We start from the raw sequence: 288358 nt of genomic DNA, 5'->3' as shown, positions 1-288358 counted from the left end.
CATATCGCGAGGACTATTTGCAAAGGCTGAGATTCAGAATTTTCTGTATCCCTGTTCTGACCAAGGGTTATTGAGACACTAACAAACACATGTTGGTCCCAAAAACCTTTTTTCTTTATTTCAACGGCTCTGAATTTTAGTCACTCACAACCCATAATGAGTCTCAGTTTGTAAATAGTCCCATAGAAGTCTGCCAAAGTCTTTAAGGATAAGTCTAATAAGCACACACCTTTATCTTCCTTGAAATGCTGCCAATGACTAAATTTCCAATTAGTTATACAAGGCCAAACGGAGCGCAAATTCAACACAGAGCTTCAGGTTTCAAACCAGTGGTGGTATGCTACCGGTCCTGCTGGTAGCGGCGATGAGCAGCAGAGACTGAACTGGTTCTCTCCACTGCTCTGCTGTTGGGCCCACCTGCTTGCCTGGGCTCCCATACCTACCTTTATCTTCTGCGTTTGATGCGTAGCTGCTTGGTGCGGCACAGAAGAGTGCTGTGCCGCAGCTGCTGAAGTGACGGGGAGAATGCAGGCTTGCAGGAGTTGAGTTGTAACACCTCTGTGCCTGCGCAAAGTGTGTATTTGGCACACATGTGCGCGCAAAGTGTATGCAAGCATACAAAGCATGCCCACCAAGCGATGCCCACCGAACCAGTGGTAAAAGTTTTTGAATCCCACCACTGTTTCAAACTGATCAGTACAAACAAAGTTGCTTCCTGCAAATGTTCATGTTCCTTTGCTCCTCCTTTATGTCTTATGGGTGGGCCAATCATCTCAAAGCCTTACTCCTGAGTCACCCCTTTTGTCTTAACTGTTCTTGCCTTCTGGCAGCTCTGTGCATGTACGCACTGGGAACAGGCTCCCCTTGTTCCTCTGACTCGCTGCTGTCAGATTCTGGAGGCTCCACAGTCAGCACATAACTCCCAGATAGCCCTGGCCCATCTCTGTATCAGATGCAGGACCCTCGCCGAGTACTCCCCAGACTCCCGGGCTGGCCCATGTTCCTCCTCACTGTCTGACTCTGCTGCTCTTTCCGTAGGCTGCCAGCAGACCACAACAATCCCATTGCCTGCAGAATGAAAGCAGAGTCTGGTATTTGGGAATAAGATCACAAAATTCAAAAAGTAGTTTTGAGAATCATTTCCTTCCTGTGTATATGTATATGGAAGTATATACATCCTACCTAGCAACATATATAAAAGGAAAGGCTATGAACATAAGAAAATGATTCTTGTTCTGTCCTCTTCTGAAACCATTTCATGTATTCACAACTATGTATACATTTATACTTATTATCTTGTAAACAATTGGCAAATCAAATAAATAAATAAATAAATAAAAATAAATAGCTAAACTCACAAGATAAAAATTATATTAAAAAGCCTGCCATTGCTTTGAATATCTGTATTGCAGCAGGCAGTCAATTGAAATCAGAATTAGTCATACTTGCCCATTTTCTACTTTTTTGTTTTGTTTTTTTATAGTTTTTAATGTTTTGATAATTAATGATCATAGTAATTTTACATATTCATTCAATATTCTTAGATTGTACATTGCCCAGAGTTGCTTTTGGTGAGATGGGCGGTAATATAAATTAGATAAATGAATAAATAAGAAGAAATGTTACCAATTCTATCATTTCTATTCTCTGTTTTTTGTCTTTTGCTGCAGAAATGAGAAATTTATCATATCTCTTTATTTTAAAGGGCAGCATATGAGTGTACCTATGTGGCAATATACAGAAATAAACATAGACTGATATAGTCAGAGGAGGGTGAAATTATAAATATATTTTCAATGGGAAATTTTTTATCAACAAGCTAAAATTGCTGCTGAAGTTTCATTGGAAACTGTTTTACAAATCTAATTTAGTAGCTAATATCCAGTACTAAGAAGAAAAATGTACATTCTTTAAAAGATTTGCTCCATCTTGTTTGAATGCAGGGCACAATGAATTTGTATCCGCTGAGTATTTCATACTTACATTTCAAAACCTATAGCCCACTAAACGTGAAACTTTTGTTCAAATTTCAAGGATTTTGATCGCCCAAGTGAATAGACACTGCCTATTGATTTTTCTCTTACAATGACTCTTGGATAACCTATTTTCTCATTTATTTTTAACCACAGCTCATGAGATTTTACAGCAATTCTGCCCAACCTCCTAATATCAAAATCCCTCCTTGACCCTGAAAATTGTAATTCTGCTATAGATCACAGCTGCTGAATATTACCTTTTACTAAGCCAGTTAAATAAAATATGTCCAAATCACTAGATCCCACAGGCCATGCCTGAAATTCTAATTATACTGGGTCTACATTTTTATACTGTACTGCACAGAAAAAAGCACCACACTTACTCAAATCCACAACAAAGTGAGAGAATCTAGAATGTACTTCTAGTTTTGAAAAACTAAGGGAAAAATTGCTATGCAGGTCTTCAATGATTTTCCAGAACAACCTTTCCAAAAAGAAAAACCAAATGCTTTTCCACTACTGAATATAAAAAAAATCTAGCAACTGTGGTCTTGGTGCATCAGTGTTTGAGAGAAAGAAGGGTGGATGGGTATATTTGATTTGGATTTGTTTCAAAAAGTTAAACTCAAAAGGAGGCTAGATAAATCAAGCAGAGATTTGTAGTATCCTAGAGAAAACTGAAGTGAAACATTGAGAGGCTTGGCATTGTCAAAATGGTAAGGAGAAAGAAAAGGACGATAACAAGTATTTCATTTGCCCCGTGGTTGGACACATAAGCAACTAAGCATCTGTGTCTTGTTTTTGCCTGATGTTCAAATATATGAACTGTTTCACCAAGAACATCTATATCTCACCAGGGATGGATAGTGTTCTTTCCAGGAGAATCACAAAACACAGCAAGGCATCAGTGTTTTCTATTTTCTTTCATTTCATTTCTCCCAAAATATCTCCAACTTCTTCTAACTCAACACGAAAGGATACATGTCATTATCAAGTTTCTGAGTACCATCTCTTGTGACTTAGTCATCAGAATTATATACATTTCTTTAAAAAAAAACTTTATTTCTACAGAATTTTATTATATATTTTTTCCTGTTGTATATAAAGTGCATTGTAATGAGCTTAATCTATTTTCTAACAGCATTATCAAATAGATGCAAACTGAATCCCCAGCCAACTTATCAATTTATCTGTGCTTCAAGTTTTTGCCCTGATGGGAAAAACAGAAATCTTGCAACAGTAGCAGTAGGAAACTGAGACCTGGAATGGTGGAAATGACTCAGAGATATTATCCTTTAATTGCAGAAGAGTCACTGAGCTAATGTATTAGGAATATTACAATAAGACATAGAAAATACAGATATTTTATCCTGTGATTATTTTCTTTTACTGCTCAGGAATAAAATATTGGCTGAAGAGTCCGGATGAATTAAAAAAAAAATTAAAAGAGGCTCAGTGACTCTAACATCCAGTTAACTAAACCCCTAGTACAGATGTTTTGGACTTTGGCCACATCAGCCCAGTCAGAATTCAGATTCAAGAGAATTGTAGTCCAAATCATTTTGAGATTACTGGAAAGTCTACTCTAAATGTAGAAGGTCAGCTGTTAAATTTAAATATAGGAAACTCAGGTGGAACATTTAATCATCCATGAAGCTTACTGGTTTGCATTGGTCAAGTATCATTTATTTACTTTCAGTGTATTGTGCTGCATGACAAATTCTTGTGATTTATCAAATATGGATCTTGAAGGGAGGGAGGGAGGGAGGTGCAAGCTTCTGTAGCCAGGAGGCTTATTGTTGTTCACACGGTCAGCAAAATGTTTATTTTTATTTATTAAAATTCATCTGTTGCCGATCTTGTCACAAGGTGATCTGGATTTGGCATTTTTATCCACCTATGGAATCCTTCCCAAGGATCTGGGATAGAAGTGCTCAATAAAAACCAACACCATCCATAAGAACCTCCGTTGCCGCCCTGACCTAACCATACAGCAACGTGCTCGCTCCCGTGCACTCCGCATCGAACTCAAAAACCGTCTAGATAATGGAGAGAAGGACCTGTACATTGACTACCATGCTGACTGTATCAAAAGTAAACCACTCAACCCAATACTCAGCTTTTACCCTCAACCACAACCCTACCTCAACCCATCCACCATCACCCAAGACTAGGCACGCACGCCCCAACTACCTCAATTCCAACTACTGCCGGCCTTAAATGCAAACTACTCAATGCAAGAAGCCTCGTGAATAAAATACCTGAATTTCTCTTCCTCCTAAATATGGCTAACTTCGACATTATATTTGTCTGTGAAACATGGCTCAATGCATCTCTCCCTGACTCCATTACCACAGTAAGAGACTATCATGTTTACAGATCAGATCGTGAAAATCGTCGAGGAGGTGGAGTTGCTATATTCTATAAAAATCCTTACATCTAAAAATATCCAAGTTACCCAGGAGTTTGCCCTTCCTGAAACCATCATCTGTGAACTATCCTCAAATATCACAATTCGATTCTTACTATGTTACAGAGCACCTGATTATGACATCGAACATGTAAACAAGCTAAATACATTACTAACATGGGCTGCATCCTGCCCATACCCTTTTATCCTTCTTGGTGATTTCAATCTACCTCATATTAACTGGACCCTAAATGATTGTACAACTGAAATCATACACACAACCTTCTACAATGCTATTACAAATCTGGGACTGGAACAACTAGTAACCAACAACACTAGACTAAACAACTGCCTCGATCTCATCTTCTGCAACAGTTTGAACCTAATCTACGGAATACAATCTAAAGAACCCTTTTCCAGTAGTGACCACAATATGATCGACTTTTGTCTCAACATACATCCACACAAAAATCACCACAATGATGTAATCCCCTATTGTAACTTCAAAAAGGCAACTATGATCTTATAGACAACGATCTCTCATCCCTTGATTGGCAATCTCTATTCACTGGATGCAATACTGTTGAAGACCATTATAACATATTTTTACTTGAAGTCAAAAGAGTCATCAAACTATATGTACCAACAACAACTCCCAAAACAAAACAAAAAGCAGATTACCCATATCAATAAGGAAACTTCAATCCAAAAAGAGATCACTCTGGCGGAAAAACAAATCTGGTCACGTTGCCAATTTCAAAAACCGATACAAAAATCTATGCCACCAGATAAAGACCGAATGCACCAATTATCACATTAAACAAGAGGAAAACCTTCTAAGCACCAATTCCACCGCGCTTTTTACAATTTTGTAAACAACAAACTAAAAGACTCAAGGTCCATCCCTCCTTGATAGGACCTGATGGTAAAGACTGCAACGACGACACCATTAAAGCCAACATCTTTAACACATTCTTGGCTCAGTATTTGTAAACAGCAATGGATCATGCCCAATATTTCCTAGCCGTACCACAGATAACAACAATGATCTAATACATATCGATTTCACAGAAGACAATGTTGAAAAAGCAATACGCAACCTAAAACCATCTCTATCTATTGGACCGGACGGAATATGTGCCTACTTCTTAAGAAAGCTAATCTCTGCCATAGCCAAACCTCTAAGCATAATCTTTGAAAAATCCTTCAGAACCAGCTCCTTGCCTGACCTATGGTCACAAGCCACAGTCATCCCCATCTTCAAAAGGGAGACCCAAGCCTAGTTGAAAACTACAGGCCAATCTCCTTATGCTGCGTCACCTGTAAAGTCATGGAATCAATTATTAACCAATCCATCATCCTTCACTTAGAGACAAATAACCTACTCTCCAATAAACAATTTGGTTTCAGGAAAAACTATCCTGTAATCTGCAACTCTTACACTGCAAAAACATATGGACGACACAACTCGACCAGGGCAAATCAATAGACGCAATCTACATAGACTTCTGTAAAGCCTTTGATTCAGTGGTACCGACAAACTACTCCTAAAAATAAAATCCTATGGTATCTCTGGACAACTGAATAACTGGATAGAAGCATTCCTGTCAAACAGACAACAAATGGTCAAAATCGGGAGCGTCCTATCAAATCCAGTACCTGTCAATAGTGGTGTTCCCCAAGGCAGTGTTCTAGGACCAACTCTCTTCATACTCTACATAAACGACCTCTGTGATCATATTAAGAGCAATTGCGTTCTCTTCGCTGATGATGTAAAGCTGTTCAATACCACAGACAATACTGCTACCCTACAAAAAGATCTTGACTATGTATCCGAATGGTCAAACAAATGGCAACTTCAAATCTCAACAAATAAATGCTCTGTCTTACATATTGGCAAAAAAATCAGAAAATAAAATACAAGCTGAATAGTCAAGATCTTGTTGATGACCCAAGCTCTGTAAAGGACCTTGGAATACTCACCTCTAATGATCTAAGTGCTAGAGCACACTGCAACTACATAGCCAAAAAGGCATTAAGAGTTGTTAACCTAATCCTACGTAGCTTTTTCTCTGGTAATATCACACTACTAACCAGAGCATACAAAACATTTGCTAGACCAATACTCGAATACAGTTCATCAGTCTGGAATCCACACTACGTATCTGATATTAGCACAATTGAGAAAGTCCAGAAATATTTCACAAGAAGAGTTCTCCACTCCTCTACTCGCTGTAGAATACCTTATGCCACCAGACTTGAAATTCTAGAACTAGAAAACCTTGAATTACGCCGTCTTCGGTCTGACTTAAGCATGGTATACAAAATCATACATTGCAATGTCCTACCTGTCAATGAATACTTCAGCTTCAACCATAACAACACAAGAGCACACAATAGATACAAACTCAAAGTAAACCGCACCAAACTTGATTGCAGGAAATACGACTTCAGCAATAGAGTGGTCAATGTCTGGAATACTCTACCCGACTCTGTAGTTTCTTCCCCAAACCCCAAAAACTTTAACCTTAGACTGTCTACTATTTACCTCACCCCTTTCTTAAGAGGTCTGTATGGGGCATGCATAAGCGCACCAACGTGCCTACCGTCCCTGTCCTATTGTTTCTCATATTCTTCTTTTATTTTTCTTATATGTAACCATTTCATGTATTCACAACTATGTATACATTTATACTTATTATCTTGTAAACAATTGGCAAATCAAATAAATAAATAAATAAATAAATAAGTGGATAAAAATGTTATATCCAACCTAAACATCTGGCTGACTGTGAGACAAACTATAATACATTATTATTATCTCTTTTATTCATTAAACATGAAACTCAGTCAACTGAACATTTAAAAATGTATCACAAATACCAGTGGCTGGTGCTAATGGTTGATACGACTTGCTGCCAGCGTCCTAGGTATCAACCAAGTATCTTCTTAAAATATATGATGTTCCAAGTAGCGCAGTTTTTTGCAGTTCCACTAGCGTTATTTCAGGAAGCTACAATTTTTTTATAAGTTTTGTAAAATTCTTGGACATGGTACCAAGTGCCCTGATGACAATGGGTATCATTGTTATATGTTTCATCCATAACCGTGTAGTTTCGATGGCCAGGACACAATATTTCGTGATTTTTTCCAGTTCTTTTTCTTCAACTCTGGTGTCTCCCGGTACAGCAATATCAATAAATTGTATGCTTTGGCCCTCGACAACCATAATATCTGGTGTGTTGTGTTCCAAATGATGATCTGTTTGCATTCGAAAGTTCCACAAGATCTTCACCATTTCATTTTCGACAACTTTTTCCACTTTATGTTTACATGACTTTTCGTATACAGGTAGGGCGTATTTTTTACATAATGACCAATGGATTCATTTAGCAACTCAGTCATGTCTAGCTTTTTAGTCAGTTTATGCAATTTTGCTGCACTCACATATTAAGTGTGAAACAGTTTCAACTTTGTCATTGTAAAGTCGGCAGTTTGGATTGTCAATGGATTTTTGTATCTTTGCTTTCATGGCATTAGTTTGTAGTGGTTGTTCTTGAGCAGCAAGTATTAAACCTTCCGTTTCTTTCTTGATAGTTCCTCTCTTAAGCCAGGCCCATGTCAAGTTGTTGTCACATTTTCCTTCAATGTTTTCAAGTGCTATCAATGGAAAGTTTTGCTTTTTCATCCATTTAATGTCATCCAGCTGTTTTTCCTTATATTCTGCACTTGTTTCTGTTGTTTTTGTAATGTTTTCCATTTTCACAGCCTGCAGCAATTTTTCTGTACTTTGGTTCACATAATCATTATTATGTGAAATTATTATTATTATTATTATTATTATTATTATTATTATTATTATTATTATTATTATTATTATTATTATTATTATTATTGGTTCATCACAGTCAGCCAGGTGTTTAGACCAGGTTTAGCACTTTTATCCACCTATCAATTTTTTTCCAAGAACTTGGGAAAGGGAGAAGTTTGTTGTTTGATGGTATTGAAGATATAATTGCTGGATGTAAGCTGTTTCAAGTAAAGCTGCCTTTGCAATTGACTAGTGGTGATTTTGAAGGTGTTTAAATGGTTCTTCAGATGTTTTGGAAATTTTGGAAACTACTTCTGTTGCAAATCTTTGTATTATGTGATTTTCCAAAACATTTTCTCTTCTATTCTGCAGTCTTCAAGCAGTGCAATGTCTATGGCCTAGACTTTGTCTTTCTTGTTAACAATTGTTAAATCTGTGTTATTGTGTATCAGGTGCTTGTCTGTTTGAATTCTAAAGGTTATCTATTTTGCAATTTCACCAGTTCTTTCCAGCAGGCAAATAGTATTTCTTGCAGATATTCCAATGCACCATTGTTGCTACTTTGTCGGGCTGTTGTTTGTAGTAATCCTGTCTGATCTTGCAGCAACTAGCTAGGTGATCAATTTTTTCTTCTGCTTCTTCACTGAGATAGCATTTGCTGTCTGTTGCTGTTGTCTCAATTCTGGATTTGTATTATTATTATTATTTATTTTATTGCTCTTATATCATTGGATATTCCTGACACAATTTATAGACCCAAATAGATTATCATAGGATAGTGTTTATGGCATTACGATGACAGGAGTTCAATTCATCTGGAAAGTATTGGAAAGGCTGCAAAATAAATGGATTGAAGTGAGAGATACCAATTGCAATGTACAGCTGACACTAGAGATGCAGCTTGATAGGGGTTTTGGGTATGTGTGTAAATAACTGATCTGTTACAATCTGGCTTTTTGTTTGATAATTCAGTTTTCACTTCTACTTGTAAAATAAATACATTCTTCTAGTTTTCCCCTGCATTTCCCTTCTTTGATCATGCAATTCTGGAGATGGAGAAAGAAAAATCTTCCATTAGAACAATGTGTATTCCTGAATATCTGTGGAAGATTTGGGAAATATCACATTTCTTCATTTAACGTCCACATTGTCTTTGGGTCTTTGCTTGGCCTACAATGAATTACAGTATGTTAGCATTTCTGCCAGTAATACTTTTTCTGTTGCTATTGTTCAAGATTTTTAAAAAGAAGGTCAAAAAGACAAACACAAAGAGAGAAAAGATGCATAGAAAAATAAATTTTGACAAAGGGAAAAGAGAAAGATATATCGGGAATATTTAAGTGTGCTTTGTGCTTTTGTGATCTATTGTATCTCATCTTATTCCAGATGATGTTTAATTGTCTTGTAAATGTATTATGTGCTGGCTTGTATTTTGGCAGTAAGCATATTTTAATTTGGATATTTTATAGTAATATACAGGGAGAATTTATTGTGCCACAATCTAACTTACTGCTACAGAGTATTTAATGACCCTTGGGTCTGGTCTGTCTTTTATCTGATTTGCTCATTCTTTGCCAATATCATGCCATAGAAGACAAATGTAAGAAAGCAGGAATGATCTTTGTATATTTTCCTTCCTGGACATAAAATAAAATGATAATAGGTGGTTCTTAATTGTGTGATGGGGGAGTTTTCAGGGCAACACAAAGGAAATTATATGCACAATTACTGTTGTTAACAGAGTCTTGGCATGTAACTCCCAGCACCGCAGGCTGGAAAAACCTCCCTATGCATGTTTAATGGGGTTTGGGTTACTCTGGTCCTAAGGCTGTATCTCTTTTCTAAAGTGTCCTGCATGACACAAAGGTACAACTGAATACAGGAGCAGTTTATTTCCTGTCATTTCTTTGACCAGCATGCTTTTTTCCCCTTTTTAAAAGTCTTTTTGGCCACATTGTAGGAAATCATTTCTGGCAATTGCTGCTGTAGTCAAGCAGTGCATTATTTATTTTGCATACATTTAAGTAAAAAAACACAGTGATGGATACCTTTACATAGGTGAATAACAAAGAGGTTTAAGCCTGAGCAATGCCCATATAGTGTAGCAAAGTAATCCAGAGAAAATCGTGCATACATGTTTCAATAATCATGTTCTTTTTTTTCAGGGTTGCTAAGATAAGTTTGAAGTCTGCTCCAGTAACTAGGTCACTAATATTTCAAATTGTCACATCCTTTTCTATTTCTTAGTCATTGTATATATAGTGATCGTTTTCTTTTTTCTCTTTACTAAAGAAACTTATCTCAAGATGAAAAACCTTTCATTACAGTATCTTAAATAAAACTAAATTCTAATCACAATTAATAGTTTGGCAAATAAGGAGTTTAAATTTATAGCTACATGATGCTATTGATTAAAGTGTATTATACTCAGTTTTTCCATCTCTTTTTTAAAAAAAACATTCTACCCAGGGAAATGTTTTAATCGTTCTATTGTGGAGAGTTTGGTATGAATAAAAAGAAGCATTGTAAACTGAAAATTGAAGTAATAGTGGGGGTTTTTTTAAAATCTATTTTTAAGTGGACAATGAGACTGAGAGCATGTACCAAATACTCATACAAATTTTGAAAAGGTTTATAGAACTGCATTCTCGCTTTTCCAGATATTTTTATCTGTTTGGAGATAATGTGGAATCTTTAAAAGCAATCATTATGCCTAACAGATTTCTATAACATTGTACTTGGTTTCATAGAACATCACTTTTTGTGTTCTCCATAGTAAGCATCTTGAAATTATAAACATGTGTGTCCCAAGATGACCCCTAGATGATGCACCTGGAATAAATGGAAAAAAGTTCAAAACTGAGAGAACCTCCCCAGGATTGAGGAAGCCAAATATCCATAGCCACTCAGTCTTTTCAGAAGTGAACTTAAATCTTTCCCTCTCCATCCAGAGCTACCCACTTTTTAGCCACTGGAACAGGAGACTTACGCCACTACTTGGATGGTCTGGAATGGAGTTGGGTATCATCAGAATATCAGTGATACCAGACCTCAAACTAACAAGATATCCAGTATTTTCATACAGATGTTGTGAACAGGAGTGGGGGAGGGAGGGGAGAGTGTTAAACTGCCAAGTCAAGTGGTCTTCAAGGATATCCCCACATAGGACACATTGCAAGAGTAGAGCTGTGGGAAGACTACAGCATGAGCCACTGTCTGAAATTGCTATCGCTCACATTGTATTTACTGTGTATGTTTTCATTAATACCAAACATTACGCTCAACTTTATTTTTAAATAAAAGCTAGAATGTAGAGTAGCTATTCGCTTCTTAATTTAAATGCATGCCAATTCCAAAATAGTTTTATTTTGTGATATTTGTAAACAACTAAGTGAACACTCTGAATTGCACATAGCAGAAGTAAATATCATACATGTAGAAAGTAAAATAGTTTCAAAGATGTAAATCAGCTTACAAGCAGCTATGATAGGGAGAAAATGTTATGGTTTGATCAACTATTTTTATTAAAGCTACAAATGTCATTTGATAAAGCAAACTTTTTACTTTATCTTTTTAGTATGTTTGTCAAATAGATTTAATGTTTTCATCACATAGAATGTATTTTTATAGAACAAAGATTTCTCTTGCACAGCTATTATCTGAACTGCTGTTATTCTCAGTTCTGTGGATAGTTTTATTTTTAGCTGTTTCATAATTTGTTCAGTATTCACTTCTTGATTGATTTTGAACCAGATTTAGTAAGATCATGTTCAGTTCTCCAACATGTTTACTTAAAAGTCAGCCATTGAGTTCAATAGCATTTGTTTGTGATTTAAACTTGCGGTCCTATGTTATTTTCTTGAAATAAATGCCAAGAACAAAATGAAACTTATTTTCATCAAGCTCGCACACAAGGCCCTTGTGTATACATCCAGCTGCATGTGCATACAAAACCATTTTCTTTGACATGATCCTATGTGCTACAGATGCTTCCCCATGAGGGTCCTCAAAGTTATGAGGCACTGATTTATTTTCTTTCAGCTAGAGAAGAATTAAGCAGTTGTTTCACACTGAAAACCACAGAAAATATTTTCTATAACATTTATTCAAAGTCTTATTTGACAAAGAAATTACCTTTTTATTTGCAGTGACTACTACTCATTGTTATGATTGTGATTATGGACTTAATTATTAATTAAGCTCCCATTATTTGTTTCTTTTTACTCCAGTCTTACACCAATTTGTTCATTTTTAATTGTAGAATTATTATTATTACAATTAGATGACAGAAGCTATAGCTGTAGCTTCCCTATAGAATAGCATCCCCTTGAGTTCTGTATGGTCCTGTTGGCTCTTCTAGCATATCCTGGGGTACGGTGAAGTGATCTTCTTCTAGATATTCCTTGATACTCCTCTATTCCTGTTTTTTTTAAAAAAAATATAATTATTGTATTGACTTGGTTATCTTGTGTGTCTATGCATTATTAACCATTTTGTTTTGTATGATTTCTAACAGTGGAAATGTCATCTTTCCCTAAACCAGATGAAACCACTGCCAACCAATTGTGTCAATACCACCATCTCTTTTATTTCCTTAACATGTAAGCTGCATAATTTCAATAATTAAGGTGGCACACATTATGATAAATATATAAATTAATAAATAAAAAGGGTCTCAGTCAATAAAGTCATCTTATAATAGAAAATAACAACTAAGGAACTGTACAACATCCTTAACAAGCCACCATCCAAATAGCAATTTTAAAGAGAAGATACAAAGAGGAAAGATTTTAAATAAAAGTATGATGTCCTTTAGAAGCCCAAATAATACAATGTATTATTAAAATACAATGTATTTGAACTGTAGTCCAGTTCAAACATAATGCTAAATCAAAAACAAATAAACCACAATGTGCTTAGGGCAGAGGCAAACTAGGTTAATCTACCCACAATTGCATTTTTAATAATATAAGTAAATTAGATTTGGAAAAAGAGATGGTAGTATTGACATAATCTATTGGCAGTGATATCATCTGGTTTGTTCCTAAAACTGTATGAGAAAAGAATGACAATTCCAGAGAGAAGGTAATGTTCTAGTTATCTGTATTTCTTCTTCACAAAGTGTAGACTATCCAGTAAATGGCTACCCAGTAAAATTATAACAAAGGAAAGATAGTGTTATGTATATGTAAATAACGTAGTTGAGTTGACAATATATAAACTACAAATATATATGTTTGTAGCTTTAAGAAAAAATGTATTATGCTGTGTTCTGGTTGGTTAATTATGCTACAAGTTGCCATAAGGGGGAGCTATAGATCATGGTTTAATTCTCTTTCTCTCTTTCACTGATGATCTCTCTTGATACTGATACTGACTGACTACAGACCGATACTGACTAACCCTGTTTAATTTGATTATTTCTGTTGATATCGAAGGTTATTTGTTGTATTATGGTTTGATATTGTCTGCTGTAAAAGACATGGAACCGGTAAGAAGACTTTATAACTAGATGTAAGAAGACTTTATAACTGGATATTTCTGGATTGTTACAAACGTGTATGACATGGACTGTTTATTGGACTGTGCTATTTCTTCAAGTAAACTTTAATACAAATTGTTCAACTCTGTGTGGCTGTATATTTCTTCATAACTGTTCTCATAAACCATTTTCCATGTGCATATCCTTTTTATACAAAGGTTACTCTGCACATATCCTAACAGATAGTATCTTAATTAAAACAGGGAGAAAACCAAGCTGGGAAATTTTTTTACAAGTGGGGCATAATTTATGGACAAGTAATCCTGAACTGGAATGAAACATTTAGAACAGCTTTATAATAACTACAGTAGTTCAATTTACCCTAATTTAGTGAAGATAGGTGTAAATTTTAAATCTTCAGTGCAATGCACACTTGGATGGAGGCAAATCTCACCGACCAAAACAAGACTCAAAACTCAGTGCTTTAACTCATTTAGGCAGAAAATAAAAGATACAATATTCATTTGGAAGAAAGAGTAGGGAAAAGGAAAGAAACCCTCAAAGCAAAACCATAGGCTTTAGTCAGATCCTAAGGCCACTTACAGAAATAAGGATCCTCTTTCACAAAGATCAGAGGTCCAGATCAGGAGATCATTTTGATGTCTGGTTTTGTTAAAGCTGTATGTTCCAATGTCCGGTACTGTATTATATTTCTGTCTTCATATAATTTGTTCAGGGAGGATGAGAAGAAGGAGGCCAGTTCCAGTGTGACCACTGCATGAGTGTGAATATATATTAGTTTAAGGGGATGATTGTAAAACTTTGCATCACCCTTTGATAAGTATTAACATGGTTCTTGTCACTTTAAATTAACTTTAGATAAGAGGGAGTGACAGAAACATGAAGCTGTACGAACTATATTTGACTGATATTCTGTCAAATATTGCATGGGGTTATGATCCACAACTTTTCCCATCTGCTGCTCAAACCTGAACCCTTGAATGCACAGTGGATTAATTATCATATTTTGTTCTGATTTCACTTAGTGTAAAAGACTTTGAATGTTAAACGTACTCTCAGAAGTGAAAGGCAGGCAAGAGCGACTTTTAGGTGTGAATATGGAGATATGGAGTGACTATATTTTTAAACCAATACATTTAATAAAATAAGTAAATAAATAATACCAAACTCAAATTTTCAACTATCCTGATGTAGCCAGAAGAGCATGCAAAAATTTTATATATTAAAATATACTGAAATATAAGTTTCATTGTTTGCGGCCATAGTGAGAGCTTTTCTTATGAATTTCATTTGCTATAAAGCATAGCTGGGCAATCTTTTAGTGTTGGAAACTGTTCTTAAAATTTGACAGGGAGTGAATGTTGGCATCTATAAAGGGTGATGGTGGCATTAGGAATATGCAGGTTTCTTTCCTTTCACATTTTGTTTAGCTTATTTTAAGGCTTACATAATATCATTACGATTCAAATAATGGGTGACTTTTAGGTCCTTGACTGCACAGTGTTTCAGAAGCTGCAAATTAAAGGAAAGATTGAACTTCAGGTTACCTGGGTCCTCTTGGAGAGCATAAGGAAATCTCACTTTTAACATGTATATCAAGGGAATAAGTGAAATTACCTCGATATGGTTGTTTATTCACCAGGAATGTAGAGAGATGTGATATGATGGCTCTTGGAATGATTCTCAAAAAGCTTTCAAAACTGTTTTGATCAACAAAAACCTACATATGTTCTATTCCTAATTCTGTCATTGAGATATGATAAGAGTTGAAAGCTTTAAGGCAAAAAATATCTAAATCTGAGTTCTATATCCAGAAGTGTCCAAGGGAGTTGAATATTGCAGAAAAGATTTGATAGGTAGAGAAGCAGAAAACACTTTAATTTCACTATAAGACCTATTCTGAACATGAATCCAACATTTTTATGGCTTTTGCTTCTAGATTAGGCTAAACCAGATATTTTTCCTAAGTATAGAGTTCCAGAGTCATCACTTAAAAAACAGTCAGAACTGAGGATTCCCCAACCCCAGGGCAGAGGTGGTATTCGTAGGTTCTGACCAGTTCTGGAGAACCGGTAGCAGAAATTTTGAGTAGTTTGGAGTACCGGCAAATACCCCCTCTGACTCGCCCTGCCCCCATCTATCCTCTGCCTCCCTAGTTCCAGCTGATTGGCTGGGTCTTTTTTTGTTGCCCTGCACAGGAGAACGGAGCTGGAAAGCAGGTAAGTGGGGTGGGGAGGGAATGGAGATTTTACAGTATCTTTCCCTTGCCATGTCCACTAAGCCATGCCACACCCACCAAACCACACCACGCCCACCAAGCCACACCCACAGAACTGGTAGTAAAAAAAATTGAATCCCACCACTGCCCCACGGGCTAAATGCAAACCTCACTATATTTCAAATATGAAAATAGACACCCACATTTTGAAAAAAAACAAAACATTTTTTCAGTCCTATGTGAGATACATGGCTGCATATTCTACTCAAAAGAGGGTGTAGACCATTCACTTTGAAATATTGTTATTTAATTGTCTTCAAAATGTTCATTGATTTATTCATTATGTATTTATTTAAGGGAAAAGAGTTGCTATTATCTGAAAGGTCACCAATTTTGAGGGAACCTATAGAAGATTTTAGATCAATATAAATTATGTTTTGGTTCGAAGTGGAAGAAATATAACAGACATTTTATCCCTTTGATTCCCAAACATGACAATTTTATTTAATCTTATTAAGTAATAAAGAAAATCCTTTATATTAAAAACTGAACTGGTATTTAAAGTGAACTGCTAATGGGTTCATTTGTTGAAAAATATGATGATAATGATGAGGAAGTATTTTTCATTTGTATATGCTATCATTTGGAATTGCACATCCAAGTTTTAATATTTTGATGGAAATTGCAATGTGATTATAAAGTGGTTGCTTCCACATATGCTATATGCTAATTGAAAAACCAGAAGGACACAAATTTTACCATTTAATATGTTAATTCAATTCAATTCAAGGCGGCACTATCTGACTCCAAACTGTCTCTTTACATGTCACAGTATAATAAACAATAAAAACACAATACAGAACAAAACAAGATGAGATTCAGTTGCTCAATTCAAAAACAGGAAAACAACAACAACTAGTTACTCCATCCACCCAAACTCAAGGTCTAGGAGAAGAACCAGTTCTTCCAAGCCTCACGGAATGCCAACAGGGTAGATTTAAAGGGGAATCTCATTCCAGATGAGTTTATATACATATTCTTACCTGAAAATAGACTTTTTGGGACTTCTCCAGAATATATTGTAATACAAATCTACATGAATTGTTTTTATCACTTAAATATTCTTCCTATCTGAGTTCACTATTTGGTCCAAATAAGGAAGTTATACTTGTGTTTCAAATAACTAAGAAACTATTGTTTAAATTTATGCAAAATTTCTGGGTCTGATTAAATGAGAACTTATGTTTTGTTAGTTGGTTGGGTTAGTTGGATTGCTTTTCGCTTTCTTGACAACCTTCTAGTTTAAAGGCTCAGGAAAGGTGTTGTGCGTAGTGCTTCCCATTGGAGTCTGGAGCCCCACACTTTTCCTGATGCATTGAACAAGTGAAAACATTTACAGTCAATAGGTATGCTTTTCAGTAAAACTAGGAGCAAGGATTAGCGGTGGGACTTGCTTTTGTTGTGCTGAAAAGGGTTTGCCTCTTACTTTCCTTCCATTATTACATAATATACACTTGGAAAATACACTTTTCAACTCACTGTCTCTAAGTAGCATCCCAAAGTGATTTTCAGCAAAGATGCTATGAAAAAGGGAAAGAATAATGATGAGAAAACCAACTTCTTAATTCATTTATGAATAATTTAGCTGACTGGAGACAGTTTGCATTGTATATCATATTTAATATTAACTAAGAGAAAACTGATTGAAAGCAAGTCCAGTTAGGACAATGGTTTAGAGGGAGATGTTATTGCTCAGATACTAAATAAACCCTGCATTGCCCTACACAGCCTCCAGCAAGCTCCTGGTTTTTCCTGCTCTTTCTTTCTCAGGCTGATCCTCTATTTTCTCTTATAATCTCAGTCCTGATTCTCTTTTTCCTGCTCTTGTGAATGTTGGAGTCATGACCTTTTTGGTTTATAGGCCACCAGAGACTGAACTAAATGTGTTAGCACAGAGTCAAAACAAGTAATAGCTGGCCAATTAAATTAATAATCCATATTGTTACAATGTTTAACCATGGCTATTTCCTCAGTGGTTTGTTTAAATCACAGTCAAGTCCTGACCTATTTAAATGAATAACTAAAATTATGAGAAATTCCATTTAATAAACACAGCAAGGAATGCAACATAGTCAAGTATGAAATATTTATTGCCTCTTTTAACCAGCAGTTATCAGAGACTGGGCTAATGGAGATTTAATTCCTGGTGAAGGCTTGGCAAAAATTTAAATCCTGAATCTCCTACAGAACTGAGCAAGACATAAGGCAGAATCAAGAGTTTCTCAATTCCTATGATAAAGCTCTCCAGGGCGACAGAAGATCAAAGCCAGCAGCTCCTGACAAGCAGCTCTAGAGCGGAGCTATTGCTGATCCAACCATCACACCTTCTGCCAGTTGCCATCATGTTGGAAGGAATGATACTATATTTTGCCAAGGAATATATTTTAAATCATTGGGTGTGTTTTTTAGTAAAACAAAAGCAAATTTTATTTTTTTGTCTTTTAAAAGAGTTAAGTGGAACAGATACTTTGTGTTTTTAAGACATAAAACCCATCCACTGAGGAGGCTATTTTCCAGTCAAGGTTCTTCCAAGAATTATTTTTTTTAAATTCACATAAATGCAAAATTAATCAAAGCATAATACAGCATAATACTACTGTAAGTAGTCCTAAACTTACAACTAGAATTGAACCTAAAATTTATGTTTCTAAGTGAGAAATTTGTTAAATAAGTTTTGCTCCATTTTATGACTTTTCTTGGCCCATTTGCTAAGTGAAACACTACAGTGGTTAAATTAGTAACATGGTTGCTAAGTGAATCTGGTTTCCTCAATGACTTTGTTTGTCAGATGGTCACAAAAGGGGATCACATGACTCTGGGACACTACAACCATCATAAATGTGAGTCAGTTTTCAAGCATCTGAATGTAAATCATGGTCATAAGTCTTTTTTCAGTGTCATTGCAACTTTGAACAGTCACTATATGAACTGTTGTAAGTTGGGAATATATGTATACATAAGTAGAAAAAGAATCCATTGTAAATTACTCAAAGCTCAAACTGCTCTAAAACTCTCTAGAACATGAATATTTTAAGTATGTGCATGCAGATGCATATTTACACCTTGTATCTGAGACCAGTCCAAACAAGCTTTGTTAGCAATTCAACAGGTTACTAAATATAGTGCTTTCAATTTTCCTGTAATGTTGAAAAATAAATCTTAAAGGATATACTCCAGCATATCATCGAGATTGTCAAATGTTTTGTTTCCTTCCTAGATACTAGCTGAGGAATGAACACTTGCTATCCTGTTACTCATTTGTGCACATCAACAGCAGTGTCAGACATGAGTTCACATATCACACTAAACCCAAAATGTGCTTGGTTTGGTTTCAGTTTAGCATGTTTTGTCAATCTTGACATCTGTGGTTTATTTAATTAACCATAAGTTGACAGGCGTGTGAACCTTTTGTAATCCACAGAATCACACAACCCCCCCAAGAAATTAGAATGAACAGATCACGGCTGTAGTCATAACTGTAAAGAAAGCTAAGGGGTCATAAGCAACAGATTAAGCTAGGATCTGGAAAAAAAAGCAAGCAAAAAGATAGCCTGTGCTTTATTGACTTGATCATTAGCAGAAGCAAAGTTTTACTAGAAAATTATTCTAACTGCTCGAATTCTTTACAGTGGTTTTGATTTAACTGGAGGTTTTAGTTCCAGAACTAAACATGTTAATATTTTTTTTCAAGAGAATTTTTGTGAACTCTGGGGCTAGACACGGAGAAAAATGCCTCCAGGGAGATGCTATGAAGTGAGATTAACAAGACATTCACTAGTGAAGGACCTAGAATATTTGATTTCACATGCATAACCTACCAAAGAACTTTATCTCCAGCTTGCTTAATATTCTTCCTCAGCAGCACTGGAGAGTACAGTATGAGGCCTTGTCTTTTAGTGACTGTATCGATTTAACATTCCAGAAACACTCTAGCTCATGCATTTACCTATTGTCTTTTCAATGGGATTTCTTGTTCTGGTTATGTAGATTCCCTTGCAATTGGTTGATCTATTACAGGGGTGTCAACCTTGCAGTGTCCCGTTGTCATCACATGGCATATTGCAACTTTCTCCCCTTATCATCACATGACATATTGCAACTTTTCCCCCTTCACTAAACCAAGGGTGGTCATGGCCAGCACATGATGCATCCAGCCTGAGGGCCGTGAATTTGATACCCCTGATCTAGTAGAATAGATGGAAATTTTATCTACTTTTCATTATCAGTCCACTGCTCTGGAAAGTCATTACATACATTTTTATCCATCACAACTTGTTTGAACAAACCTACAATTTTCTATTTTAAAACAATGTCTATTTTCCTTTTTTCCTTGTGCCAAGATTGAGTTTGGAAGGTTCTTCTTACGGAAAAGCTTCCTACAGAATCTGAAGTTCACAGATCTCTTCCCAAGCAATCTTCCCAAGCAGCTGATCCATAGAAATGAATTTCACTTTGGCAATGCTGTTTTCTAATTAATCTATCAGTCTGATATGGTTCACTCATTTTGCTAACGCAGCATGTATTTCCTTTTGATTTTAGTTTAACACATGTGAGCTCAGCCAATTGTGGTTTATTCAATAAGCAGAGTTAAGCAAGTCCTGGCTTCTTTTATTATTTATTATTTTGAAGGGCTGATTGATTTACTTTTCTGCCTTCATGTTTGAAATCAACATCCCAAATGACTTGCAATTGAAACAACACATACTGCACACCACAAAATGCAAAATATAGAAGCTAATTAAAACATTAATGATAAAACATTAGTAGTTAAGGGCCTGGTAAAAGAGACATATGCCTTTGCTATGTAAAAAAAAAAAAAGATAGATTAAAACAGGGCCAAAGGCAACTCCCAATTTCATTTGCCCATACAGACAAAGTGGGGCTAACTTCATAAGATAAAAGTATGAATCAGGGTGTTCCACTTTCAGATCTGATTTCATTTTTCATATTGACAGAAAGAACTTGGAATAAAATATGTTTTTTCAGTTTATTTAACTGTGAAGGTAAGTCAATATTCTTACTGATTTTTGGGAAATACAAAAATTCATCCTTATCCTTTCATTTGTGTGCAAAGCATTCCCAAGAGTTTCACTTAATATACTTGATCTTAATAAATTAATCTCTTTAAAAACACAATTGCTAGGTCATTCCAGTAAAGATTTGATACAAAGTGTAGGAAACAATAAATGTTGGTAAGAATGGAGGCTTTTTCAAAATTACTGAAATGGTACTGTATCACAGTATTTGATACTGTGGTCTAGTGGCGCAGTGATTAGAATGCAGTATTGCAGGCAAATTCACTTTAAGGAGTTCGATCCTGACTGGCTCAAGTTTGATTCAGCTTTTCATCCTTCTGAGGTCGGTAAAATGAGGAACTAGATTGTAGGTGCAATATCAGGGGTGGGATTCTACCAGTTCGCACCTATTCGCTAGAACCGGTTGTTAACATTCTAAGCAGTTCGGAGAACCGATTGTTAGAAGAAATTACTGGCCTAATCCTGTAAGGAAGGCAGGAAGGAAACATTCTGGTGTTGTTTACAGAAACTGCCTCTCCATTAACCCTTATTACATTCTTGGCAGGACTAGACTTCCTGTTTCAGGAACATCTCTGGAGTTTTTTTCCCCTCCTTTGCTGGTACTTTGCTTGTGTGGAGTGACCATTCAAAGTTACAATGGCACTGAAAAAAGTGACTTATGACCATTTTTCACACTTACAACTGTTGCAGCATCCCCACAGTCATGAGAGGCCAGGCGTGTCTCGATGTGAGTGATATTGAGTTGGCCACGCCCAGCCAATAACATGACCACCAAGCCATGCCCACCAACTAAGTCATGGCCACAGAACAGGTTGTTAAAAAATTTGAATCCCACCGCTGGGCAATATGCTGACTCTGTAAACCACTTAGAGATGGTAAGTAAAGCACTCTGAAACAGTATATAAATGCTATTGCTATTTTGGCTCTGCCCTTTTGTAAAAGTAGGGATATCATGATGCAGATATGCGAAGGAAAGAACCTGTATTACAGCAGTGCACAAATGTGACTTTACAGCCCCGTCCCTAGAGTTGATGGTCTTTTCTGTGCAAAAGATTGGGAGACAAAAATAATAATGATGAAACAATAATCAAACACTTAATTTAAAAAATATATTTAAACCATTTATAGAATGCAGAGGTGCTACATATAAAACATTTTGCTTTCTTGCCAAATTTACAATTTTGCTTTCTTGCCTTATTGTTGGTTTTTGATGACTGCATTCAGAAGGTTATATGAACATGTGAATAGTGGTTCTTTGTAGTTATTTGTGACTAATCCAATGAAAGACAATGAAATTTATTTTGGAGGAAAGACGGACATAATTGCATTATTAATATACTCTCAAACAAGGCAATCTGCTTCTTTAAATACAGCCTGACCGGGGAGAGAAAAAAATTGCAGATCAGGGATCAAAGAGCACAGTGCTCCACCTTAAATCCCTCCTATCCTATTAATTCTTCCTTACCTTTAGATAAAGCTCTGAAACAAATTTCCCACATCAATGATACCTCCATAATCAATTTCAAATAGCCCTTTGCCAAGGGATGCAAATCTTAGCTTTGCCTTAATAAAAGCATTTTGGAAGATGGATGTAGTGATCTGCTATTATTAAATGAAAAGTGGTCTCTTTTTAATCTGGAGATATGGGGCCATTTGTAACAGAGTAAATCAAAGGTTTGGTCTCTTTCTCTTCCCAATTATCAATAGTGTTTTATAATCCTATTAATATTGATACACAGTATACTGGAGATCTGTTAACGTATAATGTATGTGGAGGATAATTAACAAAATCCAAGTCAGATCAATCGCCTATTTGACAGCAAACGGTGTGTGGCTTATAAATTATACATATGCAAGGTATGGTTAGAAATGTTTAAAGTTTCAGTCCAATCCTTCCACCATGAGCACTGTGGGAAAATGCTGAACTTAAAGACACAATCTCTTGCCTGCTAGGTTTATACTGTAGGTCGGAGGAAGGAGCCTTATTTAAAAATCAAAAGAGCACCATTAACTGCCAAGATCTCAAAGCAGCCTGGAAAACATGCCTCCTTGTGAAGTGCAGAAAAACAAAAGACAAACTCTTGTAAGAAAATGGCTGATTAATGAAACTGAGGAGAATCTTTTTTTTTCTGCCCCTTTGATTTAAGAGAAGAGACAGCAGGTGGGAAGTTCCAGATGGCAGATCTCGTCCCATGTCTTTACATTGGCCATTAATGAGGTTAGACTTTGCTAGGGCAGTAAATATAATTAATAATTCCAATTAATATTGCATGCTTTGCTACGTCTGAGAGAGCAAAAGCTTTTTTTTTTTTTCTTTACAGATTACAGTACATTTCCCAAAGCACCTTGTAGAGTGGGAAGAAGGAAAATAGTGAAATACAGCTTCCCTTTGGGTGCATTGGGGATAGCAGTTACTGAGGTAAATGGGGATGAGATGAAAGGAATTGTCAAATTAAACAATAATATTATTACTATTAATAATTACCTAAGGGATATGACCCAATGTGTTAAGAACACTTGAAAAATGTTTCTGATTTCCTCTGATGATGAACATCAAATCTAAATGGTCCAAGGAGTGTATGCCAGATACTGATTCAAGTTAACCGGCTGAATTCTACATAGCAGCTTTTCAAATATTAAGTACTGAAATGTTGAAGAAGGGAAGTGCTTCATGCCTCATATTTGGCTCCAGAATACATTTTAAAGAGGTTTCCAGTATCCCCAATATTAATTAATCTAAGGGAATGTGTTGATCATGGTAATTAAAATCACTGAAAAAGTTTTGGCAACATAGGTAGCTTTTATTTCCATGGCATCTTTATCATCCAGTGGTTTGAAATCTTTTTAGATAGAATATTTATGTAATGTGAACAATGTGACCCATATATCTGCCTCTGCAGGTATAATTTAGATGAATTTGGATTGGCACAGAAGAGTATACGGTATACAATATATTCTTACATTGTCCCAAATTAGAAATTGTATGATAAGTTTCTTTCAAATTAGTTGGTTTTTAAAAGTCTGCAGTACCTCCTTGATTCTCAAAAGCTGTAGCTGCTATCCTATTATTTTCAGGTGGAATTTTACTCCAATAAGTCTGAAGACCATATAACTGAGTAAGAATTATTTTTATAGAAGATAAAAAATGCAACATTTCATAATTCCTGCATAAGTGAATGAGAGAGAAAGAGAGAAAGATTTTTTTTAAAGGAACAATTTGTAGAGTTTGATTCAAGTGAAAATATTGTTATATAGTGTCCATCAAATGTAATTGTAAAACAATACAGGAATAACATTATGACCAGGGGTGAGATTCTACCAGTTCGCATCTATTCGCTAGAACTGGTTGTTAACATTCTAAGCAGTTTGGAGAACTGGTTGTTAGAAGAAATTACTGGCCTAATCCTGTAAGGAAGGCAGGAAGGAAACATTCTGGTGTTGCTTACAGAAACTGCCTCTCCGTTAACCCTTATTACATTCTTGGCAGGACTAGACTTCCTATCTCAGGAACATCTCTGGAGTTTTTTCCGCCTCCTTTGCTGGTACTTTGCTTCTGTGAAGTGACCATTTAAAGTTACAATGGCACTGAAAAAAGTGACTTATAACCATTTTTCACACTTACAACTGTTGCAGCATCTCCACAGTCATGAGAGGCCAGGCGAGGATATGCGTGTCTCGATGTGAGTGATATTGAGTTGGCCACATCCAGCAATAACATGACCACCAAGCCATGTCCACCCAGTCACATGACCACCAAGCCACACCCACCACCTAAGCCATGCCCACAGAACCAGTTGTTAAAAATTTTGAATCCCACCCCTGATTATGACAATTGATTTTTTGGGGGGAAACAAGAACTGAGACTTATTTGTATAATAACAATATAAATATAGACATTGTAGAAGAAAGCAAAAAAGAGCTAGTTTGGAATAGGTGATAAGGCACCAGGCTAGAAAATGGGAAACTAGGAATTCTAGTCCTGCTTTAGGCACAAAGCCAGCTGTATGCTCTTGGGACAGTTATTGTCTCTCAGCCCTAGGAAGGAGACAAACTTTGCCAAGAAAACTGCAGGGACTTTTCCAAGAAGTTGCCATGAGTCAGCACATCCTCAAAGGCAAAAAGAAAAGAGAAAAGAGAAAAAGAAAGAAAAGAGTAAAAGAGTAAAAAAAGGAAAAAGCACATAGTATTGACAAAAAATGTTATCTTGAAAGCAAAATCTTCTTTATATCAACTTGCAATGACAGCTGCTCATAGCATCTGGTCCCTTGCTTCTTCCATGGATACATCCTCTCATGTTATTTACCTTCTGGTTTGTTCAATTTTTTTATCTGGCACTAACATTTTTTTTTTTAGAAAAGTGACACTTATATCCACATCAGTTGTGAGTGAACATCCATTACAGGATAAAAATCTTGGAGTAAAACAATTAGTAAACTTCCCACACACCAATCATTGAAAGCAGGTTAGACCAGGGATCGCCAACTTTTTGGACCTTAGGGACCACCAAGCTCATAATTTTAAATCCCAGGGACCACTAATATGAATTTTGACTGACGGTGGCTTGCTGATGGTGAGAGAGAGAGAGATCTGATCTAACCTCTCTCTCTCCCTTCCTGGCCCCCTCTCTCTTACTCACTCTCACACACACAAACACACAGAGGCAGGGGTGGGATTCAAATTTCTTAACAACCAGTTCTGTGGGCATTCCTGCTTTCTAGCTAACCTAAATCTCCTGGCGCTGCAGAACAGCTGATGGTCAGAAAAAGGAAAAATAGCAACTTAGCAGGCAAGTTTGCCAGGTAAGGAATGAGTGGGTGGGGAGGGTGGGTGCAGCCTTGTGTTCCTGCACAGCCTGGATTAATTGCTTTGGGGAGTGCTCTGGGGATGACATTTCTCTTTGGACCACCAAAATTTTCTCACCGACCACCAGTGGGCTGCGGCCTACCAGTTGGTGACTGCTAGGTTAGACAACCTGCAGATCCACTGATAAATGTAAATGTAACTCCGAGGATTTTATTTTTTGGCCTGTGGAGAACAACTCAGCTAATTTTTGATGGCCCCGAATCAAGAATGTGGTTTTTATCATTTTGAAATGGAAAGTAGATAAACACACTATTGTAAGCCAAAGCCTAGGGAATGGAAGGGAAGGGAAGGGAAGGGAAAGGAAAGGAAAGGAAAGGAAAGGAAAGGAAAGGAAAGGAAAGGAAAGGAAAGGAAAGGAGGACATCCTAATCACACACAAACTTAAGGCATGGCTTTTTGTTTGTCTCACTGCATCTCCCAAACCATTGTGTATAACCTCATACATGTGAACTGCTTGTTCTTCAAAATTCTATAATTGGACAGTGATATTTGAATTAACATATACATACAAACTAATGAAATAAAAGGAGATATACCTTATATGCTAAAAATTAAATGCAATGACAGAGTTTATTCAGAGCTAGACTGGTAACCTCCTTACTAGCTGGGATTGAACTGTGGACAAAGTTCAGATGGCCTGAAGGCTGCTTTTCGCTGCTTTAATGACTCCACCCTTTCAATCAGATTGTCAAAATATGCCATATTCTTCATTGTTATCAAATTTGGCTGGATGCTTAGTACTTAAAAAGAAACCCCATGTCTTTTATTAACTCATCTAAACAAATCCTGTGGTTTTCCAAAATGTATAAGACAAAAACTGGATTTTTTTAAAAAACTCATTTCTCCATTGTATTAATTGGTCTCTTCTTCTTTAATTGTAAACTCTTTGGTTCTTTTTAATCAACCTTCCACATTTTCTCTTATTATATCTTTATTTCCAATCAGCAAAACTTTACCACAGAAGTATTTCTTACAATTAATTTCAAAATCACCATACATTCTTTTATAAAGTTTTAAATACCATACAGGAAATATTCTTTCAACTTTATCTAGCTCTTTAACTGTCCAAAATCAACATTATGGCCCCCATTTTGCTGTTTCCCCAAATTTAATTGTTTTTCTTCTTAACCCTTGAACTTATATAAACCTTTTTTCATCTGGGTTAGAAGAAGATTCTTCTGGCATGCTGAAACCTGCTTTTCAGAAGGGTCTTTATATGCAGAAAATAATTAACATTCAATTTGCTAACACAGTTAAGTCTCCTTTGGAGTTTGGAAGTTCATTTAATGCAACTGATAACATTAAATGCTTTTTTTTTTTTTTTTTTTAATACGAGAGGGTTATAGCTAGTAGCTGCAGGATAGAGAAGGGCCAAATGTACATCTCATAGGACATATCCTTTCATAAATTGTGTCAGAGTCTTTTCAGGTGCCAATAACCAAAATTAGCAAGAGTGTTCTTAATTTCTTATCCAAAGCAGTGACCTTCAATAGTTATGAAATAGTTACTACATAAATCATGTATCAAATAAATGGCACCCAAAAACTCACAGACACTGTCTTGAAAAAACATATGACTAATACCCCTCTCTGTGCAAAATATATCTGCAGAATGTTTTGTGCTATAGGTGAAAAATACTAGCTGCTATAAGCATTGTGGATTAAGCTCTGAAATGTTCTATTTATGTTGTGGTTTCCTTAAACAGTAGCACCAGCATTTTTTATTTTTTTTGTGTGTTTTGCTAAATGAATCGTATCTTTCCCTCTTGTTCTTCCCCATGCCCGAAACTGCCTCCTATGAGAGTTGTCCTAGAGCCCTTTCTTCCTTCAGCCCTCTTCAAAATCTGTTTACATGCTTCAAGCTCTCATCTGCTGCTGCAAATAAACCAATGTACTTTTATTTGAATCTTTATGACTCAGAGACCTCAAGAGAGGTTTAATTCCTTTTACTGGGCAGCAAAACAGAGTTCTTAAATAATTAAACAAATATCATAAATATCAATACATGCTTATCATACCATTCCCTTTTGGGGTAAGCAATGTTACACAATCCGAAAATGCATTGAAGTTTTCAGGAGCAGAAATATTAGTTGTTGTTTTCCATAGAGAACTCCTGTTACTGAGTAGCATAAAAGTAACTTAAGTTAATAAATATCAATACATGCCCATCATGCTACTTGTTTTTGGAGTAAGTAAGGTAACACACACAAACACAAACACACACACACACAAAAGACCAATAAGAAACATTAAGCAAAATAAATTAAGGCAGCAGAGGCGAAAAATGAAAAATGAAGTCTTGACTAAATTTTTTTCCCCAGGAGACCTCTGTCACTACCCTCACAAAAGGTCTTGAATAAATAAATAACCATACATATCCATGCTTTACTGCCTTTTGGGACAAGCAACATTAGGTCAATAAAAGTATTAAAGAATAAGCAAAATATATTAAATGCAGTAAGATCTCAATTTATTAGATCTTGTACAAGAAACGTAACACGTCATAGTCCCAGTTTCCATGGTGATTTATGCCAGTTGCATAATTACATTAATTTACAAATGACACAAATGATGTCATTTGCCTCATCTGTGCATACATTTACATCATTTACATGATACCATTATATAAAGCATTGCAGAAATGACTTAGAATGAGATAAATATGCCATTATAGAAATAATGTTAATCACCACAATTATGTATTTTCCAATTAAAATAATTATTTTCCCTCCTCTCACTCCAAATTCTTTGGTATAACACATCTAGTTTCCACCAAGACGATTCACTATTTCTCTGCAAAAATCATTGAATTGAAATGAAACATAGGGCCTGTCCGGTACTACAGCATATTTGACTGAGGATCATATCTGACTGATGATTATTTTGGAAGACCTCCAATGAAGGAGAATTCACTGTTTCTTGTGGCAGTCTATTCTACTGGCTAACAATTTGATTTGATTTTGATTTATTTGATTTGTCAACTGCTTACAAGATAATAGGTATACATAGTTATGAATACATGAAAAGGGTACATATAAGAAAAATAAAAGAAACAATAGGACAGGGACGGTAGGCATGTTGGTGCGCTTATGCACGCCCCCTACAGACCTCTTAGGAAAGGAGTGAGGTCAATAGTAGACAGTTTAAGGTTAAAGTTTTTGGGGTTTGGGGAAGAAACCACAGAGTCAGGTAGAGTATTCCAGACATTGACCATTCTGTTGCTGAAGTCGTATTTCCTGCAATCAAGTTCATTCATACAAGTTCATACAATTCATACATTCTTCCTGCTGTCTAGTCTGCACTTTCTTCCTTGTCATTTTAACTCAATTATTCTGGTTCTGCTTTCTGGGATAATATAAGAGACGTCCATTTTGTCTCTATAGAGTGGAAGACTGAAGACTCTATAGAGTGGAAGATAAGATCAGCATGCCCAGATCCTTCAACTGCTTTTCACTTGGTTTTCAGCCTCTTTGTGTATTAATATCTTTCCTCTAAACTTGCTTCAATTTGTCACTGTACTATTTCAACTGTGATAACCAGATTTTTTAAGCAAGCTTTTATTTCAAATCCATATTACTTTGTAAGGTTTTTATTTAGTTCTATTTTCAATTTTTTTTAAAAAAAATAATTTCATCAATATCAGAAACATTTTGACTTCTTCTTTGAATCTTAGTAGTTCCTGGTCATATCGAGTACATTCTTTGTATCTATATTTTTCCTTCCATCCACTTACATTTCCATCACCATCATTTTTGGGGAGCAGCCTTTTGTTTATATACATTTTTATCACTTGTAGTCATTTTAAATATATCTCACAACATTTCTGTGGCACTTGTAACATAATTCTTTTCCTTCTGCTCCAAACAACTTTCACTTTCTCTTTTAGGCCTACTTTTCATTTATTCATTGGGCCATTAATGCCCCTTTATTTGAGTTTCTTATATTTATTTCCTTTATTTTTAAATGCATTTTTCCTATCATGCATTCTAATAAATTTGTCTTTGTCATATTTAGAATCTCTTGAATCCTTAATTTATTCTCTCAATCTTTCATCGATTTTACTTTATTTAGTTCAAGATAAACTTACTATTTAAACTATAAGGAATTATGAATCCTCCAAACATCTGGGCATGCAAACTATAAGAACAGATTTAAATTTGACAGATTAAATTTATAGTATAGAACTCTAAAATGCTTATCAGGTTAGATCTACAAAGAGCTGCCAAGAAAATTATGGTTAATGTTAACATTATCATGCCTTAAAATGAATATAAATAATTATACCCTATCATAAAAATACAGTATGATAAAATATCCTTTTATGCTATCCCTAAAAGAATAAAAGTGAGAATATTAAAATATTATATGTTTATAAATAAATAACCTTTAATAAGAGGACTAGAAGATTCAACACAATGGACAGCAACCCAAAAATGGACTTTGTATGGAGTTTGTCACACTTAACTTTTTCTAATGGTCAATTCCTGGCAACTTTACAAGTTGCTACACAAAATTTAGCAATCTTGTATGTCACAGTAGGATTCCAGGAAGGAACTCTTCGTATAATTCTGCATCGAGGGTAACTAAAGAAAAATAATTATGATATACAAAGGTAAAAGCTTTTCTATGCTTGGAACCTCTAACAACCTAACTCAAGTTACAGAAGTCACTATGTATGCTTGGTTATTTTACAGGGACCCACTACAATCCTACCCCTGTTTTAGAAATGACCTGTCCTGCCTATAACTCAGGAAAATGAAGTAGGAAGCTAGCAAGAAGAGAATTCCTACAATCTAGCTTTGCCAGGATCTATGAGGACTGGAACACATCCTCCAGTGTTATATTACCTTTATTGTCAGAGTACAACATGTGTACAATGAGATTGGCTAAGCAACCCTTCGTGCACCCCCTCCAACACAACTCACAGTGAGGACAGAAGTCCCTAACCCAGTCCCAATCTTATTACCCTATGTGACCTTGTTGCACAATGCTCCAGCCCTGCAAGTCTATCATACTATGTTGACATGAAGTTATTTTCTGTTCAGCCCACGGGTAAAAACTGTTCTTCAGCCTGTTGGTGTGGCTGGCCATGCTTCTATATCTCCTACCCGATGGTAGGAGAGTGAAGAAGTGCTGACTAGGATGTGAGTCATTCCTGAGAATTTTCCTCAGTCTTCTAAGGCAGTAAGCCATAGCAATGTCATCTAGTGGTATCAGAGAACAGCCCATTATGTTTTGTGCTGTGTTCACCACCCTCTGTAATGTCTTTCTATCTGTGGCTGTCAAGCCAGGATACCACACCATAATGCAACATGTGAGGAAGCTTTCTATTGTGGACCGGTAAAAGAGGTCATCAGTAGTTGTTCCACTTTATTCTTTTGGAAGGCCCTAAGGAAATGGAGTCTCTGTTGGACCTTTCTGGCTACCTGGATTGTGTTGATTTTCCAGGTAAGATCTTCGCTGAGGTAGACTCCCAGGAATTTAAAGGAGGAAACTCCACACAGCCCCCCTCGATGTGGGGCAGGTTCCTCTCTCTTCTTCCGGAAGTCTAACACCATCTCCTTTGTCTTGCTGATGTTTAGGTGCAGGTTGTTTTCTAGGCACCATGAGAATAATTTTTGAACCTTCCCCTGTATACTATTTCATCTCCATTTGTAATGAGACCCAATATGGTAGTGTCATTTGCAAACTTAATGATCACAGTGGATGGGTCAGATGATACACAATCATGTGTGTACAGTGAGTACAGGTAGGAACTAAGCATACAGCCCTGTGGGGAGCCAGTGCTAAGCTACAGGAAGGTGGATGTGACAGATCCAGCCCTCACTGTTTGTGGTTGGTCCTTCAGAAGTCTTTGATCCAGTCACAGATGGAAGAGGGAAAATCCAAGCCTGTCAGTCTATTGATAAGGATGCTCGGCAGGGTAGTATTGAAGGCTGAGCTGTAGTCAATGAAAAGCATCCTGACATAGTTTCTGGGTTTCTCCAGATGGCTCACTACAGACTGTAAGGTAGTAGCTATGGCGTCGTCTGTCGACCTGTTTCCCCTGTAGGCAAACTGATGTTTGTCAAGGTCTGGTGGGAGGCATGTCCTAAGGTGTTGGAGAACCAGTCTTTTGAACCATTTCATCACTACTGATGTTAATGCGATAGGTGTGTGGTCATTTAGACAGTTAATTGCTGTTTTCTTGGGGACTGGGACAATAGTGGCTGTTTTAAAGGAACTGTTGGAGAAAATATCACTTTAACCAGAAGTTATAGCAACAGCACCTAGATGTATATACCACTTCATAATGCTTTACAGCCCTAAATGGTTTTCAGAGTCAACATATTGCCCCTAACAATCAGGGTCCTCATTTTACTGACTTCAGAAGGATAGAAGGCTGAGTCATGTATAAGCCAGTGAGTACTGAACTCTTGATAGTGAGCTAAATTAGCCTGCAATACTGGGTTCTATACACTATAAAAAGTGGGAACAATCAAATTAGAGAATAAAGAAATATACATCCAAAGGAAGAAAAATAAACATGCCAAACAAAACCAGATCTTTTGAGGGACACACCCTCATCCTACTCCAAGACCTGGGAAAATGACTAAGTTTTCAGTGCCTCCTAGAACATCATCATGATGCTCTGAAAGTGTGCAGGGAGTGTGCACACTTCATTTATTTAACTTTAACCTTTAAACTGACAATTAAACAAATAAAAATAAATATTTAATTAATACACTTTACAAATAAAATCTAAACTTAAAGATGACAGTTGCTGCTTTCAGAAAATAAAAAAAGACTAAATTAATTCAGACCTTTCCTCCCTGATGAAGTCCTGTTTCTTGATCCTTCAACTGCAGTTTCTTAATGAGGCAAAGCAAGATTATTGAGATCATTTTTAATGAGAATTCAGGAACGTTACTGGATTATATGAGGAGTATGAAAGTACTTAACCCCAATTCAGTGGGCTGCCCTTTATTAACATTTTCTTCCTACAGATATTCATTTAATTGCAGTTCCTTAAACTTCATCTTAGCCATTTGGCCCTTATATTTAATCAGAAGATACAATATCAACCCAGAATATCAATCAATCACAACTATCTTTTTTTTTCTTAAAGGAGGATGTGCCCTGATTGAAACAGCCATTTCTGAATAAAAAGATTTTGAAGGAATATCTGGTGGAGTAATAAAGACTTTGGGCTGTCAGAGAATGTTGATATAGCATGTAGCCCTGTGGATATAACATCAAATGGCCGGACAAACTATTCTGAGAACATCAGATCAGGAAAAGCTGCTTCAGAAAGAGATGTGCAAGCATTTGCAGAGGTTCTGGAATTTACCTTGTCTGATTGCCCAAAGTCTTGTGTCCAAAGCTTGTGGAAGGAATTGGGTTTTTTTGAACCTTTTACATTATTTGAACATTAAGTCAGAAAAAATCTGGTTCAGAAGTCTCCTTGCATCTTTGCAATAGTCTTTGCAATAGCACTTAGACTTATATATCACTTCATAGTGCTTTACAGCCCTCTCCAAGCAGTTTACAGAGTCATCATATTGGCCCCAACAATCTGGGTTCCCATTTTCCTGCCTTGGAAGGATGGAAGGCTGAGTCTCTCTTGAGCAGCTGAGAATCGAACTGCTGCTGGCAGTCAGCAGAATTAGCCTGAAATACTGCATTCTAACCACTACACCACCAAGGTTCTTATACTGCTGTATGTGGTTGAAATACATTTCTCAGACATATAGAATATCAATATATTATACAAAGGAGCTTTTCTTAGACTTTGGCCATAATTGGCCTTTGAATGGCATGCCGGTTGCACCAGACTGCAGTGATTAAATGTGATTAATTTAAACATCATTAACATTTAAATTCATTACATCTAATTAATATTATTTTCCATTACAGAATAATTTCCCACTCCTTATAATTTTTGAAAATGTTCTGGGAACCACACCCATGGCTTTGGGTCACACACATGGCTTGAGCTGGACTTTGCATTTCATTTTGATGTAGCCTAACATATTTGAGAGTAAAATGGTAAAATTAATGAGGATCTGCTAAAAATACTATAATCTGGAATATTTTGAATAAATGAATGAACTCTATTACTTGAATAATTATCCATAGAAATAAGATTATATTCATGTTCCTATAGTTTAAGAATAGTGATTAAGCATTTCTTAGCTAATCTTGGTATCAGGAGATTAATTCAAGGAATGCAAGTTATGAAATCCAGAAAAATTATTCTAACTTCAATATTGGATTTTAATTATTTTGATGGCAGAAAGATTGAGAAGCAATCATAGAAAGATGAGAAGCAAAGTGTCGTTATCAATAGAACCTGCTGAGGCACTTCCAGGTGGGTGGGTTTTTTTTTTAGTTCTACCAGACCAAAGATTATGCATCTATTTTCTATTTAACAGATTTCCTGTAGAAACAAAGAAGATGGATGGACAAAACATTGGATGATAAGAGCCATCTGTGCCCTCCCATGAATGAAGCCAAGCAGTTACACAATAAAGTTCTAATTTAAAAGCTTCCAATGCATTTATTAATGAAAGAAATATCTGATAAACATTTAATGAACCTTTACAGTGAGTAACTCTGTTCTTATTTATTTCTCATAAATTGCCTTTGAATCTTATAGAAGGAAAGTTCATGACAACTGAAATGTATGCTCTTCTTTTCCCTAACTATCTCTCCACCATTTAGAATTAGACACCAGTTCTTTAAACAGGGCCTTAGATGAAGCATATGTGGTGGTGTGAAAAGAACAAGAACAAAGAAAGAAGAGTTGGAGGCAAAGCAAGAGCAAAGCAGGATGAAAACAGAAAACCAAGGTGGCAGCCAGAATGGGGTGATAAATCAGTACCAATGTGGAGTTGCTGAGGTGAGCGTTGGCTGCAGCAGAGATTCAAAGTTGTCAGCACCTTCAGCAACTTGAAATCCCAGGAACTGAAAAAAGACCTTGGCCCTGTCATCTTGAAAATCAGGGAGGCAAGGTTGCAGAATCCAGGCCAAGGCAATGCCATTGCAGAAGACTGTTATGGCACTAATCACCATTTGAAGGCCCAGCCAGAGCTTTCTAGCAGTGGTCTATATTGTCTTCCACCTGACATTTGCTCCCTGGATAGGCTGTTCAAGTCACTTTAGTGACATTCTGAGCTGTGAAAGCCTGGAAGGAAAGGGAAAGCTAAATACTACAGAGTTCCTTTAAGAGAAAAATATGGGGAAAAAGCATATAAAAATGACTGGAGAATACAGAATTGCAGCTTGTACAAAATAGAATAAAATGATTGAGTATTCAATTATAAACAATATAGCAGTGGATAAATTGGGAAAGAAATAAAATAAAATAATAGGCAATAGTTAAGTCAAAACAGGAAGCAGGAAATTAGGATAAGACTTCAAGTAATAAGTAAATAGTAAAAACTTCTTAGAATAAAAACATACCAAAACAAAAAAATATTATTTTCTAATAAATCTTTATTTAACCAGCCTTCCTAATAACATTTATATGGCAATTGTTTGTCTCCCTGACTGGTGCCATCCCACAACCAAACATGAGATACAGCTGCTACATGACTGAAAACTACATCCTGTAGTTTTCACAAAGTATTTAAAAAAAAAACAGGCATTTCGATATAATTTTCCTGAAGAAAAAATACCAAATTGCAAGCTTTCCCAATTGCCATTCAACCTGTGCATGATATCTTTTTTGAGGGAAGGAGTTTTGTCATACACTTTTTATGAAGGGAATAAGATATGTTCTCTAAATATCCTAGCAAAATCTGCTCTTATCAATGTAAAACAAAAGTCATCATTCAGTCCCTTAGTAAAATCACATATCAAAATAGTATAATACCCATCTAGAACTGCTGCCCACTTTCATGCAAGGGGTAATTTAATATGCTCCCCCAAGTCCCTGATATTATTCAGGTCCAGCAAGATGTTCATGCCCAGCCTTTCTGGTATCAAAGTGAAGTCTGCCATTCCTTGACTGTGAGCCTGCTGTGAGAGCTTTCTTTTTTCCTTCCAGTTTCTGGCAAAGAGAGATCTGGCTCAACTACATGCCAAAATGATACTCTTTGTGACAGATCCCTTGATAATATTCAAGTCTCTAAGGCTTGGAACAGAAATGCTCATGAGCAGTAGAGATTTCTATCTCTAGGATTTTGCTGATACATGAAAAATACCGTGTTACTTTTCTTCCTCATCAACAAGCTGACAAAATAGAATCACACACCCAAGCTCTTAGGTTTTATATAAGATTCTGGCATGGCTGCAAGACAAACAACAAGATATTATTTTAATTTTTTTCAAATGTACAAACAGCAGGCGAAAGTTTACCTTTGGAGTTAATTGCATCAGTGCAATATTTTCTAATACATATATTTAGATACAATACATATCTCTAGGGGTGTCTTAGTGACAACTGCAGGTGCAGTCCAGTTTTGCATGTGGATATCAAACACCCAAATGGGCAAGTTTTGCAAAGACTATGCTGAAAAGAGTATAAAATATTTCTGAATAATGCAAACTACCTAATAACAGCCCTCCCCACCCCCATTCCCCTGGGTAGCCTTTCTCTTCTTTTCATCTGCCTGTTATTTAGTTTTTGTGGGATGTACACAATTTCTTTGAAACTCATGAAAAGCAAATAGAATGGGACCAGGGCATCTTTTTCATAGGTGGTTGCTATTCTGAAGTTCTTTAGCAGTCTAGATCCATCTATATATTTGACTTTAGTATCTGATAGAAAAACTCAGAATCTAGATCTGAAACACATTTCATTGACTGGGAATATAAAGGTGCTGCTGCCTGTGATTGACAAGGTGCTATGTATAACACAGCAATGGATTTTTTTTTTGTCTGTATTTATTCATACTCCTTGGGAATCCTTGACTCCTTGACTCCGGAATCTTGAAAAGGCCCTGCATTTTAAAACAAATTCATGCAATTGTATGAATGACATTGCTTCTGGACTATGACTTGGATAAAGAAATTGGCTGTCAACTTCTCTCTTCAAAACCTTTTTCTTTCATTCAGTGAAATTTATTTAGCTTTGGTTGAAGGATGATTCCGTAATGTGCTTAACATTTGCACTTACTATAGGTTCTATCTATTTCAAGATACCATATTAGATACTGTGAATGAGCTCCATTGAACTTCTGGGTAGTTGAGTTTAGGGTTGCACTGTCAAACAGAAGTCTATGGATAGCACTTCAGACCTTATGTAATGTATAGGTAATGAATGTTTTAAATGGCCTTTTTAATTTTGTTCTGTGATTCGTTTCAAATCTTTTAGAAGTTGCTTACAAAAAATATATTAATACATGAACAAATAAAACTCACCTTGCACTTGGAGACCTGAAATGTTCCACTGCATTGCACAGGAAATACTTCTGACAACACAATCGCCAACATGACTTTTTGAAGTAAGTGCCACTTTGCAGTTAAGTGAATTTCTTGAATGCTAATTTCAGATGGCTCTGAATATATACGCACCAGCTTTCTAAATTCAGAATGAACCAGTATTGCAAGTTGGCTTCAAGCTAACAATACTAATCAGGCCTGAAAAGTATTTTGAAGTAATCTTTTGTGTTTCTTCATCTTGTGATTCAACCATTTCATTAATTTTGGTCTATTAATTAATAATATTTTGAGACTATCTCAAGGGCAGAAGCCCACCCTAGACTGATCTCAACAATAAAGCCATTCTATTATTAAAAACTTAGAATAATAAAAGTACCCAACAATAATAAATCGCCCAAACCCCTAGAGGTGTTAACATTCCTTACCTTATTTGATCTTCAAATCCAGTATACTCTTATTTGTGTTAGCCTTGCTGAAATAAATATACTTACTTTTAAGCAACCATACATGGTACTGTACTCTAAAGCTACTTTTGTCCTACTGCATTAATCACCACTATTAAACTCAATTGAATAATGCTTCCTTGTGAACGACACCTTTGTGCAAGTTTAAAAAGCCTCACCCTTTAATTTACCATACACATTAGTAATATGTCTAGACAGGGCTCTTTCTCCCATTTAAAGCACATTACTTAAGATGCCCTAATTAACATATTCTAAGCTTCAAAATTAAATGCTTTTCAATAGCAAAGTATTTCTTTTCAAGCATTCATTACAGAGCAATAATGCAAAATGTAATTATTTTCATTTCATTTTTCTTATGAAGTAGTTTTAACAGTCTAAATCAATAAATAATTTTAGCAAGTGTCAATGATTTAAATGTTTCTCATCTAATATTTACTACACTAAAACAGTAGTTTTCTATGTGTGCCACATGTATATTATGAACCACACAATGCATTTTATTTGAAAAGAAAACAATTCTTTTTTTTAAATGCACGGGTGTCATGCAATTATTATTCTGTATCATTGTCTCCTTACCACATTTTTCTGATTAGTGTCTTCTCTAGACTTTATTGACTGAAAAAAATCTGGAAAAAAAATCATAAAAATGATAAAACACTCAGTTTAACATGTGTTTTGCAGCACACAGAAGCTTGTATATTAAGAACCAGAGATGCACAGAAGTAGTATTGGTGGCTGCAAAGAACCAGATAAAAATGTGGATTGTTGAGGTCCTCAGTCTTTCTTCTCCTAGTCTTCTACAACATGATACTTTACTTTATTCTGTAATATGCTTAAATTTGCCAGAAAAGTACTAGTTAAAATAAACAACATAAAAGTTTCTCTTGCTGCCCTAATTCTCATTAAACTGCTTCATCCTAGAAATAAAGCATAGTCATAATTACATTTGTGATATTTAGTTAACCGGAGATAAAGTAATGTGTGGCTGATTCTGATTCACAGAAGAAAGAATGTTTCGTTCCCACTATTATAGGAGTGATATATTCGGAAGACTGTGGTAGCCAATTGTTCTAGATCTAGGACAGTGATGTTATTTATATAAATATGCTATATTTAATGCTATGCCATATATCATATATCATGTCAAACTCGATCACATCATGTGACGTATTGTGATGTATCGTGACATTTTTTGCCTTTGCAGAGCAAGGGTGGGCATGGCCTAAGCATGACACATCTGGCTCATGGGCCGCCACTTTGACACCCCTGCTATATGAGTCCAGGGAGAGTAATGACAACATTATTTCCCCCCAAGACTTAATTTGCCCTTGTTCAGAGGTAACAAGTCAGTTTTTCTTGTTCTGCTGCACTTCCATGTGGCAACCCTGGCATACACTTCTACTGATGCTCCTGCTAATTAACTGCCAATTCCCAGATAAAGAAAATATATGCTTTCTGCTATCAGATCTTCCTTTAGAAATAATTGGGGATATCAATTCTGTTAAATAATAATTACTATAAGGAAAATGTGGATCTAATTTTGGAATTGTTTATATGCCATTTAATTGGGTTTTGATTAATTATGCACCATCATCAGTGTTGATTCTTAGTAGATTTTCTCCAAATTGATTAGTCCTGAATTAGTCTTCAGATTTTCTAAAAGTGCACCGATTGACACTATAAGTAAGTTTATCTATCTTGCTGCTGATCATTCTCTTGGTTTTTTTCTCTACTTTTTCAGCATTAGAGACTTCTCAAGAGAGCTTGGTCTTCTCATAATGGACTCATAGTAGGGTTATTTGAGTATGATCATTTGTGCTTCATGTGAAAACTCTGAATTGATTTGTTTCATGTTCCATTTATATATTTTCTTGAATACCCATGGTATTCTCAGGCATTTCCTTCAAATGTCCAAGTTCAAAAGCATCAATAATCTTTCTATCCTGATTCTTTGAAGTCCAATTTTCACTTTTTCAGATATCAGAGAAAAGAATTGCTTGCATGATCTAGGCATTTATAGCGCATCATGGCATCTGAATATCTTTTCCAAGAATTTCATAGCTGTTCTGTCAAGAGCTGGTCTGTGGCATTTTTCTTGACAGCTGATTTATTTAAATTTGATAGTTAATTTTAAATAGCAGAAACTATTCGTGATTGGAATGCTGGGATTATATATTACTAGGATTCATTGCTCATCTCTCCATCATTCTTTCCTTCAACCCCACCCTTCTCCCAAACCCACAATAAGACAATACAGTAAGTATTGGGGTTGATTATAGTAGGTACTGCTACACTTTACTAGTACTTTTATTTGCAACAGTTAGCACTTGCTAACAGTTAGCAGTTCTGTAATCAAGTTGGTCTTTGATTAATTAAAAGTTAGGCAGACTAATATGTGGTTGGGTAAATTGTGGTTTAGCATGCTTGGAAAAACTAGCTATTGTGTTAGCATAATATGTGAACCATGCATCTTGTTAAGTCAAAATGTATTATGTATTATGTTATAGTTGTATTTTATTGGTCTGGATTTAAGGTTATGTATATTAGTGGATTTAGTAAGAATTAATTTAGTTAAATTAATGTTAGTTTTTTTTTAAATTTCATTTTGTTTTACTTAAAAATATATATGTTTTATATCTACAATCTAATCCATTACAGTAAGAAATATTTAGATTAATAGATGATCTATAAATAAATATACAGGTGAAACTCAAAAAATTAGAATATCGTGCAAAAGTTCATTTATTTCAGTAATGCAACTTAAAATGTGAAACTAATATATGAGATAGACTCATTACATGCAAAGCAAGATAGTTCAAGCTGTGATTTGTTGTAATTGAGATGATTATGGTTTACAGCTCATGAAAACCCCAAATCCACAATCTTAGAAAATTAGAATATTGTTCAATATTCTAGGCTCAAAGTGTCCCACTCTAATCAGCTAATTAAGCCATAATACCTGCAAAGGGTTCCTTGAGCCTTTAAATGGTCTCTCAGTCTGGTTCAGTAGGAATCACAATCATGGGAAAGACTGCTGACCTGACAGTTGTGCAGAAAATCATCATTGACACCCTCCATAAGGAGGGAAAGCCTCAAAAGGTAATTGCAAAAGAAGTTGGATGTTCCCAAAGTGCTGTATCAAAGCACATTAATAGAAAGTTATGTGGAAGGGAAAAGTGTGGAAGAAAAAGGTGCACAAGCAGCAGGGATGACTGCAGCCTGGAGAGGATTGTCAGGAAAAGGCCATTCAAAAGTGTTGGGGACTTTCACAAGGAGTGGACTGAGGCTGGAGTCAGTGCATCAAGAGCCACCACACACAGATGGATCCTGGACATGGGCTTCAAATATCATATTCCTCTTGTCAAGCCGCTCCTGAACAACAAACGTCAGAAGCATCTTACCAGGGCTAAAGAAAAACAGAACTGGTCTGTTGTTCAGTGGTCCAAAGTCCTCTTTTCTGATGAGAGCAACTTTTGCATCTAATTTGGAAACCAAGGACCCAGAGTCTGGAGGAAGAATGGAGAGGCACACACTGCAAGATGCTTGAAGTCCAGTGTGAAGTTTCCACAGTTTGTGTTGATTTGGGGAGCCATGTCATCTGCTGGTGTTGGTCCACTGTGCTTCATTAAGTCCAGGGTCAACGCAGCCATCTACCAGGAGATTTTGGAGCACTTCATGCTTCCTTCTGCAGATGAGCTTTATGGCGATGCTGCATTTTCCAGCAGGACTTGGCACCTGCCCACACTGCTAAAAGTACCCAAGCCTGGTTCAATGACTGTGGGATTACTGTGCTTGATTGGCCAGCAAACTCGCCTGACCTGAACCACATAGAGAAGCCAAGAGAAAGATGAGAGACATGAGACCGAACAATGCAGAAGAGCTGAAGGCTGCTATTGAAGCATCCTGGTCTTCCATAACACCTCAGTAATGCCACAGACTGATAGCTTCCATGCTATGCAGCATTGAGGCCGTAATTGCTGCAAAAGGGGCCCAAACCAAGTACTGAGTACATATGCATGCTTATGCTTTTCAGAGGTCCGTATTGTTCTATGTACAATCCTTGTTTTATTGATTGCATGTAATATTCTAATTTTCTGAGATTGTGGATTTGGGGTTTTCATGAGCTATAAGCCATAATCATCACAATTATGACAAATCATGGCTTGAACTATCTTGCTTTGCATGTAATGAGTCTATGTCATATATTAGGTTCACCTTTTAAGTTGCATTACTGAAATAAATGAATTTTTGCACGACATTCTAATTTTTCGAGTTTCACCTGTAAATAGATGATGTATAAATATCCTAGTAAACAAACAACAAAGTAAAGCAAAATAAAATATTTTTGCTTATATAGTGGATATAATAAGTCCTTAATATCCAAAATTGTGTTATTTCTCTGTGTTATATATGGGTATATACATAATTTTGTATATATTTATTTTGCCATATTAATGTAGTATATATTGGAGGTGGTGCCCTTTTGAGAGTTGTATGCAATAGAAATTCATTTGAATGTAAGCCGAGTAGTGTACATTCAAAGTGACAATAAAGCATTATTATTATTCTACTTCAATTATACTACTTAATATGGCCAAGGCTATTAAGATCATTCCACAGAAATCATCCTAAGAAGCAAACTATTGTTCATGTTTAAACAGTAACAACGAATTGTGAAAAGGGTCATATCTGACAGATTGAAGATTTAGTCTCATAGCAGTAACATATGCATACATGCATGCAGTATAACACAAAAGTACAGTGAAAGTTTTGTGTTCCAATTTGGTCTTTATGTATTGTAGCTTGTAGCAGGCTATTCATTAAAAATTGGGTAGAATCAGTTGCTGAAGGAAGCAGAAGGGTTTTAAATAAAAAATAAACATGACTTCAATTAAGATTAACTGAATAGTGGTTATGAGGACTCATCTCAATAAACATTACAGTTTAGTTATAATTTACATGGAGTAGGTTTCAGAGTGTACTTTCCCATTCTAAATTATTACCAAACCAAGACTCAGGAACTTTATGCATAAAAAGACAAATGGTGTGCCTCAGAAATAATGTTTGAAGAATGAGTTCAAGTAGAAAAATGCATTAATGAATACCAGAATAATCCTGCTTGCATTTAATCTGACAGAATTCATGCTGCCATCTATGTATTCTATGGCTTGTTTGGAAATATAATGTTTATTTAATAATGTGAATTATTTCTGCTCAAGCAATCCTGTCTTTCTTGGCATTACTTCCATGTACATATTTTTAAACTATTACCTGAATGAGGTCAGATACTTTATCTCTGACTTCTTGTGGCGTAAGAAAGCAATAGCAAGATGCTTATTCTGATTAATTCCATTATTATTCATACATAAATATTGTTTGCTATAAAAATCAGCTACTGTAATTGAAGTCTCATTTGTAATAAGAGTAGCTTTATATATATATAATTTCTCAATTTCTGTACCCCTGGGTCTACACTGTTTTTTGAAGGCACCCGACTTTTCGTTCTGATTTCAGCCAAAGTATTCTCTTAAGATATCAATATAAAAAAACATTAATTCTCAGAAGTATTCTTGATATTGATCTCTCTGGGAATATTCCGAGTGTTCATACTGTACACATTACTTGGAAAGCAGATTGACACTTAACTTTATTACAGGGAGACCTGTCCATTCTATCTCTTCTGCTTACTTATGCCCTCAGGCGACACACATACTGAATGTGCCAGAGACAACAGCAGAAGCCAGACAACGTCTCCCTTGCCACTTCTTTTTTGGTATGCAGCAGCCTCATTTCCCTGCTGCAAAGAGAAACCTGTATTTGAACATACTGGTGACAGTCTTACTTTATGAAAGCAAATTATGCTCAGTTGCTTCTGCAGAATTCTCTATCACATATTTTAGCTGACTAGCATTTATGAAAGTTTGATCCACCACTGGCAGAGAATGTACATAGTATCACTTGCCTTTATTTAAAAAAAAGTGGAGGGAATGAGTAGAGAAATAGCACTCTGTGGTCAAAATATTTGTCCTTCAATTTTGGAGTTTTTTCCCCTCTCTTCTTTAGTAGGGACAGATCTAACATTGCCCCCCCCCCCGTCTGTTTATCAACCTCTGCAGATAGTACATAAATTAAAAAAAAGGATTCCTTCTTGCAGATAATACTAGTCATTAGGATTCATTGAAATCAATGGGATTACATTTAATAATTAATTTGTACCATTGGTTTTATTGGATATAAAGTTATTCGATTTAGAGCCTGTCTGAGGAACTCATGATTTTCCTTTTTTCCCCACAATAACAATCCTGTCTGGGGGTTTGGTCTGAGAGATTGGCCCCAGACCCAAACTCATCTGGCTTCCAAGACTCATGGAAGAACAGCATTAATAGTGTCCCAAATTCTAGTCTAGCACCTGAATTGCTACACTAAACTTCTAGGTTTTTTCAGAGCTCCCACACAGAGGATTCTCAGTGTTATCCTTCACTAGTGGCATTGTGCCACTATTCTGCTCTTACTACTATTTTTGTTAAACAGGAAAGCAGAGAAATTCCAAAAACAGTATCTGAATCTTTTACAATGTTGGAAAGTAGACCAAATGATAGCAAGGCCTTCTATTGAAGGGAGCATCATGGTATTCTCATTGGAAAACCATTTGTCTGAAATGGTATAGGGTTTTCTGCCTGACCAGAGGGTTGGATTAAAAAAAAAACCAATGTCCCTTCCAATTCTGTTATTCTGTATTTAACTCAGGAATAACACATTCTTATTATCATAATGCAAATAGATCTTCCTTTGGTGTACTGCCTTGTTTATTTATAATTTTAGGCATGACAGCTGATTCTCACAGTACAGTCTAGTGGAAGTTAATTGTATTTAAAATTACTGACATTTATGGTACACCAGTGCAAGTTACTCTCCAGTAGCAGTTTTATTTTTGAATTGTAACATTTAGCAGAAACTCTTCCAACATTCACCAACATTGCCAGCTAAAGTGCACCTCAACTCATCTGTGATTGTTTACTGTCAGGTGAATATTCCTTGCTTACTGATGAATGTAGCTTTTTTTATATTTTACCTGTAGGGATTTTTTTCCCCCTGGTAGTGATACATGATCTTTTTGTATGTGTTTTTCTATTTGTGTTTTATTTTGTTGTATATACAACTGGATGAAGCATTGTGGGTCTGCCTGTCCCGGGATATCTGCTGGTCCTATCAGGTTATGTATGATAGATGCACTTCAGGTTCCCTCCCTTGCATGTTATCATCTGATGGTACATTGGAGGAGTGCCTTCTCAGTAGCCACCCCAGTTCTTTAAAAAACACAAAAGCCTCCCACTGGAGATCAGAAGGATTCCTACACTTTTAGCCCTCCAGAGGGGTAAAAAGATCTGGTTCTTATCCCAAGCAATGGGCTAGGGATAAGGAGTGGGCGGGTGGGGTTGCATATTTGGTCTGAGGCCTAAAGGAAGGGTATGTTTTTAATGATGCTTTCTGGATTGTTATGAAGCCCCTGGAATCATTGTAACAGATAGGTAACTATATAAGTCTTGTAAATAAAAAAGTAAATAAATTATAATGGCATAGAGGTTAGCATGGTTTTATCCACAGAGAGAAATCAGTGAATGTCTGAAAGCATGCAAACCATGCACCAGGTGGAGTACACATAAATCAAACTACTGTAGTCCAATGATTGTAGATTGGCATTAGGATAAGTATATCTTAAGAAAGTTCTTATTCAGACTTCGCTTCAGGCAATAAAACGTCATAGATGTAGAACTCTAGCGAGTGAAATTTCCAGGGAGCAAATTAAGCTAAAAACATCTTCTGGAGACAGCTAGAAAGGAATCACATACTGCTTGAAAATAAGGCAAGTTATTCAGTAAATGTTTCATTTATTGGGCTTCTTCCATCGCTGTTATGGTTAAAAGATATGCTGTCAATAAAATGATAAATTTATGGATGCTTTGGTTTTTCAGAACCTCTTTTCTCATTACATACATGTATAAGAATTGAAACAATTTCATGATAGCATGACATTAGACACCGGTCTCTGTCTATGAGCTATTAACACTTTTTACCATCTAGGGGGAAAAGACCATCAGAATCTAGAAATGTAACATAATTTAAGTTCAAATAAGTGTTGGTATAATTAATACAGCAGAGAAGTCAGGGATCAGAAATGACCAAGATTTTTTAAATTAATAAATAAATAATTTCATTCTTTTAATAATATTCTGACATAAATAATCTTCATAAAAGTGGCATCTTCAATATCCCAAATAATGGAGATAGCATCTTGAAGGAATATTTCTTAGCTATGGCATCTGATCTCTGAAAACTTCTAAGTAAAAAGAATTTCTATTTAGAATCCTCTGATTTGTTTTTGTTTTTTGCTGCTATTTTCTTTGTAGTTGTTATACTGTATCAAAGTTTCTGGAATTTTTTTGCCACAATCAACTTTTCAGAGGGAAAACAACCAGAGATCAATCAGACAATCTAAAATAGTCTTCTCCACCTATTTTCCAATGTACCTATTGAAGTCACCTTTGCCTTTTTTCCCCATATGCCTTTTCCCACTATGTTATAATGGACCTGTACCAGGAAAGGGTCTCTTCCATCGTTTTTTTCCTCCTCCACTCACCCATCTTGCTGGTGTTGTCACAACCCAAATTCAAATACTGTTAAAACTTTGGAGTTTTAAAATTTACATTGGCTTTATCATTGTGTTTCCATGTCTTTTGTTCTTGATTTCAAGTTTATAAACTGCTCTTGTGGTATCTTCCCTCTTGGGGATATATAAAATAAGTATGCTGTATGTACTAAAGCAATGTTTTAAAATAAAGATGAATAAATAACAAGTTTGCCAATTCTACCAGGAGGTGGGAGAGCTGTGGTTGATGCATTTTATATGTTATTATCATGAAAAGACCAATATCACAGATTCAGAATCACAACAGGACAATATTTTGTTAAAGTACTGAAGTTTGCAGATGCTACAAACAAGCATTGGTTTCATTCAAAACAGTGATGAACAACTGATCCTGTGGTGCAGCTGGAAGAATCTGGAGCTGAACACGTTTAAAACTGTAAAGATGAGAATGGATTTTATGAGGAGCTCTCCTGTTCTACCATGTCTTGCTATATTAGACTACACAGTATCAACAGTAGTGTTCTTCAAGTTTTGGGGTTATATAATCTCCCAGGATTTGAAATGAACATCTAACATTAGATGTCATCATTAAAAAGGCACAATAAAGAATGTTCTTCCTGAGTCCACTTAGAAAGTTTAGGCAGCCTCAGGAGCTGTTGATACAGTTCTACAGAGAGATTATTGAATTTGTCATTGGTTCTTCTATAAATGTCTGGTTTGGTGCAGAAACCAAATAGGACAGGTACAGACTTCAACAGATAGTTAGGACTGCAGAAAAAACAATTGCAACCAGCCTGCCTTCCATTGAGAACCTGTATATTGCACAGGTCAAAAGGAGGGTGAGAAAGTATCTGTAGACCCCACTCATCCTGGACATAAACTGATTCAACTCTTCCCACCGGATGCCGATATAGAGCCTTGCATGCCAAAACAACTAGACACAAAGACAGTTTTTCCATCATGCCATCACTTTGCTGAACACCTAATTCCCACAGTATTGTCTTATGTCACAGTATGTTTACCCATGTGGTATGGCTGCTTTACTATCCTTCTCAACTTTTCTATTACCTACTCTTATTGGTATCATTATTATGATTATTACTCTGTGGTTTTGAATGTACACTGAGAACTTCTGCACCAGAGACAAATTCCTTGTTTGTCTAATCACACTTGGACAAATAAAGTATTCTACTCTGTTCAGTTTCATTCCATTCCATTCTCAAATACAGATGAAGCTGTGGTGCCAAGATGACTTCCAAGCTTGACATCATCTTGAGTGGAACAAGACTGAGGATCCAGCCAGGTCTCTAAGAATAATATAGATGACCATCTTTACTCTATGTCTTGATATTATTATAAATCATGCTACTTTATGGATGTCTAACATCAACCTGATAAAGCAGATAACAGGAAGAGTTTAGCAGTAGCCAAACAGAGTTGGTCATTATCAGGCAAGTACACTACATGAAGCAATGATTTGCTTTAACTTTGGTTTGCTAAGTTACACCTGATATTTCTATGAAGCAATAAACTATTGTTTACAAACCACAAAGTTATATTCACAGAAAATATTACAAATTATACTGTTATCAAACAAACTACTGTGACTTGGAAAATTACAAGTAACTACCTGGATAGACAAGGAGACAAGTAGCTACCTGGATGTAAGAAATATGTAGAAACCCTTCTATGCAGCCACATAGTCTGTTCAAAGTGTCATATAAATTATTAAATAAAAAAAACATATTTTAATGTTTTATATCTTTAAAGGATTAAAAATGCAACATTAAGAATGCACACATAATAAAATGATACAATTAATAAAGAGTCTGTTAGCTGTCTTCATGAGATGTCTTTAAACAACTATTTTTGTTGTCTTCTAATGGAACCTAGTTCTGGAGGCTATTTAAAACACTTTAGATACATAACTAAACAGAATTGTTTCTACTCTGCTATACAGTATATCTTTGTATTTAATGACAGTCAAGGCCAATATTTTCAATAGTTTTATTGAAACAACTGAAGACAATAGAATCATTCTTGAGTAAATGAAACAAATGCTCAAACATTGCTATGTAACAATAATCCCAAAGAAGTCCATTTTGAATCGATTAGTTTAGAATAGATGCTTCAAGGACTGAAAATGTGTTGCCTAAATCCACTGAGAATATGATCATTTTTGTAAAAAATGGTTCATTAACAGAAATGCAACTTTCTTGTAAGATGATATAGGCTCATACAGTTTTATATAGGAATTTATGACAAGTTATAGATCTGCTTGAGGCCCTTCTCTTCTGAGAAAATTAGCTGGTAAATTTTACCACTCACTGTAAAAGTTATCAGGTATCCTGGGGAATCCCAAGCAAATTTACTATAAATAAAGAAGACATAAAACTTTCTGTTATAAAGTAGCAATAAGTGTACATTGCCAAATAATTTTAAAAGAAATTCTGTTTTAACTGGTAGAGTACTTTTCTTGTAACTTAATGTGATTCTCTTCAGTCACTTAAACAAAATATAGCACAATACAGTTTGTAAGTGCAAATGTTTAGCAGCAAGATACATATGTTTTAGAACTGTATCCTTTCCTTATTTTCAAGGAGTTCAAGACACCACACATTGTATCTTCTTTTTAGCTTTAGAGGTCTATAAAGGAGATTATCCAAGGCTACATGCTGATCCCAAGTCTCTCTGTGAGCTACACAATCAAATAGGGATTTAACTCAAGTCCCTTGAACTTTCTCTGTCTACTCTACCAAATGTACAGGTTCATATGTCATGCTAAATAATAATGAACCCAGCCAACTGTAGGGCAGTTGTTGATATTTAAAACCAGGAATAGGAAAAACCAAGTCTATTCTCAGGCATGGAAGCTGTCCTGGTGACTTTGGGCCAGTCCCGTGTTCTAAGGTTATCTTTTCTGACAGAGCAGTAGCTGTAATAATAACAGATCTTCATGAAGTTACCTTGAACTCATGTGATAAAAATAGAATATAAATCTAATAAACATGGTTAAAACAAATTTAACTTAACGCCAAGATAGCACATTCAGCTTAAGAGTAGCACACACATATCTGGATAATGTCATTCATATGGGATACATTCCTCTGGCAACAATGTGTAGGTTTTGAAAGAACACCAATAAAACAATTGTGAGATTCTATATTGCTATGCACCTATATCCTTCAAGTAGTGTGTATGTATCTGAGATTATAGGTTATATCTGCACAACAGATGGAAAACAGCATTTTTAAATGTTGTCCTTTGTAAAAGAACTTTTGAAAAATCGAACATCAGGAAGAAGGCTGAAGTAAAAACCATTCGCTTTTGGTATTTCTAATTGCTTGCATTTAAAAAGTTTAGTTTCATTATGTTGGTTATAGCTCCAGGCAGTGCTTAGTGACAAACATTAAGGTATATACATTTAAAAAACAAACAAATGAATAAATGAACAGTACTTTTCCTCTGTCAGGAAGTCTGATATAAGAGAACAGTTTAAAATGCTGTACCATAATTGCAATCTAAACATTTATAATTTTCTCTACATGTTTTTTCAATTGATTATATAAGGTGGCATTTTAAAATGGTTTTGTAAAAACAAAAATACATTATTATTTGATACTTCACCTAAATGGCCCTCTGAGTTGCTTACAGAATAAGAAAACCAAGACAGTTTCTTCTAACCAGAAGGAGGAACAGAAAAAGAAGAACCTAGAACATTCATTCTTGTATTAAATCATATTTGAAACTGATCATATATCTATCATTATTTCATTTTACAATGTTTGAACACTACCGTTGCAAATTATGCCAATGTTACCATCTCTAGATTGTAGTTACAGATGTACTAGGCATGCTCTGAATTATTTGTCTAAGAGGACTTCCAAGAAGTTGATAGTAGAACTTAATTTTGACTAAAAGATTTTCTGGCCATGAATATCCTATGTCTCCATATATGTCACAAGGCTGAAAAAGGAGGAATCCAACTCAGCAGGTTTCCAGAACAGCCATCAACTGATCTTCCTCCCTATTTCATCTTACTACTGTGGGCTTTTTGTTTTACTTCTGTGTATCATTTTGTTTTTACTTTCTGTATTTGCTGCTTAGCAATTTTAATATTGGCTAACTTTTCAGTTTTACACAGTTTGAGACACACACACACACACAGAGAGATAGAGATAGAGATAGATAGAGATAGAGAGAGATAGAGATAGAAAGAGACACAGAGAGAGAAGGAGGGAGGGAGGGAGGGAGAGAGAAACTATGCCCATGTGCCAGCTCCACTTGCAGTATACTTTTGTTATGTATTCAACTATTTCTAATTGAAACAGTGTAATAACTAAAAATGTTTATATTATGTACAGTATTTTGAACTTACTGGTTCTATCAATTTTTGTTAGAACTGTGAATAATGTGGTCAAGTCTTAGGGTCATTTTCAGTTCCCATTAAAGTTAAAGAAATTTCCTTCTCATCAATATCCAATCAATTGAGATAGTATGTTACTTACTAAAATCTATAACAAGACTTTGATATAGAAGGTGCACCATCATCCTATCTTATCATCAGAGAATTATTATGTATATTATTCCAACATTAAGGAAGCACTGCAGAAAAGCAGACTTTTCTTTAGTGTTAAAAGACAACAATCCAGCCTAAAATTTTTTGGAAGCCCATGCTTCAAGCACTTGCTTTAGACAAAATAGCAGCTGTTAGTTAAAATTTGGCAACAGACCATAAATCACAAGTCACATAAAGGATCAGACTGAATTTTCCCTTGAATATTGTATTACTTTAGTTGTAGCAAACTCTGCATTTGTTTTCATTCAAGATACAACATGAGAACCCTAGTGCAAACAGGTGTTTATGATTTATAGTCAAGTTCCTGATTCTTTAAAAAAAAAAATGCTGTTGAACCTAGTATATTCACTTCTAAATTATTTCCAGTGAACTCAATGAAAGATTGTAAAATTGTCAAAGTTATGTATGTGCATTTCTTTGCAAATGTAAATATTTGATTTTACAAAGTTGACACCAACCAGAAAATTATCACTGAAGGTTTATCTTCTAGGAGTTTGCGTTGGCAGATCCTGACATAGTGGTGTTCATAATTTGGAAAGTTTTTAATTTGATGTAGGTGGTTGGTTAATCTGAACCTGATCATTTCAGTTCTTATACCCATAAAATTATAATTTGTATCTATTTCTCTGAAGTTTCAAGCAGAGGTGGTATTCAGCAGGTTCTGACTAGTTCTGAAGAACTGGTAACGGAAATCTTGATTAGTTCGGAGAACTGACAAACACCACTTCTGACTGGAGATTTTACAGTATCCTTCCCCTGCCATTGCCCACAGAACTGGTAGTAAAAAAAAATTGAATCCCACCACTGGTTTCAAGGTACATACTGCCAAGGAAGAATTGGCAAAGTGCCAGGCTAGAGAAGGGGGCATATCCATGGGTGAATTTACTCATATATATGTCCTACTATAAAAATGATCCTTGAGATTGGACCACCAATGGTTATCCAAATCATCATAGGAGCATGGGAGACCACTTGAAAATCCATATTTCTTGATATCATTTGACTGTTGCATGGTCTGTAATTCTGATTATGTGGTAGCATAATATTTTAGCGGCTTTATTTCAATGCCTCCCTCCCTTAATGACTAAAGAGAAATCATTTACTGTCACACGCCTTGATAATTAGCTCTATCACATTCCTTTAATAGCTGTAATTTTGGACAACCTTTCCACAGGCCGTCCACAAGAACTTTTAACTTTGCCAATTATATTATATTTAGTGTCAGAATAATATATTAGCCAATACTTTGTTAAATGTAAGATTTATCAAACACCCTTCAATGATATGTTGTCTATAGATACTTGTATTTCATTCCTGCATAAAACTGTATTTTGCCTATGAATATTACCTCAGCCAGATAACAAAAATAAAACGAAAATATTCATTTTCATTTTTCAGGATATATAAAATCTGGCTTTGATTTTCAAAATCTCATATCAGAACCAGACATTAAGTTGTATTGACTTATGTGGAATGTCCTATACTAAAAAGAGCACTGATTGGAATTCAAGATTGGGCTGTCCAGCACCAGGGAAATCAGGAATTCTGTGAAGTTTAAATTGGTATAAAGATTTATTGCAAGCTTAAGCTCTATAAAAGAATCTGAACTACTAATGCCCAAGCAAATTGCTGGTAGATAAGAGTCACAGGAATTCAAGGTGTACTGCACTTAGATCTCTTGTGGTCACAAAGGGACTCATGACTGATAACACATTTGACCCGTCCCTTGGGTTCAGCTGGTAATGTCCTACATGGGCTCTTGAATGATATAGGGTTATTCAGAAATTGCTCCAAATGTCCCAGTATTTATCACCCAACATTGGTGGACATATGTACTATATATATCTGCTTAAACATTAAATTCTATTTTATTGAGTTGCTTATGGTGGACATATGTACTATATACATCTGCTTAAACATTAAATTCTATTTTATTGAGTTGCTTATTTTATGAAAACCTGATTATGAACCTTTCTTATAGTTTCCTTCTATCACAAGATCTTACATCATAAAATACTGTGCATGCTTTTATCACATTTCATCTGAATTTAGTTATTGCTTATTTACTGTATTTACTTGTCTATTATTGGATAATAGATCTAAGTAAATACAAACTTACAGAAATTTGCAAACTATTCTGATTTTTTAAAATATATCAATAAATAAACCATGTTTTATTTAATGATGTTATAATGCAATTCATTAATAATCTATAATGGCATAAATAAAAGAAATAGGCAACTTAGGATATCTTAACGAAAGATATCCAATCCATATATTAACTATCTGTATTCTCAATGAAATCAGTGCAACTTAAATAATGAAATGGTCCATCAGATTTCAATGGGATCAAAGTTTGATGAACTTAAGAATGTGTCCTGCTGAATAAGTTTGTCCATTTCTGCCATGAAAATAACCAACCAGATATAAGTTCAAATACAACCTGAATGGCATAAATGGAATAAATAAATGTGTATTTGTTTACTGTGAAATTTCCACATTCAACTTCATTGGATTATTCCTATTAAAATATTTTAAAATAAAACTGATTAATAATAAACAGTAAGTTTAAATTTTAAATTATTTGTGAATGTGGCCACAAGTCATGGATAAACAAATTCTAAGAACCGATCCCATTAAAGAATTTGTAGCCACACCAGTATTCACAATTTTCAATTGTAAGAATTTCCTTTGGATCCAATCTAAATATGTTTATATTTAAAGCCTGCTGAAAGAAGAGTCCTTTGTGACTTATAAATCAATAACAATCAAAGAATTCCTTTTTGTAGCTTTAGTCTAAAAGGCATGACACAAAATGAAGTTTTTAAAAAAAGGTGTAGGAAAGAAAGAATAAGACAAAATATATACCAGTTCTTACACAAAACCTGTATGGAAACAGTTCAGGAAGTGACACAATCTCAACAAACTTGTGAAGTGGGTTTGTCTTCCTCCTTCCCAATCGTGCAGTCTGAAGGAATGGCTGCTACAAGTTCACTAAGAGTGGAAGGTACCTAATAAAGGAAGAGAGAGATCACTGAAGATTTTTGATAGGGCTCTTTATATACTGGAATATAAGATCTGTACAGTAGCACTAAACTTTGATATCGTAACATTGAAATCACTGACACCAGCATATTTTAAAACTCACAAAGCAAACTTTTTAAATTATGGCATAATTCTGTAATAACTCCAGACTTAGCCCAATAAAGATCAACCAGACATTCAATAAATATAAATAAATGCTTTAAGTAGGTATCAAATTCAAAGTGGTCTCAACTTGAAAAGTACAAGACAGTCCCAGGCTACTCAAATATAAAGCAATTTAAAAAGATTGGCTTATGGAAATGTTATGGTATTTTTGGCCATCCTATACAAGATCTTGCAAATATTTTTTTTCCAGGAATCATCCTGACATGTCACTGAAATCGGATAATGGATAATTTCAGGGTGTTTGTGTGATTGGAGATTGTTCTAAATTTTAGTGTTTATTTGATTATCAGTACCCGTTCTTATGAATTTTGAGCTATTTATTTTTCTGGTGGCTGGATCTAAACCTCCAACCTTTAACAAATTGACTTACAAATATTTTAGATAATAAGATTTCACTTTCTTGGCTAGAATTCATAATTCCATAAAACAATTCTCTTTTTTTTTAAACAAGCCTATTAGGAACACTATTGTTGATCAGGGAAAATTGATGTCCTCTATCAGTTATTTTTCATAATGTCTGAAAGGGAAAAAACCCAGAAGAAATTATTACATCCATATGTAGAGAAGTGTTTTTTTCTCCTCCTCCTTTTTTTGGGTGTCTGTGTGTGTGTGTGTGTGTGTGTGTCTTCAGTAATCCTTTTCTGTCTCCACCTTCCCACTTAGACATTGTTCACTGATTTATTTATTTATGAAGTCTGAAGGTTAGTTCCTACCTGCTGAGAGTAATTAGCCCCTTTCTTTGTGTCCTATGCAATCCAGTCTGATTAAACATACACATTTATTTTACCTCTTTTTATGTTCCTCTTGTTTTCCTTAAGTTGCAATTTTTTTTAAAAAATTAATATTATAGCCCGATTTTTTTCCCTTTAAAATGGAACTGATTATGTGATTTTCTACAGTGGCTTAGTGGTAGCATAGCTATGTCAATCTCTGCATTATTTTTTCTTTTTCTTTCCCAGAACAGATAGTTTACTGAGTGTCTTCCCTCTAAACTCTGTAAATATTGCATGACCTATCAGCTTTGTTTTGAAAATCTTGAGAGCTCAGGAGGCTCTTAGGGAGCAGCAAGCTATATGCTTTTTGGGAAATGCTTGTTTGTTTAAACAGCCCCTCCTTTGCTTTTTGACACCATTTCTATTAGGCAATTTACTAATTCCCCTTGAACATACTCAGTGTGTGTCTTTTCCTCTTGCCTCCCTCTCTCCCATTGCTACTTTTGTTCCTTGGTCATGTTAAAGTTTCCATTTGACTCCTCCATTGTTACAATTTGTCACTCTGGAAGATCAATTTGTTTTACTCCACTCATCAACAGAGTAGAATCGGGTGCCAGATGTCATTTTTAGCAGCCACGTCCCTCTTCTGTTGCTTCTCCCCAGTTTAAGCTGATCACTCACTGCAGAAGAGTATGTCGTGTTGCACATTCCTGAGTTACACGACCCAGCCTCCGTCCCCTCCCCTAATAATCTATATTTGGCAATTCATTTACTAGCCAGCTATGGGGACCACACAGTTGGATCTCTCTCTCTCTCACACACACACACGCAGCAGTGTTTCTTCTGAAGAGCCTATTCTGGCTTCGTTTGGAGTTTTTCTGATGGCGGGAAGTCAAAGGAAAACTGTAGTGGCAGAAGAGAAAGAAAACAAGAAGTTTCTTTCTAAAAAGTCCCACTGTTTTCGACTCTCCCGCGGGACGATTAACTGGTCCCATCCATCTCTTCCTACCGTCTACTCTACCAAACTATCCCAAGTAAAGGAAAATTCATAAAGGTCTTTCTCCTTGTTTTGGGGCTTTGATATCCTGCTCTTAGAAAGCCAGATGTGGTGCACTTTGCCTGCGGGTTCTTAAGGCTTGGGCGCTTACTTGGGAGTAAGCCCAGTGAAACTCACACCCGAGGAAACGCGCGGTAGACTCGAATCCCAGAGACCTTCCAGGGAAAACCCACCGCGAAATCGCGGGGCTTCTTTTCGAGCTACGCTACGCAGGTTGGTGCTGGACTGAAGCGCCAGGACCCTCCCCCCCACCCACCCAGCCCTTTCAAATCCGATACAAAAGTATTTGGAAGCCGCGCCACCACCGCAGTTCTCTTCACTTTCTCCTTCTCTTTCAGTTTTCTTCGCTTTCTCCTTCTCTTTCAGCCATAAAACAGGGAGAAAATATTTATATATACATATATACATATACATATATAAAGTTTTTTGGCCACTCCTCTGGCCGCAGATGAAGATCGAAACCATTGCACCGCCGTTAAAAAAAGAGCACCCCACTATCCCAGCAAAATAAAAACGCGAAACGATCTCAGTGACTGGAGCACCAGCCCGTGCATGGTTATTCGGAAAGAAAGTCCCAGAGGACCGAATTCACTTCCTGGTAAAAGTGCATCGGATGCAACTCTTAAAAAAATTTCACTACACCGCGCCGGAAAGTTGAGTGCGCAACCAAGTGCGAGCACGAAGGCACCGAGAGGTGCTTTCATTGCCTTGACGGTTGTGCAAAGCCACGGCTGAAGCGCCTGCCTTGCCCCCTTCCCTATTTTGTTTGATGTACCCCGAGTTTTGTTCGCTTTGGCCCGCTGGGTTAGGACTGACAGGTTCGTCTCCTCGCCCCTCTACATTGTCTCCCTTCGCCTAGTCGCCCCTGCCTGCCTGCCTGCCAGCCAGCCTTCGCCGCAAACCCCCCTTCCTGCTCTCTCCAAAAGGGATCATTGTTAGTTTCTCCGTTACCCCCTCCTCCTGTTTATTTATGCACACGTCACAAGGGATCCCCCGCCCTCCCTGCATCTCATTAAGTGCCCAGTGTTTCTTTCTCCCTGTCAATAATCCTGGATCCCAGACTTCTCCGTTCCTCTGGATTTCGATCCCCCTTTTTCTATCTGTCAATCAGCGCCGCCTTTGAACTGAAAAGCTCTCAGTCTAACTTCAACTCACTCAAATCCGACCGGCACAGGCTTCCTATATCTGCAGCTTCTACCCCCCCTCCCATTTTTACAGCTGATTTGTTTGGTTTGTTTGTTACCATTTTTTTAAGTAATTCCCCTCCCCCGTTTTAACCCTCCCTCGTTATATAATTTTTTTTTCTTATTAATTTTTTGCGTCTCTGCCCGCGTGTCTTTACATGCTGATCTGATCATCGGAAGAAAAGAGAGAGAGAGAAAGAGAGAGAGAGAAAATCCAGAAGAAGGAAAAGAAGAAACCCAAAGTCACTGGTGCAAAAAGAAAGGAGCAGGGACACTGCCCTCCCCTCCTTCTCCTCCTCCTCCTCCTCCTCCCCCTCTGTTCCCCTCCCCAAGAGGAAAGAAAAAGAAAAGAACTTTCACCTGGGACTCTTCTTAAAATTACAAACTTCTCCCTTTTCTTTCTGCCTTGTTTTTTTTTTTTTTTAAAGAAAAATATCCTTCCCCCTTTTTCTTTCCTTATTTTTTTCCCCTTTTGCCTCTCTCTCGCTCCGTCCTTGCAAAATTGCTGCTGGTGGGGGTAAGGCAGGAAGAAGATGCCGCAACTCAATGGCGGTGGAGGGGACGATTTGGGGGCGAACGACGAATTGATCTCTTTTAAAGACGAAGGGGAGCAAGAAGAGAAGATCTCGGAGAACTCTTCGGCAGAGAGGGATTTAGCGGACGTCAAGTCGTCTCTGGTCAATGAATCAGAAACTAATCAAAACAGCTCCTCCGACTCGGAGGTAAGAAACGTTCCCCCCTTTGAAACACACCTGCCTCGCTCAACTTTGGCGGGAGGATCGTCGGACAAGAGATTGGGGGGAGGGGGGGAGTAGGAAAAGGGGGTAAGAGGCAGAACACAACTAACTTCGTTTCCCCCCCGTTCCTAAATTGCCTTGTTGCCGTATGTTTTGCCTCATGTTTTGCACAAACTTTTAACTCGTTCTCGTTTTCTTTCTTCCGTATCTCCCCCACCATCCTATCTCTCCCATGCACTCCTCACTGTCCCCCCTCTTTTTGTTATCTTGACCCCCCCTCCAAAACCCCGTTCTTGTTTTAAGGCGGAGAGGCGGCCTCCACCTAGGTCCGAAAGTTTCAGAGATAAATCCAGAGAAAGTTTAGAGGAAGGTAAGTTGTTTTTCTTTGGCAGCCACCCCTTATTTTCTTCCCCTTTAGTGGGGAAGCGGCGGCTGTGTTTTCTGTAGATTCGAGTACGTTAAAGTTTTCGTTGGATTTTTTTTTGTGAAACGATTTCTAACTGATTTCCCTTCCCTTCTTTTATTTTTCTGGCTCCTCGTTTCCCCGCCATGTTAGCTGCGAAAAGGCAAGATGGAGGGTTGTTTAAGGGCCCACCGTACCCTGGGTATCCCTTTATTATGATTCCCGACCTGAGCGGCCCCTACCTCCCCAATGGATCACTTTCGCCCACGGCGAGAACGGTGAGTGGCTTTTTTTTTTTTAATGGTTTCCTTTCCCGGTTTTTCTGCTACGATTCTGCGTTTCCCTCCTCTTTTTTCCCTCTTCCCAAAGTCCCCAATGGCTCCTGCGTGTACCGCCTGTTCCTTCCCACTTCGGCCATGGCACGGCCAGAAACTTTCCAAAACTTTTGTGCGTTCCGCAGACCAGGGGAGGGGAGGGGAGGCGGGTAAGGGAGGAGAGCGGTTTGTTTATACTTCGCCATGTTTATTCCTTTACTTTCAGTGTGTGGGGGGTGGATGCAGCCGCGGTGACTTAAAGAAAGAAGCTCCCTCCCGGTTCTCAGCGCCAGAGCCCGCGCTCGCTCGAAGTTCCCCAAACTCGGAAATTTCTATAGCGCTCTGTTTTCTCCGGCCCTCTTGAGTGGCGAACTGGGTTTGCTTTCTCTCCCCTCCCCCTTTACTTTGCCTCCCACTTAACCCTTTATTTGCTGTCCTAACCCTCGCCGAGTTACATACTAATTTACTGGGATAGTTGCCATTGAATGATTAATTGGTGTTAAATTGTATCTTTTATCTACACCCTTTTACGGGCACTCTTGTTTTTAAATTTATTGCGGATGACAGTTTAACTGCAAGCATCTTGCTTTTCTGTGTGTTTTTTCCCCCCTTCTATTTTTCTTCTTTTCGTTTTTGGTTTGATTTCTGAGGGTTTCTTGAGAAGAGAGTGTTGTCCTTTCAGAGTGGGAAAATGTTATTTGCATTCCTTTGCAAAGCAACGTTTTCAAAAAGGCACAGTTGGTTTTTCATGAAGGATAGAGATGTCATAATCACTGTATAACTATGACATAATATGTATATTATCATTTCTATGATCCTGTCTTGCCTTAGGAGTACCCACTGATTTTTTTTTTTATTATTTACAAAAAAAAATCTCAAGGAATCTCTCCCTCACTTTCTTATTCTCTGGCTTCAGTAAGAGTCAGCAGGATTATTAAAATATAGACTATCTTTTTCTTCTTAAAAACAATTACATTTTAGCAAAAGAATTAAATAAAAGAACAAGCCTTTACATGAATGGAATATTTTAAATCACAAGCAGCACACATTACTCTTACTGAAGGATATATACTTTTATGGGTGTGGCAGAAAGTCCAGAAGGCGTGGCAGAAAATAAGTTGCTGTAGCCATTACCGTAGATTGTTGCTTTATAGTTATCTTCATAGTTTGATTCATGTTGGCTACTATTTTATATTACTTTATAGATTATAGATTGATTCCAACTCTACTTGCTCTTCTTAGAAATGAAGTAAACTTTTTATAATGTTATTTCTAAACTGACTTACAATATTCCCAGGGATTGCAGAATTCATACACAATCTGTTGTTAGGTTTTCTGTTTAATCTTTAAATTAAGATAAGTTTTCTATCCTACTTAACCTTTCTTTTGGTTTCTTCAGATTACCTTTTTCTCTTATAGTGGCAGTATCAGACATAAATGTTGAGTAATACATTCACTATTAAATGCTTGTGGGATTCCTGATAACACCAGTCTGGAATAGGAGATATTTTTAATGCATTATTAAATATCAGGGTCAGACTTGTTTTTATTCAGATCCCAAATACAGATTACAAGTTGTAGAGGTCAAGGATGACCAAATCATGTTTACATGTGTATTTTTAAGTATTTTGGAGGATGTGATAAACTTAGTGAATATATTTTATAATTTGCTGCATTTTTGGGTCATAATCAAAGCAAGTATATATTTTATAATCACAGTTTTGGTATAATGGAAAGAAAGGATGACTAAATACAGTATTGGCAAGGTAGTGTGACAGGTAAAGGATATGCTGTATGTTGGCAAAATTGTGGCTATTTTAATGTAAACTATGACAGTATACATTTACTCACCAAGGAATTTCTAGAAATAATTTGGAAAAATTAAATTTGTCTATGAAGATTCTCTCTTATATTTGTTTGGCTAGAGATATGAGACACAAATTCCTTTTTCCATATAATAAAGGATATTGTGGTTTAATATATATTGCATTTTTTCTGGTCATACTTTTGTTCTGGATTAGATACATCATCTTTTGAAATGAATGGGGACTATTTATGTGAATGTTTGAATAGACTTTGGATCAGGCCCTAAACAGTTATCTTTAATAGAAAAAAATCACTTAGTAATAAAGCCCTTTCTGAGGAGTCAGTGCTTTGTATAAAATCTGTTATTTTTGTTGTTGGTATAACAGGTGACCTTGTTCTTCGCCATCACATAATTCAAAAAGCATTTTCCATCCTCAATAGACAATTTTATTATTTGCATGACAGCCAGCTGTATATTTCAGTTTCTTTTTTCTTTTTGTCATGCAACTTAAATCATAGCTATAAAGAAAATCCATTCTTTACTTTGTTGCAAAGCTAAAACTATTTAAAAATCGATTTTATATTGTACTGTTCAGAATATATTCAAACAATTAGGATATTGTTTTTGCAATTCAGAATGTAAGTAAATAACTAATAGTTACTTACATAAGTAGCACTACCCTCCCAATTTGAGTGAATGTACTATTGTTTCTAAAAGTTTATCTGGGTAATTATTGTCCTTTTTCCACTGTAGACCTGGGGTTTTATTTTTATTTAGAAAAATCTTTGTCCTTTGATAATTTAAAATTGATTTATAGAAATACTGATCTATGATTTTGTTCTTGTTGTATAAATATAAATACTTTAAAGCAATCATTAATAGTCCAATCCTAGATAATGTTGATTTAGAAGCAAGCTCTTACTTTCAGGTAAGAATGAAGGGATTAAAGTATAAATGTTCTTATAGCAAGTAATAGTTCAGTTACTGAAGATTGTTCAAAATTGATAGCAATAGTTGTATTTTTCAGAGAACAAAGATTCCTCTGCATCATACTAATTCTGCTTTTCACAGAATAATATACCTGGCTGTTAAGAGAACCAATATACATTAAGGAAGGCTCTATTATAGATTTAAACAAAGGATTTAGAACTAACTTGTGTGAAAATGGATGTCATGAGAACTTCATGACATGAAATTTAATTTCAGAAATCAGTGATAAAGCAATTAAGTAGCAAGAATTTTTCTGGTTATTGAAATTTTACAGTTAATATTTCAAAATATTCCTATTAACATTAAAGGTTGTTCAATATATTCCTACCTTTTTTGCTTTTTTGATAGATTTTATTTCTCTGAGTATTTTTTTTATTACTAAGCATAAAGGAAGGGAATTATTTGTGATTTTAAAAAATAAGCATAAAGGAGGGGAATAGTTCTATATTTAAAATTTTAATAATTCCTTTTTTAATGCTCTGACCCACCCTCCTTAATCTTCAATTGAAGAATCTAGATGCAAGGGGGTAAAGAGTTAATAGGATTCCTCCACCTTTTCCTCCTGCTATGAATTGTTTTGACAACAGTTTTCAAAAGTGTGACAATCTGAGCTTCTGCAGTTCAATATAATATTACTGTAATTATGCAGGTCATTACATTTTAAGTAGAGAACAATGAAATGCTTATCATGCTGAAAAAAAGAACAGGTGTTCCTGCCCTTTGGTATTTATGCTAATTTGTTGTTCAGGTCCTTTAGAAATATTTATAGCTTTGCATAGTTCAAAATTCTGTTTCAAGTGTGAAGGTTTGATTCACTGCTAATCTATAGGCTGAAATTTGATTTCTGAAATAAGGATGATGGTGGTAGTTGAATGTTAGCCATTTATATCCAGTTTTCAAATCTGAGTGAGTTTGGGGCTCACTGGCAGGGACAAGCTGTTTACTAAATTGTACCATTCATTTAATTAATGGTTTTAATGAAAAAAAGTGTTTTCTTCTCCTGAACTGTGCAAAAATAACCAGTAAAATTAAGCACATTGTCTGTGGCTCTCAGTTCTTAACATGCTGCTTCTGTATCAGAAATAGCTTTGTAAACTTCATATGAGTAATGTCCTTTCAGCCTCTCTTGTCGGAATTCTTTTTAAAGTCAGACTGGAGGAGAGAACCAATGCATTATCCTGCTTCTCACTTAGAAAAACTCTGGAAGGCTAGATTTTATGTTTAATGAAGGCAAAATGTAACCACATTTTCATTTTCATGTCTCTTATGTTACTTTTTGAGGGGAGATTGATCTAAAATATAGATTATTGGCTTGCCAAACTTGGCGTTTTACTTTAAACAGCTCTAGGGTTCATGCATTAGGAAGATTATTCTTCTTTCTGTTTTTTAAAGACAGTAAAAAAAAAGACAGCTGCAGAATTCTTTTTCTTTGCTTTTGCATAGATGTATACCATGACTAAAATTGCTCAACCCCCATTTACAGCTGTCTGACAGTTATGTGGAAGCTGGGTTATGGCTGTTAAGCACGAGACAACCTGGATTTAACAAATGTTTCCCTAAATAGAGAAGAGGGGATTGCTGGACGGATGGGGGTAGAAGTTGAAAAAAACACCGGCAACAAATCATGCCTTTCTTGAAGCATACTTGCTAGCTTTAAATGAAGAACAGAATAGACATTATTTGAGATGAAGTGCATATAGTTGCCAACAAAAGAAGAAGATAAAAGAAGATTAAAAAAAACTTTTTTTAAATTTGATTTAGAGATATAGGTAGAAGTAGAGTGTTCTGTCTGTGGTGGGATCTTTTTTATCTTTTGCTACTGCAGAACTTTTAGCTGTTGCTTTATTGTTTGCATAATATGCATTCTCCCAAACCAGTTTTTTAAATTTACATCATCGTTTCTGTACTGAGCCATGACAAATATTGTTGGCCAGCAACTGATAATTGGGTGTGTTTGTGAAGGAAATGGTTAACTTTACAACCAAAAGCAAACTTGTACCTCCACAGGTCTGCTGAAAGAAATGTGCCACATTCATTTGCTGGCAGGCACTGAAGGGTCATAAATCTACAGGATTTATTTACAGCACATAACACTTATGAATGCTAAGATATTTGACGCCACGCTGGCCTTATAATATCCAAGGTCCATAGACACTGGCAGTGGGTCAGGTTTCTTTCACTAATTATAAGCAATAAGAGATGGGAGAGGTGGGGGGAGGAATTAAGAAAATCAGCCCATGAAAAGCTTGGATTGTTTTGGGGAGAGTGGGAGGTTAGTGCTTGTTCTCCTTAAATGTGGGGCAGCCTTTTCATAGGATTCAGAGTTAACTCTTACAATGCTGAAGAACAATTTGAAGAATGTTAAGCAGATCTCTAATATGAGCTGCCTTCTTTCTTACAATATTGTGGGAGATCTCCAGGTGGAAATCTCTCAATCACTTTTCATAGAACACCTCCCAAGAAATGTACAATACTCTTCAATGCTTGGTGTTCTATGTTAAGAAAAATAAATTATGTAAGAAAAATAATTTGTATAAAAAAATTCCATGTGTGACACTATTTTTTTTATGGAATGTTTAGCTATGCATTTTCTTTAACAAAAGCTTTGATACAAAATACCCAGAAAACAAATGTTGCTGATTTCAAAAACAAATTATAAAATTAACCCACTTATTCCACTTTTTCAAAAATGAAATCTAATCTTATTTTGTTAAGAAGTAATGAGTTAAACAATATATTTTTCCAAGTGGGTCTCGGAAGTAATAAAAATCTAGTTGACTTATTTGATTATCTAATGAGAAAAATTAATATGCTGAATATGCAGAGATGTTTGGGAAATATATGTATGATTGATAACTATTGCTAAAATGGAATCCGAAGATGAAAGGTTAACCATGTTTTTATACATCAGGAAAGTCTTGGAAAGCAAGAAGAATGTTACTTTAAGAGGGCCCTTCAACACTATATTTCTTTAATTGGTATCTTGATGTTTTTCTCTCTATTTTAACATTTATAAGCAGTCTTAAGAGCACAGCTCTTTTAAAGAAAGTTCTAGAAATGACTATATACATATATCTTTTATGCATTTTATTTAATCTAAGGCATTTTATAAATTAGTTTGAGGAAAGGAATCTGAGAAGAAATAAACATCTTTCCTCCCATATGTATGTTTGTATGTAATTTTTTTAAGTAGCACTTTTTAAATAGTAATTTCTCAATGTATCTAGGACAGTGGTTTATGATGATTCCCATTCAATAGGATTCTGTAATGTATTAGTCTCTTAAGCTAAGTGTACATCTCTTAACAGAATAGTCACTAGTTTACAGTAAGATGATATAGTAGTATATTCTAGCAGGTTATCATTTTGTTGTTGTTGATGAACATTCAGGTTGACACTAGCTCTACTCTTTTTTAAGTATTTCATTTCCTTGATTCACATTCTTTTACTGTATAGTCAGACCAACAGGCATGAATGAGTTAATTTACTAACTTTAGTGCAATTTGGGAGCCTCATTGGCTTTAACAGGGTGTAGCATATTTCCAGGGTTTAATTAGTACATAATTGTTCTTAGCTGCCAGAAGGGATAATATGCCGAAAAAGTGGCATTGTTCTACAGTCTTCAGTTTTAAAATGATAAATCACTTGCATATTTGTGCAATGATTCAAATGAAGCTGAGATCTCTCCAGCTCAACATGTGGTAAATTGTAAAGTCAATGAATTGCAGATGTAGGCTATAGTCCAATTGGGGTTTTGTTTGTGGAGATGTGTGTGTGCGCGTGCGCGCAGAGGGAAAAAAGGGGATCAGTATAAATATTATGAAACACAAAGTATATCCATAGATGTTGGTTTTAGCTATCATTTTGTCTTTCAATACTGTGCATCAACTTGACGGCAATGGTACAGTTAATGTTAATAATGTGAAAAAATGGCTTTTTTGCACATAACAATTAGATCATCACTCTGCTATTAAGTAAGAAAGATATTCCATAAATATTTTTATAGAAACATTTTTAATGAAAGTTATAACCAGATTGTGTATCTCTTCGAGCATTTGCTGCCAGTTCCATAAGAGATGCATTTTTACATTCCCTGCACACCCAGAAGTCTCATCAACTTCACTAAAACTTACTGCTAGAATAACTGAGGCATAAAAACCATGTTTTTGCTCAATGACCCCCATTGTTTGCCTCTTAGTTATCTAGAACTACTTGTTAGGTTGCTGTAGACCCTGTTTTAAATAGCCAAGCATTGAAGCACCATTGTATTTTTTTTCCTGAATGGATTACGTAGATATAGTTATTTATTATTTAAGATTGTTAGAATATAAATTTTCCTAACATGTAATATCATTTCTAGTTTTTACTAGTAGTTTTAACTATATCACAGTGGTAACTTGATTACTTCAGTAATGTAAACTAAGTCAAAGTACAAAGGATGTTTAGTTGTGTGTTTTCAGATGACAAGTAACAATGGATTAATTTAGATGACTTTTTTTTTAAATAAAAGCTTCATCTTATTTTATTATTGGACTTTTTGCACAAAGGATGCTTAGTTGTGTGTTTTCAGATGACAAGTAACAATGGATTAATTTAGATGACTTTTTTTTTAAATAAAAACATCTTATTTTATTATTGGACTTTTTGCATTGTAAATGTTTGTTATAAATTATATCATTATATATTTCTTCTAACTTTTTTCTAAAATATACACTAAACACTTAAACTTGTAATTCTCTATATCTAACATGTTGGCCACGATCAGTACAACCACAGTTAATAAATCCACTGTGGACTGAGTTTTCAAAACCAGGTTTAAAAGTAATCTATACTTTATGCAAATTAGTAGTAATTATGTGTATCTTGGTACATATGGTTACACTAAACCACATAATGGGAAAGATAATATTCATCTTCACTTATAGCATATCACCCCTTGAAAGTCAATTGAAATATCCAAAAATAGCTTGAAAACCAGGAAATATTTGAACCATTGATAGAAGAGATACCATATGCAATAAAACCTCATGATGATATCCCTTGAGATAACCCTGTAAATCCACATTTTAGATCAAGATTTAGATCAAGTTAGGGAAAGAATAAATAATAAAATTAAGAATAAATAAAGGGAAAGAATAAAGAATAAGGAAGAACAGATCTACATTTCTGGAGCATAAACCAAGCATCAGTGACAATATGTGAGTTTGCATTTAATTTAGCTTCTTCTGGCTTTTCTTATATAACTAACTGTCAAATCTTTAGTATTCTGTCAAATTATTAGTTAGAGATTAATTATTAGGTATACAGCAAGATTAAAGTGTTATTCTTTCATGCACTGGCACTATTATTTACTTTTACTTCTAAGTATAGATGGCCACAGTGTCCAAATCAACAAGCTAGTAACTTTTCTTATGCATGATTTGCATAATTAGGTTTGTGAAATTTGACTTAGAGCATTGATTATTATTAATATTAGGATTAGATGGGATTGAGGATACTAATCATGGCTAATATTTAAATGGATGATAAGGATCTTAACATTATGTCAACTAATTAATACAGCTATTTCCAGAATGAACTGATGAACTTTTAATGAAGTACCAACATGTTATCCAGTGATAGACTTATCATTAATAAGAATTTTGTTTTAGTATTTAAACAGAGTCAGCCAGGATTGTCGTTAAGAGCCATGCAGTTGTTTCAAGATAGATAGCTATACAAATCTTTTAAATAAATAAATGAAATGAAATCTTATGAAGATAGCCGTTTTTTCTATCAGTTTATGTTTTGTCAGTTCTTATTAGTGATATAAATAATTTTCATTCAATGAAGTGAGCTGCAGGTCACAAAACCACATTATGCCTTATGATTTTTTGGAAGTCTTCCTGACTCACAACATTTATAATATCAATAATCTCTACATACAACTGAAGTTTAGGTCAAACTTTATAATGTGGGCCATATAGTCAAAAAAATTACATGTTGAAGTGTGGTCCATTGACCTATACTGGTAAAGAAATGTAGCAATTGATCCACTTTCAGAGTCCAGAGCCTACTTACTAACTCCATTTTATGTTCATACAAGTATTGATAACCTGCCTACTCCCCTTCCACATGGGCTGACATTTGATTGGATCTTGCTTACTACCTCAGCCATGCATCTCCTCATGCATTGAGGTTCATCTGGTTAAAGGTTGCTTACTAGGTCAGCCTCATCTCCTGAATGCATGGACAATCACCTGCCTCATAAAAATTTACCCAACTTTACAACCTTTCTTGCCACAGTTGTTAAGTGAATCATTGCAGTTAAGTTAGTAACACGGTTGTTACGTAAATCTGGCTTCCCATTGACTTTGCTTGTCAGGTCGCAAAATGGGATTACATGGCCCTGGTACACCACAATTATTATAAATATCAGACAGTTGCCAAGCATCTGACTTTTGATCATGTGACCACGTGCTGCAAGAGTCATAAATGTGAATCAAATAACCATATGCTGCAACAGCCATTAAGTGTGAAAAATGGTCATGTCACTTTTTTCAGTACCATTGCAACTTTGAACAGTTACTAAATGAACGGTCGTAAGTTGAGGACTACCTGTATTAGGTTTTTATATTTTCATGTGACCACCTTAATGAAATGGGCAATTATTTAAATAAGTAAATAACTATTATGTCCAGGTAGCTTCACATTTATAAACTTTTATTATCTAGTTCTGCTCAGTGCTCAAACTTGGACATTAACACTAGAAATAGCAACAAGGCTTTATTCCTATGTCTGTATACAGAGGGAGAATTTTCAGAATTGTTGCTTTGGTATACCACATTCTGGTTTGGGGTACAAACCAGCTACCACATTCACAAAAATTAACTTGAAAGCATTTTTAGTTTTTTGTTCTAGGTTGGATACTAGATACAAATCTTACAAGTGTAAGTCTTTTGCTTTGAACATGACATTAAATGTAAAAGAAAAAGTGAAAATGTTTTAGTATAAGATTAGGAATGAACCATAATCTGACGTCAGTGTGTGATAAACTAATGTTTTTACTTGATTTGAAATAAGCCTTTTGTAAGATGGGTGGCTATATAAATTTGATTAATAAATAAATATGACATGTTACTAATGCTAATAATATTAATTTAGTTTTAAGTGTTTTGCCCAATTCACTCATTGAAATTATTTCTTAAACTGATTCATTTAGCACATCTATATCACAGTGCAGACCAGAACTCATAACTAATATAATTGTGAATATAGTTAGGCTTGTTTTCTGTTAAGCCAGAATCTTTTCTGAAATTAGAAGTCAGAATATAGTTACACAAATATGTCTATCCCCAAAAGTGTTTTCTCAAAACTCTGTATCACCAATACAATGCCAGCAGTGCATTCTGACAGAACAAACCAGACCATAACATGGTATACTTCTTTTGAGCTTCAAGTGTAAGAAAAGGTGGATCCGTAAATAATCTTGGTTTGCTTAAAGAAAATAAAATATTGTTTAAAGCTACCATTTTTGTTGGCATGCGGATTTCAGCTATTGTTTAGCATGATATTTAAACAGTAATGGTGATCTATGGTTTCTTGGGATATTGCTGGTTTGTTTTTGTGTTGTCCTCAACCCTCTAATCAAGTCTTTGATATGTAGAATAGAAACAGTTTAGAAAATAGAGTTTAAAAACCATGGTCTAGAATAGGATTTGGATCATGTTCAATAAAAAGGCCTAGACAAGCTTTTATTTAGCTTGAATCTGGCAGCTGAAAAAAAAAGGAAAATAAAAGAAGCTCCACTGAAGGGCAGTTTGTTACTGTGGCCTTTTGGGTTCCAAAGAGAAGTATCTTTTTTAGGCAAAAGTGGTTTTCAGAAACTCAGAAACTCAGTCTTGCAGAGAATCCTGTCAAGAACACACAAGTTGTTTGAACCTGAATGTGGAATTGTCACAATAATTAGAGCAATATCTATTAACTGAACGGCAACTTTTTAAAATAAAAGACAGATAAAACTTCAGATTTTGTTCTCCCTGTCTTTATGTCTCGTTCTATGATTCATTCCTGATCAACTGCTGCTTCTATTGATACATACTTGGGAACGAGGGCATGGGGTGAAAAAGGGCAGGCATGTTTTGTGCTACTTATTCATCATTAACTCCTTATTGTTTGATGAACTCTGGGTTGATACTTTGGGTGGGCTTTTTTGGTTTGCTCCTCTATGTGACATGTCACTATAGTTTGTCATTTAGTTATTTTTGTGTGTTAAAAACTGTTGCTGCTTTGAGCAGCTGACTGTTGCTTATGTATTAGATTTAATTTTGGGGTATCTGATGAGTTTATAAAAAAATGGAAATTTCCTGAGTTGGTAAAAAGAGCTCAGATATGGCAAGAATGCCATTCTCATAAGAAAAAGCTTTGGGGATTAAATTCTGTAATTTTCTGGTTTGTTATTCTGAGTCTAGATGACATTGCTAAGTGTCAAAAGAGCTGTGTTCTTGCAAATATATTTATTTTAAATTGGTTTACTGTTGGGTTACAATGTCTTTCCTCTGGACTTCCTACTCCTTGACCAATTACAAGTACAGAGTCAGTGTGCAAAATATTTCTAGCCATCATGATGTTGTAAATTGGGCAGGCAAACTTCATCTCTTTCACTCTGCCTTTCACGAAACAGTTTGCCAGTCACAAAGGAAGTGCTTTTATCACTCACTCCCATTTGTCCCCCTTTTGGAATTACTTCATTTGCTATTTTGTTACTTAGAGTGATTTTTTTTGCTTGAGATAAGTTAACTCAAGACACTTCACTGAAACTTCCCGAATCTAATTTTTCCCTATTCATTTTGTAACAACTCTGCCACAACTCATTCTTGAAGAGATGAGAACTATAGGTGTAGGGGAAAAACAGTAAATGAGGTACTGTACAGGAACTTGCCCCATAGGGACTTCAGTCCAATAATTTTATTCCCCTTCTCCCTATCTCAGCATTCCCCTACACCCCCACTGCATGCTGTTCAAGAGAACAATGAGGACTGAAAAGGAGAGGAAGCTGCTACTCTTGAAAAGACTTCCTGCAATTACTCAAGGTTGTTGAGTGAGAAGCTGTCACTGATACATGTTTTTAGCCAGGCTTTACTGAGTGTTATTATCACAAAATCCAGAGTGGTCATTTCTTAAATTATGTGGAAGGTTTCTGCACCTAAGTAAACCCAACAGGACATTTCAAGGTAAAAGGGGAAACAATTTTATTCCTTAATTTCACTCACAGCATAGTTTCAATATTGCTTTTACTTTTCCTGTCATTTGAAAATTAAAAAAGATTTTCTCCCTTCCAATGATAGATCCTTAATTTCTTTTGCTAATGAAGCAGTTAATTATTAGTATGTCATATATTGTGGGAATATTACACACTTATAAAACATTGTAAAAACAAGTCTCAACAATACAGTTCCACTGTAAGGTCCATTATTGGATGAGTACTTAAAATCTATAAATGAGTACTTAAAATCTATAAAAGGTAGAAGTATTTCCTGATAAAGATGCAGTTCAGTAAAGTTTGAAGTAATTTCCTCAGATTGGGTAGATGGACTATTTTTATTGTGGGAAGTGGGAAGTCTTTCAAGATCAAAGTTAAGGAACATATTTTATTAAATTTGCACACTTTTTGTGATAAATTGATCACTTGTTGAACAGATTAGTCAGATCTGTTAGAATTTGCTTTATGAATCATATTCTTAGTACATTCCAAGACTGAGACACACCTGTAAATGAAGGTGTGTATAATATTTTTAACAAGATATAAAGCTACTTGAAATTACATTTTGAAATAATGCTATGTTCTTAAACACTGTAGTTATAAATTTATAAATCATATGAACAATAACAATAATACTGCTTGATAAACAATACCTCTATAAGCCTAGCTTTCTAAATTGTAAATCTGAATGGTTTCCAAGATAAATCTGTCTTATTTCTTTTCAGTTTAATAATTACCTTTGTATAAGACTAAAGGTTGTTGAAAGGTCAGAAATAATATATCCTACCGCTTGCAAATCAGTAGTAAACAACTTTAGTTTAAACAGCAAAATATTTGGAATTAACTAGATTGATTTTAACAGATTGTTTCCTGTAAATGCTCCTATCAAAAGTAATAATTTAGTAATGGATTTTATTCAAGTTGTCATTGGAAGTGTTGGAACCTTTAATTTTCCATCAGATATTTGATATGAAGTAACATATTATATATCAGCCTATGTATGCCTCTTTTTCAGGCTTATATGACTACTTAATTAGCTGTTCCTGGCTGCCTTTGCAGTTATATGCACACATTCAACCACATTGTTTTATTAGTCCATATTTTGAAAAAAAAAATGTTTTCAAAATTTTGCATTGCCTTAGTAAAAAAATCTCCAATATGCTAGGCAGGTTTTGTAAAATTAGGACTGGCAGACATTTTACGTCTAAAGCCTGGCAATAGTCATTATTATTATTACAAGAAGTCCTTGAGTTATGACCACAATTGAGCCAAAATTTCTATTGCTAAGCGAGACAGTTGCTATTTTATGACCTTTCTTGCCCCACAGTTAAGTGAATTACTGCAATTGTTAAGTTAGTAGCATGGTTGTTAAACGAATCTGGCTTCCCCATTGAGTTTGCTTGCCAGAAGGTGGCAAAAGATGATCAAATGACTCTGGGACACTGCAACCATCATCAATGAGTCAGTTGCCAAGTGTCTAAATTTCAGTCATGACCATGGGGATGGTGTAATGGTCGTAAATGTAAAAAATGGTCATGTCACTTTTTTCAGTGCCCTTGTAACTTCGAATGGTCACTAAATGAATTGTTGAAAGTTGAGAACTACCTGTATTTATTAAATTTCAATGGCACTGGTTCCCAACAACTCTTTATCTAAGCATCTTGATTGAGATCTTTGCAATTACAGTTGCTGTCTATATTTTGGTAGCACACCTTTTCTGACATTTTTCTATACTTTAGTCTACTGGTTAATGAGATGATTCTTGCATGCATCCTTCTGCATTATATTTGGAATATGAAGATGCATAAAATGTAATAGGAAAATTTTTGAATAAGCATATTGGATTAATATTTCATAATTCTGAAATAGATGTATAGTAGTGCTTAAAAGTATGTGAAATCTTTTGAATTTTCAATATTTTTCATAAATGTGACCTAAATGTTAATATGTTCTCCATACGAGTTCTAAAACTGGTAAGAACCCAATTAACCAAATGAGTAAAAACATAGTTGTTCATTGATATGATGAAAATGATTTAAAATTATATATGTTTGTGGAAAAAGTATATGAAACTGTAGGATTATCAGTGCATTGAAGGGGACATAGTCTTTCAACCAATGGGATAATAAATATGTCTGATAAACAAGTCTACTTTACTTAAAGAACAGAATTCATTGTCTTCACTACACAGTTATGTAGACGTGTGTCATGATTTGAACAAAGAAGATTTTTGAGGATCGCCAAATTGTTGGTTCTCACCAGGCTGAAAACAGTAGACAACTTTTTCTAAAGAGTTTGGATTCCACCAGTCCTTTGTAGATCCTGTACAATTGGTGGCAATACAGCACTATTGTTACCTTCCTTAGAAGTGGTTAATCAACCAAGGTCATATCAAGAGCAACCTGTGTAAAATACTCTGGGAAGTCTCAAAATTCAGACACACCTCTAAGGAACTGAGCCTTCTCTTGCATTGGCAAATGTCAGCATTCATGAGACCACTACCAGGAGAACAATGAAAAACAATTATGTATCTATTACCATATTTTAAAGTAGGTTATCAAAGCATACGAATATTCATTTTACAGTAATAGATGCATAGACAAAAATTATCTTAACAGAAACTGTGAGAGGAGGAGCTGATTTGATGGATTGAATTTCCCAAAAAAGAGGGAATATATTCCAAAATGGGGGTGGGGAGATAAAGGCAGAATGTCCTGGAGCTGGATAGAAGACATAGAAACAGAGTAAATATAACCACTTCCTAGAATGTCCCAGGGTATATTTGTTAGAGTGAATGTAGTATAGGTTTGGTCTGTGGAGATTCTGTTGTGTGTAAGCAAATAACTGAACTCTTGCTAAATTGTTCTACTATATTTACTGGACTATAGAGCGCATCGGAATATAAGCATCTGCTAAATTTTAAAAGAAAATATTTTTACATATATTAGCTGCACCAGACTATAAGCCGCAGATATATACGTTGTGAAATGAGATATTTACACAGAAAGAGAAGAATGCTCTTCGCATGCGGCCAGATATCTCCAACGTCTCACCATCAATTCATTAACGCCAAGCTTACATGCGGCAGCTCTATTTCCTTCCTGGATAGACAGATCGATTGCTTTCAACTTAAAAGCTGCATCATATGCTTTTCTTTGTGTACTTTCCATGATGAGGGTGTGAAAAATATTTTGCGTTCGTGCGTGTCGTGTTGCTTGCATCGAGTGCGCCAAAAACTACTGGTAGCGTCGTCTTCTTTGCATTGCCCTTTTGTGTCTGTCACATTTTTGTGCCCCCTGATGGCAGTTAGCAAAGAAAAATCTATAGATAAGCCCCATTGTTGTACAAGCCGCAGGGTTCAAAGCGTGGGAAAAAAGTAGCAGTTTATATTCCGGTAAATACTGTACATCATTCATGGCCTTAACCTGACAGAAGCCATCTAAAAGGAAATAGGTTAAAAATAAAATCCTGTGAATTTTGTTTAAATAGGCAGCAACAGGACCATAGCTTGAGAAGGTCCTTGCTCATGTGATTGTGGAGGCAAGGAAGAAGAGACTTGGAATCTCCCTATATTTTCTTACTGATAAGTATCAGTCATGTGTGGCTGTTCATTTTGTGGCAAAGAAAATTACAGTATGAATCAGCTCACCACAAGCTGAAATGCCTTTGTGCAGTAATCTCAAATGAGTTCACATAAGGTCTGTTTACATCTCATCTATTAACCTACCTAAATCCATAGACATTTTGAAGAGTCATTCAAATATATAGAATGCCAGGACCTATCTCTCCTTTTTACTTTCTCTTTCCTAAATGGCTGGGATAGGTATTTGGAAAGTTTATTGGTTTCCAATCTCTGTTAGTAGCTCTTCAAGCTATGTGTATGCACATGTAAGCATATAGGATGGAAAAGAAAGTCTATGTTGCTTGGTATTTAAATGCTTTAAAATAAAGAAAAGTGTGGTATAAATATTTAAAAATTTAATGAATGTGACAGAAACAGGACCAAATATATGGTTGCTTGTATGGTTTGTGTTTATAACAAGAGTATTTTGGCTTAATGAAAAGTATAGATGGTGACTCTTGAATAGCATATGTTGCAATGTAGTCAGTTACCTATAAACTCCTAACATTATTTGGAGCACTTTCTTTCTCTTGCCTTTTTCTGTGATATTTTATATAATTAGAATGCTTTTCTTCTGGGCAAGAAAACTTGGATTAGCTATCCTGGTTGGGTTAATGTTTTTCTCCTGTTCTCTTATTGCAAGATAATTATGACTTGAATTGTTATGTAGGTTATGTGGGATATATGATATGTGGAGGATATAGCCTTGGGTGTTCACACAGGTTTTTCAGGTCCTTTTCAATTCTAGGGTTGAATAATATATCTTGTATGAGGCATTTCTTACAGAGATGTCATTTGCAGTGATTGCATGAATAGTTTCCATGCTAGTTAAATTACCTGAGCTATTGTGCTTTCACATCATTAGTAACTTTAGATTATTTGCACCATATTCAATTAAATTGCTGTGCACCTTCAGTAGCCTCATGCAACTTTCAGCTATGTGAAAATTATACTACAAGTATTTGATAATTATCAGATACTTCAGATGTGTAGCTTAATTTTGTAGGAATCTACAAACTCTGATCAACAGAACTTTGTCCAAACTCTAGTCAGTGAGTGATGAGTTTGTGTTTCTAACATAATCTTGATATCCAATAAATGTTTAGGGATGATGTTCTATACCCATGTTGGTTCCAAATTTAGGTGATTTAGTTAATCTCATCATGCAAGTTCCAAAATGCTTCTGATATATAAAGAATGTTACCATGGATTTTAGTAATTATTCCTGTTAGGAAGATTTCTGGCTATCAAAAACAAAATTGAGAAAACAGTAACTGGGTATGATATGTACCAAGTTAGTATTTTTTATAACTTCAGTTAAATTACCTCTGCAGGAAGTAATATCAGCAGAATCATAAATCACATATGATAAAAGAACCTTTGGTGACTAGCAGACATATAAATACATATTAGAAGCCATCTTTATCAAACTATTGTGTCCCATTTAAGAAGAAAACCTTTGTTTTGTACATAACAGTAGAATACGGTATAAAGATTAACAGTTTAACTTAGAGAAATTGTGATGGATTTGTAATCTTTAGCATAGAGACTTTTACAGTTGATTTGATTAAGGTACACTAGCTTTCAAAGCAAGTTTACACTTCTGTACTGTGATTTGATCTTCAATTTAGGTGGGTAACTTATGAAATGGCAGGTCTGGATAACTTTAGAGAGAAAAAGCCCACATTGATAAATTAAAAATAATTTAGGTTCACAAAGGAATACTTGGTGTGTTGATCATCTGTTTGTCTTTCAATGAGTCCTGGTGAGCTCAAAAACATATCTTTTGGGGTAGTAGCAGCAAATTTACTGACCTTAGAAGATGTACAATTCTGTTTGTCAGGCCAGATGTTGTGCAGGGCAGTTCTATACTAAATAGACTGATCTCATATTGATGTAAAATTGAAGGATCACAAAATATATGCATAGAGCTCCTGGATGTGAGTGGTAATCCTACTGAACTCAAGGTCACCTTTTGTATGGAACAGCTCCACACTTATGTCTACTAATGGCTGTATTGGGACCCTTCAGATACATTACAGAAAATGTAACCAATAGTAATGGTGATTGTGGCAAGGTACCTTATGTTCATAATAGGTTTATTCACTTCCCTATATTAATAAAAGAAAGGAAGAAAGAAAAGAGTTCTAGAAATGTAGAAACTAAATTTTAGGTCTTTCATCCTCCTGTGTCTGTAGATAGCATTATCTCTATCTTTCATCTACAGAGTCAGTGCAAAATAACATTTTCTGTTTAGTATCAATCTTTGACTTGATTTCTGCGTTAAGAAGCCAAACAAACGAAAACAAAACCAAGAGGTCTTAATCTAGATTGGATCCTTATGTACCTGCCTTTTTGTAAAGAGGATCCTTATGTACCTGCCTTTTTGTAAATTAGTAGCTCAAGTCTTGTAAACTCAGAATGCACATAGAGTTTTTCTCCCAATTCAGTGAGTGGGATGGTTGCCTTATAGTTTCTGGAATTCCAGATCAGAGTAGAGAAGGCATTATGCTTTTTTATGGCTTCATGTTTAAAAATTGCCATTCTAAAACTGCAACATTAACCAGGCCTTTTGAATGCAGATATTTTCATCTCTGAGATAGGATACTTCATAATCGAAATCTATTCTCATTAATGACTTTTTGTGGACATGGAACATTGTTTTCTTGCTTTCTGTTAGACTTTTAATTTACCAGTGGCTTAGTGCTCAGAATTAACACATTCATTTTTTAAAAAAAATCCCCAAATTTTGAATTTAATGGAATTACCAGGTAAGAAATGATTCTGCAATCAAGGATTTATTGGTGCATTTATCAGGAATGCCAAAATACTTATTTTTTTAATTTATTTTTTTAAGGTCAAAATAGTGTTTGTTCTTCCTTTGAGAAAGAAAATTACTCTTCAATTTAGATTACTATATTGCTCTTTATGGCTTCACTTTGTCATTATTTTGTACATTCCCAAGCTAATATTTAACAAGGCTACACCTTGTAGTTTTGTAATAAATGGCCTTAGGAATCTATTGTGTAAAAAGCATTTGTTGCCGTTTTATAAAGGAGTGTCCTTGCTCCTAATTTATGAGTAGTGGAGCTGGAGTCAATCAGTGATGTTGTAGTCTGCTAGAACAAATTTCTGACGTCTCAAGTCACGTATCTGTGAAGCATTTTTCCTAAGAAGAAAAACCTAGGTACATCATTTCTGATGTATATGATGGCACAATTACGGTTTTTCTGCAATTTTATAAAACATTACCATCTTGAAACCAGGGAAGAAAACCTGTTTTGCTTCCTTTTGAAAAAAAATGGACCTTTTTTCCCAATCCTTGAATGATAATCATTGGTAGGTCAATCTAGCAAAGTCTGACAATATGTAAAAGATACTGCAAAAACATAAATGATCAACAAAAAAGAAAACTTGGATGAGGAGATAGAATGTAGAATATAATATAGGAAATAAATAGCACATGGATTACTTTTTTTGAAGCAGGAGAATTTACTATCTTTCATTTTCATATAGTTCTAACTAGCATATTCTTATCTTGGTAATGGGACTAACTTCTTGTAGGCATGTATATTGTTTTATGGACTGATTCAAGATTGACACAAAAGATGGGTGTGTTCTTTAATTGCTTTCTGCAAGAAAGAACCTAATCCTTGGGTGTACAGAGGTTAGGAAATGCTTCAGCCTGAAATTGTAAATGTTACATCATGTACTTTTTTTCTAGCCTTTCTCTTAATTGACCAAGATGTGTTTTAACAGCATTTTCAAATCTAGATAATTTTACTTTGATTAAATTTAGATTAGGCATACATTCCTTAATATTTCTTTCCCCTGAACTGTTGTGATAATTCTTCCTGTAAGGAAAATTTTGCTTCAGAGTTTACAAAGAAGAAAAGAATCATGCATAGCAAGAGAAATGTAAAATGAGCAGAGAGGTTTCAGAAAAGGCAGAGAGACATGAGATCAGATGGCAAACATGAAATGAATAATGGCAGCAGCAAAAACATTTAAGTACAAATTTTACCATTGCCTAATTGACTATAGCAAGGCTTTGATTGCCTAGATTTTGTCAGAATATGATTTATATTAATACTTTAAAATATGCCCAAACATCTGATATTTTTCCTAAAAAGGTTACTGTAAAAATTGAATGGGCAAATTAGGGTGATTTGAAATAGGAAAATGATTGAGACAAGAACGCATACTGCCCATACATCTATTTAACATACATCACTTCTAAGAATGAAAAGATTAAAAGAAGTGGTGGCTGTAATAAAATCTGGAGATTAAAACACTAGTAATTTGTGGCTCATAAGCATTACAACTTGCTCACCAAACTTAAGGAGGAATTTTATAACTCTTTTTAAAGATAAAGATGAAAAATTAAAGTTAATATTACGTAATAAGACAAAGGTAATGTTAGTCAGCTTGCTTTGTGAACTCAGCAGTTGAAAGGAAAAGTGGAGGTGTTAGTTTGGGAAATGGCTCAAATATTACAATAGTGTGGTAAAATAAAGATTAATTCTGGGAAGGGGAAACAATGTCAAATTTAAGGAAAAGCTTGAAGTAAAATTTTATTTTTGTGACAAAAAAAAGATTGGAATAGCTTAAGCAATTAATTTTCCAGCTGTAATAGACATATTTTAAAACTAGAGCTTTTTAAAAAAAGAGTACAATGAATAGCAAGAAAAAGCAATCAGACAAAATAGACTGTTCAACAAGAAAATAAAAGGGAATGATCAGCAAGAGACATTAATATACTTTGGGCATATGAAGAAAGAATTTGACAAGATAAAACTCTGTGTGGCAACATTGTGGGAAAGTAATGAATGGAAAAAAACCTGACTGCTGTAATGTTTTCAGAAAAACCATGGATTATCAGCAGGAACATGCTGAGGTAGACATTGGTCACCAGGATCATTTCTGATTCATTGATACTTAACTAATTTTAGAAATCTTAAACCTTGATAAATGAATTCTCCTGTCATTTGATATTACATTTGAAGCACATGATCCTGACTTTTTAGAAGGTCAGAATTTCATTTTTTAAACTTTAGCAATATAGGTAGTCTTCGACTTATGACCACAATTGAGCTTTCTGCTGCTTTCTGCTGCTAAGTGAAATAATTGTTAAAGTGAATTATGCCACAGTTGTTAAGTGAATCTGGCTTCTCCATTTGCTTGTTAGAAGGTGGCAAAAGGTGATCACATGATTTTGGGACACAGCAACTTTCATAAATATGAGTCAGTTGCCAAGTGTGCAAATTTTGATCATGCGACCATGGGAATGCTGCAGCAGTCACCAGTGTTAAAAAGAGTCCTAAGTCCCTTTTTTTCAGTGCCGTTGTAAGTTTGAACAGCTTCTAAATGAACTTCTGTAAGTCAAGGACTACCTGAACTTATCATATGCTTTTTAGCATTCATACTTTTCCCTATTGATCATACAACCTGCAATAGATATATCCTCATATCAGAGTAGCTTAAACAGCAATTGTAAATTGCAGATACTTATCTAATTATAAGACAGTTTTAATGTCATTACTTTAAACTTGTCATTCATTAATTAGCTTGAAATCATATTTTTATTTTAAGTGATTCAACAGTAAAATCTTTATCTGTCATGGAAAAACAGAATTATGTTTCATAAATTCAGTATTAGTAGTAGTCTCAGAACTAAGTTTAAGTTTTCCAGGTGCACACATTTCCAAGGAGTGAACGATAGTAGAAAAATATGGCTCAAGAAGTATTTGCTGCAAATTTTTCAAATGTAAGGCTCTGTAAACCTATTTTTTTTTGGCTATTTTTCCTTTTTTGTATGTGATATTTTTTTAACATTTTGATTACAATAATAAAAAAAAGTAAGCTAACCATAATGAAAAGGAAATATAACTAAAAAATAAAAAGTGCAAGAGAAGAGAAAAGAGTAGAAAGAAATATATAAAGTGATTTCCAACCTTCATTACAATGTGTATAAACCAATTTAGTAACTCTTCACTCCCTATAATGTTACAAACATGTATCTTTTCCTTCCATATCCATCATTTATCTATAAGCAAATGAATTAGCATGTCAACTTTCCAATCCTGGTGTTAGCTAAAAGGCCATAACAAGTCATCAGAAATTTGCAAAACAGATGTCTTATTCTAACCTTGATTAAATAAACCAAATTTATATTCCTTTGAGTTATAACAGTCTTAATTTTTGTTCATTCAAATTACAGATAGTCCTTGACAATGGTTCAAATTAATAACAGCCTCCAAAAAAAAAAACCCAGTTATGACCTAAATTCAAAGTTATGATTGTTACCCTGCTATCACGGTTATTTTGTCCCAATTTGCATGCTTGGCAGCTAGCTTGCATTTATGACTGATTGCACCATCCCACATTTATGTGATTGGGATCTGCAGCATTTTTGCTGGTTTCTGTCAAAAAACACCATTGACTAAAGTGGATTTACAATTGTAACAGTTTGATTTAGGACTATAATTTTACTTACAAACGTAGTGACTTGACTTATGACTGCAGTAAAATGATCATAAAATCAGGTCCAGTGTTATAATGTTTTACAAATGCAGTGACCTTTGAAGGAAAGTCTGGTCTCAATTGTGCTTGTAACTTGAAGATTACTTCTATTGTTGTAGGCACATCTGCCATTTCTTTATTAATATCTTTGGAATCTATTGTGTTTAATAGATTAAGACATAATTATTGACACTGCTGATATTATTCTAATCATTCTTAAAGGTTCTCCTTTAATATTTCCAATGTTATAACATTTTGTGTCATTTGTAAGTAAAGTACACATGCATTTTCCCCCTTCGACTTAGAATCTTTGGTCCCTTCTAGTATCTGATTTTTAAAAACTTAAGTTTCTACACACACACACACACACACACACACACACACACATGTATGTATGTATGTGTGTGTGTGTGTTTTCTTAAGTTTTCGCGGGTACTTACATGTATGGTATTCAGCTTTGTTCGGGTATTTTCCACGTCATTATAGTTGTGCTTTTAAAGTTGTAGCGTTTTGGCAGAATCTCATCTGCCATCATCAGGCTTCTGTATAACACAATGCAGAAGCCTGATGATGGCAGATGAGATTCTGCCAAAACGTTGCTACAACTTTAAAAGCACAACTATAATGACGTGGGAAAATACCAACAAAGCTGAATACTAGATAGATAGATAGATAGATAGATAGATAGATAGATAGATAGATAGATAGATCGATCTTTGGTTATTCGGGTTTTCTCCCGCGTAAGATTGGAAGTATCTAGGCAACTTCGATGAAGTCTCATTCATCATCTTCAGGCTTGTGTCTTCAGCTCTGTGCTTCTCAGAGTGATGTGAGCTTGCAGCTGCTTCTTCCTTTTAACTGCTAGTGAGGGTGTGACTTGATTGGGTGGGGGCTTGGTTGTGTTCTGATTGGGTGGGGGTGTGTTCTCATTGGTTGGGGGTTTGGCTGTGTTCTTATTGGTTGGGGGGTTGGCCGTGTTCTGATTGGCTGGAGGTGTGTTCTGTTCAGGTGGGGGCTTGGTTGTGCTCAGGTTAGTCTTAGTTGCTGGGGGATTTGAGCTGGTGAGCTATGATCCTGCTGTTTGGCTTTGAGTTTGTGGTCGTGCCACATCTTCATGATGGGTGTCAGTTCGCTTCATGTATGGCTTGGAGGGGTTTGAAGTGGGTAGTGATGCAGCTGCAGTGCGGCTTCTGGTCCGTGGTCGTGTCTCATCTTCTGTGTGGGTGTGAGTCTGCTTTCTACATGGAAGTGTGGTGGTGGCATCTTGTGTGGCCCTCGTGGGTGTGGGTCTGGTGTCATTCTTCATGTTAGGTACTCATCTGTTCATGAGGGCGGGTTTCCAAATGGCTGGTAGGCGGGAGGTGTCATTCATCACCTTGCCTGAAGATGATGAATGAGACTTCATCGAAACGTTGCCTAGATACTTCCAATCTTACGCGGGAGAAAACCCGAATAACCAAAGATCCACATACAAATACCCGTGAGAACCTCAGAAAACATTTTATATATATAACACCAAATTTATTATTCCTAGGTGAATAATAGAAGTAAAACTGAATCTTACTCAAGAAGAGAGAACAACAATGTCAGTAAAACCAAGATTTTCCATGTCTTTTAAAATTTTCTTGTTCATTAGCAGATGTAATTAATACATAATTTGAGTGCTATCTTTTCGTTTATGTAACCATTACATTTTTAACCTATCTTACTTAAAGGAATTTGTATTTCATTACTTTTGTCTGCACAAAAATTCGGTGTGGTAGCTTAGCTTGATAGATAGTGCTTAAAGTCTGATGCACACAAATTGTTTCCTTGTTCAGCAAAATAAGAACTTTAGCCCTTCTGCCCATAATACAGGACAGATTTAATGGATTAGGTTGACTAAGGTAGATATTGTTTTCGTGAAATACTCAAGTTATTTAAAAAAATAGTGACACTGGAAAAAAAGATCTAGCTCTCAAATTAAACGTTGTCTCAGTTCCATATTAGGTAAATGAGGACTGTTAAGTTGGATGATTTGAATGGATAGTTAGAAATTATTTCTTTTTAACTTCAAAGATATTTATAACTGCCAAAATTGGTAAATGACATATAAAATGTGTAAATTTTTATTCTGAAAAATATGTAGTTGTTGAAGTTCTTGCTGAAAAACTGCCATAATGAAACCCATCTTTCTTAGATCCTTTCTACAAAACTTTCACTGATTTGCGGGCCTCCTATTTAAGATCATCTGGAGAATTCACTGTTTCTTTATGATTGATTCTTTTGGTAATGGTTCAAAAGGGCAGAATATGCTTTTACTGCTCTCCTTGTGTGGTTCATTTTTTAAACCTTCTTTTGAAAAAGATGTCATTTTTAAGGCAATACAGTGTGAATGTTTCAAAAATAATCTTCCCCACCAATCTGGTGCCTTCCAATGTGTTGGCATTGCAACTGCCAGAATTACTAATATATCTAGATTTTGGTTGGTTGGAATTCTGGGAGATACAACATATATATAGAGGACAATATGTTTTGGAAAGCAGTTATAAGTATTGTTAGTGATTGAAAGCAAAAAAAAAAAAAAAAAACCCTATAGGAACAATTAATCTTAGGAACACTGGGTGTGAGTAATGCCGACTAGGGCTAGACATTGACATACGGGCCGTCATCAAACTAATTGTTGTTTGAATTACCTGTTATGATCCGATGACAAATCTCCTTCGCTCCTGCCATTGGAGCAGAAAATGTAGCTTGAATTGTCGTGATGTTAGCAAGTGTAAACTGTACTTCAACAAGATGGATAAACCCAATTATAGGGCAGACCTGTAGAGAGAAAATCCATTTAAATCTCGTAATGTTAAGCAGAGCCGTGTTTAATTCATTTGGGCCAATTTGGGAATGATGTATGAGTCTTGGCAAACATTAGTCAAAGGAGGAAACAACATAGGAAAAGAGATGATTTGCAGGCTGAAATAACGTGGAGTCAGAGTGGCAGGAGAGCACTATGCTGTTTCAGTACATAGCACTAATGATTCTGGAAAGCTGAAATGACAAAAAGATGTACTAACGCCACTCAGAGAGCAGCGCTGTGTTGATGAACCAAGTGGAAAAACATGGAGGAAAACTGATGTGTGGATGATGTGGGCAAATGTTAGGTACTATTTTTATTGGACTATTTATCTTTCAAATGAAGAGGGATTTCCCCTCCCCTCCCCTCCAGAGTCAGTAATGACTGTCATCTATTAAGTTTTTTAAAATTTTAGCTATAATTGTTTTAAAAATCAAAACATTTAGAACTAAACAAGTACTATTTAGAGAAGCTAAACAAAATATTTCAATAGAGCCCTTAATACTATCGTTTGTTCTCTTCCCCTTTTTAGAGTAACCTGAACGTTGTATTTTTAATCCAGTATGGTTTGGTTAGGGGCATTGATTAAAAAAAACGATATTCTTAGAAACTTCTGATTACTGCAAGTTAATGCTTAGTAAGGGGGAAAAATGCAAGAAGAATTACATAACCAAATATTTGCCAAACATTTAACATTTATATGGGAATCATATAAAAAAATCATGTTAGTAAGAATATAATATCTGTGATATACATCTTAACCAAGTAATCTGATCTTCTAGGTTGATTGATGGAATGGATATCTTCACAAACTCTTTTTTGTATTTCTTGTTTCAATTGTTTATGGGGCCATTCAGGTCTGATCTACTTCATCTTCCATAGCTGTCTAGCTAGAACAAGTTTAAAAAAAACATATTGTCTTGGAAGATCAGTGAAGTTGTATACAACCTATATTGGATGTCACTAAGATTTGAAAGTAAATATTTTTATGAGCAATTAATAACAATAGTTATATTGTTTCATAAAGTTTGTTTTTTTTCATCACAAGCATTCCCCATCTTTAGTTACTTTCAGTACACAGAAAGAGTTCAGAGAGTTCTGGAGGAGAATTTTTTACCAGTCCAAATCTGAAAATTGGATTTAGAAATATTCTAAGGATTTGTTAACATAATTTCACTGTTCACTTTACTGTAGGTTATTTGCATGTTACACTGAGGTCTAGGTAATACTTTGCAAATTAGCTTTATCAGCTAATTCAAAATTAACTGTACTGAGAATGTAATGCAATGGATATTTAAACATTCTGTTTTCTGAAGAATACTTTGTGAAATAGAAATACTGTTGTAGTTGTCTGAAAATCATTTTAGTGTTTCCATTTTTTTGTAAATTGAAAGAGTTTTTATCCTAGCTGCTATGTAGAAACAATAATCTTCATAAAGTTGTTTGATTTAATATTCTGGGAGACTTTTTATTTATTTTATTTCTTTTTTTCCAATGGAGGAAAAACATGGCTTGAAGTGCCATCCTTTAAAAGAAGTTGCAACTTTTGCTATTAAATTTTTCCCCGATGATGCTTTCCTCTTAAACATTTGGAAATTCTTTACATGCTGTGCTAAATATATCAGGCTTTGTTTCTTTTATTCATTATTTTTTTAATCCATCTTCAAATTTAGCTGCTGAAGGCAGCCTTCATTTTTCCCTATAATAGATATATTGGTCTTAATAATTTCTTCAACATCACCCAGCAAGCTTTACAGCTGATGTAGATTAGATCATGGGTCTTCTTATTCCAACACTTTACCTCTTTACCACACTCTGTTATTATTTAGAAATTCATACTGTACAACATATACACATCTCACATATACAAGACATATACAGACAACCAGTGATGAACTGTAACAAACCCCTATAGTTTCTTAGGGATCCAAAGTGGGATGTGCAGAATTTTCAGCTGTCACAAACTCAGGGATTGATAGTGATATAGCACAAAATTCAGCATGCAGCAGCAGCAGCTTTGAATTCAGTTTATTGGGGTGCTTTTGGTTCTAGGTTTAAAGTAAAACTAGAATTTGCAAGAATTGGAATCTAACATGTAGGTCCTCCAGTGAGATTTGAATTCAAAGTGGCAAACATACCTAATTGTGCTCCCTTCTATTTTCCTCCTAACAACAATAGCCCTGTGAGGTGGGCTGAGAGATAGAGACTAAGCAGAAGATCATCCCGCTGATTTTCATGCCTAAATGGGATTAGAATTTAGAACCTATTCTAGTTTTATTCATTGTTGCATTTATAAAATAAAGTTATATTTGATAATACCGTAGGAACTTCACTTTTTTGGAAATGACTTCCAACAAGGATTTTAACTCCATTAACTCGTAAATCTGTTCATTTTGAACAGTCTGAAAAAGACCTCCTTGCACAAAATGACACTTTAAATCATAACTCATTTTGAAATATTTAATCCTACTATCAATATCTAGTCACAGTATTGTATTAGTTATTTTTCTTCAACAACTGCATAAAATTATTGAGAATTTTAAAAGTGATCAAACGAAAATGTTCCTGTGGTTTAGTGAGTGGTTTTGCTTTTTTTCTTTTCCTTTAGTGGGTCAGTTACATTGCAAGGTATGTAGAAGTGGATTTTTATGTTGAATATTTTATGCCCTTTTAAGCTACTTTCCAGTTCATGGGTTGTGGTTTTACTTGCAACATTCTTGTGAGTCAAACAGGTCTTACGCATATCTTTTAAGATTTGTTGTAAACATAGTAATTCAACTTTTTGTTCCCCCGGTTCTTCTTTTACAGTTACATATGAAGCTCAGAAATTGTCACTTTATAACTGCAAAAGAAGAACTTGTATTTATGCTTCAGATTGGAAAGAGAACATTGCCATTCCAAACCAAAATAGTTGTCATTTGCTAGCATAATTCCTAAATAATTAAAAACCTGTGCTTGCTTCGAAGAGTGATATATAGTTCACTTTCCTGAGATGAATGAACTTCTCAAGCAAAATGGCATAAAAAATATGAATGAAATTATCAAACACCTCCAGCAAACCTATGATCCAATAATGTCTTCTTTTATACCTTATCCAGTCAAAGCAATATCAATACTTCATTTTAAGCAATGACATTTTCCCAAAGCCTGTAACTGTATTAATCTCACTAAAATTGGATAAATGAATTAATGACTTACTAGCCTATTAATCAGTTAATGATAATTAGTATATTTGACTAACATATCCATTCCATTAATTTTTGGAGAGTTCCTCTGTGAGGCAGATGGACAGTGTACAGATGTAATTCAATGAATCTCTGTGTTTAGAAAAAGGTGAGTTAACATAAAGGTGGCCCCAAAATGTGCTGAAAATGGTAGTTAGAAAGCATGCTATTTCCTTTGAAGGGTTGGCCACTTTCAGAACTGGTATGATAAAATAATGAATTTCAGTCTGCATTTTCTTCCTCCATTTTTAATTGCATCCTTGGAAGAATATTAGGCTACTAACATTCAATTGTCTCTTTAATTTCTTCATATTCAAGTAGTATTGTTTTAATTAAACCCGAAACTAAAAAAATGTACATGGATTCTTTGCTGTTTGGCTTCCAAACACTTTGGGAAAAATCAACTTCTTAAATTATCTATATTTAAAATTTTCAATTATTACAAACATTATCATTCATTACGTATTTGTCCTTGCATATTTTTATTTTTAATTGTTAATTCTTTTTCTTGTTTGTGTGAAATCTGGCCTAATTTTAATAATAAAATAATGAATAGCATATGCTTCTGGTATTGGCTGGTGTGATCCATGTGTTTGGTATTCAGTTAACAAGAGCTGGGAGGGAAAGGGGCATAACATATGACCTAATTTATCTCCCTGGTGTGTTGGGACAAAGAGTTCCAGAGGAGAAGGATTTTGGAATTCTCTAGCCCATTGATAGGCATGAAATTAGTGCCAGTAAGAAAAGGAATCTGTTGCCAGTTACTCTATTTTCTCCCATGTCAGCTTCTTTTATCTACAAGGAATTCCTGTCACTGAAGTCTTTATTTCTGTTTTACATTTTTCAATGGCAGGAGCATATTTTTATGGGCTCAGTAAACAACTAACAATTATTGCCTGCTAATAAGTATGTAATATCCACCCTAGTGTTAGTATTATAGGGTGAACTATAACCTACCAATCTGAGTTAGCATGGCTGGCTGAATCTAATGGAATATCGGGAGTTGTGATTTAAAAACAACAGGGAGTTACTTTTTGCCAATTCTCAGACTATTTTCAGACACAAATAATAAAGGAACAGTTAATTTAATGTGTGTTTTTTTTCTGTGAAACTTAGACAACCCTTTTAAGTCCTTCCAATTTTTGAAATATAGATGGATGACTTAGGATGCATTGATTTTATAATAATTAATTTTTAGTGCTGAGGTAACCCATCCACCATCTTTATATATTCATAAATGTAGGCTGTCTTCAATCTCTGAAGAAATCATTTCCCTGTCTTCCTCTTTCTGTCCCTCCACTTTCATTTCAAATGTGTTGACACCACAGGTGGTATTCAGCAGGCTGTGACCAGTTCTGGCGAACCGGTAGTGGAAATTTTGAGTAGTTCAGAGAACTGGCAAATACCACCTCTGACTGGAGATTTTACAGCATCCTTCCCTTGCCATGTCCACCAAGCCATGCCCACAGAACCAGTAGTAAATTTTTTTGAATCCCACCACTGGTTGACACCCTTAAAATATACTGATCTTCAATTACCACCTCCAGTGCATGGCAAATGGAGTTTATACTTTAGTGCATCTAGTTGTTCTGACTATAATAAATTGTTTTTGTAGCTCAAAATATAGAGTGGGAGAGATAAACTGTAACAAGCAACAATGAAAAGGAGTTTATTGTTTTGATTCTAAATATATTTCCTTTTGTTCAGAAAAAAATTCAGCTTGAAGAAAAAGGGATAGAGTGTAAGAATTAAATGATTGTAAAATGGAGAATTATCCTAATTCTTGAGAGTTTCACTCCCCATTGTTATTATTTTAAAAAAATGTAAATAAAATGCCAATGCATTTTTGTCGTGGTAGAATTGCATTATTTCTTTATTTGATGTTCACTTAGGAGAAGCTTGGTGCTTTACCACACAAATGAACAACTGTGGTACCAGGTAAAGTGAGAATTTTTTTTGAAGAATGTACTTTGTAACAGAATACCTGTGAAGTAGGCATTTGAGATCTACTTGAATCTATAATATCTATAATATCTTTCCTTTTATTTTATTCAGTACTTGAGGAAGGGTACATTAAAACAGTCCTTAAGAAGTCCTTTTGTTTGTGTTGAATTTGTGTTACAGAAGCCTAATATTATAAGAACTTGACTGAAATTTGAGGAACTGAAAAGCATTTCTAATCAATGGGCTCTTAACTCTGAAGACTTGGGTAACATGTATTTATTGTTTAGAGGGATAAATAATTGATTAGGTTGGGATGACAACTTTTATTTATTATTTATTACATATTTTTTTAGCCTGCTTCCCACTCACAGAAGGTCTCTGGAGCAATTTGCAGCAAGGTAGAATATATATAAAAATTGTATTTAAGCAGAGCACAAAATAAAACAATAATGGGAACTGATTGACAAAAAAGATCTTGATCAACTTGACTAGGTGGAGGGTATATATTCTCCTGGGAGGGTATTTTAGGAGTAGGTGTCATTGAGAGAAAGTCTTCAATCTTGTTGGCAGTCCAAAACACCAGAGAATAGAAATTCCCATAATGAAGTCTTTCTGTGAGATCTTAAAAGAATGAGGGAAAATACATGGGATGAGATTCTTATTTCAGCTATTGCATATTAATATTTTAAACTGGGTTCAAACATTTTGTATAGTAGTTCTGTCTTTTATTAGTCAGAAATGTTATCCCCAGTGTCTTAAACAAGCTGTAAATTGGAATGTTGGCTATTCCGCCCAAGCAATCCTTTTTGGTCACAACATTGATGCATAGATCATTGCAAAAGTCTAAATATTTCTCAAATTATGATAACTGCTTAATAAAAACCATACACAATATATTACGAGTATAAATAATATAACATAGACTAGCAGTAGCACTTAGATTTATATACTACTCCATAGTATTTTATAGGACTGCGAGCGATTTACAAAGTTAGTATATTGTTTCCAACAATCTGGGTCCTTATTTTACCAATGGAAGTATGGAAGGCTGAGTCAACTTTGAGGCCGTCAGATAACTCCAGGCTGTAGGCAGGGTTAGCCTTCGGTACTACATTCTAACCACTGTGTCACCAGGGCTTCTAGAAACAGACTTAATTCTCTGTTTTAAAATGTTTATACATTTAATTTAGGTGTTTTTATACCACTTTTTGGGATCAAAGGCCTTCCCGAAAGTAATTCAAAATGAAAAATTATTGACATTCTTGATATTAAGATAATTAAAGGTGTGAAACAATAATTATCTAAATATCCACATAGTCTTAAAACCAGATGTTTATACTATGAGATATATTGATTTTAATCTTTCTAAGATTTTAAAGTAATCAACAGAAATTCAAACTGCGCTCAAAACCAAAAGAAATTACAGGTTTTTTTCCACTGCTAAGCAAAAGCAACTTGAAGGCTTCAAAATTCTTTAAATTGGATTTTAGTTCTGCTCCCCTTGTGCTTTGTAAACAGAGCATTTTTTTTTGAAAACTTGCTTTTTTTGAATAGCAAGCCAATGATAGCCATTTATTTTCTAAGAGAAAATACATGCCAGTTTTCCACTGGTGTTTAGTGCTTTTAGTGTATTCAGAAAGACTATATGCAATGGATCATGAAATGATCACAGAAAAAAGAAAGGTTCCGTATAGGAAAAGTAAGATTGGAATGAGGCACAAATCAGCAGACATGCTGTGAGGCAAAGGCTGTGTAATCATACCTTTAAAACTTTGGAACACTATATTTTGACTTCTCTGAGAGCATGACTGAGCAAGACCAACAAAATACAATTGGTACCAAGGCTTCCTATCTACTTTTTTCAAACTGGCTTGTATATTTTACCCAGAATAATTGTGTAGGTAAGGTGGGCAGTATTAAATAATAATAAATGAAACCAAGAAGCAAATCAAAAGCTCTTTATGTAGAGCTTATCAAAAACACCAGTGGGTCATTGAACTTGGTCTTGTCCATTTTTGCTAATGTTTAAAATTTTATTTCCTTTAATTTAAAAAATAACCACCACCCTAAATATGAATAAATTTCTATAAGCAATTCATATTTTTCATTCATATCATTGTCTTTCAAAAAAAGTTTACAGTTAAATTGTTGGTTTATCCAGAACAAGTGCAAGAATATTTTAGTTTGAATTCTTAGCCTTATTTTCATGAATTTAAGAGTAAAGAAATGCTGAAATTCTTCTATAAATCACATACATTGCTTTCTCCAGAGAGGACTTCAAAGTTCCTCAGCTAGCCAACTAGCCAGCCTTTTGAATCTATTTCCTCCCCAGAAGGTCTACAAAGATAAATGAGAAGTCTCTGCAATTATGTTAAACAACACATCCTGATATAAATAAGAGAACTGATATACATATGAAAAATGATGAATTAGAATAGAATACTTTATTGGCCAAGTGTGATTGGACACACAAGGAATTTGTCTTGGTGTAAATACTCTCAGTATACATAAAAGAAAAGATGCATTCGTTAAGAATCAAGAATCATAACAAACAACACTTAATGATAGTCATAAGGTACAATCAGCAATCAAATCATACTAGGAAACAGTCAATATAAATCGTAAGGATACAAGCAACAAAGTTACAGTCCTACAATCACAAGGGGGAGGGGATGGGTGATAAGGAGTGATGAGAAGATTAATAGTAATAGTAGTGCAAACTTTGTAAATAGTTGAACAGTGTTGAGGGAATTGTTTAGCAGAGTGATGGCTTTCGGGGAAAAAACTGTTCTTGTGTCTAGTTGTTCTGGTGTGCAGTACTCTATAGCATCGTTTTGAGGGAAGGGGTTGAAACAGTGTATGTCTGGGATGTGAGGGGTCTGTAAATATTTTCACAGCCCTCTTTCTGACTCAGGCAGTATACAGGTCTTTGATTGAAGGCAGGTGGGTAGTAATTGTTTTTTCTGCAGTCCTAATTACTCTCTGAAGTCTGTGTCTGTCCTGTTGGGTTGCAGAACCAAACCAGGCAGTTATAGAGGTGCAGATGATAGACTCAATAATTCCTCTGTAGAATGTAGTTATTATAATATCTGGTTGGAATAATAGCCAAAATTATCCTGTTAGCCTTGACAACCAAAATATGTGCCAAGTGAACTGGGGAAGAAGAATTCATTTATTTTATGCGGAGGAAGACACATTGAAATAATTACTCTTTATTTATATCCCATCTTTATTATTTTTACAAATACCTCAAGCATTGAACATATCCAACACATGTTCTTGGCCTATTTTTCCCATTCCAACAATTCTGTGAGGTGAGTTGTTCTGAGAGTGACCAGCTCAAAATCACTCAGCTGGCTTTCATGGCTAAAGTGGAACTTGAACTCATGGTCTCCTGCTTTTTAGCCTGGTGCCTTAATCTCTAGACCAAACTGGCTCTCTATGTCTCTATTATTGATTCTGAAGTATTGACAGATTTGTTCCCTTTGATATATAAAGAAAAGTTCATTATAAAGTACAGAGTTACAATATTGATTAACTAAAAATAATGGAAAGAACAGTTTGTGGCAGAAAATGGAATATATTTTCATTTCTAGGCAGCTAATGTTGGCACTTATAGTGAAAAATAAAAGAAAGCACAGATTTACTGCTGTAGATCATCTTTTTGATAACATTAATTGTAAACAATGGATCTCATTTGGAACAGCAGAATCAGGAATTCATTTGAAACCTATCTATATAAAGTAATAGACATAGAAGGTTGAAAGAAATGTAGCATAACTAGTTATGGCTCTGTACTACATTCTACAACACCTTGAATCTCCAAATACCTATGCAAGGGTCCTCTTTGTAGACTTCAGTTCAGCATTCAATACCATCATTCCAGACACTCCTGTAACTAAACTAAATCAGCTAGCGGTACCTGAACACACTTGTAAGTGGATCATAAGCTTCCTAACAGACAGGAAGCAGCAGGTGAAGCTAGGCAGAATCATATCTGATATCAGTACAATTAGCACAGGCCCTCCCCACCCCAAGGCTGTGTGCTTTCTCCACTTTTCTTCTCCCTATATACCAATGACTGAATCTCAAATGATCCATCTGTTAAAATACTGAAGTTTGCAGATGATACAACAGTGATTGGTCTCATTCGAGGAAATGACGAATCTGCATACAGACAGGAGGTTGTTCAACTTGCCTCGTGGTGTAACCAGAACAATCTGGAACTGAACACACTGAAAACCATAGAAATGATGGTAAACTTTAGAAGAAACCCTCCCATACTTCAAATTTCTAGGTTCTACACAACAGAACAACTAGACACAAGGACAGTATTTTTCCGAATGCCATCACTCTGCTAAACAAATAATTCCCTCAACACTGTTCAACTATTTACAAGGTTTGCACTACTATTACTATTAATCTTCTCATCGCTCCTTATCACCCATCCCCTCCCACTTGTGACTGTATGACCGTAACTTTGTCGCTTGTATCCTTACGATTTATATTGACTGTTTCCTAATATGATTTGATTGCTTATTTGTACCCTAAAACTATTATTAAGTGTAGTACTTTATGATTCTTGACTCTTGACAAATGTATCTTTTCTTTTATGTACACCGAGAGCATTTGCACCAAGATAAATTCCTTGTGTGTCCAATCACACTTGGCCAAATAAAGAATTCTATCTTCTATCTATTTATTTCATGGGTGTATTCTAAGATTGCAATTTAATGGATCAGATTCATTGATGCTATTATCTTGTGGTAAATGTCACAGCTGAAAACTTGCAATTTTTCTCTCCATATGAAGTGATTTAAGAAAAATTAATTCCAGTGAAATTAACTTCCTTTTTCATATACATACACTCTCACCATTCATTTGTTCTTTAAGCTTATTTGGCTCTGAGAGTAAGAAAGTGAGATTTACAGGATTTTGATTTTTTTCGTGTTACAAAGTACCAGTTAAAATGCTGAAATCAGAGTTAAAGGTACAAATTATTTCTTCAGTGGCTTGATTTAAGCATTAATTACAAAGCTTTCAAATTTAATACCAAAACAGAAACTGAAAAGCATTCAGTTTTTCAAAGATATTGTCTAAAGGCCTAGGTAAATCTTCGGAAAATACCATAACCAAGATGCCTAATTATATCTGCTAAGAATTCTTGTGGTATAAAATTTACATATATAAATATTTGTATAGTTTGGAGCAGGGTACTTTATATAGTAACTTGAGAGATTGCTATAGGGCAGTGATGGCAAACCTTTTCAGCACCAAGTGCCCAAACTGGAACATATGTGAATGTGTGGATGCCGGACCACCGCACACATGTCTGTTTTTTGGCCATCACGCCATTCTTTGGGCCATTTTTTTGGCCATTTTCAAGCCCTTTTGGGGTCATTTTCAGGTAATTTTCCAGGGTGTTTTGGGGCTGTTTTTCAGGGAGTTTTTCAGATTGTTTTTGGCCCAGAAATGGCCCAGAAAATGGCCTGAAAATGGCCCAAAACTGCCTGAAAAGCGGCCTGAAAAAGGGCCTGAAAATGGCCCCCAAAAGGCCTGAAAATGGCTCCAAAATGGCCTGTTTTGGGGGGCATTTTCTAGCGCTCTGGCACCTGCAAAGACCAGCTAGCTGCATGCCAGAAACCAGAAGAGCAGCTGGCAATGGTGTGCATGCCCACAGAGAGGGCTCTGCGTGCCACCTCTGGCACGCGTGCCATAGGTTTGCCCTCATGGCTATAGGGTATGTAAAAATAAACCCACTTGTTAAAACAGCACTTTTTCTTAAATATGCACTCATAGTCTCTACGTTATGATTTATAAATGAGAAAACATTATTAAGTCGAAGTAAAGTCTTTCAAATCTCTTCTCATTCTTATAGTTTTCATATTCAATCTCTTTAATCACTTCTGAAGGAAGGTTATTTGGGTTGCTATAAGCTTTATTTTATACATACGTACATACGTACATACATAATGTTTGATGAAATCAGCAAAGTTTTTCCTTCCTCATGGAGAAAAAAGAAAAAACAAGAAAGTTGTCTGGTTTTGCTGATTGCTGTTTAACTGATTTGTCTCTCCCCTTTTGTTCTTACCTTATCAATTCTTTAGTCAAATTGATCAACAGAATTTACCAAAACTCCCTGAAAAACAGCCCCAAAACACCCTGGAGAAAAATGTTATATTACTTGATGCAAGTTTATCATTTCCAAGGCATGTTTACAAATGAGAGAGACTGTTGTGATTATTATTTTTTTATCAAGCTGCAATATAATAGGTAACTCAACCCTTACTTTCACTAAAGATATAAGGTTTTGGTCTAAGATACAGTAGGCTTGGATTTTTCATGCTTTATTTTTCTAACAACTAGTTCAATTATCATTTGTTTTGGATCCAGCTAAGGGATTATATGCATTCTCAAGTGAGTCAGTCTAGTTTGATTTTAGAAAGATCAATTAGATCTCATTTGAAAGTAAAGCTGTAATCAGCCTATACTTTTTGATGCCATTCTGCATTATTATGGTTTTTTGTTTTAGTGAAAAAAACCCAGGCTATAGCTAATAAAATATATTTCAGTGATATTTTGCATATATTTCACAGTTTATTAGAGGTTATTTTTTTGAGGACATAAATGTTGTAATTCATCTGGGTTCTGTCTTGAAATATTTGTGGCTTTCTGCTATATTATTTTTATTTAATTTTAGTTTCCCTGATGTTTGTTCATGAAATGAATCTTAATTCTAGATACAAATATGCATCTTACATATGGTTTTTAATTGAAATATAAGGATATTTAGCACCATTGTTTCTTTAATATAAATTATAAAATAAATCTAGCGAATTGAGTATAACTAAAGCATTTTTAAACCAAAGCAAACCTAATTGTACACAAACAGATTTAATGGAATACATTGTTTACAGGATATTCAAAAGAAAAAAATGCATTTATGTAATTTTGGTCCTAGAGCAGGGCTGTCAGACTCATGGCCCATAGGCCACATGCGTCAAGTGTTGATCCCGCCCACACCCAGTTTAGAGAAGGAGAAAGTCATGATATGTCACGTGATGATGTAAGTTTGACACCCCTGTCCTAGAGTAAGGTCATCTCGATTTGGTGAAGTAGTGGAATGGGTTTCAGCATCCAGTGCATTGGCAGAAACAACTTCAGTGAAGTATGCTACTAGAGGAAAGTAAACCTTATATTTTTTCATACAAGTTGAAATGTGGGCAATTTTTTTTTTTAAAAAAAAACTATTGGGTTTGAATAGAAGGTATAGTATAACTTACCTCCTTACTTGTTCCTGACTAAACCAAATGCAATGTCCTGACTGTAAGAGGGGACTGGAAAATGTGACCTTATATTACTTGTAACCCTACAATTCTGTGGTTTTGTGTTACTATATAATGAGAAGCTGTAAACAAAGGATTCCCATTGCAATACAAAGAAATGATTCATTCTGTTATTTGGATGCTACATCATTTCAAGATACATGGTGGAATAAAGTCAGTTCATAAGATTAGAGCATACAAGATCTATCATGCCACAATACAACTAATTAAAATTAATGCAATGTTGTTATTGCGTAGGTACTGCATGGGCTAAACTTAATATACCAAGACGTTTGACGAGCAGCTATAGAACTGGAACTGATTTAAAGTTTGTAACAATTGGATGTCAGAAGCACTAAAATTTTAGTACCTGATGAAATTATTTTCTGTGCCTTGGTAAAAAAGAGAGATAGATGTACAGTATATTTCCTGTTTTTAAAAAGCCACTTGAATAAGAGCATACAGTCAGTGCATCTTAATAGTGTTAATAGTAGTTCTCCCTAACATTTGCCTGAAATGAAGTTTAATTGGCCCCACCTAATGTATTATGTTGGTCTATCACTGTAGTAAAAATTTGAGTGATGGATTTGATTGATTGATTGATTGATTACTGTACCTATCTGTATGTATTTTCTGACTGGAGAAGGAGGCTATGAAAACTAGCTTTCATTAGAATAGATTTAAGCAGATTTTCTAGAGCAAGTAAGAATTATATACAAATCAGGAAACAGTGTGGTCTAGGCTTCCCTAGGTGACTTTGGATACAACCCAACCCACCTCACAGGGGCCCCTTGAGAATTGGCAGCTGTGATTTTACATTGTTGTGAACAAATAATAAAATAATAACAATGTATCTTATTCATAACATGCCTGATGCAATAGTTACTAAAAAGTAAATCTAGTTTGTTATTGTTGCTATTCTGGGTAAAATTAGGATTGAGGAAAAAACATTGGGAAACAGACCAAAGTATCATTTGCAGATCATAGCTGTATGCTTTTGGAAAAATAAATCCGTTGTTATAACTGATTATGATTGGATCCATCAGAGCAATATCTAAAGGAATTCCTCAATATTGAGAAATATTGAATACATCAGACCTCAACACTTAATTTTACCAAATCAATCTCCCCCCCCTCTCTCTCACGCACACACACACCCACACACCTTGGAATTGCATATATTCTTAGATGCTACCTCCATACTTTTTTAGGTCCTTTGGTTAGGACTTGAATTATTAAGTTTCTACAGCTTTAGAGTGTGAATCTAACTGTAGATTACCCACACATAATAACCATTTGAACAGCATTGGCATTGACAAAATCACCATCAGTCAATAGCAAAAGGTGGCTTTGTTTGTAACATCTTACATCCTATGATAATACATGAAACAACATGTGCCTATTACAAGTAAAAAAAAATGCCAAATTCAATCTAAATATTTGATTCAACATTTGTGACTAATCAAAATAATATCTAATGTTATCACTACTTTTGGCATTCAAGATGTCTGTAAGATTCCATAGAGGGTATCTTTAAAGAGTTTAATTTTTTTTAAAGATTAGCAATAGAAGATTGTGCATCTACATCATCCAGGACAGTTTGTCCTCATTTTCCAATGCTCATTTATTATAAGGATTGTTTATAGATTATTATCATTCAGCTAAGAAAAAGAACTGATTGGGCATTTCTATCTGATCATGACTTATCACAGGCTTTCTTGAATGAACTTGGCTAAGGAAAAGTTTCAGTCAAAAATTGCCTTTCATAATTAGAACTTATATTTGAAATTCTGGAAGTTCAATACAGATTTCAGTTCTGGAATCTAAATCAGTACTTGCTGTTTGAACATTACCCCTCCAGACGTGTATGACTTCAACTCTTAGTGTCAATCCAACAAAACTCTTAATGGTAATAGAGATAAGAGTTGTCACCTAACCCATATGACAGATTGTAGTTGAGAGAGACTGTTGTCCATTCTGTATCCTCAGGATCTTTGTATCCACCTTTCTATTCCCTGTTCACCACCTCTTATATCTTGCCTCTATTCCTGAAGTTATTCAGTAATAACAAGTATGCTAAAAAGATCTTCTTGCCTTTGATGCTGTTGTGTATTCAAACTTTTAATAATTAATTTCCTCCTTATTACTTTTACTGGGCTAAAAAAGAGAAACACTAGCCAGGAGTAAATGTTAATAACTGTGCCTACAATTTAATGGAAGTGTTTCATTTACATGCTTATACAAGCATCTTCATCTGAGTACTTGAATCTACCACTACACTTTTATTTATCTTCTTATTGCTGGCTTTGATGACAGTAGGCTATATTATGAATAAGCTGGTTGCCATGGTGAAAATCAGAATCCTTATCTTTTGTATACAACCTTTCCCATCATTTAGGATGCTGTAGAAGAATGTGTGTGTGTATGTGTGTGTGTGTGTGTGTGTAATTTGTGTCTGTTCAGTAATAATGTCAATAAATAGAAATGAAATAACATTGTATCCATTTTTAAATATATCTTAAATTCTATATGTCATCACCTTCAAGTTTGTTTTAAAACATATTAAAATTCAATGACTATAATGATGGGATTTTTATTTTGAGTAATTGGAACCATACAATCCAGATAATTGGCTATGAAGCTATAAGATCTATGTATCCTCAGACTAATTCTTTAGATTGGACTACCTCTATAAGACTATGTTTAACTAACCAGAGAACTAGCCAAAAGCAGCTGATTTCCAGATATTATGCATGTGGACGTTCATTTTAGTTATATAGTGATGTGGATACATAGATAAAAGTTCTTCACTGCCTTTTTGAAGCTATTTTGCTCATTAAGCCATGAAAACTGTTGTCTTCTCTGTTATTCTGTTTGTTTTACTTCCTTATTTGCAAAAGAAGAACTGGACAAACTTCGTAATTTGACATTGGAATAAAAAAGCATTGTCAGCTTCCACAGGCTAATAGAGCTAATATTTAGTGCTTCTTTTAAACTAATGTTTGGATGGATGATGGTCTCAGTAAATGGGCAGTAATATATTGATATTGAGTCAAGAAGGATAGAATTTTAGGATGGAAACCATTTCTCCCTATGGCGTTTAAACTCGATTTTTTTTACAGCATTCCGAAGATGAGCAAATCTCAAGTCCTGCTGTTCTCCTCCATGCTGCATCGAGAGCCCAGGATGGGTTGACTCCTTCCTATGACCTCATTTAGCTGAGTCTGTACTAAGATATAAAAGCCAGCCCCCGGAAGAGACCCCAGCTTTTGACTCAGCTCCTTTCAGTCAGTAGCTGTGTCTCTGAAAGCTTCTGTTAGATAACACTCCCCAGCGATCTTCAGTGCCGTTTTTCCTCGTTTCAAGCAAGGTTGGGAGCAGCGTTGCCAGAGCGCTGTTCAGGCAAGTTGGGCAGCATCTGTAGACCTCCCCCACGCCTGCAGTTTGAGCGGTCGTAAAAAGTGATCGGCAAACCGATAACAGCTTCAGCCAGCTGAGGTTCTGTAGATAGCACTCACCAGCGATCTTCAGTACCTTTTTTCCTCACTTCAGCAGCTCCCAGGATCTGGGCAGCTGCTCTTCCAGGAGAGCAGGGCTCGCTCTCTCCTGCAGCACTGGGAGCAGCGTTGCCAGAGTGCTGTTCAGGCAAATTGGGCAGCGTCTGTAGACCTCCCTCATGCCTGCAGTTTGAGCGGTCGTAAAAAGCGATCGGCACACTGATACCAGCATCAGCCAGCTGATCGTGTGGCCAGAGGCTGCCCTTTCTTTTGCTGACTTTACTCGGGGCTCTTTATAGCCTAAGGAGAAATTCTTCGATCACGGAGCCTGTTTCCCATAGTCAGCGGCCATCTTGGATTGAAGCCTTCCACCACGAGGTGAGCGGCCATTTTGTAAGCCCGGGGACCAATTTATACCCTAAGGGGCTTAATACAAAAATTTTACAAACAGTTTCTTTCCATTGTAAGAGCCTTTATTCTTCAAATGGAGCAAGATAAGGGTCAGGCAGAGTCCCCTGGAACAGTCTCTTAAGCCAATAAGAGAAAAAGTTTTAAGCAACGCACCCAATCAGTCCAGAGGGAGGTGGCTGCTAAAATCAGAGCTAAGGCTCTAGCCCCTAAGAAGGCAACTCAGGCTGAGTTGAGGGCAGAAAAGCACAGACATGCAGCCCTAGAGAGGAAGTTCATCAGAACTATTCAACAGAAGGGAGTGCAACTACAGCATGTTTCAGGTGATACCTGTGGGCCCCAGCCAAGCCCTCCCAGGGGAGGAGAAGTTATCTATGAGCCTGTCTCCTGAGGCTTTTGCAGTACAATGATCCTCAGGATCTAAGCAGATCTGAGCCTTATTTCCAACAGGCTTCTGGGCCCTATGGTCCTCCCCCTCCCTCCAGGCCTCGAACCTCTTCTCAATCTAGGCCTGAAGCCACCTTCACTCCTCAGCAGCGGGCCTTCTGCCTTCTGCCCCTACCTTTGAGCATAGACCAGGGCATAACCAAGATGTTGTCTCTTTGGCCATTAGGCAGGGATTGGCTGAAGGCTTCAAGCAAATCCTTCGACCTCCGGAAAGGGTTCAGGCCCTTCTCCCTTCTCAATCTATAAGTTGCCTCATCACCCTGATTTACACAGGCCCCAGGACCTCAGGGTCCATTCTTCTCTACCAGAATGGGAGGAGGTTGATGAGGAGGGAAGGACTTCACCATCTGAACACAGTTACTCCTCTCGTTCAGAACGTGAAGAGGGCGAGACCTTTGACCAAAATCTTTCAGAGGAAGAGGACTCTCGCCAGAGCAGACATCCTCTGCATTGGTCTTCAATCCTTATCTCTTCAGGCCATTACTCAGCATGGCCTTGGTCACTGCCAAGCTGTCACCAGAGGAAGTGGCTCCTGAGCCACAAGGAATTCCCTCTAGCCAGGGAGACTCATTCTTCTTCAAGCCTGTAGTGCATGCAGGGGTTTTGCCTTCTCCCACTTTGTTCCTGGACATGGTCAAGGAACAGTGCGCTTCCCCTTCGGCAGGTCCTCGCCCATCTTCTCTGGATAAGCGTTTCTACAATGTCAGCGCAGCCCTGGACAATTCCCTGGCAGTGCCTTCTGTTGACATTCCGGTTCTGGCCTCATTCCCATTTTCTGGCACTCTCACGTGGGCATCCATACGGTGGCTGCACCAACTCCAGATTAGATTGCCTACATCTGACCTTCGGTCTCACCAAGGCCTTAATAAGATTATCACAGTGGTGGAATTCACTGCAGATGCCACTCTCAATTCCGCCAAATTTGCATCTAGGGCCATGGCATCTTCAGTAGCAGCAAGAAGACTGTTATGGCTCAGAAATTGGCAGGCGGGGTCACGCCATAAATGGAAGCTAGTTTCAGTTCCATTCGCGGGCGATAAGCGTTTTGGCGATGCTCTGGAACCTTATCTCATCGAAACCAGAGATAAACGTAAAATTCTCTCTTCCTCTGGGAAGAGAGCCAACTATCGCCCAGCTCCTTATACTGGTAAACAGCCCTTTCGGGAGAGTGGGGGTCGTTCCTGCCGTCGCTCTAAGTAATCCCTCGTTCTCCCCACCCATCAGAGGTTGCCTAGCCTTCTTTGCCTCCAAATTGGAGGAGTCAACAGCGGATGCCTGTGTGCTCAGCACTATTAGGTCAGGATTACAATTGGACTTCCTAATGCACCCCCCACCTCCCAGAAAATTGATCTGTCCTGTCTCTCGGGACATTTCAAGGCAAGACCTCATGAATCAGGCCATTCAACTCCTCCTTGAAATCCGAGCTATTCAAACCTGTTCCCCCCTCTCAATGGGGACGTGGGCTTTATTCTTGTCTTTCATCATTCCCAAAGCCTCGGGGGGTGGGTGGGGGTGGCGAACCATCCTGGATCTAAAATTTCTCAACCAATTTGTAAAATACAGGCTATTTAAAATGCAGACTGCATTCTATTTTAGAGAGCGTTCGGGAGGGCGATCTCCTCTCTTCCACTGATCTCATGGAGGCTTATCTCCACATCCCAATTTGGCCTCATCATCGCCAGTTTCTCTGTTTCTGTTATCAGAATACCCATTACCAGTATCGAGCACTTCCCTTCGGCCTCTCATCAGCTCCAAGGGTCTTCACGAAGGTTCTGCAGACGTTGTGGCCAAGCTCTGAAGGTGAGGTTGTGAGATGGATCCTCTCCTGGACTGTGAGGACAGGTCCAGGGGTGGGGAAGGAGGATTTGCGATTTCAGTTGGTTGTGGAGTAGGTGGGACTGTAGTGGACTTCTCAGTCTCCTGCATATTTCTCCTCATATGCTGTTCAATGGCCAGATGACACCTTTGGGCATCCTTTTCGGAGGCTTTAGAAGGACCTTTTGGGTTCCTTGATCTTTCATGAGCCCTGGTTGAGTCTCTTGAGGAAGTGGCTCTGGAACTTTTGCCTCCTGCCATTGCCTCTAAAGATATAATCTTTGTGAGTAGTAAAATAGCAGCGTGGGGCGCTTGACAAGCCCAGGGGCCTGTTCCACGATTGGACAGGGAACCTTGTTGAAATTAAGAATCCCCAGTAATTTGAACAAAAATTATTATTATTATTATTTATTATTTATTATTATTATTATTATTAAAACACATACACATATACATATATCTATATGCATACATACATACATACATACATACATATTATTTTATTTTATTTTTAATTATTATGTATATTTTTATTAATAATATTAGTAGTATTATTTTGATATTATAGGGAGCCAAATTAGACCGAATACGAGGAGAGACATTTTGGGGAACACCTAATCAGGCCAAGGGCTTTGTACCTTAACAATAGGCCTGCTACAGCTGCTGTGCACAGGCGGACTTAGGCCTTGGTGCTTGCTGTGAAAAAGTGCTAGAAATACACTGTGATAATCAGCCAACCGAAACTCTCTGATTGCAATAGCAAGGCTGAAACCTTTTGATCTTATTGAGCTAAGTCCAGTGGGAAAGTAAAATTAAACTTTATCACAGTAAATATACATTTCCTGCCTTGTGCGCTAGGCAAAATGATGGCTGCTGTTTTGGTGTGCAAACTTCCAGCAGCTACCCCCGCTTAAATCAGCATCTCACACAAGAAAAGGCAAGCGGGGAAGGGTATCAGCGCTAGTGCTTCTATCCCCTGCAGTGTTCCGTGGGGAAATGCCTCAGACTATAGAATTGACCAATTGCACTGCTTTAAACTCACTATAGAATTGACCAACCACGAGTCACAGTTGTTCGGTCTGGCACTGCTTTAAATTCGCTATAACCAGCTGAATGGAGTGATTGATACGGAGGTCTGTTTAAGCAAATGTGATGTTAAGGCGAGAGATGTTCGAGGCAAAAGCCTCTCTTCCCCCTTGGAGCACTGAAGGCGCTAATGAGATATCGGAAGCTCCATCGATGGTGATTCTTTTAGATAAGACTGACAGAGTTGGTAAGGAATCTCAAGAGGGTAATTAGAGAAAGAGAATCAAACCTGAGAGTTTTGGAGAGTCTTTTTTGCTATTTCCGGCCAACCAACAGAAAAAGCTGCCTAATCCTGAGAAGGCTGAACAAAAACTGGGGATGCTAGGGATGAGTACCGTGGAGGAGGAGGAGCGTCCTTGTAATTAAGCCCAGCCTATCCAAGAGGAGACTGAAGCACCTCCCACTACTGGATGCTCTGAACAGCTCAGGGGAGAATGGGTGTTGGTAGAAGTTACCCTGAACACCCTTTCTATCTATGCTGCGAGAGAGCCCAGGATGGGTTGACTCCTTCCTATGAAGTCATTTAGCTGAGTCTGTACTAAGATATAAAAGCCAGCCCCCAGAAGAGACCCCAGCTTTGGCGAAGATACTTGACAGACTGAAAGGTGTCTCTGAAAGCACGAATACAGAAATATGACTTACCCTCTCTGGACGAATCAAGGGAGGGGCTGGGCTCTCTCGCAGCATAGATAGAAAGGGCGTTCAGGGTAACTTCTACCAATGCCCATTCTCCTCCATGCTGCATCAAGAGCCCAGGATGGGACATATCAAAGCTTGCATGTCCACGGGTGGGTCCTCGTCTGGCTCATCACCGACTGTTGAACCACTCGTTGAAGCACCCGTCTGCCAAAGGCTGCAGTTGCCGAGGCAAAGACATCCAGACGGTAGTATCTGATGAAAGGAGACGGAGATGTCCACGTGACCGCACGACAGATCTCCTCCAAGGGTGCTTGGGTCGCCCAGGCAGCCGAAGTGGCCGCGTTTCTGGTAGAGTGCGCTGTCAGACCTTGAGGAACCGGAAGGGCCACAGCTTTGTAGGCCTGCTCAATGCTAGATCTGACCCACCTGCTAATAGTAGGAGAAGAGGCCTTGTGCCCCAAATGAGAAGGGAAAAGGAAACAAAATGGCTTCAGACTTCCTGAAGGAGGAAGTGGGCTTAATGTATATTCTAAGAGCCCTACCTACGTCTAGCAAGTGCCACTGCTGCTCTAAGTCATGGTGCGGGAGGGGGCAGAAGCCAGGCAACATAATGTCCTGGGACCTGTGAAACAGGTGTTAACCCTTGGAATAAATGAGGGGTCCAGACTGAGGACAACCCTATCATCGTGAAAGGAACAAAGGTCCTGTCTGATGGAAAGCAACCCTTTTCTCTACAAAAGTAGGAAAATTGTATCTTGGCTGAAGGAGGCAGCAGGTATGAAAAACTGTAACTCTTTGTTGTTGTTCAATGACTGTGGGTGTCATTTTGGGTGCCTAGTGTTTTTCAGTAAACCTGTGCAAGATGTGCTACAATATTTAGTGTACTTTGGAAACTTCTCAGCTTTTCAGGAGATCAAAACAAAGAAATTCAAGGCAATTTAACATTTTTGTTTACTAGTATAAGATGAATCTATGGAAAAAGCACAGGAAATTTGCAATATTCTGGTTGTTCTATTATATTTAGCTTTCTGCAAACTGTTCCCTTTCTTTGATAAATGGTTAAAGAACAATGTTTATTGTTCTTTATTTTATTGCCTACATATCTGACAGGCTGAAGAGCCTCTTTAAAGGCTACCAGATTTGGGCAGCAAAAATATTAATACAGAAAAGTTCAATTATTTGGTGCTACTAATGATTGTCTGATTTTTTGCAGCTCAGTCTTAGTGTAGATATGGTTAATAAATACTCATATTTTATGGCATTTTTAATAGATTTTTTTTACTCTTCCTTTATAAATTACTCAAGGCCATAAAGATATCTAACACTCCTTCCTCCTTATATTTTCTGCAAAACAACAACTCTGTGAGGTGAGTTGGTCTGAGAGAAAATTATTGGCCCAAAGTTACCCAGTTGCTTTCATGCCTAAAATGGGACTAGAATTCCAAATCTCATTGGTTTCTAGCCTGATGCCTTAACTATTAGACCAAAGAGAAATTCTAGAAATCATCAACTATGAATCAGCAAGATATTTCTTGTCAGGTTAGAAAGATGTTTTTTAAAAAAATATCTAGATAATTTTTACTGCAGTTGCTTTCTTTTCTTGAAGTTTTGTCCTAGCTTCACTAGACACCTAGGCAGGATATAGCCTAAAAACAGCACAATTCCAGCTGAGTTTACCATTAAGTAGGCAGCATTTATTGAGGTATCAGACTCAGTGGAGAAGGAAACAATGTTGGGCGAACCATGAATGTTAGTCTGAAAAACCACAGTTAAAAGAAAAGGAGCATGGAGTGCTTGGCATAAAAAAGGGAAGGCAATATAGGAAATTATTGTGTGTAAAGCTATATTTCTTCTTGATTGGCCCTATATATATAAAAAGACATTTTAAAAGAAACATCTTGCTGTCAAATTATAAGGATACTGCATAAAATAATATTCCAACACTGTTACAACATATGTTATCATAACATAGCATGTTTTAAAATATCTGTTGACTTTTGGTTACATCTTTAGGGTCAACTTGTTCACCAGTCTAGAGATTCATTTGGGATTAGGATTTTGTGAAAACCTGATACACCCTTTTGTTTTTCTTTGCTTGTGGTTCTTGGCTCAGACGCTGCACATAGTTAGGTAATAATACCCTCTACTGTTTACCACTTTCTTCTTCCTATGAATTTCTAATGTAAAAATGTAATTTTCATTGAAAAGTTAGAAGTCTTGAAAAGAGAACGTTTTGCCCTTTTGATGTTCATTTTCTGTCATGGGCTATATTTGGCTTTATTAAAAATAGTTTAAGGAAGTTAGAAACCATTCTTTATGGAAACTGCCAGTTAGTGGTAGTGACAAAAAACAATTCGTGACATGTATTGTCTCTAATTTAAGGCCACTTATTTTAAGATTGGAATTTGATTAGAAATACCTGATTAGAAAGTTATATTGCTTAATATTTCAGGCAGTGAATTATACTTGGTTTTACGTATTGTACGGTGACATGTTTGAAATGTAATTCACAGAATGAACCACAATTTGCTGCATTTACATAATATATACAGCATAAACCACAGTTTATGAAGCACAGTGACTGTGTTCACATCATAAAGTAATGGTAAAGGTTCCCCTCACACATATGTGCTAGTCGTTTCCGTCTCTAGGGGGCAGTGCTCATCTCTGTTACAAAGCCGAAGAGCCAGCGCTGCCCTAAGATGTCTCCGTGGTCATGTGGTTGGCATGACTAAATGAGGCACACCTTCCCACCAAAGTGGTCCCTATTTTTCTACTTGCATTTTTACATGTTTTCAAACTGCTAAGTTGGCAGAAGCTAGGACAAGTAATGGGAGCTCACTCCATTATGCGGTGCTAGGGATTCGAACCACTGAACTGCCAACCTTTCTGATTGACAAGCTCAGTGTCTTAGCCACTGAGCCACCGTGTCCCTCATATCATATGCTTTGCCAAATTCAAACAAGCCATATTATATGTTTGAAATTTGTGAAGTATATGTTTAAATCTTTTAGGCTTTCCAAATCTTTCTCAGTGCCAGCAGTCTTTTCTCTAAATGGAAAAATATTTATCTGAATGAAGAGTTTGGCACTCTCACATGCCATCTCATGTACTTATTTTTATAGTTGGATTCTATATAACTTTAAGCTAGAATTCTTTTAAAATTCTTTGAATCTTTCTATTTTATGATGCATTCTTACCTTTTAAAGTACCTTTAAGTCTTCTATCTGAGCTTCATATTGTAATAAAGAAGAAGCATTTGGAAAATATTTTCTCCTATTGGTTTTGGTACATCTTTATTTAATTCACTTCTTTTTCTTTTTATAAAAGAGCGGGGGAAGTAACTTCATTTTTCTTGTTCTTTATTTACTGCCATGTAGATTTTGCTTTGGATTCCCTCAGAAATCCCCCAGTAAAGGTGGAATGATGTGTGTTACAATAGAGGTGGTTGTAAGGGCAGCTAACAGACAAAATGTTACAGTGGCATGCATTGTATCCGAACCAGGGCTGTATATAGACCTCATGATGGGCTGGCTTAGCTATTTACTTAGAAGCATTTCTAGAGGGCAACCTCATTGGGTTAAAAAAGCGTGCCTGAACAAGGAGCCTGTTGTTTGTGCTTGGCTTCTCTCACTCACTGACAGAAAAAATACAAATGCCTGGCAGTTAGAAAGTTATTCAGTAGACAGAGGTGTCTAGGAGGCCTCGGTCACTCATCAGATGCTGTAAAAACCTTCACCCTATTGTAATTCCTGAATAAAAGCAGTGCCGGATCAGCTGTCTTCGTTTTCCACTGGAAATGCTAAGAAAATCTCTAAAGAGAGTTTGTGGCTTAGAGACTAGATGTGAAAATTATTCTCTCTCTCTCTCTCCTTCCCTCCCTCCCTCTCTCTCACACACACCACTCAGGAATAGCAACCAGAGTACATAGTCTGAGCTACGTCTTTGCTTATTTGGGGTGACTGTCAGATATTTCTAATACTATATCATCAGTCTCAATTTGTATCAGCTTGTCCGAAATGATTTCAGACTCTGGATTAACAACCTGTTATTTATTTATTTATCTCTATTTCACTTTTATTATTTTTATAAATAAATCAAGGTGGTGAACACATATCATATTCTTTCTTCCTCTTATTTTTCCTACCACAACAACAACCTATCCAAATTATTTTCAAAAGTGAGAAAGTGAACAATTTGCAAGGAAATTTTACAAATTATAAGTATGTAGAAATGTAGAGTTGGATCCAAAGGTTTCCTTCCATTATAGCACAGATGGGTTGGACTGAGTAATAATTACTGGCTTGTATTAAGTTTTCATTGTACAAATAACACTGGGTAAGGCAAAGCCATCAACCAAAAGACTGAACATATATATATATATACTTTCTCAAATTATACATCCTTCCCTTTTTCCTTCTACAAATAACAAGTGAAGCCTTCCTTTCCATCCATTGAAGATGTAAAGAAGAAGAAATCAAGTTCATGAAGACTCTACAATAAACTTTTCTTCCCCCCTCCCTGCTGTTTTATTCCAGACATGAACCTTGTTCATAAATCATTTGTTTGGTATTTATGGTTTGAAACAGAAAAAAGATAATATGCAGCTTGCCTCCAATGTGGTATCCCAGCAATAGCCCAGCTGTCTGATAATTGCATATTTAGCATAATTGCCTGCAGAAGAGCGGTTACAATTAAGATACCTGGTAATGAGCTATGTTGGTTGACCCATGTGTATGTACGTAATGGTATGTGGGAATAACTTTGGGATATGTGGCAACAAGTTGCTGCCTAGGAAATAATAAGATAAGAGGGAACATAGCCCATGATGGCATAGCGGGCAGACAAAGACACTTAGAGGGAACACCTACATTATTGGGATGTAATGGTGACAGTGGGAAAACTGTACTTTCAGTCTTGCAAGAGTCTTTATCTTTAGAATAAAGTAGAATTAGCTTATCTGGCCATTTGTTCTGTCTGGTCTATCTGCTAAGGCTGACTGTAAGGTATTCTTTGCAATTAGATTCAGTATTGGAAGGTGGTCCATTGAAGTGATGAGACATTAGAATAAGTTCCCTCCAGCCCTCCTTTGCCTTCCCTTCCCTTCCCTTCCCTTCCTTTCTCCTATTCCTAAAAATCAGTTCATACAACAGAAAGTTAAAATCCATTCTGTTGTCTAGAATTGGCTTTTAGTGGTCTGTTTTCCAAAACTGTACTGTGGCTCTAAAACTCCATATTTTTATTAGAAGTTTTAAAGATTAGAAATGATTGTTTTTATTTTAATCTATTTTGTTGCCTATGGGATTTTTAATCAAAATGCTCCATATAAATATTTAAACAAGAGTAGACACATGTTGCAGCAAACAGCTGGATCATTCCTCATTGTGTTGAAAATAAAGTTTTGTTGCTTTGGTGGCAAACTTATTAGCCAACAGCTATTAGCTGGTATAAACTTAGATTTGTTAACACTGTATTCAGAAAAGAAGCATTATAGTGCTAAAGAAATTTTGATCAAGATGTGTGGTAATTCATGCTTTTACCTCTTCTTTATCACAAAGCAGTTTCACATTTTAAATGTTTGCTTAGCACTTGATAAATCATGGTATATATGACCATCAAGGTGTGCTATGATGGCATCACTCTTGTTTTTGCACTAAAGGAAATGTGATGGAGAAAGTATCATGATTTATAAAATAATGAGCATATACACAATTTACTATGTTTAAATTGGCTTATTTACCAAGTTTGACTAATAATAACATTTAGTTAAAATAATTTAATGAAGTACTATTACATATATATGTGTGTGTGTGTGTGTGTGTACTACAGACAAAATCAGTAAGATACTACACAGGCATCACATCAAGACTGCCTTCAAAACAGACAGAAAAATAGCAGCCATTCTAAGAAACCCCAAAGATAAAATTGACCTGGAAAATCAAGGCATATATGAAGTCCCCCGTGCATCATGCCCTGCCACATACATTGGACAGACCAATAGAAGAATAAGTACCCGCCTGGATGACCACAAAAATGCAGTAAAAAAGCTGGAACACACTTCCTCACTAGTCCAACACATGAAAGCCACAGGTCATAGCATCAACTTCAATGGCACCAAAACCCTAGCCACTATAGAAAACCCCAGCTACAGAATTATCAGAGAAGCCACAGAGATTGAAAAAAGACCTGAAAGCATGAATAGAAGAGATGATTCCACCAGACTGTCAATTATTTGGAAGCCTGCACTCACAAACAAAAATATCTCCACACCACAAGCCAGGCAAACACCTGGGCACATCCCCCCTGATACCTCCAGCTCAAACACACCCCAGCCAGGCACCCAGATGAAACCTAGCTTCCTAACAAATGATAGCCATCCATTTACTTGGAGCCAAGCTGCACTAAAAGCCTCCAATACAGGAAACACAATGTTGCCAGCCAATCAAGACAAAAAAAGTCACAAAACAGACAGAAGATATTAGAAATGCCAATCAAGCAGAACACAGCAAACTCCAAGACCAATTAACACAGACCAAGACTCCCAACCAATCAGGATGAAGAAAAAACCATTCTGGCACAGCAGTAGGCTAGCCCCAAATTTAAAACAAACGGCTGTGAAAGTCTGACTCACAGACGAACACAATACAGAAGCCTGATGATGGCAGATGAGATTCTGCCAAAACGTTGCTACAACTTTAAAAGCACAACTATAATGACGTGGGAAAATACCCGAACAAAGCTGAATACCATACATATGTATATGTATGTATGTATGTGTATATATATATATATATACACACACACATACATACACACACACACACACACACACACACATATATATAACAAAAATCTGCATATATAAATATTTAACTAACACTGTTTTATTCTTAATTCAAATTGGATATAAAAGTTCAGGCTACGTAAGTAGATTTAAGCAACATTATTTCCTTTGCAACTTCCAACACAGTCTTCTTCAAATTGAATTCTCCAGATAGCTTTGACTTCAACTTCCATAGTAGCGATAACCATTTTGTTTAGGCATTGTAGATATTGGTATAGTAACTCTGGAAAAACATGGTGCTGTTCAGAGATGGTATTCAGCAGGTTCTGACTAGTTCTGAAGAACCAGTAGTGGAAATTTTGAGTAGTTTGGAGAACCAGCAAATACCACCCCTGGCCCCGCCCCCATCTATTTTCTGCCTCCCGAGTCCCAGCTGATTGGCTGGGTCTTCTTTTGTTGCCCTGCACAAGAGAACAGAGCTGGAAAGCAGGTTAGTGGGGTGAGGAAGGAATAGGATTTTGCAGTAACCTTCCCCCAGGAGTGGGGAGGGAATGGGGATTTTGTAATAACCGTCTCCCAGGAGTGGGGAAGGAATTGAGATTTTACAGTATCCTTCCCCTGCCATGCCCACCAAGCCACACCACACCATACCCACCAAGCCATGCCCACAGAACTGGTATTTAAAAAATTTGAATCCCACCACAGCTGTTCTGTTGCATGTTGGGAATATGAAGCAGTATATTCTATGCAATTCTACTAATACCTTTTGTGTTCTTGAAATATGTCCAGCTGATCAATCCTTACTAAAGTAACTCTCTCTCTCTCTCTCTCTCTCTCTGTGTGTGTGTGTATGTATGTGTGTGTCTTTTGTAGTACATTTGTTATATGCAGGTTTCAATTTCATTCACTTAAACATTCATTTTAGTACCATTGAGCTGATGGTATATGATTTATAAAGTCTGGTCTACTTTTTTTCTCACTTATTCCAGTATAGGAAAATAATGAATATTTAGAATTTTAAAACTGTGGATCTGTTACAATAATATTGCATTTTTTTGGATCTGCACCTGAGAAAAACCTAAAAGGAAGAATTTTATATATTTTGATGTACTGAATTTGTTAGGAAGTTCAGATTGATGTGCATAATCAGGAAAGAGGAAGCTATAAGATTCCTTAAAGGATTGCTCACTTGTATGATGAGAGTATTTACTTTCCCCATTTTGGATTCAAATATTTTTGTATATCCTCAGCAAAATTAGTTGCGGTTCTAAGGTCCCCTATTCTTTCTCATGATGCTTATCCTTGCATTAGTTTCCCTTTTATTACCTCTGTCATTATTATTGAAATTTCACTTATAAGTGCTTGAAAAATATATTCCCACATTCTATTGGAATTCCTTTGACTTTTTTCATTCACTGCCAGGCTACAAACCTTAAGAACCAAATTGCTATGTAAACATGGTCCATTAACCTAGATGGGTCAAGGGCTTGTTATTTCCCACTGTTGCCTACCATATTTCTTTCCTCAGTTGCAGCACCATCTCCAAAGATGAGTAGACATTTTTATAAACTTGAAGGAATTCTTGTGTTTGTACAACCTATTGCCATGTTACCCTGCATTATTCTGAGTTAAGATAGAGCAGATATCTGAACTCATTAAAATAAAGAAACTGGATAGGATACTACTCCCAGTTCATTGCTCAAATAATGAACTTTATTCTTCAATTCGCCTAATATTAGCAATTGCCCCAATAGTACAGATAGAAAAAACATAAGTTTGTTAAACTTCACAGAGAAAGAACTGCTCCATACACCAAATATGTCTCTGTAACAACTCCTTAGAATCAGGATGTTCTGTCAATATTAGTATCCTTTACTAATTGGTATTTCGCCACCATTAGCAAGTCTCCATTTATAGTGCATGAGGTATTTGGCAGATTAATGTGCATCTGTTGCAGCAGGGTAATGATACATTATTGGAGTGTGTTTATTGCTTTCCCCAGTCTTTTTGCTTGAGTTCTGTCAGAGCAAATTAAAGGAGTTGACAGTGTCTTGGATAGCAATAGCTAACCAAGTCCAAGTCTTAAACAACACACTTGGATAATAAAATATAAATATCGAAACTTTTAGTTTCTATCATTGTGGAAAGATTTCCCTTACCTCACCTACATTTGGTCAAACAGCATAACATTGTTATATAAATCGGCTTCTGCCAATTGAATTAGCCATGGTAATAACTCTGAAACATGTGTAAGAGTTATTTAAAACAAATCCATATTGTTTATGCTTGTTTAAAAAAGTTCAGCAGATTTAGTAAAACTATTAAGTAACAGTGAATATAGACATATATTTCTATATTCTAGATTTCCATTGTAAACCACATAGTTTTGAGTTTTTAAGTTTTTTTTTTTAAAAAAAGATGAGAGAGCATTATAAACTTAAATCACATCCAGCGATTTCAGAATATTATTTTGCAGCTTCTATAAATTGCGGATAGTTGGATTATGACACTGAGTAGACCATAAACATAATCCCAGAAAGTGTAATGAATAATGTTTATGATTAAAATTGTAACATGAGCAAAGCATGCAGTATTATTAAAGAAAAGCCAACATAGTCATTTGGAATCTAATGTTACCTTTCTGTTCTATCAGAAGAGAATCTGTGATGTAATGGAAGGAAACATTTGGATCCAACTCTAAATTTCTACATACTTATAATTTGTAAAATAAGGTGGTTCCTTCAGAAATTTAGACTTTTGAAAATAATTTGGATCTCAGTTTAAGTTTCATTTGTTTCATTGGCATCCTGAAATATGACACTGATATAAAGCATCTGATTATTATATAAGATTTTTATATTTTTCTTTACATCAAAGATAACTAAATGCTTAATTTTTATTAAACCGTATCAAAAATCTAGTCCCATAAGAGTCGACCTCTTATTTTGGGAAAGGTTTTGTGAATATATCAGCCATTGATGTATTTTAATATTTTCTGAGTACATGTAGCATGTTGCCAATTTTGAAAAGCTACTTAACAACAAATTACCGCATGAATAGGATTTAACATTTTTTTCCATAGTCAAGGATGCAGAATAAGATTCCCCCTTTCCCCCTATTTCTTCTATTGGTTTATGAAATTCCCTATTGCTGATTTTAGTTAAAGACTTAACTTCTGTAATTACTTTTTCTAACTTTTGAAAAGGCAACCTAAGGTGATAGAATGGTCCTTTGGAATTGCTGGGTTGCAGAAGTTTAGAAAATCTCTACTGAAGCACAGATTGGGTTCATGGGCGTAGATCTGATATTGTTGATTTTTATGTACAAATCTCTCTTTCTTCAGCAGATTGTGTGTGGATTGGTGAAGCTTATAGATCTGTATCAATATATGTCATTCACTTGTTCATTCAGATAATTAAAGTGAAAAGTGTTGGAAAAAGTAGGCTAAATAATATTTTGTACTTTTCAAAAGTTTAATCTATGTATTTTAGATTGTCCAGCCTTTTTTAGTACAGAATGCCCCTCTACTTCATGAGGGTCGATGGTACATGATGATATGCATATTGTCACAGCTACATCTCTAAGTACTATCAATCTGTAGCTTTTACAAAGCAATGCACTTTGAGAATAACATTTTCTTTCTTTCTTCTTCTTTTGATCTAATTACCTGCCAATAACTCTTTCAGGAAAGTAAGCTTTCCCTTTCCTTCTCTCACAGAGCAGCAAGCAGTGTAGGTTGACAAAATGGTTTGGCAAAATGCACAGCCACTCTAGCACTGAAGAAGATCATCAAATCAAATCCCATTTATTTAATTATTGCATGCTTTCTTGCTTGCAGGTGAGCTATTTTGTTTATAGGAAAAACACCAAGTTCATACTGTTTGAATTTTTAAAAAACTTTTTCGTGGGATAGTAGAACTATTTTCAGCCAGTATCATCTGATAATTAACAGTCCTGGACATATCAGTGAGATATTTATATTTTAGGGAGGACAGCTCAATTAAAAAAAAAGACTATTAAATACTAATAATAATTCTCTTTCTCTCTTGTATTTTCATTTTTCTGGACTATTTAGGACTTAGTTCATCTTTTTGTTCAAGTATGCTGTGCAAATGAATAACCAACCAGTCATTAATCAGAATGAAGTATATAGTGCTATCTCTATCTCTCGAAGGCTGAAGGATAGTGGATTCCGCTAGAGGTTTAATTGCAAGTGGTTAATATTACATTTTTCATATTTACATATTGGGAACACTGTAAGATTGTTAATAGAATATTTCAGTGTGTGACTTAAGCAAGGTATGGGAGGATAATCTTCTGCACATATTTAAATAATACAAGCAAGAAAATAAGGTCTAATTCACCTCACTGAATTTGATAGCAGCCTTTTCTTTTCTGTTGGTGTAGTTTCATTTTCTTTTACAATTTTCTGCTCATGGTGAAATTGGTCACAATTAGCATACAGCTTAAGACATTATCCAAAAATAAATAATCACCCTATGTGAAAAGGGTGGCCATATACATTAGATAGATAGGTAGGTAGGTAAATGATATATAAATCTTTCTTTGCTACTCATTTTAAATATCATCTGTGATAACTTGAATGCTGAGCAGTGCTGACTGGTCAGCAACGCCAGCTATCAGAAATCTAGGGAGGTCTGCATATATAACTGCAACTGAAACTTTTATCACAACCACTGCAGGAAAAAGACTTTCATTTGGCTGTGCCAGTCCATCAAAGTATTTTATTTATGTGCTTCCAAGCCTTTAAAAATTCTTTTAGGGTGCATCAGTAGGGAGTTAATAGAAACTTTGAAATAGGAAAAATGCCTGTGGGTTAAGCAAAAAACCCCAGTTGCCTGAGTCAAGCAAAATGCTTGTTCTGTTGTTGATAGGTCATTTGCCGAAGGGGAGTTGAATGGATTGCTCTCTATTCTTCCAATTGTGATCTGCAGTTGCTTTCCTTTTGGAAAAGGTTTATCTCCTCCTTCTCAGGGCTAAGATAAAATATAATTTAGAAGGCTGTAGTAAAGATAATGTAGTTCTTCAGCATGAATGTAACAATATTGTCCAGAGTCATGTTTTAGGAATTGTCAAGGGACTCATGTTAAATACATCTATGTTGCATCATGGAACAATTTCCCTTTAGATTTTGAGAAGCTAAATAATGAAGAAGGGTTCTCTTTCACCATCTGCTGAATCAACAGCGAAAACTTTAATCTTGTCCTGAGCATTCTTGAGGAGACGCAAGTTAAAATGTTACTTCCTTAAAAGACTAAAATATCTTAAGCACAAATGTGCTGCTCCACTTCCTTTCTCTAAATGGGATTATAGGATTTAATTCTGGGAGAAATTTTACATTTTGATGGAGGCAACTTTTCATATCTTTAAAATAAATAGAAAAATCAGATGGAATGTGATATCATTAAATTCACATCAGATTGCATACTTTCCTATATATAATTCAGCTTGTGATTTTGAAGGAAAGAGACCTATTGGAACAGAATTATAAAACCCCACAGAAGATTTGGATCAGTGCAGGACTATGTATTTAATTCATACAGGAAGAAAAAAACCAGATATTACAAGTTCTTATTATTGTTGGAGAAGGACCATAATTGTTAAATAATGAATTGAGCTTGGCAAATGGTGACTACATAGATATGTCTATGTGGAATTTACTTGGAAACAGTGATGAAATGGTTTTCATTGTCTTGTGGGATATCTATCCAACTTCTGAACTTAAACTGTAACACTGGGATATCTTGGTGTCCCGTCCAAGTACTTATCCAGGTCCAGCCCTGGTTAATTTTTGGGAATCAGGTAAGATCAGTTAGGTGCAGACTTTTGCTGTAGACAATTGTTGCATGTGCAATATTAAATATGTGACATATGTATACATAAAAGCAGAGGAAAGGAATCTAAGGACTACCCAACATCTTTCAAACTTGATAAAGTGACCTAGAGATTGTGGTTCAATAATATCTGAAGGAGTCAAGGTTTCCCACTCCTGTGCTACAGGTGTTAGGCTTAGGGTTAGGTTATGATCCTAATTTTTTGCTTACTGTGACAAAATAGGTTGTGGCTAGCTAGAAAATCTGAAGAAAATAGTATTTTAAGTAAAAAAAACTAGAGAGAGAAAACAATACTCTAATTATACATATTGAAAAGATTTTTTGATACCCAGTTAAAAATTCCATTCTTTTTCCTGTCCAGGTGACTCTGGTAATTTATTATGTTGTAAAATACAGATCAGATTTTGTCCTATTTTTATTCTTGGTTGTTTCCTTCTGTTGTTTCTATCTTGATAAAATACATGGCTTTGGTGAGCTATTGATTTAGTCTCTTTTCTTAGCTATAAATTCTCAACAATGTTTATTTTATTGACATTGCAGAAATGAATTAGTTCAAACAAACAAAAAATTTACTGTTTGCATATTATTGAGGGAATAGATTCCAAGATATACCCAAAAACACCCCCCCCACCCCACAAAAAACAAAAAAAAAAAAAACCAACCCCCCCACCCCAAAACCCCCCCCCCCCCCCCCCCCCCCCCCCCCCCCCCCCCCCCCCCAACCCAACCCCCACAAAAAAACCCCCCCCCCCCCCCCCCCCCCCCCCCCCCCCCCCCAACCCCCCCCACAACAACACCCCCAAAAAAAAAAAAAAACAAAAAAAACACCAAAAAAAAAAAAAAAACAAAAAAAAAAAACAAAACCCAAACCAACAAAAAAACAACCCCCACCAAAAAAAAACACCCCCCAAAAAAAAAAAAACAACCCCCAAAAAAAAAAAAAACAATATAATTCAGACCTTCCTCCCTTCTTGTTCCCTACTAGCTTCCCTGGTATACTTGCTGCAATAGAACTGAAGATATAAATCAGATGCACGTCTCTGTTGAGCACAGATTAGGACTCAGGTGAAGTAGGGCTCTTGAACTTGCTTACCTGTGTTATGAGAAGTGTATTTATTTCAAGGGAGGGTTAGGATCAGAAATTTTAAAAAATGTTATGGGTAAATAAGGTCCATTATGTAGGTGGATAATGTCTTCATATTCTGGGTAACAGGACTGAAACCCCAACCAAATATAGCAGCTTTTTTATTTCCCTGCCATGCAATTCATATGCTTCCACCACCAAAGCAGGAGCAACTTTCTCATCTGCCTTGAATGACATCTGCCATATTATTAAATTTATAACAGCAGGCAGTGTTAATATGTGACTGTGACAGGAGTTACAGACTTAAAGATGAAGATGCTGTATGCAGTGATAGGTTGTTGTAATGTACAAGGGATATACAACTGGTAATAATTGTCATTCCACTAACATTCAGAGTTGTATACAAAATAGCAGTAAAATCCATTGTTGAGGAGTTTACAGCAAACGAAAGGAAGGAATTACTAAAAGCACCTTGGCTATAATCTGAATGTGCATATATATATATATGCATGTGAATTAAACAGCATTATACTGAACAGACACAAACATGCAATAGAAGGTACATATTTAAAAAAATATTCTCCTTTCCTTTCCCCCTCTCTTTGTGTTTCCTTTTTTATTTTTTGGGCTAGCATTTTAACATATATCTCAGGCTGGTAGGCTAAGAGCCTGGGACTTTCCTTCACCACATTTGGAGCCTTTGATCAGTTGCTTTGGAGGTAACATCAAAAGGATGACTGAAAAAGACAGCCAGGCTGTGAAGTTCAACATTCAAGTTAATAGCTTGACTGAAGGTTGTACTGCATTGCCAGAGCTGCAGTAAACATGGGCAGTTCCACAGCATTTCTTGGAAATTGACCCAAATGTTGTATACTTAAAAAAATATATCTTAATTTGCATTTGGATGAGTGACACATTTTTTTAAAGTGCTACTTTTAGTCATTTGCAGAATGGAATAAAAAGCTCAAATGATATCTACTGTATTGCAGGCAGGCATTTTGTTATAATAGTAATTAGATGATATGCTTCATTACATTCTATTTATGTAGAAGAGTTGTCAATTTGTATATTTTTCACATTATCAATACAGTCACAGCCAAGAAAATAGTTACACTGAGAAGACAGTAGTCAGAGAAATTTCAGAAATCTAGGCTATATCCTATATAAAATCAATAAATCTAGAATCTATTCTTGCAGTCCAAATTCTGATCATTTTCTTGATGTATTATTCCACATCTACATTTCTGCATTTCTTGTGTGTGTAGAACAATGAGAAAAGAAGTGGAGAAGCAGGTTTGATTGGTTTGGTTAGAACTCAAGAAAATGCTCAGGGTCCAGTTTTCCCATTTTAAAGAAATGAGCAGAATTTTCCTGTTTCTGACTTTGGTTATTGAGTCAGGCATATCAATATGCCTGCAAACACCACCCCTATGGAAAGCTCTAATTCTTTTTCCAACCTAATTTTAAAGGCATTATTCAATAAAATAAATGGTAAGCCAGCATGCAGCAAAGCCCCAACTAAATATTCTTTTTATTTTCAGTGATGCTTCTGAGTTGACTATAACCCCGTGGTTTGTTTAGAAGGCTGTCCATCTTCCAAAGAAAGAGACAGAGAGAAACAGAAGGTAAAATGAGATGAAAAGGAATATATTGAAGGTTAGAGATGATGGAGGAAAGTAACCTTACCAGGCTGCTTCCTGATAAATGATTTTTATGACTGGTTACACCCATCAAAATAGCTGTTTTGTAAGAGCTCCTATTACGCACTCCCAAAATTCCAAATGTGTTAGTAGTAGAAGTCTGTTGTGTTTCCTTTATAGCTTGTTTGTGTTTGTAGATCAAAAATAGCATAGACTCAGTGATAATGGTATTATCTATTTTGAATGAGTAGATATCACGTTCAATATCTGCTATTTCTGCAGGAAAAAAACAGGCTATGGGGAAATATATGACAGCAGGTGATGCAAATGGCTGGTATGCTGCTACAAGTCAGGAGCAGACTACTACACTGATGCTATTAATTACTAGTGTAAATGGACTTGGAGAAAGCAATTTCCATATTTCTAAATAAAAATATATATTACCTATAATTTATTGCAACAATCACTTTACCTCACCTTTTCCCAATCTATTGCTGACTCTGTATCTGCTATTTTTCAATAATCTAATTGTTGGCTATATTGGCCAGAAAGTCTGGCTGATCTTTTTATCTATGGAAATTTTTTCAGCATCCTGTGCACATCAGATGCTGGCAATATTCGAAGTTTCTTTGTCTCTTCTTGATATACAAGTAGCAAGGTAGTTTCTTTAATAATGTTGGTTTTTATATTTGTGCTGACTGGAATAAACCAGATGTTTACAAGATAACTTAAATTATATCTCATGGATAGCACTTAACTCTCTAAGAGTGGTATTCAGAAAAAGTATGCTGCTCATTTCCATTCTCATCCCATTAGCAGGATTTTCAAAAAATTAATGTTGAAAACAGATTATTAAATTTTTGAATATATTGTACTGAAACCTGACAAAATAACATAAGGACACAAGAGATTGTGTTGACAAGAGTTTGTTTCCAACAGTCATTGAAGCTAACTGAATCCCAAGGCATTGCCTAAGTAATAATCTTTGTTACACATATCAGTGGTTCACTAACTTTATATAAGATTAAACAACCCGCTCCCTCCCTCCCTCAACAAATGCCAATAATAAGTCAATATGTACTTCCCTAAATAGATAAACAGAATGATCATGAGCAGGCACCCTTCCCTCCCTTCTTCTTCCTTTCCTCCATTTCCTTTATTTATTTCCTTATACTTTACTAATTTTCAGTCCCTGAAGTATACAATTCTGTCATTACCTTAGAAGAATTCACATTTCCTGCTGGCTTCCCCACTGACTTGGGGAAAGCTGGTAGGAAACATTGGAAATGGCAGTTACATTACTGCAGCTGAGTGCAGCAGCACTGAATTTCAATTTCAATTCAATAGAAAACATGACCCCCTGTATTTTAACATTTTGTAGGTTAGCCCATTTAAGGTATGTTTATTCACAAAGAGCTGTCCTATGAACTATATGGCTTTGCCCAATTGAAGGTTGGGCAGCATAAGAGACAGAGACAAACAGTCATAAGAGTTTTAGTAGTATACAGGTAGTGCACAATGCAATGATTTTGTACAGGTGTGCACCAAATTGAATTCTGCTTTCCATTGCTTTAAAATAACCGGAATAGGATTCTTATCTCCCATTCCCAATTTTGGAATTTGGATTTATTTGTGAAACAAGGGGAAATTATATTCTTTTAAATTCATGTCCAAGTTTTATTTTATACTAGATAGATGGTTATTAATCTTTCCTTATGCATCATCTAAGAAATTGTATCCCCTGCTTGAACATGGAAATGTTCTGTGGATTCTCATAAAATATGAGATTATAACATGTGATAAGATTGGAGACATTGCTTTACTGACTGCTCAGTAAATACATTGGTGTCTCTTCGATGTGCCCTGAGGCAATGAAACCTGAGGCCTGCCCACATCTTGAGTTCTACTTTCCTGCTTGCAAAGTGCCTCTGGCTAATAGAGCAGTCGATTTCCCCCTCCCTTTTCCTTTCCTCTGGCCTCCTAATAAAAATAAAAAGATGTTTTTGTGTGTCTGTTTTCTTGTTGCTGCTTAAATAAAAAAGGGTGTATAGTTGATGTGAAACTCAGCTCTTATAAATCCAGTTGTAAATCACATTAAAAGTTAATATATTTCATTGACAAAATATTTTAAAGTTAATGCACTTGATTTAGTGCATGCATCTATTTTAAGTGAGAAACAAATGTGCAGCAATGGCTCATGTGCAGAGAATACAGATTTGAAATTAGGGCCAATAGGACCTCATACTATTTCTTTGCTTTTGGTTTCTTAAGTAATCAGCTACTCCTTGCTGCTAGAAGTTAGCTGTGAAATACAAATTTTCTGCTTTCCTCCATTATTTAATTTTTTTTGCTGCAGATCTCAAACAAATCCAGAGGCAATAAAAATGGAAAAGTCAGTTTTAGCTGGATAATCCTTTACACTCTTGAACAATAATGAAATGCATGTACAGTTAAAGGAAATAGTGACTGGATATTTGCAGATATGGAAAAGCAAGCAGTTTGTATGGAGAATATAATCAGCATTTTCTAGAACTGCTATGGATTTAATTAGTGATAACTGTATGTTAGATCCTTCAGAACACAAGAATCACTGCTAATCTCATTGTCATTAATTGCAAGACTTCCTTACTCTAGGGATCTACATTTTGTGTAAAGTAATTATATATGTTGCCAAGGAATGCTTTGTTCATTTGTGCTGAGGAAATTGTTGAAAGAGAGATATCTTAAAGAGGGATTGTTTTTGCAAGTGTGGGAAGCTGTATACACATTAGAAAGAGTGAAGTAGCGGAAGGAAGTGAATTAGATTAGAGATTACCTCTGCAAGGTAGGAAATACATGGCAGATCATGGAAATGCTGCAAATAAGAAGCAACAGAATCCAATAATATCTTGGATATGAGGAAAAGGGATTAATAAAAATGTTATAGCATAGCATGTTCTGTTGATCAAATGCATTCAAATGCAAATGCATTCAGTAGTAGCTTGGAAATATAAGACCTATGATCTTTGCGTTAGCAATAGCATTTAGGCTTACATACCATATCACAGTGCTTTACAGCCCTGTCTAAGCGATTTACAGAGTCAACCTATTGCTCCCAACAATCTGGATCCTCATTTTACTGACCTCGGAAGTATGCAAGGCTGAGTCCACCTTAAGCTGGTGAGAATCGAATTGCTGGCAGTTGGCAGAATCAGCTTGCAATACTGCATCTAATTACTGCGCCATACGCTCTTCGGATTATTCAATATTACCTTTTGCCTTAGACCACTGCTTAGCAAACTTGAATAGCTACCCGAAATTGAGTAAAAGTGATTTATCTTTGGATAAGACACACGATCCCTTTATCAAATCACAACAGAGACATTTAACTAAGGACTTTCTCATAAGCGGTTTTTGGGTGTTGTGAAATTTGCAACAACTTAAGCACTACCTTAAGAGGTATTTATAGATTAAATATACTGCATTCCCTTATGTGATGTACAATATTTGCTGTACTCTTTGTGTATTCAAATTCAATATATTTGCATATTGTGGCTATTTGTCCACATCCAACTCCCATGCTTCTATGCTGAGCATGAGAAATAGGGTATATTATAAGTTAGTCAGTCTGTCTATCTAGATTTACATGCAGCTCAGCTCCCAATGACTATGGGTGGCTCATAACAACTAAAAAAAATTACAGTAGAAGAAAAGGAAGGAGAGAGAAAGAAAGAAACAGATCTCATAAACAGCTTTATATGATTTGAATTACAGTCTGAATTACAATGGAACCTGTATTGTAAACAATTTTCTGCTTCCAGTTCAGCATAAAAAGTTGTGAGATGAAGATAATACCGTATAATAGAACAATATGGGAAATTTCTTGATGAGATGCAGCCAATATATATGTAATTGTCCAATAATGTACAAATAAATGTCTTCTATATTCTAGATTCATTAAGCGCAACTGAATCTTTAAAAAACCATTTTGGTGCTTTGTCAAGACCTTTATTTACAATGTTTGAGACAGAAAATTAAAACCATCAGTTGAAAGCACCATACATTTGAAAGTTCTTTAGAGTAGACTTTTTTTTAAAAAAAATTCACAATACTTGCATACGTTTATTCAACACATAGGCATTTGTATAGATTTTCCCCCAATCAAGATCTGTTTTCAGGATGTGGAGATAATTGGTAGAATTCTCAATAGAATATTGTCTGGATATTATTTTTTTAGATCTATTAACATAAAAATTATTTAGTAAAAGTTCATATTATATTTGTGCATGTTGGGAAGGGAAAGCTAAACATCATCACCAAGAAATACAGTCATTTGCTATTTATTATTAAATTAGTTTGCTGCCTGCCTCCCAATAACTTAAAGAAAAACATTTAAAAAATACAATCCAAAAATAAGAAATAAAAGCAGAATAGAAATGGATTGAAACATAAAAAAAGAATTCAAGATGCCTTCAATCACCATCCCTAATAACCTGAGAGAGAAGAACAACTTTGAAAGCCCCTTTGAAACCCCAAGAGGAACTTCCTTTCAGAGTGCAAGCAGTGCTATAGAGCAGAAATCTGGGAGTTGAAGTCCACCAGGCTTAAAGTTGCTAAGGTTGGAGACCCCTGCTATAGATAAGGTATCCTTTGAAGGGGAGGGGCACATGATTTCATTGAGGAAACCTGGAGCACACCAACCCTGCAGAATTGCCAAACAGACAATATGGGAGACAGGCAGTCCCAGGCCTATTACACACAGGGCTTTATAGGTGACAATTGGCACCTTGAATAACACCTGGAAGACACTGGCACCCAGTGTAGCTCACAAAGTAGAAGTCTTACATGGGCATATTGAGACATGTGCATTTATGTGTGAGTGTCTCTTTATATATGTATGTTTGTGTGTGTATATTCATTTATTCAGGAGTGAGTTAAAGTAATATGTTAGGGACAGAACCTATAAAAAGCATGTGGTAGGAGGAGGAGTTACAGTTTTGTACTGCTTTGATAAATATTAAACTTCACAGAGAGCTATCATGGAATGGTTGGTGCCTAAGAGACTTTTCTATGAATTGAAAGTGCTCGCTTTGATTTTGATCCCTGCAGTGAACTCAATAACTGATCATAGACCAGCAACTTCTTATTTCTCAGCCTCCGTGGCCCAGAGATAATAACATCAGCCTCTTTTACTGGTAGGTTTTAAAAATTAGAATGTGCAAATGTCTTAGAAATGGATAGAACAAGACTGCTCTATTGCAAAGTTTCTCTTATTTAACTTAAGATGTGAGCAGATGTGTTCTGGTAGGAATTATTATTATTTGTATCATGCTATCATATTTACAATTTCTGAGTTTTATAATGAACTAATATTTTTTTATTTCCTGGTGCAGCTTATTGAAAGCCCACATCAACCTTCATCTGGTTTCTTTGTAAAGTGAGATTACAGGTCCCATAATTTGCAGTTTATACAACTGAATCCTTCCTTTTGCTTCTGGTTGTGATTAATCCAAGTGTAGTTGATAAGACTGGCTTGATCTGAATGTGGCTAAAAGCAATATGGCAATATGTTGGTTAATGAGAGCCTGTGGCTCAACCAGAAAGGAGCTCATGGGATAAGAAAACAATGACCTGAGGAATACCAGGAGCAGTATTGACAATCAAGCTAAGGAACTTTAAATGTAGTGGTTCAGTAGGCATGTTTGGAATTTGGACAATTTCAACTGACTATCACAATGGGCAGAATGTGCCCATTTGTGAAGTAGTTGTAATAATAGACATGATATGTTATTTACAGAAGGCAAAGTAGTTAGATTAAAAGAGAAAAAAAAATCCACAGAGCAGAAAAGATAGATATCCATGCCAGAGAAAGCAAATCACATGCATTTTTTACATGCAAAAGCCTTCACAAGTTATGTAATACAGAGTAACTCTTATGCAAACTTTTCATTTTCAGTCTTAATTAATTAATTAGATTTTTATCCTGCCTTCATTATTTTATAAGTAACTCAGATATCATAGTCTCTTCTCTTCCTCCCCCCCCTCAACAAAAACACTAGGTGATTGAGCTGAGAGAGTTTAACTGGCCTAATGTCACCCAGTTAGCTTTCATTCATTAGCTTGGGACTACAACTCACAGCCTCCTGGCTTCTAGTCCAGCACCTTAAGGATTACACAAATTGGTCTTCCATTTCTTGGCATTTTTCTTTAACAATTAAGTATTTCTCAACCACTGAGCAAGTCCAGTGCAGCATAAAGATGTTAATGGTGATAATATTGGCACATCATTTTTTTTCAGTTCAAGTTTACCATAGAACCTCCCAAATATTTTTTAAAAAAACCTTTAATTAGAAACAAACTATTAATAATGCTTTATTGTATCTTTTTTTTAAAAGTTACATTATATCTGCAAGCATAGTGGTGCTTATTTTCCAGTATTATGATTTTCCTGCTGATAAAGGCTCCAGTAATTTAATCAGACAATACACAACATGTTTGGACTCACAAAACATTATCTGTTTCATCTTGAAGCTCCGTTTATTTTATTTGATAAACACACTAGTTATGAGTTTATTGCAGTTTGGAGTACTTCTGCACAGCTAAATAGTTTTCATTTTAATTTGAATGTGATTAAGTAGTTATTTTAAGTAAAAGTTATTTTAAAATAAACATATATTACAGTTCCATTTCTATTTTGTATATGTATGGATGTGTTTACACTGCTGCATTTGTATAATGATAAATGTGAGCCATAGCCAGTTGCATTTCCTACTTCTAGAAACCACAGACCCTTAAATAAAAATTGGTATCAAAAGTAACTTTGTGGGTTAGTTATTTTAAAAAACACAAACTATGCTTAGTAACAAATGATCACTTTAAGTTATTTAAAGATTGTAATAGTCCAGTGGTTCCTCGGACTTCCTCTTTGTTGATGCCTGGAGGCTAAGAGTGTTTGGTCCTCAGAAAGAGATTATGGGATAGTAGAATTGGTGGGCATGGCTTGGTGGTTTGGATGCCTGTGGTGCTATTTTGTCTACTGGGAAAATTGTGGTGAGAACTTCTCAAGAGTTAACATGCTAAGAATTCTTCAGTCTGGTTACTAGAGAGAAACTATCCCATTGCTTTCTGTCCCACACCCAGTCACACTCTATGAGTATCTTTCTCATCCAGTACCACAGCTATTTGGCACAGTGAGCAAAATGCCCGCAAGACTTGAAATATTAAGGAGTCCAAATTATGCTGCTTAATGTTTTGCTCTCTATTTGCTTATGACATCTGCAGCATTCTAAGTCTGCAAAATGTCACTGTTGCTTTTTTTAAAAAGATACCATGTCTTGTGTTTTGAATAATACTTCAATAAAGCTGCACTCCTTTTTTTACAGTATTGGAGTTTTGCCAGCTTTTGCATCAAATACTAATAACATTTCTGTTAATCTTGATGTTAAAATACTATAAAGTTGATTTGCGTCCATTACTAACATCAGATCTCTTATTCAGTAAAACAGCAGTACATAGCTGTATATTTTGTATTTTTGACTGAATATATCTTATGAACTGCTTTTTAATTTTAAAAATATCTTCCTTGGCAATAATCAATCCATGTTTGGAAAATCCAATGCCCTATCAAAATTCCTTCTGCTTTTTATAATTTTGATATGTTAGTTAGATTCTTGCACATATATACCCAGTAACTTTTCTGTATCAACTGTTGTTTCCCCCACTTCATCCTTATAGCATATTATATCCTAAATATATATTGATCCAAATCAAATGTTTTTATTTGTATGAATTTGGAGGAATAACAATGGACTTATGCTGACCTGTAAAACCAATAAATTCTGTTTTGCTTTGCTTTTGATGACTTTTTTTTATAAATCTTGTCTTTTCCCCTGCGGGTTACTTTTATTTCTTTGAATTATTTTTCTTTTTAAAAAAGTATTGTAAAATAATATACATGATTGGCTGAGGGAATTTGTAGGCACAGTATTGAGTAATTGGATTAGACATTTGTAGTGTCCTTACAAATCACAAGTGTTTAAAAGTGTTCAGTCTTTGTGTGAGGGGATTTCAGCTTTCATATTTTACTTTTTGTAACAGATATTTGTAACAGCTTATAAATTTAAAGGAAAATGGGTGCAGGAAATTTTGCTGGCCTTTGTTTCATAACCAAATCACTTTACATCTAATGAGGACATTTATGTAGAATCATTGCTGCTACCCACCCCTGCCTTAGGCATGAAAACTGGCTGGGTGACTTTGGGCTCTATCTCAACCCACAATGTCAGGCTCAGGTGACAAGCCGGTCAGTCATTTCCTGTTGCAACTAGTGGAACACCACTCAACTGATCTGCATAAAAAAAAGCAGTGCTTGCATTGTGAGAAAAAAGTTAGGAGGAAAAAAACCCACCCTATTTCTCTCTTTCTTTCTTCATTTTTAAAAGAAATAAAAAATTACAACAAAAATGCAAAAAATTCAGTAAAAGGATTGTTAAGTAAGTTTGCAGCAAAAAGGTTTTGGCTGGGACTTGACTACATTCTACTCTGATCCTTTCCTTTTTAACTGAAATATTTTTAAAAGTTAAAACATGCTGCTTTCCATCCTGTTCCAAGCACCAGGGGAAAATGGATACTTAGACTTAATTTTTATTTAGCACGCAAGATTGAGAGACCCAAGAAGCATAAAATAACAACCCCCTGTTACTGAGAATGTCCAAATAGAGAGAAAGCCACAAAGAATATGAAAGGAAAAATTCTGGGTTTTCTTGGGAGCACCTTTTACAAATTCATTCAATTTTCTCATTTCTTAAAAAACGATAAATAATATATTTATACAATATGAGTTAAATACTGGTTTATCTTTTTTTAACATATAGTCCCCTAATCAGTTTCTCTAGAAATATACCAGCTAAAATGCCAGAAAGTTATCTTAATCTTTCATTTATCCAGTAATATTTCTGTTTGTAACATAGTTATATAAATTTAATAATTATAAAACAGATTCTCCAAAAACTTTAAAATTAAAAATTATTCATGTTAAAATTTGTAACTGAAAGGTGTTCATCAACTCATATACCTCCCCGATTTGGTAATGAAGTACATTGCTGTGATAATGTTGCCATAGGATTTTACTGGAATTCAATAACATCATGGAATTTTTTTTTCTTTTTGATAAATGTTAATCACAACATTTTTTTTTTACCTCTTTTGGATTCCGATGCTAGATATGCAAATGGATGCAGGGAAAAAATGAGTTAAAAGTTCATGCATCTGGAGGATCACATGATATATTTTTTCTCAGCAATTTTCTGCAGCTACTATACTGTTAACAAATGATTATCTTTTATAAATAAGGATTTGAAGAAATATGCTTGCCAAACTTTAGGTTATCTGTTGGTTACCTTTCATTGGCATGTATGGAAAATGAGAATGAGATTAATCCTTCCTATTTCCTTCCTGTCACCTGTGGGTTTAGCAAGATCTGCAAGCCACATAGTTTTCATCAAGTCAGCAACCTGCCCATTTTGTATTCCTGATCTAAGTGAGTTTATATACTTATTCCATTGGTCTGCTAAAGGCTTCTGCATTGTGAGTGAAATCAATACTTTTGCAGCTCTGCCAAGAAGGAAGATAAGGAGTAAAGATCTCTAATGGCTTGTGGGTTTTTTCCTTTAATAATGATGTTAAATAAGAATAGATTTCTAAATTTAGAAATTATCCCAAATATTTTTTGCATGCCTATGTGATTTTCCAGATGCATGAACTTTAACTCATTTTCCCTGCATCCATTTGCATATCTAGCCCTGAGATAGGGATTAGAATATTTAGCAATCATATACAAAAGGAATTATATTTGTGAACTCTACACAATTTGAGGTTGAGCTAATGTGATGTAAAGATAAAATGAAGAGCTAGATTAGATCTGAGCTGTGGAAACTGTGATTTTCACCAACCATTCTTTCTTAATTTTTTTAGTCTACCCCATAGCATTCTTGTGGGGAAAAAGGGGCCCCTTCATTCCTTGAGAAAAGCTTGCAACAAATACAATATGATATTACAAACTGTGTAAAGAGTATTGCTTTCTATCCCAATATTCATTCTTGAATCTTGGATTGATAGAGTCAATCAGGCCAAAGCCAGAGTTTTTAAAAACACAAATTGAATTTCCTATTATTCCTGGGATGCTCATTGAAAATTGGGATACTAATACTAAAATAAAATTTATATTAATTCTGCCTCCAAATTTCCTTTATAGCAACTTAGAAGTTAAAGGATTTCCTGCGCTCATTTGCATTTAGAATTTCTCACTCTACAGTGTTTCTCAATTTTAAGGTGTGTGGACTTGGCTGAGAAGAGTTGAAGTCCACAGATCCTAGCTGCTAAGATTGAGAAATACTGCTGTGTTTCTCATAGGAAACTCTATCACTGTTACTTTTGTCCTGTTGAAAATATTACATGTAAACATATTTTTACTGTAGCTGTAAACCTAAAAAGACAACGGAACATGTACATCCTTCTATAAGCAGTTTTGAATGCAATGTTTCCTCTGCAAACAAGAATTCTAATATTGAAGTTCCAGTTTGAAGGGCTTCGGCGACAGACAGAAATCCGCGATCGTGCGTGGTTTCTGTCTGGGCTCGCCGCTGGAGGGCCCCGAGCCAGCTGGTTTCGGGGCTAAGCCACCCCATAGAGGTGTTGAGGAGGGGGGAGACTGCCAGCAGGGTTGAGGAGAGCCGCATCTCTCCTCCTCAGCTGGCCATTACTTCCTTTCCTGAAGGCGGTTGCAGCGGTGGTCAGAAATGGCCACCACAAAGGAGAACTCGACCGGAAAAGAATGTGCAGGAGGAAGATAAGAAGTGAAAGTTTTGGCTGACCGGGTTAAATTGTAAAAGCAACAACTAAGGTATCCTGGAATTTAAACTTACAAAAAATAACATCGCTCCCAATGAAGAGTTAGAAGCAGCGAAGGAAAGTGAAAAGGGAAAGGTTTGGCTATTTTCTTCTTCTCTCTCCTTCCCTATACTGACAACTAAGAAACTTAAATAAGACATCAATAGGCAATTAAGCTGAAAATAAAACAAAATGTCAAAGGGATAATAAAGATTTCTGGACATTAAATTTTTTCTTTTTTATAAGCAGGAAGGGAGAGAAAAAGAATAAGGGCAGGATCTGGAAGAGGGAGGAGACTGCCTGGAATTAAAAAGAATCTACAGTAAAACTTCAACAAGACTTCTAAAAAATATATTTTAACTGAAACTTTGCAACTAAACATGTCCTGGGTTACCCCAGGAAGAGAAAGTGAAAAAAAAGAGCAAAAAAGAAACAGCTTACGTGTATTTGGATTAGTTGGTGATCTTTGGATACTTAGTTATTATATTTGAATGACTAAAATCAATCGGGTGGTTGTTTAAAAATTTATACAATGGCACCACTCTGGATGAATTGGAAATGGAACTTAAAAAGTACAAAGAAGATGCACAAGAAGGGAAGGGTTCTTTTGGCTTCATTTTTCAATTCTTAGAAACGGAGATTTGGAACTATGAGGAACAACAAGAAATGACTGCAAAACAAGAAGACTGGGACAAATAAGAAGCCATCTTTAATGAACAAGTAATTTTATGTGGGGAAGAAAAAGGAAAGGTTCTCTTAATGGAGAATTTAAGACTAAAAAAAAACAACCAAAGAAAAGAAAAATAATTTGAAAAATAAGTATAATACTGGAAGCAACAGAAAAGGGGAATACAGAAGAGAGAAATATAAGTAGAGAGACAAGGGGGTAAAAAGGGGAGAGAGAAGAAGAGAGGGAAGAAGGAAAGGAAAATAAGTTACAAAGGACCGGAACAAGATATAGAGAAACAGGACCTATTTAGAGATAATGGGTGAAAATCTAACTGAAAAAGGGATTCTGTAAAGGTACATAAGATTGTATTGTTATATTAGTAATAGAAATAACTTTAGAAAATTGGAAACAACGTATGATTAAAATGAGGGATAAAATAGTTAGTGTAATTTAGTGAAATGTTTGTGAATAAAATAAGTGAAATAAAATAAATGAGAAAATTGAATTAGGAAGGAACGGGAACATTTTAATTAATGTTTTATAAAATATAAGTGAAGAGCGGGGGGAATTAACTATGGAAAGCTTATAATTGTTCCCATAGAGGTATGATATTTAATTGAAAAGTAATGTTAAAGATGTTAAGACTTTAATGAATATTAATATTAATGATATAATTGAATTGGAATGGAATGTTGTTTTAATTATATACATTTATAATTTTTTTCTTTTTTAAAGAATACAGTGTGTATTTTAAGAATGTACCAAGCAGAATCCGAATGGAAATTATGTATTATATTGAATGTTACAACTTCAGGGAAAAGATATAAAGGCGTCATACTCCAATCAGTAACTACAGGAGAAATTTTGTTCAATGAGAAAAAATAATAGATAATTGAAACAGGACAGACAAAAAATATAAATACAATGATTTGAATTGAGATGAGATAATTAAAATAAAATTGAGAAAATTAAAAGAGGGGAGAAGCTATGCAGAAAATGTAAAATAGTAATAAGATATGGAATAGAATATAAAAATGAGCATGAACCTGAATTTGTGTCTGTACGAAGAAATGTAACCCGGGATTACGCTACTTTCAAAAAAGATGTTTTATTTTTATTTTTTTTCTCTTTGTGAAAACTCAAATAAAATTTACAAAAAAAAAAAAAAGAATTCTAATGTCAAAATTTATATGGCTGGTAAGAGACCAAGAATTAAACTGAAAGTGATGCAAGACACTAAAGAAAAAGGAAGATTTGGCTTGCCTGAATAGGAGTTATATTATTATGCAGCAACTCTAACATGGATAAAAGAATGGATTATGTTAAGGAATAAAAGATTGTTAAAACTAGAAGGTCATGATATTCAAATAGGCTGGTATGCCTTCTTATGGTACGGAAAAGATACAGCACATAATTATTTCCAGAGACACTATTTAAGATAGGCACTGTTAACAGTTTGGAACAAAATCAAACATCAAAATTACATGAAAATATCTATTTGGCTTTCCACACTAGAAGCATTTATACATCCAAACTTGATAAATATGGAAAAAATAGTAACTTGTAGAGATATACTGAATGAACAAGGAGTACTGAAAACTAGATTAGAACAAGTAGCACAAGGGGTAAATATAGAATAGTGGTCTTATTTACAAATACAATCAAGATACACACAAGATAGAAAAACATGGGGTATTAATAAAGCATTAACAATTCTTTATATTGTTAGAGACAGATGATAAATTAATAAAAATATTGTATAGATATTTATTAGAATACAAACTTGAGGAAGAATATGTTAAAGAAACAATGGTGGCACAGGCAAAAAAATTCAGTTATAATATTGAATTGGCTAAATGACAGAAACTTTGGATCACAAATAAGAAAACAACATTGGCTACAGCTTATAAAGTAAATATAAGATGTTTTACAGGTGGCATATTCTGCCAGCAAGTCTTTCTAAAATGTTTAAAAATGTATCTCCAAATTGTTGGAAGTGTAAAGATGTACCAGGCACATTTTTTCACATGCGGTGGACCTGTAATGCTGCAAAAAATATTGGAGACTGATTCAAACATGGATAGAACAAATGGTGGGAGAGTGTATTCCATTTAAACCAGATTTTTTTCTTCTTGGAATAATATCAGAAAAATTTAAGAAGGAAATAATGTATCTAATACTACATGTATTGATGGCAGCTAGAATATTATATGCACAATTTTGGAAAAATGAAATCATACCTCCCGAAACAGAAATAATAAGAAAAATTATGGCATGTGCAGAATTAGATAGGTTAACTTTAGAAATAAAAGACAAAGGAAAGTCTAAATATTATAAAACATAAAATAAATTTTGTCAATAGTAATATAGTAGAAGACAAGGTCAAAATATTAGTTATTAGATTAATTAGTAATTAATATATTAAATAAGGAGATTATAAATGATGAAATGTATATATGTATGATAAGGATAAGTTGAATGTATTATGTTGTATTCTCATAATTAAAATTAAAAATAAATTAAAAAGATTCAAATCCACATAAATCAGGAATATTATAGCAAAGAGTGTAGAATTACTCAATTATCCTGATGCTGTGGAATAGTCTTCCCTTTGAGATCTATAATAAATTAGAAGAGCTACAAAAAAAAGAATTCTTTCTTCTTGTGTTTTCAGACAACAATACGGCCTCCCCCAATAGGAAGTCCCAGCATGTTTTATAGGCATGAAATGAAATTAAGCCCCTCCCCCCAAATTAAGGCCTATTTTAAAACATGCGAAATGGGGGGGGGAATGGTGGGGGGGCTTGCCATTAGGAAGTACACACCCGGATATGGTGCTGCCTGCATTGACCCCGATACGAAGTGCCCCACCAACGCCAAGGTCAACATCCAAGCCGTCGCTGCTCGCCCGCCCAAAGATGCAAGGGGGGGGATTAAGTCACCCCCGAAAAGACAGCCTAGCCATTTTTTTGGGGCTCAAAAAAAAAATAAGACCCGGCCTTATATGAGAAACACGGTACTTAAAATAATGTCTTGATGATGGGCTTTTTACTTGGCAGTTTATTCCACTATGCAAGTACTTGCAGGATTAGATTGCTGCTTCTTAATTCCAATAGTACATCTTTCTCTTTCCCCATTTTTTTCTCCCATCTGGGTTAAGTTAACTCACTCAATAGCAGGACTGAATCTCATTTCCTTCACCAGTAATGTTATATAGGCAGTGATCTTGGCCTGCCCTAACATAATTGAAAATTATGTGTACTGTAGACTTGCAGTGCTGAAAAGTAGACTCATAAAAATCTAGGGCTCAGGTAGCCTGTGGAGATTGGATTTGGCACACAATGAAGCTTTTATGTAAAATAAGAATTAGAAGCCACCACATTAATATTGTATTATGGTTCAAGTTTGAAGCTATTGAATAAAACAAGTGTTTTATTCTTTGTCAATAGATCTGGTGTTTTTTTTATTTAAACTGGATGAGGTAAAGCTGTAGAAGGGGTGAACTATCTGAGCGGATTCAGAAATATTCAAAATGCATCCTTTATGCTACTCTCCAAATGTTGGACTTTTTTGCACTTTCTAGTCAAAACACACTGCATAGAAACATCTCTTGTACTCATTTCACTCCCTGCATAGAAACATCTCTTGCACCCCTAATGCTTATAAAGCTGCATTTTATATTAGTTAAAATAAACTGGATTAAAAATATTAATAAAAACTACTTTGAAGCCTGTTTCTGAAAGGCAGGGGAAGGTCAAAATTGCTCTTATTTCTAGTAAAAGTGATATTAATGAAGTTGATTTGGGCTATGTGATTATTTTTATGAGTAGCTCAAGATTAGAGCACTAGGAATGTTCATTTGCTGCTATTGATGTCACCATACGTATTCTAAATAAGTTCAATTGAATAATTATATCATTGTAACCAGAATGACAATAAGTTACATGAAGAAAGTGCGGGTGAACTGGGATATTAATTGAAGGATAGTTTGAACCTGCAAAATCATTTTTATACCACAAAGGGTTGCTGTAAAATACTAAATTTAACCATTTTTTAACTACAGGTTTTTAATATTTAATAAACAGGGGAAGGCTTTCTGTCTATTCTAGGACAAAAATAGCTTGTAATTCTGACTAGGGATTGCAAAATGTTTTGTAACTGAATTCTTAAAACTCAAAGCATCCCATTTTGATCAGTTATCAGTTTCTTGTTGGCAAATTGTGAAAATTATATTCTTGATATATTTGTAGAGTACCAGATTGAAAAAAATATGAAGTAAGATATCTAGTTGTAAGCGTTACAACAAGCTATTCTTGTAATGGCCGCATAAAGGATTAAAACTCTCCAGAACTTACTGCCAAATTGTGTTTTGTGCTGTAATAAGAGAAAATTATTAAATATATAGAAAGTGATCTTGTCAATTGAATTTAATTTACTTAAAAGCAATGTATAACTTCCTGAAAAAGATATACATCCCAGAGGTAGGAACAAAAACATTACACATGCAAACTAAGATTTTGTATTGGGGCAGATTTTAATTTAGATTTATCCTGGTTTGCTGATGAAATTTATTCACATTTTGAGCATGTACATCAGCATCACATATTAAAGTTTACTGGCAAAGTTCAGCAAAAGCTTTTGTCTTACTTGCATTGCAAACTCTCAATAAATTCAGCACATACTTTCTCAGCAACTTTGTAAATTCTGAAGCCTCTCGATTAACTTCCAGTAACAAGAACATGTCTTGGTTGTTATTGTTGGAAGGAGTGAGCTGTACCCTATTCCTGCTTGTGCATCATGAATAGGATTGTTTACTGAGTGTCAGTTTCAGGCAAAACCAGCCACTTGGCTGGAAGGTTGCTTGTATGTCATGAGAGTGCATATTCACCAACAACTGATTCTTTTATTGCTCGTGCTGATGAGCAAGAATGAAATTGCTTGTCTAAATAAAATGTTGGAATTAGGTGACAGCATGGTACAGAGATTTATAATTCTCTGTGCTACATTTTTATAAGTGAGGTTGACCTCGTATTGATATAAATATTTTAGTAATCTACTTATAGCATTTCTTTTATTATTTTGTTACATTGCTATGCTACTGCATTTCTAAGATGTTTTGCCCATTTTTTGCTAACCTGAGGGAAAGCCTCAGAAATGAATCAGAGAAAGTTTTTCTAGTACATTTTAGGAAGGTTCAATTTTAAAACAAAGCAAAGGCTGGAGCACGGCAAAGATTATTCAGAAATTGCATGAGATTATTTGCAGCAGATTTACATGCAGCACCCAATGGATACATGCATTGCTGAGCATGTATGCACAAGTGGGAAGATTTCTAGAAGCATGAAAGGAAAAAGAAACACCTCCAAAATGCTTTACTGGGATTAGAAAAGAAATGGTGGTTACACCTGCTTTTTCCTTGCAGTCTTTCTAAAATCCTGAACACAGCATAGTTTGTCAAGACCACTCTTAAAATTGAGTGATGAAAGATGATGCCACCTAAATTTGACAATCCTATTTTCTAATTCATAAGCCAAACCATTTATTCAATGACATAAGGCCTAAAACTAGAAATCAGATTCCTAAGCACACAAGACTGGCAACTACCTGAATTGCTTTCTTCCTTCAACTGTGCTTACAGTCTCCTGGCTTTCTCACTGTCCTTCCCATGGCTTTCTGATTTTCCCTTGTACTGATTTGGGAAATGGTTCCTTGATATCCCCAGTGACATGTGTGCAAGGTAATTCAAGGACCATTAGATTAATAAAAGTGTTTGGATAGCTAGTGTAATGCTGGCTGGGGAATTCTGGGAGTTGAAGTCCATATTTCTTGAAGTTGCCAACACTGGATTTAATGCACAATTAAAGGAATGAGTGAAAACTTTAGCATATGTTTACATTAGCCACACCATTTTTAAAAAATGGCTTTTAAATATGAAATATCCATGGGTGTGTTACAGGTGCAAATTCTAAGAGAAATTTTTAAAGGTCTAACTTTTCAATGATTGTATTTTATGGCAAATAATTATCAATATGGGATTACCGTTCCTTTTAGTAAGACAGCATAAATGGATTTTTCTGTTGTGAGATATACTGTAGGACTATTTCTGTTCTTGCAGTGATGCTAATCATCATTTGTCTTGCATTTTATTCCTTTCCATTCCTGGGCAACATCTTCTTTTTCCATATTTAGTCCTAAGATAATATAAAGTTTGCCTGTTTCTTCATTTCAATAAATATCCATGGGTAAACCCTGTAAACTGCCTAGAATACAGGAGTTTTAGGTAGTAAGAGAAAGTTTATAAATAAACAGTATGGAAATACTTGCGTACACCATCACTGTTAAACACTATCTTTTTTTAAAAAAGTATTCGTTATGTTCATTGTTGTTGCATACCATTTAGTTCTCTTTTACCATGTTACACAACATTTAATTGTCTATTTCCTTTCCTATCTGAAGTCTTTTTTTCTCCATTCAGTATCTCCAGATGAAATGGCCGTTGCTGGATGTCCAAGCAGGAAGCCTACAGAGCAGACAAGCCCTTAAAGATGCCAGGTCCCCATCTCCAGCTCACATTGTGGTGAGTCAATTAAAAAGGACTTCCTTTTGGGCACTTGGGGGAAAGCAATAGGGTTTTGCTGACCACTTCTCCTCTCAAATGCACCGATGATGAAACTGAGAGGATGTCACAATGTGCAATAGTCAACCTGTTAAATTTTTTTTCTTCATGTCTTATGGAAAGTGTAGACTTATTAAAATTAATTATGTAAGCAATTTTGCTGAGGCTGTAGGAAATTGCTGAAGGGTAAGAAACAGCTCATAAGCAACAGAAGTATGTGTTGTAAAAATGCTGGTATAGAATCTAAGAAATAGGAGTGCAAAAGTAATTTTATTTTTTAAAGTGTCTTTTTTGTGACATAGGAAACTGATAAGTACATACATTAGTTTAAGTCTTTAAATCATTGGGGATTATATTTTCTATCTAAGAGTTTTTCTGTTGTGTTGTTTTGCTGTTACACTTTTGTCAACTTAGAGGAGTTTATATGTTTCAGATTTAAACAGTCCATGTGTTCAGGTTTATAACTAAAACACATAGCATATAAAGAAAAGGGATGGAAAGGGAAGTAGAAAAGACATTCATGTTCCCCTTGAAAATTAAAGGTACAAACAATTCAAATACATAATTAAATGGCTGCCAATTTTGTAAGAGGTGGCAGGACTCTATACTAATTGGCACCTATGTAGAAGTTATAAAACAGACCTCCATTTCTGTTCTTTTTATTTTGAAAATATTTTATACATGACTATGCACTGTACATATATGTGCATGTAGAATGTCATTTAAACATTTTAGGGCAACCTTTTTACCATATTTTAATTGTTTATATAGTTTGATCCAAATACCAGATAAATTCCTCAAGTTGCACTAGGTTAATATGAAACTTTTTTTAAAAGCCTAATATAGTTATGAAAAAGCTTCTTTACAGTTGTATCTTACATTTCTTCTTTTTTGAGAAAAAAAATAATATTTACAGGTATAAGCAATATTTCAGGCATAAGGCACATTGTGTGTGTGCGTGTGTGTTTATGTAATATATTGATCATTAATAATGACATGCTTGTTATATCCTATTGATTCTTTGACATTGTTTAGGTGAAATGGTGAAAACAATCAGTTCCTTGTTCAGATTCTGTACAGTCAGTTCTTGTTTCTCACAGAAAACTGTAGTTAAGAATCCAAGCAACTTTTACTCCTACATCCAGATAGATGACATCTGGGTGTGATATAGCATTGTAGGGCAACAATTTTTGAACCAAGGGGATCTCAAGCTGGTTAACTTATGAAATCCATCCAAAATCAGGATCCCATGAATCCTGTGGGATTGAAATTTAGCAAATGTGTGGTCACTTCAGTGCTGCTGCCTGGAGGTTCAATAGACCAGTTCTACCCCAGCCCTCCAGAAGTTGGGTAAACTGGTCCTGCTCTCTGCTGCCAGATTTGCAGTCAAGCCAATCATTCCCATTCACACTACTTGTTTTTGTCCTTGATCATTCTGTTTCTCTGTCAGGTAAGGAAATATTTCTGAAATAATGACAGGTCACAGGTTGTCTAGTAGTGACTAAAATGATGTTTTCTTGGACAGAATGATGGAGTTTTAACTTCCCTCCATCATCTTCCATATTGTTCTGGAGGCTTTCCCATATCCATAGAGGTTGTTTTTTGTTTTAAATGGGGTTATAACTTTACCTTTAAGGGTACACTGCTAACATATATAAACTGCAGCCAACTCTACATTCAACCCTTTAATGAAACAACTTCAATAAAAAGTTGCTCTCTTGTCATTATTAGATACAATATAATGATTGCAAGATTTTTTTTCCTGATATTTTCAATTTATTGAAATTTTTACATTTAAATATTGAAAGGAAGAAACACTTTCAAATTTCTTGTTTAGGACTTGAAAATTTTTTGTCTAATAATTTATGTAGCTTATATAATAGTACAGAGCTTTTGTTTCTCTCCTTCAAGTTCCAAGCTTATTAGAATTTTTTTTCTTACATCAAAATTACAAATCAAGACTATTCATAAATACATGAATCTATATATTTTTACATACATTTTTATTATGCAATAACTTAAATTCAATTATTGCATGCCAAATAATAGTGTTTTGGTATCATAAAAGCAAATTCCTTAGGAATTTCTGAGATTTCTTTTCCCATTTGTCGAGAAATATTTTTGAAATCTTGGGAATACTGTTGAATGGATTTCTACAGTTCAATTACCCTGACACTATAGTATGTAATAAGCATATTCTGAGTAATTAAAAAAACAATGCTGAAGAATTGTGGTGCCAGGAGTATCTGAAACACCCACAGACAGTTAACCAAGGCACTGTAGGGTGAAACCACAGAGGAAACAAACACCTAATGTACTTGCCAAGTACTATATTTATTCTATATATTTATTGTAAGGCCTTTTACAAAGAAATGCAAAACCATAAATGGGAAACAAAAGCATGTGTATATGTGCCATCCCTAAGATACTTTTCCTGGCACACAGAACAAATAGTCTTAGTGGTGTGTGTGTGAGTGTGTAATATATAATATCACTACTTGTTCTGTGTGCTAGAAAAAGTATCATAGGGATGGCATTCTATGACTGACCTGTTTTCATCCCATCCCGTCCTCAAACAAGTCCTGAAAAGTTGGCAGGTATTCTAATACAGAAGTAGATCCATAAGAGCAGAAGTGTTCTTTGAATTTTCAAATCCAAAGGAACCATGTGTTTTTAAGCCACTTTGAATAGGATTGGAAATGAACTGAGACAGGACATCACTAATATAAGCTAAACTCTTATTTACTGTTAAAACTTTTTCTGCCATGTTTCATATTAACTGTACATTAAGACTATCTTGAAAAGCCATCTCATACTTAAGATATTCCAGTAATTCCAACTAATATTTGGTAACTATTTGAATTATTGTAGCAAAATGTATATGCAAGATTTATATTGAATTTGGAATTGTTAGCAGTATCACCAAATTATTTAAACACATGTCATTTTATATTTATTTCTCCCATTGTAGCAGCTCTTGTTTCTTTTCTTATACATGAACTGTCACCAAACTAACACAGATACCACACAAGAGATATTTGGGATTGCATCCTTGTGTCGGTTCATCTTCTTGCTATGTTGTTCAAATGTGCCATATTTGTACACAGATTGCAGGTTGAAATCCACCCAAATTTTATGGTGTTACAGAGGGAAGAATTTGTGCAGCATTCATTCCATTTCTTGCAAGAAGTATATTGTATAATATAAAGTCAAAAGGGCAATGCATTTCAAAATGGCCCGTTTTGGCAGTAACATTTGGAATAGGACTGTAACCTTTTATGAATGTTGGGTGTAATAATAATTATTACTACTGCATGATTCACAAAGGAGCTTTTCTTCAACGTTTGTTGGTTCAAATTAATCCTTGTGAACTTCATATATCATAATTTAAATGGATGTTAATGGCATGCATGTTTTTGCCTGAAAATACAGGAGCCAAATTCTGGTAAAAGTGAAATAAAGTATGTGCATGTATTTAAATATAATTCTTGGCTCTTACTATGCTGATTGCCATTTTATTTCATAACTTTTCTCTTGAGATAAAACTGGTATTTTATGTTATGTTGGCTTTCGGAATTATATCCTGCCTAACCAGAGAAACAGCAATAATTCATAAATGTATGCTTCACTATTCATGATTTTTCTGAAATGTGTAAACCCAGATTTCTGGCAACAAAACCCAAATTGCCTCTCATTTTAGTGTAGTACAGTTTTACATGAAAAGTGCAATTGGAGATTAAACAGATTTTTCAATTGTGTGCATGTTAGACTATTTTACTAGGCTACATGTTGATTCATAGGCAAATTTCAAAATATGAGATGCTTATTTTATTACTTCTTCCATTCTTAGTACAGTGAATCAGTGATTACTTCAAGTTTCATAGATTCACCTGTGATTACAAAAAGCCAAAGTTCTAATGTTTGTGCAAAGGTACTGCATTGATCACAAAAAAAGATAATTCTTTCCCTTTAAATGGGAAAGTTGCCTTAGCTTGGTAAATATAAAAACAGGTATGGATAAAATGCTATAGTATAGCCTTCCTATTACAAAGCTAGTATCTAATAATAATATGGTCACTTTGTATTCTTCATCAATATCCTCCCAAACTTTTTCTCTTACAAGGAGTTGTAAATAACTAATTCATCTCCAGTCAAGCATTATAAATAACTTTAGGAACATGTATGATCACACATAACTGACTAGATAAATAACACGTCTGTAACAGTGGTGGGTTTCAATTTTTTTTAAATCACTGGTTCTGTGGGCGTGGCTTGGTGGGCGCACAAAAGGTTTCTACTGACCTTCTCCTGCAATCCTCCACTCTCCCTGTGTCTTCAACAGCTGACGTGCGGCAATCTGCTGTGCTGCGCGAAGCAGCTGAGCTTCAAAACTAGGAAATCAAAGTCAGTATAAAGCCCGGGTGGGAGGGCCCAGCAACTGATCATCGGATCGAACCAGTTCACTCACAGATGATCCTTGGAGCTACCAGTATGGCCAAACTGGGCCAAACTGGTAGAATACCACCACTGGTCTATAATAAATGCAGACCTTTTTGAACTAAAATATCTTTTTCATTGTTATGAGTGTATATAATAAATAATAAAAGGTAATTGCAATAAGCCAGTTATACCTATGCTGCTGATATATCAAACCAATAGTTACGATTCACATATCTTCATTTTAGTCTTCAGTCATATATTAGTTACATATTTCATTTCATAACTTGTAATATTGAGTCAGTTCAGCAGGTGACTGAAGGTGATAAATATAATCTGCTTGCTTGCTTCCTTCCTTCCCTTTCCTTCCTTCCTTCCCTCCCTCCTTCCTTCCTTCCTTCCTTCCTCCCTCCCTCCCTCCCTCCCATCCATCCATCCATCCATCCATCCATCCATCCAATAATTTGCTGGATAATTAATATAGGATATCAGGCACTGCCATTTAAAGTCTTGGATAAATCAAATACAGCTGGTGAATATATTATTTCTACCATCTGTTGAGTGTTGTACCCTATATCAGATTAAAGTGCTATTGTGTTTAATTGCTTTCCCATAGAAGGCATGACTTTGGGCATTCCAAAACATTGACATTTGATAATCTTCATTTATCCGAAGACATTGGTAGAAAAACTCCAAATGAAGGAGTGTATACATAATTTTTCGGTATCACTTAATAGTTGTGCTAGCATTGTAGTCTCTGAAAAAGAATATTCTAAATGTTTAATTTATAAAACAATTGATTGGTTAACTTACTTTTTGCATATGAATCAATATGACCTTACTTGATTAGCTACTAGTAAGCATGATAAATTTTGTTTTAGAAGAATTTTTTGATATTAGGTATAATTTTTCCCATTAGAAACATTGTAGAGTCATCCAGCCATGATTGTAACAATAATGACAGGCTTTATATTGCTTTAACAGTGGGAAAGAATATATTATAAATGCTGTAAGTAGGAAAGTGGTTTTGGTATCAAAGTTCTAAAGACTTGAGTTACACATCACCATAAACATGCAAGGCTGCATTAAAGTTATAGTATGATGTACTGTATATTTAGTTATGATGTATATTTAGGCCATATAATTTTAGGTATAGGAACCTATCCTCTGTTGGAATATGGGGCAAACTCTGTAAAGTACATATGGAAAGCTGAATTAGAGTATTGATGGAATAGCTGTTCATTAATTTGTTCTGTGAATCCTGATAACAGAACCAAATTTTCTTTATTGCTCGGCTTAAAAAACCTGGTCTACATGGTCTTGTAAGAAATGCTCTAAGTAAAGCCTTCTAATGGGTTACCTTTTCACCTTTGTTACTTACTGTGCTCAAAGGGGGTCTTGCAAAAGGGGACTGAAAGTTATATAAGCCAGGTGTGTTAACTTGAGTTTATCACATTTTAAAACTGTCCTGATTGCTTTTGCTTTTATGTCAGAGGTAAAAGGTTTTAAGATTTGTAGATTGTTTGGAGGAAAATTAAAATGCATCTGCATGAGGTGCAAATTCTTCTCCACTATCCCTTCACACCTGCACTTACTTTGTTAGTGGTTAGAGGGATTATTCACAGCTTTCTTAATAGTTGCTATGTAATCACGAGTGAAATAATATTTTGGCATTATTTACTGTTTACTCCTTGGTAATGTCATGTGACTGATTTTTCCATATCAAATATTGATTAACAATGAGACAGACTTAATGAGGTAGCTGATACAGAACTGCAGAAAATTTGTTACTAGAGTTAAGGTGCAGAGATCTGAAATCACTGAAAAGAATGGAATTAAGTGGTTCCAGAGTAATATTTGAATAATAGGCTAATCTAATACCACATATAATAAAAAGGATAGGTATGGAAGAAGCTGTCAATGTTAATAGAAAAAGTAAACGAATATCTTAAGATATGTAATATATTAATGCAAAAACATTAAAATATTTCGTATTTTAGGAATTTGGTTTCAGTAGTTCAATACAATTTATACTTGAGCATATCAGGAAAGTAACACATTCTATCTTTAAAACGAAGATAGAAACAGCTGTTAGTCTAAACTATTGAAAGTTCATGTTTTCAAATTAAAAGAAAAAAAATCACATAAATTAGCCAAAACAGGAGATAAAATCTTAAACTATGTATGTGGAATAAATGCTTTTGGAAGCAGTAAAAAACTGATAAGTAGCTCTAAAAAACACAAAAGCAGCCTGACCTTCTAAAGGAGGAAGGTCCATAGTTACACATTGATAGTGATTCTCAAACTTCCATGCAGTTGTTGCCTGTAATTACTTCTGTGGGAGGAACATTTTGGTTCTTGCACTTAATTGCCACAGTGGTAATGAATCATGACAGATGATTTGGATTATTTAAGTAGGCCACCCAGAAAAAAGTTCATAGGCTTTTTCTCTTTTTCAGCAGTTAAAATGCAATAGATTTGTATTTGTCTGTTGATTGTAGTTTTAGGAATGTTATTATAGGCTATAGAGCTATTAAATGTAAGGTCCTGGTTCAGTAATATTAAAACCTGTTAAGGGATGTTTTACACGAAAAGGGTATTGATATTTAAAATGACATGTAATCTCAAAATTTCATTCTGGAAATCTAGACTAGAGAGTTGAACTAATTGGAGGTGTTTTTTTTAAAATTTCATTCTGAAGTTTAATTTAATTGAGACTGTAAACGTAGAAGAGACAGCTTGTAAATGAGAATATATTTATACAGAGTCTAAAATCTATAGTGTCTATGGGAGTGGGTGGCAATAACAAATATAATATTACTTTTTTATCGATTATTCAGGGCCCCCTTCACTGTAATAGACAGCGGCCCGAGGGAGACGGGGCACCGCCAACTAGCGGGCCACCCCTAGGCCCTTCACAACCGCCGCCTGGGGCAACCGCAACAGAGAGCCCAGTGAACAGAATGACAGGATTTGATATAAACCAGCAGCACTGTGTTTCTGCCTTTAAGTGCAAAACTTTTTCACAATGCCATATATATTGTGCATTCCATCACAGCAGCACTGAGTGCAATGTAGTTAAAACACATTCTGCAAACAGGAAATGCTAGTGACCGCGATGTGTGCTTCTCATGGAAATAAAGTAATGGGTTAAATACTTGGTGAAGGGAGAGGAAGTTACAGTGAGAATATGAGAACGAATCAGGCATATATTTGCAAAACTATTTACAAAATGGACAAAAGGTTTGAATTCTGAATGTTGATAATTCCATTTGTTTTAACAAGTTGTTGTAGCAAGAGTAGTTCTCCATTGTCCCAGAGTAAAAAGTGGATGAATTTAGTTTTTTCTCAATAGTTTTCTGTCATGTTCATTTGATTTTGTTTTTTTTAAATGGGAACACTGTTATTTTTAATATTTATATGCTATTGAAAAAAATGATAATAAAGCGCAGAATTCCCTCTGCCCCCAATCTTGGCAAGTCCTACTATTCCTGGTATTAAAAAAACATTTTAGTTTTCTTGGCAGCCTTTTGGAAAAAGGAGTTGCAACACCAGGCTACTAGACAAAAGTTCAAAAAGTAAAAGAGATTGAGAAGCTAGGGTAGTGGGAATAGTAAGCTGGCTCTGCTGCTTTAGTAAAATAAATGAAGTGAAGCCTTTTACGTTTGGGTGGACTGTGTGGGGTACAAGTCAAGCTTTACCATCGATTGTGAAAATTGACAGACAAAAATTGGGACATGACCAAAAATGTTAGTCCCTGGGAGTCTTGTTCACTGGACAATGTCTCAGTTGTTTCCTTGATTTTTCATACTCAGAAGTGTATTTTAGAAGGTTAACTGTTTATTATTCATCCATGCTTTAGAGGTGCTTAAATTGTTTGCTGTTTGGAAATGATTAAACATGTCGGGAGATGATAAGAGAAGGGTCACCCTGTTCTCTGCATACAGTATTTATCTAACATTCAAGTTGAATGTTCCATGTGTTTAAAAGATTGCTGCTCCCACTCCTATCCATGTCTTTTTTACTTTTTAAAATTTTAATTACAGAATATTAAAGAGGAAAATATGTTATGAATTCCTATGAGGAATGAGGAAACATGTATATATGTATGTATGTATGTAGATCATGCATATAATTCATTGGAAGGATGATATCAAGCCAGCAAAGGGGTTACTCTTTAATTTATAAGATATTCTAGTGCTGACAAGAGAGTTTTGAAACAAGGTGAAATTTGAGAAGCAACTTGTTGCCTCATAATGTTTTAGGCCTTTAAATTCTTTATGTCAAAATATAAAGAGTTTATGAAGGGTAAAGTAGAGAAGATTTGTAGTCTTCTGCCCATACTTGCATTGGATTTATCCTAGAAACAAACAAAAATCCATAATTTGTCAGCTGTTTCAGAAGGCATTTGAAAAAAACCAAGCTTTGCAAGTCTTCTGTCAGCATCTTTTAAAATGTGTGTTTGGAGGAAAATAAAGTAGGACAACAGTAATTCTTCAGGGCATAAACATATGAAGCATCCTTGCAAGAGTTAAAACTTGTTTTAGTAGGTTCGTTCTTGTCTTTTTCAGGACCAGGAACTAACAGGTACTTCTTGGCTTATAATCATTTGGTCAATGACCATTCAAAGTTACAACAGCACTGAAAAAAATGATTTATGACCATTTTTCACCTTTACGTCTCTTGCAGCATCCCTCACGTGATCAAAATTTGGATGCTTGGCCACTGGCATGTATTTATGACAGTTACAATGTCTCGGGTTCATGTGATCACCTTTTGAGAGTTCTGACAAAGTTAATGGGGAAGTCAGATTAATTCAAAAATCATGTTATGAACTTAATAACTGTACTGATTCACTTAACAATTGTGGCAAGAAAGGTCATAAAATGGGGCAACACTCAATAATTGTCTTGTTTAGCAACATAAATTTGGGCTCAATTGTGATTGTAAAGTTCTACTTGTGGTTTGCTTTTTTGTTGATTTATGATTAAAAGTTTTGAATTACTATGAGGACAAATGGTTCATTAACTGAATAGTTATGCATTCTTTCTTGCATGTTTGTTTTAACGTGTTCATTCTGTGTATTCCTCTTAATTCCTTCTAATTCATCTCCTTTTTTAAACTGTTACTCTATTTTATAGTTCCTCAATATAAATTCTATATTGTTCTTCTTTCTTGTCAGACAGGAAGTTGCTACTTAAGGGAGCATTACAACCTGAAACACAATACAGATTCCCTCTAAGAGATATATTTTATCTTGAAATATCAAGTATGTGTACTGTATATAAATCCTTTTATCAGCTGCAGATTTTTAAGCTTCATATTTTGGATTTTGGCTTACTACAAATGAATTTTCTAAACTGTCATTATCATTTAAAGTTGATTACCTTATCCTTAGTAAAAGTGTTCCTGATATAATGATTTAGATCCATGCTGAATCATCAAAATAGATGATATTATAAAATTTTCTAAGCAATTAATTTGAAATATAGCACAACCACAAATCAGTGTGAATTAACAGAAGAATTATATGAAAAATATTATATCTTTGTCATATGGATTTAGCAGAACTCACTGAAATCAGATGACTCAAAGAAAATCATGGAAAAGCCTGAAAGCTCTTTATGTCAGCTATAATGAAGGAATTATATTTGGTAGTCACTGAACAATTTGGGCATAGTCTCCCAGAATTTCTCAAATCATAACACATACTATACCAGAAATATAAACAAATAGCATATACTCCATATACTTTATGTCAGGGGTCCCCAACCACCGGTCCGTGGACCGGTACCGTCCGTGGAACAACTCCTACCGGTCCGCGGCTTGCTGGCGCCGCCATCTTTTTCATGAAAAAGTGCTTCCGGTGAGCTTTTCCGGTAGAAAGCTCACGGAAGCACGTTTTCATCAAAAAGATGGCGGCGCCAGCTGATGCCGGGTACTGGCAGCGCGCCCAGCTGATGCCGGTACCGGGCCGCAGCGTCAAAAGGTTGGGGATCACTGCTTTATGTGACAAATTAAATGGGATTTCGTCCATCCTCCAGCTGTCTGTTTGGTCACATTTACTTTTCAGGGTTCAGCCCAGCAGAAGCCAAACCAAAGCCTTTAAGTTCAAATATGTCTGACTTCTCTAAAAATATAAATCAAAAGCAATAAAGGTTAGGCAAATGTGTTTAGAATTACTATAAGCTCCCAAGGCTAAATCTCAGGGACCTTAGTATATGTTTTAAACAATATTTGGCACTTAACATATAATGAATCTTCTTTAATGATATTGTAGTTCTGTTGATTGTATCAACTGAATTTGGCTTTGCAGGAAAGTATTACTATAGTTTATAATAATATGGAATTACTTTACATTTATAATTGTATGGTTAATGTAGGAAACTAACTGCAGCTATTGCTAAAGTAATTATTTATACATTTTCCAGATCTATAGTAAGATTTGGACCATACCAGAAAATCACATTAGATTGAATTAGATCTTGTGCCATTTTACAAATGTCATAGATTACCTGATCAAGGCAATCTGTTGTCTGTTCATACAATTCATCTTTGTGCTTTTGCCATACATTAGATCACTTCCATGTTTATATAATATACAGGCTAATATATGAATAGTTAAACTTCCACGAATATTAAAATATATAAATGAGAACATTCTCTGTTAAGTTTTGTCTCTGGTACAGAGTCGTTAATTGTCCAGAGCCAATATGGAAAAATAGCATGTGAAGTCACATGTGCTTGTGCATGGACACACATTCATTCCTTAAAATGACAACTCAATAATAATATTAATCCCATTTAAAAGATTGTTGAAAGAAACCCACCACATGAACACTAAAATATAAAATAATCTTGTTGGTTTTCTTCCTCCCTAGAGCTCCCTGCCTGCATATGTAACTGATTAACAGTGGTTAATTTGGATCATAATAAGGATGAAAGCTATCTGCTTGCTTTTTGCAACACAGAAAGCCAGATTTTGTTTTGATATCTTGTGATTATTTACCAGGAAAACGTGACAGGGTAAAATGATGGATCATCAAATTACATGCTTTAGTGTTCTGGGTCAATAGCTAAAGAGAAATGTATGAATTGTATGAACCTTATAACAGCAGTTCAAATAATATTATAGAGTAAGGCTTGTAAACTTTCCTGACCACTGTTCCCAAACCAAGAAATAGGTTGATATTAAAACCAAGGTGCTAATATAATTTGAATGATCTAAAATGACAGTTAACCAATAAAGTTTATATATTTTCATGTAGCTCATTGAAGAAAAGACTTTTGCTCAATTCTATCATACTTTCCCCCCCCCCCTTCACTATAAAAATACAGCAGTCAGCATAATCTGGGCTTTATAAGCCAAGAAGTCTGTAGTCTGCTTGATATTTCAGAAGTCCATGTATAAGTTAGACTGGCAAATGAGATAAAGAAATGGGGAAAAGGATTTTTAAAAAGTACCATCAAATATATTCAAAATATATCCCATCTGCCATTTGTATGCATAAGTGTCTATAACTTTACCATCAGTTGACCTTAACCCAGAAGATATTTTATTCATTTATTAGAAATAGATAGATGAACTACATAAAATTTGATTTAGGAAATGGGCTTATGAAACTTACTACCATACTTGGACTAGACTGCTATTCACTTGCTTATTTCTTATGATGGACTGTGTATTCATGTGTTTTGCTCTTGGGAAAGCAAGGAGAGATAGGAAGGTGATTCCAGTCTATAACACAATAATCAGTTCACCACAAGGAATAAGCAGTTGAGTAGCCAAATCTAATCTAAGATCATAGACTGCAAATGTTACATCACACTATTTGTTCTTGTATGACTATATGAGCCCCTCACAGTTTCAGCTGGCATTAAAAAAAAACCAGAGTTGGAGTCCATTGTTCCAAGGACTCGTTGTTATTTCACTTGTGTTCAACTTAGTCTATTTCCAATAGTGGCCCTATTGCTCTTTTAAGTTCAGGTTTTAGAACCATGATTCAGACTCCACCAAGGAAGACTGAAGAAGTTCTGGTTCTGGTTTTATTCAGTGGCCTGAATTGGTAGAGATTTGTCCAGCCATTGCTTCAACCTTCATCATCTCCTCCTCCTCCTCCTCCTCCTCCTCCTCCTCCTCCTCCTCCTCCTCCTCCTCCTCCTCCTCCTCCTCCTCCTCCTCCTCCTCCTCCTCCTCCTCCTCCAATTGAGTCAGACATTCCATTGCTAGTGTTGGTAGCAAAGTTCAGCAGTATTCTACAAAAACCAAAGGTTCAATTATCCATCATTTTCTCTTCCATTTGTAGTAGATAAAAGTGAAATGAATTCAGTGCTCCCTTTCTTCTCACTCTTGACAGTTATTGATTCTCTCTGAAACATTGTAATTTGCAATCTGATTTTCTCTTGATACAAGGAATTCCGGTTTGTTGCAATAGCTAAGCTGTCTAGTGACACTGCATTTAAGACAGCATTGCTGTGTTTCAAATAAGTTTTAAATATGCATTTTATTATGTAGACATTGTGAAGAAACTTTAATTGAAAAACTATTGAAAAAAAAACAGCAACTAGTCACGTTGGAACATTCTAGCAAAGTGAGACTTATAGAAGAGATAGAACTAATATTTTACTATAAACTCAGTCCATATTTCAGTCCAGTCTTTCTTAATTTGATCCCCTTGAGATATAAAGAAGATATAAGAAAATGCCAGAATTACTATCATTTCAAGGAAGAGACTCACACCAACAAGAATCTTGTTCTTCTCTGAAGTGAATTCTTATACAAACTTACTATATTAGCCATGAAATTGCTGTAACTAAGTACCCCTGAAGGATCTATTTATCTTTTTTGAAAATAAAAGAGTCACCTAGACTAACAGTGACTTCATAAACCTAAGCATGCAATTGTGATTTGTGGTATGACAGCTTCTCTGCTAAGGCTTAAGTAGCTTTGTAAGCTTATGAAAATATTTCACTCCAACCAAAATCCACAAGGCTGCTTTCTAGGTTATTTATTTATTTAGTTTCCTCGAGGCAGCTTAACAAAATTGAAAAATAAAATCAGAACATAAAAAGTTAGAAATCAAGTTAAAAAACAACAATAAAAGTGAGAACAATTAATCTCTGGAATGTCTTACTTCCAGAGATGGTGAGTGCTGCATCACTTGAGATTTTCAAGAAGAAACTAGACTGCTATTTGTCTGAAATGGTATTGAGTAGGGGTGTTAAACTCAAGGCCTGGGGGGCCAGATATGGCCTGGGGAGTGCTTAGATCTGGCCTGCAGGGCTGTCCTGGAAACAGCAAAGGACTGTCCCATGATGCCTCTACCAGGGAAAGAGAGCTCCAGAGGCTCACAGGCAGCCCTCCCAAACTCTGTTTTTGATGGCAGAGGATTGCAGGAGGCCATCACGGCTGAAAATGGAGCTCGCAAGAGCTGCCCACCACCTTCCCGAGCTCTGTTTTCTCTGGCAGAGGGTTGCAGGAAGCTGCTGCAGCCAAAAACAGAGCTCGGGGGCCTGTTTTCGCTGGCAGAGTGCTTGGACCATCACAGGCTTCCTTGACACAAGTGATGTCAAGCTGGCCATGCCCACCCTGGTAATGCCCACCCTGTTCCCCTGAGATCAAACACCACCCTGATGTGACCCTCAATAAAATCAAGTTTAACACCCCTGGTGCCGAGTCTCCTTGAGCAGGGAGTTGAACTAGAAGCTCTTCAAGATCCCTTCCAATCCTATTGTTCTATATTCGATGTCCTAAATGGATACCAAATGCATACACTGTATTAACAAAGTGCTATTTGTATAAGAAATTATCTTACTTTCTGACAGAACTTGATTAGCTGAAAGCAGCTGCCTTTAGTTTAATATCCCATAGATGTGCAGAATTTCAATTGCCATGGAGAACTGTGTTGAGTTGCGATCACTGACAATAATATAGTATACAATTAGTATAATTCACAGCAATCATAACCAAATAAATAATATGTGCGGAATTATTCTGCATCTGCATAGCAAATTCTACCTTGATCTGACTGATCTTTCTGCCCCAGAAATAGATTTTTAGAAGGTGTGTGGTAGCATAGTTAGAGGTGACATTTTTTTATATGACAGGAAAAAAGTCTGATTGTAAAGGTTAGAGGCAGTTCTACATTTCTTCTACCTTACTAAACATTTTAATATGGCATTAATTGTGCTGGTATAAAAAGCTAACCCAAAGATGTTATATCTGTTCCAGTTGTACAAGAAGTAGCAGAAGTTCTGCTCAGTGCCATTGTTAATGGGGCACAGCCTCATTTCAATGTGACTTCAACTCAGTGCTTATTAGAAGAAGAGCGAATGGATTTTAACTGCAAATGTGGAATGATGATAATCAGCCTTTCCCAGCTGGTTATATGAATTGCAGGAGGTTGGCAGGCCCTTTAAACAGAAAACATCACATCTGCTTTTGTTTATCCTTTTGCTTCAGGCAAGGCTGCAAACTTAATAAATGGCATGAAACCTAAGGAAGCATAAATATATAAGAGCATTAGAAAAAAATGACACCATCTTTGCCTACCTGCAATATTTTAATAAATACACTGGGAATGTATTATTGCTTCACAAAAGCCCCCACATGGCAAAGTTTTTCACTGATTATCCCTTGCAAGAAACATTCCTCTTTGTGGGGTTACCACTTTTCCTGGGTATGCCTAAAGCTAATAATTTAGGGTTTCAGGCCACAGTTCCATAACGATGCAAGGGCTGTTTTTTCAAAAGGGTGTTTTATAGTGGTATTTATAATGTTACAAAACATTATTTCTCTTAAAGGAGATGAAAGACATTTCCTTGAGGTAGAAGCACAATGTACAGTCAGGGTCTCCTACTATTAATAATAACTTTAATACACAAGTATATTTACTTTCATGTTTTCCGTATGTATTGGCAGCCTACCTGGCTGTCAGCAGAGCTGTTGTTAGTGAAGCTTGCTAGGGAGAAACAATGAGCCTAGAAGCCCAGCCGCCACCTTGGAGACAGAAAGTGGTGGTGGGAGAAAAAAAATGTGTTGAGTACATTGCTATGATTTATGATTCATTATGAAAGAACTGGCTTTCATGCATTAGCCCTAATATAAGTGAATTACAATGTACATTTGAAAAACTCCAAAATCTTTATTTCTACAGCTAATGGTTTGTTGAATACATTTCTTGCAATTGTAGGCTGATTATTAATAGTAAGTGTGAATTGGGTCAGAAGAACAGTGTAAATTGAAGGCCTTGAACTGTTTTTTCTCAGTTAAGAGCTGCGGGCTGCATCACTTAATATAAGATTAATTAATTTAGTGATGTCGGAAGCACATAATGTGATAAACCTAGAGTATGCTGAATCACAGGTATTTGTTTCACAGACTATTTTCCTTAAAATATCTGAATGTTTCTTGATTTATCATCCTTTGAGCTTGCAATAGCTAGATTAACTGAAAGGTGTCTTTTCTTTGTAGCACAGTCTATTATTAATATCTTATATACAACTTGTGTGCAGTTCCCTTTATTCCAATAAACCCCCCATCAGAAACCTTATTAGTGGATGATATCTTTGTTACCTTTATATTGGCTACTTTAGTAGTAGACATCTACTTTCTTATATGTTCACCCAAATGCCATTTACCACCAAAATACAATTTTGAAATGTCCAAGGGAAATGCTTCCACAGCAATGGTGGTATTCTACTGGTTCGGGCAAACCAGTAGTAAAAACTGGTACCATTCAGATGAACTGGTAATAAAAAAAACAGCTACTGGTTTGCTGAACCAGTATTTCCTTTTTTCCCCTCCTCCTGATGATCAGTTGTTCCGACGATTAGCTGTGCCAGGATCCCCTTCGCTGTCTTACTGTTTCACCCAGGAGGCTTCCTTCAATTGGCAAAAAAAAAATGGAGCGTGGAAGAGTGCTGCATGGCCCTTCCCCTGCGCTCCTTCTTTTGCCTCCTGGGGCTCACGGAAGCCTCCTGGGAGCAAAAATGGCTTCCCTGAGGCCTGGAAGAAAAAAAGAAGCATGGGCGGGGGGGGGTTCAAAAAAGAAGAAGAAGCCATGCCCACCCAATCATGTGGCCATACCAAACTAGCCACTCCCACCTGGCCATGTTCACAGAACCAGTAGTAAAAATATGTGCATCCCACCCCTATTCCACAGGCATGCAGAAATTAGTTACACAGTGTTCTGGATCCTGGCTGATATCTGTTATGAATATCCAAGTCGATACTATCTCCCTCCAATTACATCTTCCAGTCCCACCATATTTAGTACAGAAGGCATGCTGTGGATTCTGTCATTAGGAAAGCTACATTTGGTGGGATCTAGGTCGTGGGCCTTCTTGGATGTGGTGGTTGCATTGTGGAGTAACATCCCTCTCAAAGTTTAGTCTGACATCATCACTCCTGACTTTCTGGAGACTCCTCAAGACCCCATAGAGCTGGAGAACTGTCAAATGGCTTTGTTAAGTATTAGCCATGGGCCATATCAAAGTGCAGAGTTCCAAATACTAATTATTACTAAAATCCGATAAAAACAATTTAAAATGAAATTGGAATGAAACACAATAATTTAATATATGGATAAATAAAATATGATAAAATATACCCCAATCAGTCTGCCACATGCTGATCTCAACCAAAACATTTTACTCAAAAATGGCTTTATTATTAATGTCCCTTTGCCTGTTATATTGTTTAGCTGCATTTTATAGGGTTTTAAAAATGTTTTAATAATATTAAATATTAGTTGTGAATTATTGTTTTGTAACTTTGTTGTATGTCACCAGAGTAACTTGTTTTTTCAGATAGATGACTATATAAAATTTAAAAATAAATAAATTTGGAATTCGAAATTTTGTGATAGATGTATTCAAGAATTTATAATATGACTTATGCTGACATCCTGGAATGGGTTGCAGCTGCATAAGAAATGTAAACCTTTGAAAAGGGGGCAGAGCTGGGGTCTCAGCAGTACAGCGTGCAATCTTGAAGCTCCAAGATCGCCGCTGATATCTCAGTTGCAGGACGGTCCCACCGGACCTAAACTGTCCCATAGAGACGGTGATTGAGGACAGAACATCCTGTTGATCCCAGGGACATCGCAAAGTCCCTGGTTGATCCAGGAAAAGCCCTTTTTGCCGGTGGCAAAGAGGCAGCCTTCCAAACTGCTGAAGTTGGGACAGCTCTGGAACAGAAGAGATTGGAAAGAAAGTGTGTCAGTTTGGTGAGATGAACTTTTACTTATTATTTCTTGGAGAGAACACCCTGAAAAAAATAAAGTGGTCTAAAAGTGAAGAGAAAAGAATTTAAGTGGCATGATTAATTGTCACAGGTGAAAGTTTTTTTTCTTTTTCCCCTTTTTATTTCAATTTGGCAAAGCTGTTTAACTTTAAGCTGGACCGGTACTTTTTCATCTTTTTATTTCTGTTTGTATTTCTTTCTCCTTTTTTTAACAATCCTTTTGAAAATTCTTTTTTGATTAAGACTCTTCTGCTTGATTTAAGATTTATTTTTCTCCCTTTAAAAAAAAAAGGGAAAAGATTTTACTTTTTTTTCTTTTAGTTCCTGGCTGTAGATTGAGGAGGTGGAAGTGAAAGTAAAGGAAAGTAAGTAGCACTGCTGCCCAGAGGCTTGGATACATTGTTTCTTTTTTCTTTCACTAGTTTGTGTTACAATCAAGGACTCTGAGCTGTGTATTGGAAAAGATAGAGATGGGCAGGGCAGTTTGTTTATTCAGGTGCTCATTTGTGAACAGATAGCTGGAGTCTGGAGTTGAAGTTGAAAGAAAGAAGATTGAAGTGACCTTGAAAAACTCTGAGCTGACTTATCAAAGAGCCTTGGATATTTGGCGGCAGAGGCTTGTTTTATATTAGAATTGCTTTTTACCTTTTGCCTCCCTTTCTATCCCCCCCTCCACTAGTGGGCTCTTTTTTTCTCTTTTATTGGATTTTAACTTTTTAAACCAGGAACTAGAATGTAAACCTTTTATTCTGGTTTTCTTTTTGTTTATTAAGAGGAACATATAGAATATTTTTCTTTTTTCCTTTTTTCTTTTTTCCTTTTTACATCTACCATTGCAACTAATTGGATTAAGGTATACAAGTGCCTGAAGATTTCCTTTTTCCTTTTTTCCTTTGGAGTGGCAATTGTTTGCCTTCGTTCTTTTTCTTTTTTCTTCTTCTTTTCCCTCTTTTTCCTCTCTCTTTCTTTACAGATAAGCATTACAAGATGAGTAGAAAGACAGCAGCCCCAGCTTCTTCGATACCAACCCCCTCACCATCTGGAGGACAACAATCTATACAGACAATATTACAACAGGAAAAAGAGAAAGAGAAGGAAGTGACATTACAGATGATTATATAAGGAATTGAGAAAATTGAGCAAAAAATTGAAAAGAGATGAAAAAGTGGAAAATATTCAACAGATGATGGAATATGAAGACGGATTCAAAAAAATTGAAGAAGAAGATATACAAAGAGATAAGAAAATTGGAGATATTGATATTCGTTTGAGCGATGTCGAGAAGGGCAGATGTGAACCATTAGGATGGAAAATAGACAAATCAGAATTTTATCTATGATTTCAAAATATAGAAGAAGAAAAAAGTGAAAACCTTGCTGAAATAATGGCAGAAATAATGGCAGAAGCACTGGAAATAACCAAAGAAAAGATGATGGATGGGATGGACAAAGTGTTTCGTGTCTACACAAGATATGCAACGAGGAATAGATTACCAAGAGAAGTTCACATTAGATTTACTAAGAAGATTATTAAGACACAGATACTCCAGGTGGTGAGAGAGAAAACACTAAAATATAAAGATAAAGAAATTGTGGTGCTGAAACAGATACCAAGAAGAGTAAGAGAGATGAGAAGAGAATATTTATTCTTGAGTAAAGAGTTACTTAAAAGAGGAGTAAACTACAGATGGCTGGTGCCAGAAGGCCTCTTGTTCACTTGGCAGGAACAAAGACACGGAATTGACATAGTTGGAAAAGCTGAGCTATTCTACTTAGAATACTTTAGAGAAAAGAACTATTGAAGCTTTTTCTTATCCAATAATATATAAAAAGGAACAAACAATTAGATATGGTGAGATATTGAATGAAAAGGTTGAACTTAAATCTATGCAAGCATTGGAAGAACAAGGTGTAAAAATGAATTGGTTTTCATATTTGCAAATACAATCTAGGTTTGATAAAGACTCTAAGGCGGAAGGTATTTATGACAAGTTGACTGATTTAGATAAAATTTTGATGGGTACTGATGAAAAGGTGATTAAAAAACTTTATGGACATCTATTAGAATTTAAATTGGAGGAGGAACAAGTCAAAGAAATGATGATTGCTTGGGGGGAAATTTTTGGATATGCGATTGATTTAGAAAAATGGCAAAAATTGTGGTCTCAAAATTATAAAATGACAATGTCAACTGCATATAAAGAAAATTCGTATAAGATGTTTTACAGGTGGCACTTAGCCCCAACGAAACTTGCGAGAATGTTTAAGAATAAATCGGATAAATGCTAGAAATGTCATCAGATTTCTGGTTCATATTACCATATGTGGTGGACATGTTCGGATGCAAAGAAATATTGGACTAAAATCCACACATGGTTGGAAAAAATGATAAAACAACATATAGACTTTAAACCAGATATCTTTTTATTGGGAATCATACCGGACATATACAATAAAGAACTGAAATATTTGATTGTGAATGTTTTAACAGCGGCTAGAATTGTATTTGCGAAGAACTGGAAAAATGACAAAATACCTATGCAGGAGGAAGTTATCAAAAAAATTATGGACTGTGCTGAAATGAGTAAACTGACATTTGTAATTAGAAAACAAGACAAGCAATTTTATATGATATGGGATTTGTTTCACCATTTATTGAATAAAAAGGCATGGTAATGTAATAGACTAGATAATTTTGTGATAGAAATTTAATAGACTGATATAAAACATAATATAGATATATATAACCACTGGTTGAAAGTATAACACAAATGTTAAGATAAAAATTGGAACATATTGTATAAAATGATGGAATAAATAGTTTTGTCATGGATGATTAATAACTGATAAATATATAAGTGTATGTTTGTTCAACAATGTGAAGACTGATATAAATTGTGAGTAAATGACTACAAAAGGATAGCACAAAAGATATGTAACCAACTGACACACTGTACATATATAAAATGGAAGATGGTTTCATGTTTTTATGTTTTGTATGTGTATGTTTGTTTTTAAAAATATTTTTTTAAAAAAAGAAATGTAAACCTTTGTACATTTATTTGGAATTGTATTTGGTTAAATTTTGACTTATTTACCTCTCTTACGAGATGATGTTTGGCTTTTTCTTTTTCTTTTGTTTTTTTCAGACACCTCTACTTTTTAATTTAATTGTTTCTGGACTGAGAAAAAGCAGGCTTAGGAACAGAGCAGCTGAGAGAACTATGCTCAGTTCCAAAGCAGCATCATGTACCATCCCATTCAGAAACATAGTGAGTCCTCTTTGGAGCATTTCAATGGCTCATTGCTTTGTTCCTCATTTCTGTTTTGGGTGAAGGTAGAACATCCTAAAAAGAAAGATGTGGAAGAAAACAGGGTCTGAGCTGATTTTTGCGTCAAGAAAAATCAGATTTTTTAAGGTCTAAAACCAGTTATGCAAAATGGTCAATATTGATTCCCAATGTTGATGGAACTATCCATTATTGTTACGTTTCATCACACAGTCAGACAGATGTTCAGATGGAATTGGCATTTTTATGTACACAGCAATATGAAATCACACCTACAAGTTCTTTAGCTAGTGTTGGTCTTCATACACATTGAGTTCTCCCCAAGAATCTAGGATGTCATAATGTATCAGAATACCATATGTGTGGATCCATGCAGTGTGACCTTTTGTAATTGACAGATTATTAACTGTGGGTAATTTACTATTAGATTCAGTCTAAGACTGGTGGAAACTTAATAATTCAGGTCCTAACCAAGGACCTGAATTATTAAGGTAGTGTCTATGAATACAGGCACTTCTTTCTATTACCTTTATTATAATTGGTCGCAGCCAGATGTTTAGACTGGATTTGGCATGCTTATCTGGGATAGGCAGATGTTGCTTGATACTTTTAAAGGTTTTGTCACAGGATGTAAGTTGTTCCAAGTAAAGCTAATAGTGATTCAGTCAGTCACAATGATGTTCCTGTGGTGTTCCAGTTGGTTTGGGATCGCCTATTATTATTGGTATTATCTCTGCATTTTTTGCCACATTCATTCTACTTTTATTTGCACATTTTGGTATTTTGTGATTTTCCCAGTTGTTTCTCTTCTCTTCTGCTGTCTGCAGATGCTGCAGTGTCCACTATCCAGAGTTGTATGTCTTTCTTATCTACAGTTGTTAAGTCTGGATTGTTATGTGGTTGTTATGTGATTGTCTGTGAATTTTAATGTCCCAGGTCCTTTAGCTTCTTCATTTTCAATTACTTTGTCTATTTTGTGATCCTGCCAGTTCTTGCTTGCAGGTAAATGGCATTTCTTGCAAATATCCCAATGTACCATTGTTGCTACATTGTCATGCGATTCTTGGTCATCAATCTGTGCAACCATCTTGCAGCAAATTAGTTGGACCACTATGTCTCTTTGGCTTCTTTGCAAAGGCAGTGTTTGCTGTCTGTTTCTGTCTTTTCAATTTTGGCATTGTATGCATTTGTTTGTAAGGCTTGATGATATCCCCTTTTAGAAAAATGAAGGATTATTTCTTTTAGATTTGGCAATCATTTAATACTTAATTTTTACAAGTGTTTGTGAGTGTAAGAGGTAAGCAAGCACCAGCATCTTAATTGAACTTGGTAACAATTATGTACCTAATACAGCTCAATCAAAAATAGCAAAACATTCCTTCATATAGACAAAGAGGCATGTCTGTTAAAGTTAGTCTTTATACTTGGAAAGCACAGCAAATCATAATTGCCAGACATTTAACCTTTAGTTCAACTTCTTAGTTTAATTTGGCAGATGAATTCAAGACATGACTCGGCTAACTGCTACAGACAAGAATGAAACCTTACACACAACATTTGATTGTTCAGTGCAATAAAAAGAATTTAGAAGTGTATCTATATGCTTGTGTATGTATTAAAATGTATGCTTATTGCTTCTGCCCATCCAAATTAATAGATATTTGGTAGGTGCTTGGTGGCCGTCGATGGCTAGATATATCTACATAGGAGCTTGGAATTGCTGGTTCCCATCTCAGGAACCTCAGCTCAGCTCATAGTGACTTACATAGCTGATCTTAATTAGTTTTTTTTTTTTTAGATGTTCAAGAGTAGGCTTTATTTCTTCAGGCTTTTCTAGTGAGGAAGAAAGAAATAAAATAACAAGAATATTTAACCAATACAGTACTTTTTATTCAATGCTGTATATGGGTAAGTTTATTCCACTGTATATGGGTAAGTCAAGTTGCCATTTCTTCTCATTATTAAATTATAAATAATGACTGTATTGTGATAAACTGTCATGACATTCAGAAGTAGCACCCTAATACCAGAGGATAAGCCAGTAGTCGTATAACAATGATCTGCTCAAACAAAGGAAAAGAAGAGAAAAATGTGACTACTTCCATTCTTTCATTGATTTATACAAGCACAATTGTTATTTATTATATTATTATAATTGATTTCCTTAAATTAAAATCTGTTCCAAATTAAATATTCTTCCTCGTGGTTTGGACTTTGGCAAATACGATACATAGTGACTATAGATAGCCATTTTTAATATGCATCTAACAGACACTGAGATCCAGTCTCTGTTAAATGGAGTCTCTAAACTCCATCATTTTTCTTTTTAGCATATCAGATTTGGTTCATAAGGTTGCCTAGCTTTTCTTGTTTTCCTATGAATATTCAGCATGTAAGCGTATTTGATTAAAACTTCCTCTTTATGATCTTAACTTTGGCTTATATCAGTTTGTTGTTGACATAAGAGCCTGATTTCTTAGGAAATAAGTAAAATCCTAACCTTACTCACATCTGGCCATAGGTAGCCAATTTTACAGGTTAGTTTTTCCTATGATGAAATTGGCACTTTTACTCATTACCTCATGTTGTTTTCTATAATGCGGGATAACTGTACATCCAGATGTGACAATTCTTGGGTTCCTACTTATATGGAAATAGGACATTACATTTGCAAGGAAAGGCAGGACAAGATGTAGAAGGAAAGTATAAAAATATAGATATACCGTGTAGAGATAACCATCTTGGTAAAAAGGAAGATGTTATATGTATAGATTAATACTTAAACATATTGTATGCCATTTTGCTAACATAAATTTTAATATGTATAGTTTAGAGTATTCTAAATTATACCCCTGGCTCTTTGCATGCATGTTTGTTGATCATTGGGATTTAATCCTATATTGGTTAAAATTTGGCACATTAGATTCTAATAGATGGACTTCCTCAATATATGATCTCATTAGTAAAGTATGCAAACAGCTCTAACTAATCCAAACTCTAGCTAAAACTTAGCACATATACTGATTGATTTTACAAGCTTCATTTTAGATTTTATCAAGCTGTTTGAGGCTAGAAATTCTTAGCTAAAATGCCTGCTAAGCAACACATTAGCTAATGGAGCTGAATAATATTGCACAAACTTTAAGAAGTGTGGTCTTTTATATGAATTTGAATTAGTTTAAAGTGTATTTGGAAAGATATGAGCTGAGAGATCTATGCAATGAATTTAGTTTATTGCACAGGTCATATGAAGTTAATAGCTGTATTTTTCTTGCAGTTTAAAGCTGTTCAGTCAGATAATATGTATAGTTTGTCTAATGCTTAGTGTCTAGACAGAGCAAGCGGACAAGGACATAGTGATCAACATATATACTCACAAATATGAGGGGAGGGGGCTTTAGTAATCTCTCGGAAGAATTTCTGCCATTATGAAGCCCAGAATTCTAATGGTTAATCATCTGAAAAATGATAAAGATTTTATGTTGATCAGGCTTAAAAACATACCACATAGAAATAGTGGCATTAGGAATTAGGACTTTCCATTAGTACAGCTAGTTAAATAGTGCCAAAATTGATTAAGCAATAGTATTAATTCAAATTTTTAATAAACAAATGTATTATTGTTTTCCTGTTTTTCTGTGAAAACTAACAATATATTTTACTAAGGCTTAACTGACGAAGGCAAAACTTCATTTAAGGGTGGTAAACTTTTAACTAGCACTATCAGGAATATTACATTGGTGACCATTAAACATTAGCAGGCAGACCATTGTGATATAAGAATTAGTATATTTGGAGAGGGGATAATAGTGATAATTGGAAGCCACCTAGTTACATATAAGAGAGACAGCTAGATAAATGTTTTAAATAAATAAAATAAATCAATAATTCTGCATGTATTGGTTATTTATATAGTAAGGGAAAGTGAATTCTCAAAAAATGAAAGTGCTTAGTAAACATGATATTTTATGGTTAGATAACATCAGTAGCTCCAGACCACATCCAGGGCCACATAACTTTTTTGTGACTTTGAAATCAACTCTGATTATGATTACCAAAAATTAATGGCGTATTTTCTTCCTTTATGTAGTTTTGGTAGAAAATACATGAAAGGTGTTTTGTACATTCTAAAGTAATATCCGTTCCTGTATTCTTGAAAAAAGTGAACATCTCAACATATTCCCTATGTTAAGTGGGATTCTGCAATTTTGCAGTTCCATCATTAGGTCAACTAATAAGGTTTTGGAGCATTTCAAAAATGTTTGGGTTTTTTTTTGTAAATTTTATTTGAGTTTTCACAAAGAGAAAAAAAACAACAAATAAAACATCTTTTTTGAAAGTAGCGTAATCCCGGGTTACATTTCTTCGTACAGACACAAATTCAGGTTCATGCTCATTTTTATATTCTATTCCATATCTTATTACTATTTTACATTTTCTGCATAGCTTCTCCCCTCTTTTAATTTTCTCAATTTTATTTTAATTATCTCATCTCAATTCAAATCACTGTATTTATATTTTTTGTCTGTCCTGTTTCAATTATCTATTATCTTTTCTCATTAAACAAAATTTCTCCTGTAGTTACTGATTGGAGAATGACGCCTTTATATCTTTTCCCTAAAGTTGTAACATTCAATATAATACATAACTTCCATTCGGATTCTGCTTGATACATTCTTAAAATACACACTGTATTCTTAAAAAAAGAAAAAAATTATAAATGTATATAATTAAAACAACATTCCATTCCAATTCAATTCTATCATTAATATTAATATTCATTAAAGTCTTAACATCTTTAACATTACTTTTCAATTAAATATCATACTTCTGTGGGAACAATTATAAGCTTTCCATAGTTAATTCCCCCCCCATTCACTTATATTTTATAAAACATTAACTAATTAAAATGTTCCCGTTCCTTCCTAATTCAATTTTCTCATTTATTTTATTTCACTTATTTTATTCACAAACATTTCACTAAATTACACTATTTTATCCCTCATTTTAATCATATGTTGTTTCCAATTTTCTAAAGTTATTTCTATTACTAATATAACAATACAATCTTATGTACCTTTATAGAATCCCTTTTTCAGTTAGATTTTTACCCATTATCTCTAAATAGGTCCTATTTCTGTATATCTTGCTCCGGTCCTTTGTAACTTCTTTTCCTTTCTTTCTTCCCTCTCTTCTTCTCTCTCCCCCTTTTACCTCCTTGTCTCTCTACCTCTATTTCTCTCTTCTGTATTCCCCTTTTCTGTTGCTTTCCAGTATTATACTTATTTTTCGAATTATTTTTCTTTTCTTTGGTTGTTTTTTTAAGTCTTAAATTCTCCATTCTCTTTCCCCACTTTCCTTTTTCTTCCCCACATAAAATTGCTTGTTCATTAAAAATGGCTTCTTCTTTGTCCCAGTCTTCTTGTTTTGCAGTCTTTTCTTGTTGTTTCTCATAGTTCCAAATCTCCATTTCTAAGAATTGAAAAACGAAGCCAAAAGAACCCTTCCCTTCTTGTGCATCTTCTTTGTACTTTTTAAGTTCCATTTTCAATTCATCCAGAAGTGGTGCCATTGTATAAATTTTTAAACAATCACCCGATTGATTTTAGTCATTCAAATATAATAACCAAGAATCCAAAGGTCACCAAATAATCCAAATACACACAAGCTGTTTCTTTTTTGCTCCTTTTTTTCACTTTCTCTTCCTGGGGTTACTATTTAGTTGCAAAGTTTCAGTTAAAATGTATCTTTTAGAAGTCTTGTTGAAGTTTTACTGTAGATTATTTTTTAATTCCAGGCAGTCTCCTCCCTCTTCCAGATCCTTCCCTTATTCTTTTTCTCTCCCTTCCTGCTTATAAAAAAGAAAAATTTTAATGTCCAGAAATCTTTATTATCCCTTTGGCATTTTGTTTTATTTTCAGCTTAATTGCCTATTGATGTCAAAGCGGATTTTTCCGATTTCTTATTTAAGTCTCTTAGTTGTCAGTATAGGGAAGGAGAGAGAAGAAAAAAGCCAAACCTTTCCCTTTTCACTTTCCTTTGCTGCTTCCGACTCTTCTTTGGGAGCGATGTTATTTTTTGTAAGTTTAAATTCCAGGGTACCTCAGTTGTTGCTTTTACAATTTAACCCGGTCAGCCAAAACGTTCACTTCTTATCTTCCTCCTGCACATTCTTTTCCGGTCGAGTTCTCCTTTGTGGTGGCCATTTCTGACCACTGCTGCAATTGCCTTCGGGAAAGGCAGTAATGGCCAGCTGAGGAGGAGAGATGCGGCTCTCCTCAACCCTGCTGGTGGTCTCCCCCCTCTTCACCACCTCTACGGGGTGGTTTAGCCCCTGAAACCAGCCGGCTCGGGGCCCTCCAGCAGCGAGCCCAGACAGAAACCGCGCACGATCGCGGATTTCTGTCTGTCGCCAAAGCCCTTCAAACTGGAAGTCAAGCATTTCAAAAATGTTAAGTGTAGCCTTCAGCCATGTAAAGGTTGCAAACATATATTTTATGGAATGTGCAAGTGAAAGAATCAGAGCCTCATTCTACTTTGTAGAAATCAGAAGGGCAGCTCAAACATTGCTGCACTTTTATTTCTACAAATAGAAAAAAGAAGAAAAATGTAGGTTGAGTTCTATGCTGCTTTTCTGAAAAGGGAGTTGAAGCAGGAGACCGAAAAACTGGTGGTAATGATGATTATCTATTATCTTTTTAAAAACAGAAATACCATGCCACAATAATTTTATTTCTTGCTGGGAATTCATTATGAAGAAGTAGAAACCTCACTCTGACATTTTGTCCTCAATGAGACATGAAACCAAAATTGTTACTTTACATCACTGTGTGTAGCAAGCCATTTCAATATATGAAGGGAGAGGAGCAAAAAGAATGTGGACAAGTATACAGATGGTAGATAACAGATTGAGAGAATTAAATCAGAAAAATGTCCTGTACAGAGTATTTGATCATCTCATAAAACAGCACAAATACCAATTAAACAAAAAAATGAAAGTGATGGATTAGGAGTTGAAATGATGATGATGATGATGATGACGACGATGACAATGGTATGATGGTGGCAGTGATGATGATGTTAACAACTGAGACATTCAGTGAACAAGATTATAGACTAGCAAGTTTATAAATAAATGTTATCATCGCAGTCTCCAAAAAGCCAGCCAAATGGAATTGAAGGCTGCTGATGTCTTAACTCATGTGCTGTGTTATCAATACTGTTGTTATGCAAGGCCATAAATTGTGTTGGCTTGGACATTTCACAACATCATAGTGACCCTAGACCAGATGAGACATTGACCTAGGTTCCCATTTCTTGGTTTTATGGATATGAATTAATATGAAAGACTCTTTACTTACTCATAAACTGGAAGGTTTTTAACATAGATATTTTAACTATGTGTAGTTTAGTATTAGGATTGATGAGGAAGGAGCAGAGGAAAACAGAAGTATTGGCAATTTAAACTTAGGAAAATAGGTATTCAGTCAGTTTACTTTGGATTAATTGCAGAAGAATATGGGAACTTTAAGGATCAGTACTTAAATAACTTTTCTTCACAGGATTAAAGCACTCTTGTAGCTCCTTGCTAGGTAACTCCAGGTGGTATGAGCACTGCAGTACTAAGGATCAAGAACCATAGTAACAAAAAATTGTATAGTATATAATAGTACTTCAAATACTCGGCTAGCCATCCAAACCCTAAACGTTCCACTTAACACTGTTTTAATTAATTTGTGGAAAACTAATAGGAGAATGTGAAGTGGAGAGAAAGACTGCCTCTGGGACCATGCTTCTTGGTGTTCACAAAGGCATGGGTCTTAATTCCCCTACACACAGAGAGAGAGATAGAGACAGACAGACAGACAGACAGACAGGACATATTCCATCAGAAGAAGAGAACCTCCAAAGCACCTGAAGGCAGGACAAGAAGCAATGGGTGGAAACTAATCAAGGAGAGAAGCAACCTTGAACTAAGGAGAAATTGCCTGACAGAACAATTAATCAGTGGAACAACTTGCCTCTGGAAGTTGTAAATGGTCCAACACTGGAAGTTTTTAAGAAGAGATTGGAGAACCATTTGTTTGAAAAAGTATAGGGTTTCCTGTCTAAGCAGGGGGTTGGACTAGAAGACCTCCAAGATCCCTTTCAATTCTGTTATTCTATTCTAATCCTTACAGTATATTGGAATCAAGCCATGTAGGGAGGTCTGGGTCAAAAGCTTATTACCAATCAATGTAGCATCCAAAGAATACATGTAATAACAACCTAACAGATGCCAGCAACTAGTAACATGGATTACCAACTGAAATGATTATCAAATGATTATCATTTTGTATCTTTTGTATCTTGCAGCCCATGGAATGTATGGGACAGTAATCTGGATGGAAAGTGATGTTTTATCATGTTCAAAAATTCATTCCGTATTCTGAACTATATCTTATTTGTAACTTTGCAATCTTATGACTGTGCTTAAGGTTGCTCTTGAATGATGCATTAGTGGCAGATTAACAGATATTATATCAAAATTAAAATTCAATGACAGTGGGATTTGGAACATGATTAACATGAGTGCTGTTATTCACATGGATAAATAGGTAGTCCAGAGATTGACATATATATCAGTTTTACTATGTTTCTTGGTTTTTTGGTCTTAAATTAATTTTAATTAATTGCAAGAGAGAGAAAGTCCCCAAGTGGTTTCCTTTAATGTAGGTCATTTTAGACATGATTTTGATTAGCACAAACATTTAAAAGTACTTTTTCTAACACATAGATATTTATGCAGAAACAGTACTGGTTAACATTTCTGCATTTCATGAGAAAGCTTTTCATATTATAAATAATAATAATACTAATACTACTACTACTACTACTACTAATAATAATAATAATAATAATAATAATAATAATAATAATAACAACAATAATAACAATAATAACAATAATAACAACAATAACAACAATAATAACAATAATAAATACATTTTGTTTTCTTTTTAACTATTTACTTTTTGAAATCTGAATAAAATTTCTTCTGTTTTTTAGTTTTCAATATTATCACATATCAAATGTCAATGTCCTTTTAACATCACAGTCTATAGAGTACATTATATCCAGAGATATTGGTATATTCAATTACCTGCAACAGTGGCATGGAGTCTTTCCTTTCCACATGTCTTCAAGTAGCTTGGAAGACTTTAGAACATACTGTATGTGTGTTTGTGTGTATAGATAGATGAGAGACAGAGGGAGGGAGGGAGGGAGGAGAGAAAACAAAGTATTCTGTTGCATGACTGGAATTAAAATTGTTTACCATTAGATATAAGCCTATATACTACATAATGTGATTAACAAATACATAAAGATCCAGCAAAGTATGATAAAGTGTTTTCATGTGATGTTGACTATATACTAGACTTTTGGACTACTTCCTTAACTCTTAAGAAGTTAAGAGATTAGAAAATGCATCAATATTATTTACAGATAAAGCAAGTTAGGATTATACAATTACATTCTTTGGCTATTATAAATGTTTCCTGATGAATGGTAAACAAATTTAAATGGCCAGTTACATCAACCAGTGATTGTTTAACCCAAAACTTTTAATAGGATAATTGTATTGAATTGTCTTAATCATGATAGTTAGGTTGACTCCTTCATTACTGTTACACAAATAATGACAGTAATATGAAAAGTATAAGATAAAATGAAAATCAAATCAGCTAAAAAATAGGCAGCAAGAAATAATTGTGAAAGAGTAAGAGTGGCATCTTGAATTACCATTTTTATTTGCTAATCTTTTGTTCTCTTCAGTTCTACCAGGGAAATAGATGCAACACATTTGGAAATAAAAATCCATTAAAATTGCACTTTCTCTTTATAAGTCAGACAATGAAATTACTGAACTAGGTTTGATTACAATTAACTTTAAAATCATACGTAAACTTTGTAGTAGGAAGGTCATCTATATTAGCTACTTTGCATTTTACAGTGCTTTTTATCATAACAATATTAATGTAGTAATACATATTTGCAGCCATTTTATTTAAGGACACTATTAGAGAGATAGAAAGATAGTCAAGTGTGACATTTATAAGGTCAGCTTTATTTTAAAACATCACCATTTAAGAATGAAATGCCTATATATTAAAAAATATACTTCTGACTAATGGCACCTTGCCTTAAATATAAATAAAAATCTGATGTAGTTTAGTAGTCCAATGAGCATCTTGTGAATAAAAAAAGTTCAATTCATTGCATAAATATAGTAATATAAAAGCTTGCTTGTCTTTTACTTTGCTGAGAAGATTTTTTTTCCCATGGACTGAGCTGGTCCCTTATGAGCTGCATTCTGCTAGCCTCATCTTTGTGCTAAAATCAACTTTTACTTGATCATTAGTGAAGATCACTCAAAGGCATATGAGGTACAGATTTTCCCACCACCTATTTCACCTTTTCTAGTTAAATTTGTAAGACAAGGGGATTTCTGTGCTGAAAAAGAAAGAATGATCAAAATAATAGACATGCTATTTGTCTTAAAAGTTTTTTATGGCTCTTAATAACATTGTTCTAATTCTTCATGTTTTTTAAATGAAAATAAAGATCACAATTAAAAAAAAACCTCATTCCTGACTATGCCACATTTATATCTTTCTGGATTTTTTACATTGAGGTAAATGAAAGGTGTAAATTAAAAAAATGCAAGTATTTTAGTGAGTTTGACTATGCTTTATTGAAAATTTTGATAGTACTCAAAACCTAAGGAAACTCACCTGCCAGCCATGCAATTAGCTACTTTAGAAGGTGAAAATGAATCGCATAATGTCTGATGTGAAAATTATATGGAAACAGGTAATGGAATATATTCTTTTGTAGCCATTCAGGTAGTCAGCTAAATTGACATTAATGTGACCTACTGTGTTGGAAATACTTAAAGACATGCATTATGCCTTGGTTTCTTACTGGATTATAGCTGAGTGTGTTAAAACTGAAGGATTAAAGGATCGTCTGGTTAAGAAGGGATCAGTAGGCTTTGGCAAATGAAGAAAAATGTACCCACTACTTCCTATAGAATGTGAGAGGAATAAAATATAACTCTTTATGGTGGCCCACTCTTAAGATCAAAAGAGCTATTCTAAAAATACCCTTTTAGCAATTTTTAAGTAATTTTTAAGCTTTCTTGGTTTGTGAGGACAGCTATTGGTTGGCAAATCACAATAAAAACCCAAGAGGATTTCCAGTGTATGCAATATTGATGTATAACCTTGATAGCTACTAACTAGAACTAGTATTGTAATTTTCAGCCTGTGGATTAATATGGTTTAGCCTCTATTCTCTGCTTTGACTCACCCAGTCCTTGACCTTTAAACTGAATTTTTCAGTTTGAATAGATATCTTCTAGAGATATATTATACATATGTATACATTCCCTTTTTATTCCAAGATAAAACCCTAACCACCACTGCATTTATACTGTAAAGGCTTCTAAAGTTCTCTTTTAAGAGGTGCATGACAAGTAGAACGTAATTTTTCCTCAAGTATTCACGTGCATATCAAATCATACCAAGCTTGCCCTTTCATTTACTCCAGATCTCTTGATTGTCTACAAAGAGAGTTCACTTGGAAAAAAGAAGTGTCTGTTTTTATGTGTATCTATCTCTAAATGCATTGGATTAATTTCTATTGTATTTCTAAGCATATAGTTAAGCAAAGTGTTACTTATGTGCAAATCTTTGATTATGTGAATCAATTCAGATTGATTCAGATACATTCTGACCATGATGGTATAAATATTTATGATTTGAATCATCCCAAAATAGATCAGATGAGAAGTTTCCCCAAAAATTATTTGAATGTTGAATAGATTCAGATCTTCTGAATAAGTTCAGATGTTCATATTGAAATGGATCAATATGATGAATTCATATGAATATTCATATCGGATTCACACATCTATGCAAGACATAAACAAATTTTTATATGATACTTTCTCCTAAATAAATATATGAACATGATATACTTATTGAGTCCATGGGGCCCTCTGAGCTTGGTTGTTGCTTGCAGACATTTCATTACCTGACTAAGTAATATCAGTGCTATTGCATGTGGATTTGTTTTCTTTGTATATGCAGTAGCTTGTCCTACTGTGTTTGATGGTGGAGGTTCCTCCTTGGTAGTTCCTTGATTAGACTTTGTTTTCTACTATTTGTCTGGAATTAATTCCTGCTTATCTGAGTTTAGGCTGTTGGACAGGATATGTTCTGGTCTTTTTACTTTCTTCTTAGCTTTTTTTATTATCTTTTTTGAAATGTGTGGTTCTAATAATGGCTGATTTATCTGAATGCCAAGCTGATTTGTCTGTGCCAAGTTTGATAGTTTTTTGATAGACTATCAAAAACTCCTCCACTAACCAAATAGTCCATTATCAAAGTAACAATCTCTCATAAGAGGATCTGAGTAAAAACGCTATTCAGATTAGTACAAATGTACTGCAGCAACTCGGAATACTAGAAAAAGGCAAGAGACTACCTATATATCAAACAAAATGAATACCCACACAATTTTCTCAAAAAGTGCTTCACCATTCAAACCATTACAGCACAATCAATACAACTTACAAAAAAGGTAACATTTCAATGCATCAAAAACATCTCAGAAACAATTACTAGACTGTTAAAACCACATGGTATTACTGTAGCAAACAAACCAACTAAAATCTTCCAAAACATTTTAAGGAAGCCCAAAGTAACTCAAAATGTGTGTGTGTTTAGCAGGAGTCACAGGAGTCATCTATAATATGTGTAAGGACTGTAATAGCCACTCTGTGGAACAGACAGACAAAAGACTACCAGAGCATATCCATGAACATTAACTAGCAGTCAGAAGACAAGATATAAGTTTACTCCAAAAATATAATTTTAAAAAACACCTAGCTATTTTTCTTGAAACTAAGCCTGCCATTTTAAGCATCTATACAATCTTCCATTCAGTGGTGGGATTCAAATATTTTTACCACTGGTTCAGTGGGCGTGGCTTGATGGGCAAGCTTTGCATGCGTGCACACACTTTGCATGCGTGTGCGTGCCAAATGCGCACTTTGCACAGGCACAGAGGCGTTTGCGCAGGCGCAGAGGCATTCTAACTCACCTCCTGCAAGCCTGCACGATCCCGGTCGCTTCAGCAGTTGCCACGCAGCACTCTTCTGTGCCACGCAAAGCAGCTGCACTTCAATTTCAGAGCCTAAAGGTGAGTATGGAAGCTCGGGCAGGCAGGTGGACCCAACAACAGAGTGGTGGAGAGAACCGGTTTGGTCTCTGCTACTCATTGCTGCTACCGGCTCTGCAGAATCGGGCTGAACTGGTAGAATACCACCGCTGCTTCCATTAAAAGAAGGGAAAAGGGAAAATTATTTTTCCATGAAATCTTTAAATAAGTACAATTTTTGCTCCCAGGGCTAAACACTAGCATTTTTAAGCTTCAGCAGCAAAGTTCCAATATATGTGGTCTTCTCTTATTGTTGTTCTTTGTATTACAACAATCCTTTTTAATGCATTTTTAATAAACAGATACCAGAGAAGTATGCTTGTCCTGAAACACTTATCATGTAGGTTTTATTAGATTAAAAAAACTCTCTGTGCTTTAGGCATTGTGTCCTTTATTTTATATATTACACGCATGTAGATAATAACAATGTCTCTCTATAGATTGTGATGCAAATACTAAAACTAAAAGAGAAATTCATTTTTACCCCTTACTTGCCACTAGCTGTTTTTAAATGCCGATTGCCTTTGGGTTCAGGATAACTGTCTGTTTGAAGTGGAACATAGCTCTTAGTTAACAGTGAAAATGATAAGTTTTCTAAAGCCCTGTTTAGACAGACAGAGCTTATTTGGCATCCACATTAAGCTGTTTGACAAAATGTTTTGAATGTAATTAGTTCACATCAAAGGTATACCATCTTCAGTGAAGAATAAAATTGATGAGAACTAAAGGGACTCAGATCAGCATGACCTAAATGGAGGCCTTGGTTTCAATATTTTTGTGTTGGTGCATTTGAAAAAAAAATCTGCTTCTCTTTTTCATTAGAATTTTTGTTTAATTAATGAAGAAATTCTGGTCTTATATTAAAATCTTTGTATTTATTGCTCACTGCAAAATATCAAGGCAGTTGTGCCACTACCTCAAAAAGCATGATTTTTGGCATCATTAGGAATTATTAGCTGGTCTTTTTGTTTGTTTTATAATGACAACTGTTGAAAATATTGCTACTTTTATCTTTTTTGTCCTTAAAAACCCTACTGATTGATAACTTAATGCTGTACCAACTGATGCTGTTATGATTTAAAAAGGGATTTGATTTTGTAATCATTCTTCTGTTCATCTCCTGCTCCCCACTATCTCCTTGGCATTCAAGCTCAAAACTGCAAAGTTAAATTTGGAGAATGAAGGAAAGTAATGCAAAGTGGAATTTTCTTAATTGTAAAAACTATATTGGTCTTTCAACACCAGTAGAATCAATTAATCAAATCTAACTGTCACTGAATGAAAATAAAATGTGAGTTTTAAAATATTTGTTTTAATTTTATCACCCCAAGGGAAAAGGTATTGATATTTGTATGAGACACGGAGACAGAGAGTCGGTGATTCTTGCCTGTATTCTAATTCTATGATGCTAGAAATTGCATTATCCCATAATTAATTGTCTATAACTTTCTGAAGTTTTCACATTTAAATTAAGAGTTTATGGAATAATTTCTTACATTTCCAAAGTAGAAAGGATGGATTTTAGGAAAGGTAGAATAAATGAATTTGTGATGAATTCAACAAACTAATTTGTAATTTTGTTAACAAAATGGGAAAAACAGAAAGATAAGTAGGGCCTTATTGTATCAATAAAATAAGTTTGTATATCACCAAAAAGAAAATCTAAAATACTTTCATAAGTTAATAGAAAACTAGACGCTCCTTTCATAGGAGAAAAAAATCATTAGAAAAACTTCTAGCACTTTCAGTTACATTGTATCAAAATATTGCATACTTTTGAGAAACACCTATGGGAAGTCCCCTAAAGAAAGAAGAGAAGAGAACATTCTGTTGAAGTTTCTTCCATTTGTAAATAAAACTGCCCTATTTCCCCCCAGAAAACAACTTCATAATAGTTTTGGAACATTCTCAGTATTGAATAAACAAGGGATTTGGGGTTTTTTCATATATCTAATTGTCTCTCCTTTTTGTTTTGGGCAAATCTTTTTGATACTGTTCTTATTGTTCTTTTTATGTTGAAAAAAAGTAAACAAATAAAAGATGAATTCCATTTAGAGCTGTCATATCACAGGAATAGTGGGAGTGCCCACACACATATTCAGACCTGGATATTTTTGATGAATCATTCCTATAAGTAGAAAAGTCTCAAATAACTGATAATCTCTGAGTTCTCAATCTGCATTACAGTGATAATATTTACAAAATGAATTCTGTACACCACCTCATTGGGCTTAAGCAGATGAAAAAATGCTTTTTAAATCCACTTGGCAACCATTAATAAATCTGCCTTCGTCATTTAAAAAAAAACTGCAACCTTACCTTACCTCTATTTCTTTCAGTAGCTACATTTAATTATTATTAGTTGAAATAATTCTTAGAATTGTTATTTGTGATAGCTAATGTGATGCCAGCACATATCCAACCACTGTCCAAAATATGGAGTGGTGAGAGAAACATGTGTATTTTGTAATATACTGGCATCCCATTTATACTATCAATATCACAATGGTAATTTCAAAGAATGTATTCCATGAATACAGTGAATTTTTGTGTATTCCTCAACACTTCTGTGATAGTTTTGATTGCATATGCTTTATTCCTATTTCCAGCATTCTATACAAAAATAACATTGTTATTTGGAGAATCCCTGGCAACAGTAGTAAGCAGTTGCATAGTTTTCCCATTCTTTAAGAATAATCTGTCACACTTTTATAATGAAGTAAAACAATGATGCAGAATCTAATATGCAAATTTTCTGCCATGGTAGTCAATTAGTATCTAGTATCTATTGCTAATCTATCTTTTATTAGTATGACATTAGGTAAGACAGGATATGTCATTCTTATAATAAAGTAGAAATTAACATTATTATTGAAATCTAGGACTATATGTCTTAACAAACCATTTTCTAATTCTAGAAACTGGGTTTACAATAAAGACATAAGGATATGATTCTTTGCTTGGAAACAGACATAGGATGAGAAATTTCTGTTAAATAATTCAAAATAATATCAATAATCCCACACCTCCCTAGACTTTTAAAGGACAAGACTTTTCAAATTAGTATCCCTAAAAATCAGAAAATATTTTTTATCTCAGGCACAGCTTTGTTTTTTTTAAGGGAAATAGTTTGATAATTGAAGTGGAATTTCCATGTGACAAAATTATTTGACGCAAAGGCCATCACAGATTAAAGAAAATCAATATCATTTTATATTCAATTAATAAACCCATCCACTACATCTATTCTAAAATACAAAATATTTTTTGTGATTTAAAATGCTAATCATAGCTGGGCTCTGTGTTCATTTCTCTGATAGGGAAACTATAAATTTTCCCTGTAAATCAAGATTTTTATTAGTCTTTGAGGACCAATCTTAGCCAATATTCATAGCCTAAGTATTTTAATAGTAGATCATTGTTATTTTCCATAATTTATTTATATGTCACATTTATTATATTTACAAATACCTCAAGACAGTAACATATTCAGCACACCTTCCTGTTCGTATTTTCCCCACAACAACCACCCTATGAAATGGTTAAGAAAGAGTGACTGACTCAAAGTTACCCAGCTGGCTTTCATGGCTAACGTAGAATTTGAACTGATCTTTCATGATATCTAGCCTGATGCCTTAACCACTAGACAAAACTATAGTTTCTAGTTTCTTGATGAACTTGACTCACTTTTCCATCTTGGAAGACAAAACACTATCAATAAAAACAAAGACGCACCAGTAGCAAGAAAGTTTGGTTTCTAAAGTTGCAACCAATACAAATCGGTTTGGATGTGGCATGTAGTCTTTTTTTTTCACTCACAAACTTCCTCAGAGTTACACTATATAGCAAAGTAGCTCTCACAGTCTTTGTAACATTTGATCTGTCTTTTGGAATTGCCCAATAATCACTTCCTCAACAAAATTTTCAAGTGGAACTCTCTAAGGAAAGATTGCAGAAACTCCTCTTTCATTCGATGAGAGCATAAATGGTTTGCAGGCCCAGATAAACTAGATCCAGACTTTGATTACTATTTCTCCAAGCTAATGTTCTTTGGCATTCTTGAGACACAAGTATGTACTAATCCATGCATATAAATCAGTTGTATTCAAGGAAGAAACCAACTCAACTTGAGGAAACAACCTAACTACACATTTCCATATTTGGAATATGCTTCTCAAATGTGCAATGGCTGTTCAGCCGAGGATAGGAAAGAATGTGCCATTTCCACAATACTTAGGGATGCTTCTTGTAAACATGTCTTTGTATCCATAAAAATATGGAAAAATTTGTACATACTTGTCTAGTAATTATAGATCAGATGAGAAAATCTGAAGGAACAGCACTGGAAGAGACAGATGAAATACTTAGTAAAGCAGAAATGTGGTGAGCTGCAAGAAATAAATGTTACAATTTCAGCATTATATTTCTTTTTAAAATATGTATTCTTAAGTTTGATTGCTTATTTTTTAGCTTTTAAAGGACATATTTGTTTATGTTGTGAGAGCCTGACAAAGCAATCTGTGAAAATATTTCCATAAGCTGCTAACACCTTTAATGTTAAAGCTGCCTAATTTTTGTTCTTACAAAATCGCAGTAATAAATCCACTCTTGAAATGGATATATAATTGGAGTTAAGGAAACACAAATGAAGGATTGCATACTGCAGGCCAAATCAAATAGAGCTCTTGAAACTTGGCAAGCAAATGCAGTTTGCTTGCACATGTAATAAATATTTTAATTTTAATTTAAACTCTATATCCCTACAAAGAACTCAATCAAAAGGGGCAAAAAAAAAGAAAAAAAACATTGTCACGTATTTGGGTTTTTTAAAGCATATAGAAGATGGGTTTTACCTTTACTTAAAGTAGCCCCACTAAAATAAATGAAACGTAATCATGACTTCAGTATAAATAAAACCATACTACTTGATGTTATTCACACAGTATATACGTGCAGTAACTGTTTGGTAACATACTAGTCAGGATGGAATTAGTGGGAGGAATATTGTCTGAAAATTGACAAGATAATTGATGGAGTTTCATCTGACTGCAATAACAAGGATGGAGTTCCTGAAGGTCTTGCCTCCAGAATTAGTTTTCCCATTTTTCTCCCTGTTAAATTTTTTTGGCTCCCTGCTATGTGATGAAAGATTGATGGCGGGGTGGGTGGGTCAACACCAATATGGTGAAATTTTTCAGTATTTACAAAGTTTTAATATCATCAAAGGATATGATGATCTCTCTTGCAGTGGTTGGGAAGAGCTGAAAAATAGCAATTACCCCCAAGTGAGTTCTTAGCACTTGTAAGTTATTACAATAAGTCATTTGTCAGTGGACATGGTTGAATTAGTGAGTTGTTTTATGCAACCTATAGCCTGGAATTTCCCAGTGATCTCTTTTTCCAGGTACTAGCCTAATGGGAACTGGCTTGGATTTTGAGGTCACCTGAATCCTGCCAAGAGAACAAAATTAGAATGTAATATATCCACTAAATTTATGAATTTAGTCTAGTGGTTAAGGTATCAGGCTAGAAACTGGGAAACCATGAGTTCTACTCCTGCCTTTGCACAAAGACAGCTAGGTGACTTAAGCCAGTCATTTTCCATCAGCCATAATAAGGCAATGGCACTTTTGAAAAACTTTGCTGAAAAACCTACACAATTGAATGGAACAAAAAACAAACAAACCATAATGCATTTAAAATCCACAGGTAGCATTTTACAACATCACAAAACACATTGTGGCCTTTTATACATCTGATGTTATGTTTCATCACTAGCTTGCCTTCCCCAACCGCTACAGATGTGGTTATATAAATCAAAGCATTTAGATTTCTTTTAATTATTATTTTATTATTTTAATTATTAAGATGTCAGTTGCAAAGTCTATCTGGGTCTGTATAGATCAGTTGTGTGACACTAGGGATATCTGTCACATTCCCTTGTGTCTGCTTTCTGTGAATAAGCCTTCTGATAGTTCAATTTTCATAGTTCAATTTTTCCATAGTTCAATTTTTCTACACAAAGTTAGAAGATAACAAAGGTAACACCCAATTGAAACTATGGCCATAAATCCAATCCTTTGGATAGCAGAATGACAGTCCCACCCTATGTGTCCACTGCATAGAAGCCTTCAGTGTTCTGTGGCAGTTTTTCTTTATTCCTGGAATAAAAGTGTAGGATTTTTTGTTTTGTTATAGTTGTATATTGTTTTCTTTTTTTTTAAAAAAACCTTCCTTCCTTCCTTCCTTCCTTCCTTCCTTCCTTCCTTCCTTCCTTCCTTCCTTCCTTCCTTCCTTCCTTCCTTCCTTCCTTCCTTCCTTCCTTCCTTCCTTCCTTCCTCACCTCCTAATGTAGTAAATGAGTTTTTCTCACTATCTTGCATTAAAGGGGGAAGGGGAGGAGATCTCCAGAGTAAACATTACTAAGTAAGTAAATATCATAGAAAATGGATCATTCACTTCCTTTTGTTTAGTTATAACAAGCCACCCTAAGCAATGGTGGTAGGTCATTAAACATAGTTTAATAATGATAGTAGCAGGGTGTGTACTCAGGCAAAACGCAGAGCCGGGGCCCTATAATTGCTCTAAGCAAGGTTGTTCCTGATAACTAAGCAGTTCTTTCTGTCTCATTGGGATTAGTGGAGAGATGGTATATTAATAAAAACATTGTTTTTTTCACTTCTTTTGCCAGTTAATGCTTCAGTTACCTATTTGATTTAGTGACTCTTTGGATTAGACATCATCGCCATCAGAATACTAAGATAACTCTGCCACAGAAGAGATTACTTCTATGTGGGTTGTGTTCAGGATTTTGGATCTGTATGTACAACAACATACAGTAACACTATATAATAATAGACCAGTTTTATCTAGTGGTTACAGCATTAGACTATAAAGTGGGTGACTTAAGTTCTAGTCTTGCCTTGACCATGAAAACCAGCTGGATGATCTGAGGCCAACCATCCTCTCCCAGCCCAACCACATTTCTGTTTGTAATAGGGAAAATAGGAGAAGGGGGGCTTGAGGATATGCTCATTGTCTTGAATTATTGGTAAAAAAGAGGAAAGGCAAGATGCAGACAAACATATATCATTAAACATGGGTAACTTGGGAGAAATCAGTTTTAGCACAGTGGGGGGGATTCACTTTTTTTTACTACTGGTTCTGTGGGCATGGGTTGGTGGGCATGGCAGCGAAAGGATACTGTAAAATCTCTAGTCAGACGTGGTATTTACCAGTTCTCTGAACTACTAAAAATTTCCACTACCGGTTCTCCAGAACTGGTCAGAACCTGGTAAATACCACCTCTGTTTTAGCAGGACTTATTAAAGTTGTGCAAAGTTGGAGGGCTGTCAGCACTTGCAAGATTGCTCAGTAAAAGCAGAAAGGAATTATACTGTTATTGCTTCCACAAGTTACCAAGAAATGAAGTCAGGGGACCTGTCTCTCACTCTACTAGCAGCTACTAAGAGATGTTACAAATAGACTGGCTGTCAGGTCTCCACAGCTAAAGTCTGCCCTACATTGCAGGCAAACCAAGTATAGTAATAAGAATAATACAGATTTTAGGAATATATACTTAGAGCTAGGATAGAGTAAAAACAAAATCTTAAAAACAGTTACGAATAAATTTCCAGTCTGAATTATAGGACACTAACAAAGGCATGGTATGTTAGAAATCCTTTCTTCCCACATCTTTTATATATGTTGCTTCTTCTCACATAAACCCAAACTCCTCATCCCATAGACTCTCATACCTAACCAATTTTGAGAAAGTGTGTATCATGCAAAATTAATAAACTCCGTTCTTTTGTACTTGTGACATGTCTATAAGATGAAAAAACTGTGTCATAATATCTGGGTGCACATTTGTCATCTTGGAATAGCCAAGTATGCATTTTGGGCCAAACAGCTGGCAGGAACCAGCAACCTCAGATTATTATGGCAGCAGCTGCTGTGATCCTGAAACTTTTAAAACAGCCTAAGGATCATCTGGGTCTGGTTCAAATCATTTGTTTTGGGGGGCAATGCTATTATATTTTTTTCTAGGTTTTTTTTTTAATCAACTCAATATTGATTCATTGGTTGTGACAAGAATTATGTGACTGGCTTGTTATCCAAGTCTAATATCATGGGGCTGAGAGACAGTGACTGGCCCAAGGTCACCCAGCTACGCCTATGACAATTTGCCACGATCAGTTTGCCATGATCAGTTTGCCACACCAACTCACTGCAGCCAATTTGCCACAACCACTTCACCATGACCAATTCATCACAGCCAACTTGCCATGGCCAATTGGCCACAGACAACTTGCTGTGGGACAAGAGTTACACTAATATCAAAGAAATGGTGGAATGGAAGCATTAAAAAAATGATGCAAAAGGAGGGACAGAATAAAATGTGAATGACAAAAATTAAAATATTTTTAAATTTTAATTTAAATAATTAAATTGAATTCTTAAATTGTCCCTCAGTGGTTGTCCCACAGCAAGTTAATAATGGTGAGTTGTCCTGTGGTGAATTGGCCATGGTGAGTTGGCTGCAGCAAGATCTTGATGAGGTGGGTACAGAGAGTTGTCTGCAGCAAGTTGTCCCATTCCACACCTAGCTGGCTTTCATGCCTAAGACAGAATTCACTGTCTCCTGGTTTCTAACCTGGTGCCTTAATCACTAGATCAAACTAGCGTTCATTGCCATTGCAGATCTTCACCTTTAAATTATGTAAACAAATTCTTAAGAATTAAAAAGCATAATATGGTAAAATGTTTTTAGAAAGTTTTATAATGATGCAGCATTCTAAGAAATAACTGTTCTTCTGTTATTAGGAAAGTAGTTGAATATCATGACTATCTTGTGTCAATAAAAATATTCAAATATGTATTTTTAACTGACAGTTGATAAAGTGGAACTATTCCATAAAAAGTTTTTTCTGTAATACCTCTGTTAGTGTTTTAAGGTGCCACAGAAACTTTTATCATAGATTAATGTAGCAGATGAAATATTAAGAGCCTCTGTTGTTTATCCATATAGATACATATGGAAGTATAGGATTAGTGGGCTTTTGAGGGTCACAATTTAACACCCAAACCCTGAGGGAGATGGCTGGTTAGGAAATATAAATAAATATGAATAAGTATAAGTATACATTGGAGTATATAATTATATTTCCAGCACTAATTAAACTGGAATCTGAACTTACTTGAACAGGTTAAATAAATTGTCCTCCACTTCAGAATTGATAAAACCATTTGCACAGCATTACATTAAAAACACTGTATGATGTTTAAGTCTGGAATAGGGATAACTGTTATCATTTGATGCCTATATTAATGTATGTGATGAATTTAATGATCATGAGAAATTAATGTTTAATTACCTTAGCTAATGCAAGAAGCATTTACAACTATGTTTCTACCTACAGCTAAGCTTTGTGTTATCTTCTACTGTATGTTTAAATTGGTTTCAATATTAATCATAAAGAGATGACTCTGTAATCATACTTGTAATTTCTGCAAAGGAAATCAGAAGCTTCCTCCTCCTTTTCCTCCTCCGCCTTCTCTTCCTCCTCCTCCTCTTCCTCCTCCCCTTCCCCCTCCCTCTCTCTTATATTAGCTTATATCAGATTTTATGTTATATTTATAACTTTTAATAAAATTAATTTTAAAGAAATTGGTCCAATATAACTTTTCTGTGGTGTTAGAAATCATTTTATATCTTAAAGTAATTTACAATAAAAATTATGCTTCCTTCATTCTTGGTAAACTAGAAATTAATTCATATTTTTTTTTATTTTAAAAAATTATTTAGGTCCCTTTTTCACCTTCAAATCTTTCCTTTGGTGTTTTTCTATTGCAACAGAAGCCCTTTGTAATCTTTTTCAGAATGTTTGTTTGAAGTGCAAAAGTTTACTGAAAAAAGAATGAGCTTCAGAGATTAGCACAGAATATCAACAATTGGCTTAAAATTCTACTTCCAACATATTTCCAAGACTTTTTCCAGGCCATAACTCTCCAGCAAGTCATTGCTCTTAGTAAAACATACTGGCAGAGAGATAATGTTAGGTTTAGTATGAGCTGCAGAAATTGGGTCAAAGGTGATCACAAGGGCCTTCAATCAGTAGACATTTATTATAGTGTGTTATCAGCACCAGTAAGTTTTTGCATCAGGTCACGGTTACCACAGTCTGAAATGACAGGCAAGAAACATGCTTTTAAGAGTATATTGAAACGTGGAAGTTAGAAGTTTCCAGATTTTTTTGAACGCTATCTGAAGAATGTGTTGAGTCAGTTTCAGTATTTGCTGTGAAAGAACACAAGACCTGAACATTTTTCCTGTTTCCTCCTTTTTCTATGACTCCAAGTATCTTCAAACAACAAGATATCTGCAAGCTGTTAAGAACTTTCAAAGTATTACCAGTTCAATTTTTCAATGTACAGGCGAAGCATAATAGAAGTCCATATCCAGTGTTTCTAGAGGGCATTGGATTGTGCAAGCCTTCACTCTGTAATGGAATCAAATTTAGTACCAATGCAGATACTGTATACAGAATTCCTCCAATTAAAGCCCTAACATCTTGGGGAAAAAACGTTACCCTCAGTGTACATTGAATCTGGATTCTGCTTTGCCAACACTTGGTTTTCCTCCAAATTTATGTGGCAAAGTTCACAACATCTAGGATCTTAATGAAAAAGACATAGGGAAGTGACTATAGGGCATATATATAAAGTGTGTCAAAGGTTGCATATCACCTACCCACCATCTTTTCATTTCATCCTTGGTATCTTGTTCCTTTTGATACAAACAATATTGCATTATATTGACTATTCTTTTAATTTTGATATAAAACTGCTCATATGAGTCCTACAGGTAAATGCCAGTTCAATGCCCTTTACAAATAAGTCATTTGTTCAGGTATAGTCCTGATAGCACTGTGGTATCAATACCGCCTTCTTTTATTATCACCCAATATCTCTGAAATTATTATTATTTTCTTATAAGAAATTGTGTGGTAGTTTGGTGTATCTGGATTGATAGGAAGATCCTGGCTGTGGAGTTGTATCTGTTGTGGTTCGCCGGCAGCAGGTGCAGATGGCTGAGGTCTCAGACAACAAGAACTCAGATGAGGGGCCTGCATGTGATGCAGGGATGGGGCCAGGAGCATCAGGGAGTGGAATGCTGCCTTCGGAGATTGTGGAGGCTGGCAGCAGTGATGAAGAGGTCCCCCAGGAGCCTATGCCCAGTGCACATGCACGCAGGGCTGCTCAAAGGAAAGAGCAGCTGCAGCAGCACAGGCAACTCGGGAGTAAAGCTGCAAGGTAATGGGCCCTCCCTTAAGAGATAAAAGCCAGCTGAGAAACCAGAGTTCTTTGCAGGAAGCAAAGAAGTTTTTGCACTCAAGCCTTGTGGATGTTCGGAATATCTTGGTTGGTGTTTGGAGACTCTTTGTGTTTGAAATATTTCTTAGTAACTTTAGTATTCTTGGCAGCCTTGCACAACCTTGGCAAGGCTCATTCTTATCAAAAACAATTAGTTTGAAATAGCCTTTTAACAATGAAGGAATGGAATTCGTAAAGAATCATTAAAAGGTTTTGCTGTTACCTCTGTTTCGTGTTTGTTTCCTTGGAACAAGGTTTGGGTCAGAACAGTATCAGAAGACCTCCAAGCTCCCTTCTAACCCAGGATTCCATGATTCTGACATTTAGAGTTGTTTAAATGTACATCATATCATATCATAGGAAGTCTTTGTTTCTGAAAACAGAAAATTAAAACAACCCCATCAAGTTGGTTAGTCCCAAGATAACATTAAATATCCATCAATTCTGCTGATGATGCACCTCTGCTAAGTGGCAGTTTTGAGTTATTTTGACACCCAAACTAATTTAGTACATTTATAAAATTTAATGGTTTTAATTAATGAATTAATGGTTGCACTTTAAGAAAAGTACAGGTAGTCTTCAATTTATGACCATTCATTCAACAACTACTCAAAATTACAATTATACTGAAAAAATGGATTTATCACCCAGGCCCTAACTTGCAGTGCTCTTATCTTCACATGATCAAAATTTGGGCACTTGGCAGCCCACCTGCATTTCTAACCTCAGAGGTGCTGCAACTCCTCCACCCTCCTGACTCTGTCCAATCTATGCCTTTTTTGGTTTGAGGAAGAACGTCTGGTACGGCCAGCAGCTGTCTCTCATGCAGTACATGAGGCCTGGAATGCCCCGTTAGCAGGTGTAAAACAGCTAAAGTCAATTGGGCTCAGCAATGCTTATGAAGCACAGGGTGGGCAGGGAGAAAAGAGGCTTTGTGCAATGGAGGACCGGGGGCGGGGAGGGCTGGCTGGCTGGCTGCGTTGTAGGGCTTGAGAGAGCATTTCTCAATGGCAGAAGTGATATTCGGCCTGAATAGAGGTCTGGGGCAAGTGGCAACTGGTTGAAACTGCAGAAGATCCCTGAGCTTCTATTTCACCTCCATGCTTGCCATGCCACCATTGTGCATGCTGGGCAAAAGGACATAGATTGGTGGGGAGATAGGCAAGTGGGGGAAGTTGCAGGGGCCCTGAAGTCTCAAAGGCTGTTGGATCAGGTGTGGCAGTTGAAGCTTCCTAGGACACAATAGCTTTACACTGTACTGTTGGGCCAGGCTGGGATGGCTGCAGCTTTGCACCAGACTGTAGCACCCCTCCAACATGCAGGCAGTCCATATAGACAATCTGTGACAGGCCTCCCCTACCTGTCTGCAGCAACCCAAAACATGTTGTTTCTTTAAAGACATTCTTAAAAATATTAATGAAGTCATGTTAACATTTAAGAAAGCTATTTAGCATTTTATCCTTATGTACAAAATAAAGCATATGCAAGCCACAGTGATTAGTTATAGAATCTTACAAGAATTAAATTCTCATGTATATGCTTCAGTTGCAATAAACTTTGCTCAAAGACTGCAGTTTTTGACTCCATCTTATCAATTGTGTCTTTGCCTGTAAATTGTTGTTGGTCTGTGGTAGTCTAAAATGAAGATGAGCTTGCTAGCATTTTTATGTAAAGAAGAACTACTCATGACTACAGAGTGGCTAAGATGATATAGGATTTTAAATTGGGTTGAAGAAGTGTGGCTGGTGGAGGAGATAGTGGAAAACAGGTTGGTTAAACAGATACAGGTTACATGTGTAATAAACTAAAGAGACTTCAAATGTTCTTCCTCTTATATAATATGTTCCATAATTTTCTAGCAATGCCATTTGGCTTCTTTGTTAAGACAAGCAGGCCAAACATTGCACAAAAGAATTAATGGGTACAAATTTAAAAAAAAAATAGTATGTCTTTCAGATATTGCAGACATCACATTTTAGAAAAAAGAAACTTTTAACAATATAAGTTAAGCAATTGAATTCACATCAAAATTTCAGGCTGTGTCAGTAGGCCTACACAAATACAATGAGTCATAATATACAATTGTTATTGATAAGGTTCTTGTAGTCTGTTGTTGATATAATTTGAACAACAACAAATGCTTGCCTCCTTTTTCTCTGCTGCCACCCGAACAGTGCTTCATCCTGTTCCCAATTTAAATTTTATATCTGTTTAGCCATGCTTTTAATAATCTATATTAATCAGAATAAGTCCTACTAGATTCTTTCTGCTTTGTGGAATATTTGGTACACTCTGATTTAGTTGTTTGCTTACAGATATTTCATTAGCTGAGTAGGTAACTTCATCAGTGCTAGTAAGTGTGGGGTATGTTCCTTGTTTATATACAGTAGCTTGCCTTGTCAATGTTGGTGGGATTAGAGCTGTTGGCAATACTGACTTAAGATCTTGCTTTTCTTTCCCTTATCCTATACAAATTTCTGAATTCACATTTAATTGATATATGTTACTGAGGTTTTTTTTAGACGTATAGCAGTCACATGGATGGATTTTGTTCATGACAATCTATCCCTAAGCTGGTCTTTAGATCTTCTAATTGTGTACCCATTGGCACTGTAACTGAGTTTATCAAACCACCCATGCTGCTAATCAACTTCTGGTAGAAAGGTAACCACCTTCCCCAACATTTAGAGCCTTTTCCCGAAAGTATTAACGTTCACAAATCCTTTATTTATTTTTAGGGACCAGCCTATGACTTAATTATGGTACATGAGCAGATAAGGCCAGAGGTTGCAAAATATAGCTCAGTTTTTTAATCTGGAGCATTAAACTATCACAAAGTACTTTGGTCTTACAATATCTACACTTGTTTTTAGAGTCAGCAAATTCCAGACTTATTTTAAAGCCCTGGTCCCAATCACTTAAGTTCTGAAAGACTTGGGGAATCATCCAAGAGTCTGCCCATTTCCCTCATGTGTATGCCTGTTGGCTACAATTGAATTTGAGAATTGGTCTAAGTCACTAGCATTTGGGGTCTTTTCAGTGGCACACCAATATTGTAAACTAGCATTGGGGATTTTCCATATTCTTCCTTTCAGTTTCAAACATTTTACAATACTGTTTTCAGTGTATGTATGTATGTATGTATGTATGTATGTATGTATGTATGTATGTATGTATGTATGGTATTCAGCTTTGTTCGGGTATTTTCCCATGTCATTATAGTTGTGCTTTTAAAGTTGTAGCAACGTTTCGGCAGAATCTCATCTGCCATCATCAGGCTTCTGTATTGAGTTCGTCTGTGAGTCAGACTTTTACAGTTGTTTCAGTTTTAAATTTGGGCCTAGCCTACTGCTGTGCCAGAATGGTTTTTTCTTCATCCTGATTGGTTGGGAGTCTTGGTCTGTGTTTATTGGTCTTGGAGTTTGCTGTGTTCTGCTTGATTGGTGTTTCTAATATCTTCTGTCTGTTTTGTGGCTTTTTTTTGTCTTGGTTGAAACCACACATTTGTGATTTGGCCCCATGGAAAAGAAAACCTAAACAATTTCCTAACACACCTAAACAGCACACACCCCAAAATCAAGTTCACCATGGAAACGGAAACAAACAAACAACTACCATTCCTAGATGTACTAATCTACAAAAAAACAGATGGCACACTAGGACACACCATATACCAGAAGAAAACACACACCAACCGCTACCTCAACACCCAATCCCACCACCACCCAGCACAGATAAACTCCATGGCCAAAACACTAATCACCAGAACCAAACAACTGGCAGACAAGACACACATAAAGACTGAACTATGCACCCTGACTAAAGTACTGACAGCCAACGACTTCCACAAAAGCAAAATCACCGGCTTGATCCACAAAAACACACTGAGACATAATGGAGACCTAGAAGATGAACAGACCTATGGAACAGCTGTCCTGCCCTACATAAGAGGTACTACAGACAAAATCAGTAAGATACTACACAGGCATCACATCAAGACTGCCTTCAAAACAGACAGAAAAATAGCAGCCATCCTTAGAAACCCCAAAGATAAAATTGACCTGGAAAACCAAGGCATATATGAAGTCCCCTGTGCATCATGCCCGGCCACATACATTGGACAGATCAACAGAAGAATAAGTACCCGCCTGAATGAACACAAAAATGCAGTAAAAAAGCTGGAACACACTTCCTCACTAGTCCAACACATGAAAGCCACAGGTCATAGCATCAACTTCAATGGCACCAAAACCCTAGCCACTATAGAAAACCCCAGCCACAGAATTATCAGAGAAGCCACAGAGATTGAAAAAAGACCTGAAAGCATGAATAGAAGAGATGATTCCACCAGACTGTCAATTATTTGGAAGCCTGCACTCACAAACAAAAAAATCTCCACACCACAAGCCAGGCAAACACCTGGGCACAAACAGATTCCCCCCTGATACCTCCAGCTCAAACACACCCCAACCAGGCACCCAGATGAAACCTAGCTTCCTAACAAATGATAGCTGTCCATTTACTCGGAGCCAAGCTGCACTAAAAGCCTCCAATACATGAACACAATGTTGCCAGCCAACCAAGACAAAAAAAGCCACAAAACAGACAGAAGATATTAGAAACACCAATCAAGCAGAACACAGCAAACTCCAAGACCAATAAACACAGACCAAGACTCCCAACCAATCAGGATGAAGAAAAAACCATTCTGGCACAGCAGTAGGCTAGCCCCAAATTTAAAACTGAAACAACTGTAAAAGTCTGACTCACAGACGAACACAATACAGAAGCCTGATGATGGCAGATGAGATTCTGCCGAAATGTTTATATATATGTTTTCTCAAGTTTTCGCGGGTACTTACATGTATGGTATTCAGCTTTGTTCGGGTATTTTCCCACGTCATTGTAGTTGTGCTTTTAAAGTTGTAGCAACGTTTCGGCAGAATCTCATCTGCCATCATCAGGCTTCTGTAATGTGTTCGTCTGTGAGTATATATATATATATATATACACACACACACACGTTTCCTACAATATTTTTTTAATGAAATTATGTGTTGTCCCTATTAGTTAATGAATCTCATTATTCATGATCTGCACAAGTATTTAGGGTATTTTATTAGATGAAGGGGATGGAAACATGTAAGATCCTTGCATCTTAGTTTCTTTTTAAAACAACAACAATCACTTCAAAAGCAAATATCATACAACTTTGAAATTGTACAAAATTTACTTGAAGTGGGAGATTCTAGCCGGTCTACGGAGGTTTTTGTTTCTGCTAAATGGAACAATGTATATTGACCACAAGTAGACTGCTTGGCAGCTTGCTTTTTTGCTTGTTTCAATTATGTTTGTTAGTGCCTTCATGCTAATGATAATGGAGGGAAGTGGAATCACTTCAGACTTTCTAAAGTGTCATGCAGCATCTATAGCTACAAGGGCACTGATGCTTAAAAGAATATAACTATTACCTTTCTTCCAAAATTATCATATTAGAGACTGGTAAATTGACAATGTCAAAAGCGCAAGGATTTCTTTATGACTAATCATGTATTTAGCAAAACATTAGACCAGCTGTCCTCCTGAAGAATTCATTTTAGGTCCGTGAAGGCCACGACCAACATTATATTTCTATTTTTCTTTACAAAGATAGGATTCATAAGTAATTAATTGATAGCACTTGGTAGAGTCCTCTCCCAGGGAAGCATGAGAAGTGACATGTGCCAGCCATCCAAATTTCCAACTTACCACTTCAGAATTATGCAGAAGTTTTTTTTTAATCACTGTGTATACTTAAATTGACTCAGTTTAAGAATGTAGGATTCCTATAGTTTCAGGGATTTGCACATATTATATGCCAACAAACTGCTTTTCATGATAGATTGCCACATTTGCCTCATGAGGAGTCTTTCACCTCAGTTGATTAATAAAAATATATAATTCTGTCTTTTAGGGAAAGTTAGTGTTATTTGTCCATAGTTACAAGTGATGCATATCCAGTAATAAATTTATGAACAAGATGCATCTGGGGTTTTCATAATTTAATCTAAAATTTTAATAATTTCCTTGAAAACTTCTTACTGCACTTGCCTTGAATCAGCACTTAATTTTTATATTAAAGAGATGATGGGACTACATCCTTACTATAGAAACCCCTTTCTCCCCCAGATGCAGACAAATATTTATAATTTGCCAGCACTGAAAAAAATGTTATGTATTTAAGAAGTAATTCTTTCCCCCCACTTCCCCCCCCCCAAAGTAGCAATGACACTTTAACAGCTTTCTAAGCCCATCCCCCTCTTCAGCTTAATCACTAGATACATACTGTTCAAAGAGCTAATGTGACCTAGCTGCTCTTGATTTAGTACAAGGGTCTTTCTTCAAACTTGGCAAGTTTAAGACTTGTGGACTTCAACTCCAAGACTTCCTGAGCTAACATGACTGGAAGAGGAATTCTGGGAGTTGAAGTCCACAAGTCTTAAAGCTGTCAAGTTTGAAGACCCCTGGTTTAGTATGTTTTACGAACCAAGCCTTATGGGATACAAATCATGGTTAAGCAAATCATGACTTAATAGAATGTATGACCTAATTAGATATTAGATATAGTTTCAAAACAAATGGTGGGAATGTGATTTAATTATATTAGTAGAAGATCCATGTGGATATTACTTTGCAGAGACTTACTTTTGATACTATTAAATTCTGAAATAATATGTCTTTTATGTTGGAAAAAAATTTGGTGGGAAAAAGATGCTGCTTTTGTTTCTACCTGTCATATTCATCTCTCCCTCCCCCCTCTCTCTTCCTCTTCCTCCCTCCCTTCCATCTTTGGTTAGTATTACTAAATTTCAGTTTCTCCTATTATAAATCTAATCTACTGTCCTGACATCCTGCCCAGTAGGACTGTCAAAATGTTCCTGCAAGGATCTATGCAAGTATTTCAAAAGTAAGCAGCTAAAGTTTTGCTAGCATCCTGTTTCTGTTATGTGCCCTTATGAATAGAAAAAGATGCAGGAATATCTTAGGCAGGTGCCTCCCTCCCTCCTTCCCTTCGCCCCTCCCTCCCACCCTTTCCTGAAACAGGGCTAGGCAAGTGTACACCCTGCAGGTAATGAGGTGTTTGAGAATAGTTGTATAGATAGTTTAAAACATTTAGAAATGTAATTTTGTTGCCTGGCAAAAGACAGGCTGTTGCACTTTTAAGTAAGACTATTAGTGGAAATTGCTTAACATTTCTATTTTAAAAACAGGGCTGTTCATTACCATTAATTTTCTTTTTGTCCAAAACAATATAGTACTTGAAGGACAGCATAATTGGTATATTGCATGGACAAAAGAGCCCAGGATTCTGTTTCCAAGAATAGCTATGAGATGGTAGTAACATATTATTTCCTTGCCTGACTAGCGGTCATCATATTTAATAACCACTAAAGCGAAAACAATTATTTCCTTTAGTACACCACATATATGTTAGATTGATTCTATGTATGTAAGAGTGTTCAACATTTTATATGCTGTGTAAAATATTGTGACAGGCTTATCATGAGCAATGAAGATGTCTATTTTTTTTAGACTTTACATGTTTCCATTTTAATACCTCCTTGTTTTCTGTACTTCATTTAGAAAATCTCCCTTAATGGCTAATAAAACAAGGCAGCTCCATCTTTAGGCTTTGCAATCTAAAAATATTACAATTAAACAACTACAAAAATCATTCTTGATCATCAATAACTGAAGAGTTAGCTATAAATGTGCATGATAAAAGCATTGATTGAATACAAAGAAAGCAATATATCCTATGAATATTGTTTTTTCTTAATAGAATGAATTGTTCCAACTAAATGTTTATGAATGTTTTCTCCTATTCAGAATTTTTTGTGGTATATAGGAAACTAATACTTAAGAATATGTCAGCAAATGGCACTATAACTGGCTCAAGAATCCATTGAGAAGAGTTTCTAATGTTCCATATAGCACTTTTGGCTGAAGTTTTTGAATGATGTATGTTTGTATGTGTGCGGCTACTGGGGAATCAAAGCCAAGACATTTCCCAAAGCTACATTAGTTATTCCAGGAAAGAAGAGTTACTGAAAATATTTTCATCCACAATACCCCACTAGCCTAACCAACCCTTAGACAATGGAGGAGAAAGATTTAGAAACAGGATGTATACAATTTATCATATGTACTTTTCAGGATGGTATAACAGTATTAAATATTTTCTGATTCCAATGGAATCATTTTTCCCAAGTAAATCTGTCTGTCTATTAATCAGCTGTGACTGAATTGCTAGTTAAATATTGGAAGATTAAAAATGATGAGTAAAGGCCAAAGCATAGAAGATGTGATTCATATAACTTTCTATTTTATAACTTACTTTCTATAATTCTATCTACTTTAAGATATTGATGTCTTCTGGGAACTTTAATAACTCTGCCAATTTTATAGTAATGATTCAGTAAATTATACAGTCTACATGTTCTGTAACTGTGTATACATAAGGATTATCTTACATTTTAAGAATACCTTCTGTGACCCCTGCATTGTAAGTGCCTGTACATCAAGTATGATATTCAACATTCCTATTCATAAAGAAGTAAAATTTAGTTATTAGTATAAATGTGCAGAAATGGTATACAATACATTTGGGATTTTAATTTAGAGGTCCAAATATTGTGGTCTTGAAAATAGGTTTCTTTGGAAATAGTCAAAACTAATTAGCATTTGTATTATTTTTTACTTCGTGTTTGTTGTGTGTGTTCATGTGTGCATGTCCTGCTGCCATAATTTCTATGCGATATAGAAGAAACATGACTATTATTTAATCTTTCTGAAGCTCCAGAATGAAAGAGAACAGATTGGATTCAAACATACATTTTCTTTACATGGACAAAAAAAACAATGTTCAGATTTCAAATTCATTTAGCCTTGATATAGTTAACATGTTCTTGTTTCTAACTTGTAGTTCACAGAATACCATAAACACGGAATTTCTTGATTTCATAAATACTTGCAGCAAGATATTGCATTATATTTTCCTAAACACGTTGGTAAAATGTTGGGTTGATTATGTAATTCTCTCGCCCTCCCTCTCTCCCTCCCTCCCTCCCTCCCTCCCTCTCTCTCTGTCTCCCTCCCTCTGTGTGTTTATGCGTGTGCTGTGTGCAGTTGAATAACTATGACTCAAAATGTTTCAGATTGGTGATACAGTGTTGAATCTGGTATTTTCCTACAGAATCACTTTCCCCAGTTTATGTGTCTTCTAAGGCATAAGCTTTTCCTTCTGTAATCTGATGCATAGGTAAACATTGAGAAGCTATAGGAAATTTGTACCAATGCAAAATTATATTAATTGACAGGAGGTGTTGATTAAGAACTAAAACCCCCTTGACAGAAGCTCAATGCCTAGTGATTGAGCTAGGACATATTCTTGTAGATTTTGAAATGTCCATTGCGTTCTTTCAGAATGTTTTTTCTAGACTTATCCTACAGACTTGGAATTTTCTCCTTTCTTCATACAATTACTAATCACATCAATCCCTTATAAAAGGTTGAAATCTGAAGTTGGCTAGGTGCTGAAGTTGGCTAGGTGCTGCCACCTAGCAGTATTCTATGCTCTTGGAATAATGCATTATTCCAAAATATTGCTTAAAACTTAAATAAATGAAAATATAGAATGTTATGGAGACTAATAACCTTTCTACTTAGTACTAATGGCATAGAACCTGCGCAGATGCATGTTAGTTAAACAGGATACAGATTATCTCTTGACTTTTTTTTCCCTTTAAAGTTTACAATTATTTACTGGTCTCATTTTGAAATCCTGTCTACTGGCAAGATAAATTTCCCATAATATAAATATTAATCTATTTTCCTTTCCTTTTTATTTCCTCTTTCCCATTTTTTTTCTCCTTTCTTTTCTTTCTATCTGTTGGTCCCAATGAAGGATTTTCCTTTTTCCTTTTAAACTACAGGGGAAAAGGAACCTCAACTCAATCTGAGAAAAAGGTTTATAGCAATAGCTATAAACATGCCAAAATAGTTGTTGAGAATCAGATACAATTGAATTGAAGAAGAAAAAAGTAAGATAATTAAACCATGCACACACATAATTCTCAATGATGAAATTAATTTGTATTTATCATTTTTCCAATGTTCATACATTTAAATAAAATAGCATATTTCCCATTAAAGTAAATTTGAATTAGAAAAGTAGGAACTCCTTCTCTTTTCTGGTATCTTTTGATTGTATCCAATATGTTAAAATCCCAGGTTTTTTAACAAATCTTTTCTCCAGAACTAAGTTTTAATAAAGGGTAATAAGGATAATAAAATGTGTGGTTGGTTACATATGAAAAGTTTATAGCTTAGAGCGCCTGCTGGTTTTGAACCTTCACTTCTATTTCAGCAGGTAAGTTTTGAGAAAGAAAAATCTCATTTTGCAAGACTTCCATTCTCAAAATCCTGAGATGATTCTTTATTCCATTACTGTCAAGAAACATGCTGACAAAGGAGTCTTTCAGTTTTAACCAAACTATGCTTGCAAATTCAGTTTCAACTTTTTATGTTCCTGAAAATTAAAGTGAAATCATCTAACCTTCTTTGGACTAATAAATTGTATAGCAATTTTCAAGAATATACTTCTTGGGGTGTCTTTTTCTGGTTTTACTTTTGTTAAAAGTACACATTTGAACTCTGCACCTAGTATGCAAAATAAAGAGAGCACAATAGGACACAATCTAAAGCATTAAAGTATTGTTTACTAAAATTCCTTTTTTTTTGTTTGTTTCAAATCTATGTGTAACTTTCACATTCCTTTGAAATATTTTGGGTACATTGCTCTAATATTAATTGTATACTTGTCTGGTTTCTTTTTTCACACATAAACTTCTTCCAGCCTTTTCTTGTATCTTAATAAAATAAAATGCACTGAAGCCTCTGTTAAGTTATTTTTAACTAAAATTTCAACCCATGATTTGAAGCTGGTTTTCAAATTCTGGGTTAAAGTAAACTAAAATTAGTAGTGAGTAAGTAAACCCTACCTAAATATATGTGGTTGTTTGTTGTAGATGTCCTGGTGGCACATAATTTACCAGTCAAATAAGCTATACTTGGAGTAGCCCAAATCCTTAGCTGTGGTTACCCTTACAGTCATTGTGAGACAATTAATTTACCACATTAATTCTGAATTTGTTTATTTGTAAATTATTTATTGGCTAAATGGCATGGACCAAAAGAATGAATTTATCTGTCTGCTTTTAATGGTCACAATATTCATAAGAATGACTCCTCATTGAACAGATAATATAATACTTCACACTTTATTCTTTTCAGCATCTTCTTTTTTAATTCTCATGTTTAAAACTATTATATGAAAAGCTGATTTGTACATGCCAGCTTCTAACAACCTTATTAACAAGAATGCTTCTGGGTCCCATTTAAGACATACAGATTTTCTTGTAAATTGAAAGGAATAGGAACTCCAGTCCAACATGGAAATATGTTAAATTGAATAAAAACAGCATTTTCAGATAAGTCTAAGTTTTGCCTTCTTCTAAATGTGTTTCTGATTGGCCCCATCTACTTGTACCTATATTCTCTTAAAGAGGAAATTATAATTATGGCAACTTTTTGAGACAATGCTCATGATAAACCTTAACAATTTCAGGTGTGACTTCCCGCCCCACCCAGCACCCAAAGCAGAATGTTATTGAAAAGAGCTACTGCTGTCATTATAGATACTCCTTCCTTAATGGCTACATATGGGACAAATGCTATAAATGGCAACTCCACCTCTAAGTGCCATGGTCACCAAGCAGAAAATCATGTGACAATGACAGGCTTATGACTTCACTTCCCATTCATATAAGCAGTCACAATGGTTGTTAGATGGGGCATGACATGATTGCAACTTAGAGTTCAGTGCTGTGTTGTATATTAACTGCTTGTTGCAAATGGATTGGAAAGCACAAAATGACAAACACATGACTGGGATGCTGCTACATTGTTAATGTAAACGTAAATTGTGAAGTGCTTGAATGGTGATCACATAAAACTACTTGATGGTGTGATGATAATAAATGCAAAGATCGGTTGCAAAGAAGGGGTGTTTTTACATTACTATAACTTTAAATTGGCAAGTGAGGAGTACGTGTCTGGCATTTATTTTGCTTCCATGAAGAATTGCAAAAAGATTCCACTGTCTATAGATGATAAAATTGGATAGGAACATTTCAGATCAAACGTTTGCCTGTTTGGCAAAAAAATGAAAGCAATAGAAAATTAGCACATTAATAACTCAATGAGATTAATTCATTAAAATTTTACTTGGAGAATAGATGGCTAGCTAATTGTTTCCAACCTCAAGGGCTACAGCAGCATGTGGTTTGGGCCATTTTTAAAAATCATTAAAGAAGACAGAGGAAGTGGCTAAAGCTTCTTAATGTTAACAATGGTAGTTTTGTTGCTGATTTTCAATAGTGTGAGTCTGAGGGGTGCCAAGTTGCCACAGATTGCCAGTTCTGGGATAACTTTGTTGATATTCAATATAAAATTGCATTATATGTGTCGTTCTGTGTTTCTTTTCTGCAATAACTTATTTTTTCTGACAAGATGTCCTGCAACAGAATAGGTAACAATTGTAATAAAATAGTTGTAATGAAGAAAGGAGAAATCATTCAAAAAACAATTAGAATAAATATTGGTTCATACATTGTAATATATTTAGCAAGCAAATTCAATCCTGGAAGCAAAACAGTGTAACATTGAAGTTCTGTAATAAAATATTAATTTCTTAAAAGGAACTATCAGAAACAAAACAGAAGCATGGAGTGCAAATTAAATAACCATTCCAAAACTTGGAATCTTCTCTGTGCTTCTGAACTAATAATCCTATAGCTGGTACAAGAAGTTGAACAGGGACATCTAGAGCATGAAAAAATTATTCCATAGATGTATTTGAAAGCAGTGAGCACATGCGTGATACACCTCTCTCTTTCATGCTGCATACTTATGCTACAATATTCATTATGAGCAAGAGTTTCAGTGCTTTGTATTTCATATCTTGCACTTTTGAGAGCTGTTTATAACTGTCTCCCAAGCTACATAATGTGCATAAAGAAGAATTAGTAACAACCACAGTGCTTTCATTGTCAATTTAATATAATCACAGATTGTAATTTAATTGCATTTAAAGTGTAAAATAGGTGGGGTAAGCTCTTCTGCTCCCCAACTCCATTATTTTTGTGGTCATAACTGTCAATGGGCATGGTATAATAATGTAACATAATACCCATCTTTAAAAAAAATCTTTATATCAGTTTTTAAAAATATGTAAGGCATGTTTGGGGGTATCAGATATGGACTGCAAAAAACTGGATAACCACTATATAGCAGTAAAAAGTGCTATCCCATTTTAATTGGTTTGGCTCTTGTCTGTGAGGATTGAGAAGGCTGTATCACACTAAGGCATTCAGATCTTCAGTTCTATTCAATTCATCATGTCTTTAGGTGATCAATAATCTTGTGTTTGTACCCATCCTCTCTCAAATTAAAGGGGCATGACACAAATTACTTTAAAAGGGGGGGGGGGTTGTTGATATTATACAGATAGTCCTCAACTTACAACAGTTCATTTAGTGACTGTTCAAAGTTATAATGGCATTGAAAAAAGTGACATAACAGTTTTTCATACAACCATTGCAGCATTACCATGTCACATGATCAAAATCCAGATGTTTGGCAACCAAATCATATTTATAATGATTGCAGTGTCCCAGGGTCATGTGACCACCTTTTGCGACCTTCTGACAAAGTCACTGGGGAAGCCAGATTCACTAAACAATTGTATTACTGACATAATAACTACAGCGATTCATTTAGCAATTGTGGCAAAATAGTTCATAAAATGAGGTAAAATTCACTTAACAAATGTCTCACTTAACTACAGAAATCTTGGCTCAATTGTGGTCATGTTGATGATTGCTTGTCTACTGTATTCCTCAACAAGCAAATAATTTTACTTCCCATTGTGCTAGGCTGTGGGAACCTAGAAGTTTTTTCACCTACTCAAGGCCTATCACAATCCACAGTTAAATTGTTCCATAACCTAAGTATAATAATTTTCCATCTATTTTTGTTACACTTTAAAACAATACTTTAAGAATTTTAAAACAATTTTTATATTGCTATATAATTGTTTCTAAATAAAAATCAAAGGAAAGATAAGCTGCCACAAAGTTTATCAGCCAAAAACTCCTGAAAAGTAATCCCAGCAATGGTGTTGAAAATACAGATTATATTGAGGCTGCTTCTTCTCGTTTTGTTATTCTTAAATAAGAAAATATTTATGACATCGAGTGGACAGAGAACCAGGCAGGCTCTCACACAATTACCACACAGTGGACGAGGAACAAGATCCTTTGATCATTCATTCCTACTCCAGAGGACAGACCTTAAGTATGTAAGTAAATATAATTGGAAAAATAATTTTGTTCCCTCCTTTGCCTTTGAATCAGTGCTGACTTATAGTATCTGCATGGACAAATCCCTGCAATTTTCTTGGCAAGCTTTTGGAAATGGCTTGCCATTGTCATTTTCCATGGGCTGAGTGAGGTTGGTCGGCCCATGATCACCTGATGTTGTGCCTTAAGCAAGACTAGAATTCATAGTCCTTCAGTTTCTAGTTTGGTATAATGGTACCTTAACCACTGCTCTTATGCTAAAATTATCTGTTATAGTAAGGTACCATGGAAACGTATTGGTAATTACCAAATGTATTGGTAATCAATCTATAATTATAGTTATAGGCATGAAACAATATGGCATTCTGGTAATAGTAGCTAAAATGTTTCTAGTGTTAATTGATTTAATCGATATTCATAATGTCTAGATGATATTGGTTATGTTATTTGTGAATTGCTGAATGGTGAACTTCTGTTCATGTAAATGAACTGTTTGCCCATTTCCAAGGCCACTGTTGTATTCTCATCCAGCTGACAATTGGCTCAAAAAGTTCAAGGGATATTTCAAATTGGTTTTGGATTGGAATGGAGTATGACAAAAAAGTTATAGCTCCATATGTATGAGTCAATTTTGAGCCAGGCCTGGGAGCAGACAATGCAAGGACTCTATTATTATTGTTATGATATAATAAAAAAAAAATCTTTAAAAACCTTTCTGTAGGAGTAGAGCAGGCAGAGTTGGGCAGAGTTAATTAAGCATATCATCAGCTTAGATTTGTTATATTGCCACAAATAGTCCAAGTCCAACCTCGATTAAATTCAATTGTTCCTTTGTTGTTGTTAGTCACAAAGTCGTGTCTGGCCCATTGTGACTGCATGGACAATGTTTCTCCAGGCCTTCCTGTCCTATACCATCCCCCAGAATCCATTTAAGCTGACTTCAGTGACTCCATCCAGCCACCTCATTCTCTGCCATCCTCTTCTTTTGCCCTCAAATTGTTCCCAGCATTAGGCTCCAGTGAGACCTTCCTTCTCATTAGGTGGCCAAAGTATTTGAGTTTCATCTTCAGGACTTGTCCTTCTAAAGAGCAGTCAGGGTTGATCTCTAAGACTGACTAGTTTGACTCCTTGCAGTCCGAGGGACTCACAGGAGTCTTCTCCAGCACATAATTCAAAGGCCTCAATTCTTTGGCACTGAGCCTACCTTATGGTCCAACTGCCACACCAGACATTGCAACTGGAAAAACCATAACCTTTGACTATAATGCACTTTTTTTGGCAGGGTGATGTCTCTGCTTTTTAGTATGTTATCTAGATTTGCCATAGCTGTCAAGGCTCAATTCTTTTGGCACTGAGCCTACCTTATGGTCCAACTTTCACAACCAGACGTTGCAACTGGGAAAACCATAACCTTGACTATACGCACTTTTTTTGGCAGGGTGATGTCTCTGCTTTTTAGTATGTTATCTAGATTTGCCATAGCTGTCAATTTATGATTTAATTAGGGCGATCGCCGGAATCCTGACAATAGCTTTCCTCCCCAGGAACAAGTGTCTTTTAATTTCTTGGCTGTAGTTCCTATCTGCAGTGATCTTGGAGCCCAGGAAAATAAAATCTGTCACTACCTCCATTTCTTCCCCATCTATTTGTCAGGAATTGAGAGGGCCGGATGCCATAATCTTAGTTTTCATAATGTTGAGTTTTAAGCCAACTTTTCTTCCTTATCTGGTGCCAATATAGATTGAACTTCAGTTGACTAGATTACTGTGTAAAGCAATCAATCTTTTGAACTGCAACTTAGTGTATGGTCCTGATCCTTTGCACCTGACGCTAATTTTATTAACAATACAAAACCATAATCTTTTTTTTTTTACATAGATATTGCTGCAAGTAAAATGTCTGAAGAATAATAAATATAATACAGTTCACCCATACTTACTATAAAATACAATTTTACTTACTATTTTACTACAAAACTCTTTAGGAGCTATGCAAGCCAAATGCTTTATCAATAGCTTAAAGAAATCTTTTTGAAAAATGACTCCCTAATTATCTGTTTAATAGGCAATACTGAGAATATCAGAAGGAAAAAGTATGGGTTCAATATTGGCTTTTTAGATGTAGATACTGTATATTTGTTCAATGTTAGCTTAGATAAATAGATCTATAATCTTGTAAAGTAATACGTTCAGAAAAAAATATCACTGGTTTAATTTTGTGTTCTTTCTAAATGCAAATAGCTAAATGCAAATAGGCAGTAAGATATTCAGTGCAGAAATATTTATTTATTTTTCCTCACAGATACCAACTTGCACAATCAAGTACATATCTCCTACAAACACAGCTTGTAATCATTTCATTTAGGCAGTGAATCCACAAAAAACTATGATTAACTATAATTCTGAGAATTGGGTGGATTAGAGTTTGCCACGAAAATTCAAGTCAACCACTTGGCCTTTAATGATATGTTTATCTTCGCCTTGCTGCTCTTAACCTCCAAACCTGCACTTTTCTTTAATATATTTGCCTACTGAATCACTGCCTTGCATTCGAAATGGGTACTTAATAGGTCTGGAGTTATCTCTCATGCAATTTACATTCCATATATGGATTAATACTGTATTTGGTACACATTCTTTTGTACCTTTCATGAAATGAGCAATATATAACTGTAGCTGGACTCCAGATTCCCTCAGTCTAGTGTTCTTCACATACTATATATTGGTACCACAATGACCAGATTTCTTGAATAGCATTGTGCTTCGATCATACAATATGTGTAATGCTATTGTATCATATATTATTTTTATAGACATTCTAGAACAGTAAAAATAATTTGCCAAGGCACTTTGTACATAAAACTCAGTGTACTGCTTTAAGGCCTCTGGATAATGTGCACAGTAGTTCACTGTGTATGCAGGATTCCAATCTTTTTAATACTCGTGTGTAATTATCAAGAGAAATTGCCCAGAGGTTTGAAAGTAGGTGATATCAATGGCTGTATGCATCTAGCACTGTATCTTTTTTTCATTTAATTTCAAAGAGGCAATGGATGGTCTAAAATCAGTGGTAGATGGCTTCTGGTAGACACTGAGATTTAATATCTACAAGATAAAAATGTTTAAGCTAGAGCAATAAAGCTAAATCAGATATATAATCTGATATAGATATATAATCTGTTTGGGATCGATCTGCATTCTCTTATCCAGCACTGCTCCTGAATTATCAGGCCCCCAGGACTTCACTACATCCCAGTTCCTATAGAAAGCAAATCAAGTTAATGTGACCAGTATCCTACTCCTAATTGTTAGTTACACAAGATCAGAGTTTTTCATTGTTGGATCTAGCTTCTATCATTCCCTAGCTTTACCATCTTGTAATTCCCCATTTTCAATATGTATAATAATAATAATTTGATTTAATTGTTTCATATAGTAATTGAACATTTTTGTTCTCAGTATATTCTTAATTTTATTAGATTAGATATTATAGGATACTGTTTGTAGGCTTATTCTGTTGTTGGGTATTTTTAGTATTTCCCACAAAAGTTGTATTGATAGAACAGAAACTATGGGATATAAATAAATAAACTGACAGTTTAATGGGATAGCACGGTTTGATGCAAATTGGTTTTGAATACTGAGAATTATAGATAGACATTTCTTGAATATTTTGTTTGCATATATATTTCTCTTTGCATCCACAGCTGTGTGTTAGGAATGATAGTCACCTAACAGTTGGTCAACACTGTGGACATAAATTGGCTTACTTACCCTACCTTGCTTTTTCTGAGAGCATATTATTGTGAATATCGGAAAGCTGTTTTGTGGATGTGATTCCTAATAGGCAATGGCATATAAATAATTATAAATTTTAAATGTTTCACAGTTAAACTGCTTGATTCCTTCATTTACTTAAAAAAACCCTCTCAAATACTTAGTGTGAAGTGTAATTGGCTGCAACCATATGTTAATGTCATTGATAAAACTATAGATAGCTACTGATACAAATGCAATAAAATAGAATAGAAATATTTGCAATAATATCAGGTGGCATTGGTGACATTAAAGTGGTAAAATTACCACATATTTGTAATTATCTAAATATTATGTAAGATTCCAACTTTGTACAGTCATACCTGATCGTTTTCTCAAAAGGGTTTTGCTGAAAAGCTCATTTATTATGTCAGAAATGATCATAGGAATTCATTTAATTGGGAAATATATTTAAAATACTCTTTAATTGGCATCACAGAGTTGAAAGTTCAATTCAGAGGTGAGATCTAAGGATTCTAATTAGATAGAATGGATTTAAATATAATCTTAATGATTATACCAAACTTGAAGAAAATTATAATGAAATAAATGTTTATATTACAAGGGAATCATCAGTTTGTAATTAAATGCATGAATGTGTGCTTTTATTTTAAAACCTTAAAAGAATGTTATTATGCAATATTTGCCATCAGGATAGCTACTATTTGAACTGAATAAAACTGTCATATATTTTCTGCTGACAATGGCATTGTTATTTCAGATAACCTTACTTTATATTAATCATATAGAAATTTCACTTGCAGAACATTGTATTATGAATTTACTTTTCCCTTTCCGGTCTCCTCCCCCTCAAGTTGTTTGATGCGTCAGAAATGGAAGGATGAAGTAGAAGTCGCCACTTAAGCAGTGAAGGGTTATTCTTTGTAAATAATAGATCAAGCGCACTGGAGCTATTTCTAATGGAGCTGTATGCAGACTCTGTTTCAAGGACAGTGTGTGGTTTAAAAAACATAACCACAGTCATCCTATCTATAACCTCTGGTCAATTTATTGACACTGTCAGTAAAATATTACAATCGATTAAACTTTGACCTTTTCATAACATTTTATATCCACGTATTGTCAAGTATATGTTTATATATTTGTGTAAAAGAAATACCTGTGGTCGTATTAAATTTTTCTATTGAGGGGAAAGCATGCTATATTTTTTCTGAGCATTTTCTACAGAAGAAACAAATCAAAGGGATTAAATACTGTTACTGAAGCAGCCAGATTTCCACCTTTTTATGCTTTCATTGTATAATAGGAAATTTAAATGCAAGTATAATTTATATTTGGTTTCATTTTATCAGTGATACTTTGTCATACCCTTGCCCTTGTTTATACTCCATTCAACAGGTTCCTTTCAAAATGCTTACAAGGTTTGTTTCTACAGATGTTTTGGAGCTAATCTGACTCAAGGATATACAGACCTATTTTAAATGTTAGAATATAATTCACTAGGACAGTTTTCCTATGCAGGTTACATGGAAATAATTGGAAACAGCATAAGAGTATGCATTCATGTATAAAAATGTATTGTTGCAGATCTTTTATTCATTTCAGTGCAAAAAGCATTTGAATGAACCTTCTTGTTAGAAATAGGTTTGAACAGAAGATTAGAGAAAGAGAAAAAGTTGTAATCAGTAGACTAAAATATTTTATGCTTATGATAATTTGAACTTCATAATACCTATTTGGTATAAGGTATTTCTTAATTATTGCAAATGATGTTTACGTTTTACAAACAAAAGTAATTTTAAGAACAATTATTTTATGTATCCGTTTATATTATATCACTATGTGTCAAATTTTGGAAGTAATCCACTGTATTTTGAAAATGATTGTATAATAAGAAACATTTTTCTTCATATATTATTTATATGGGGATTGACATAATGTTTCATTATTCAGATTATAAATAATATTGATATAAATAGTAATTAAAATTATAATTGTGCTACTTCTTTAATGTTCCTGGTTTGTACATGTCTATAGGTCTCTTTTCATTCCAAATTTCCTGCACCAACTTCTTCCCAGAAATATTGTGCTTGATAAAGATGAAAAGTGAGGTCATGATTAGGTATATCTGAAAGAAACACTGTGATACATCATCATGCCGGTTCTCAGCATTCTATTTAGGAATTTGTTAGTCGGTGCGGGGAGGCAGATTGACAGCTAATAGATATCCTCACCATTCATTGTTTAAGTATTTTTGTCTTTTGTGGCATTGAGAAAAAGACCAGGAAGGGAGTGGAAGCAACTAAAAGATGGCAAAAGATCAAAAAAATCAATGGGACGAAGGAATGTGATCTGTTTATCAGGGTGTAGACGGTCTTTCTGTTTGCATTAAGTCCGAGCGAGTGTCTTTGGTAGCCACGGAAGCTGCTTTCATTCACTCCCTAGGAGATGTAATACAAGCATGAAAGTTACGATGTCACACAAAGCAGACACATATGAAAAAAAAATTGTTAAACCACCAGCTTGGCATTACATCACCCCCACCTTCCCCTCCTGAATTAGACTACTATCTTTGTCACAGATGTATTGTTGAACTCTGCAAGCATACCATTTTGTGTATAAGTGTTTAGGATGAACATGTTTTTAAGTTCTTTTTCTTGAAAACATCAATAAAATGAGCTGGCATAATAGTTCAGTTAGTAGAAGTTCAAGGAGATGATTGAAGACCTATGCTTTCAGGCTTTGACAGGTAGTGTAAAACCTCTGAGTGGACTCCTCATTTTTCTTTAATGGATATGGGGTTTGTTTTGCTTTATCTTTATTTTGTTCTATCCGAGACAGGGGAAATGTAAACTGAAGTTTTATAATGCCTGTATTGTTTTAAATACATTAGTTAGTTGAAGGTGGTATTGTCCATACTATCTTTATTACTGTAGATATTGTTCTGTGTCTTTCCCTTTCTTCCTCCCACCTCATTTCTTCAGTGCTATGCCAGCCTGTAAGAACTGATCAGTAGACAAGACAGTGCTCCAATCTAGTGGACAGATTTCTCTTTCCTTCTAGCTTCTGATTGTAGGAAGTATCGCAGGGACTGCATATTTTATAAACTTTATATTAAAGTTGTGGCATGTTATCATAAAATGAATTGTGATACTTTGTATTACACTCTGGAATTGAGAGATAGACGTAGGATTAAAAAAACAATTTCTAGGCATTTCTAGATGATAAATTTAATTTTCTTTGCTATTTGGAGGTCTTCTTTGAAAATGCAATTGTAATGAACACATTCAGAACTGGAGAATAGATTTACCCTTGGCTTCAAATAGTTGACGTTATCAGACTCTGTCATTCGTTCCTTCCTATTTTCGGGCTGCTAATTGATGTTTTTGATGTCAGCAAGAAAATTGAAGAAAATGTCATGTGTGAACCAGTGCGGAAGTTAATAAGATTGACTTCGTTGACAGAATTTACAATGAGCGCAGAGACCGCATAATGGGACCACTGCGAATTTGTGAGCTCTCTTTGGAGTCAAAATTGACACCTCACGCTAGGCCAGTGGTCGATAGGGAAGATGGAACATTTGGGAAGGTTCTTAATCTTATTTTTCTCTTTTTTCCCCCTCTTCCTTTTTAACCTTTTGGAGCTTATGGAGTTGCACAAGCAGCTGTTTATCGAGAGAGCTAATGCTTTGGACCAAGCCAAAGTCTTAGTTGAATCTTTGAGCGCCCCTCAACAATGCCAATTTTTATGCTGTTTTGAGCTTGAAAGAAAAGGGGTATTGAAAAAGTTTAAACATGTTTCTTAGGGAACGATACACTAATATCACACAATGTTTTGACTAATAAACCTGAAATGAACTTCTTTTTAAAATAAGGACATTGTTCAGTCTTAAGTAAAACAAATAACTCCATCTACAGGAAAATCTCATTGTAAGAACAGTATTCCACAAACCTGTATGCTTAACCCAAATTTCTTGAATCAAATTCATAACACCAGATGAACTCACTATAGTAAAGTTTTTCTATAATAGTTTAAATTTTTAATAATGTAACCGGGTTTATTGGATTTTGTGTATATAATTATGGAATGGATTAGCCGAGTTTGGTTCAGTGCATCTGATTTTTTTTCTCCTCGCCTTTAGTGAAATGTGCTAACCCCCAATATGCCCACTACCCCCAAGCAGTCTTTTTTTTTTTAATGCACTGCACAAAATGTGCTCAGCCTCCAAGGATCTTCAGTAAGAGACATTATTCTTGGAATATCCAATTAATTCCATGGTAGTGATCAGTTAGCGCTTCTTCTTACTTTCTCGCCATTTGAAATGCTAACACAATGAATATTATCTCATTGGTCTGCGTCCCTCGGCTAAGCTGTTGCCGCGGGCTGAGAATTTCATCGACTGATGAGACCAGAGGCTGCACCGATAAAAGGTTACAGTACGTGTTTTGCATGCTAATTGGGGGTTGCTTACATGAACCTAAAAGTTCTTTAACTTTTATTTGACTTTTTTCTTTGTATTCACATGATTTTGTTGCTTAAAGAAAACTTTTAAATTGACTACATTGCACATTATTACTATTTTTGCCTTGTTTTGGATGTTTTATATTTTGAACAATAGTAATCATAGATTCTGCACTGAAGTTTGGTTAATAAGCATTCGATGTTTGTATACAGTCATCTTAAAGAAAATATTTTTTGTTTCTGAATTAAGGGACATATTATTTTTCTATAATGAAATGTTGCCTTTTCTGTTCAGCCAAACCATAATCATGGCATCAATGTCATCTAGATCACATTACACTATATATGAACTAAGTATAATATGATTCCTTTATTCTAAAAGTCCAAATCACGGGCTAGTACATTTGGTGAAAATAGTCTATTCCAACCTGATATATTACAGATGTTTTGGACTTTCACTATCCTAAGATAGTATGACAATTCTCATAGCTAAGATTCAATAGGGATTGTAGTTGGACACTACACTATTGAACATCTATCCTAGAGATAGATTTTCTGAAATTATTAAAGCAGAGTTGGCTCATTTTTGTGGGGACAACACCTATCAGATATGTTATCCGAAACCCAAAAATTTATTGATTTTATTTTCTACAAGAGAAATCATACCTAAAACCGAATGTCAAGTTTGTCCATAAATGCGAATAGCATAGACATCTAAACATAAAGGGTTTCAAAAATGTGATGTATTATGTACAGAAAGGATCCAAATATAAAATTTTATAACATGCAGCATGTCTGTTGATGGCACAAGAAAGAAGTCTGTTTTTTTAAAGCAGGCATTCTAAGGTATCAATGGATGTGATTATTTAGACTCAGTTATAACAAAAATGGTTTGATCTGAGAAGATTTGTGATAGAAAAGGTAACGTTATGGTTCTATCCATTTTTTAAAAAAGAAAGTAGATGTATGTGATTTACAAAAAAGAAAGAAAAAATGACGACGAGGAGGAGGATGAGAAGAAGAGGAAGAAGAAATGAATTTAGCCTTCCTATAGCTGTAATCTTAGAGGCTGGGTAACACATTTGGAGACATATTCCTCCTGAATCAAAATCAGGAGACCTTTTCCAAAATTGCTAGTAAAAGGGTCTAGTGAAGCTAGGAATGAAAGGCTCCCCCTTCTTTTTCCTAGCTGTCTACGAGCAGCAAAGCAGGTGGCTCCCCGTGGCTGACTTTTCATGACAACATGCCATTAGAAATTGTGGTCCTGTTGATCAATCCACTCGACATGACAGCTTTGCCGCAAGGCCTAGCTCTTTGAGCACCAGCGCTGTGGCTTTTCCCTCCTTTTTTCCTGCACTAATTGGTGAAAGTTTTTACTGTGCTTGTGGCATAGGAAATTCTTTTGAACAGTGTCACAATCAAGTGTTGACTTCTTTAGAATTGCAAGTAGGTTAAGTGAGTATCAACATAGCAATATCTTTTAAGGGTTCTTTATCCCCCCCCCCCCAAATAAAATCTTTAATCAAAATTTTGTTGGAGATGAATTTAAAAAAAATAGTCTGAACGTTCAGCAATAGTATTTTAGTAATGATACTAAATATCCTTATTGTACATTTACATGTATGTTTTTTATTTTTTCTTAATAAATATACTTTTGAGAAATGTCAAAAAATAATTACAAAAAGATTAAAAAAACATCTAAAGTTATTTGTGTAATTCATTATTTTCAAAGAAATTTTCTCAAGTTTTTTCCCCAAAATCCTGACCTAATATTTGTATTATGCTCCTAGTTAAATATTAAGGAATGCTTCTCTTTACAATGCAGAGAAGTAATTGTTGAATCATATGTGAGAAAGGTAATATTCTTGATACAAACATTTGCTGCATGTATAAAAATGCTTAAATATGTATAAGTGAATAGAAAGGTTTTATATAAAGAGGGGAAACTGTAAGAAAAATTGTGTATATGCATTTGATAGATATTTATGCTTTAGGATTCAGCCACCAAAGTTTCTGTGTATTTTACATGCAATATTGTCTTTTTATCTCATAACTGCCACAAGTCCTTTTGTTGTGCATAATACATATATTTCCTAAGGTCTGTATATATTCTATAAAGCTAATATCATTTAATGTAATTATATAGCACGTGTACATAAATTTGTATTATAAGGTTTAGTATTGAAGCAAATAGCAAGCATGAAGGGCGGGGGGGGGAAGGAAATGCAGATATCACAAATAGCTTTCAATACATATCCAGCTATAGAAAGCTGAAATTATTGCATAACTTTTACCACAACACAGCTGAATGCGCAGGAAATAATATATATTTCAACCTGGCAGAGCCAATGCAAATATAAAAACAGTTACAATTATTTTTTAAAAAGTAGAGCATTAACAGGATTTATGGTATAATTTCCCCTCCTGTAAATGCTGCCGTAATTCTTTTTGTTGTCCTCTTTTATACAAGCAAATTGAAAGGAACATACATTCATATCATAATTTTGCCCAGAAAAAGAAATTGCTAAAATTTGCATTATTAACATTATCAAGTCACTGGTTGGTAAGACATCAGACATGACGAGCAAGAAGGGCAGCTTAGGGAGAATTGGGCTTTAAACCCTCAGCAGATCGGAGTTAGGATCAAAGGCGCTTGTTTTATGTGGCTGTGTGAGACTTTGAAGTCTTGACTGCACCTACAGCACTCATTTCATCAGGTTCACTGGTGTCTTAATAGCAGATCAATAAGTTTCAAAGTCGGAGAGTTAATTTGATACTAGTGCTGATGCAGTCGTTCTGGGGACACAGCGAGAAGCAGGAGAAAGCAACCTATTAAGATCTGGGATGCGGAGAAGTGCTTGATGTTGTTGATTCTATCCACAAAATTCCAAACTCTAAATGTTACAGTTCCAAATTTCCAAGCTCTTAATGTATTATTATTATTATTATTATTATTATTATTAAGAGGAAAATTAGATGTTTGTTTTGTTGAGATGATAAATTAGTGGTTTTCTGTTATGACCAAGGTTTGGTTCAGAAATACAGGAAATATTTTAATGTGTTTAATGTAAAATAAAATGCCTGAACCAAGCATAAAATTTTATATCTCTCAAAGATGATATTCCTCCCAAAAGAAGTATGACAAATGAGATGCTTTGTTACATATTTTTCATGGAAATCCCCCCACACACATACACATTTTACGCTTTATACCTAAAAAAAAAAATGCTTTAAGGCAAAGTGAAGTTATCAGGACAAATGATAGCCAGAGGAAATGTACTGTGCTTTTAAGTCTACCTTGCCATCGTTGCATATATATGGTTGTATGTAAAATTAATATTTCACCTTCAAATCCATCTTTTTTTTGTATATTGCAAAAGGGCAGAACCCACTTAAATATTGTTTATGTTGCATTACTTTTCTTTTTAGACTGCAAAGAAATTATTTGGCTATATTATTTATAGAAAAATAAAAAAATTATACTGATATAAAATGCTAAATTATTTATTCTTGTAATTGGTGCGGCATTCATCCTGGCATAGTTGATGGTAACCCAAATAGTTTTTACAAACTGAGACAGACAGACCTGCGTAAATGCATAATCTCTTTCCCTCTTAAAAAGAATTTTTTTTTTTTAGAAATCATAAGAATGTTTCCATCTGTATGTATGGTAGAGGTTTCCTTGCACCAGAGGTCAACTTCACACCCTTTTGGAACAAAACTCTAATTTAGAATGTTCATCTAAGGGTTGATAATGGCATTAGGGGGCCAGGAGGCTGGTCAGTGGGAGCCGTAGATTAGCGCAGTAGCCACAGCAGCTTTAGTTAGACCCCCATGATTCATTGGACAGATTAACTATCACATCTGTCATTTTTATCCCTTTTAATTCTTCCCCTTTTGCCATATTTAAAATAATAAACAATTTTCCCTTGAAAAAAGGCAGAAGGCAGGATTAATAAAAATTGCCAAAAAGCAAGTTCTATGAAAGAAGCCACCAAAGGTATGTTCCAAAACACCTCTGTAAAAAAATTGCATTATTAAGCAACAGATTTCTTGATATTTCTGCAAGGGGGAATGCTTGTGTGCACATGTATACAGAGTATAGATCTTCATAAATTGGTCAGAAAAGGAAAGTTTTGAAACATTTCATTTCTTTAACAGCAGTGATTTTTCAAGTGGTTCGGAATTGAGCATTGTATGAATAATTCTCATCTTTACTCCAATATTTGTTTTCTTCGCAATTTGTTTCTTTTGATTTCATGATTCTATTAATTAAAATTTATCATAAAGGTTGATTTGATGTTCAAAAATTTGGACCTGATTGAATGAAAATTAATGTTTGATCTTTTCCAAGCCCAAGGGGAGACTACTGTCTGGTTGCTGATTGCTTAATAATTACTGTTAAGTTCCACAAGTGCAGTTTCCAATGTTTATTACACAAAGATGTCAATGTTAAAAGGAAATTTAAGAATTTCTATAAATGGAATTGTTGATAAAGTGAGTGTGAGTGTTCTTGGGAACTGGGGAATTGGTGCAGAAAGAATTTCTAGCAGATTAAGGTGTCTTCAAATTTGGGTAGGAATTATTTACTGTGCTGGCTTTTTTGAGCTGCTGAAGTAAAAGTGAAGACATGGAAAATTACTTGAGATGGTATGAATTACTTCTCATTTGTTCTTTTCTTTAAATAACAAAGATTTAAGGAAAAAATCTATTTTTTCTTAAAATACTATGAATTAAAAACTGTCAAGGTAGTTGGTATTTTTAATTTTTAAAAAACTTACAATAAATACAATTAAGTGTCATGGATAGTGTATCCCCACCCAATAATGATCTGTACTTCATTAAAAGAGTATTAATTTGGTTCCTGATCTCTTGGGAAGTACCTTAAAATGATGTTTGGGTGGATGGGGGTTCCCCCCGAATTGTTTTTTTAAAAAAATTCAAGCAGATTTGGTCCCTGTCAGTCAGAAATAATTGTGTTCTTAATCTTGTCCCTGATGGATGACTCGGAGTTCAGCAACGGGCCAGCTCCAATGACAAATACAATATTAATATTCATTAACTGCTTTGACAATGCTAATTTTGATGCAGTAGTAAAGGGCCTTCCAAAGTTAGCGGCCAAAGCATCAGAGCTACGCAAGGTGGCAAGATAATTTGTGCTGGTTTGCTGAGCTGAAGCCTTTTAAAGTCTATGGCAAAAAGCTAGGTACCACAAACAAAAAAGAGAAAGGGAAAAAGTTCTGAAGCATTGGAAAGCAGGGCGGTGGAAGTAATACGATCACACTCCGCTCAAAAATTTGACACCTCTGATGCAGTTTCTTTGAGTGAAATTTCTACAAAGTTGCAACAAAAAAAAGCATAACATGGTAAGTCAGCACATTTGTGATTTTGTTTAATCTTTTTGATCTTTTCAATTATCACTATTTGAAGATCAATAATCATTTTTTCCTATTCTGCTTAGGAGACACACAGCGGTGGTTTAATATGTGTTAGGACCATTCTCTTTAGAGGCAGGCATCTGCAACTTCATGTGATTTTTCAATTTAAGCTTTTCAGAAAATACTATATATGGAATACCATTTTTTTTTGCTGGTCCCATTTTAGACATATATGTTAATTTCTTTAAAGGTCTTTATAAAATAATATACAATTCACTCTTTCCTGTAGATAAGAATTGAAGGATGGAAGAATTTTTTTCAAGGGAGAAGAAAAAGAGCAAAACAATCTTCCATCATTTACTGAAATCGAACCTCCTCTTCCCCCTTCCCCAATTGACCGGCATCAAATAGGCATTAAAGCTTCATTTCCCTGATGAGCAGTGAAGCAGTGTTTTCACCAAGTTAGGTGAACTTTGAAGAACTAAGATTTCCATTATATTTGCCAAGTCGGCAAACAAAATATCAGCTTTTGTTCTTTTGACTGACTATATGGGGGTTTGAGGGGAGGTGGAGAGAGAGAGAGAGAGAGAAATGAGAAAGTTATTCTCCCCCCGTTTTTGTGAGGTTTGGTATTGAATCAGAGGGAGAAGCAGGCATTGTTCATTTTCCTACCAAGCGAAATAATTCTATGAATGGAACTGGACTTGAGCATCTTTTCTGAAGAGCTGGCGTTGCAGAGCTGTTCCCGTGTGTTTATCTGTTCAATGCAGCTCCGTGGTGAATGGCTTAGGTAGGGTGCTGCCCTCCAGTGGATCAACCAACTGCAGTCTTAATACACATCATGTAGGTATGTTAATATAACAAGCAGCAGCATGCTTGAAACCAGGCAGCGTGAAGCATCCTGCTTAAAACTGTTGTAAATGGTAAGCTATACCTTTTCCTCCTTTCACACAGGGACTAGTAGATTGAGACTTTGCATTTCATGTATCAGTGCTGCTAGTTGCATTTTTGTTGCATGTTTTCGTTGCATGTTAATTTTTTGTTACTTCAGAAAATTATAGGAGACTTTTGCCATGAGAAAAATGCTTTGGAGTTTGGGAACTTTTTATTAGATTAGCTTCTGCCATCATTACTGAAGAATCCTTTTTTAAAAATGTTTTGTTTTGTTTTCACTGAAGGTGTTCATTATTCCTTGAATATGGCTTATTCAGCTCTTGACAGTTGGGTTAAGTAAGGCCATTGCCTTCCTTTCATCAGCATAAAGTTGAATTAGGGAAGTAGATGTTTGGGAGTTTTTCTTCCCTAGGTAGAAAAACTCACAGCACCTTTTTTCTCCAAGTTCTATAAATAATAAAGTTTTTTTAAACACCTATATACTGGATCTAAGAGGAATCTGTGATTGAACAGGAGTTCAATTTCCCCTATCCTATCCATAAGTGTAACTTCACTGCAATGTGAGAGGGGATCTAAAACTTCACGGATATACTGAACTGGATATTAGGTAGGTAGATAGGTAGATAGGTAGGTAGGTAGATGATAGATAGACAGACAGATAGACAGACAGACAGACAGATAGATAGATGATATATAATTCAGTTCTTGGACATTGCATTAAATTAATGACTTTCCTGCAATGAGTTCAGAAGAATTCTCGGGAGAGGGAAAAAGATTGGAAGAATGTTGGTAGGTTGACATAGTTTTCTTTTTAAAAAATACAGGACAAAATTTGTTCTCTTTCTTTCTCACTTCCTATTTTTGGGACAACCAAGAAGGAATCTTTCTGTTTTAGGAAATCCATCCTGTTTGCTATACTTTATAAGTTATTGTTGCTAAATGATTGGGAACTGTCCATCACCAGCAGAGAACTTGCAGTTTATTTAAGAAATTGCACGTGGGACAAAAGCAACTGATGGAGTGTGGTGGCCGCTGTGAATAGAGGGAGGGAATGCAATTAGTTGCCGTGCTGTTGGAGCTTTTTACTTGTCAAACTCATTGCTTTTGTTATTACCATGTAAAGGGAAATTGCAGGGTTTTGTTTTGGTATTAAGGGCCTTAACGGTTGCTGGCTGACACTTTATTTGCAAAGGCTGGATAAGTGGGGTGGGTGGGGGAAGGATGGTGGTGAGAAAATCAAACAGAAGAACTCTTTCTTTTTGGGGGAGAAGTTCTTCCAGACCCCGAGGATTTTATACCCACTTCTGAATATAATGCAGCCAACACACCTGTAAAATAAGGGTAATCAATGCATAACAGTTTCAGAGATTTTTGCCGTATGTTTTGCCTAAAAAGTTTTCTTCTTTTTATCAAAAACATATTCTGGGGTTAGTTTACTTCATACGTGTCAAAAAACATGAGTGACAGGTCTTTATAGATTTAACAAGATTTAACAAGATTTCTTTACTGAGAATATTTACTGGGAACTACTTTCTTGGTAAAATATATTATGCTTTTGTGTATGAACTTTATTTGTGCTAATTTTGTATTAATAACTGATAATGCTCTTTTGTGCTAGAAATTGCTTAAACATCACATTGGTCTTTTCTTCTGCACTAGTTATTTTTAGATTTGTAGTGAATTCGACGGTAGAAATTAGAGCGCTGTCTTGACAACTTTTCTCGCTTAAATCAATAACGATCAAAAAAAGTAGCTGACATGAATAACTTGTAAGACATGGATAAAATAAGTTAGCATTGTTCAAATCACTGAGCAAACTGTAGCAATATTTATCTTTACTGTTCACATATGGAAACTTTTAATAAAAGTTGCTGCAGCAGAATATACCTTTTCGATTAAAAAAAAAAAAAAACTCCGGAAAACATACTAAGTGATTTTCTCTTGCTTTTGTACAAAATGATCAGATTTTACCCAAAGAGACAATTTTTTACGCTAGCAAAAGTTAAGATGTGGAACATTGATCTGAAAGCAGAAGACCTGCTAAAGACTTTATTTGCGTCAGAGTGACAAGGAAATCAACTTATTCCTCCTGCAGGTCAATCACTAAAAAATGGTTTGGTGTTTGACAGTTGCTCATATAAAGTGAATTGCTTGCTTCATTTAGGCTCATTTTTTCTTATGATTCTCTCTTGCTGCCTTGCTTCACAGCTAACTGTTACCTATGTTATCTGAACTGTTGTATTGTTGTTATTGATTTCCAAGGTAACTGGTTTTTTTAAAATTATCCTTAACAGACAAAGAGGTGGGGGTGAGAATTTGACTATTGGAACATAGAAATGATTACTCTGAGTTTTGCTACCCACAGCCAAACTCTTAGAAAACAAGACACTTCTCTCAGCCAACATTCAATGTCATAATGGATGCTGAATGTTCAGAGAACTCCAGGCCTCAAAACTGGAAACATCTTAATCTTTTAGGACCATACTTTTAAGTGAAAACATGGGTAAAGGAAAGGGAAGGAAACAGAAACAGAAAAGGAAAAGCAGACAGGGAAAATTATAGAACAATTTCATTTGGTTGTGAAGATACAAAATCTTTTAGGATTAAGAGTGGGGAAAACAAAGCTGTAATGTACCCAAGAGATGCACTTTTAATGGGAATGGAAGATTTGAATGGTAAAGGAGGAACACTCGCCTCTGGCTTTTCTCTGTTCCAGCATTTTGGCTGTTGGCATCTCAATTTGAATTGTTGGGTGAGTAGCATTTGTGTGTATGTGAGTATGAATTTTGGTGCATGTAGTGTGCATGTACAACTTTCTAGTAATGACCACTGAACTAGTTGTGTAACTTGTTTTCATTAGTGCCAGAGGTAACATTAAAAACAGAAGATAGTCTCTCTCTCTCGTTGTTTTTTTAAGTGAGAATCATTTTGGGAGAAGGGAATAGAGAGAATAATTTGCCAGTGACAGCTCTTTATATGCTTAATATTGCATAATAACCGAAAACATATTTTTCCACATGCAAAGATGTGGGACTATTAAAGTTGATTTTTCTTGTTTTGGAAGAGAAGTCCTTTTCTTTTTGTAGTGTTGTCATAGAAAAGAGGATTTCAAAATTTGCAGCTGGTTACATTTATTGAAATAAAGCTGCTGGGTAAAGCTTGCCAATGAAAACAAACGTGTGTGGAGGGGAGGATATATTACATATGCAAAATATTTATAAAAAGGCATAAAGCATACTGCAATATAACCTTTTCATTTATTTAGTAGTGCAACATCTTTTGTTATGCATGTTTCACCTTTCCCTATTTTAGAACACATTATTTAGAACATAGTTATTGAGATTACTGAAATATATTGTACTTGTGGCTTTTCAGAAGTAAATTTCATTGATTTCAGGCATGCTTATTTCAGTTACATGGGACTTTTAATATTTTTTAAAACTAATTTGCCTATCTAAGATTTCACCTTTTGCATATTCATAGTAATAAGCCATATGTATTCCATAAAAATATTTTAATTTTATATATCATAAGTATTCAGATTCTTTATATCACCTTATTTGCCTTCTGTCTTAGTTAAAGGTTTTATCTGTAAATAATATTAATTCTTTGGGGGGAAATGTTTACTTTGTTGCATCAAAAAAGATGATACATTTTTAGAGAAATTCTTGAAATTATTTGGTTAATAATATCTTTAAAATATATCATTTTAAATGAAAATAAATATCAAACTGCATCTAGAGGACTGCAAAATATACTTCTTTGTATGAAATTTATAAGATATCTCTTGCTGAAATTTAGGCCTTCTTATGAATTACCTTCTTTCATTCTATTTTTTTAAAACTTTGTGAAAAATTAGTAGTTATATTATTTAAAGGTAATTTTTTTAAAAAAAAATATTAGTTGACTAAGACTAATACAAAGCATATTTTCTCAGAAATAAACTCCATGGAAGTATATGAGGTTTACTCTATGTTTAGCTCTATAGCTGCTAACACAAGATTTTACTCTCAGAAGGATTCTACAGTACTTAGAAATTAAAGTCATTGAACTCAATGAAAGTTATTATGAAAGTGTGTAGTAAATGATTCTGTTATAACTTCCCCCCCAAAAATTGATAAACAAAACAAATATCATTTATTTGATGGCTCTGGGTATATCTACAACTTTTACTTTTATACCATTATGTGATATGTTTTCCAGCAAAATAGGATAAGTTCTATTGAAGAATTCAATGCACATAAATCCCAAGATATTGGAAAATTTGTAGCCATTTCTTTAATTTGTAATTTTTGATACTCGGTTACAAAAAGTAAACCTTTATAAAATGATAAAACGAATCTTTCATTTTCACTGCCAACACTTTAGGTATTAGTAATTTAAAAGATTTTGCTTCCAAATACACTTTTTACTGGAAACCGTGCTGTTTTCTCTGGTATAAATACTAGAGAACTACTTAGTTACTGTGTTTGGGAATATTAGACAGTCCGGTTCATAATACATATATAAATACATGGTTTGCCGTATTGTGGTGACTTTGAAAAATCAAAAACAATATTTTTTGGAAAAAAGCAATGTATGACTTTTTTTTATTTTGCAAAGCATAGCTATTTGCACCCTTGACTTCTGGAAATATGTTGTGATATTTTTTTGGATCCTTCTTCACTTTCAGACATTATATTCTTTACTTGTATTAAATACAAATGCAACAAAGTATGGGAAAATATAAACATTACAAAGGATGTTTGAATTTCCAAAATATTGATTTTTCCATCAAAACTTCCTATGTCAGACAACTTTTTTGAAAATGAATGGTTAATCTTTTATAATGGCAGCAAAATAAAATGTGGCTGATGACTAATATTAAGTTAAATAATAGCTCAATGCAGTATTTCTGTATTAATAATGAAAACTTAACTTTCAAGCAAGATATTAATTTCTACAATTCTTTTACCTAACCATTTGAAAATTATTTAGAAAGTACATATTTAGCTATCAATCTTTCTGTCTCTCTCTTCATAAATCTTTCACACTGTATTAGAATTTGGAATTTTGCTTGAAAGCCATACAGAGTCGGTTTTTGTGAGATAAGCAGGATATATAAATTTGCTAAATAAATGTGTAATCCACTTAAACTATACATTTAATTTTTTCCCTTTGGGATTGTTCAATTTTCTGGGTTTCTTCCTCCTTTGTCTGCCAGAGTAATTAATGCTCCTGATTTCATCTTTCATTCTTAATAAGTTTCCCTGAGTTTATTCAAACCTCTTTGTTTCTAGTTACAATTAGAAAAAAGACTTATGTCTATAATTTGGTTTTTTTTGTTCTTGCAAATCAATTAAGTCAAATATATTTGAGCCATCAAAAATAGCTCTCTCTAATGTGTTAATCTATCAGACATTTAAAGAACCCGGATAAAAGACTATGGGATCTAAGTGAACATTTCCCAATTTTTATTTATTTCAGGATCATATTCCAAAGTTCTGAAGCAAGAAATTGGCCCCTATTTTATCTTATTAACCCTTCCTATAATAATTTGGAGTTTGATTAGCTTTTGAGGAAGTTGGTAACCCTTATTTAATGGAACAATTCTCCAATCAGGAAACAACCAGAGAAAGAAAAACAAAACAGAAGTGGTAGAATTCAGGTCATCCCCACTTTTAAGGGGTTTGTGGGTATAGGGGTTAGGCTTTTTTTTTTTTTTTTTTTTGGAAGTCTGGCTAGGAAAGTATTGTCCATACACATGGCTGTCAGTGCTCTTGCCATCATTTACGTGATGGAAGAAAATGAGTCTTTTTAACATAAGCTATGTTTATCAATGGAAGCCTTGTCCTTAGCTACAATAGGGAATGAGCTTAGGGCAAGACCTTAGGCAGAAATGAGCTATATTAAAGTTTGAAAGGGTTCAGAACACTGTATCAGTGACAATAGACTAAGGAGAAGTAGATTCCTGGAGAAAATGCTTAGTCAGGTGTGAAAGTATTCTTTATGTCAATAAAATGTATCTTGAGTCAGTAAATATAATGTTTCTTAATTTCCTCAAGAATAACAATGAGAGGGAATTGAGTAGTTTGTATTTGTTACGTGCAAAAAATCTTTAAAGTGACATTTAGAAAAAAAGATTAAATGTAACTATGAGATTAAAATACCTGTTCGTGTATTTTGTATAAAATATTAGAAAATAGATATTGTAAATAACTCAAAATGCTCTTGTTGACCTAGTTCTTCCTAAATTATTTAACTATGCTGGAGATAAATAAGATTGAATATAATATCTATGAGAGTTAACAACTGATACCAGGTTTAAAAGAAAAACATGTTGTATCTTGGAAGGTTTAGTTATTAAAAATTACTGATGCAGATGGTATAAAGCAGAGTTCTGACACAAAATATAGAAAGCTTACAAAGACCTATTGTAATTGCTTTTGATCTTTATCAGATTTATTATATCAATTTGTAGTCCAATTTTTATTTTGCAATATTTTACACTTGAGGGCTAGTGTAAAAGAGAAGGGCCTGGCAGAAAAATCATAATGGAGAGCAGAGATATAGTGTAATTTGTGTTTCTGTTTTACAGTTGAATTGTAACTTTTATTTGTCTTACAATTTTGGCCAACCTCTTAGAGTAAGAATTAAAATGCATCGATCTAAGACATGGTGCCTAGTAACATATCTAAAGATAACAAAAGTAATCTATGGATTCTAAATTCCTGGCTGCTAATTGTGGTAGCACAAATTTATGATTCATGTAGGTATAGAGTTTCATTCCAGGGTGTAACCTAATGGAAAACATATCATGGGACCAACTTATCTATATTTGTCTTTATTCCTTTCTGTTATGTAACCTTCTTGTACTAAGTACATTTATTGCTGTTTCATATATATATATCTTTGATATTATTCCTCCACATACATAATAGTTGAGATCAAATCCCAGCATTATGCAAACAAACTTGCACAAATAGATGTGTTCCTCTCTTATTCCCTTTAGTTACAACCTTACAGAGTAGATTTTGAGAATGAGGACTTTTTGCTGGTAAAACTGAAGAAAGAGGAAGTTATTTCTCCTACCCTCTTTTTGCTAGACAAGAGATGTTCCATCAGCAGAGAGAGTTAATTGTGTACCACCCCTAAGCTTTTTCATCTTTTTCTTGAAGAAATTTATAAAATTTTTCACCTTTCTCTTGGAGTAATTTATAGAAATTTATTCAAGGCAACGCTACATTTTTAATACAGTGGCTGAAATATCTAATTAAAAGATCTGGTATATGTTATTTGGTATACATATACCATTTTTAATTTTGTCTAGTAATTTCATAGCAATGATTCCATGTCTGAAATGCAATCTTCAGGCAATGATTGACGGACAATATGAAGAACGGGAAAAGCCCAACTTTTCCAACTATTTCTATTTTAATTTGCTTTTTCATAAAGTCAGAAGTTTACCAAGTTTACCAAAAGTAGGAGCCTTCTTACATTTTGACCCATCCTCAGTTTGTATTTGTTTGTATTCTATTAAATCCTGTTCTATTATTCATTAATGGCATTTTAAAAGATATGCTTTCAGAAAATACCAAAAGAGTGATTTGGTTTTATAAAATAATGTAAGCAAAACTAAAGTAATGGGGAAATATACACTAGAAAACAATAATCTATGTGCAAAATGGAATGATCTAAGATGATATAATAGTATTTTTTATCTAATTTCTCTGTGTTATCTTTTATACTCATCTGATTGTACCAGAACTGCTTTTTTTGGGTGGGGGAGCGGGGGAAGTCAGGCAATTCCCCTGTTCATTTCAAAGACAGAAATAAATAAAATACTAATTCTCGATACCAACATTGTTAATAGTCTCTCCCTGAGATTCCCCACCCAGAAAGTTTACTTAATGCAATTCCGTAATTCTACTTGCAAAATCATCTTCCTTTATTACAAACCAAAAGTACATCCAAAATTACCTTAGACTTCTTAATTAAATTGCTGATCATCTTTGCCCTAACCTTTTTCAGTAAATGTGCCTAACATATTGGAGCCATTAAAAATTTAATAAAACTAAGTTGTATTGTTCAGTTTTATCTCTGTCTAGATGTAGTATAAAAGTATCTGCCAACATTTTTCCACAATATAAAATATATTTTAGCATATTTGTTGAAAATTTACATTACACAAAAAACATCCATATAGCTCCCACCATCATGATGTTCAATCCCCATTTGGGGTATGTGTGTGTATGTGTAATATCATATGTCTTCTGGAAGCATGTGGTTCTTTTTTCATGGTTTTATACCCTTTATTATTTATTATTATAAGCTACACAGATTTATGTGGACTTTGATAGTCTCTAAATTGTAATGGCTATTATCATATGATCTTTAACATTTTATATAAAGAGATATCTCAGTAAGATCTTTAACTTTATGAAAAAAGAAAGCTAAGTAAGAATTTAGAATGAGAATGGTGTAATAGAAAACCTTCACATTAAGTCTGTATCATATTTTCTATTAAGCATTGAATCAAAATAGCAAAACATCAAAAGAATGTAGGGATCGCCTTCGTAATGTCCATTGCAAATCTGAAGATAATTCATAAATGCACGCCCTCTAAATTTCAGTATCGGAAGGCTCTGCTTGGATACTGAACGAATGTGCAAAAGATGAACAAACTATGTCAACAAATAAACTGAATTTCAGAGATCTAACATAGAACTATGAATAAAATATATATTTAAATTGTCAAATTATTTGGCTGATTATATTGATTATTCATAGAAGCCATCAGTATATATTGTCTCTCTGGCTGGAATAATATTCGGGAAAATCAAAATGTGTTTGATTTCCTAAGAATGAATAGAATGAATTGCCAGAAGGGGGGGGAAACAAATTCTATAAGTATGATATAATTGAAAAAGTAGTTGAACATGAACAGGTTAAAATTTTGTAGGATTTCTAAATATACACTGATACGTCTTTGATCAGAAGGAGATGGCATAAACCAGTCATGGAAGTCTCAGTGGTTATCCCCACATTGGGTAACAATCCAAATTTTTTAAACAAATATAAAAAATCTGCACATTGACAAAATTCCCATGTGTCAATTGCAAAAAACCACTGCTTGAGTTCACATACCAATATCTTACGACATCCTAGTTCTCGATGCGTATGAAAGCTAAAGAACTGGCAGCTAAAGAACTGGCAGCTGTTACTTTACATTCACACAGATAACCTTCTGAATGGGAAGCAAGTGTCTTCACCACCAGCCCACCACACAGTTCAGATTACAACTGTTACTATTTTCACTATTTTTCAAACTAGCGAATCAAGTTAATTTAACTTTATTACAATAACCTCTATTTCCATTTATCTTTCTTATTGTAGAGTGTGATTATTTCATGATTACATGCAGTGTAGCCCTCAACATGTTTACTAAGTCCCTAAGCATTCAGTGATGCTGTCTAGTTACACTTTTAATCATTGTAGCATTATGAAGGAGTCCTGCAATATATTCAAAAATAAGTTTTATAACAGTTTTAAAAACTACTTCCTTTTTTTAAAAAAACAAGGTGTATAGTTTTAAGTGTATAGTAGTTAAATAGCTTTGGTACAATTTTAATTTTCATCACGCATATACATTATTGATTTTTTTTTTCAGTCCAACTGAAAAATTACAAAGCAATTTTGACATAGCATAATGAAGCATGCTTTGAAACACTGAAGTATTTCAAAGGAAATTCATGTAATTTTAAAAGAAGAAATCTTCTAGTTTTCTTGCATTCTTTTAAAGTATCCATCCATCTCTTTTTGGAATGACAATTGCTAATCTAGATTAAGGATAATGGTAAACACTATGACAGCTCCTGGACTAAGGTGGCACTTGTAGACACAACTCACTGTCCCTATTCTTTTAATGTAATTCCTTTTACTTGATGTTAATGCAAATTGTTCCTTACTGAAAGTAATAAAAGGAAATGAAGACACATTTGAAAATGAAAGTTGACACTAATCCATTCTTCATCTAATACTAGACTCTTTATCTTTGCTGCTACCTAATCTGGTTAAATGTCCCTCTTGTAGGATTTTAGTGTAAATCCTCTATAGGGAATAGGGTTTTTTTTCCCCCTTCTCCTTCTCTCTTGTGGGGGTGCATGAATCTGCGTGAATTGCAATTGGATTATTCACAGGAAAAAATGGCTCAGCATTCTGCTTATTTCATTTGTATGTGATTGTGTGTGTATGTGTGCACGCGCACATTTTACTGTACATTAAAAACGAAAAGATATTCTTCTCTCCCCGTTTTATTTTCTTCTTCTTCTCTTTCTATCTTTGCTGTGGAGCAATAATAGTTCAACTATAATACAAAATTTGGTATTTGATATTTTATTTCTGAGAGTGATAACATGGTTTTAAGCATGTGCTCCTTTCTACCTCCCCCCTTTAAATTGTATTCACTGCCAATGAGAAAGTACATATTAATATCTTCTGTTATTTGAAAATTGGGATCCTGGCCTATATGCCTATTTAGAAGAAGTGTCCCTGGAATTCAGTAAGTCCCATTCAGTTCCCTGATGTTTGTCTCACACCTAGGCTTTGCCATCTTCAAGACAATCAGATAGATTTTGCTTGCTTGCTTTGTTTTTGGTTTAAGGAACTGAAATTATTATTATTTTTTCTTTCTTTAGGACATACTTCTAAAATTAAAAGAAATAGATGGTGGGTCAGTAGTAAATTTTAATTTAAGAAAGATATGGAACTGAACATGAATATATCTTGAAGATAAAGTTTAAAAAGTATTCAGAAAAAAAGTTGTATTATAGTGAGATAGCTGCATTTGAAAAAGGCAAAATCTTCCTTTTCTTTTAAATACTGTAGGGCCCATGCTAATTTGTTTCTAGGTGGATCAGCTGCATGATTGGTTCAGGTTGGTTCCTGTCCACCAGCAGCACAATTGCTGACACATGGATTTTAAGTGTGACCAGAACTATGTGCCCTGAAGTAAACTCTGCAGTGTACACATCTCTGACTGTAAGATCTGTGTGTCAGCAATTTTAGAGCTTCTTATTTGGCAAAGGGTGAAAAATATTTTTATACCTGGTAGAGATCAGTAAACAACACACAGCCTCGGAATTTAATGGTGCAAACACCATGTCTTAATTTAAACAAAGGAAACAAACCAAAAAAAAACCTTAATATTACAACAGCAGTTTTGTTCCAAATGGTAAGATGTTTCTTTATATCGCAATAAAAATCTTTACACTCTTCAAAATATATCATGGTATAGAGAGTTTAAATAAAATGAAGCCTAGGTTCTTCCATGTACAGCATTTGCTACATTTTCTCACCATATCAGACCTCTTCTAGCTCAAAGACAATGGAAAAGGAAAGACTGCAAGCACAATTTGCTATACAAATGCTGGAACTTCAGAATGGGTGATTTTCCATTGGCTAGAACCCTTAGCTTGCCCCACCTTCTTGGCTTTCCATTTCGTTTAAAGATAAGTCTCCATGGCACCCCGTAATTCACTGTGCATCAAAAACAAGTGATGTAGTTACGTTGGGATTAGGGGCAGGGGCACTGGAAGCTATTTTTTTTAAATTGGTCTCTTGGAGGGTACACTAGCCAGTTCATGACTTGTCCTGAGTGTTTTGTGATAGCCATGGCAATGACGTGATAGGTCACTGAAAAAAACATTTTAACCATATAAAGAGTGGCTTTCAAGAGTGACTGTGAAGAACTTCTTACAAGAGAGTAAAGGGGCTTCATTTTACAGATCAGGAAATTTCATTTTTAACAATATTGAGTTTATTTCAGCTTACTTCCTAGTAAGTAAACTTAAGAATCCCAAAGCATAAGACAAAGGAGGAATAAAGAAAACTCCTGAACATATTCTCACATTCTGCACATAAAGAGTCATAAATGCTAAAAACATCTGTGACTGTATCTGTGTGTATGATTGTGTGGGTGTGTGCATGTGGGCACATGTGCATATGCATAAACAGCTTCTTTAGTATATCTACTTGGAACATATTAATGCAACATCTTCCTATACTTTTTATTTTCTATTTTTACAGTCTAACAAAGTCCCAGTTGTGCAGCACCCACACCATGTACATCCTCTTACACCGCTTATTACATACAGCAATGAGCACTTCACGCCAGGGAATCCTCCTCCACACTTACCAGCCGATGTAGATCCCAAAACAGGTAGGTTGCAAGACTTACTCCAGAAGGATGTTTGAGAAGATGCTAGACATTAAAGCAATTATTTAAAAGGCATAATGTCTGGTCAATTAAAGAAGAAAAACATTGGCAAAGTATAAGAAAAAGAATTTTAAAATGATGGGGGAAAAACAGACTAATTGTATGTGAAGAAAATTCACAAGTTATGTAAGACATAGTTTGCTTTATGCATCACTTTGAAATTGTGTGACCTGTCATTCAGTGCACACTAATGATAACTCAGTCCACTTCTAATGTCTATTTTTTGGTAAGATACTTCGATACCATCCAGAAATTAAATCTGTGGTTTAAAGAAAATTACCAAGATGATACTCAATTGTTTCTAAAGCTGCTCAAAATAGATAAATTTCTTTAAACAATGTTATTTTTCTCAAAGCTATATGAGCAAATTTATGTATGTATATGTATATATGTATATTCTAGAAGTCCACTGATCATTTGTTAATGTATTATATATTTATATGTCACCTAATCAATTGATTCCAGTAACTCACCAGTTTCACAAGAGTAAAACTAGTTAACAAAAACACAACATAAAAGTCATAAAATGGTGCAAAACTAACTTAACAACCACCTTGCTTAGCAACAGAAATTTGGCCCTTAGTTGTGGTTGTAAGTTGAGGACTACTTGTATAAATCCTGAGAAAACATTCACTTTTACAATGGAATTTTTAACCATCTGTTTATATCAATATGAACATTTTATATTAAGTTTACAGAAAGAAAATATTATTGAAGTAATTATTCCCATATATTTAAATGTATCCAAATTTCACATAAAGCTCTGGTCTTTAGGTAGCATATGAAAATAGGTAAAATTGAATCATCTGATGCTGATATTGCTGTACTATGCATCTGATATTGTTGTGCTGTATCTATATATTGTGTTGTATAACAGCCATAATTATTCACAAAACATAATAATAGTTTTGTGTTCAGTTGCATTTAAACTACATTTCTAAATCTCACAAAACAAGCCAATTGTACTATTATTAAATTAAATAAGTACAGGTAGTACTTGTTTAGTGACTCCCTTGATGAGCAACTATTCCTGTTATGAGGATGATGAAAAAGTAGCTTTAAGACTGATCCTTGAATGTATGACCTTCCCAGGTCTCTAAAGAAAAGATAAGATAAAATAAGATCATAAGCAGAGTCACAATTTCATTAGTGGCCATTTCATTTAACATCCAATTTAATCCTGGCCAAAGGATTAAAAAGTCACATTTTAATCAAAGTATTTCAAAAAGAAGGAAATCCAGATTTGACCTAAACTTCTTTCAAAAAGTTACATTGTAGCTATTCAAGGCATTCTCATGGTCAGATCAAGGTTTATGAATTGTTCAAGACCATTTTGATTCAAGGTTGAACAGGACGAGCCCTAGTATTGTCTGAACAAAAATGCCATGGTAATTTTTGAATTTTGTAAATCAACATTTAATGAAGAAATGGGACAATATTTTTAGTGATTGTAAGTCTCTTTGAGTCACCTGTAGGCAAGCTGGGTGGCATATAAGTTTAATAAATAAATAACATTGTCTTTACCAGTCTTCAAAGCCATTTATTATTGTTAATAATAAATTTCAAGCACTTTTAGATATTAAAGAGCATTTTTAAAAAAGTTTGGTACTATATGCAGTATATTCCTCTTACCTTTTAAAGAATTATAATTGCATCTTTACATGGTTGAGATTTAATCTTTACATGGTTGAGATTTATCAGCATTAAGTAGACCTTGCGAGGAAGAGGTTAATCCAATTAAACTTGAAAAAAAAATTAAAAAGTAAAATTGATAATCTGAATATATGTCAAATGTGGTTAAAGATTACTAAAGTTTCAGACAATTTAAATAATGTGTCGAGAAATGCATGGATTATTGCACTACATTTTTCCACATGCCACAATTGTCTATTCTTACATTTTACTAAATTCTAACTTGCAAAGGAATATCATGCATCCATCTACGAACGTTGCTCTGTGAAACATTATTTCAAGGGTGTAAACTACTCACTAAATCTTTAAAGCCTAGTTAATCTGTTCAGCTAATGAAGAAAAAAAAGAAACTTGCCATTACCTGAAAATATCTCACAGGAAGATTTAATTTATAATCAAGGCTTTCTGAACAACTTAAACATAGTTTTAGAGCTGTGGATATTGTGTCTCTTTATTGTAATGTTTTCTCTCACGAATCTTGCTTTTTCTGCACTGGAAAGCATTAAGCCACTTTAAAATACTAACCAACTGTTACTCCTGAGAAAGTTAACATTATAGGATATACATTTATAATCTTTCTTTAATCTATTCTCTATAGATATGTTGAAATTTCCTAGTCTAAATCTATGGCCAAAGAGTTGTGATCATAACACATTGGAAGGATACAAGTTTAGGAAATATCATTATGAGCAGCTACATATTTGGACAATTCCAAATAAACTCTTTCCAGGCATTCATTTATCTTAGCTAAAGACTTAAAAACCCAATCAGCAACACAAAACTGGGAGGTGAGATTTTTTTTAAAAAAATTCAAGTTCAACTATATTTAAAAAAATACTGATTAAATATATTTGAACTATATATAGTAAATACGTATTTCAACTGTATTTAATCATTAAAAAACAGGATTAATCGCTGTTCTCTATTGCATATAATTTAGTGATAAAACCGGATTCGGTACAGTATGCATGTTATTAGAAATCAAGCTGCATCTACCCAATCCATACAAATCTCTACAAAAACAGTATTACTTATAGTGTACCCAGTTCTCACAATATAAAGGCCAAACTATCCCTATCCTTAGAAATTATATCTGTTTTTTCCCCACCTTACAAATGTAAAAGATGGGATTCTGATCCAGATTATGCTGAGATAGGCATAAAAAGAATTTGCTTCTCTATGACATCTCTTATCCAAATACTCCTGCTTACTGTTTGCTTAGAGGAAAAATAAATTTCTAATTAAATGAATAGCTGATTTGTCATTTATAAAACTGTATAAAATGTAACTGTCTCCTTTGACTTTTATTCTAATGTGACTTAACACAGAAACCAGAAATCCTACTTCTGATTTTAGTGAATTACATCAATTTCATAAGTTTAAGTCTAAATTCTAGAGGTTGTTTTACGGTTTCAGTTACCTGAATATAATGGTAAAATGATATAAAATAAATGTATGCATTCTGTGTTGAATCTTGGCATTCCCAGAACTGCTTGTTCATAGCAACTGTGACAGAAGATAGGAAGCATCTCTTTGTGTTTATTTTTATAACTTGAATTGTAGAGGATCAGAATAGCTTTAAGGTCAAATCCTAAATGTTCTCTCTTTGGGTTTTCTATTGGGTTATGCCAATGGAAGAGCTACTTAATTAAGACAATTTTTATAGCTGCCATATTGCAATTTGAACTCTGATAGCAAATTAATTTTTTTAAAAAAAAGAAAATATAAGCATAAAATGAATAACACAATAATAGCATAATTGTGCCTGTGGACAATCTAAGCCAGCCCATACAATAACCATACTTTAAAAAAAAATCACATTGATGATATAACCAAACCTCCAAAACCCATGCTTAAGGAAACATCAACATTTTCAAGTTCTTAGAAAATGCCAGCAGGGTTGAGAACAAGTGAATCTGAAGGGCCTGGTGTTCCAAAAGATAGGTGCTTTGACAGAGAAGGCATGCTTCTTGCCACCCTTCCCCCCAAGATGGCACTGTTTGATGGACAAGATTTGAATCATGCCTGTCCTGTCAATTCTTGTAGAATGGACAGGAACACTTGGAAAAATATACCATCCTTTTGGGCACAGTGGAAGACTTATTATTTGTACTCATGCTGCCAGACTAAATGTGTTGGCATGGATTATAAATACATCAAGTAGTCCATTAATTAATATTGTAATAAATTTAAATTTTTGTTAAGTACAAAGGAAAAATACTCAAGTAATTGAAAAGAAGCATTAATATGCATCAAATAACAGATGACACTATCCCACCTCCATGAAGAGGGTTGAAGATTCTCTTGTCATCAGGATTGTAAAGTTTTAAAACAAACAAAAACTGGAACAAATTTGTCCATGCAAGATGAGAAGGAAACTTTAGGGAGAAAATAGAAAGGAAAAAGGCATCACATCATAAGATGATCTTATTTTTGAAAAACACCTCTTCAGTTATTAAAGGTATGGATAAAAGGAGCAACTCACCTGATGGCACAAAATAGAGGTAGAGCGAGAACTTTATCCTTGTAAGGTTATCCTCTGGTCTTTGAGTGTGGAGAAGAAGACAGATCAATTATCCTACTTTTGTAGTACTATACTAAACAGATTGTTCCAGTAGAGAAGGCCAGTGAGTAGGCCTTGCCCTTGAAAATAGGTAATACAGCATAGAAATTAGGATTGTGTGCTACTTCCTTCATTTTTCTCTTTTTATGCTTTGCCCTGACCCAATTTTGTGATGTTTTCTTTTCCTCTTTCCTAGGAATTCCACGGCCTCCACATCCTCCAGATATATCTCCTTATTATCCACTATCACCGGGCACTGTAGGGCAAATTCCCCATCCGCTAGGATGGTTAGTACCACAGTAAGGAGTTCCATTTTTTAATTTTTAATTTTTTAATGTATAAATGTATTTGTGGATGTATGCATAAAAGGGGATGTTTATTATGGTTATTTCCTTTGCCTAAAATGTGCATTTTAAAATAAACAAGCCAGCTGCCAATTTATAACACTGAGAAATCAATAATTTGGTCAATACAAATTAAATGATGGGACATAGAATATTGAGTAAGAATGATGTGATGTGCAGCTTTTAATTTGTTTTAATTTCTGATGATCCATGAAATGTTTATTTCAAATGTTAGTACAAAGTATTGCAAATAAAAATTCCAAGAGAGTTTAATGTTAGCTATTTGTTAATTTTGAGGTTATTTTTATGATACTTAAAGTTGTTTGTATTCATCCCCAGAGATACATTATTTTCATGTCTTGTAATATTTTTTTATTTTTATGAAACATGTTTCTAACATTAAGAGAGAGTTACATGACTGGATAAGGAAACTATTGATGAAGAAACAAACTGTTTTTAAAATGTGTAAATAACATGAACATTAATCAAGGATTCCAATTTTAATCAGAGTGTTTATTGCCTTTTTAAAGCTAGGTAATGACAACTTTACAGTAGTTCATGAACCTGACATGATTTAGAATATGAGGATCACACTAGAATTATTCAAGCATAATTTTCAGTGTTTTACTTAGTTGAAAACAAAACAAAAAAGGGGGAAGTTATCAAACTTTTTTTTAATGAAACACAAATGTCAACAAGTTAGACAATTTAGTCTAATTATATCAGTAGCAAATAATTCTGGGAACATACTGGTTTCCTTTCTATTACAACATCCTGCTCAAGATAAGAGAGTCTCAATAAAATGTACAAATATTCATATAATTTAGCTGGTCAAATAACCCAGATATTTTAGGCACTATAATATTTCAACATTTTTAGCATGTTTGGCTTTTGCTCATTATTTTCGTGATTTTTGAATTTTCTAATTTTTAGCTTCTACGATTAATAAAATCTACATGGCAAACCTATATTGCATATTTATGTTACACATTCCTTTGCATATTAATAATACAAAGTATGCAAATTTTCATAACATTATACAAATTACTATTAATGTGTTTTATTTTCGATAAGTAGAAGGTTGTCAGCTGCTTTGCCCAACAAATGGCTTTCATTGTGCATACCTCTATAAAGTTATTTATTATTATATTTTGTGAAAGCCTTCTTCTTGACATTATACAAGTTACTTTTATTTTATAGATGAGAAGTATGGTCCAGAGACTGAAAAAAATTAATGATTTTTATTAACAAATGAACAAAGCAATGCATTTCTGTATAGTAGCAAGATTTTTACAATGTGTTATTTCATTAGCTACCTCTGGAGCATATATCTGCATGAATCACTTCTATGGAAAAAAAAGAAATAAACAGTTTCTTTAACAGTTTTATTTCTGGCTTTATTTACATAAACCATATTATTGTATTTATACTACATTCATGGCAAAAATTCCTCAATATCAAATACTTTAAAAATATGATTGTTCTACTTATCTCTTTATGCTTTTTTGTCCAATTTACATTTAACAAAGATATGATCCACTTCATACCAAAACAAATTGGATGTATTTAGGATATTAATAGTACCAACAACAATAACAGTACATACCAGACAAAATCTTTTCCATTCAGTTCAAACATTACAGATAAAAAAATAACATAGCATAGACAAATAAACCTCAGTCAGAAAAATCTATGAAGCTTTCATAAGAATGTTGTTTGGTGTGTTGCTGTATTTTTTTAATTATTATAATGAGGTATGATTGTCTATTGGTTACCCACAATACTTCTTGGGGACTCTCCCCTGGTAACTCTTGTCAACACTTGTTAATCTGACAAAAGGCTACAAATTAAGCTCTGTTAATTTAATGTTTTCTCACCGAGATCTAAATACCAAAAGAGGCCCAAAGCGCAACTGAAGTCCTTTGATTCACTGTACTTTATTTTGGTATAAATTTACATTCATTATTGTTTTCCTTTGGATGTGTAGCCCTCAATTAGTGTGATGGCTCCATTAAAGCAAGCAAGACTTCGCCTTTAATTATTACAACAAAACACCTAGTTTCAGCTTGGGGAGAGGGTCTCTATTGACATAAGCAGAGGTTATAAAATTTAATTAGCCATTCGTATCAGATTTATGGCATTCAAATTGTTCTAAGTTTCTTTCCTTTGATCTGTTGCTGTACAATGCCCAAGATTTTTGTTCCAATCAAAAGAGAATAAAACTTACTGGGCAGAGAACTTTTTTTTAAAAAAAAACCCATACTTGTTATTTTTTTTTACTCATTTCCTTCCCTATCTTTCCAGGCAAGGTCAGCCAGTCTATCCAATCACAACTGGAGGATTCCGACATCCCTATCCCACTGCTTTAACTGTCAATGCTTCCATGTCAAGGTGAGTTCAAAATACCTGGGTCTAAGATATGGGTCAACTGCTACTTCCATTTATTATTCATTTTGAATGACAAAGCTTTGCTAAATCATATGCCTTAATTATACACTAATCTTCCCAATTAATGTGAAAAACTATCCTCCATTGTTGTCCATAAAAAACCCTATCATATATAATGAAATATTGTGATTAGAAGTTAATTTGTTTTAACTGAAAGCTGACTGGAGAAAAGTAGTTTAGTAACCCTAGGATATTAAAAAACCAGGAGCTTATGCTCTTACACATTTTGTTTTCCGAATGTCTTCTTCCTTCTGACATGAGTTTCTTGTGAAGAACAGAAGCAATCTACTTATTGTGCTGTTAGAGGGGTGTTAAAATTTCTCCTCATTGCCAAATATTTTTACTTCAGATGAAAAGACCCACCTGATCCTCTACTGATTAAGAGATACATATTTATTTTCTTTTCCCCAAACTCCAATTAATTCCACCTAATTTTCCAAGAGATGATAGTTTATTTACAAACTGCTTGGTAGGGCTATGTTTAAGTAATCACTAATTGCTCCTAATGATAGTTTTATTCTCTGTTCATCTGATTTTCAGTCCAGTTAATTAAATCGGTGGAGGTTTAGACTCTCCTGATGGGCTGAATCAGCTAATCCATTTTGTTGATGGCTCATAATTGAATTAGCATGTATTACATAGCAAGTATCTAGATTCAACCTCATGTCTCTGAAGGCTAGACAGCAGAAGGGGAAGAGTCTTAAAAATAGCAGGGATCTGAAGAAGTAGAAAGGAAGTTTCTTGGCCAATGGAAAACCAAATAAACAAAATCTACCTGCAAACACATTATTAAAATTCCATAGTCTGTTGTTATTTTGCTATTAATTTTGTATATATGTAAAAGATAAGCAGGGTCTGAACTTCAGTTTAATTGTTAGCAGTGAGGTAGTTCTATTTATTTTGTTTAGTTTTTCATAAGAGAGGGAAGTGTGAGAGAAAGGGAGACAATATATTCCTTAACTAGGCCTTTATGAAAGAGAGCTAGTTAGAAGGGGTATACAGCAAACCAAATACATTATTGTGATAAGGGGATGACAGAAGTACAAGTCTATTATACTTACAACAGTTATAAGAATTGTATGGTCCTTGCCCTACTCTGGCACATCCTTTGATATTCATTCTATTCAGCAGCAGGGCCAGGACTTCTCAGAATTAAGTGATGGGTCATTATACTTTAAACACCACGGAGAAGCCTAGATTGGCAATTAAACAGCACTTGCTGACACTCGCTTGTGCCACTCTGTGACCCCCTTTAGATTGAGATGTTGAAGCTCGGGGCCCTCAGCCTGCTAAATTGGTCGTAGGCACTTCTCCTGACGAGGGTTGGCTCTGAAATCTGCCGGCATCAAAGGGAGCAAGATCATGTATAAAGCATAATGTGGGTGCACCATGGTTCAGGGGGAAAAAATAAAATAAAATGAGGCAGGAATAGATGAAATGTTACAAGTGCAAGGGGAAAATGAGAGGATAATGACAAACTCAATGCAATTCAAAGAAGAATAGTTGCATGGAAAAATGCATCCCACTGCTTGTGCATAAAATCAAGGCAGGCAGATGACATCCAGTTAACAGAAACATGTCAACAGTGAAATAAAGTGAGAGGGAATAAGAGACATAAGACCCAGAGACAGCCGGGAACAAAAAATTAGTTGTCCTTAACAAGTTACAGCTCATCATTATATTCTGGCTTGGAGCCATAAAAGCAGACAGGGTATATAATGAGCTACTTAGAATTTTTACAGTGTTTATTGCAATTCAGATAGATGTTGATCTTCCAGAAGAGAGCCAAAGCCAGAGGATCTCACTCTGTCTCTTATATAATGTATAGAGTACTATTCCTTATATACTCAGAGACACAAAGCAAAAAACCCATATGTACATAGCAGTTCATGTATCAGATACACAGAGAAGACGTTTAAATTTTTTTATGACACAGTCACACAAATGGCACAATTAATTCAACTGTTGTGTGACTGGGTCATAGCCTTGAAAAATGTGGCTTTTACTATTAATGTGGCTTTTATTATATTGCCATATTGTAATGAATACAGGTAGCCCTTGACTTATAACATTTTGGTTAATGGCTGTTCAAAATGACAATGGCACTGAAAAATGTGACTGATGACTGTTTTTCACACTTAACCGCTGTTCCAACGTCCATGTGGTCATGTGCTCAAAATTCAGTAAATGCGAGTCTGTTTTTGCATTTTTGATGATTGCAATGTCCCGGAGTCATGTAATTCTCTTTTGCAACCTTCTGATGAGAAAAATCAATAGAAAAGCCAGATTCATTTAACAATCATTTAACTAACTTAAAAACTGCAGTGATTCACTTAAGAAGTGTGCAAAAAAAAAAATGGCACAAAATGGGGCAAACTCACTTAACTCACTTAGCAACAAAAATGTTGAGCTTGATTGCATCATAGATTGAGGACTACCTGTAATTCTGTTGGTTAATATTTAATACTTTTGACACTGTGCCCTTTCATTTTTATGAAAATAAGAAAGTAAAGTATAGCTTCCTTTCCTGGCATTTTGATGCATATACGTACATCTTTCAAACTCAACTTTTTTTTTCATCCAAAGTAAAACCATCATTGTGGAATAACACTAAACTCAGAAACTGAATCTTAAGCTTTTTAAAATTAAGCAGATTTTAGGTTTGAAGTCGGGAATCATCATTGTTTTTTAGAACATTGGAAAACCTTCTCTTTCTTCATTTCACTCTTTTTTGCTTTATCAATGATCCTTACTGTTTTTCCCATTCTTTAAGCATTTTCCTAAATTTAGAGTTTTTCAGAGCTTTAAATATATTATTTTTCCAAGGTTACATGTCAAGACATTTTATCACAAGGTTTAGTTTCATCTCGTCATGACTTTGCCTAAGATTTTCCCAGAATAAATTAGGAAAGAAGTTATAGATAGAGAATAGTGTGAATTTTTCCTTTTCATTCACATGGGAAAAATATCCTGTCCTAATGACACTAAAATAAAGAATTCAATGCATTGTTACAATCAGAGTTTAAAGTATACAGTTTAATACAGGACATTTTTTTGGGTGCTGAAAGCTTAGTTCCAAAATTCCCAAAGGCCATGTTCCCAGGGGGAAATTCTGAAAGATTCCAGGTTGGAGAAGGGTGTATTTCTACATAGATAATAATAATAATAATACACATTTTCTCCTTACACAGCAAAATGTAATTGCAACATCATCTGTTTTTAGCACTAGTATAACTAGTTCTTCCCATTCTTATCAAAAATCAGACAGAAATAAATAGCTACTTTTTGTTATTACTTTGTTTTAGGATATGTCTGGTATGTCTTCATCACCTTTTATTTTTCTTCCTTGTTCATCCAGTTTGCCATAATTTGACTTTCCAAACTTGTTTTTAAAGTTAACACATCTGTATCATTGCTTATCCTTTTGTCTACTAGCTTTTTAAAAGTTAAGAACTATTTAAGTTAATACAACCTTCATAAAAATAGATTAGGTTTGGTACTATGTTTTTTTCCTTGTGCATCCCTTAGGTTTTGACATTCCACTCAAGAGAATCTACTGCTTATCCATATTTTTTGAAGGAATGTAATTGAAAAAACAAGCAAATATTTGTACAAGGTATCAATAAAACTACACCCAATTTGCATAGTCAACCATGATCCAAAAGAGATTGGACAATTTGTCTGAAATGGTATAGGGTTTCCTGCCTAAGCAGGGGCTTGGACTAAAAGACTTTCAAGGTGCCTTCCAACTCTGTTATTCTGTTAACTCTGTTATTAGTCTTTAATCTGGAATTAAAACCTTTTTCTTTTCATTTTCTGTCCTTTGTTCTCTTCCAATCTCTTCTTCTATCCCATTTGTTTTTATAGATGTCAAAGAATGTGAATCCTTTCTGAGGAAATGACTCATTAGGTGATGAGGTATACCCATGCACTAAAATAAGACCTTAGATGTTTTTCATTGTTTTCCACAAGAGTTTTACCTGTAGAAAATGGATTTTCCATTTTCACAGACGGAGATAATGTGGCTCTATTCGGTAGTACAGTAAGGTTTTTTCCATGCATTATGGGGGAGGAGGGGATTTGCGCATTCAGCCAGATAGGGGTTGGCAATTTCATCCACCTTCTCAGCTCTTCCAAAGGTCCTAGGATAGGCAGATTTTCTTGTTTTATGATGTTAAACATATTGTTATATGATGTCACCTGTTCCAAGTAAAGCTGTCTTTTACAACTTTTTCTATTTACATTGTCAATGCCAATGGTGTCCTAGTGGTGCTCTAGATATTGATGTAGTATATATTCAGATCCAATCAGTGTGGCCTTTTGTAATTGACAGATAGAAATTTTGTCAATTAGATACTTTATAAGTGCCATCCTGGATTTTTTTGGTATAATACCTAGTGGCAATAACCAATGGCATGCCATGACCACTTAATGCCATGATCTTTCAATTTCAATTTTCAGATTTTGATATCTGCTGCAAATCGTTGTCTTCTATTTCAATATTTCCTGGTATCACCACCTCAATTATCCACATTTTCTTCTTTTCAACCGCAATAAAATCTTGTGTGTTATGAGCCAAGACATTATCAGTTTGTGTTTGGAAATCCTACAATATTTTAATCTATACATTTTCTACAACTTTTAAAACTATATTTCCATCATTTTTATTAGTGGCAACTTGCATCAATGTTTCTTGGCCAATTTCCCTGAGAGCTCCTGATGATTTAGCCATTTGGTATTTAAATTCTATCAGTGTACAGGATTTTATCTGCTTTATTCTTACATGAACATGTTTCCCTAGTCCCAATTCCTTTGCAAAATGTGTACTAAAAATATTTGTCAAGAATTGAATTTCCATTTCTGATTTTCCACAATGGAAAGCAAATGTCAGGTTTTATTATCAGTTTTGGCTGCTTGGTAGCCAAAATTTGTTTTTTTATTATTATTATTAATAAAAGTGAGATCATAGCAATGACAAGTAATAAAAATGATAATGTCCAGAAAGATACTTATCCTAATGTTGACAAGGCCAAATTTATTATTATGTTTATCGAATGGTCAGTCAGATATTCAGACTGGATTTTGCATTTTGATCCATCTTTTGAGTCCTTCCTCTGGACCTGCAAGAGGCAAATGGTGTTGCTTGATGTTATTAAAAGTAATGTTGCAGGATGTAAGCTATTCCAAAAATTATTATTATTATTATGGTTGGTGACAACTAGATGTTTAAATTGGATTTGGCATTCCCAAGGATCTGGCATAGGCAGATGTAGTTGTTTGGTGGTATTAAAGATATTAAATATATTTTTACAGAAATATGAGCTATTGAAAGTAAATTTGTAATTAACTTATGATGATTTTGGTGTCCAAGTGGTGCTCCAAATGTTATACGTTCACAACAGTGTGAAATCACAATTGCCAATTATTAAATTGGTTTGGTTTTCATGCACTTAAAGCTTCCCAAGAAACTAGGATGCTGTATAAGCATAATATATCTATGCTTCCAAGCCTTTTGCAATTAACAATGAAAATTTTTTCAGATTTTCTCAGTAGAAAAGCAAGATGAGAACATTTTGGAAAATGAGTTAAGATCTTCTAGGACTTAAAGATCCAAACAGATAGACCTCTTGTTTACAACATGACTGATATAACTGGTGTTGAAAAGAAGAAAGTCTGGTTCATTGATGTTGCTATATTAGGTGATGCTAGGATTATGGAGAATCAATTTTGAAAAAAAAAAAGTACCAGGACTTGCAAATCGAAGCTGAAATGAAAAATGTGTAATAACAATGGAAGTGGTGGAGAAAAGGGCAAGGAAAATCAAGAATTGTTTGATACTCAGTGAAAATGAAATGCATATTTTTTGGTCATAACCCACTCATTGCCTAGCCATTTAACAATATACCAGAAGGAAGTGAAATTGAAGATTGGTTAACATCTGGTAAAACCTACTTGATAATGAAAGATCCAGCACAAGAGGCAGCACCAGGCAACTACACGACAATTTCCTGCTTACCAACAACTTTCAAATTGCTAATTAGTGTGGTGGGCTGAGGCAGTCCAAAAGCATCCAATTGAAAACAAGCTCACTCCACCTAAGCAGAAAGAAAATTGCTCAAAAGATCAGTTTCCAATAAACAAGATCATTTTAAAAAACTTCAAGAGAAGGAAAACCAACTTGAATGTGCAGATAGTGCTCAACTTACAATGGGAAGCTTCACAATCACAATGTTCACATAACAACTACCACAAAAAGATTGTAAAATTGGGCATGATCACATGATGACCTGCTTATTGATTTTCATGAGTTATGACTATAATTGTGGGCTCAATTTTGGTCAGAAGTTAAGAACTACCTTAATTTGGATTGATTACAAGAAGGTATTTGATTCTCTGACATATGATTAGATAATCAGGTTCCTAGAAATCAAGTCAGTAGAAAGTTTGGAAGCTTTGTGCAAAATTTCATGGAGAATGGAAGACACAGTTTCTGATTAATGCTGATAGATTAAGGTTAATGAGATTAATGTCAAGAGATGAATCATTTAAGCAGAGTCACTATCACTGTTACTGTTTGCACTGATTCAGCTGTGTACAATACTGAACAAATCAGGACATGGCTATAAAGTGTCAAAGTGTTCCTTCAGTTAGCAGAGGATTTAGAGATGAGTTTATAGACAATGGAGTGAGGTATGGAATGAAGATATTTTTGGTTGTATTTTACAAGGCAGTGAAAAGTTGCTAGTGTGGAATATATTTGCTTCCTATGAAGGAGGACATTCTTTAGTACTACAATGGAGGTTAAAGTGGACAAATACATCACCCTTACCATCTACAGGGAAAAAATACTGAAAACTGAGGTAATTCAGATGCCCCATGGAAATAACATCAAGAGTATGAATGAAGATGGTCACTACAAATACCTGGGCATCTTTCAAGATAACAACGTCAAGCATACTGAAGTCAAGAAGAAGATCAGTAGTGAATATCTCAGAAGAATGGAAAAGATCTTTAACCTCACTGGTGGAACACCATCAAGGCAATTAACAGCTAGGTAACTCCAGTCATTAGATATACATCTGGATTAGTAGATTGAGCTTGAACTGAAGTAAAAACCCTGAATAGGAAAATAGAAAAATAACAATAACGAATCATGTCCTTCATCTACAAAGTGATATTGACAAATTCTAATTACCAAAAAAATAGGTGTCCTTGAAAAAAGGGTATTGGAAGAATATCTGAAGGACAGTGAAGAAAATGCACTGAACCATAAAGACTTATTGAATGCTAAAAAGATCAACTGATTTATAAGAAAGACCAAATGAATAGTATAATAGGTACATGTAGAGGTAAAGTATTATATGGCTGATACATTAAAAAATAATTATACAGGAAAGCAGATGACAATAATGGTTAAGAGCGGGGAATGGCTAAGAGCAGGAAAATGGAAGGTTAATGCTGCCCAAGACCCAGCCTTAAGAATAAAAATGTATACAAGGCAGAATTGAGAAGACTGCAAATGCTGCCTCTGTTAAGAAGCAAAAAAAACAGTGAACCACCTAATTAGGTGCTGCAATATCACACAGACCAACTGCAAACAACGGCATGACAAAAAAGAAACAATGATACAGTGGAATATCTGCAGGAAATGCCTATTACTTACTTACTTACTTACTTACTTACTTACTTACTTACTTACTTACTTTAATTTATATGCTACCCATCTTGCTATCCAAAGTGACATTTGCCTTCAAGCAAGAACTGGTAGGACTACAAAATAAATAAAGTAATAGAAAATGAAGAAGCTAAAGTATCCTATGTAGAATTCTGTAGGCTGTAGAATTCAAGCATTACTAGCATATGCCATAGATTCAACAATTGTTGATAAGAAAGACAAAAAAAACCCTAGAAATTGGACATTGAAATACCTGGAGGCAGCAGAATAAGAGAGAAATAACTGGGATGGGGGAGAACCAAAATAGAAAGACCAGCAAAGGGAGGTAGGACAACTGTGGCAAAAATAAACAAAGATAGTACCAATATTAATAAACACCTTTGGTTCAATTCCAAAATACCAAAAGAGCATCACTTGAACACCATCAGCATTGATAAATCACAACCAGTCAATTGTAAAAGGCATTTTTATTTGGAATAGTTTACATCCTGTGAGAATATCTATAATATTATTAAACAATAATATCTGCCTATCTGGGATCCTTAGGAAGGACTTGATAAATGGACAAAAATGCCCAATCTAAACAACGGAGTGATTATGCAACCAAACAAAATAATAATAGTATCAACCTTGTATAGTCCCATGGTTCCTTGAAGATCAATTTTGGCCACTTTGGGGAACTCTGCCATAGAGGTAAAAGCACTGTAATGCTATATAGTCCGTGATATAAGAGTATAGGAAATATTTCTCTTTTCTACACAAGTCAGGATGATCTAAGTCAAAAGCAGCTTTTATATCCCCCAGGATCCCCACCACAATAGGGGCAACCCATAGATGCAGAATTCTACTCCTATACTTTCAAGTGCCATCCATGTTGTAGTAATTTTGTATTCTGATTCTGCTTAAAAAAAAAAAAACTATTGACAATTGGATTTTATTTTATAATTTAAGGCCATGAAATTTAATGAGCTTTTGGGAAATAGCTTATTCATTGCATTTTCTTTTTGAAAAGCCAATCTTCCTTTGTCAGGGGAAAGGATGATGCTTAAGTAAGGTAGATATTTTGTTCTATTTTGATTGGTACTAACTTAATTGATCTATTTCTCTGAGCACCAAGTATTTATAAATTGACATATCCAGTTAGTTTATTTATTAAATATAGTCATCCACTCTGTTTCTCTCTCTCTTCCCCCCCTCACACACACACAACACACAACACAGACACACACAAATATACACACATATACAGAAACATGAGGTATTAATTTGCAATCTCCTGAGCTGTTAGACTACAATACCTACATCCTCAATAATCTTGATAATTATATATGCAACATATATTCAAATTATGGATTTCACCAAGTTGTTGCTTAATTTTTAAAAAATTAAAAATTGTTCTGTATGACTTTTTCCATTTCTTCTCTTCTCTTATACAAAGTTTCCCTGCATTAATTTATTATTTAAGTCTGGTTGTACTATTCATGATATATTAGATAGTCAATAGTAAATAATGTGACTTATAATAATATATACCTGTAGAATATAGATACAGTATCTCACAGAGAGTATACTCCCTCACATTTTGTAAATATTTAAGTATACAACACTGAAGAAATAACACTTGGCTACAATGTAAAGTAGGAAGTATATAGCTTGTATAATGGTGTAAATGTGCTGTCCCCTCAAAATAATGCAACACATAGCCATTAATGTCTAAACTGCTGGCAACAAAAGTGAGTGCACCCCTAAGTGATAATGTCCGAATGGGGCCCAAAGTGTCAATATTTTGTGTGGCCACCATTATTTTCCAGTACTGCCTTAACCCTCTTGGGAATAGAGTTCACCAGAGCTTCACAGGTTGCCACTGGAGTCCTCTTCCACTCCTCCAAGACAATGTCACGGAACTGGTGAAAGTTAGAGACCTTGCGCACCTCCACTTTCCATTTCAGGATGCCCCACAGATGCTCAATAGGGTTAGATCTGGAAACATGCTTGGCCAGTCCATCACTTTTACCCTCAGCTTCTTTAGAAAGGCAGTGGTCGTTTTGGAGGTGTGTTTGGGGTCATTATGTTGGAATACTGCCCTGCGGCCCAGTCTCTGAAGGGACAGGATCATGCTCTGCTTCAGTATGTCACAGTACATGTTGGCATTCATGGTTCCCTCAGTGAACTATAGCTCTCCAGTGCCAGCAGAACTCATGCAACCCCAGACCATGACATTCCCACCACATGGTTGTCTGTAGGCAAGACACACTTATCTTTGTACTCCTCACCTGGTTGCTTCCACACATGCTTGACACCATCTGAACCAAATAGGTTTATCTTGGTCTCATTGGACATGGTTCCAGAAATCCATGTCCTTAAGTCTGCTTGTCTGCAGGCTTTCTTGTGCTTCATCTTTAGAAGAGGCTTCCTTCTGGGACAACAGCCCTGCAGATGAATTTGATGCAGTGTCTGGCATATGGTCTGAGCACTGACAGGTTGACCCCACCCCTTCAACCTCTGCAGCAACGCTGGAAGCACTCATACATCTATTTCCTAAAGCCAACCTCTGGATATGACACTGAGCATGAGCACTCAACTTCTTTGGTCAACCATGGGGAGGCTGTTCTGAGTGGAACCTGTCCAGTTAAACTGCTGTATGGTCTTGGGCACTGTGCTACAGCTCAGTTTCAGGGTTTTGGCAATTTTCTTATAGCCTATGCCATCTTTATGTCGAGCAACAATACATTTTATCAGATCCTCAGAGAGTTCATTGCCATGAGGTGCCATGTTGAACTTCCAGTGACCAGTATGAGAGAGTGAGAGTGATAACACCAAATTTAACACACCTTCTCCCCCTTCACACCTGAGACCTTGTAACACTAATGAGTCACATGACACCAGGGAGGGAAAACAGCTACTTGGGCCCAATTTGGACATTATCACTTAGGGGTGTACTCACTTTTGTTGCCATGGGTTTAGACATTAATGGCTGTGTGTTGTGTTATTTTGAGGGGATAGCACATTTATACAAGCTGTATACTCACTATTTTACATTGTAGCCAAGTGTCATTTCTTCAGTGTTGTCACATGAAAAAATATACTTAAACATTTACAAAATGTGAGGGGGTGTACTGACTTCTACGAGATACTGTATATTCTTATTTTGTGAACTTCAGAACATATGCTTATCTTTGTAATGCTTATTCAAATGTAGTTACATAGAAATAGTCACTACATTTCCTTATAAAACAAATGCCCAAAATTTTATTTCCCCAATGGTAATATGTACTAATATAGCATCTAAAATAAAATATATCTAAAATAAGTACATGCATACATAATATGATATAAAAATATATTTTTATATTGCTTTAACTATTGTACTGTTAACATTTTATTATGTGTAAATATAAATAACAAAATAGCCACTTTTTATCTTCAATTTGATTTGATACTCTGCCTCTGGTTTAAATTTCTAATGCTTTATTTGTCATAAATTGCTGCAATTTAAGATGTGTGTTTTATATTCAAGTGAATGAGCTGTAATTTCATTGTGTTTTCATGAACTAAATTGCTACTTATATATATTAGATAAAAAACAGTGATTTTACTAAATGAATTCTTTAATTTAATGACTAGAGATACATCATTTTGGGGGAAAATGTATTTTGAACCAGGTTTCATATACTTTAATAGATATTCTTGCATTGTGTCTTTTATTATATGTATGTACACACCTGTCCCCATTCATTCATTGTTATTCTGACGATTTACACAGCTTTATCTCCTCTAGGTTCCCTCCACACATGGTCCCTCCACATCATAGTTTACATACAACTGGGATTCCTCATCCAGCAATAGTCACCCCAACAGTCAAACAAGAATCTTCCCAGAATGATGTTGGCTCACTCCATAGCTCGTAAGTTGTTGTTATTGTTGCTTACATTTACATTGTTCACATTTAATTTAGTTTCAAATGATGGTCTAATTTGTAGCAAGCAGTGTTGGAAATACTTTCTATATACCATTGAGGTTGACATTTTAGAACAGTGGTCACCAACCGGTGGGCCGCAACCCATTGGTGGCCGTGAGAAAATTTTGGTGGCAAAGAAATCTCACCAGAGCACCCTCCCAAAGCAATTAATCCAGGCTGCGCAGAAACACAAGGCTGTGCTGTCCACATGGCCTGCAGGAACGCTCCCCACCCACTCACTCCTTACTCTGCAAACTTGCCTGCTAAGTTGCTATTTTTCCTTTTTCCAACCATCATCTGTTCTGCTGTGCCGGGAGATTCAGATTAGCTAGGAAGCAGGAAATGGTTTGATTTCTTGCTTTCTAGCTAGTCTTTAGTTCTTCGACTCTGCTTTTAAGCACAACTGAACTTCCCTTAGGACTGAAGGTTCTGTTATTCAGTGCAGACTCACGGCAAGCAAATTTGAGAAATTGAGCTAGCTGATGGCAGATAGATAGATCACTGAATGATTCTGTGAGCAACTCAATCTGCCTGCCTGCTTTGCCTGATTTTGAGTAAAAGTTGCTCTTTCTTTATAAAAAAATATATCAATATTTACATACATGGTGTGTTGTGAGTTAATTTTGTGAGTTTGCTTGCTAGTAAATTTTATAAGTTTGCTTGCAAGCAAATTTTATATGACAGATTGAGCTTGCCGATGGTAAATAGATAGATCACGGAATGATTCTGTGATTCTGTGAGCAACTCAATCTGCCTGCGTGCTTTGTCTGATTTGGGTAAAAATTGCTCTTTTTTTTATAAAAAAATCAATATTTAGATAAATATTTATACTATTTACATACAAGCCATGCCCAGCCAGTCACATGACCACCAAGCCACACCCACAAATTAGGCCATGCCCACAGAACCGGTTAGTCGTCCCTGGGATTTAAAATTATGAGTTTGGTGGTCCCTGAGGTCCAAAAGGTTGGCAACCCCTTTTTAGAACATAAGATTTTAGAACATAAGAAGCTGTCTTAGGCTGAGTTTGATCATTGAACCAATTAGCTCAGTGATTTAGTGATTTTCCAGGGTTTCCAGCATGAGTCTTTTAATATCCTATTGGAAGCTGACAAGGATCAAAGGATCAACTTTTGGCCTGTAAGGTTACGCTCAAACACTGACCTATTATCCATTTATTTTAAATTTGTTTACACGAACATTTAGGCTTTAATTAAGATCTCTGTTGACTCATCGATCAGTGTTTATTTAAACAATGTCTATCTATGTAGATTCTTTGCTTAGAGAGTACCTGTGAAATATATAATGTCATGCAAGTTCTGTGTTTTTTATTTCCTGTCAACTGTCTAGAAAACATCAGGACTCCAAAAAAGAAGAGGAGAAAAAGAAACCACACATAAAGAAACCTCTTAATGCGTTTATGTTGTATATGAAGGAAATGAGAGCGAAAGTTGTAGCAGAATGCACGCTGAAAGAAAGTGCTGCCATCAATCAGATTCTTGGTCGAAGGGTAGGTAACTAGTCAGGGTATGTATACAAACCTTGTTAGATAAAACAACCAAGATGGCTAAAATGAAAAGACACAATCCATAAACATACTTCAGGGAGATTATGCCTATCCCATGGAATGTGTAGCCTTTTTTTAACTTTGTTGCTTTTGGCATTTCCTTACATTTTAGGGTAACATATAGATGATTATTACATCTATATGTAGTTACACTTCTACAACATATATAATCTACATGTGCTATCTAATGTCAATAGATGTGTTTCCCTGATTCACATGATTTTTAGGTTTAAATGTAATCACTGCCTTGTCATCTTCATTTGCCAACCAAATCTGGTGCCTCCACTCTCAAAAATGTTTGCTGTGCTTTTTTATTTCTCTTGGTTTTTAAAGTACATTAGTGGTTGGATTCAATCTCTGATCCATATTTGTAGTCTATTGGAACAGGAACATCCCATCCACAAAGTTTTAGACATCAGTGCTGGAATCTCTACATGCAAGAACCCTAAATCTGATAACCATCATTTAGTAACAAAACTAATAATAATGTAGAATTATTTCTACTACTACTACTACTATTGTTGTGACTCTTAGCCAGCCATGATCCATGATCCAAAGCCATGCAGTTGGCAGTGTTTTAGGAACTGCCTATGCCTTCTTTCTAGGGGTGAGACTCACTGGCCCAAAGTTATGTTTTTACCATGTTGACAAGCCATATATCATTGAAAGTATACACTGTTCTTTTTGTTTTTTCTTGTTGTTTTACCTTATCATATCTAGAATGATATGAAAGGCTACAAAATAAAATGTGAACTGTCTGAAGGCCATTTTTGCATGTCTCACTCAAAACTTAGTACAAACCTAACCATCCTTGAGGTATTACACCTTTCATTTTTCCTAAATGTCAATTAATTAAATCTTGACTGAAGTAATAATGAAGTAGACTTTTTATCAATAACAAACAATATATCATCCATGTCTATTGATATGTTATGTAGTTTTCTAAGATGTACTGGATACTCTTTTGATTGTGACTCTGCTTTCTTTTTCTTTACAGTGGCATGCACTATCTAGAGAAGAACAAGCAAAATATTATGAATTAGCCAGAAAGGAACGACAACTTCACATGCAGCTTTACCCCGGCTGGTCCGCACGGGATAACTATGTAGGTGGCTATGTAGGTAGAATTCTTTTCAGTAGTAGAGATTGTAGACAAGTACTGCTGTAATCTGCTGAAGTACGCCCACACACGAAAGACAAGGACTACCAATCCGGTAATTATAGCGGATGTTTCCATTCTGTTGCCAACTCAATTGGATACAATTGGCACCCATTCAATAGAGGTGTGTCAGTAAAGTCTGGTGAGAACAAATTTCTTACAGAATTTATATCCTATTAGACCTTTAATTTTTTTACACGTTACCAAAATGATAGTAACAATGATAAAACAGTTCTCTTTCTATTCTCACCTTCATCTCTTTCTCCAACCCCCAAAATTGAGTGCCTTGTTGCATACCTGTGTGAGAGTATGGTGGAAAGTGGAAGAATGGCTTACCCTAGCTTCAGAGAAGGCAAAGATTTGTTGGAAGTCTTGCTCTCAAGTGGGGCTAAATAAATTATTCCACCCTCTACTGTTTTATATTTTACTTCATTGTACAATTGTCTGTCATGATCACAGTTTGTTTAAAATGATATTGGCTTACCAATTACCTTGTACTGGCTTCTGTTATTTAGCCCCTTTGTTATCTATGTTTCCCTTTGAAAGGTCCTGAATAGGGAGCTTGTTTGAAGAGTGCATCATACATAATCCTGATGATATGTTAACTTTGCTGATACATTGTAAATGAACATTTTATTATCTAGTATTCATTTAAGCTTGGCTGAAATGGCTGGATGTGTATTTTGATATAGAGGGAGGATATGAAGATCTATATCTGATCTATCAGTCTGTGTTCATGATTGTTTATTTCCATATATTTGTGACTGAAATATGAATTTATTTCATAACATGCAATAGAAATCTCCCAGTGAAAGTATTGCATCAGTATGGACCATTTCAAATATGAACCAATTACTTAATAAAACCAATCCAACAATAAACCAATCACACCACTTAAACACTCCAATAAGTGTTAATATAAATTTTAAACAGAGCCCAAATATTTTCACTAGCAGAATGTAAGTCGAAAATTAGGAAAATAAGCTTGTACTGTTTATATAAAACTGTTCTATTTTTATCACCAAAAAATGGCTAAACTGCATGGTAGATTTGCATCTGTATTGGGCAGCTATAAAACCCATTTTAAATTAAAAAAACAACAACAAATGAATACATTGAAGTAAAATTAGAATGCTAATCTGCCTAAATTCTGAAACCAAAGAAATGAAAATGTGGGGTAAACATCCTATCGATTCATTATATCTGACCTGATTAAATAAAGCATTTTACACATCTTCTTCAGGTAGATGTAAAGTCTGATATCCTGTTTAAGCAACTGGGTTTTCAAAAATATATAATTCAGAAGGTTCTGATTAACCAATTGCCAAAAAGAGGGATAGGGGAATTTTGGCAATGACATGCTATTCAAACATAAACAATTGTACAAGTTAAATTGCTCTATCTATATATTTGCAATATATGGAGGATGCCTGACTTCTTTGGTATTTAATAGATTTTTAGTTTCATCTCTCTTATAGGACACCTTGTTTACATATTACACTAGCCCATTTTGCAAAATCAAATTCACTCATTCTTATTTCAGTAACTTAACAATATTCCTTAAATTCATGTTTATTAATCTGTTTGAGACTTGTTTCTACTTAGGTTATTTTAACAAATTTCTTCATAAAAACACATAGATTATCTGTTTATATATTTATTTAAACATTTACATGTCCACCCAATCATATCAAGCATATCATCAAGCAACATACAAGGAGTTCTGTTTCTGAGACTAACATAGATGAAGGTTTTGTTTTAAGTGCTAGCAACCCATATATGGTATCAAAATGTTCCCATTATCCTTTCCAAACCCATGCTTTTCCCATTTATTAAAGTACGTTCCTATTGCCTCTAGCTTTTTCCCTGCTTCTAAGCAGATAGCAGTGCTTATGACCTTCTTTGAGATAATTTCCATTGCAACCCAAGGGTATATTAATTCCAAGTTCAAAGTTGTTACCAGGAGTTAAACTGAAATTCCTACTACTACTGTACAGTCTGATTTCACAAGACTTGAAAGATTTTCAGGAAACATATTCTCCTCCTACTTCCCTATCATTGACATATGAGCATGTTCACTGTCTTAAGCATTTGGACCTTTATAGTTGTCCTCCGTGTGGCACCACTGAAAATCTCTTTTTAAGTGAAGCTCAAAAGGATAGGCAAAGAAAGCTGAGGCTGTCCGAGCAACTTCTATGTCCATCTGATATTCAAGGGGAAGTTTTCTACATGTTAAGGATAGGGTGGCTCATTGCAACTGTAAGATATGTTGGGCTTTTATCTTTTTGCAATGTTAGTTGGAATTTATTGACTTCCACAGGGTATATTTGAACAGCAGCTTTCCTATGTACATGGAAAGATAATAAATGTATGATGGGTCTTCTTTGTGGTAAATAAATGGACACCTACATCCCATTCACCTTCTATTTATACATTACACACAGGATGACATTGGAATTTGAATCCCTGAAAGATGTTTATTACGCCCTTTTTCATAAATCCAGGAAAAATAATACTTTACGAACCAAATGTTTGAATGATCAGCTTTAAGCCACTAACTTTTGCCATCTGAAATAAGAATTATATGAACACTATGAATTTACAGCTGCAAATTAAAAAAAAAAGTTCATAAGATGACATCTTCGCATTTCTACCATGTTTTCCTAACTTTGGGCGGAAATGTCCACAGCTGCCTCCTATTAGAAAAGTTGAAATGGTTGGACATGTATATTAATATTCTCCTCATTATGGAGATTGCCATCTCACATACTATATGCTGTGCCTATTTTAATAAAAAATATCAAAGTTGGATGATCATTTTGGAATCCTCTCAGATTAGAATGTAGTTGTTTTTGATATCATGCCCAAACCTTGTGCAACTGCTACTATAGAGTATCAGCATTTGGCCAAATTGAATTTATTGCTGTTACTTTGTACTTTTATTTAAAATTGATATAAATGACTCAGTGTATTTTAGCATTTTGAGTAATTTATAGTTGACAGTCCAATTTTATTCATTAGACGTTGCAGATTAAGAATTGTAACAAAATGCGGCAGATTGCAAGTATGCTGTTCAGAGTCCTGCCTGCTTTTGTTATTCTGTTTACTTGATTTGTTATTTGTCCCTCTTTCATACCAACTCATATGGGTCCCTACTTCTATTTTTGGTCTTCCCTTATCTGGCATTTTCCTCCCTAAATACTGTATGTCAAGATAATTGTTCATTACTTACAATGGCTTATTAGGTGCTCTAAATTTTCTTTTCAATGGAGTCTTTTATATATGATCATAGTGAGGGAAGTCAGTTAATAATAAGTCTATATTGATTACAAGGTTCCAGCAACAATTTGTTACTAAAATTTAATAAAAGCAATTCAAAATTAAATTTGATAGAATACTATTTAAAATGGAACTTGATAAAATACAATTTAAAATGGAATCTAGACAAAATACTATTTAAGATGAAATAGTAATAAAATACAATCCAAAATAAAATTGTAATAATGTACAATAATTTAAGATATAGATAAAATATAATAACATTATATTTCGGAGTCACCCTTGCAATCTACCCCAATCAATCCCACATATGCAGATCTCAACCGAATCATTTTGTTTAAATACTGTGCTACTTTAGGTGTTATTTTCAAGTTCTGGACGGACATAAGGTAAGTTATTTTGATATGGGTATCCCAAAGGATCATTCATCTGATATATAGACCAAGATACCTGTCTCTCATCCTCTTATACAGGCAACAGTCAAATAGGATGTGAGCCAGGTCCTCTACCTCTGCTGCTCCGCAAATGCAGAGACGCTCATTGTACGGTATTGCATGAAATCTCCCGTATCTAACCATTGTGTCAAGCTGTTCAAATCTCGCTCTCATGAATATCTCCCTAAGGTGTTTTGGGAGTTGTAACTTCAAGTAGCTATCTACTTGAAAAGTACATTTGTATTTACTCAACCATTTCAAGTTACCTACCTTATCAGTTTGTGCATCTATATCCTTAATTCTTTGGGCAACTCTTTTTTTAGATTGTTCTGTTACACAAGAGATAGGAAGACCACGGCTTCTTACAAAATTTGTTAGTTTAATGATCCAGGAGATTTGTGGTTGTAGTTTTATTTGCTCTAGTAGGCATAATTTGGGTAGTCTATCAGTCTCCATTTCATTAACTTTGCACCAGTAGTTATAAGCTCTAATTTTAAATAATGCCTGAATTGTATAAATTCCCAATTCAGCTCTAACTGCTGCAGCAGATGTTCTTGGGTCTACACCCAAAATACATCTCAAATGCTGGAACTGTGTTTGTTCTAAGACTGAGTAAAGACCCCAAATTTCTGCTCCATACAAGAGCATTTTGGTAACCTTAGCCTTATAAACCTTGATTAATGGGACTAGGGACCCTGGATAACTATGGTTTTTTAGTTTGAGCAATAAATTCAAATGAGCTTTTGCTCTAAATGTACTCCATTGATGATGGCAGGCCCAAGATCCAGTCTTGGAAAAAGTTACGCCCAAATATACAAAGGAATTAACCTGTTCAATTGGTTCACCATCCAATTGCCACCTACGTCTCTGATGGTTTCTTCCAAACACCATTATTTTTGATTTAGATTTACTAATGATTAGAGAGTTATCCTGGCAATAAGAGCTAAATCTTCTTAATAGCCTATGTAATCCTACTTGTGTGTATGATAATAAAATCATATCATCGGCATAAAGCAAGCTGTTACAGTAAGTATTTAAGATCATCGCCATGTGTACCATGGTATCCTTCATTAACCCTGGCAAGTCATTGATGTATAAATTAAATAATAATGGAGCCAGGATACACCCTTGCCTTATCCCTTTATTTGTGCAAATCCTGTTAGTCAGGGCCCCGTTAACCCCATACCGCACCCTCAAACAGGTACTTGTGTAGAGGGCTTTAATCAAAGCCAGGAGTCTGAGTTCTATTTTAAGAGATGTCAGTTTAGTCCATAGTACGTCTCTATTTACCAAATCAAATGTTGCTGTAAGGTCTATGAAAGCAGCAAACAGGGGTCTTCTCTTATAGGCATATTTGGCAATTAGATGATTCAAGACAAAGCAGTTATCAATAGATCTGCCTTGTCTAAAACCTGCTTGTTCTTCTGTGAAGATGTTGTTTTCCTCTACCCAGATTTCAATTCTGTTCAAAAGGTATCTAGCATATATTTTTGCTACAATGTCAATCAGGCTGATGAGCCTATAATTACTAGGATCCTTTTTATTCCCTTTTTTATATACTGGGACAATTATTGCCATCTTCCACCCATCTGGTATATGGCAGGTGTTATTTATGTGTGTAAAAAAGCCTGCTAATACAGGGCCCCACCAAATGAGGGAAGTCATTTCAGTAAGAAATATATTTCCATGATTTCTCCTCTAGAGGGATTTATTTTGTTGTATTTCACCGCTATAAGTATTCTTCAAAACTAGTAAATTATATATTATAAATCAATAAAATTTGTTATAAAATCTAGTCTTGTTTTAGAGACAAGTGTCCTGTTTTTATATTTTATATTCTAAAGCACTTAACTATTGCCTTAGTAATTGATGTAGATATAGCTAAAATTTAGCTTGCTACCAATACAACTGAGTGTTTAGCACAGGAACCTCTGAGACATTAGACTCCAGGGTTGCCATAGATGAAAATATATCCACCCCATAAATCACCCCATGAAAGGTATAAGTGAAACTGGGCCTTTGCTACAGTCAGTCCTCATTTAGTTGTTAGAGTATTCCCAGTAGTACATTCAATTTTAACAAAATAAGGAGCCAAATACACAGCCTTCCTTCTGTCACCAAATATTCTCCTGAACAAGACTTTGTCTGTTACATCCAAAACAGCAGGGTTACAGTTTACCAGCTGAATGAGGAAAGAGAAGCAAGTTCAAAGGCCTTGTGCCTAGATACCTGTAGGAGCTGTATCTTCAAAAGGAACATTCACATCTCCTGCTCTTGCTGGTACATTCCAGGTAGCATAAACATCATAGTGGACATGCCGAGTAAAAACCTAAAATGAATTGTTGAAGTGGTAACTACACCAGAGTTATTGAAAAGAAGACATTATAGGAAAGACCCCTGCCAACCCTTATCATACTTTGTTATGTTTATAGCCATATTTTCATTAAGGACAAACTTTCACTCTGACAGTATGATACTCATTCACAATCGACAAAAGTATTTGAGTTGTGTCACTTCCTTGTAAATTTCCATTATTATTTTGTTTTTGAAGCAAAGGTTTAATGGGCTATCATGTTGTATCTAGCTTAGACCAATAAAAGACTAAACTTAGTAGATCTTATTTATTTACTGCTTAGAGTAAAAAAGTTTATCGATTACCAAAGCTACAAAATGTTCCTTTTCATATATAATGAAAGTTTTTGAAGTCATTTTATAAAGTTACATAAATACCAATATAATTTCCTGAAGTTCTAGCACCATTTTGAAATTCATTCTTATTTTGATTCATGACATTTTACAAACGTTTCTAATGTAGATATAGTTAGCTTCACTTGGTTCATATTATTTATGAGAAGTTTCCAAAATGATAAATTTTCTGCAAATGAAGTTGAAAAGAAGAGTTGAATGTGGAAGTATAATCCTTATGTATGTTTAATACTTAAAGTTGTCAGTGAAACCCCTGTTTATTTAACCATGTTAAGATGCTGGTTTATGGTATAAGGAAAGAGCTTGAAATTTTAAGAATCAAATTAAATGCTAGATACATCCATCTGTATTCTTGAGTGCCATCTTTTCCCTATTATTTACTATCATTAATTACACTAGTACTTGTTTATGCATTATAGTTTTCTAAACAGTTATAGTGAGAAATGGTCTACTGTATGTTTAATATGCTTCACTATTTTGTTTCTTAACTCTTTTTGCAGGACCAGCTTGAATTTACATAATTTAGATTGTGCATTTGTGTGTCACAACTTTTTCATCAATCTTTATCCATACATTTTTTCTTAAACTATATTCTATATTAATGGAATGAAATGTTCAAAAGAAGGAGTATAATTTAAATTATTATTATTATTATTATTATTATTATTATTATTATTATTATTATTATTATTATTATTATTATTATTATTATTATTATTATTATTATTATACCATTTAACTGTGTGTGTTTTTAGTGTTTTACAGCATTATTGTAAGGATTGCAAAATAGTCATTTTCCCTCATCTCCTTTTGTAAGTTGCTTTTGTAACAGTCTTTTTATGTATTTATGTTTCATTCAGGGAAAGAAGAAGAAGAGGAAAAGGGACAAGCAGCCAGGAGAAACCAATGGTAAGTAAAACTTGTATTTCTTCCTTATAGAAACAAGGAAGGCCATAATTTCCTAATTAGAAAGTTAGAAAGTTTGTAGCCTTATTTCTTAGAAGTCCATTAGTCCATCCAGCTTCTTCCTGCTGGGTTTTAAATACCACTAAAATTGGTTTCGTACTGCTTGCCTTTTAAAACATGTAGTCAAATAAGTGCATGGACGCTCCTGTAATAGTAGTTACATTTTTCTTTAATAAACTACGAAGCCATTCACCATAGTGCCATAGTTTGTTAATTCATATGGCATTTTTAATCTTAAGATATTTGCTATGTATCTGTGTGTGTGTGTGTGTGTGTGCGTGTGCGTGTGTGCATCTGTGAGTTGAACGTTAATTTGGGCTGAACCTATGTGGTCTGATGCATGCCTTTATAGTGGTAAATTACAGCCATTGTTTTTTATAAAATTAAGGAGGTTTGCCATTCTTTCTAGAAAATTAGAAATACTGCATAGGCAATCTTATAGTCAATTTTGGAAAAACCCTGATTAATTTTTTCCCTTTGAAGCCTTTGTATAATTTGTTCTTTTTTTTCAGAACACAGCGAATGTTTCCTAAATCCTTGCCTTTCACTTCCTCCGATTACAGGTGCTAATGTCATTTTCAGCCATTTAAAAGTAGTTGCGAAAATTGCTTTTCATTTTTTTTCCTCCTACCATTTTAGATTTTATTAACATTCAAACACTGAGATAACAATAATCATTCACACATCTGTAGCATACATGTATATTTATAATGTACTATGATTGATAGTTTTGTTTTCTTTATGAATTGTTATTCATTACAATGGCAATTAAACAGTAATGCAGTAAAAGTAACTCAGTTGTACTAACTGTGCAAATTGAATATGCAGTATTTCTTTAAAGAGACTGATCTAAATTGAAAAACCCTTAATAACGAACCTCCTTAATCTAATGGCATTTCACGCAGCACCCACTAAGTCTTTTCATGCCAGCATGCAACCACAGTTTTTTTTAAAAAATATATTTTATTATCCATTTCTACTCCATTCATGGCTATTCTCTGCTTTACTTGCATACTGCTTGCTTCTTATCATTTTTATTTCTGGCTGAAACTAACATATCCATTTTGCTGTCTGCTTATTCTGAACCATTTTAAAAAAAGAATAAAAGAACAATAAATGGAATGTTTACTTCAAAGCTGCATTATCCCCCAACCCCTTTGCCCTCTTCCAAAAGAAACTTTTCTTTTATTCCATTTTGTTTCAGTTTAAAGAAGAAAGCATGTTGTAGATCTTCATATTGAACTGCTCCTCCCTACGCTTTTTTTGTGTTTAATATCTATCCCAACTGTGCAGTCCATCAAGCCTTGTTCTCACATAGCTTCTTTTGCATCTGGAGCTTACGAAGGAACAGTTGATGGCTGCTTTTTCAGTGGCTCTTAACTGGTTAAAGTTTATGTTTTATAGACAGTCCTTTCCAGGGATACTGCAGCTTTAATTGCAACAGCTAATATCAATAGTTTGATAAATGCAATAATTACTAATTTTTTTAAAAAAAAAGAAAAAGAAATGAACAATCAAACGTTTATATTATACAGTTAATAATGAGGTCATTGATTTTATTTCCTTCTTATTTTTATTTTTATTTCTTCTTTGTTTTCCTTTTTTTCCTTATCTTCTCTTTCTTTCTTTTCTCTCTTTCTCTCTTTTTGTGCTCGCTTCTTTCTTGACCTCATTCAGACCTGAGCGCTCCTAAGAAATGCCGAGCGCGCTTTGGCCTTGATCAACAGAATAACTGGTGCGGTCCCTGCAGGTGTGTATAGTCTCCCCTCCCCCCCAACTTGCAATGGCTGGTTTTGCAGCTGGTTTATTTGGTACTTTCCCTGCCCTTCCCTTTTCTCCTGCTTCGTTGCTTTGTAGCTCTGTGTTGTGATCTAGAACACACAAGGGAGTGGAATGCTGCTGTGAATGATCCTCTCTTTCTGTTTAAAGGAATTTGCTCTCCTTCACCCATTTTGTTTTCTTCCCTCTGCTTGTCACTGCCGCTAGCTGAAAAAAATTCCCACTGTAAGACAGCGTCAGCCTAGACTTGCACACACAATTCCATCATCCTCTCTGGAAAGTTGCATACATTGTTAGAAAACATTGCCAAACATCCTTTGATATCACAGTGCAGCAGTTCAGCAGAGAAGACACAGTGCTAAGTCAAGGAATGCACAGCAGGTGTAGGCATTGTAGGTGTGTGTCACCTTGCAGAGATCCTCTTTCTTTCATGCCCTTTGGTCTGAGAGATTGGCAGTGAACGGAGTGAAATGTTAGCTGTAGCTGAGATTTCGCATCCAACTGAGCTCTATCCACCATTGTGTTGTTGTTGTTGTTTTTTATGTTTACCTTGTGCTAACAGATGCAAATACTCCAAAGAAGTGTCGGGCATTGTTCGGGCTTGACCGACAGACTTTATGGTGCAAACCGTGCAGGTATATAACCCATTAGGCTTTGGGGAAGTAAATGAATTTTGTCATCTTAGTGTTACATGTGTGGTTTATTTTTAACCCTTTCCTCTTCCTGCTCTCTTCCTTGCTTCTGTGAGATCAGATTGCTGATAAATTTTTATCTTCGACATTCTTTGCTGATTCAATACAAATTCAATTTTCTTCTTTGAACAATGATATATCTTTTGGTACCTGAACTGCATTGGTTACACACACACGCTCATCTATGGAAAGTAACTCACATTTTTTAATCCAAGCAAGAAACTTCCTTGTGTTAAGTAAGCATTTACCTAAGGATCTCTGTGTATGCCTAGAGTCTCCAAAGGATATTAAGAGGCTTTATCATTTGCAACAAGATATACTCAGATCTGAGCAAAGAAAATGCAAATTGGTATTTTTACCACTCACAATGTTGAATCATTCAATTGATGAATGGCTTTTTACTAATGGAACAATTTTATGCCTTCTCCTCCAATGCTCTGCACTCCTTTAGGCATGTCATTTATGCAATAAAAAGGGGGCACAACTATGGGAAAGGAATTCATCACTCGATCTGAGGTTCATCTTATGACTAAAATGTATAGTTGGCACACACAGAAGTCACCTAGAAGAAAAATTTATACTAGTGCATTTGTTAATTCAAGTTGAGAATGAAAGGCACCCAAAAAAACAATGGAAACAATCTTCTGCAGGTTTAAGCTCCCTTGGTAAATTCTGTAGGCACATGGTGAAGGGAAGCAAACTATCTTTCTTTCTGCATTTTTCCCCTAATATGGTTAAATTTGTTATTTCTCTGTTCTGATCCAAGCAGTCTTTGAATTTGGACTATTATGATGGTAGGTATTTCAATCTGACACACACTCTTTTCTGTATGTAGTGCTTCCCTCTTCACCTTCCCCTCTGATTCACACCCTTATCATATGCTTCATTCCTTTTTTTAGAAAGTAGAGCAATTATTCATGTTATATGCATGCCAGTTCTATTAGTTTTGTGATGCTGAGCTATACACATGGATTGAAAATGATACATCTAATTAATAGATAAAGTCCATGCATAGTTCTGGGGAAGGGGCGTTGAATTCCACCTATATCCTGTAATTTTCCATGCATGCTTAAGAACTATGATTTGTGTGAGAGAAGCAATAATAATAGCAAATGCTGTTGTCAAGTCATATATTAAATGCCTAAATTTTATAGCTAAAAATTATGTGACCAAAGGCATCTATTCTTGTATTAATCAAACATGGTATATTGAGGTAATGTTCCAAATTTGTATTCGGTAAAACCACATGTTTTGAGCTGGGAAAGATCAGCAGTGTTGAATCCTCCACCCATTTGGCTGAAGCCATAGAAGCAGCAGGGAGAAAAAGATCCACTTATTTAAGTAATAGAAGATTTTGGCATAGGTATTTCCAATAGACATTACATCTGTGCATTGCTATATTTACTCTACCCTGGCCTGCAAAAAGGATAATAGAATATAGTTTCTAATACACTACAAGGCCTTTAAAAAACCCTTTGGGTGGGTCATATCTTGAGAGAAGAATGGAAAGGGATGGCATTGATTAGCAGATGTAATTTCCAGCTTACCGTCACTACTCTAAATTACAGTAGCATCTTTCATTAATCATCTATTGTAACTGGAATTTCCAGTTTTAAAATTTCTTGTTATTGATGTGGAATGCTTTTAGTATACTATCCTTGAGTTGTGCAGATTAAAAAGGACATGTTTCTTTCAGTAGAACATAATTTCATCTGGACGAAAAAACATTGTTCAGACTAGGACTTGGAAGTATAATGTCTATAAATTTAGTCTTGTAAATTAAAAAAAATCAGTAAATAATAGCAGATTACAGCCCTTAAACACCATGTGGCTTTATTAATACACTACAAGTTCATTAATGGAGTAGATTTCAAACAGACAAATAATATTGTTAATTTTGAAAAATCAGGTTCAGGTTTGTAATAAGTAAGACCAAGCAGCTACTCTCATGTCACTATTTATAGAAAACTTAGTAGTCCACCTCTTTATTGATTTCTTGCACTCAGAAGGAATAGTGGTCTATTCTTCATAGTCCCATTTGGCTACAACATTGAAATTAAAGGTTTGTTTGAATTTTATTTTTAATATCACTTCTACTGTAGATAAGGAAGTAATTGTAGAATAATAAAGTATCCTCAGATTCCATTTAGGTTAGATTATCTATGTGGGATGAAATACCATTTATTGAACCTTATATACTTTGTTCAGAGATATATTGATTGCTTAATTGAACATGATTTTAAGCTAAATATTTTGTCCACACTCTGGTAATTCAGAGTGCATTATCTATCTGGTAGTATATATTCAGTGAAACACCCTAAGTATGTTTGTGTGTGTTTTTAAATGAAGCAAGCTACTAATCCTTGAATATATGAATAAAATATTGAAGATAATATATACATTCTGAATAATTAAATACTGAGGTGGCCTGATTGGAATATCCAGTGGTCAAACTTCTTTTTTCCCTCATAATATTGGTTCAAATAGAATCAACTAGAAAATAACCAAATACCTATTTTATAATTTGGAAGATCACAGGGTTTTCTAAAGAATAATCTGCATACAATAAGCTTACCATTTGTTTTGAAAATGTTTATAGGTTGAGAAAGTATAAATATGCTTCAGAAAAATAAAATAATAAAAAGAGAAACAGCATCTTTCGTTGAAGACACAGCAGCCTCTAGAATCCTCTCAGAATTCAAGGCTCATTAATCCAATTGTAAATGTATAGCTAATGTATTTCATCTGGGTGTGCAACAGTAATTGCACATGTCCTAAGGCACAATAATACCTGTTGTCTTTCAGTATGTAGAGATAAGTTTGCTCTAATTATACTGGATAAGAGACTGATTTTAATTTGAAGTGATTTTTAGAAACAGTTGGCAGCAACCAAACTCTAACATCAGCAAAGAATACTGCAATAAAGTTTTTGGATTACACTACATTTTGACTTAATGTTTAATATTTCCTTGGTTAAGTATTGCAATTTAAATTGAAAAAGGGGGAATTGGATGGTAGAGAGTAAAGGAAACTAAATTTTGAGTACTGATCCCAGCCCTACTGTACATGAAATGTTCAATGTAGGAATATTCATTATCATTGTCATCTCAGGACAAGAACTTTTGTTACTTTTCCTATTCACTGATCCTTATAGGTTATATCTTTGGCAACCAGAACCACAAAGAGAGGCATGTGTAAGATTGATGATGGAAGGAAGGGGGCTATATTTTGAAACCGTACCCATTTACCATAAACAAGTATACCCTATGCTTTGTGCTGCATGGCCTGCCAGAACTTTCTACCAACAGCATGGGAAATTATCCACATGGTCCTATTGCATTTACTTGTAGGGACTTCTATACTACTTGGAAAACTGCTTTGTTCAGGCAAGACTTTGCATGCCAAATGTCTTCATAGAATGAATTCTTCAAATATGAATAGCACTATGTTAGCATAATATTGAACATTTCCCATGGGTCGGTTAAAAAAAACCAAAATGCTGCTTTAAACACTTATTCAGCAGCATTACCTCTTTTCTGCCTATAGGGACTAATTAAAGAATAAGGCATAAAGGACATGATACCACAACATTGAATTCCATTAATTTCAGCCTAATATAGTTGTGATTATTGTATATGAGATGTTTAGTAAGGTTCTGTTTAGAACCCACCAAATTGCTCTTTTTGTCTTTTTCTTGCCGTAATACAGCATGATTTGCTATTGCCTGCCATCTCGACATTTTCTGTTATTTTCTGACCTTTGTTACTACTCACTTTTAATGATTTCATTCTTAAATTTTATATGCATGGCTCTCTTAGTTTCTAGCATGGATCAGTACATTAGTGTGATTAAAATTCTCCATTCCCATAACAATTGAATGTGCTTTGGGCAGAAAATCTAACTATTGAGGGAAAATGTTTAGTTTTCTAACTTTCCAAATATATATGAAAACTCCATGGAGCAAATATTGTGAGATTCCAAGATTTATTTATTTAATGTTTTTTAACATGGCCTGTTAGCTTCTTTATACCGAATAATTGGACCATCTTCTTCAGTATTGCCTAGACCAATGGTTGTGGTTTTAGATGAGAGGGAGTCTAAAGAAGTGAACCTGGGTCTTCAGAACAGAAACAAAACTCTAAATCACATATAATTTGTGATCAAAGCTGCAGCAGCAAAGGGCTGACATCCAAACAGATATCACTGCAATGAAAGGAAAGCTGTGAAATAAAAAGCAGCAACAATAACTGCATATTACTTTAATAATTTAATATACTAATAACTTTCTGGTAACAGGAGCCTGTCTTCTATACGGGTTTTCTTTTCTCAGAATATTGCTTAACTGCAACCTATGGCAGTATCCATTATTCTTTTACCTTTTTTGGAATATTGGCTAATACTCTCATCATGACAGCAAATGTGCAAGTTATTTTCAGCTGATTAGTTTATTATATTATCATGAATACATTTAGCAAAGAAAAACCAGTATTTCCTATGACCGGTTTATATTTGGTCTGCAAGCTACATTCATTGTTAGCGTCCTATTTTTGTTCTCCCTCTAGATATATCTGCTGAATATGATGTTGCATTGTGCATTGGACAGGTGTCATCTTTATATAAGTTTGATAAGTGGGGCATGGACTGTGGCTTGACATAATAGGGCTGATTTACTCTTTTAAGATGATACTGTTGCTTAATGTGTGCACTGCACCAACTGTTTAGACTTTCTTTAAGTTGCCAAAATAATTCAAATGACATTTCTAAAATCAAAGTAGAAACTGAATCCTCCCACCCGATCCTTATTAAAAAAAAAAAGAACAGAAAAATATATATGATAACTTAAACCCTGCAGGTAATACAACCAGTTATTCTTGTTAAGTTGGATGATACTTATATTAATCTTTCTTTTTCTTCATTCCCCACTTCTATTTTTCTTGTTACTTTTTCTTTTTCTTTTTTGTCTCTGACACTTTTTTTTTTTCACTCTACATGGTGTGGTTCTAAACAGAAACCTTCAGAACTGATAGATCTTGATCTACTTTTGATTCATGAGAGGCAGGACTCAATGAAAGGAGATTCCTCAGTTAAACTAACAGAATGATATTTATTTCAATTGTACCTTGGTTTCCCACCAAAGGTTGGCCTTGGTGACAATTAAAAATTATAGAAATAAAATTTTAAATGGAATTTAAAATATTGATTCGGTATCCATCAGACAGAATCTGCAACATGGTAGTTGTTTAATGGAGTGAGAATATACAAAGCACAGAACTAAACAATAAAATGCATTCATTTAATGCAAAAGTAACATGAAACTTTTTATTAAAAGAGGCTAAAGAGCAAATTGCTCTAGATTGCAGAGACAGACTTCTGAAATAACGATTGTTCACTAGTAACTAGTACTATGTTGGTAAGCCCATTGGATGTGATTAAGGAATCCAGCATCATTTGTTGGCCTATTTTTAAATTCATATTCTGATTACAATTCAATAGCATATTTTCTTGTACTTACAGGAGATTTTTTTTCTGTTTCTAGGAGAAAAAAAAAGTGCGTTCGCTACATACAAGGTGAAGGCAGCTGCGTCAGCCCACCCTCTTCAGATGGAAGCTTACTAGATTCTCCTCCATCTTCTCCTAACATGGTAGCCTCCCCCACAAGAGACTCAAAACCACAGACTGAACAGACCCAGCCTCTCTCGCTCACATTGAAACCTGATCCATTGGCACACCTTTCAATGATGCCACCTCAGACACCCTCCATAATCCTGACTGAAAGCTCTACTGGCAAATCCAATGGTCTGCCTGCTAGTAATTGTCAGAACGGGGCACTGGACCATCAGTCAGCTACTCTACAGCAATCAGCACCGGCGTCTTCATTAGCTCAACCATCAACATCCTCTTTGCATTCCCATAATTCTTTGGCTGGGACACAACCTCAGCCCCTGTCACTTGTAACTAAGTCTTTAGAATAGCTTTAGCTTCTGAGTGTTATTTTTATTTTTGTGTCAGGATATTTTTTCTCTCATTTGTATTTTTTTTTTTAAAAAAGGTGCCATATGGCTGGCTACATTAGTTAATGTCAATCAAGTTCATTGGTCAATATTTGACCCATTGTTATTTCATTTTTTTTTTAATATGTAGATGGAAAAGAAAGCCTCATGATTCTGCCAAAATTTTTATCAACAGCTGTCTAAAGTCTTTGTAGCGTTTAAAATATTATATATATATATATATATATACATATAAATATATATATACATAACTGTTATGTAGTTCCAATAGTTTAATTTCAAAGAACTGATTTTAAAAATGAAAAAAGAAGCAATTTTGAAGCAGCCTTTGTTGAAGGCGTTGGTTCTTTATTATTTGTATTAAATACGAGCTTGCGAACCAATCATTTTACATCTGGTTTTTTAAAAAATTTTAAAGGCACAACGAATGCAGTGCCACTAATTTTTTCCCATTTTTTTTCTTTGTGCGATACAACTTTTTCTTGTGATGTTACTTTTTATTGTTTAAATGTACAGAAACAAAGGTTAAAATATGTTAATATGCATTGTTCCATGGTGTTGTCCTTTTTGGGGGAGGGAATGCTACTCAATTAAAAAGTATCACAACGCTATTGGACCAGTAGTATTTATTGCTTTAGAAATTGCTTGTTGTTACCTGTATGTTGTCCATTTTTAAAATATTTTCCTTTTCCCCCTTCAGATGTTTTGTAAAGTTTTTTTTTCCTTTTAGTGTACACACCATATATATAAAAATAACTCATTTGTACAAGGTTTTTAAGTTTATGTATAAATGTTATATATTTTTTGTTTATTACTTTTTGTTTTATTTACTTTAATTCTTTATTTTGTTTTCTATCACGCAGTTGCCACCAAATGGACATTTGCAGATGGATCAATAGTATGTATGTGTGTGTATATAAAGCTTATATATAAGCTTTAAAGCCATTACATGAAATAAGACTTGAAAATTTAGCACAGAACTTTTTTTGTGATGCTGTTGAAATGCAGCAGTGTCTCCTTTTGAAATACAAATAAATTTCCCTGCCAGTTGTAGGCTGTGAGCAAAACTTTATGTGCCAAAATTCTCAGTGATTTTTGTCTTTCCACAACAACTTTTTTACACTGTATTTTTTTCTTCATCCTGTTTTGCTGTGATGTTACATAGGTAGATATGTATGTAGTTTTTAATGTCACCTATTACAGATGTGTTTGGTAGCAGATTGTCCAGAAACCATTTAAAAATGAAGAGGTATTAACCCCTAAAGGGCCAAATTCTGTATATTAGACTGTTCATAAAAGGAAAAATCAGACTGCCACTTCTATGTACACTTAACTACATACAGGTAGGTAGCAAAGTTTAAAAAAAATCCTAGGCATGTTGATGTTGCAAAAAAAACTTTTTTTAAGATAAAATGCTGTATAAAGCTGAAAAAAAATGTTCATCTGTTCATCCAGTGCCATTGTAGTTGACATGAAGCTATTGTAAAACTGTCTCCAGTTTTCTTCTCTGGTTTATTAAAGATGGTAACTATGACATATTTTTTTGGCGGGGGGAGGGATCCTTTGAATGTTTTCTAACAATTGTGATGTTACTGTTCCGTTTTATTGCTCTTATTCCAATTTTTCATTTTAATGGTTTGGAAGCCATTTTTGTAATGAATAAATGTCCATGCTGTACAGTATCTGTAGCATGCAGTTCTGGATTAATAAAAGCAACTTAGTATGTGCAGATGAAAAGTTTCAGCTCATTTACCATAGGCTTCCTTTAATCCTTGGTCTACACCACAGCCAAAAAGTTTTTCAACAATGTACTTTTTGTCTCCATCTTATATAACATCTACATAATCTGTCTGTTTATAGCTTAATAAATTGTTATCAACTACGGTAAGGATAGTTATTAAATATTTATTAATTGCCTAATCTGAAGGCTGTGTAGAAAGTTTTGTATTCAGAACAATCTGCAATAGACTTGCGACCAATAAAATACAGAACAGGTAATTATTGCTAGGAATTGCCCAAATGCACCATATGTACTAAATTTTAACCTCATGATCTAATTATTTTAGACAATCCTTGGGACAGTTGCATTTTTAAAAATAAATAAATAAATTCTTCCTTTAAAAGAGCTAAGAAATTCTAGTAGTTTCAAGAAGCAATTAAAAGAAAAAGCACACAAGTCTGAGTGCTTCTGCTTTCCATAGTTCCTTGCAGTAATTTCTTACATTATTTATTTGTTTGATTTGTATTCCACCTTTCTCCAGAAGCTCCAGGTGCTTAGTTGGAGATTTCCTTCAATATTGGAAGATTACAGATTTCTTTCCTTGCCTAATCCTATGAATGGAGCTTATTGTAAAAGTCCCATGTCAAATACTAGAATGAGGAAGAATTTCTCTTTTACATTAAATCCTTACGCTTGTCTCAATACCTTCATTCTGGATTTTCAATAAGCGCAAACAAATTGCTTCCTGTACTGGAGAATAGATGCAACATCTGCATTTGACTGCAATGATAAAATGCATCTAACACATAAAAAAACCTGAAATGACTATTACTGCCAAAGACTTCCAATTGCTTATTTGCTAAATTCAGTTTTAGGCATTTCTGCTTTAATGACCCATGGTAAACTTTACGAGATTAATCAATTCCAAGAATTTTGCAGTTTCAGGCACTGCATGTTGTAACAAACACTTCATCAATGTATGCATCCTATATTTGGCAGCAGGTTTTGTCCTTGTTTTCATTATTATTATTTCCCTGTACTGCATTATTTTCTCACAAGAGAAATTCATCGTAGCTTTTAAGAAGTGAAAGAAAAGTATGTCATTACAAAGAAAAATGTCTCTAGAACATTTGATTTAGAATTTATGCCCCAAAGTGTACAAGCTGAATTTTTACAGTTTGGAATGGTTAAGGGGAATTTTGCTTTTTGAAGATTTTTACAATCTAATCATATGCTACGTTTAATGGAGATTTTTCACATAGAAATGAATAAACAATTACAACATATACATATTTTGTATGTATATTTACAAAATGTAGATTGATGGGCAATAATACCATGAACGTAGGTATAGTTTTGTAGCATTCTTCCATTTGCATCTATACAGGTAATCCTCAACTAACAATCATTAGTTTGACAAGCATTCAAAGTTATGACAGCACTGAAAAAGTAACTTCACACTGGCACTTCATGGAGTCTCCTCCATCACATGATCAGACTCTTGGTGTTTGTAAATCAGGTTGTATTTACAATGCTTGCAGTATCTTAGAGACATGTGATTGACATTTACAATCTTCTCAGAGGGCTTCCAGCAAGCAAAATCAATGGAAGAAACCACATTCACTTAACAATTGTGATTCACTTAACAACCATACAATTTGCTTAATGATTGTGGCAAAAAGAAAGGTAATACAACTGGGTGCATCTCATTGATGACAACATTTAGTGATGGAAACTCAGTTTTGGTTGTAAATTGAAGATTACCTGTATTGGATGTCATAAAGCATAATAGTCTAGAGGATGATACAGTATAATGGATAAAATAAAAAAATAAGAATAAATATTGTTCGTATTTTTGGAAATACTTAAACAAGGGATCACATCCTGTATTTCTTTTTCTACTGTCCTATATGGAGACTACAAATAAGATATAATACTAATACTTTAAAAAAATACTACAAAGTTTAAAGTAGTCACAAAAAGATATAATGTTGTATAATTGAGAGGTAGTACTAGGCCCATCATTTTATTTTTATTCAATTTGAGCAATTTATATTTATAATACCAAGAAATACAAACATTTTAATTTGCATTACCTATAACTGAAATAAGAAACCATATTGTGACCTGGGACAAAGTTTTAATTGCATTATCCGACCAATGATACTGTATAGTGATGATACCAGGGTGAAATCTTGGTACATCTATTTGCCGCCTCACTTAATGGTAAAAAAAATCATGCCTACAATACTTGTGACTTGACATTCTATTTTAATAGGATGATCTTTCAGGATATCAAACTGGGACAGCTGGTTCCCAGTTGTTTCTTACCCATTCTTGTCCTATATATTATTTAAAAAGTATATTTGCAGCCATTAGTACTAATCCACCATAAATTCTGAAGATGGAACATAAAGCCAAAAATATATTTAAAAACTAAAACAAGTTTTTCTTGGAAATCTTGTTACATTTACCATAAGTATCCAAGCAGATGAAACTACAACAGTGCGTAATATTGTAAAGCTCAATAAAGATATCCTCTTTGGAATGTGATTATAGTTGCATATATATCTTCCACTCAAATGTAAGAAAGTAATGAAAGACCTTCATTGATGAAATTCTGGTCCTGGCAGCTCTTAAAAGGACAGGAGAACTACTAAGAAATATATGCAGCCATTACATTATGGTGCATTTAGGTTTATTAATTGAATATGGTTATCATATTCCAGTATCAGAAACAGTGCTACTATGCTAATTTGCTATTGGTGGATTCTTTCTAGACCTCTCTTGACTGTTGGAGAGAATGCAGAAACGACAAAAGACAGACCCAAATGTACTTTTTTCCAAAAGCAATGGGACAAACCCAAGAAAGTTGCCTTTTGGAAAAAGCACCTTTAGGACAACCGTGACTTGAATGATTGAGAATGTCCATATGCAAAAGTCAATTAAATGGATGTCGTCCTGCGACATTGTCCCAGTCTTCCAATATTTTAAATCTTTATTTTTGTCTCTTTCCCCAACATTAATGCCAGCATTGTAGTTTCTTAAGTTGCCCTGTTTTTTCTTCCTCCCCCCAGTTTTTTTTATATTCCAAAATGTAAGAGCTATATTAAGGTGCTGGGGGAAGGCTTTTGTGCTGTGTGTTTATTCTTTCATTTGTCTTAATAGTTGCTAAGATCAGCATTCATCCCTGCAGAGAGCAAAGTATGCTAAAACCTTTTGTCTTTATGATGTTCTCTCTTTTCATCTTCTTTGTCTAACTTTGTTCAGATTCAATGTATTGCTTTCTACCAGCAATCTTTTCCTTAGCTTATTTTTAGTTCAACCAATTTTCACAAAGCCTGTATCTTGCCTGATACAATTTGCAAAGATTTCTTCTTCATAGCATTTAGAATGCTATGATATGCTATGACATCAGAACAGCCAGGATCACAGTGAACAGGACCATGTCACTCTCATGTGCCATTCCTAACTCCTTTACTATTCTACAAATATTCAGTTTAATTCTGTTTTCATCTTAGGACTCATCCAGTAAACATCTAAAACAGGGGTCCCCAAACTTGGCAACTTTAAGACTTGTGGACTTCAATTCCCAGAATTCCTCCTCCAGTCATGTTAGCTCAGGAATTCTGGGAGTTGAAGTCTAGAAGTCTTAAACTTGCCAAGTTTGAAGACACTTTATCTAAAATTATATTCAGTTCAGTTACAAACTTTCTTGATTTCTTTCCTGTTCAAACATAAACAGAATAATTAATCTTAAATGCTCAATGATTGCATAAGCAATGATTTAACAACTTTCTTATTCCCAAAGAGTACTGCTTCAGAAAATAGTATAATAGTATAAGAATTTAAATCTGATTTTTTACTCTGAATTAGCAAACAGGTAAGGAGAGGAAATAGTTTACCTATATGGAATTAATTTATTTTAGGAAAGAGATATTTTAAATAGATTTGGTATAATAGTAAGAATTGTTTTATGTACATTTTATATAATGTATTCATTATCCAAAATATTTGCCCTACTTTCAAAATATTATTTTACCCATATATACTACATTCATGCATATTTAATTAATTAAAACTACTTTAACAAGTCTGTCAATATCAGCATGTGTTTACCTATTGTAAAATATTTTAATGTGTTTTAACCTATTTGATATAATGAATTCTGAAAGTGGGCTATAGATCTGACAATATGTTAAAAACAACAATTCAGTTTTAATTATAAATTTATTTTACTTTTTCATTAATTGCTAATCATAGAGAAGGGGGGAAACAGCTACACAATTCAGTTTTCCTATATTGTTTACTTAAGAATGGTAGCACCTAGATACTAGCTGGATTTGAAAAACTTCTGCAGGATCAAGCTTGATTAGTACTTGCAGAGAAATGTCTACTAGTAAGATATGTCAAAGTCTAGGCTGGTAAGTCACTCCCAAAATACTGGAAAAACAGCCATAGCAAGAACATTCCATATTAGTCTATTTGTCAAAAAAAAATTATATAGTCTTGTCTGCGTAGTCACAGAGATCAAGTCAAATCATTTTCTTCAAATCAAGATAATCTTTTTCGCAGGAGGTGGGAGGCAAGTTTGGTCAAATATTCCTGGATACAGAAGCTAAAGAACAACACATCCTTGGCTAGGACTTCCTGGAACACTACATAAGATTCCTGGATTGTAGGTTAAAATTGAAAAGCTGCCTAGAACAGGGCTGTCAGACTCCTGGCCCACGGGCCAGATGCATCATGCGCTAGCCATGCCCACACCTGGTTTAGCAAAGGGGAAAAAGGTTTTGATACATCATGTGATGCCACCATTACGATGTGAGTTTGACACCCCTGGCCTAGAAAAAGTTAATGGCAAATAACAACTCTATTGCTGCCAAGCCAAATTGATGGTTATGTCTATGAGATAACCAGGTCCAGACCACGGACATATATTTTTATGAATATATCTGGCCTATGTTGAACAGTACTATATGAGCCATGATACAGGCAATAGAAAAGGGTATCTTTCCTATGCCTGGAAGAAATAGAGAGGGGAAAGAAAGAAGATTAAATGTGTAGACAGGCCCTGAGGATATCCTTTTCCCATTTTGACATAATTTAAATGTACAACCCTTACCGGAAGTAATTGACCAACAGAATATATTGGTTTCTTTGAGATATGCAGCTGTGTGAATCATGGGAAGACATGCTGGTCAAGTCTTAAAATGATAAAACTTCCCCCAAGCAGATTTCAATTTATTGTTGACTGATTTTTGGCAGGTAGTAAAACCAATGGGGCTAGAGTTCACCTTTAGAATAGGAAGTGTGTTTTTGTGTCTATATTCCTTTACTTTGCTCTTTATGTGATATTAGGTTGGTGAAAAGAAGCACTGTCCAAAACAACTTCTCAATTGGAGGGGAACAAAAGGTCCCTACAGCACCCCTTGATTTCTAAAGGACTTTTACTGACACCTCTTTTCTGTCATTCACTCCTCTCATTCTCAAGTGCTCTTATCCCAATGAAAGAAAAGCGAGTCTAAGGAATAGAATGAAGAATAGGACTAAAAATTCAGAAGAGGCAAGGTTTTCTAACATTTTGAGATTGGAAGCAGCTGGAAAGAGGGGAGTAACGCTTATAATAGCTTGGTTTATGTGGGAAAGGAAAGAAGCATAATCCTATTCAAGGACATGACAATAGTATAGCTGTTTGACATCAGGCACCCACCTCCAGAAGTCTTCATCCCCACCATATTTGATAAGTCTAACCTCAGTTACCAAATGGTCAATACCTGTAACGCATATTGGAAAGCAATCTGTAAGTTGTTGCTACAATTATTATGTTCACACAGGCTACTGCTGTAGTCTTAAAATGGTTTACAATATACCATACAATAAAATTAAACATTTGTGTTTATGTATAATATTTATGTTTACATAAAGAAGGAGGAAAATCCCATTTCTAAAAAGTCCAAAAAGCAAGGGTTTTTTTTAGAAAAAGGAAAAACAGGAAAAAACAAAAAACCCTTCATAGATTGATCTAAATCAGACCATAGTCATACTTTGTTCCACCTGTCTTGCACAGGGTGGATGTATATTCGTTCCTGAAGACTGCAGGAGTCAACATTTCTTTACTGTTTCTTTTCTTGTTCTGGAATCTCGGGTCCTTAACATTTATCTAAATGAAAAAGAACCAACATCTTCTTTGATGTCGGTTTCAGAGGTGGTATTCAGCAGCTTCTGACCAGTTCTGCAGAACCGGTAGTGGAAATTTTGAGTAGTTCAGAGAAACTACAAATACCACCTCTGACTGGCCTACCCCCATCTATTCTCTGCCTCCTGAGTCCCAGCTGATCAGCTGGGTCTTCTTTTGTTGCCCTGCACAGGAGAACGGAGCTGGAAAGCAGGTTAGTGGGGTGGGGAGTGAATGGGATTTTGCAGTATCCTTCCCCTGCCATGCCCACCAAACCACACCCACCAAGCCACATCCACAGAACCGGTAGTAAAAAATTTTATACAAACCACTGATTTCCATTTCCATTTTCTGTTGCCAATTTCTCAGCTTTTCAACTATATTAAAATGTATAGGGTTTTAATTTTAGATCCAAATTGTATGTATTTCTAGGCTCTGGAATGCATCCCTTGTTGAATTGAAAAAAATATTCTCCTTTGCTGGGTTTACAGCATCCTTCTTCCCATACCCAAACCATTCTATTGCATCTCAGCCTACTCCTGAGAAGACCTGCTACCATTCACTATTTATGAAGAATATTACTCTTGCATATTTATCCTTAGGAGAAAATGTGTGGGAAATCTCCTGTTCTCAGTTTTGTTTTGTTTGCCTTTTTTGCAGCTAGCAACATTGCTGGTAGGCCAGGGATCCTCAATCCCCAGGCCATGGTCCATTATCAGGACGAGGCCTATTGAGAACTGAGATGTTTAAGCAGCAGGGCGGTGTGCACATGTGCACAGCTCAATTTGTGCAAGTCGAGTTGTGCATGCATATGCATGCACGTCAGCCCACATGCGGCCCGGTTCCCTTCTCCCCTTCCAGCCAGACTACCAACTGTAAAGGTTGGGCACTGCTATATTTTCTATTGGAAACTGACCAGTCGTGGGATTCAATTTTATACACACATCAAATATATGTATACATACACATATCTATGCATACACCAACACACACACACACACACATTTCTATAAGCTAAAAGATCATAAAGTCCATGGCTGACTCATGAAGTTACAAGAATTTGCGCGAAGACTGTTTGATATGCCTAATTCAGAAAATGTTAACAAAAATATTTTCAATCCTGTTCATAACAGCTAAAAGGAATTTCTTTGGCAGGTTCCTTGCAGGATGATGACGTGTTCTTAAGAATAAAGGTAGGGATGGTTTGAATGACCCGCTTTCATTGTACACCTCTTATTTCTGTCCTTCAGTTAAATCCCAAGGGACAACATCATTAGGCACTTCCACTGGGTCATATTTTTTTTCAGATAAGGAAGTAGGATCAGCCAGGAAGCTTGCAGGGTGATGGAGAGATGTGTAACTGAAAACAGAACTGGCTTCTTTCTACATCTTGGATCAATAAGATTTTTCAGCACTGAGAATAAGGTGGGAAAAAAGTTTGGGTTTTTTTCACATGGTTTAGAGAATTGGAAACAGATTTTGAGCATAGCATTTATTTAGGCTGAGGCTACAATGGACTAGAGAAAGGAACCTGAGAAGCAGTACAGCAAAAAAACAACAACCAGTGAGTGATGAAAATGAAGACACTTTTTATCAGACAAAGATAAAATTAAGGATGACAATCTGAAAATGGTTACAATATTTTTGACACTGAAATATATATGACCACATCAAGTTTAAAAAAACATGGAAAAATGTTTTAAAAAGAGATTTTAATAATAGAAACAAAGTTGTTTAATGAACAGAACCACTTTGGAAAAATATCAGTAGAAATGTAAAAGACCACTAAACTTCTTGAGAACATTTGTAACCTGAACTACATTTGGTTAGATGAAGTGACACCAGCTTACTGATGTGCCATCAGTAACAGGAAAAAGTATGCTTGGCTATACTGTGTTTTAGCCTGATCTAGCAAAATTTTATAATAATGTATGCTTAGGAATACTTTATTAAAGAAAAAACTAATGCACCAGAGTCAAAACATGGGTTCTGCAATGTTCCCTTGGATTTGCATGTACTGATTTCACACGAATAGATGTTTCAAATTAATGAAAATAAAGCACTTTATAGGTTAAACAAAGGTTAAATTGGAATGGACATCTACTAGTAATCAGGGCAATTACATTTTGTACCAACCTCAGGTTCAAAGGCAGCACCAGATTGAATGCAATAGTGCTCTTAACAGATGCAAGTCACAGTGTCAAAGCTTTTCAGTGCAAAAAGAACCACAATTAACACACCATCCCTTTGGCCGGTCATCATCTATCAGCATATTGATTATACTCTAACTCAAATCAATATATGGACTTTCTAAATGTCTAGTTAGGAAAAGAATTATAAAATTGTGCCTTCCATTCCCAGTCCTCATGAATGGTTGGAAGGAAGTGAACAGACTCACAAATTTCTCATTTTGACATGTGTCAGTTCCCATCTGATTACTCACAAATAAGTAACATCACAGGACTTCCCACAGGACTCCAACTCAGTTCTCATTTAGATTCCATTCTGGTCCAGACTTCTTATAAATAGTTTACTCAACTCATCTCTTTTGCAAGAACTCAGGAACATGATTAGAAGAAAGATGTATTATTTCTGCCAATTACTAAAATCTTCTTGAATTATCCTTGCTTCCACTGAAATACATTGCTATCATGCTACTGGATTTATTATTGGACATTTAAACATCAGAAATATGCTTTTTTACTGGAGCAAATCTCAGCAGAACTTATCCTTTGCTATGGCAATAGAAAGATTGGGCATAATAGTGAATTTACTTCTTCGATACTTTTGCTTTTTTTTAATTGACCATGCTTTATGGAGCAGAAAACAAGTTTGAGAAGTTGACACATCTTGGGCTGAGATGAGACCATATCATGGGAAGGAGAGTAAAACTGGGGCTGTCAAGCCATTTCAATGACTCTGCCAATAACTAAAGATTTTTAGCTTTTTAGCTCAAGGTACCATATTGATCACTATGTTTACAAGAATTTTATTCATCAGCAAGTTCAATACATTCCTATTCCATAGCATTATGATCTTATAAAATGTGTATTTTTAATAATATTAGATTGATCAAAGGTTCTGATCAGAAGACCAATATATTATACAATAAGAAAATCAAACAACTGTATTTCTTAAATCAAAATATAGACATTAATGTTGACTAGGAAAGGCAAATTGTCATCAGGCCATTAAAGGTCCCATATTTACTTTTATGTAATAAAAATGCATTTGACACAGAAATCCAACAAATAAGTGATCAAGATTATTTCTAACTTTTTATGGTATTCCATACAACTTTTATTGTGGTGATTTGGCTTTATTCAACAATTTCGTTTCAGAATAAACATGTTAATAACATCTGGGTTTTGTTCTTCTGAGAAGGAGAGGTTGTTCCCAAAATGGCATCCTTAAATCTAAGTACCGTATTTGCCGGCGTATAAGACGACTGGGCGTATAAGACGACCCCCAACATTTCCACTCAAAATATAGAGTTTGTTATATACTCGCCGTATAAGACTACCCCTCTTCCGCACACCTTCCACACATCAAATAAAAGGTAAAAGAACATCAGATTTGATTTCAACATGTTAATTTATATTCAAATGCTTATGACATGCAGGAAAACTGTCACAAGGCTGTATGTTATCAAACATGTACAGTAAACATAAAACAGTGCAAGTTTATTAAACATAATTCACTAAAGACAACACACTCCTCTCCTCCTCAGCGCAAGCAACACTCCAAGTGGACCCTATGGACGGGTAGATGCTTCTCAGGAACACAGGCAGGCAGCCCACAACCCAGAGGGACTCTGGCAACACACTGTGAAGACAAGAAAAAAAACAGCGGGCGCCACCTCCTCGTGTAAAACCTTTTTAATAGATCCGTAAATCAGAGATAAAATGATACTCACAAACATAGGAGTATGACAGGCACATCAAGAGTATAAACACTGGATCAGCAAAACTACGGGATAGGTAACATGTTTCTGGGGACACGCCCCTTCGTCAGACCTTGCTGAGCTCCCAAAGGAATGTTCATAAATAGTGTGAGGGTGGCTAAGACCCCTCCCCATCCTGTATTATACCAGCCAATAGTAAATGCCAGAGGCTAATTCACTAAAGCTGAATGGAACAATAAACCTATGGGAGCTGCTATGCTGTTTGTTTTCTAAGCTGTTAACCAAACTGGAACTGTCAATGATAGAAGGAAGATAACAAATAGAGGGAGAGAGCAAGTGCCGGGCAAGTCCCTAGCAAGTTTGCTGGCGTGACAGTTTCCCTTTAAAAGCCTTCAAACTCCTGTTCGTCATCTGATATGAAAAGTTCATCAATGACATCTTGGGATACAGTTGCAAGGCAGTCATCGTATGGATCTACCGGTAATTCCGTGTCAGATGATGTGGCCTCAGCTTCAGCTTCCTCTTCATCTTGCCACAAGTACTCATCCTCCATACCATCTAATGAATTTGATATGCCACACTTCTTGAAAGACTTGATTACTGTTTGTGCATCAATATCATTCCAGGCTTTTATGACAAATTGGCATAAAACATCCAACTGTGGAGCACGCATGTTTCCTCCTTTTGTGTATGACTTTTCGCCGCTAACCATCCATTCATTCCACTGTTCTCGAATGCGATCTTTAAATGGCTTGTTTAGGCACACATCCAGGGGCTGTACCAATGATGTCAATCCTGCAGGAATAACTGCTGCATCTGTTTTTATTCTCGCAAGCCTTTCCTTGGTGGTGGGAGTTAAATGAGCCCTGAACATATCCCACACAAGTAGACTACGTTTTGAAGTAGACCACCTGGTCGTCTGCTCCAGGGGTCCTCAACCAGCGGGCGCGGACCGGTCCCGGTCCGTGGAGCACTCTGTACTGGGCCGCAAAGAAAAATAAATAAAAAAAATGGCGGCTTTCTTCTCCTTCGGTGAATACTGCTGGGATCGGGGATCAAGGACACAAATGAGAGAAGGGGAGGGAGGAAGCAACCGAAGCCTGTCCTGCTCTCTGGCTCAGCGGCTTCGGTTTCCTCCCGCCTCGTTCCTCTCTCAGTCGCTCTCTCGCTGCTCCACCAGCCCAGGAAGAAACTGCTTCAAAGAAGCCGGGGGTGTGTGTGGCTTTCTGTCGCCGCAGCTCCTCCGAAGCGCCCATTCACCCCCACCCGCCCGCCCGCGCGGTTCAATTCAGTGCCCCATTCTGCCTGCCTGCCTGTTTGGTTGTTTGGGAGCAGCTTCGGCTGAGAATAATAACTATTTGCCTCTTTTTATCAGCCGAAGCTGCTCCAAAACGAAGAAGGCAGGCAGGCAGGCAGAACGGAGCACTGTGGATTGAACCGCGCACAGGCGGGCGGAGGGGGCGCTTGGAGGACCTGCGGCGACAGGAAAAGCCACCCCCCGGCTTCTTTGAAGCAGTTTCTTCCTGGGCTGGTGGAGCAGCGAGAGAGCGACTGGAGAGGAACGAGGCAGACACCTGAGGAGGAAGGGAGACACCTGAGGGATGGGGCTGAGGAGGCAGGGCCGAGGCACTCCCTGAACTTGGTGGTTTGCTGGCAGACGTTTTATTACCCGACTAGGTAACAGCACCAGATGTTACCTAGTCAGGTAATGAAATGCCTGCAAGCAAACCACCAAACTCGGATTCTTCTCCCCCCGGTCCTTGAAAAGTGTTTGTGCTTGAAACTGGTCCCTGGTACAAAAAGGTTGGGGACCACTGGTCTGCTCCATACATTATCCAGCCATAGTTTCACACCCTCCTCATCCATCCAGCCTTTTTCATGCATGTGCACAAAACAACCAGCAGGGAACTTGAGTTTTGGCATTGTTTTCCTTTTAAAAATAATCATAGGTTTCAGTTGTTGCCATCAGCTGTACATGCTAGTACCACTGTAAAACTTGACTTCTCATGTCCTGTTGTTTTTATCAAAATAGTTTTTTCACCTTTTTGATGGACAGTTTTATTTCCAATCATATCAAAATTCATTGGAGTTTCATCCATATTTCCAATATTTTAACGCATAGCCATGTTTAGTGCGCTGTTGTATTACGTATCGATGGAAACTATCCACTTTGTTATCCAGATCTGCAGGTAATTGATGGGCAATTTTTGTCTTTTGCCTTAGTACCAGATCATGCCTTGCCATGAATCTACTACACCAGGATATAGTGGCCTTAAAATTGTTGCTGTAATCTGGGTTAGATTTGGCCCACTGAAGTGCAAACAAGCGTATTGTATTTCGTGTCACCACATAACCGTTTTGGCGATGCTGAGCCACCATGTCTGCTACATGTTTTTCAAGCTCTGGCCAGTGTGGGGTGCCTCTTCTTAATGCACACTTACCCCTTGGCATACTCTTTAATGCTTTTTCATTTGATTTCCAGTCCCGAACCATCTTTTCTGTTACTCCATATTGTCTTGCAGCAGCACAATTATTATGTTCCATGGCAAATTTTACAACTTTAAGTTTAAAACTTGCATCATATTTCTTTCTTTTTGCTGGTGCCATGATAAGGTTGATAGGGGTTTGACTGCTGGACATTTTCTATGCTGTACTTAAATGCTGTACAATGGTGCAGTACTGTGGTTGGCTATTGGCTGTATACAAAGCCTGATTGGATTGGTCCCTGCTCCTTGTCTGCCCTCCTGTCTCCCTGTCTCCATGTCACTAGCAGCAGTCTGGTCCGCCCTTGAATCCATATTATGGATAGTACTAGTATTATAGTACCGTACATATATTAATACCAAGTGACATACTGTATATTATGACCTGATAAGAGATTTGGATAGGGAGTATTTATCAAGGTATGCATAAGAAGGGGGGGGGCGAGGAGAGAGTTGCAAAATGTATAAAAGTATACCCCTGTGTGCTATTATTGTTACCGATATTACATGAGTGCCATTAGTATTAGTGCCATTACAATACCTGTCATTGACACCATTGTACGGCTGCAGCGCAACTGCAGCACCTCCGCCCCACCCCTGCATCTCCCTGTGACCGGCACTAGTGCACAAGTGCGCATGTGCGAGCTCTGCGTAGACAAGGGGCGGGCTGGAGCGCCGCTGCTTCCCGCCGAGCAGAACAGGCCGGTCACGCCGAAAGGCTGGCACCCTGTCTCGCTGCTGATGCTCGCCACAGCCACGCTGATGACCCGTGGCGTCGCGCTGGATACCGCGCGATACTGGAAAAGGAGGCAGCCTTTATTTTGTACTTGCAGATCTATTTCCCCCCCCCCCAATAGACACCAAGTATCTTTCCTGGGCTCAGATGCTGAGCAGAGTCGGGCTGCTTATGACTTGGATGGGAGACCACCAAGAGCTCCAGGGAAGTAAGCCACATCCCAGAAAGTGGCAAAGGCAAAACCATTTCCGCATTGCTCCCAAGACAACCCTATGGACGCTGAGACAATTAAAAGGGTGACTTTAGGTGGGCTCCCTTTATTGCAGTTTATTTTTATACCTTCTCTTGCAATTATTTCCTGACAACACGGAGACGGGACCACGAGGTGATCCTTCCTTCCACTCCTTATTTTTATCATCACCATAATTTTCTGAAGTAGGCTGGGCTGGGCTGGGCTGAAAAAGCCCGAAATTGCTACCGGGTCAAGTGGGAACTCGATTCTGACCCTTCTTGGTCCTATCCCCTCGACTTCTCCGATAAAAGCCCTTGCGAGTGAGTTGGGGTTCCTTCTCGAACCGCAAAAAGAACCAGCTTTCCTTTGGAGCAGAGCCTTTTACAATTCAAGCAACGCCGATCTGAAGCGGATTCCCATCCCTCTTGGCGGGTAGATAAAGCAATTTAAATCAATTAAACGCGTCGGGAGGGAGAACCGATCTGCTGAAAGTCGTGTCCGCCTGGCTTGGAAGCACCGGTGAAAACGCCGCGGCGTCCAAGACGAAATGAAACCGCGCATTTCGTTCACAGCAACCAGCGGTTCCTCGGTTGATGGGCGGAGAGATCCCGTTAGCCCTCGATCTGTCGGATCCCTGGGACTGGAGGCTGCTGCTCTAAGGAGAAACGAGAGGGAATTCGCGCCTGGAAACCAATTCATAGCCCCAAAGTGGCTGATAATGCTTTAAGAAAGTTGGTCGCAGTGACGGAGTTCCAAGTCCCAGTTAAGCCGGACCTGTGCCAAGCGCTCAAGCAGCCTCGGTTTTCCTCGCTTCCTTGGGAGCTGGGAGAAGGCTGGCTGCTCCTTTCGGCTTCACGGGATCCGTTTCCACGGTGCGCAAAAGTGCCTCTGCTGCGGGCAGCTGCAGTGCTTCCCAATTACTATTTGCTGGTGTATAAGACGACCCGGCGTATAAGACGACCCCCCCACTTGGAGGCATGTTTTTCAGGGCAAAAAAGTCATCTTATACGCCAGCAAATACGGTACATGTACAGCTTAATTCCAAAGTAGACACTAAAAGTAATAATGTATACTGATATCTTTTTCCTGCAGTCAATTGTAATAACAAGTGAAATTTTGTGTTGCATTAAGTGAACTTATTCTTGGGGTGGCTCTGACAATAAAATCATTTAAGAAATGCACTGGCAGGAACAATCAGAAATATATTGGAAGTGAAAACAAATGGGAAAGTAAAAGCTGGAAGACTGAAACAAAATGTTCTTGCATTAAAATAAAATATTTTAATCAATATACCCATTTCCCATTGGTTTTTAATACAATGAACAATGAAGTACAACGTGATGTTGAGAGGAAAAGTTCAGATGATCCTTTTCCAAAACTGAAAGAATATATGAGGAGGCTATGAATTACTGAAGCTGGTCAGGGTCTGCCTTTCAAATTTTGAGCTTCACTGGTCTTGAATGTAGTTCTGGTACTCTTCCAGAAGCCATTCCTGCACTCCTGAAGAGTATAAGCCTTGATGGATTTTTTTCAATATTTGTGGGCACCTGAATCTCAGTCTTAAGAGTAAGGACATAATAGAACAACATAGTGATTTTGATGTGTGATTTAGTCTGTAGTTTCTGCAAGGGATTGTAAGTGGTTTGAGAGACACATTAAAACAAAGCCATCTTTTTCCAGGCTCACATGGAAGTCAGTTATTTCAAAGTCAGGCTGCTTTAATGAATAGCAGAGCGGTGATGGGCTTTCACTGTCACAAGGTTCAAAAGGTTTCTTTCAAATTGTTCTTGAAGCATGGCAAATCATAACACTTTGCCTAGAGAAATCTCAAAAAGACATGTTAGTAGCTATAACTTTTTCAGTAGTTCCATATCAACCCATTCACAGATAGGTAGAAAGCAGCAAGTAATTGTTCTCCAAAATGGGCAGCTGATCAGGAAAACAGTGACTTGGGGCTTTGCCTTACTTGTCATTGTTCCAGTTTACCACCTGAAATAATTATTTTGTTCTGCCCAATGATTAGGGCCATTCCCTAACCATTGTCTATCTCAGGGGTCCCCAAACTTGGCAACTTTAAGACTTATTGACTTCAACTCCCAGAATTCCTCAGTCTGCAAAGGTGGCTGAGGAATTCTGAGAGTTGAAGTCCACAAGTCTTAAAGTTGCCAAGTTTGGAGATCTCTGAAAAAATCATCCACTAAATTACTACTTTTGAAAACTGAAATATTATATTGCAGGCAAATTTAAATTGGACATTGTGGCCCAAGCAAATGTGATTTCTGAGTATGAGGTAACTGTTACAGAAGAAACCCAGCTTTATGTAGAAAAGAAAAATAATTCCACCTGTGGACATCTGTGAATTGGAAGTTAAAAGTGGACAACATTCAAATTCAAAACACATAAAAATGAATTGTAACTGTATCTTATATTGAGCTGCTTATCTTAGTACTTAAATGAAAAGGAATACTGGATTTAATAAAGAAGGCAGCCTACAATACAAGACTTTTATTTTACTCCAGTGAAATTCAACATGATTTTTTTTGTTATTTAGTATTTTCATACAAGTACAGGGTTTAAATTTAACATGGCCTATTATCTAAAATGATTTACAATGAATAGAATAATTTTAATTAAATGGGATAGATTCATAGGACTACCAGTTACTGAAAATAATGATGTATTCATTATTTCATCACTATTTGACTCCAGACATTGCCCTTCCCCCAAAAAAATGATTTGTTTGTTCAGTTGCTAAGTCATGTCCCATTCTTCACGATCCCATGGACTATACTATGTCAGGTTCCCCTGTCCTCCACTGTCTTCCAGAGTTTGCTCAAATTCATATTCATTACATCAATGACTAACCATCTCATTCTCTGTTTTCTTCTTTTGTCTTCAAGAGTATTTTCCAACAAGTCTTCTCTTCTCACTTGGTGGCCAAAGTATCTGAGCTTTAGGTTCAGGATAGCCCTGTTTGTTTGTGCCTTGACTCCAAATAGTTAACTTTATGTGAAAAAGAAAAAAAATGTTCCTGTTCTTAGTAGGAAAGAAATTGAGTGAATTGGCAAGGACTAAGCATTTCAATACTTTGGATGCCTCATATGGATTTTGGCAGATGCATCTCACAAAAACTCAGCACATGATTATGCATTTCTAATGTGTCTTTGGGGAGATAATTTTTACTTTGCTGTTAGGTTTTGCAAGTCATTAAAGTTTTTCTATGAAACCACAAAGAATTGTGGAAGGTACCAAAAATGGAAGAATGAGATGGGTGGTCTCTACATTTGATAAATAAAATGCAATTTACAGGATCAGTTCTGTAAACCTTGCTTCATATATTGGCTTGAGAGTAATTTCCCTCAGAGATGGGCATCAGGCACACCAGATAATTTTTCCACCCCTTTTCCAGCCCAATGCCTCATTCTACAAAATCTTTTCTCAGAGGAAGACCTGAAGATAAAGGCAGTGGAAAATAATGGTTTTGACAATGCATCCACATCAGGAAGAACATAAACAGAAACTTTCATGCCTCTAGAAAAAGTTTCTGATGCAAATCTTAAACACAGAGAAGTTTAATTTCTAAATATAAATAAATGATAGATTATTATGGCAAAATCTTTTTCAGTCTGCTTCCTTTTGGTTCTAAAAAAAGCCTATAATATTTGTCTGAAATGGTATAGAGTTTGTCCTGCTTGAGGAGGGGGTTGCCCTAGAAGACCTCTAAGGTTCCTTTCAATTCTTATTCTGTTAACATGATGAGAAAATAAACTAGGGAGACTTTTGAAAGTAAGATGTTGTACTGCTGGTGAAACCAATGTGAAGATGATGGTAGAAATTAGCATAGATGACATGTTTCAGAGCTTGCCTGAGAAAATTTGGATATGATACGGTAATTAAGCATAAATTTGGTTACTTTAGCAAAAGAAGTAATGAAAAAATATCTCTCGATAGAGCATTAGAAAAGTACTGTCGAAAAGTAACAAAAGGAATGGAAATAATCAGTCCAAAAAGCACACGTTTTAGTTTTGCATACCCACCTTCTAGCTTTCATTTACCAGAAAAGCAGAATAATATATTCTTCATTTTGTGCAGTGGACTACATCCAACCTGACACACCTTCTATGTGAGATAAAAGGAAGGGACATTCCCATATACATTTGAACTCTTGGGAAATATTTGAGATATAATCATAAAAATAAATATATAAATATTCCAGGTTCATTTACTGTTTCCAATTATCCTCATTTTCTCTGGGTGTTTCCTTTTAAAAATATATAACAAAACTTTCAATATTCTATTTTTTTAACTGAATATAATATTCTATTTTTTTAGAATATAATATTCTTTTCTTTTTTACAGTGAATTTCAGCTCTTATTCCAAAGTTGGTCCTACAGCTTAGCTCTCACTTTCAGATCAATACTGGATTGTTGCTTTTTAATATATATTTAGGGGCTTTGTTTATTTTTTAGAAACAAATATAAGAGAACATAAATGTATTGACAGTTTGAAATTGCCTGCACATCTGATCAATGCTCTTCTGTCTGTCTTCCATCTTTAATGTTGCCTATTATAGGTACTTTACAGCATGACTTCCCAGAACCATTACTACAAACTGAGCACCTAGTTTGTCATGATTCCATAGAAATGCATATAGCATGCCAAACTGTAGGCCATATGTAGCCCTGAACAGCTAATAATGAAGTCCCACAAGTGCATAAACTTTTAATACTGGTAGTATTACATGATTTATATACATTAACTATATTATATAATGTATATGTGGTCCAAAACAATTTCTCTTCATTCAAAGTGACCCAGGAAATCCAGAAGGTTGGACACTCATGACCTAAGTTATTTTGCCATTTTAAAACATGAAAAATAAAGAATGCTGCAGAAATATTATATCATCCCTTAATAAAACTTTCATGTACTGAAAAAGTTGGGGTTTTTTCCTCAAAAAACTTTATTTTCTCCCTTGTAGTTGCTCGATGGACCACTGCTGGATTACCAACTGCTTTTGGCTGACATGTCAAACATAAATTTATGAATGTCCTACTGTAACAAGCTTTCTTTTGTCCTTGTTTCTGCAATAATATTAAATTCCCCACATTCACTTTGGTATTCACTCATACTTTTTGCCAAAACATTAATTCCCTTATTGCCTAAGGCCAAAGAGCCATGTAGTCCAGTGATCTAAGATAAAGATGAACATTTAACATATGTTACCTAGGATTAATGATATAGCTTGAATATTAATAGTCAATAAGAAAACCTCCCACAAATGTTTCTAGTTTCTTTTTAAATTAATGGTCATCATCATGCCTGATAGCAACAAATCCTACAGTTATGAATTATGGTGAGTCAACAAGGAAAAACAAATCTGTGTTTACAATTTGTACGTCAGACAGTTTGGTGTAGTGTTTTGGTAATATGCTAGAAGCCAAGATGATATAAATTCTAGTTCCACTTTAGGGTCAACCCCGGCTGACTGACTTTGTGCCAATCACTTTTTCCCACCCCTAAAAGGAGCAATCCACTTCTGAAATTTTGCCAAGAAAAATGTAAGAATTTGTTCAGGCAGTTGTCAGAAGTCAATACTGACTCAAAGGTACACAGATAAACACATTCCCCCCCACCCGCCACCAATGATTTTCCATACCTAGTTGTCTCTGCCTTTGTGCTTAATGAAAGATCTCCAAACTATTTTGATGATTGAATTCTGTAAGATGGCTGATATATCATTCTGCAAGTCACTACAACAGTGTGTATAAATGTAATAGATAAATAAATACCTGGACATATAAATAAACAACATACAATCACATACAATTAAAATAGAGACCATGTGGAAAACACTGTGTATATGTGTGTAATTCATTAATTGCTTAATTACTCTTGAGCCTTAACTTGTTAAAATTCATCTGTAATATATTTAGGATCTTTGGCTAGTAAACATTACATTCTTCAGATTTGTTCATGTGGAGCAAGGCCAACTTTTCTTTGCAGTAAAGGCCCAAGCCTCTTCACAGTTCTACAGCAAAGCCAATAATGCTGCTTGAGGTCTCCACATATATCTGAGCAATGCGAACTTAAATACACACTCTCCTTGTGGGGTAATGTAGAGAGACCATTCATATTTGTGGACTACTTACAAAGTGCAGCTTTGTGAATATTATGTCTTGCTTGGCCGCAATCCTTTTCCATATATGCTACAGGAGTATATGGATGAGAGAGGAAGTAAGCCTGGAGAAAATATTGCAACCGTATTTGCAAACAAGCCCATTTACTGCTACCAATTGCCAGATTTTCCAGAACCCTTCATGATCTTCTGTGACAAGGTAACTGCTTTCCTCTTGATTCCCAGCTGTGTGTTTCTTGTCACTTTCAAAACTGTCAACTACAAAAGAGCCAAGCAGGTGGTCATTTGAAAACACAGTGAGTTGGCATTTTTAGATAGGTGGGGACTAAATTTGGAGTGGAAACACACAGCCTCTGACCCTCTCTGCTGCTGCTCTCAGTGAATAGCAGCCGTTGTTTTCTGCTGCCTTAGCACAGCTTCGGACCACCTCCAACCAATCAGTCCTCTGGTATTTAATTATAACAATATTCTTAGCCTTTTTGTTGTTGTTGCTGCTGCTGCTGCTGCATGGGTGAGGAGGGTGGGAGTGGGTTTGGGGGTGCTGGATCAACTTTTGGAGCCAGGCAGGCCTGCCAACAATAATTTGTCTTTTCCCAGAGGGCTTACAAAGGTTGGAGCAGGTTCCAAGTTCCTCTTAAACTGGCTGTTCAATTTAGATTTTTCTACCAGAGGGCTTGAAAAGGGTTATTGAACGACAGATAAATGCATGTCTTGTTGCAAGCTTCCCTGACAAACCGAGCCCTCAACAGCAGTGATCTCATTTCTGTCTCATTATTAGAGAAGCCAGATTTTGTTTTCCATCCACAGGTCATTGAATATGAACTAAAATAAGCAAAGTTTGGTTTATTTTGAGCACTTTTTAGCCCACATGCAAATGTTACACTTTGTAGAAGAATTTGTTCTGAGAAACTATTTCTTCTCTAGTTTATCCTTTCCTTCTGTGCAATTAATCCACTGTAAGAATTTAATTTCTTGCTTATGTCTTAAATAAATGGTTCTTCCGTAAGCTAATGAAGTTATGGTTATAATATGAGCCTTTCTATTTTACATACAGTATATACTCAACAACACACACACAAATACAGCATTGTAAAGAATGTGAAGAATTTTTTTTATGAATCAAAAGACCTAAAACCAGAAACAGTTTGAGTACAGGTAGTTGACTTACAACCACACTACAGCAGAGATAGGACAGGACATTTCGGTAACATGGAAGTTTATATTAAAAATATCTAGTGGAAAGCAGGTTGGCTACTCCTTTTGGTCTATTCTGAATAAGTTCTCAATTCTAAATTCTTGACAATTTGGCTCCTTTCAGTAGGATATCTGCTTATGACTTTATATCAAAATGATTCTTACTTTGCCAAGATTTTTTCCACAACACAGAGCATGTATAAAGGATGATAACTACACTCTTAGTTGACTCCTGGGAAATCCATTACATTAGGGTACAGAGCAGAGGACCCTGAAGGATAACATCTGACAAAGATCTGAGATGCTTTGTCCAAAAATTTATTGAAATGTAATTTCTTGTCCAAAATACATTTTTGGCCTGAGAAATATATAGCAAAAAAAAAAGAAGAAGAAGAAGAAGAAGTGCAGTATTTGCAAATAGTTTTTGGTTGCTTTTATGGGGATTTTTAATATATACTACTTAAGCATTTATTATCAAGGGGAAAAATCTATTTATGTGGTGGTCAAGAGTCAACAATGACTTGATGGCACATAATCAATGAATCCGCTAGAATATTTTATAGCTATTTTCTCATTAGCGGTTTTGTTTTCTTCTTTTGTAAACATGAATAATCCAGTAATTCACTTCTGGAAGCTTGAGGTAGAGTACTGGCTTCAATATTTTCAGAATTGCTCATTATTTATCTTCTGCTCAGCGATAACACGCTATACCTCAGTTCTGATCCTTCATGCACATTTCAAACACCTACATATATAACATTTAAAAAACTGTATCAAAATGTGAGAATAGTACAAATTTGTCAGCTTTTCAGTTTAGAGAATAAGAGACCATAATCAACATGTGGTCAATCAATCTGAAAACAAGCTTTAAAAGAAAGTTAAAAATGGTCTTGTGTTCCTTTATAACAAGACTGATTCTGTAGAGGGGGGAAAACATTGGAAAAAGCAATCACAATCCTTGTAGCTAATGCCTAAAGTATGCTTCTCTAGGGATACTTCTTTTGCACACTAATCTGCCTGAGCTGATCTCATGAACATGTGATTAAAGATTTCATTGCAAATCACTGCTTCTTTCATTGAGTGCAACATGGGAATAGTCCTATTATGACATTATGAGAAGACAATTGGGCAAGGGATGTTAAACAGCTTGAGCATTTTTTTGAAATTCTGGAAATCTGTTTCTTTTCTTCCTCTTCTTTGTATTTTTTATAAATAGTAATTTATAAAAATGAACTATTACCAATGTGCATACTCAAACTACCACCCGATCTGGGGAGTTAAATAATAGAAAAGGAATTAGCAATCCAAGAACTAATCCATCATTATCTGTTAGGAATCTCTACCTATCTTTTTTACAATTACAGAAATGGTGTAGGTACCACACTAAAATGCTGCAAGTGGAAAAATTCTGAAAGAGGAATCCTCAAAGCATCAAGAACATGATTTATTTATTTATTCATTTATTTATTTATTATTACTTTTTTAATAGATAAAATAGATAAAATTCAGGGGATTTGGAAAAATGCCCATTAACAATGCCCATTTCATTGGTTACATGAGAAACAATACGAAGCATGAAAGGCATTATGTACATATGAATCAAAGAAATCTTGGATAAGGAGATAGAAAGTTATGGGGCCGATAAAAGCAATGGAGGAATATGACCTAAGGCAAATAGTTTCAAAGGGGAAAAACAAACTATTTCTATCATTTCTGACATAAGTGTAATGTTGTTGTTGTTGTTAGATGCGATGTCATGTCCGGCCCATCAGGACCCCTCTAGGCCTTCCTGTCCTCTACCATTCCCTGGAGTCCATTTAAGGTCATATCAACTACTTCAGTGACTCCATCCAGCCACCTCATTCTCTGTCGTCCCCTTCTTCTTTTGCCCTCAATCGTTCTATTTCATTTTGCCCTCAATCGTACCATTTCATGAGTATAGTAGGAAAAGAAGAATCTGGAATGTAGCAAAAAGTAATAAGATTTAGAATGTAGAAAGATAAATTAGAAATATAAAATATATATATTTGATTTGATATATTTGATCAAGCAGAATAAAGTGACTCTATAGAGAACACCCTGACTTATTTTATTATGCTATTGGACCCTTCTAGTATTTTTATTTTATATGTCCGAATATATTTAGTAATCCCAGATGAAGACTCTTAGCAGTAGCACCAAATTTAGCTCTAGCAATACACCTCCTCTTAGTCCCACTTTGAGCAGATTAGTGTGGGCCAAGGTGTTCTTTGTATAAATCACACAGCAGACAATATGCTTCCAGGCAGAGCTTCCTTTAGGACCTGATGACTTTGCTTTCTACTTTTCTACATATATAGTATCATTGATCCTATACATAGAAAAAGTCATGAGACAAAGTTCATTACAGAAGTGAAAGATGTTTATTACTTTTTCAGTGAGAACCACATAAAAAGAATTATAAATACTCTAAGAAAGTAAAATAAAGAAATAATGGGAAATATAGAAATTTTCAAGCTTGGTACTACATACCAATTTATAAATTTTAAGCCTCAAGATATAATAATGTAATATATAACCCCAAACCACTTTATGCATATTCTCAAACACTATAGAGCTAGGAGAAGAAGGGAAAAGGAAGATGTTACCTTCATCCCTCTTGATTTTGGTTGGTGATTTTCCTGTCACAACATGTCACTTTATCATGTCTGCTGTAGAAATACTCCCTGTTATTCAGAAATATATTTGGGAGATTACTATAAGGAATCTGCTCAAGTGCTATTCACCTTTTGAATTTGTGGCTTGAGTGATTTGATACCTTCAGGACTTCTCTCTGAATTTCTTCTATCCCTAACTTAGGGCTTTTCCCATTAATGGTCTGTTAAATTGCCCAGGAATTGTGACAAAATCAGTGCACAGTCTACATCCATCTTTTCTTTCCTGGAAAGTTAACACGCAGAGTTGACTGGCCAAGCAACACCAAAATGACTGATGATTCCCTCCCCCCCCCACCCATATGATCTATTGACAATGGCAGGAGCTATTGAGACAAAAACTGATTTTGTTGCTGCTTTAAATTAAAGTGAAAGAGCTTCTGCTTACTTCAGTGGTCTCCTAGTTTTAATATCTGACAACAACAGGACTATTACAAAATATTTTGTTTTGTTGAACTAATTGAATTGATTGTATGCAACAGCATAAGGGGTGTTGATAACCATTGTAAAGAAAATATAATAATAAAATGGTCAGATTTCAGGGTCAATTTACAAGACTAAATATATAGGATGTTGTTATTAGTTAGAAGACTTCAAGAACAGTAAAATTATAACACACAATACAAGAAAAAAACTTAAGATACACTTGTAACCAACTTCTCTTTCATTAATCTTTATTTTATACTATATCTACCTTATTTATAATTTCTAGCACTATTATTATCTGAGTGTAGTAGTACTTAAGCATTGCCCCAACTCTTTGCAGTTTTGCTGCTTCTAAACAAATCCAGTTGGTTAATTTGTTCTTTGTATTCTACTGAAACTGTAATATGTATGTATATGCAGCTTTTCTTTAACAATATAGATCAATTAACATAGATGACATCTTTAAACTTTAATACATTTCCTCTCTATAAAACACCAGTCAGCTTCCATGTAGGTAGGCTTCCATTGTTAGCTGTCAAAGTCTACTTGAGTGGATTTCCCACTGTGTCACTTTTGTGTGAGTCAAATCAAGATTATAGGTAACAGAGAAGAAGAAGAAAAAGAAGAGAAGGTTAGACCTTCATTTTAGAGTTTAAGAAAAATCTGCCAGCTGGTTGCAGTTTGAGTTGGCAATATACATGAAAGGAAGAGTCCAAGCTGTGTCACCAGTGTCACTATATTAAGCTTCCAGGAAAAAGCATACAAAACACATTTTGTAGTGGTCACACACAGAGAAATAAATTTAGGAACAAGATCTGCCTTAGCCTGAATGCAGCTTGCTCTGATAATAAGGAACAATAAGCAAAGGCTATTATGAAATCTGGGTCCTTGAACGGACTTAGTTTTGAGTTGAGTTCTTCCTGTAAAGAAAAAACACACACCGTTCTATTTTGTTTTTATTGTGCATAGGATTTCCCCCCCATTCTTCTGCTAATTTGCCTACCTCTAGATTTAAAAGGTTGTAGTCTCCACTGATGGATCAGTTTTTTGTTAAAAATGCTCTAGGGAAAAATATA

The 288358-nt window shown here is 35.2% G+C and overlaps 1 protein-coding gene across 28 annotated transcripts; it reads left to right on the top strand.

The window, feature by feature from the left end:
* The first annotated feature begins 56941 nt into the window (after positions 1-56941).
* TCF7L2 (transcription factor 7 like 2) lies at positions 56942-263313 on the top strand. 28 transcript variants are annotated; one of them, XM_026670623.2, is made up of 15 exons: positions 56942-57819; positions 58138-58204; positions 58391-58515; positions 137322-137423; positions 224114-224246; positions 228755-228857; positions 231207-231293; positions 242789-242929; positions 244334-244493; positions 245548-245655; positions 252989-253037; positions 253607-253657; positions 254772-254844; positions 255436-255508; positions 261102-261241. In XM_026670623.2, exons 1-14 carry the CDS (start codon positions 57631-57633, stop codon positions 255476-255478), a joined length of 1431 nt encoding a protein of 476 aa, XP_026526408.1. In that variant the 5' UTR covers positions 56942-57630; the 3' UTR covers positions 255479-255508; positions 261102-261241. The 28 variants fall into 28 exon arrangements, with proteins under 28 accessions (XP_026526408.1, XP_026526399.1, XP_026526278.1 ...); XM_026670614.2 differs by having other exon boundaries at positions 245548-245667; XM_026670493.2 differs by lacking the exon at positions 255436-255508 and having other exon boundaries at positions 245548-245667; positions 261102-263313.
* Positions 263314-288358: the final 25045 nt, after the last annotated feature.

This window comes from Notechis scutatus, chromosome 4 (assembly GCF_049901735.1).
Source record: "Notechis scutatus isolate UNSWTSFEM ecotype Mainland chromosome 4, rNotScu1.2, whole genome shotgun sequence".
NCBI classification, from domain to species: Eukaryota; Metazoa; Chordata; class Lepidosauria; order Squamata; family Elapidae; genus Notechis; species Notechis scutatus.
This window is presented reverse-complemented; position numbering and strand designations above follow the sequence as displayed.

Coding starts and splice junctions, on each gene's coding strand:
- TCF7L2 (XM_026670493.2), top strand. CDS start 57,631: ATGCCGCAACTCAATGGCGGTGGAGGGGACGATTTGGGGGCGAACGAC. Junction 231,294..242,788: donor GTCAATGCTTCCATGTCAAG/GTGAGTTCAAAA, acceptor CGATTTACACAG/CTTTATCTCCTCTAGGTTCC. Junction 253,658..254,771: donor TTCACTTCCTCCGATTACAG/GTGCTAATGTCA, acceptor GACCTCATTCAG/ACCTGAGCGCTCCTAAGAAA.